Consider the following 252,774-nt stretch of genomic DNA (forward strand, 5'->3'; position numbering starts at 1 on the left):
AATGCAGGCTCGTAGTATGGCAGAAAACCCCAGGGTATTCGTGGATTCTATTCTTACGCCCCATTAAGATGCCCTGGAGGCCTGGGAGTGGGTGAGTTGTTGTGTGTGAGTCCCCGGTCCTCGCCCCGCCCCCCCGCGAGCCCCCCGCGCCCCGCCCCCCTCTACGGACAGGGAGTCAGGGTCCCGGCATTCATTCATTCTTGAATGAAACTTTGAGCCCTGGCTCAGGGCCGGCCTCTGCGCTCTAGAGGCACTGGGCGGGGATACTTACGCTCGCGCCCCCTCCCCCGCCGCCTATCGACCCCGGACCCAGCCTCGCACCCCAAGTTCGCGGCCGCGCCCCCTCCCGCAGCCCCGGCCCCTCCCCGCCCGCGGGCAGGTCCGGGCGCAGGCCCCTCCCTCGGCCCCGCCCCCTCCGTTCCGGCAGCTTCCGCGCACGTGACCGCGCGCGTCGCGCTCGGACGAGCTCACGGAGCCGGCTGCACCGGGCCGCTGTCGCTCCCGCCGCGCCGGTGGCCGCCGCCGCTGCTGTGCGGCGCAGGGTGGGCTCGGGCGCAGGCTGGGCGCGGGCCCCGGGCGCCGCGATGGAACCGTAAGTGCGCACCCGGGAAGCCGGGCGGCGGGGAGCGAAGGGGTACCCGGGCGCCCGGGCCCGGACTTGGGGCTCCGGCGCCCCGTCCCCGGGAACCCTGCCGCGGGGCCCTCCGCTCCCGTGGAGACCCGGGGACCCGGGAGTGGGCGCTGGCGGGCTTCGTGGCGTGGGATGGGGGAATCTTGGAGAAGGGCCCGCCGGCCTGCCCGCCCGCCCGGCGTGGCGGTGGAGACCGAGTACCGGTTCCGGGAGCGGCCTCGGCTAGAGCGCGCCCAGGAGGGCCCTCGAGATGCTCAGCAGAACCGGGTGACCCCGTCCAGCCCCCGGGCAGCCCGTTCCTGGGACCCCTCGGCTGGCCCCATCTCAGCCCGCCCCGCAAAGGCGGCGCCCCCGCCCGGGCCAGTGGCGGTTCATAGCCTCCCTGTCGAAAGCGCCCGCGCCGGGGGAAGCGCCGTGCTTGCCGGCGGCCTCCGGACGGTCGGGAGCCTGCCGCCGCGTCTTCAGGTCTTTGGGAGACCGAGTCTTAGAAGTTCGCAGTTCAGGGCTTGTATAGAGGAAAAACCTGTCCGGGGCCCCAGAGACGCTGTCCCTAAAGCTTGCTTTTGACGCGGCAGTCCCCGGGGTGTCCCCAGGGAGGCAGCCGGAAAAGGGGAAGAATTCAAAAGAAGTCCAGCGGCGAGTCCCGGAGAAGGACCGCGGCGGGGACGGCTTTGCGCGGCGGGCGCCCACCGTGCGGGGCGGCCTGGAGACAGAGCTCCGTGTTGCTCTGTGCGCCCGAGGTGCTGCGCCCCCAGGGCGTGCGGTGACCTCTGCTGATCACTCCGCAAGCACAGGGAAGAGCCAGGCTGTGGCCCAAACGCAAACCCAGGTGGCGGGAGGCAGGCTTTCCCTCTGGCTTCCTCGGAAGCTTCTGAATAGGAGACCAGACTCCACAGGTGCTTCAGGTCTTGGAGTTGAGCCCCAGGTGGCGGCGGGTCCGCACTGCTGCCTGGCACCGGTCCAGGGGGCGCTGTTCCTTTCTGGGCGCCCAGCACCACTTGGGCTGCTGCAGGAAGGTGCCTCCTGCCGCTGTGCCGGGTCGTGACCCTGTAGCGGAGTGGCAGCCAGCTGGTTGGGAGGTTCTGTCACTGGAATCTCCCTGGGTCCACCCCTCAGCTCTTGCCGTTGGGGGTGGTGTTAACACTTTCCAGGACGCAGAGAGGCAGCGGGGTTGAGGAGGTGTGGGTGGCGGCCAGGACCGCAGTCCAGGTCTCCCGCCGGAGTCTGGTGCTGTCGGTTCCGTGACTGAGTGGCCGCCGGTCCCGCTGTGGGGCGGGGGCAGCACGGGTGCTCCTGGAGGCGGTGCTGCAACCAGGCGCTGTGGAGCCGGGGAGGGGCGGGGTGGCGGATGTGGCTGTCTGGAAGTCAGCCAGCCACTGCCCCGGGGTCAGAATGGCACCGACCTGGCCATGGGGAAAGGTCTTGGGCAGCAACTAGAAATGGGAGGAGAAAACCAGTCTGGACATCCAAAGAGTGTGCTGGACCGTGTGCCTGGTGGGGTCAGAGTGCGCTCGTCGTCGTCAGATGTGACTGAGATGTGTCCAGTGCTGAGGATGGCGACAGGTTACAGGAGCAGGAAGAGAAGCAGGAGGAAGAATGGGGAGGGGAGGATGGAGGAGGGCAGGGGTGGGGGTGACAATCAGTGGGGGCCTATGCTATGCAGGTGCCCGGGACCCCCTGCCCCCCTCGGCCCAGCCTACTCTTTTTACAAGGACAGGAGAGAGGGCCTTCCAGGTGCATCGGAATAAAGCGTTTCCAGGGCTGAAACCTTTACCCTCACGTGCCCTGCGGACTCCATTCCTTTTCTGATAATGCCAGGGGAGCGAGAGGCGCCGGGGGTTCAGGGGGAGGGACACAGGGCGGTCTCAACCCTGTGTTTTGGGGACTTCCTGTTGAGCCACCGGGGGGCGGGACAGAGTCGAGGTTTCCCGGGGTCAGTGGCTGCTCTCCGCTGACTGTAGCATCGCTCTGCAAACCTCGTAGGGTTGGCGTTTTGCGTGTGTCTGGCTTGGTCTTTACAACCCACCTTTGAAGAGTGTGTTTCCCGAGTCTCTTTCATCCAGGGGCATCTGAGGGAGGATGTGTGTTAACTGGACTCCCCTCCTGGCGGCACAGGACAATGGCCACCGTGCAGCTGTGCGGTGGCTTCTGTGTCCCAGGCTTGTCCCGGGGCCGGAGGGAACTCCGGGCCTGGGTCAGCGTCCTGGCCCTGCTACCACGGAGTTATTTGGGGTGCGTCCCTTAGGATAGTCTGTTTTTATTTTTATGTTTTCTGAACCAAAATGGTCTCTAGAACTAGTAAGAGATAACAGAGTGTTGACTTTGTACCAGGTGCTGTTGCCAATGCTTCGTATACGTCATTTCATGGGACCCTCCCAGCCCCCCTCCCCTTGAAGACGTGTTTCCTTGTCCCTGTTTGGCAGATGGGAGAAGGAGGCACGGAGCAGTCGAGAGAGTTTCTCAGGTTCACGCCGGCAAGGTGCAGAGCCGAGGCTGAGGCCGGGCAGTCAGCTCCAGAGCCCACGCTGGGCGTGTGCCCTCCTGCCGCTCGGTACCAGTGGCGGGCCCTGAGCAGGGGTGGCGGGGCCTGAGCAGGAGCCTTCATGCAGTAGCTCATGTATTTGTCATGCAGTCCTGGGGCGGGGGTCCCTCAGCTTCGTGAATTTCGCAGTTCGGGAACCTGAGGTCCCAAGCGCGTGTAAGGGCACGCGCCCCCGGTTACACTGCCGGTCAGTCGTGAAGGGGCCTTGCGGCCAGGCCCTCAGCCTCCAGCTCCCGGGCTCCTGACCACTGGGCTGAACTGCCTCGTGGCCCCGCATCGGCCAGTGTGCAGCCCGCTTGCCTGCTCCGTTTGCCCCGGACAGGTCACTGGTCACCTAACCAGCGTGCTCCCGGCAGTGAGTTGCCGGGCTTGCTGCAGCCTCGCAGGGAGACACGGGAATCCGTGGTTTGTTCATTAACGCACATTTGGAGCTTGTGGGGCTCTCGCTGTTTGCCCGATGGCCTTTCTGGATAGCTGCAGATAAATTATCCGTAAAATGTTCAAGTTGGTTGACTGAAATCTCAGAGTTCTTCTTTGGTTCCTCCCCTCCAGAGTTTCTTGTCAAAACCCATTCCTTGGAAGGGTTTAAAGGGAAAGTCTTTGGTGAGGGGGCCACGGAGTGAGCTCGAGGGAGTGGCGGGCCACCTTTCTGCCCCCGTCCTTGTGGGATCAAGCCCCACCTGCACCTCCTGCTGGCTGGGACCGCAGTGGGAGATGCCCGCGCCAGAGCCTCTGTCTTCCTGTATGCAAAATGGGCTGGCAGTGCCTGCTTCCTCGGGAGGTGCCCGGCCTGGTGCCAAGGCTGGGCTTGGGGAATGCCAGCCGCTGCTGCCCTTCCCCCCAGTGGGTTGGGTTCCGAACTACAGGACGGGAGAGGGGGTCTTCAGGGATGTTGGTGGGACGAAAGTAGACTTGTTAAAAGAGACAAAGCAGGGGGAGGGGAAGAGCACAACCACTACTGTTAGAACTGCTGTGCATGAGCTCCGTGCTTACTGTGCAGTTCTGAGCACGTCGTTGTTGCTCCGGTGCCTCCTGGCCGCCCCGGTGTCCTGATTGTCTCTGGCTGACACTCGACGACCACACGGACACCCACACTCACCTGCCTGGAAGTGGGGGGGCCAGGATTTGAGCCCAGGCGGACCGGCCCCCGACTGGCACTTTGGACCATGGGAGAAGGGATTATTTTTATATAGATTACAAGAAAAATGAAATCTTCACTAAAATGAGAGGGAACTGGGAGTGAAGGTCCCTTTCCACTGCCCAATTCTAGTAGTTGATTCTCCAAGCGGGGAGCTCCGGCTGGAGTTGGAACGGGTAGCAGAACTTGTGACGGCGACTGCCTGTCCCAGCTCCCTGCTGGGCCGTGACTTCACGGGGCAGGATGAACGGGCACTGGTGACGCCCTCGGGCCCCCGGGCGCAGCCTCCTCCCGTCCCCTGGGTTCTGGCGGAGGCCTGCAGGGCTGCTGGTGCTGGCTGTCCCTCCCACTTCCCCAGGTCACCGAAGGGCCGCACCTGGAGGACCTTTCTCGCGGTTCCTGCTCACCCAAGTCTCCGTTTGCGGCCGCCCCACTGCAGGCCCGGGAAGAGGCTGACTGAGCGCTCGCCTCCCCACTGTTCTTTCTGGAGCTGTGTTAGTGCCTCTCAGGGGGCCTGCGTGGGGGGAGAAGCGCTTAGTGGGTTGCGAACCAACTGCCAGCCAACTGCTTAGCCAACCAACTGCCAGGTTGGCTCCAGTGGGTCCGGAGCATTGAGCCACCCTGGTGGGCTCACTGGCTCCTCCAGGAGCCGGGAGGAAGGCCCGAGTGCCCGAGGGTGCGTGGCCGGTGGGCCTGCTGTGCTGGTGGGCGGCACCCACCTGGGGCTGCTGTGACCCTTGCTTGGGGTAGAGGGCAAGGGCCAGTGCCAGGAAAACATTAAAAGACATCTTTGGGAGGAGACAGTTAAATTTTGCGAATTGCTGGTGGATGACGTCTCATAGCGGGGAAGATAACAGAACGCGTAGGAAACCAGGGAAAAGACAGACGTCAATGATGACTCGTAGTTTTTGGCCCGAGCACCTAGAAGGCCGGAGTGGCCACTTCCTGAGGTGGGGAGACCACAGGTCAGGGGCACTGGAAGATCGGGAGTCTGGTTCTAGACGCCTCACGCTTGAGATGCCGACCAGGCACGCCCTCCTCATCAGTCTGGGGCGTAGCCGGGCTGAGACGTGAGCGTGGAATCGCTCGCGTGATCCTCATCTCTGAAGCCCGAAACAGGCCTCGGGCCGCGGAGGGGGCCAGGGGCGACGAGAAGAGCGGAGACAGGCAAGCGTCGTGCACACGAGTCCCCGGGAGACAGCGGGGGCCTTTGGCGAGGAGGGCCCTGCAGAACAGTTTTCCTGTGTCTTCTCGCCAGAACCGCGGTCTGCACAGGCCTGCCCTTGTTGGGGAGTGGGCCCCGGGGCTGTGGCTGTGACTGCGCAGGAGGGGCGAGGCGGACAGCGCTGCGGACTGTGGCCACAGTCTCGGGCTTGGCTCCCCAATGGGAGCGTTTTTAGTTTCTCTAGGAAATGTGTCTGGTATTTTAAACCGCTCAGGAAAGTGCAGTTAATTTAGAAGGGACCGAAAGGGTCCAGGCTGGCCCTAAGGGCACAGTCTGTCCGTGGCGAGGGCCAGGGGGTTCTGGCCAGACGGGAACTGTGGGGTGTGAGTGTTGGGTGCCCGCGATGGGGCGTGAGTGTTGGGTGCCCGCAGTGGGGCGTGAGTGTTGGGTGCCCGCAGTGGGGTGTGAGTGTCGGGTGCCCGCGGTGGGGTGTGAGTGTCGGGGGCCCGTGGTGGAAGGGTGCGCAGGCCCCGGGACGCAGACGGACGTTGGGTCTCATTGGGAGGAGAAGCTGAGAGACACGGAGCTCGCAGGGCCTTGCAGGAAGGCTCCCGGGTCTGGTCCTCTGGGGGCAAGATCCGTCAGGTGCTGTACTAGGCCTGGCCAGGTGTGTGCGAGGGGGCCATTTCCCGCCGCCCCGCCCCGGGAAATCTCAGCTCTGACGTGAGGGAGCGACGCGAACACTTGTGAGCTTGTGAGCCAGCTGGCCAGCACTGGATAGACATTTTCTAAATGCCCGTCACGAGGCTGCTGTCCGTGCAGGTGGACTGACACTCCATCTTCATGCACTCAGCTGTGTCGTGCAGACCACGTGTGTCGTAACGGTTTTAACTGGCATGGCTCAGTTTGATGAGCCTCATCCCGCAAAGCAAAAGGTCGCAGGTTCAACTCCCAGTTGGGGCACATGCTGGGTTGCGGGCCAGGTCCCCCATTGGGGTATGAGCAAGAGGCAGCTGGTCAATGTTTCTCTCCCTCTCACCGTCCCTTCCTCTCTGCTAAAAATGAATAAATGAAGCTTTTAAGAAAGACCCCGGGGCCTCCAGGAGAGGTGGAGAAGCGAGGGAAAGCTGAGTGGCAGGTGGGACACACCGGTGAGCCATGGGTGCTGGGCCAGGTGTGGACGGTGTGGGGCGGGGGGCGGAAGAAGCCCCTCCGTCAGGGGTGAGAGTGGGCAGCTCCGGGCCCCGGCTTGGCTGCGCCGGGTGGGGAGCGCGGTGGGGTGTCAGCCTGGGGGCGTGATGCCCGGCCTGCGTGCGCCTCTGCTGCTTCGTGGCTCTGTCGTCTCGCCTTCCCCAGCCTCGCCTTCCCCAGCCTAGGCGCTCTCGCCTGGGGGTGGGGGGTGGGGTGCTAGTGGTGCTGACCTCAGGAGGATGGGCAGCTATTTGGAGGGTCGGGGGTGGTTCCCGGAGGTGGGAGGTTGTTAGAGTGGAAGCGGGTCCGCAGCGTCGGAGCCCGCCCAGCCTGTGTCCTGGATCTGGAGCCGGGATCTGGCGACGCCGAGGAGACCTCCCGGTGGTGGTGGGCTGTGGGCTGTGGGCACGTTCTGCATCGGGTCTTCCCCGGGAGCGGTTCCCAGAGTGCTGCTCTCATCCGTGGGCCTGGCCACGGAGCGCCAAAGCTGTCTGCTTACCGGGACGTGCCGGGCCGCCGGTGGGCTGGGTTAGCTTGCTCGTTGGAAACTCACCGGTGTTTCGGCAGGGAGGGGAACCGGGGTGCAGGCAGGGAGGGGAACCGGGGTGCGGGCGGAGAAACTGCCGGGTGCCTGGTTCGGGGCAGGAAGTGTGTTGGGAGGCAGCCGGGGGCCTGAGACGTGGAGGGGAGTGGGCGGGGACACCCGTCCTGAGTCCTGAGCGGCTCTCACCGTGGCCTTGACTCCTCGCTGCTGCTGCTGCTACTACGGCTGCTCCTCCTGTCCTCCTGTGGCCCTCCCAGAGTTCTTCTGTCACTCTGTACAGCAGTGTCGGCCTGGTACTCCTCTGGAATGGGAGGGTGTCCCTGCGGTGTCAGAGTCTCTCGTGTTTTTGTGAACCCCTTTGAAGCTCTGAGACGAGAAGTCAAGAGCAGAAAGAACGGTGGCCAGGGAGGCGTCGTCACGTGGAGTTGTGCCGCGCGGCTGTCCCCAACTGTGGCACCCGCTGGCGGGAGGGGTCGCTTGTCAGGAAGCTGCAGCTGCCGCAGACGGGAGGCGCGCCCCGTCCCAGCAGCCTGGTCGGTGGGGGTGGCCGGGCCGCTGACGCTTTCTCGAGTAGGGCCTTTTTTTTCTTCTTCTGTGCCTTCCTCTGAGCCCTTTCTCAAGTCTCTTCTCAGCATTGCTTCTCACCTGCCAAGTAACTGTGCTTGTATAGTCAATCATTGACAATGTGTCTTAAAAGTCAGAAATTAAATGGCACTCTCCTGCCCTGGCTGGTGTGAGCGCCGGCCAGGGAACGGAAAGGTCCTGGTTCGATTCCCAGTTAGGGCACGTGCCTGGGTTGTGGGTCAGGTCCCCAGTGGGGGGCGCGTGAGAGGCAACCACACACTGATGTTTCTCTCCCTGTCTTCCTCCCTCCCCCTCTCTCTAAAAATAGGTAAATAAGTAAAATCTAAAAAAAAAAAAATTAAACAGCACTATTCTTCTGTTTTTCTCTGCTCCCAAGTGATCTCTCTGCTCTCACCTCTGCTGGGCGTCCTTAGTCCTTGAAGCCACGGCCTCATGAGGGGCCGGTTTTACCCTGGGAGCCACCGACGGGGCCCCATGCGTGACCTTGTGCAGTTTTTAAGGGACTGTGGGTTCACAGAAGAGTGGCCAGGACAGTGCAGGGCGCGCCCGCCCACCCTCCGCCGCGTGCCTCGTGCCAGCGTCTCCGAGCCGAGCGCGTCCGCCAGACCTCGGGCATCAGCGCGCCGCAGACCACCGACTCCTTGCGTTTCCCTGCCGCTCAGTCTGCTCTGCGTTGTGTGAGGAGGCCCGGTGCCCCGGCGTGGGGACCTTCCCCGCGGCGGTGCTGGGCAGGCATTCAACACGCCGTGGAGGAAGTACCCGCAGCCCGGACACCGGGGGAGGGGGTAGCAGGCAGGTGACAAAGGGGACCTTGTTCTCCACCAGCGCTGCGTTCCACAGGGCTCTCCCAGAAGGGCGATCGTGGGGCCGGGCCCCCTCAGCTCGCTCCTGCTTCCCGGGGCCCCTCCCCCAGGGCGCGGCGGTTCCTGCCCGGGGGGCGGCAGCTGGGACAGCGTGGGCGAGCGTCCTGCGCCTCTACACCAGGTCCCCGTGTGCCAGTGGGAGGGGTCGGGCTTCCCCTGCGCTGGCTGCTGGCTCTGACGTTTGGGGCTGTCGGGCCTCGCCGTCTCGGGGTCTAGAATCTCGCTGGACTCAGGCCACGTCACCCACTAGGCGGCTCGTCGCACACACAGCAGTGTCACACGTGGCCCGGCCTTTGGGCCCGAGTCCCAAAGGAGAGCACCGAGACACTCGTTCCTTTGTTTCCGCACGGTGACCCTGGTCAGCATGGCCACGAGCCCTGGCAGGTCCTGCTGGGGAGAGCGGACCTTGTATCGGCACAGCCACGTCAGAGGGACGAGGGGCAGCGGCTTGCGGGCCCCACCTTTGCCCCGAGACACGGTCCCGGGAGTTCCCTGCTGCAGAAGAACTGGAGTTTCGTCCCCGGCCTGTGCGGGAGAGGGCGTGTGTGTGTGTGCACAGCCGTGCGAGCCTCAGGCCACACAAGCAAACAGCCCGATGCTCCGTGAGTGGTCGGAAGCCTGTCCCTCCCCATCCCGGTGACACCCAGTGGCACTCGGGGTGGAGCAGTTGTTATCTGTGAGGCTGGGGAGACTCCTCCCTACTGTCTCGGCTGCCAAGGCCAGGACGGTTCTAGGGGAGAGGTCAGCCGCCTCTCTGTGGGAGGGCTGAGTTAAAACAGCCACGTACACGGGTTCGTGTCACGTCGGGGGCTGTGTTGAGGACTCGAGGCGGAGACCGCGTGGCCCGCCAGCACTCAAACATGTATCCTCTGGTCCTTAACAGACTTTCCCTTTGTTTCCCTGCCTCTGACGGAGGGAGTTTTGAAAGAAATGGCACCTGCTGCTCCACGGTTTTCTCCTGACCAAGGGACACAGCGGGGAGACCTGGAGGGGACCAGAGAGAGGGTCCTGGGCCCTTGTGAGGACAGGGTTCCGCGTTGGTGTTAAGTCACAGAAAACTGCAGGCAGCTTGCTTGGTGCATCAAAACCAAGCCCCACGGCCCTGGCCAGTGTGGCTCAGTTGCTTGGAGCATTGTCCTGTAGCCCAAAGGTTGCAGGTTCGATTCCCGGTCAGGGCACATGCCCAGGTGGCAGGTTTCATCCCTGGTCTGGGTGCAGACGATCCCCGGCCGGCCGGGGCACAGAGGAGAAGCAGCCAGCCAGTGCCTCCCTCTCGCAGTGATGTTTCTTTCTCTGTGAAAGCAATGAATTTTGGGTGAGGATTAAGAAACCAACACTGAGCCCCCCAGGGACGGTGGGGCTGAAGTACCCCACGATGGGCGGCGCAGGTGAGGGGTCTCCGAGGGTGAGGGGCTCTGGACGGGGAGCAGAACCGCGGGCCGGCGGGAAGACGAGAGGGGGACGCGTGATGCTGGCGGCCCCTGCTGTCCCGGCCGGGGCTCGGTCGTGACGGGCAGTTACAGCTGTGTGTGTGCTCGAGGTGGGGGGGGTGGGATGTGCAGGGAGGGTCGGCCACTGCTGACGGGGCGGGTGGAACTCGCCCCCAGTGGGCGCGGGAGCCACAGCAGCGTGTTCTTCTGCCACGCAGGGTGGGGTGCTACTGGTGCTGCGCGGACCGGGGCGGCACGGCCTCTGCACAGAGCACTGGACCCCCCCGCCGTGGTGGCCATGGGGATCATCCAGACTGTGTCCCGGGTGGGGGTCGCCCGGTTTTAGAGTGGGTCTGACGCTGAGGTGAGGGCTCGAGGGTGGGGAGGGCCACCCTCCCCCCCGGCCTGAGCTGGCCCCCCGCCGCCCCTCACCACTGCCCCTCACCCCCCGGCTTCTGCCCCGCAGGCTGGCCCCCATGCGGCTGTACACGCTCTCCAAGCGCCACTTCGTCCTCGTGTTCGTCGTCTTCTTCGTCTGCTTCGGCCTGACCGTCTTCGTCGGGATCAAAGGTAAGGCGCAGGCCGGGGTGGGGGGAGGGGGGCGTCGCTTTGTCACTCGCAGTCAGCCCGGGGCAGTCAGCCCGGCCCAGCTGCACCCGCCTGCTGTCCCCCACCCAGGGCCCGTCGTGCAGGGTGCAGGGTGCTGGGTGCTGTTTCTCTCTGCACGCGCTAGGTGCAGGGGTGACCCTGGTCCCGCCCGACACAGCAGCCAGGGCCTGAGCTCAGGGCGGCGGCAGCTCTGGGCGGCCTTGACCGAGTGCCTTCTGTTGGACAGTCAGACATTTCTGGAGAGACCGTTGTGTGCCGGGCCCCCGCCGGGCACTGGGGGTCCCAGAGCACGCTGGCTGACGTAGGAGACGGGCACAGAGACAGTCCAGCCCGCGTGTGGTGCGGAGGGCGTGCAATGCCGGGAGCTCGGGGCTGGGGCGGCCTCGGGGCAGGGGGAGGCTGCTCTGCTGGTGCCCAACTTCTTGGCAGGAGGGAGCCCCGTCCTCAGGGCCCCCAGTGCCCTGCGGTCCCCAGGATGCAGTCGGAAGGGAAGGGACCCGGCTTTCTGGGAACCTCGTGAAACCCGAGACTGCCCTGGTCCTCAGTGTCCTGTCTCTGAGAAAGGGGTCGGACGGGACCGTGTCAGAGGCGTGCTCGAAGCTGACACCGTGCGGGGTGCGCCTCCAAAGACTAGGTCCTCAGCCTCCGCTGAGACCTGCGTCACTGGGTGGGCTGCGGAGGCCGAGGACCAGGCGGTCGTCAGGGGGTCATTTGCCTCCTGCTGCTGCTGCTGCAGATGACGAGGGACGGTGGCAGCCATGGTCCCTCTCGTTCCCCTCCTCGTGGAGTCATCGAGGGGTAGTAGTTGCGTGCATCACAGCCCAGGACACATCCGCTAGCTTCCTTGACTTCCACAGTTGCCCCTTCAGACTGGTAGGGGGCATGAATGCTCCCAAGGTCTCCAGTCTCACGGACCTCGGCCGACTCCTGACTCCGTGAGCACTGGCTGCCGCGGACATCCAGGATCACGTCCGACCTCCTCCTCCGCGCCTGCGGACTCGGAGGCGTCGAGGCCGAGAGGAGCAGAACAACGGCAGGGTGTTCTCTCTCCTCCCCTTCTCTCCATGGAGCGCTGGCATCGGTCCGGGGTCTCCGGGGGGACAGGCCGGCGGGGGGAGCCGCACCGGGAGGGGGTGTGCAGGCCGGGTTCTCCGTGCGGCCCTGGCCCGTGGGGACGGCGGGGGCCCTGGGAAGCACACGGTGTGGCTGTGGCCCGAGAAGCAGGGTGGCCGGTGCTCTGCATCCCGGGCTGAGTCCCAGCCCAAAGACCAGAGCAGAGAGAGCAGAGTCTCCCCCGCTCAGCCTCCTTTGTCCTGTTCGGGACTGCAGTTGGTTGGGTGGGGTCCGGCCACACTGTGGAGGGGGGTCTATGTGACTCCTCCACCCCTTCAGTGCTCACCTCACCCCGAAACAGCCCCCCCCCCCACGTAGAGTGACGTGTCACCCCGTGGCTGGGCAGGCCCAGTCACACTGACGCAGAAAATTCCCCGTCGCCGGTCCACCACCGTCTGCCCAGCCTCCACAGCCATCCCCTTAAACCGCGATCGATCCCTGGTACTGAGGATGGTGACAAGGACATCATCACGCAGCTGTCCTGCGCACAGCCCGGACACACGGGCCCTCCCCCAGAGGGGGAGGGGGGGTTCCAGGGTGACGTGTGCTCCCCTTCCCCTCCTGTCGCCCCAGCACTGTGGCGTGGGGTCAGCGGTGCTCACGTGCTGTGTCATCAGGTCGCCAGTGTCAGTGCAGCCGGTGTCCCTCAATAAGGGACCGAGAGAGGGGTGGAAAGAGAGATATTTGCCTAATATATGTACCTGTACGCACACACACGTGTTCAGGACAAAACGAGAAGGAAACGCTCGTGACAGTTACAGTCCTTGTGTCCATCACGAGTTCCGTGGTCCCAGCTGGGACTTGTAACTACCCCCTCCACCGCCCTTTCCGCGTTCCCTTCGCCTCCAGCAGGCGTCTCCAGTGGCCCCGGTGCTTCACCTGGTGGGGTGACCCAGACGTCCGTTCCTGACGGGCCTGGGCCTTTCGTCGCCCCTGGGTTGGGCTGTGGGTTGCCGTTGACCGTAGTCACAGGCAGGGCAGCACTAGGAGACGCCCTGAGCCGTGTCCTGCCTCCCAGGCACACCGCCACTGCTGCGGACCAGCCGTCCAGCCCCCTGGGCAGTCAGCCTCGGCCCCCTCAGGCCCCCTCGGCCCCCGACCGGCTCAGGAACCCCCTTCTCTGCCTGCCGATTGGGAGGTGGGAGGAGCCCACCGTGGCCGGGGCGGTCTTAGCTTCCAGTTCAGTGGCATCATCGTGGTGTCTCCTGGTGGAAGCGAGCCCTCGAGGGGACAAGAAGCAAACATTTTGCTGGGGGCGGGGGGTGTCACCGGGGTCACAGTGGTGCCACGCCCAGTCTCACCAGTTACGCCTTGGTGTAGTGTTTCCCTGGTACACTGGCCACGGCACCCACGGTGCGGGAGGCCTGGCCTGCGGAGAAGGGCTGCCCAGGAGCTGTAGGGTGCCGAGCCCCCTCCCCCGTTCTTGGCAGTGATGGTGAGGGAGCGGCGGCGGGTCTCTGGACGCCCCCAGTGGGTCTGAAAGGGCAGCCCCACCCTAACGGGCCCATCTCCTGGGCCTCGGAATCCCTTCCTCGACATTCAGTCGAGGCAGGTGCGGCTTTTCTAAGCCTCTCACCGGGGACCGCCCTCCGGACCAGGCTTGAGCTGCCCAGCCAGCCACACTGTTAGGGTCCTCGCTCACCTCCGAGCTGCAGCTCTCAGCGGAGAAGCACTGCGCGGTGGGCCCGTGCCCCTTTGTTCGTCCCGGCCCACCTTTACGTCCCTCCCCCTCCCCCTCTCTGATTTCTGTCTGCGTGGATCAGAGAACTCAAGTGGTTGGGGGGTACAGCGCACCCCCTCTCGGGTTGCCCCCTGGACGTCACCTCTAGGGGCCTGCGGGGCGGGAGTCCAGGGAGAGTTCTGGAAGCGAGGGAGGCTGGTCCCCAGGAGTCTCAGCCTCGAGGCCTCTGCCTGGGGAGGCCATCACCATCCCCGTAGGCCGTGGGGGGTTCAGCCGACCTGGTCACCCTTGTAGTCTGACAGACACGTTCTCAAGTGTTGTAACCAGAGCCACTGGGCTCCTTGCTGTCATCAGTGGCGGAGCAGGAGCAGCCGCCAGAGGTTTCCTGCCCGTCTTCCTGGACGGTCTGTGCTCCTGGACGGTCTGTGCCTGCTTCACTACCGGACGCGGGCTCCTTCGCGTCTTTACACCAGAGTCGGGTGGAGAGCCAGTCCCAGACACCCCAGGACCGGGACGGCGGAAACTCGTCCTCACTGCCCTGTTCCCGTGTCCGGGGTCTTCAGAGACTTGGGACCGGCCGGCCGGCGGGCTGGGGACCGTCGCCGGCGCAGCTCCGGAAGCTGGCATCAAGCTGAGCACTTTGTTTCAGGACACATGCAGTTCAAGATTCAACTGGAACCAGATCCATAGAGTGTCCCTCGGTCACTTCTTTTAAGGCCGAAGCTCTGAAAAATCGCAGTGTAAGATTCTGTGGAGCTTCTGTGTCTGTTTTCAGGAAGAGCCTTAGGTAGAATGTTTTTTAGGTACGAAGCCTTAGCAATAATGTTCTTTTAATATTCTCTGCTTGATAAATATTTGTGGAAGACTGGACTCATTGGATGAACGGGTCAATGTGTCTTAGTTTTCAGCAGACGTCTCCATGGTTTGTAAATCACGGAGACGCGCTCGGTGCTGTGGCTGTTTGAGGGCCGCGCATGCGCGCATGTGCACAGCGAGAGCGCCCGCCCGGAGCGGAGGGGCGGCTCCTGCACGGACGGACGGACGGACGGACGGACGCGCGCCGTGCGCGTCGTGTGGCGCTCACGCTGGGCTCACCCGCGTTGGGGGAGTCACGGCGTGCCGCGGAGTGGGCGCTGCGTGCCCGTGTTTGTGTGGTTCGCCGTCTTCCATAGATGGGACACCTCTAGGACAGCCCAGGGAAAGAAGATCACCTCCGTATAATATATGACTTCGTTGGCATTTGAAAAACGCCAGTACATTAATTATCCACATAGACTGTAACCTGCTCTTTTCCCTTCTCTGCCACACTCTAGGGCCCAAAGTGATCCAGACTTCCGAAGCGTACGTGTCGCTAAATAACAGCAAACAGGTAAGACGCGGTCTGGGTGGCAGACGACAGGCCCCGTGCACTTCCAGGTCCCAGGACGTAGGGGGCGCTGCGGTCCGTTTGCCCCACTCCCAGCTGCAGGCCCCCAGGTGCTCGGCTGCTGTAAAAGGGCCAGATTTTCTGCGTGATGAGTGCCTTCGGCCTGAGAAGGGTGGGGGCGGCAGAGCCTGGGGAGCGGCAGGGCCTATGGAGCGGCAGGCAGGTCGTGTCCAAAGGTAGCTCAGCTCGCCCTGGTCCTCGGTTCTGACAGCCGCGCTCGCTCGGTTTCAGCCCCAGACGCGGCCCCCAGGTGCTGTTTCCAGCAGTCAAGTTCTTTTGGGTGATTGGTATTCTCCTCATGAAATCAGCTTAAATGAAATACTCTTTTTTTTTTTCCTTTTTAAATTTCCCTTGATTTTTCACCACCTTTGGAGAAAAACAAAAGTCCTTCCAACTGGAGATTTTTGGTGTTCTTTAATGAAGACTAGGTTACGAGAGCCCGAACAACTAAGCCCGTTTCTTTTTCTGCGTGTCCAACACAGTCTTCATGTGTGAACTGGACGCCCTTGTCCTGCAGCCTCCTGGCACCGTAACGTGCATGGTTTAACGCTGCTTCTCCGACCTCAGAGATCCCCTTGCCTGTCCTCCCAGCTCCCTGCCACATGTCCACCCTTACCGTTTTCAAAAGGGCAAAAGGAGGAAAATGTCCTAAAACTTACCCCTTTTAATTCTCCTTTTCACTCCTGCTGGCTCGAAAGGGCCCCCTGTGCAGGCTCTTTTCTCGGCATGTCCTTACTTTCCTTCGCTCCGAGCCCACGCCTCTGGTCTGGGGAGGCATGGCCATGGTTCTCGGCCGTGGTTGCGTCTGGAAACGCTCTGTGTCTCCGGATGCCCGTCTTTGTAAAGACACGGAATGCAGCAGCCTGCCCACAGGGCTGACATGCTTCCGAAGGGTCCCCCTCCCTTCTGAAGGACGACAGATGATCCCGGGGTGGACTGCCTCGTGCAGGTGGCCGCGGGGCACGCCTGGGCCACAGAGCTTTATAGAGGCCTCCATAAGCGTCACAGCGCAGAAAACACACGTGGCATTCCAAGATGGCGCATGCACACGGTGCTTCTCTTCGGGACCCTGGGTGGGCTGCCCAAGCAATTTCCTCCACAGCCCCCGCCTTCAGACAGCAGCACTGTGTCCCCGCGGACACCGCAGAGGTGTTGCTGGCAGTGCGGTCCCCTCTAGTTTTTTTCCCCGAGGCAGTGAAGATTTTCCAAAGCCAAAAAGAGCCACCACACAGGGACTGGCTGGCATACTGATGCTGAATCAAGATTCTCTTGCGAGCATACTCCTGTGGTGTCCTTGTTACCATGCGTCTCATCACGCGCACTTTCAGTTTTCCTCCGAGACGGCCTTTTTTTGTGTGTTTAGGTAGGGGTGTCGTCCTAGGGCTGCGGGTGGCGGGTGCCGCCTGCGCAGAGGGGGCTCTGTGAGAGGCGGAGGGGGTCGTGGCGGAGAGTCGGTCCTCGCTTGTTCGGAAGGCGGAGTTTCACTTGCCTTGTCAAAAGGAAAACCGTTTCGGCACTAACGCCCAAACCCTTTTGCTAAATGTAGATTTTGGGTGTTAAGATGAGTTACTTGGTGGATGCAATGAAAAGGTCACGTGGGTTACTTAACGTTTTTTTCCTTTTCCTTCAGCTAAAGGCATTCGAAGTGCATTCAAACCCGCTGTCCGCCTACAACCAGCAGCTGTGGCTGACGTGCGTCGTGGAGTTGAATCAGACTCGAGGTACGCAGCCTGACGCCCGGTCTGCGTGGTCTTTGTACAGTGTGCCACCTTTGAAAAGCTGAAAGAGCGTTCAAGTCTTTGAATAGGTGTTCAAAGGTGGATTCCACGGGTGGTCTCTGCTCTTGGCAGTGGCGGCAGGTCGGAAGCCCCTTCCGCGTTCTCCGTTGTCCTCCCGAGCAGGTGACGACGCGGCCCTCAGGGAGAGCCGGTCGGCGCAGCCGCTGCCGCCGCAGCCCCCGCCGCCGCAGCTCCCTTCAGTGGGGTTCTGGAGCAGATTAGGTGCTGACGCCCCGAGGCCATAGACCTGTCCCCCAGGGACAGTTGGCGATGTCTGGAGACGTTGTGACCTTCTGATTGTCACAACTGGGGAGAAGCAGGAGCTGCCGGTGTCTGGTGGGTGCAGGCCAGGGGTGCTGCTGACCATCCTGCAGTGCACCGGACAGACCCCCCAGCCGAGAGCCGCGTGGCCTCGATATACCGGGGGTGCCCAGGCTGCAGAGCCTCCCCGGAGCACCCCTGTGTACCGTGGGCGAGCTCTGTTCGCCGAGAACGGCGCTGGCTGTGCGCCGTCCCCGGAGGGCTGAGAGGGCGGCCAGCGTGGTGTCGTCGGTGTTCCGGGGTCCCGGTGAGGTGCTCTGGTTGAGAAAGAATGTGGAAAGAACCCTTGACCACAGTAAAGGAAGTGAAAAAACATGTATTGGAGAGCAGCCCCTTTTTGGGTAACATTTTACGCAGATAAATAAACTCAGTATCAGCTGTGCGTGCGCAGGTCTAGAAGAGGGTCTGGGAGGCAGGACCATGCACGTTACTACGGTGTCTAGGTGGCGGGGTTACGAGGGTTTCGTGCCGACTTCATAGTCTTTTTCCTCTGTTTTTATGAAACAGTGAGCATGTAATCAGAAAAATAAGGTATATATCAGAAAAAGGGCTATGAATCCATCCTTTAGTATTGGTATGAAGTTAGGTTAGAAATCTGTGCGGGAAGTAACAAATGGCCCATTAGCCATGAAACATTTGTCCTTCTGGGGGGTGACTGGCGGAGCCGAACTGCGGGCTCTGACGGGATCCCTGGGGGCGGGGGGCGGGGGGCGGCGGTGCCCACAGAGCGGCCTCACCTGGCTGGCAGGGCGGGCTTTTCAGAGCCGCTGCGGCCCCGGGTTGTCCCAGAGCCAGGCAGACACCTGGTCAGCGTGACGTGCCCAACGCAGTCCCTGACGTCACCCTCCTTGCTTTTGCAGAAACGTCGGTTCAGATGAACTTCTCCATGACCGTTAAAGTGGACGGGGTGGCCGAAGACGGAACCACCAAGTTCATCCGTAACAAAGCTCACAATCGGACTCGGACCCTCACGTGTGCCGGGGTGAGTGCGTTCTCGCGGCCGCGATCGCTCTCACGCTGCACCGTCACGGACTTGCTGTCTCGGGCAAAACAGTCCGGGCTGATGGTGGGATGGAAAGCTCCTCGGACTTCACGTGCCGATGCCCTCAGAAGTGCTCAGGAACACACGCGTGTGCGTGCACACACAAACACGAGCACATGCGCACAGACACAGCCCACCGAGCATCTGCACACCACACACACCCTGAGTTCGGGTGATGCGTGCTTCTCCTGGTTTGTGTGACTGACTGCCGGGCGTGTCTCTAGGCGGCTGCTGACGCAGGACGGCCCGCCACTGCTGCGTGGTCATTTTGGCGTGGGGTGCGGGGTGGTTCCCAGCCATGTGACGCCCGCCCTGATCGGTCTGGGGGCCCCGAGAGCGCCAGGCCGCTCAGGAGGAGAGACCTGTGGCTGGGCACCCACGTCAGGTGCGGCGTGCGGCGGTGCGGTCGGACGCCCGATGGCCGGACTGTGTCAGCCGCGTGTCTGTCACGGTTGGTTGGCAGGGTCCGACCGGGTGGTCGGTGCTGCGGTGAGGACGTGCCCTCAGGTGGCCGGGAGAGCGTGGGGGGCACCCAAAGGGGCGTGCGTTTGCGTCCAGGGTGGGGACTGTGGACCCCCTGCTGGGCCTCGTGCCAGGTGCTCTGGACGGCGCCTCCTGCGGTCCTCCCAGCAGTCCTTCCAGCGGGCAGGGTCTTCACTAGAGCCCGTTCTGTACACGCAGAGCCCACGGCGCAGAGAGGTCAAGACGCAGGCCCGTGCCCCGGGCTTGGGGATGAAGGGGGGCTTGGTGCTGCTGGGACCAGGGTCCCACACTCACGCGCCCTGAGAGCAGGCAGACGCTGCCCTTGAGGGAAGTCGATCGGGTGGACGAGGAACAGCATTCGGAGGCCGCGTAAACAGCTGCTGACTCGTGTGTCAGCCATGGGAGAGCGGGGCCTGGGGTCACGGGGAGCCCCTGTCCCTGCCCACGCCCGTCACGGTGGGCTCCGGTGCAGGCCTGGCGTCACTGGTCGGCCTGAGGGTTTAGAGAGGGCTGGACACGCGCCTTCACGCCGCCCCCACGGCACGCGCACTGGCCTCTCCTCTGCCGCCCTTCCTGCTCCTTGGGCCGGCACGCACGCCTGTCTTCCTGCCCTGACCTCAGACATTCCTGGCTCGAGGGGCCTTTGACTGATTTCTCAGTGGGGGCGACTGTGCCCCGGTCAGAGCCTCAGTGCCCGCAGGTGCCGCCGGGAAAGCCACGGGACCACCTGTGGGTCCTGGGCGGACAGTGCCCCCTGGCCGGCGCTGGGAAGCTCCAGAGGAGCGTGCCGGCCGGGCAGCCTGGCTGGGCCGAGGTCTGTGGGGAGCAGTCCCTGCCCACCCGGCCACCAGTGCACCTCTGCGCCCCCTCGCCCCCCTGAAAGGAGCCCTGAGGAGGCTCGAGTCTTCCTTCCGAAGGACGGGGGCGGGGCGGGGGGGCTCCTGGCGGGACCTGAGCACACACCTGACGGGAGCCCACTGGCTGTCGTTCGCACAGCCTTGCCGTGGGGGCGTCCGGACCCAGCGGAGACCGCCGGCGGCTCCGTGTCGGGAGCAGCAGGCCGGTGGGGAGAGGGACAAGCGCCCGGTCCGCTCACCGCAGCTGCGGACGTGGCCTGAAGGGGCAGGGGAGCCGAGGGTCTGACCGGTTGTGTCTCAGCTACATCCCCCACGCACAGGCGTGTTTGTGGAGGTGTCGGGTCTGTGTTACCCTGGGAGCCTCCTTAGGCAGCTGCATATTACTTCGAGTTGCCCCGAGTAGAGTCTAAGAACTATAAGCCGTTTTTGTTTATTTCTAAGAATACCCCCCGGGACCTTCCTGTCTAAAAACTCAGGGTGGCTGGCTGGCACCTGCATTTGTGCAGGCTGCTGCTGAGTGCCCTGGAGACGGTCCGTTCGGGTCGCTGGTGTGGACACACGTCACTTCACAGTCACCTGGAGGGAGAGGGGGCCTGGCGCCCTCTAAAGACCCTGTGCTCCCTTGTGCGTTTGCAGAAGTGCGCAGAGATGATCGTGGCTCACCTCGGCTACCTGAATTACACGAAGTACACGGTGATCGTGGGATTTGAGCACCTCAAGGTACCCATCAAGAACGTGAACTTCACGGTAAGCATACAGCTGGCCTCGGGTGTCTCCGCGGCCGTTCTGCTGCTGAGCGGTCGAAATAACGCAGCGTCGAAGTTGTGTTGTTTTGGGTGTAGAAGATGTACAGTTTTAAAGAGTCATAGGAAAATTGTCTCTTTTTCTTTTCAACTACAGTTGATGTATAGTAGTTTATTAGCTTTGGGTGTACAGCCCAGAGATCAGATATTTTTGTACTAAGGGGATTTTCACTAAGGAAGTGAAAACCCCAATGAATCTCGTATATACGTCTGGCACAAGGCGTAGTTATTACAGTGCAGGGTGGGGCAAAAGTAGGTTTGCAGTTGTTCGCATGGGAAAAGAACAACATGGAATAAACTGTGTTTTGTGTGCTCACAGCCGCAAACCCACTGTTGCCCACCGCGTGTTACTCACCGTGTATTTCCTGTGCTGCCCCGTACAGCCCTGCGACTGTTCCGTGACCGCCAGTTCGTGATCCTTAATCCCTTCACCTTGTCCACCCATCCTCCTAACCTCTCCCCCGCTCTGGCGACTGTCAGAATCTTCTCTGTGTCTGTGAGTCTGTCTCTCTGTTGCTTGTTCGTTTATTTTGGTTTTTAGATTCCACAGAGCAGAAGCGAAATCATCTGGCGTTTGTCTTTCTCTGTCTGACTTCCTTCACTCAGCACAGTGCCCTCTAGGCCCACCTGTGTTGGTGCCGACGGCGAGATTTTATTCCTTTTTTTATGGCTGAGTCATATTCCGTTGTGTATATGCACCACTCCTTTATCTGTTCATCTGCTGATGGACACTTAGGCTGCTTCCGTATCTTGGCTCTTGGAAATAATGCTGCAGTGAACACATGGATGTGTATGTTTTTCGGATTTAGTATTTTGAGTTCTTCAGATAAATACCCTAAAGTGGAGTTGCTGGGTCCTTCTTGTCTCTTATTACGGTCTTTGTTTTAAAGTCTGTTTTACCTGGTGTTAGTACTGCTCCCCCCGCTCCCCGCCCCCCAGCCATTTTCGTGAAATATCTTTTTCAGTCCCTTTACTTACAGTGCGTGTACGTCTTTCCATCTGAAGTGAGTCTCCTGTAGACAGCACCTGCAAGGATCTTCTTTCCTTATCCACTCTGCCACTCACTGTGTGTATGTTGATGGAAGCATTTCGTCCATTTACATTTAAAGTGATTGTTGATAGAATAGACACACAGAGGGCCCACAGGCTTACGGAAAGATGCTCAGCATCACTAGGCAGCAGAGAGATGCAAATTAAAACCACAACGAGATATCACCTCACACCTGTCAGAGTGGCCATCATAAACACATCAACAAACAAGTGCTGGCGAGGATGTGGAGAAAAGGGAACCCTCGTGCACTGTTGGTGGGAATGCAGCAAAATTAAAAACGAAACTGTCCTCTGATGCAGTGATTCCATTGCTGGGACCATACACTAAGAATCCTGAAACACCAGTTCAGAAGAACTTTTGCACCCTATATTTATGGCAGTGCTATTTACAAACAGCCAAGTGCAGGAAACATCGTAAGTGCCCATCAGCAAATGAGTGGATCAAAAAACTGTGGTACGTTTACTCAATGGAATACTACGCAGCAGAAAGAAGGAAGTCCTACCTTCTGTTATAGCGTGGATGGAACTGGGGACTATTCTGACAAGTGAAATAAGCCAGGCAGTGAAAGACAAACACCATATGGCCTCACTTACAAGAGGAATCTCATGAACAAAATAAACTACCTCACTTTTCGGACCATAAGACACACCTAGGTTTTAGAGGAGGAAAATAGGAAAAAAAATTTTGAAGCAAAAAATGTAGTAAAATATTTAATAACGTAAATAACATAATATTTCTCCAATGTAAATGCAAACAGAACTCAACAGCAGCCTCAACAACCATTATTCCTCCCAAATTGCGGGGGGGGGGTGCATCTTATAGTCCGAGATCACGGAGAACATCCTTTTAACCAGTGAACACCGTAATTTCTTAAGGGTAAGGGATCAAGAGCAGCCTAAGGAAACACCATGGAACAGGAACCCCTCTGTGGTGTTCCGGGACCTGGACCGGTGGTGAAGAGGTGCCCCGGGGGCCTTCCTCCCCAGCCCTGAGCGCCCCTCTGAGCCCCGGGCGCCGCTCCTGGTGTCGCGCAGTTCCCATCGCTGGACTTTCCTTCCTCGCGTCCCCTGAAACCGGCCCCCTCCTTCCTTGCACTCACCAGGGCGACCAGCCTGCCCAGTGGTGTCCTAAGTCCAGGATGGCCAGACTTGAGACTGGACGGGGAGCTGGGTTCAGATCCGACACCATCCTTTACCGGTTGACACGGTTAGGCCTCCACTTCCTTACCCGTGAGACAGCTGCCCCATCGGCTGCGGCTGTTACGGCGGGGTCCCAGTGGCTTCCCTTTTGAAAACAACGCTTTATTGGAGTATAACTCACACACCATGAAGTGTACGCTCTTAAACTGTATGATGCGGTGGTTTGGGGGTTGTTCAGAGTTGGCGCCCGGCACCGCTGTCTAAGGCGTTTTCATCACCCCAGGGGCCTATTCCTGGGCATTTCCCGTCTCTCCCCGCCCCCCACCTCCAGCCGTCACTGATCTCCTGTCTGGGTCTGCGGGTCCGCTGTTCTGGGCATCGCAGATGAGTGCCGTGACACAGTCTGGGGTCTGCTGTGAGTGACTTTTTTCCCTAAGTGTACCGTTCCCAAGTTCGTCCACGCTGCTGTTGGCGCTGTGCTTCGCTCCCCCGTTTGCCCAGCGGGCCGTCGCCGTGGGTGTGCGCGCTGCGTTCTGTGTGTCTGGCGTCGGTTGATGGGCCTGTGTGTTGTTTCCAGGTTTGGGCTCTTACAGATAATTGTGGTGGATATCTCAATAAACCGTCTAGAAGGATGTCTCTGGGTGGTGGGCTTAATGTTTAATTTTTTTTCTCTTTTTCTTCTATTTTTTTTTATAATGAGCTCCTATGACCATTATAATCAGAGGAGAAATTATTTTATTTAAAGGCTCCTAAGGCCCTGGCTGGGTGACTCCGCTGGTTAAAGCATCATCCCGTACACCAAAAGGTTTCAGGTTCGATTCCCAGTCAGGGCACATAGCTAGGTTGTGGGTTTGGTCCCCGGTCAGGGTGCATATGAAAGGCAACCAACTGATGTTTCTCGTGTTGATGTTTCTCTCTCTCTCTCCCCCTCCTTCCCTCTCTCTCTCCCTCTTTTTCTCCCTTCCTCTCTCTAAACTCAATAAGCATATACTTGGGTAAGGATTTTTTTTTTTTTTTTAAGATTCCTAGGACAACCAAAATTTGAAGGGGAAGTCTAGGATACACTGTAGCCATTCACTCTAAAAAGCTCAATTATCTAAAAGCTACCTCAGAGAATCACAAAGTAGCATTATGTCTGCCTCTTAGGCATTAAAGTGATTTTGTGTCTTTTATGAAATTCTTTTTGAAGACAGTATTAGTTATGTTGTGAACTTTGACCTAACGCTCCAAACAAAGCTCCTTTTGCTCACCAGCTATAAGTCTTTTTATCAGAGAATGAAAGGTGTGTAACTCATCACATTTCTCTTTTGGTGTTGGCTGCGAGACATTTCAGAAATTGGTTTCATGTGAGTTGGAGTAATTACCAGCACCCTGGTATAGGTTTGTGGTATAATTATGTACCCTCTTTCTTTACATTTTTATTCTTCAAAAAACTTTAAAGATTGTTTCTTTTTGAGTCTGGCTTTTTTTTTTTTTATAAGCTGCCTTCATTCCTTCTTGGAAGTAAACAAAGTTTAAGGAATAAAATACACATAGAAGCATGTCAGTGACACTGTTATACACCCACTAGAGTGGCTACAACAAAGACAATGCCGGCGCTGGCCGGGGCGCGGGCACTCGGAACCCGCCTGCCCGGCTGGGGAGGGTGCAAGCTGGCGCGGTGGGCGCAGAGGCACAGGCGGGCCGAAGGATGTGTGGGTGGACACCCCTGCCGCAGCCGCCCGGTTCTCAGCAGCGGCAGGCGGGGGGCTGCTCCGCGGCACAGTGAGCGCACCGGCCGTGGCCCGCTCCTGTGATGGGCTGTCGTACAGCGATGGGGGGGGAGGGGGTGATCCTGGTTACATGCAGCATCACCGACGACTTGCAGGAGCAAAACGTCGAGTGGAGTGAGCCAAGTAAGAAGAGAGCAGCGTGTGTGGCTCCATTCACATACATTCTAGAGGCAGGCCCAACGCGTCTGTGCTGCTACATCAGGATGAGTGTCGCTCTTGGGAGGTGAGTGACTTCAAGGGGCCAGAAAGGGAGGGGCTCCTGGGGGCCTCTCCCTTCGTGCTTCTCGGTCAGAACACGTTTGCACTGGTGAGCTCAGTTTCTGACAGTTTGTTGAGCTGCCCACTTGGGAGGTGTGTGCTGACTTTGGTGGGTGCATCGTCTTTCAGTGAAAACAAAACACGTGTTGCACTTGTCAGCGCCAGCGCTCCGCAGGGCGCCGCCTGGGCAATCACGGGCGCTGCTTTACACGGCTCGTGCTTCTCCGACGGAGCCGGGCTTGTGAGAGTTTCTGTTCCTTTCCTGGGCTCCTCTTCGGAACCCGCGGCGTTTGGAGCTTGGAGTTCTGCGTCCTTGCCGTCTAGGCCGCTGTCGCCGTGTGCGGCGATGCCTCTGGCTCTTCTGTAAGAGCTCCAAGGCCAGACGGGCCCTTCCCCTGTGGGTGTCGCTGTTCGTCCCACCTGCCAGTTCTCCCTTGAGGAAGGTCAAGTTCAGGGTGAAAGTTGCCCCAGCTGCATCTCCAACTTCCCGGGAGGCGAACTGCCACCAGGGCAAGCCCAGAGAGCGCGGGTGCTCTGTCGTCAGCAACGCGTGTCCGCGGGCGGGCGGGTGTCTGGGTGGTGGGCGCCCTGCTTCCGCCTCGGCCTGTGTCCAGGCGTTGTCTGGCCTTCTTGTCGCCACGTCCCCTTAATCTGAGAAGCTTGGCTCCTCTCCTCTTGTCCCCAGTCCGTATCCTGTGATCGTGTGGCTCATTGACTTCTACTGAAACGTCTGTCGTTTTGAAGCATCGCGGCACCGTTCTCTCTGCCGGTTTTACCAGCCCTTACTCTGCGGTGTCCTGCCCACCCCCGTGGCCTCGCGCCAGTCAAGACCACCCTCCGGGTCCTGCAGGCACCTGACGAGATGTTGATTATCTTCTGGGCTTGTTTTTTTTTTTTTAAAGAGTTTGTTCCACTGGCTATGCCCTGCGTGATGCAGTGGGTGTGAACTTTGGACATTGCGCAGGTTGCTTCTGCTCATGTTTCTGTCCTTTTCTCCGGCCTTTTGCAAGCATCTGCTCCGCACACGTCACACCAGTCCCACGCGTCCTCCTCGAGCTAAGCTGGGCTTCTCCGCCTCTGATGGGTCGCTCTCCAGGTGGATTCCTGAGCGACTGACTCCAGCCAGCTGTTCACGTCTCACGTCCTCCGTTTTCTCCCCGAGCCACTGCCTTTCGCTGGGGGATGACACAGAATCAACAGCCCGTGTTCCCGGGTGCTTCATCTTTCTGGGCAGCGGACGCCCCTGCCTCCTTGTGGATGGAGGAGACCGGCAGTGGGCCGTGCTCTGAGGAGCCTCTGAGCCAGAACCAGTTCCGGGGCGTTTCCCGGGGGGCGGGGGGGTGGCGGGGACAGGGCTCTGAGCCACTCTCCTGCCTGTGCCCCCCCCCCTTTCCCGCACTCCTGTGGCTTTCCTGTTCGGGGGACTCTCCGAGGGTCTCTTAACACATTTCATCTCTGCCAAAAAGTTAGCTCCCGGAGGCAGTTTTACTAATTTTTTTAAAATTTAACTGTTGCATGTCTGCACAAGATTTGACATCGTATTTGCTTATACACAGTCAGAGTGGGTGCTCAGCAAACCCCAGATGGAGGGGCTGGACCGAAACCTGTCGATTTTAATGAGGGAGAAGCAACCGGGGTCCTGAAATCAAACCTGGTTCCAGGTGTCAGTGCACGGGTGACAGGGTGAGCCCAGTCTCATCCTGGAAGGACAAAGGCAGCCTTGTGAACGCCAAGGGACCTTGGCACCAAGGCCGAGAAAGGATGGACAGCTCTTAAATGTCAAAGTCAATGTCTGTAGCCTGAGTGTTTGCTGGGATTTTACTGTTTACTTCCTTTTACTTCTTTTTCACTTCAAGTATACATTTTGGTGCTTAAAATAAATGCAAAAACAAAACCCCCCAGTCCCATAGCATTAGGTCCCGACAGCGGCCTCTGTCCTAATAAGGAGCTGGAGCATTTCCCCGCAGCAGACGAGGGAGCGCACCGGCCCAGTGCAGTGCAGCGCTCTGCTGGTGGCGCTGGCTCGTGACCCGGGGCGGGAGGGCCGCCTGCCGCCCGCGTGCGCCGCCCGAGTCCTCGGCTCTGTGCGGGGTGCGCCTGGCGCCGGTGAAACTGCTCCGACGGCAGCAGGACTGACAGCCAGTTCCCCTGCACCTCCTGGTTTCAGACCCCTGTTTCCATGTTTCACCTCATCGCGTGTTAGAACGTCTTGCCGCCTCCCAGAGATATAAACTTTCATCTCTTATGAAAGAGATGTGAACTCTTCTGTTTCTTTTCACGGAAGGCCTGGCATTCTCTGATGCAGAGATGGACGGTGTTGGTTTTCGATACGAGATTTGGAAGCAAATGCCCTTATTATCATTATAGAATAATCTGCCTGCCAGATCCATCATTAGTGTAATGCCACTGAAAACTATTTTCAGCTCTAGGTAATTAATATTTTCAAAGTCTGTTCTTTAATATAAAAATAAAATGTACTAAGTGTTAACACTTTAGACCATGTAAAAAAGTGTTAAGGAAAGAACATTTTAAATGGCCTACATTCTCGTATCTAGAGATAACTATTATGAATAATCTGATGCGCTTCCTTTTTATTTTTTACTTTAATCTTATTTTCCACTTGCGGTTGACAGTCAGTGTTACTGTGTACTGGTTTCCGGTGTACAGCTCAGGGTTAGACAACCAGGCACTTCACACAGCGGTCCCCCGGTGGTTCCCGGCCCCGCCTGGCACCACACACGGCTATGACAGCCTTAGTGACGACTGTCTTCCCTGGGCTGTGGTCCCTTTGAGACACATTTTCTTTTTCCAACTGTGGCCCCACTTCCCATTGCAGTGGAAGACCTACAACCCCGCCTTTTCCCGGTTGGAAATCTGGTTCCGGTTCGTCTTCGTGGTGCTCACCTTCATCGTCACGGTGAGTGCCGCCCACCTGACAGACGGGGCAGGTCCGAACAAGGGCAAGGTCGGGTTGTGGATTGTGACTGCGCAAGTGCAGACCACGCAGGAGAGTTCTCCGAACTCGGAGACGCCCGCCCCGCCCCAGAGCCAACCTGCTCTTACTGAATACCCTGCACATCGCGAGGATGTGAACAGTGATGGGGTCTCTTTGGCAAGGCCTTGTGGCGTGGAGTAGTGGTCACGGCCACTGGTCACAGGCCACTGACTTGTGAACTCTCCTCAGGGCGCAGTGACAAATGCCACCTACCTGTGCGGCGGTGGCCTGCCCTGTCTGGGTGCAGACGCAGCTGGGGCTCGGCATTTGGAAAGTCACGTCACACCTTCAGCCCCCGAGCTTTTCGGGGGTGAGGCCCAGACGGGCAGTTTGGGGCGTGCGGGCTGCCGGGGGGAGGTGCTCAGCCACAGCGCAGGGCGGCCCCAGGGCGGCCCAGGCCGTGACGCGGGGAACCGGTGGCTTGGAGGAGGACGGAGGTGGCTCGTTGCCATCCGAAGGGCGGCCTTCTGCCTGCATCGGCCGCCTGGGCCCCGCTGGCGCGGAGGCCGTGACGTTCAGGAGACGTGTCCAGTCCCCGCAGTGTTGCCCCCCCGTGGAGCGCCCCGTGCCTTGCAGGCTAACCATGTGTAGCAGGACGCAGCTCACGGGGGGCATGGGAAGAGCGGCCGACGGCAGTGGCTGGGACCTGCTCGTGGACAGGGGGTGGGACACGGCCACTGGAGCGCACAGAGAGCCGGGGACTGTGGCGTTGGGCCGCGAGTGCCCAGGGCTCCCCCAGTGAACTGGCTGCAGGACAGCGGGAAACCACCACCCCTGGCTGGTCGGTCAGGAGTGACTCTGGGAGCATCTCTGGGGCTGGGGACGCTGCCGCTCCTGTTCTCACACGGGAGGAAAGGCCTGCGTGGAACAGGGAGCCTGGAGGAGAGGGTCCATCCGCCAGGAAGTCCCGATTGCCCAGGAAATTACTGGCTTGTGGCAGATTATAGAAAAACAAAGCAAAAAAATAACCCCAGGCCCCCGAATCAGAAATCTCATAATGTTTTAGAGCAGTTTACAGAAACTTCTCCCATAGGCCCCCACGCCTCCTCCCAGGACTGGTGACAATGAGCCGGCCCCTGGCCGCGGCCGTGGGCCTGTTCCCGGACTCGTGCTCCAGCGGCCCCGGTGCCGCCGGTCCGGTCGGTGCCGCCTGGGCAGGTCTCCGTGTGGCCCCGTTCATCCCCGGTCCCCGCCCACCCCTGAGAACCGCGTGTGACCGTCTGATCGGGGGGCCCCTCTGCAGTGTACCTTCTTGTCTCGGGTGTCACTGAGGGGGTCCGTGGCCGGGTCAGCGGGGGGTGGCCTCGGGTCCCGCGCAGTGACAGCGGGCCGCCTTGCTCCGCAGTGCCTGTTCGTGCACCTCCTGCGCAAGTTCTCCATGCGGGACTGGGGCATCGAGCACAAGTGGGTGTCCGTGCTGTTGCCGCTGCTGCTGCTCTACAACGGTAGGCGCCCTTTCCGAGGAGCCTCGCCCCTTGAAGTGGGGAGCCGGGAGGTACCCCCAGTCTCCCGGAGCGCCTGGGGCCCCTGGAGGAACCGGAGGCGGCCCCTCGGCACGTGAGGGGTGCCGCACTGGGATTCAGAAGGCGCCCGGAGCTCTCACAGACGAGTGGCTGCCCTGGTGGCCGGGACTCGGAAGGGCTGCAGATGCAGCCTCCTCGGGACTCGCCTGGAGGTGGCGCACGTCTGTTCCCTCCTGCTCGGGAGCACGGCCTCGGGGTGCCCGGCCTGCGGGGCGGGGGGACGGGTGGCAGCAGCAGACGGCACTCGGTCACCGTCGCCAGGGCCACCTGTTCACGGGCTCTTGGGGGTTCGGGAAACGAAGCAGCCCTCAGCCACGCCGCCCCCCAGCAGGCCCCCCGCTGTGTGCGTTCCAGATCCGTTCTTCCCCCTCTCCTTCCTGGTGAACAGCTGGGTCCTGGGCACGCTGGACGACCTCTTCCAGTCCGTGTTCCTGTGCGCCCTGCTGCTCTTCTGGCTGTGCGTGTACCATGGGATTCGGGTCCAGGTGAGCCTGCGTCCGCCCTGCCGGCCTCGGGGGCGTCCTGGGGGCGGGCGCGTCCGGGGGGGCGGTCTTCAGCCTCCAGGCCACGAGGGGAGTGCACGCCACACAGACCTGCTGCAAGGGTCTGTCAGGGTCAGGGGTTTGCCAGGATGACTAACTCGGCTGCTTCCTACTCTTTTTCTCTCTTCAGGGAGAAAGGAAGTGTGTGACTTTCTACTTGCCGAAGTTCTTCATCGTTGGACTGCTGTGGCTGGCTTCTGTCACGCTGGGGATATGGCAGACGTGAGTAATGTTATTACGTGGGGGACCTTTCCTGGAGCGCACTCGGCTCCGTGGACAGACCCGAAGCCCAGCCGTTCGTAGCGAGCTCACCCGGAACGGGGTCCCTCACCCGGAACGGAGTCCCTCACCCGGGGTTTCCAGACTGGACGGTGTGCACTGAAGGTGCACTTTTGCCCCGATGGCACAGAGAGATGTACGCAGTTCTCCTGACCCCGAGACGGAAAAGACCGGGTCACTGTAGAGTCCTCCTTCGGAGAGGCAGAGACGTCACCTGCAGGCGTGACGCTGACTGCGGTCACCCCCGGCTCCCCCACTGGCCACCAGACGAGTCAGCTGCTCCTGTGGCCGTGACCGTGAACTTCCCACCGCACCCCGGTTCCCAGGGCTCTTCCCTTTCAGTTTTCTGTGCTGCTGTGGAATCGTGCCACCACAGAGGCCTCCAGTGGGTTTTCTGCAGAAACGAGTTCCATGCTAGGGCACGATTTCGGCACCTGGCCCCTCAAACTTCAGGGCACAGCAGTGACAGGACTGAGCCCACCCTGCTCCTCTCCCTCCTTTCCCCGGCTGCCAGCCGTCCCCGCCGCCCAGCCTCACCGCACTGCGGTGTCCGGGAAGTTCATGTTCACTTTCATGGCTTCTCTGGTGTGCTCGTCCCCGTCTGTCCATCTGTCCGGGTGCCCGGGCCCGTCACCGAGAGGGGCCTGGAGCACAGCCTTTAAAGCTGCGGGACCCGCAGGCTGGGGGTTCGTGATGAGAAGCACGTCAGCCTCCCAGAGTGATAACCGTGGACACTCTCCATTAACAATATCATACGTGTTGTCAGTATGACATTTAGGAGTCCCCATAAGTTTAGGGTTATTTTTTTTAAGATTTTATTTATTTCTTTTCAGAGAGGGCAGGGAGGGAGAGGGAGAGAGAGAGAGAGAAACATCAATGTGCAGTTGCTGGGGGCCGTGGCCTGCAACCCAGGCATGTACCCTGACTGGGAATCGAACCTGCGACACTTTGGTCCGCAGCCCACGCTCAATCCACTGAGCTACGCCAGCCAGGGCTCTAGGGTTACTTTTTAAAAAATTCTTTACTGTTGGTTAGCAAGTAGCTTAATAATTTTAAAAAAAATCTAAGTGGAAACATAAAATAAGCACGCTAGTTATTAATCAGTGTTTTCTTATAACACATGTTTAGGGTCAATGAACTGCACGACCCGATGTACCAGTATCGAGTCGACACGGGAAATTTTCAGGTGAGGGTCGTTCATGAAGCACCAGGACTTTTTTATGCTGTTTTTAAAAGCGACTGAATTTCATGACTGAAATTGTGCTGCTGGCATGAACCCGCTGGCTGGCCGGCTGGCTGGGGAGGACCGTGGGAAGTTCACGTGGAGAGCGCAGAGGAATGTGTTCGGGCGGTGCGAGAAGCAAACCTTCAAACACCGCGTGGTCCCTCCTGGGCCGCGGTTCCCGGTCGAGGCACCAGGGCCAGACGTGCGTCCGTTTAACTCTCTGAGGAGGCGGGAGGTCTCCGGCAGGCGAGTGGCGGGCTGGGTCTGCAGCCACGGCCGCCCGGCGCTCCAGGGGGTCTGTGCTGTCACCGTCCGGAAATTCGTGTCCCTTTGAACAGCGTGTGCAAGCGTTTTCGTTTCACACCGAGGCCCGCAAATGCCAGCCAGCCCGGAGTGTGGCTCTCCCTGCACTTGCTGCGCGGGGGCGGGGGTGCCCTGAAGCCCAGTCAGCCCTCCTCGGTGCCCACGTTCGCAGAGCCCCCCGTGGAGGGATGAGGCCTGCGGCTCTCTGCGGGGGTGGCCGCGGGGGAAGGGGGCGGGCTGGTGGGCCAGGCGTGTGGAGCAGGTGCTGAGCCTGTGCTGAGACTGTGTGTGTCTCAGGGAACGGTGTAAGCGCCTGACTCCTAACCGAGATCCAGAAGGGGGCGCCCGGGGCCTTTGCAGTCGCTTGTTTATCAGTCCGAGGAGTTCGGGAGGTTGCTGAACATGAGGAACCTCGTGCCCTGACCTTGCCCTCAAAGAACAGGCAGAGACGACAGAGACCAGGATCCCCGAGGGGGTGCACCACCCAGCCCGGGCATCTTAGAGAGAGTGCCCCAAGTGACAAGGGCAGGCGGCACCTTTGTGTTTTGTGCTTTTTCTTTGTCTTTTAATGCACCTTAGAATGCTGGAATGGGGTTTGTGGGGGTAGGGGCTGCACCCCGACCGAGCTGGGGAGGAGGGGGAGAGGCATCCTGGGCCCTGGGAGACAGGAGGGGCTGCTGTGCCACCTGCTCAGGGCAGGTCCCGCAGACCCTGGGGACAGAACCCCCGTGAGGCTGGCGGTTGCGCGTAACCCCCAGATTTAGACAGGACGGCACAGACTCGGGCTCACCTGCTGCTACCGGAGCTCTGGTGTGGCACAGTCCCCTCGTCTTTCCCGTGAGGAAGCCGAGGGGTGGCGAAGGTTCTTGCCCTGGGTCCCACGCTGCGAGCTGCGAGCCAAGCCAGCGCCCAGGCCGCCAGGGCTCCCAGACCGACCCCTGAGGGAGAGGCCGTCCTGGTGCACGGCCCCCCACCGCCCGGCCCTCTCTCTCCGTCTGTGCAATGGGGTGATCTGGAGCACTCCCTGCAGAGCTGCTGTGAGGACTGACTTCCACCAGGAGCATGAGGCGCTTGTGCCTGCACTGGGGACTCAGGAAGGCGCCCGCCCCCACAGTGGCAGCCGCCTGTGTACCCCACCTCAGTCAGGCGGTGGGAAAGCCAGCCACAGGGGGCTCATGAATTGTTGCAGCCCCCGGAAGGAACGGACGGAAGTCACAGGTTCTAGGATGCAGAAGCTGCTGCCGGGCTTCCTGGCCGGCAGCCCTGTGACACGGACGGATGCTGGGAGACAGACAGGTGGGGCGCCACCCACCTGCACAGCCCGGTCCTCCTGCGCCCGCCTTCCCCGCCGCTGCTGCTAACCTCAGAGCAAAGTGCGCTTGTTTTCCCTGCAGCAGAACTGCAGACTGTGGGGAATTAGACTTAATGTCTTCCAGACGACTTCCTTCAGTGTCCCCGTTTTACAGATAGGGAAACCGAGGCCCACAAAGTTGAGACTTGCCAGAGGACTCCTCAGGATCTGGCCTGGAGTCTTCACACGTGCCACTACCTTCCCCTGTAGGCAGGGCAGGGAGCCGGCCTCCCCCGGCGACGGAGTGCCCGGCCTCGTGTGCGCTGGGGGCTCTCCGTGTGCAAGGGAAGGATTTGGTGGGTTCTTCCTCAACCGAGAGCAAGGGCCAGGGGTCCTCGTTGGGGAGGCCACCTGTGCTCACGGAGAGGGCGGCAGGCTGAGCCTGGACACGCAGTCAGAGTTGTGGGAGCACCTTCCTGTTCCGTCTCGCAGAGCGACTTTCGGGCTCTGGGTCCCTTTAAAAACGCTTCTTTTCCCTCCCCGGGGCCTGGTGTTGGAGGGCAGGCCGCACCGCGCCCCCGTCTTCATCCTGCGCCCCTGTCGTCTCCCTCCAGGGGATGAAGGTCTTCTTCGAGGTGGTGGGGTCCGTGTACGTTTTATACCTGTTCTTCCTGGTCGTGCGGGCCTGCTCCGAGCTGCGCCACATGCCTTACGTAGGTAAGCGCCGCTGCCCAGCTGCCCGGCTGCCCGGGGCGGACTGACCCGGGGCGAACTGCCGCGGGGCGGCAGGGTGGACGGAGGCCCCCGGGCAAGCGGCTGACCTGGAGCGGGAGGACCCAGGGACTTGTCCCTTTTGCACAGGCTGGGGGCCCTGCGCCTTGGTCCCCGGGGAGCCACGAGGGGGCTGAGCGGATAACTGTGCACAGAGCCCGGGGCCAGCGGGAGGGCGGCCCGTGGGCTGGAACCGCCGGAGCAGCCTGGAGCCTCCCGGCATCCCACGTGCAGAGGCGCCAGCCGGGGCGGTTTGCTTAGCCCTTGAGTCAGGAAGCCGTCTGGTCTCGTGGGATCCCTTCCCCCAGTCGGTCCCAACAGGTCACAGTGGCCGTGGCCTCGCCGGGGACCCCGCCTTCTGGACCTGGACCCGGGGTGGGGGGGGCGGCATCCCCCCGGGCTGCAGTGCAGACGGGTGCCAGACCCGGAGAGAAGAGGGGGTCTTGTCCGGGGGGGTGTGCTTCATCTCCGTCTGACGTGGGGCGCACTGCCCGGGGGGTGATGGTGCTTCTCTTTTTCAGATCTCAGGTTGAAGTTCTTGACCGCGCTGACTTTCGTAGTGCTCATCATCAGGTAAGAAAAGCTCACTTCTCAAACAAAACTGTGTGTTTGCTCTTCTCACACGCCCTGTCATACATGCGCTGCTCCCGGCCCTCCCGCCCCGCACCCCCGAGCCCCCCCAGTCCACGGCGGGGGCCGCTGGCTCCTCTCCACCATCCGTCTTGGAAGCTGTTGGGCTTTTTGGTTTTTGTCCCGTGCGATTCAAGGGACTTACTCGCGTGTCCCACCCGTGTCCACGGGGTGCCTGCGCTGGTCAACAGGCAGACAGGCTCCTTCCTGTCACGGCCTTGACCTTCCTCCCAAGAGGCAGGAAGAGGGAGAGGAACACGTAAAGGAGCGGCCCGAGGGCCGTGATGAACGCGCGGCAGAGGGGACGGGCAGGAGGGACGGGGCTGCCCTGGATGGCGTGGGTGGGGGACGGTGGGGGCGTCTCTCTGAGGTGGCATCTGGCCCTGCAGATACGAGGCGCTGGCGGCCTGGGCGGCGGGCACGGCAGGGGCGTGGTGAGGGGGAGGACCGGCCGTGTCCTGGAGGGTGAGGACACGAGGGAGGGGCCACTGGAGAGCTCAGGGTGCTCTTCTCGGGGGGTGGGGGGTACCCCCATGGAGGGTCTCAGCCACAGGAGAAGGGGTCTCCTTTACGTGCGTGTTCACGGGCGTCCAGCTGCAGGTGGAGTGGGGGCCTCGGGGGAGGGGACCTGAACGCGGGGGCCCGGGGTGCACAGCCGGGCCTGGCTGTGGAGCCCACCTCATCGTCACCTCCGTCACCGGGTGCCTGCACAGGGGCATGGGAGCCACTGTGCCGAGTGGGGCCCAGCGGCTGTGGAGGAGCAGACTCCTCGGGGGAGCTGGTAACCTAGGAGACGCTCTGGAAGCTTGATCTAAGGGAGCGAGAGGAGGAGGGGCATGTGCCGAGGGCAGGCGTCAAGGCCACGATTCGAGAGACCGTGGCCTGGCTGACGGCAGGGCTGGCTGACCGCGTCCCGTCCGCGGGCCCCTGGGTCCCGGGCCGCGCGCCCAGCAGCAGAGGTGGGTGTGCGCGGGCGCAGGCGCCCTTCCCTGCAGAGCGAGACTGGGACCGCCAGCAGGGCGAGCACAAAAACGTGCCCCACACCAGTGCTGCTGCTGCTGCTGCTGCTTCGTGCGTCTTACACGTTTCCCTCCTTTCTTCCAGCATCGTCATCTTTTATTTAAGGTTCGGAGCTCAAGCACTGCAGGACAATTTTGTAGCTGAGTTGTCAACTCACTACCAGAATTATATCCTTTTCATGGGAGGGCCGCGGGCGTCAGGGATGCCTTCTGGACGGAGTGGGGAGTGTGTCGGGTCTCTTGGCATCTAGAAGAGGCAGGTCCCCCCCTTGTGGCCTGCACCTTGGAGCCCCTGGGGGACCCCCCCCCCCGTCTGCAGAGACACCTGCCCCCTGGGGCCCCCACAGCCTCGGGACCCACTGGTCCTCCGTAGGCAGCAGCTCGGGCTTACAGGGGGAGGCCGGCCCCCGGGGCAGTTACTGGGTGGGGGGTTCACGCCCAGGGACCCAGTGTCTGCGGCCGAGGTTGCACTGTCAGCCCGCGGTGCCCAGCAGCAGTGCCACGGGGTGTGGTGACGAGGGCAGCTGAGGCCTGTCTCCAGGAGGGGCTCTTAATGATAGTAGGGCCTCCATGTGTCCCTGCGTGGGCACCTCGAGCGTGGCCTCCACAGGGGGCTCCGTCGGGTTCCCGAGAGGTCAAGGGGGGGCCTTCCAGTCGCCCTGGCCGTGAGGGCGTTCAGGGGATGCTCGGGGGTTGATCCTTGGCTTGGGTCCTGTCCTCGGGGCCTCTGGCATCCTTAGAACTAGCACATGGTTTTTCTGATTTTTATGGCTGAATTTCACACTGACCTTTTATCGGACTCTCAAAGGGTCTGTGATCCAGAAGAGGTTGAGGACTCGGCTCTTTGTTCTGGGTTCACCCGTGTGCGTGTGGCCCCGCCCTTTGCTGGGTCACGTGGGGTCCTGCCACCTCCAGAGGCTCCCGCGGGTGGCAGAGAGCACGGCTAATCGGTTACCTGCAGGTAACCTTAGAAGTTTATCGTAACCCCTGGCTGTGGGCTTGCCCTCTGGCGCCCGCAGGTCTGGGTCACGGCCCCGAGGTACTCGGGGTCAGTGGTCGAGGGGGGCGACAGGCGGGGGCAGGGCAGGCAGACTGGAAGCTGACGCCGACCGACGCCCGACGCCCGGACTCAGAGCGCTCTGTGCCCGCTTGCTCCCTTGACAGCACCACCAGCTGAGTTCCTGTCTTTCTATGGCCTGCTGAACTTTTACCTCTACACGCTGGCCTTTGTGTACTCGCCGTCCAAGACCGCCCTGTACGGTAAGCCGCCCAGGGCCCGGCGGCTGGGGAGTTCAGGGCGCGCCTCCCGGGGTTCCCGGCGGTGCCGGTGCCCGGCCTGACTCGCGCTGCCTTCCTCCTGTCCGGCAGAGAGGCCCAGGGTTGCCCTAAGGGTGAGCTCTGAGTCGCGGTCACCGCGCAGCCCGGGCTGTGTCACTGCAGCGCGAGAGGGACACACTGGGTAAGCGGGGCCCGGCTCGGGCGTGTCCATCAGCCTCACGGGACACGGCCTGTTGAACACGGGTGCCGTGACCGCGCAGGAGAGTCCGAGCCTGCAGCCCTGCTCCCCAGAAAGCACAACCAAACAGAGCAAAACAGCCCAGTCGCACGGGGCGTGAACAGGACGCGTTCTTTCTGGAACCCTGGCAGGGGTCTCTTGGGTGTCAGGACCACCCCCACGTCCTGTGAGTTCCCAGAGCACCCTCGTGGGAAGTTCCCGACACTCCCGTCCAGGGAGGGAGGAACTGGCAGGCAGTGGCTGGCTGCAGGCAGGAGGAAGGGAGGGGCGGGGCAGGGGGACCCAGGCCCCCTCTGGCCCCCACCCCCCTGGCCGCTGTCCCCCTGCCCGAGTGCACTCAGGGAAAGGACAGGGTATTTCCACTCTGCTCGTGGGCTCCCCAAGTGCCAGGCGTGGCGCTGGCCTGGCGGGCAGGCGAGAGAACACGCTCGGGGCCCGGAATGGTTTGCTCCGGTCACACAGTTGGTGCAGCGTGGATGCTGGGATTTGGGTCCAGCTCTTTCCGACCCCGTCCTTCCAGGACAGCCTTCCCTCCAGTAACACCAGAACCGCTCTTGTTGGCTTCCAGAGTCCCAGCTGAAGGACAACCCCGCCTTCTCCATGCTCAATGACTCCGATGACGACGTCATCTACGGGTAAGTCCCTGTCCTGGGAGGCCGAGCCCTCGGCCCGGCGCTGCGTGCTTGCTGACCAGCAGGCCCCACACTCTGACACGGTGTTCGCGGCATTAGGACGTCTCTTCTGGCCGGCAGTGTCACGGGGGTCTGTGGTTGACTTCCACGACCTTCAGAGGGAATGGTGGGACTGCCTTTTGCTGAACACCCCCAGCGAGTGGTGGCCCCAGGAAGGCCAGCGCTTCCCGGGCGACGGGTGGGGGTGCGGCGTGGGCGCTCCGGGTTGGCGGGCGGCAGGAGCGGAGAGGGGGAAGCTGTGAAGAGCTCTCTGGTCAGAACGGCAGGCCAGCGTGGGCGGGCCCAAGCTGTGGGAAGCAGACCCCTGTCAAGGGTCTCTCTCGCGACAGGAGCGACTACGAAGAGATGCCCCTGCAGAACGGCCAGGCGCTCCGGGCCCAGTACAAGGAGGGGTCCGACAGCGACTGAGCTCCCGGCGGGCCGCGGGCCGTCGGGGAGCCTGCCCTGCAGGGACCGCCTGGCCTTCCGGACCCGCCCGCTTTCACACTTGTCTCTCGAGCAGAGATGCCCTGGTCCTTGCGTGTTTACATGATTTTGAAAGGGAAACCGAAACCGAGGACAGACTCCTGCGCTGGGCCAAATTCACTGTTAGAGCGGCTGCGTTTCTCTGGGAAGAGAGGCGCCGATACACGGCCAAGTTCCTTTTCTAAGGTTTCAGCTGAGAGAGAGCTTGTTTCCAGGGGTAGGGGGGCCGTTGCTCCTGTTTTTAGTCCAGAGAATTACGTGCTTATTAAAAAGTGACTTACCAACCCCCAGCTCATGGCAAGTTCTTCCCAGCAAGGCCCGCAGCCCTGGGGCATCCCTTCCTCCCCCTGCCCCCTGGTTCTGGTTTTGCCCCCCTGAACCCCAGGGAAGCGGGTCTGTGCAGCTCCCTCCCGAGGGCGAGCCCTCCCCACAGGGTGGCCTGCGCCCTGGGCCACCAGGCATCTCCTGCTGACCAGGAATGCAGACAGACCGGCTCGTGAGGGCAGCGGCGGGAGGCAGGTTGCAGCCCTTGCCCACCCGAGCCGAGCGCCTGCTGTGGGGTTCCGAGGAAAGGGTGAGGTCCCAGGCAGGCTGCGGCTCCAGTGGGGAAGGGCTTGCTGCCATAGCTTTCCTGGGGCTGTGTCTGCACGCGTGTGCGTCACACACGTGGGTGTCTGCACGTGTGTGTGTGAGCGTCACGCACGTGGGTACGTGGACGCCCCTATGGCCGGGCGGAGGGAGAGCGCCCCCGCTGCATTCCAGGAAGCGGGCACTTCTGCGGCTCTGCTGCGAGGGACGCCCAGCAGAGCTTTCTTGCTTTTTTAAAATAAAACAAACGACTGATCTATTATAGACCCTTTACTGCCAGAACGTTGTTGTTTCTCACTGGAAAGCATTGGAGATGGTGGATGGGAGCACGCCTTTCGGCAGGGGTGGCTCGTTGGGCCTGTCCCGCTGGTGGTGGCCCCGGCAGGCGGGGCCCCGCCCTGCGGGACGGAGGGGAGGGTCGTGTGGGGCTGCCGAGCCTGCGGCAGCCCGGCAGGCCTCGGGGACTGCCCGCTCCTCTGGCAGAGACGCCGTGTTTGCTTTTGCCGATTGGCTGCTCACGTCTCTCCTGGGCTGTCAGCATGTGACCACGGCAGACGCCCTGCTGGGTGGGTGCCCTCTTGGTCTCAGAGAGGACGGCGTCCCCTGCAGACGCTACCTGCGGTTCCTCCACCGGCACACTCACGGTCCGGCGGCTGCCTCTCACGCTATAGCTCGGCCCCACTCCAGGGGGCGCTGCAGCCTCACAGAGCACTTCCCGGGACCGCTCGACTCCATGCTTTCCTTTCCAAACACGGATGGTAACACGCCTTCAATGTGGATTCCACTGACATGTTTTTAAAGCCCTGTAAATATGAATGTTTGAATTAAAACAACTGCATTATCGCAAGGGTAATTTAAGTTTACATGGTTTTCTACATTCGCAATGGTAATTTTTTTTTGATTCTGTGTACTCAGATATTGAAAAACTTTTTGTTACCCAATTTTACAACTTCTATCATGACCAACTACACAGAAACTTGTACTGATTGATGTATTCTAGTATGTGATATAGTTTACATTTGAATCATTATAAAATAATTGTCCATAATTTGGAATGCTGTTATTTATCAGTAAATGTAAAATACGTGAGGCAGCTAGTCACACGGCTTAGAACTTTTTAGAACTCGACTTTGGCCTGTAGTGTGGTTTTAAACTGACGACTGATCTCTTTGTACACCCGTTCCTCACGGCATCAAGTCATGGAAATGAACAATGTGGGCGTATTTCTTTTTGTAACTAAGTTGGGAAAAAATTACAAAAAAATGCTTAAGGGGAAAATTCTTAAATTATGCATTTTCAGTTTCTCTTCCTGGTGTGTCGTACATATCAGTGTACTGCACAGTCCACGTGGAATCTGACTGAAGTATGTTTAGCATACAACATAAAGTATGAGACTTTACGTGCCCTAGGTGTCCGGTCAAAACACTACAATCTGCCAGCAACTTTGACAGTAGCAAAAAATTTTTTTTTCTTGGACAGCATCACGGTTTTGCAAACAAATTCTCCATTCCAAGGGCTGACTTGAGTTCTTCCACGGCACCAGCTTGACTAGCGTCATCTTCGGGGTGACGTCCTAGAATGGCCCAGTCCAGGGGGGCCTGGGAGAGGGCCACAGGTACTCCGGTTTCCCCAGGGAGGGCTCCATTATCCACGTGGATAATGGTGGTTCTTGATTTATTATTAAATCGTTACAGCAGTGGAGCTGATGCGGTTCTCTCTCCCTGGAGCCCCATCTGAAAGTCTAGAAAAGGGGATGTAAAAATATATTCAAGACTTGTGAGGTTGTTCCTGTACATAGTTACAGATCGCAGTAAGTTTAGACACGTCACGTACACCCAGCTCGCCCCAGGGGTGGACTGGGAGACGTCACCAGCCTCCAGCATTTCACGAACTGAAGGTGCAGCCGCATTAAACTGGTGGTAACGTGGTGACCCCCTGGAGTCCTGCTCCCGGGAAACACCGACGTTCACAGACGTGACGACTGAAGGGGGGCAGCTGGTGAAGGCTGGACCTGAGTTCCAGGAGGGTTGCAGGAGCCAGCTGCCTTAGGGGCAGACTCCGAAAGCCGTCTCCTCCCCGGGCTGAAGAGAAGCTGCTCTGGTCTGTCCCGTCTCGTTACCCTGGTCACCCTGACCTCCTGTGTCTCAGATACACTGGTAACTAGCGTATCGTACTATGAACCACAGGATTTTCTGCTACTGAAAACTGCCTTCTTACAAAAAGACTAAATATTTGTAAAATAAAATGAAGTTTAAGCCCAAAAGGACAGAGCTGTGTGTTAGATCTCAGAGCTGTGCTGGGGAGCACAGCAACCCCAGCCACAGAGTGGGCACTGTAACTCGTTACCAGTGAATAAAGGTTTATTTATGGCAGACTCTGGGAGTGGCTTCATTCCGAGACCACCTTGCTGGTAAATGTTGGTCGACTTTTAATGTGGAACCTTTTTGTGTGTAGCAGTTGCTCTTTGCACGTGGACACGGAAGTGTCTTTGTTCCCATGGTAACGTGGCCCGCAGATGAGCACAAAGGGGAGGTCCCAAGACCCGGATGTGGGGCCCACCCCCCTCACTTCCTTGGGTGTGACTTTAAGTTGATCAGGTGACCTTCGAACGCGTTTCCTGTGAGTGATGGTGTCAACTGCCGCAGGCACGAAAGGGACGACCATGAAGGCACCTGCGCGCACGGCCCTGAGGTGCGGCCGCACTGTGCGCGGGAGGCCTGCGAGAGCCGGGGCACGAGCTGCAGACTGGCCCCAGGGTGCGAGTCACACTGGGGTCGGCTGGCCCGCTTCCCACCCGAGGCTGTGGAAGCGGGAGCCTCAGGATGAAGGGCGTGAGGCCCAAGAGGAGCCGGAACGCGGACCGGGACACAGCGAGGCCGCCGGGTCCTGGTCCCGCGGACGATGCTCGCAAACCCTTGCGCTGCCCAGGACCGGAGCCGAGTCGCAGCTTTTGTTTTCATGTTTTACGGTGTTACAGATGCTCAAGCCACTGACTAAATACGAAGAACTCATCTGTGATGCTAGACTATGAAGAGAAATTCAAACTTCAAATTGGATTAATTTATTCTAGCAAAAGTACAAAGTATGGAAAACTAGTGTGTCTGGATCACTCCCGAGAGCAGAGGAAGCTGCGCGCGAGGGGACTGGAGTTGTAGCACCTGTGGGCAGGGCGGTCCGGGGACCACACGAGGGGCGTCGGCCCCGCCTGCCCGGGGAGAGCGGGCCTCTGGCCGAGGGCGTGCTGATCGTGGACCGGCGCCGTCAGCCGGTCTCTTCTCTACCCTGTGAGTGCGCCACAGAAGACACGGAGAGGACAGGACGGGGGTGTGTGCGCTGGGTTCCCGGCGGCGGGCGGCGAGGACGGACGAGAAACGCCGGGACAGGAGGAGGAGGAGGAGGAGGAGGGGCCGGGCGGACGCGGTCAGATGGACAGCCCGAAGGCGCTGACGATGCAGTACATGGTCTTGTTCTCCCACCGCACGGTGCAGCTCCCTGCGGGCAGAGGGCGCCACCACGGTCAGCGAGATGGCCCGACACCGGTTTCTCCCAGCAGGGCCCGAACACCCCGGGAGGCGCCTCTCTGTGGCCCACAAACAGGGAAGGTCGGCAAGTCTCTTTTCTACAAGACGTTTTAAAAGGCGACTCCGATAAAAAACTGCATGACCACACGCTCCCAGACACGAAACACCAAGCGCACAGCTCATGAAGCCCCGCTCTGGACAAGCTAGGTCTCGGCGGGGCCCCGGAGGCACCGCGACACCCTCGGAGGCCCAGGGCGGGACGTACCGTCGGTCGAGTTGTCCCAGAAGCAAGAGCTTGCCGTGTGCAGTCCCGCTCCGTTCTTCTGCATAATCACACAGGTCACTGCAACGAGAACAACGTGTGTTAGAAAAATCTGCTTGGCAACACGAGTTTCATCTTGCCCGCTTCCGGCGTGTGTCGGTCACACGGCGCACGCTCACGGTGCAGCTGCGAGGGGAGGCCGCCTGGCCCTGCAGACACCGACGGACCCCGCACGTCCCGGCCCTTCCCTGCACGCCCGTTCCGAGCGCGTCTGAGCTGAAACCCCACGACACCCCGTGGTGTGTCCCCCCCCACGGCGGCCCCAGCAGCCCGACCGGCCGGTTTACGGCAGGTGCGCTCTAAGGTAAAACAGTGCACACAACACCAGCGACACTTCTACAGGGAACTTGGAGGCTGGGCGCCACGGCGACACGGTCTCTCTCTCCTGACACCAGACCCGCCTCCGGTCGGTATTTCAAACACCGGCACAAACAGATACGGGAAGCAAAACCTATTACCAATGTACTTGAATGGTTTCCCCAGCTTGGTGAGATGGCTTAAAGTCTGCTCCACCACGTTGGTGGTCCACTGGTTCACTTTGCTGTGCTGATAGGCGTTGCCGCCGATGGCGCTCTCGATAGCCTGCAGGACGAAGGACAGAGCAGTCACTTTTCTCGGCAGGACGTGCCCCGACGCCCTGCGGCCGCTCCTGCGGCCCATCACCCTAAGACCCGCTGAAATACAGTCTGCAGAAACTGTAAGCTTATCTGTCTCCATAGGGACTCCTCCGCAAACACAGCCGTACCTCGCTCGGTACTCAGCTTCAGAACTCATCAAACCCTGCACTTGTTGCATTTTAATGAGGGAAAAAAAAAACATTTTTCGGCACTCGGCACTTCTCAGGGCTCGTCCCACTTGCTAGAACTTGTATAAGTCACAGCGCAGTGCCCTCGAGAGAAGACGTCTCAGCACTGGGTGCTGCTCAGTCTTAGCATTCCTCCTGAGCTCCGGAAGGAATTAACACCTACCCACTAGTACCAAGGTACCGCCGTATACCTTTTCTTTAACAGTGTCATATTTAAATAGTTTTATACTTGTTTTTAAGAATTCATGATTAGGTAGGGTCTGCCAACAATTTGAAACATTTTGACTGAATTTAGTGTTTATTGTTGCTATTGGTAGCTACAGAATAGCAACACTTTTCCTATGACACTGGAAAATATTTTCTGTTGTCTATTCCTTTCTTAAAAGTGTCTTCAAGACAGGGGAATCTGTATCAGTTGTCTGTACAATTAACAACGTACAAACCTCTCCAACATACAAAAAATAATCACGTTTATAAATTCTTCCTCTGTCCAGCATTTTCTGGGAATATGTTACCACGTAAGTGTATTTTTTTCACATAACTAAAGACGGGGCCTATATATTCCAAAATGTAAGTCTCTGATGCATTTGTTCTTCCGTGCAGATTTCCCAGCCTCTCGCAGTGCTGGCCTCTCGCAGTGCTGGCCTCTCGCAGTGCTGGCCTCGGAGGAGGGTTTGTGCTGCGCACACACGTCAAAGGTCACTCAGGGAAACACCCAGCGCCCACTCCTCCTCCTGCTCAAGCTCAGGGTCAGGGCATTCCCATCTGACCATTTTCTGAGCCTTCTGTGCTGATGCCAGCGTGCCTGCTTCTGATAGCTTTCTCCTCTACCCTTGTTCTAACTTCTGGGCTGGAAACCAGAATGCGGGGTTTTTATGACAAGTTATGACCTAAAATAAGCTATCACCAAGCTCTGCCCTGAGGCCTGCAGAGAAAAACAGTGCCAGGACCTGAGTCGTGCCCCTTGGTGACAAGGGCTCCTGCCTGGGGCATAAGCCCAGTGATCTTGCTCTGAGGAACACAAAGCTACCTACTGCCGCACCTGGATTTCTACCTAGGGAAGTTCCCTTTACCCTGGGACTCCACGTAGTCACGTGAACACAGGTCGGCCGGCACCCGGCTCCCTCTCACCCCCACCGCCCACTCGTCAGCTCCTTCGGTTCGCCGCCGGCCCCCCCCCCCCCGCCCTCCCCAGCTCAGAGCATACAGTGGGCGGGGCTGGGGGCACGGGAGCCCCTGGTGAAAGGGGACAGGTTACTACTAGGTCAGGGTGCTGTCCACGGACCGTTCCTCGAGCTAAAGCTCTGACTCTGGGGACCCTCCACACACACTTAGGGATTCGCCGCTGCTTTTCAGGGAAGGAGACAAACCTGCCTGCAACTTTGGACCCACCCAAACTCACCGCCAGCCAACACTTGCACTAGCTCGAGTTCACAGTTAACCTAGGCCCGCGGTCACGGGAAGGTAACGCTGTGACATTAACTGTTGTTTCCAGGGAGACTGGGGCAGTCCCCTTGAGCAGTCCTGCTGCCTGGTGACCAAGTCAAAACCAACACAAAACAAGTGAGGCCAAAGGATACGCCGTAACCAGTGCCACTGCCCACAGGTCTAGTGCAACCCACCCAGTTCCTGCTCCCCCACCCCTTCTGTAAGAAACACTCTGGGGAAAACGGAGGAAGGCAACTAAAGCAGTCATGTCCGATGCTGAAAATCGTATGTGGTGCTTTATCACTCTGGCAGAAGCCAGCACTGGGATCTGCATGAGGATCGATCCCAAAGCAGACCTGTGACCTCAGACGGCACCGTTCGGCTTGGATCATCTGAAGGCCTTGTAGCCAGCTGGCTTCACTGTCTGCTCACCTTACACGGCAAGGGGAAACCCCTTCCAGCCTGCCTCAGGCCACCCGGCACTCAGGCCCCCCCCCCCCCAGTCCCTCAGACACACGGCACACGCTGCCACAGGGCCGCTGCACGGGCTGGCCGCTCCCCAGAAGGCCTGCCCCTCCTGGCTGAGCCCATGCTGTTCCTTTCCACTCCCGGGTCCAGCCCTGACCTCACTGGGCGGGGCACTCACTGGGTGGGGCACCCACAGGCCGTGCCAGTTCGTCTGTTCCAGTGGCGCTACTTGACGCTCGCCTGCCTTCCCGGCCCCACACTAGAGACTCCCGGAGGACCTCCCCTGCACTCCGGCTCAGCCTGTGTTTTTTCCGCAATAAGTGAAGAACAAATATCCCCTTTTTGTCTTGCCTTCCTCACTATCTAAGGGACACCGACCACACCCAGGGTCAGCGATGGGAAAGGGGCAGTTCAGGAGTGCAAGGAAAGAGCCACCAGGTCGCGAGTGAGTTGTGCAACACACTGTCTCTGTACAACACTGGGAACGTTTACCTGTATACCATGGGCCTTTTATCCTAAAAGGTTACAGACTCAAGCCTTGTAACACTCAATAACGCTAGCGTATAAAATGTCCTGTCTGATTTAAAATATATAATTTACATAATATGGGTGTAATTCTTATTTAGATACTCATTGAAAACTGTTATTTGAAATGCCAAAACACAGGCTCAGTTGAAACAATTCCAAGACAGTATTTAAAACACATTATTTTCACTCGTATAAACCATTAATCAAATATTTTAAAAGCAGCCATTTCTCCTCTTACCTCTTTCACAATGTTGCTCACTTCGTCCACAACAAAAGTAGTCTGTAAGGAAGAAAACAAGCGAAGTTTGATGTGAGATTCGTACCCACCGGAGCACTGATTAATGCAAATTTGGGTAATGAACACACTTTGGAAATGAAGACCTTAGAAAGAGTGTAACCAGACCGTTCCTTCGACCGAAGGAAACATCACAAACAGAAACACTGTGTGGCTCTCTGAGGGTCACAGAGCTGGGCGTGGCATCAGGAGGCTGCAATTCTCGTACGTACGATTTAAAGGTGTTTTTGCTGTAATCACGCCGTGATCCAAAAAGCTGACTTTAAACTAGAATTTCATCTCTCCATCCGTTTAAACTGGCCACTAGGATCACTGACAAATACCAAAGTTTCATAAGTTACTTGACTTTTGTATAAATTAACTGACCCTTTCCCTAATGTAAACTTAAGACTGATGTTTGGGTTCTTCTCCTTTCTCCATGCTGTCCTACTGTGGGCCCACACACTCAGCTGCTCGCCCGGCCAGGGGCAGAGGGTCGGATGCGGGAGGTGGGCTGCCGGTGGTAATCTAGTGCCAGGAGCTTATAAATGGTCCGTCCTTTCCTTCCACGTGTGGTGCCTGTGAGTGGGCACCGGTTCCGTCTGAGCCCCGGAACCCAGAACGGTACTCAGTCTGGCCACGCCCCCTGAGAGCGGCCCCAGGCCGGTGGTCGGCGTGCCCTCCTGGGGGAGCGAAGGTGGGAAGCCCTGCTGCTCTCCGGTCCTGAGTTTCCACCCTGTTGGCGGCGCTGAGCACCGCGGCCCTGCCCTCGCAGTGCCCCTTTCTCTCCAGCAGGGTCAGGAGCTGACCGCCTGCAGCCCCCTCAGGTGCTGTACACAGAAGTCAAACTCGGACACAAAGCCAGCTCAGCCAGCTGGTGAAGATTCGCAGTGTCTTAGAGATCAAGTTACGTCTCCAAGTTCGGCAGGTCCTTCCAAGGGACTTCGGTGGCCCTAAACCACCCGGTAAAGTCCCCGTGTAACTTCCCCTGTGGTCAAAGCATGAAAGCGCCTAAGGGCCTTCCAGGGACCGCTCAGGGGAAGGCAGAGCAGGCGTGCAGACCCCGCCGGCACTTTCGGCTTCGGCAGGGAAGGCGAACGCCGTGGACAGGAGTGAGGGAGCCAGAGGCTACGCTCGCAGAAAGGGCGTCCGTGCAGGGACCGGCAGGAGGGCGGCGCGGTCAGTAAAGACCGCACACACCTGCCAGAAAGGACAGAGCCGGCCTCGTCCTTGCGGGGCTGTCTCCCGAGTGACGCACAGGCCACTCTGTTCAGCCCCTCCGTTTCACGGACAGTCAGTCCACTGTGATCCGGAACCGAGGAGCCACAGCCACCGCCGGGGCAGGGCCCCGGGTCGGAGCGCAGAGTGTGCCCTGCCGGTCCCCACAGTGCCGGCCGTGCCCGACACCCCGCCAGTTCACAGGCAAAGGCTGCGCTCTGCCGGCTGCTCCCGCGCCACCTCTCCCAACGACCCCGGCACCGACCACCGGCGGCCACCCTGCTGGCTCAGAAATTAGATCCCAACAGAAGCCCCAGGATCAGCCCTTAAGACTTAACAATCCCCCCCACCACCAAAACATGCCTGCTTAAACTAAATTTCGAAAAAATCAGACCTACCAAATTTACCTACAGTTTGTGTTTCTGACAAGCTGCATCATACATGAGACTCGGTGTATTTGAATTTTAACCAGACTCGTTTAGCCGGAAGAAGACGGGCCACTCCTCTTCCGCAGCAGCAGCCTCCACCAGCTGCACACGGTCCCTGGGAGCGTCTCCGCCCGAAGAAAAGCCCTTTCAGCAGCACACCGTCACCATGGTGTCGTCGGCTTGGCAAATACTTGTACATTTTAGCCCCCCGCCGACCCCCGTCTTCTTTAGGGCAATGAAATGCGCCCCCCAACACACACACACACAAACACGCACACGCACACACACACACAGAGCAGCTCAAACTCAGACTGAAGCAGCCGGCGGTGGCGAGCCCCGCTCCGAAGCACGAGGTGCGGAACGGAAGACAAAGGCAGGTGCTCCGACCGTGCACGTCCACATTTTGCAGGGGGCCCAGCGTCAGATCAGTGGGGGGACTTGAGAGCTGTGACTATACGCGCGTCTCACGCGTGCCTGTCCCTCCGGAGTGGGGTCTGCACCACTAAGAAACGAGTGACTTCACTCTCGGCGCCCCGAAGGTGCGAGCGGGACCCCGGACGGGGGCGGGGCGGCGCGGGGCGGCGCGGGGCGAGGGGTGCGGGGCGCACGGGGCGTGCGCCGCGCCGGGGCCCCCCCCCGTCGCCCCGCCCCCCGGGCAGGTCCACAACACCCCGAGCTGGCCCCGCCGGGTCACCGTGAAGCTCTCGGCCCTCGGCCCGCGCAGTGGACGGCCGTTACTCACGTCCAGACGCGGCCCAGGTGCCCACACACGTCCTTGGGTGCCGCTGCCCACCTGGGCCTGGGCTCCCGGCCGCTACCCTTCCCGTCGCCGACCCGGCGGTTACCTCTTCCGCAGCCTGGAAGTCTTCCATCTTTCCTCCGGCGCCTCGCCTCCGCCTCCCCAAGCGGAGCGCACTGCGCCGGCGCACCAAGGCCCCGCCCTAGGCCCCGCCCTAGACCCCGCCTCCTTTTGGCCCCGCCCACGCCCGCCGCGGGGCCCAGCCCTTCTCCTTGTACTGAAGAGCACGGGAGATAGGAGACTCGGGTTTATCTCCGCTTCTCGTCCTCCCCGGGCGGTGGGCGCGGGAGCTGAGTGGCAGCTGACTGGACCGCAGCAACTGAAACAAAACAAGCCGTGTACATGGCCAGTTCGGGAGGGAAGAGATGTCCTGGCCCCTTCCTCCCGCTTGTACTGGGCTGTGTGTATTCTTTTGAATATTCAGACCGGCTTGAACACCTCCTAACAAATTGTAACGTGACTTCGAACCTTGATGGGCAGCGCGAGATGTTGGTTACAGTCCCTCTGGGGGTCCAAGGTTAAGAAACGTCAGCTCTGCTAGAAAACTTCCTTTGGGGGGGCAAGTTTTCCCTAAAAATCCTTTTTTTTTTTTAGTTTTAAGCACCATTGAAAAAAATATTTTTCGGTGGAAAATTTGTGAAACGCTTCACACTTCCTGGCTGCCTTACCCAGAATGACTTAGACGTACATTTGACTTGTATACAGGGGTCTTTGTGGAAATTAGTCACTGAACCGCACTCCAGCGCGATGTTCTCCAAGAAGGGCTGGTACCTGCCTGCGCCGACTCTGAGGCTAAGATCTGTGACTTTACCGACTGTTTTTTCTCTGGTTTTACCACGCCCTTGAAGTCAAACTGTCACTTCTTACCTCTCCAAAGCACAGTTGCTAAAACCCACCTCCCATCCCCCCAGGAAGAGCTGGCCACAAGACCCTGAGACCTGGTGGAATTAAGCTGCAGAGCCCACATTCAATCCATCAGCAACGCTTTTTGTTTCTGCTCTAAAGAATCTAATTTATTCACTAATTTATTCACTTCAATTGTGCCTGGCCCATAGTAGGTGCCCAGTGAAAATCTGCTGAATGAAAGCACACTTTCCCCACAAGTGTTCAGTTCTGCCTCATACCCAGCTGCAGAGAATGGGGGCCCAGAGGAAGGTAGAGTCGCCTGCCTCCTTGTGGGAAACGGGCGGAGAGAGGAGGGCAGAACCGTGAAGGACACAGGCTGCTGTGCCCTGGACATCTGGCCTGAGTGAGGGACCTGCTGGTGGGGACCAAGTGATCTCCACCATGTGCTTCCTCCTTCTCGGATTCTGAACTTTCTTGACATGTTAAATTTTGTTCTCTTCTTATCATCTGGTTTCAGCTCTCCTGTTCCCACATTTCAGCCTTATGCCTCAGTGTACCCGTGATTCTATTTCTCACGTCTTCGTTTTGTCTTCCTGACACTCCCAGCTTCCCCCGAGATCCATTTGAAGTGGTCTTCTCCGTCACCTGACCCCACCTGCCTGCTCCTGGGGCCCTGGGGGACACCACCCTCCTGAGCCAAGCAGGGACCTTCCCAGTCCCTTCTGATTTTCTCCTCTGCTGCGAACCTGTAGGAGCTGAGTGGCTCAAAATGACGTGCGAAGCAAGAGTGAGCAGGTGAGCATCTGCAACGAGAGACCGTGAGGTTTGGGACGTGTTTTAAAAATTGCTCCACAGCCTTTTGAGAACTCCTGAACCCAAGCGAAGGTCCCGGGTGACTCTGGGATAGGGCGCTGGTAATGCAGAGGCCTGGTGAAAGTGTGACTGAAAGTCACTCGCATGTGCATAAATCAACAGGAAACACGTTAGTGTGAATTTTAAAAGATTTACACGACTTAGTTTATATGCACTGGGTACCACTCCATTTTTAGCTATCAAAGAACATCCGTGAAATGCTTATGGTGTTCGGCATACTGTGTCTGCCCCAGAAGTGGGTAAACTGGTCTCTTTATCTTCTGAACCATTTCTTCACTTTTTTTCCACACACACATACACCGAGCATTCACTTTGTGTCAGCCTCGGCGCTGGGACCGAGGCTACAAAGTTGACTAGGACACGGTCTCTATGGAGGAGAATTTTTTAAACTACTTTTCTGTAAGCAGGAGAGTGAATTCTCTAGGCTCAGTGATGTCAGTGCTTGGGAAGATGCAGCAACAGGGCATCGTGTTCTGCCTGATGAATGTGCATGCTGGGGTGCGGCATTTCAGGTCGCGGGGACCCTGGGTCCACTAGCTGCCATCCCCAGCAGCCCCGATCGCCCAAGCACGGGTGTCCACCAGACTCCTGGCTGCTCATAAATCGCTGGGATTCAGCCGTATTTCAGAATAATGTTTAGTTGCTGTGCAGTAAGTCAGTGGAGTGAATCTTGGGTTTGTTTTTTCAATTTGGGAGTTAGCCGTAGATTGAAAGGTAGAGTGTGGTTTCTCCCTTCGAGTCCAGTCTCCTAACCACGGACTCTTTACAAATAGGGATGTTGGTGTTGACAATGCCTTTATGTAGCAAGTGTGGGCCTGATAATCCTAGCCATGTCATCTCGAGAAATAAATCAACGGCCACCCGGTGGCTGTTGCAGTCTCCTGGTGCAGTCTATGACCTGCAGTCCTTTGCCATCTGGATCCGGCCCTGTGGGCGTTCCAGTTTTCCACCCTTTCCCTGTGCCCGGGAGTGTGTTACCGCAATGCACCATGGAGCCATGCTAAGTCCACAATAATAATAATATTACAATGAAGCTAGTAGTACTAGAACACCCTAGTCTCAGCAATTGAATGCTGTCAGGCCCAGAAAACAAACCTGTGGCTGACACATTTCTAAAGTGAGAATCCTAAGCTGAGAAATCAAACGGTAACAAGATGCTGTCAGCGGGGAAACGCGGGCACAGTGGGACTGCAATGCCTCTGTACCAACGGGAAATGGCTGTTGCTCTGAGCCCCTTGGGTCCCTCTCCTCCCAGGCCTGGCTACCTTGCCCCTTCCCTGGGACCCCCCTCCCCAAGATTAACAACTGAAGATACCTTGAGGCAGAAGCAGGAGCCTTCCGCTGGCATGTCTTCTGACTAGTGGATTTTAATGCTATAGTAGGTATTAAATAGTGTGACAGTGCTGTGGGCATGAACAAATACACACACTGTGTCCGTCAGCACAGGCTCAGCTGCAGAAACAAAAGACCCTAGATGCATGGTCGTTGAGGACAACAAAGATGTGTTGTCCCTCACACTGCATGAGTAGTGTGGAGGGTCTGCTTGGCCCTGCCCCGTGTCTTCTCCATGCCGGGACCAGGCCGATGGAGCAGCGTGACTCCAGGGTCATCCAGAGGGAGAGTGAATGGTGGCTGAGTGTTGGCCAGGAAGGTGCTGCTTCTCAGTGGCAGGTACCACCTCTGCACACGTTTCATTGTCCAGAGCAAGTCTCTCGTCCACTCCTGTCTCTTGTCCACTCCTAAGGGAGAGGAGTGCTGTAACCTGCCGCACACGGCACGCGTGAGGTTCCCCCGGGTGATTTAGCATCTTCCCGCTCTCTCGGCCTGACTCCCGCCCACGCATCCACTCGGCCGCTCCCTGACTTCCGCTGCCGTCTGCTCTAATTCCGGGACCGGCCCCCTGCCAGCTCACTTTACTTTCAGATGTGATCTAATTGAACCCGCCCCACGTCAACACTCAGGCTTATCCCGGCTTTGCCGGCTCTTCCTTGCGCCCGTGTAGCACTAGGTCACTGGATTTTTTTACATCACAGTTTGTTTATTTTTAAGCTATATTTTATTGGTTATGCTATTACAGCTGTTCTGATTTTTCCCCATTTGCACCCCTACACCCAGCACCCCCCACCCCCTCAGGCCATCCCCACACCACTGTTCACGTCCACGGGTCATGCGTATAAGCTCTTTGGCTCCTCAGTTCCCTATGCTGTACTGTACAGCCCCGTGGCTACTCTGTAACTGCTTGTTTGTACTTCTTAATCCCCTCACCTCTTCACCCACTCTGCCCCCCCCCCTCTCCCAGCCGGAAACCATCAAAATGCTCTCTGGATCCGTGATTCTGTCTCTGTTCTCGTCTGCTCAGCGTGTTTTTTAGATTCAGTTGTTGATAGAAATGTGTACTTTTTGCCATTTTATCATTCATAGTTTTGATCTTCTTTTCCTTAAATAAGTTCCTTTAACATTTCGTGTAATAATGGTTTGGTGATGATGAACTCTGGTTTTTTTCTTGTCTGGGAAGCTCTTTATCTGCCCTTTGATTCTAAATGATATATTTGCTGAGTAGAGCAGCCTTGGGTGTAGGTCCCTGCCTTTCATGACTTTGAATATTTCTTGCCAATCCCTTCTAGCCTGCAAAGTTTTCTTTTGAGAAATTTGCTGATAGTTTTATGGGAATTCCTCTGTAAGTAGCCAAGTGCTTTTCTCTTGCTTCTATTAAGATTCTCTCTTTATTTTTAGACCTTTGGCGTTTTAATTATGATGTGTTTTGGAGTGGGCCTCTTTGCATCTGTCATAATTGGGGCTCTCTGTGTTTCCTGGACTTACATGTCTATTTCCTTCACCAAATTAGGGGCCTTTTTTTTTCATTATTTTTTCAAATAGATTTTCAATTTCTTGCTCTTTCTCTTTTCTTTCTGGCACCCCTATGATGCAAATATTGGAGCACTTGAAGTTGTCCCAGAGGCTGCTTACACTGCCCTCATTTGGGGGGAGTTCTTTTTTTTTGTCTTGTTGTTCTGATTGGTTGTTTTCTGCTTCCTTATGTTCCAAATCATTTATTTGATTCTCAGTTTCATCCACTCCACAGTTGTTTCCCTGTAAACTGCTTTTTATTTTAATGAGTGAATCCTTGGTTTCTGCCTCAATCTTTTTTATGCTGCTGACGTCCTCACTAAGTTCCTTGGGCATTCTTATAAGTAGTGTTTTGAACTCTGCATCTGGTAGATTGTTTCTCTCCCTTTTGTTTAGTTCTTTTTCTGCAGTTTTGATGTGTTTTTTTCTTTTTTTTCATTTGGGCCATGTTTCTTTGTCTCCTTGTTGTGGCAGCTTCCCTGTGTTTGTTTCTATGTATTAGGTAGAGCCGCTATGACTCCCTGTCTTGGTAGCATGGCCTATAGGGTCCAGTGGCACAGCCTCCTCTATCACCCAAGCTGGGTACATGAGGTGCACCCTTTGTGTGGGCTGAGTAGACCCTCCTCTTGTAGTTGAGCCTTGGTTGTTGTTGGCAGGTCAATGGGAGGGATTTATCCAGGCCAGTCAGCTGCAAGGACTGGCTGTGATCACTGACCACCACTCTCCGCCCTCCATGGAGGATCAGCTGTGCAGGGGCAGGGTGGTGGTGCTCCGACGTGGTCTGTAGCTGCCCACTGGGTGTGCAGGCTCTGGGGTTTCCCAGGTGGTGCAGGCCAAGGTCAGCCCCCACCCGTGTTTTGCCTAGAGCCACCCTGCCTGGGCTATTCAGCAATCGGAGATGGCTGCTACTTGTGCTGGGCTTGGAGATTCCCAGGTGGAGCCACGCTGTGGATCCAGGCTGGCTGCTGCTAATGCCAGGCCTGGGGCTCCCTGGGGCCAGCTATTGCTTGTTTGATAGGATTTAGGAAGTTGTGAATCCTGACCCAAGATCAGCCATTCATATGGAAAAGCCTCTGTTAACAACTTAGGTGGGACTGTAAATTGGGTGGAATAGACTCTCAGGGGACCTCTAGGGTGAGGCAAACGGTGGCAGCCAGGTTGATAGAGTCTCAGATAAGGACCTGCCAGCTCTGTGGCTCTGTGGGCGGGGAGGGTTCAGAAAAGGGACAATGGCCTCTGCCCACCTTTGTCTGGAGAAAGCTGTCCCTCAGCTCTTGCCTTGACGCCAGACACCTCAGTTCCTCCCTGTATACCCCTGGTGCCTTTCCAGCTGCCACCCCAGTGCTGGGGCCCAGAGGGAGTGAGTCTGAGTAGGTTCATGTGTAGGTTCTTTAAGAGGATCTGCTTGGGACTCAAAGTTTCTTCCTCTGACCTAATCCCTGCTAATTTTTGCAGCCAGTGGTTGTGGGGACTTATCTTCCTGGCACTGGAACCCCGGGCTGGGGAGCGTGGTGTGGGGCTGGGACTCCTTGCTCCCGGAATTTCCCTCCTGATTATTCACCACACGTGGATGTGGGACCAGCCCATCCCGCGTCTCCGCCCCTCCTACCAGTCTGGATGGATGTGGTGTCTTTGATTCCGTCACTGTTAGACTTTCATTCACCTCGATTTCTGATGGTTCTGAGCGGCAGTGGTCCTGTAACTCCGCTGTGGCTTTGACGTGGTTGTGGGAGGAGACGAGCCACGTGTACCGGTGCTGCCGCTGGGCCAGGCGCCCAGGAACAGCTTCTGAGTGTGTAACGCAGAGGCGTGTGTATTTCAACGGCGATGTATTACGCTAGGAACCCATTTCCTAAACAATAAAGCTTAAGTTTTAGTTTAAAAAAAAAAACACCCAGAAGTTCCAAATATTTTTTGGTATATTCTGTTATGATCTGAATTACGGCCCTTCCAAACTTTCAATGTGGACGTTGTAACCACCAGTACCTCAGGATGTGACTGACATTCCGTATTTTGAAACGGGACCTTTGAAGAGGTGTTAAGTTAGCCTCGACTGGTGTGGCTCAGCGGGTTGGGCATCGTCCCACAGATCGAAAGGTGGCTGGTGCGGTTCCCGGCCAGGGCCCATGCCTGGGGTGCAGGCCAGGTCCTCGGTTGGGGGCGTGGGAGAGGCAACCAATCCATATTTCTCCCTTTCTTTCTCCCTCCCTTTCCCGCTCTCTAAAAATAAATAAAGGAAATCTCTGTAAAAAGGTGTTACGTTAAGCCCCGGCTGGTGTGGTTCAGTGGACTGAGTGCTGGCCTGCGAACCGAAGGGTCACTGGCTTGATTCCCAGTCAAGGCACATGCCTGCGTTGCGGGCCAGGTCAGGCCCCCAGTAGGGGGCGCATGAGAGGCAACCACAACCACTGATGTTTCTCTCCTTCCTTCCCCCTCTCTCTAAAAATACATAAAGTATTTTTTTAAAGGTGTTAAATGACTTCCAAACACATGACTTCCAAATGACTGTGTCCTTCTCAGAAAAGGAGATTTGGACGCAGATAAGGGGGAGACATTCTCGGAAGAATCAACCCTGCCAATACCGCGGTCTTTAAGCCTCAGAATTATGAGGAAATGAATTTCTGTTATTTAACTCTCTCCAGTCTGTTGTGTTCATTACAACAGCCTTAGCTAGTCATTATTCCGGTTTACCCTCATTTCTAAAACACTTTTCCCCGAACATTCCTGAATGGATTTATTCAATATCTTATGTTACAAAGTAATAATACTTAGTATTATTTATTAAGGATCCTCTTAGGCCCGGGACCTATGATCACTGGCCATGCCTGACCTAGTCCAGTCGATGCACCTTCAACACTCGTGAGTGAGTTGAGTGAACTCTGAACTGGGAGCGGAGCCCTGGGACCCGCACCAGGAAGCAGGCTCAGAGAGGTGGGTGGTTTGCTCAGGGTCGGTCCGGACGGTCTCAGCCCAGAACTTGCCCCCTTAACTCCGTCCTCCCTTTTGTCATTCTAGCCCTTCCCAGCCCACCACCCCCTCCCGCCCACTCCTGCTTCTCCCCTGACGGAAGTCACCATCTCGAGCTGTGGTCCCCCACACCCCACCGGCCAGGGAAGAGTGAGGTTTCAGACCCCCAGAGCCAAAGGGGTGGTCCCAGGGAGCCGCGCGTACAGAGGAGGAGGCCAGCTTCCAGGAGCGCTCAGGGGGCTTGAGGGACCCCGGGGCCACGCAGCGTCCACCCGCCACCCGAATCACGCCTTCTCCGTTGGAGGCCACACTAGTTCACCCTCAAGAGGGAGTCTGGACCCTCAAAAGAACCCCTGAAGGGAATGAAGAAACCAGTTCACGGAGTGGGAAAAGCATGTCGGCAATATAAACATCTGACACAGCACTCATGTCCCGAGTATCTAAAAACTTCTACAAATCACTATCAGAAAGACAGGTAACCTGGTAGCAGGCAAAGCACTTGAGCAAGCCCAGCATCAAAGCAGATCTCCAAGTGACCAAGAAACCTGTAGAATGAGGCTCAGATTACTCAGCTACACAGATCACCGGGGACATGAAATTAAAGCCGTGATGCCCTACGGAGCCACCGGGGTAGGCGAAGGCAGAAAGGCAGACACTGTGAAGTGTTGGTGAGGGGTGTGAGAACGACCACTCGGGAAAAGTGTGGGCAGCATCTACAGACATCACACATGTGTCTGACCTATGACACGGCCATGCCACTCCCAGGCGCGTCACCGACAGAAACACATGTGGACACTCAACCAAGAGACTACGGGAGAGTGTTTGCAGCTACGCTGTTCATTACAGCCAAAAATGAGGCATCCCACCAATGCCCGTCAATACCACAATAGATGGATTTTTTCTGATGGTCATACAATAAAGCCCAGTCCTCCAGTGAGAACTTCCAGGATGCTGGCAAATGCCACGCCCTCTTCCAACCATGTTTTTTGACAAGATCTGAACATGGAAAGAGGGCATTCAAGGAATCCATCTTCCTGGAAGAGAGCGTGGCATACAAAGGGGGGCGGTGATTTTTCTGGGGATTGCTTTTAATGATTTCCTTGCTAAGACTAATCATGGTCTTACTTTGTACCCTGACTCCCCTAAGAACAGGACATGAGAAGAAAGAGGCTAGAAAAGAGTCAATGATTGATTTTGAGGGAAATTCTGAAGGGACAACTAGTTCTCCCTAGACTATTGAATCATGCCCAGATTGTTTTAAATAAGGTGTTTATAAACCTGAGTAAGAAATTATCCCCGATTATTCCCATAAAAGAATTAATAAATCAGTTACAATAGGTTGAATTATTGGCGGACTTTCCCATGCCTGTTCCTTACCCATAGATACAAAGAGTCTTTCTAGAAAACAAGAAGAAACTATATAGACCCTTACCCACAGCCCAGGGATACCCCTGGGTAGCATATTAGATTATTGGCAAATTATGGTATCCCCCCAAAAAGGAGCTAATGGTCTCCAGAGGGTTCCAGATCTCCCATTGCCTTATACAGGAGCATATAATGAGGGTGACATTAGAATGGTCAGTAAGGATGAAGTTCAAGTGCCTTATAATAGTCTAAATTTCATGGAAAGGCTAGCTCGAAGCAGACCTCCCTGGTGTTTATTAACTAAGAAATAAAAAGAGTTTATTGTAGCTGAATTTCCTGTTTATCTCTCCTTACCTGTTTGTTTTGGAGATTAAAAGGTGGTGGGATTGTTACATATCTGTATCTCCGGTTTATTGATTTGCATAATTCCAATGAAGTTGTATAAAATAATTTCTTGACCAAGGAATAAAATCCCCTCTAATGAAATAGCCCCTGAATGTCTAAAAGTTGTTGGAGTAACAGCCCCGCCTTTACCTTGAATAGGAGTATATATCAAATAGAATTAGACAGGCAAAGAAATAAGAAAAGCTGGTTAACTATTATAAATTAAGCACGTAGAAACAGTTACCAGGGAGTTAGAGTCTATGGTACATAGAGAAATATTTTAGACAGAAAAGGTAAACAGGTAAGTTAGACATCACAAAGGCCTTATAATAAATTTCCTATAACCTCTATTCAATTAGCGTATCCTTTTGCCCCATGACAAATTCTGAGAACTTTAATAAACAATAAGACATTCAAACTCTGTACGTACAGCTATTTCTAATTGTCTGATTTATGGCTCTCCTGGTCAAAATAATCTTTGTTTAATATAACTGAATCTATGGGAATATTTGTATTTTTCCTGGTTACCTTTGTATTAATTTTTTTCTGCTTTACCTAATCGCAAATGTCAATCACTGCTAAAAATGAAAGTATAAAAACCTGCTTGTACTTGCAATGAACGGAACAGAGCATCACCGTCCTCTGAGGCGTGTTGTCGTCCGTCTCCCACCCCCGACGCCTTACCCACCTTTCAGGAACCCCTGGACCCCGCTGCGGCTGGACCTCGGCAGGCAAAGCTCAGTGTCTTGATGGAAGTGTGTTCAGTTTGGGAAACGGTACCAAGCCACGCTTGTGCTTTGTGTCATGTTCCGTGTGTGTGTTGAACTCCGGCGACGTTTAGCCCTGTTCCAAAGCGATTGCTGAGTTGGCGGCTGTCGTTGGAGGTGTGGTCCGCCATTCACACCAGAGGTTTCTGTGACACCCCCGCGAGTGTGGAAACACTGAATATTCAGAGCCTCTGCCATCTGGGGGGGGGGCGCTTCTCAGCGGGGGTGCAACATTTCAGTAGCAACGTCAAGCAGCGGCAGCGTGGCCTTTCCTCTCACGAGCATGTGAGCTGTCGGTGTGTGAGAGCTCCTGCGTGTGGTTTGGGGGGGGCTTTGTTCTCGGGGTCCTTGGTGGTGTGGGGCAGCCGCAGAGGCACCCGGGGCCAGCCTCATGCCCAACAGGAAGGAAAGAGAAACACGTCAGTTGTTCTAACACAGAGAAAAGTCGACTTCCTTCTCTTCAGAACAGACTGTCCTGGCCTCTCCCCCATGAAGCTGATTCCAAGGTAGGCTGAGCACCCAGGTGCGGCCGTCCGGGCAGGTGGTTCTGGGGGTGGCGTGAGTGGGGGCTACATTTATGGTAACTTTTTTTAGACTGGTGACTTTAGAAGATGGGAAACAGAAACAGTGGTAAATGAGACAAAGGGTGACATGCTTTTATTGAATAGCATACATTTAAAATTCAGGGTAATAATGATTTAAGTGAAATGGAGAGGGGTACTTGAGAGTTAGTTAAAAACAAACCAACCAGAACAAAACCAAAAAATGCTATCCAAAAGCTATATGGTGTGAATTTCTTTAAGGAGGTGACACAATGTTTAGTTTCTACTTTGGTTTGTAAGTTTTTGTGTGAATAGTTTATTGTGTCCTGCTCTGGATCTACTGGTTTGGGTCACCCATAATCTTCCATTTGGAGAAGGAACAGAAATGTAATTTTAACATGAAAAATTAAATTAGCTGGCGTTTAATTTAAATTTCTTTCAATTAAGCTTCCTCAACACCCAAATTTCGTGGCAAGAGGAGGGATTATGAGAGGAAAAAGCACATCAGCTATTAAGGGTTTATTAAGTTGGAATTAGTGTAGAAAAAATGATCCAGTCAAGGTAGTGTGAGATTCTAACTTCCTTTTTTTTAAAGATTTTATTTATTTTATTTTTAGAGAGGGAAGGGAGGGAGATAGAGAGAGAGAGAGAGAAACATCAATGTGCAGTTGCTGGGGGTCATGGCCTGCAACCCAGGCATGTACCCTGGCTGGGAATCGAATCTGGGACACTTTGGTTCCCGGCCCGTGCTCAATCCACTGAGCTACGCCAGCCAGGGCTTAGATTCTAACTTCTTAACTTGTCTGCCTAAACAAAGCATAAAGCTTTAGAGTTAAACAGACCCAGATTAGAATGTGACTTCAGGGAAATTACGTGATCTCTCCAAGCCTTTCTGTTCTCATCTGTAAAAGGGGTGTACTCCCTCCACGATGTACGCTGACATGAGGATCGAGGCAATGTACGTAGAGCACCCCCCGCACGGCCTGGCCCAGAGTACGCACTAAATAAACCGTAGCTGCTGGCACTAAAAAGGTGTGACTGTCAGCAGCAGTGCCTACAGCACCATGTGAATTCTCATTTCTTTAGCCTTCCATAAGAAGATGTCAAGTTTAAGCCATGAGCATCGTGCACTTCTCTGACAGTGTTTTATTTCCGTGATAGTGTTTTATTCTAAAAATAGAGTTTTGGGGTGGTTTTTTTTTTTTTGCTTGGTTCGGTTTGGCTGGGTGGCAGGATGGCTGCCTGACGGGGGGAGAGTCCATAGTGATGGAGCCCCCAGTGCACCTGCAGAGCGTTTTCGGGGTGACATGTCTGTCCACGTTCTGCTGTCTCGGGCAGGGTCCCGTTTTCCGGCTCCAACCCACGTCCATGCAACTTCATAGCTCATGGGCAGAGTCTGAGGGCCCCGAAGCCAGTAGAGCTTGTGCAGAATTCTCTCAGAAAACCAGTCCGAGCCAGGTGCCGGCCCTGGGCTGGGGCCTCGCGGGTGCGGGGTGCGGGGTGCGGGGCCGGAGCTCCCGGCTTGCAGAACGCCCTCCTCCCGTGAGGTCACGGGGGAGGAAAGGAACTCACGAGGGCACACCTGCATCTGGGCTCGGACTTCCAGGTGGACGCGAGTGCGTGTCGTCTCACCTGTGCCAAGGTGTATCCGCCGAGCCCGGCAGTTTGAGCCCGGCTGGGCTGTAACTTCAGGTGCAGAGAGCTGGTCTCCACGCACCTCCTGCCTTCAGCGTTTGCAGCAGCGCCTGAGGGCCGCTGCAGCCCCTGGACCGTCCCCCGTGTGCGCGGCTGGGCTCTGAGCGGCAGCTGCTCGAGGAAACCATTGTGGTGAGGCCCATGGCAGCGGGGGCGGCCGCCCCAGGGGACCGGCGCTGGGAGCCGCTGCAGTGCTGTGGCTTCCCAGCTTCGAGGACGGTCTGTAGCTTCCCCTGCAGCCCAGGCTGCGATGATGATGATGGTGATGATGATGATGATGGTGATGATGATGATGGGCCTGTTCACACACAGGCGGCCGCAGCTGCCTGCCCCCTTCCCACCTGTCACAGTGTCACTTCGCTCCATCACGGGAGGAGGGCTCTCTTCCCTCTGATCTCCTTCCTCCGATCAGAGGCGACGGCTCCCTGGGAGAAAGGAAGGGAGACGACAGCCTGCAGGTCTCGAGTTCACTTCCCCTCCCTGCTTCACCCTCCGCCTGCTCTTCTGGCACAGCCCCCCTTGCCGGGTCTGAAAGCCACAGGCGTGCCTCCCTCTCGGGTTGAGGGAGGAAAGCAAGCGGTTTCAGAATGCAGCAGGTGGTGGGCTATTTGTGTCCCCGGGGAAGGTGGTCCCACCCGTTCCTCCCCCGGGGGCGCCCGCCCAGACCCCCGGCCACTTCCGCTGGCTGCTCTGGAGAGAGGGAAGCCTCCCCACCCCCCCAACCCCCCCAACCCCCCCCAGCACCCGCCCTCTCCGGGGAGCGGTGGGGGTTTTCTGCTCTTCCCACCGAGCTGTCTTTTCTTTTCTGGCTGGAACTCGAACTCCCCGAATGCAGAGACTGGGTCTTGTTTTGGGCCCTCAAGGCCCGCCACGGGCTTGGCCCCGGCAGGCCCAGGCAACTGGGGCGGTTGAGCCGATGGACTGAACACCGGAGTCACACGGGGTCTGTGCGGAGGCCCCCGTTCCCCTGGGCCCGGTGTGTCTGCGTGCAGCCCACACGGGAGAGCGTGCAGGGAAGTGCACGCTGGGGTTGGAAGGGCACCCCCCACCCTGCGGGCCGCGACCCTATCAGTCCCAGCACCCGGCCCGGCTTCCTGCCCGGGGTCTTCCTGAAGGGAAGGACCGAGTGACCAGGAGGCCGCAGGGTCCGGCACAAATAACGCCCCTGTTTCATTACCTAGAAGTCCTTCCTTACAAACTCCTAAGCATGTGGTTCTGTGACGTAACACTGTCACACCGAAGCACTCCCTGTGACACGTTAGGTGAGACGTTCACACTGCTGTCCGTCTCGTGGGGGACGTTCACGTCCCCTCCCAGCCACACTCGGCGGCGTCCCCTCTGCTGAATCCAGTGCTTCCAAGTCCTGCTTGCTCCGTTCCAGCCGCTGCTCTCGCTGCCCGAGATGGTTCTGGAACCGGTGTTTGACCCCAGGCCAACGCCCGAGCCACGGAGACACGCGGAGACGGGGCGGTTTGGTGTGGGGTGTGTCTCTAAGTGGCTGAGGGAGGGGGCTTTCCCCTCCGGAGCGGTGCTGAGGTGTAGGTGTCACTTACGCTTTCATCGCTAACTGAACTTGGACGACCGGATGGACTGCCCTAATGCAAAGGGTGCCGCCGTTATGAAATGACAAAAGGGGGGTGGAAAAAGGAGGTGAGGGCTGCCCTTGGCGCCGTGGGGGCGAGGGTGGAGCCTGACCCCAGCGCGTGGGTCACAGCACGGGAGACAGTCACAGAAGAACACATCCAGGAGGCTGTACCACCCGGCTCTGAGGCCGTGGGTTTCTGCGCGAGATCGTGAAAGTGCTTCCGGGCGTGCTTCTGCCATTCGGCAACGCCTGCCTGCCCCCACTTGTCCCGGGCTGTCGGATTCCTGGGGGCAGAAGCTTGGGGCACTCGCTCGCTCACCTGGCAATCCTCACTTCCTCGTCTGCTTGAAGTCTGCTTCCTGCTTTGGCAAGCTCCCCCGGGTGTCACCGTGGTCACCGGGTTTCTCAACCCAAGCCAGACCTTCGGCACCTGCTTGCTGGGGGGTGAGGGATCCCCAAGACCCGAGGTCGCCACGTGAATACAAGAGGGAATGAAGTGCGGGCCACAATAGAGAAACATGCAAAGTAGGAGGAGTTACAGGGAAGGGGCGAGGAATTGTGGTGGGAAATGAAGAGAAAGTTCCCAGAGTAGATCACAATTAATCTGGGCCTTGAAAGATAACACTCACAATGATGATACTATGACTAACAATAATGACCCATTTTACATTTCAACACTTAACGTTCATGGGCTGCTTATTGTTTAATTGAGGTGTAACTGACATGCGACATCATGTGAGTTTCAGGTGTGCAACACAGTGATACAGTACTGTGTGTTGCAAAATGATCACGGCAGTAAGTCTCGTTAATTCTCATCAGAGTTACAGAACTTTCTTCTTGTGGTGAGAACTTTTGAGACCTACTCTCTTTGCAACCTTCAAATACACCACATGGCATTTTTAACCATGGTTGTCAGGCTGTACATTATGTCCCCGTGACTTACTTATAGTATACCTGCAAATTTATATTTTGACCCCCTTCACGAATTTCGCCCCCCGCCCCCCTCTGACAGCCGCCAATCGGTTCTCTGTGTTACCGACAGCTCATTACACGCTCGCCACTCTGACCGAAGTGCTCTGTGTGTGTCCACACAGTTAGCCCTCACAACGGCTCTAAGAAATGGGTGTGCAATCCTCTCTCCTTTATAGAGAAGGGAGTCACTCAAGGGCCGGAGGCCGGGGCCAGCGTCTCCGTCCTCGGCATGGGGCAGAGCGGGACTGCACGCCCGACAGCCGGGCTCTGAGCCTTGTTCCCCAACCGCCCCGCTCTGCGTCCCAGCAAATGGGGTTTCGGGACAGGCAGCAGGGGGGACAGGAGCAGAGGCGAGGAAAAGGAGAAGTACGCGATGTGTTCTCAGGGCGGTCCCGAGTGCGTTCAACACGGGAGCATTGGCTGCTGTGTGGGAGCCGAGGGTGGAGGAGCTGGAAGACACGAGTCAGGGAGGGCGCCGGCGGTGCCACGGTCATGCTTCAGGCTCGTTTCTGGGCTCTGGAGCACCCGGGCCCCCGCACCGGAGGGAGGATGACACAGCCCTGCCTCCGCATTGTTAAGTTTACCGTCCCTCACCCCGGAGACGTCCCGGCCTCCTTCCCGTGCCTCGGACCCAGCCCGCTCCGCCCACGCTGCTCAGCGGGAGTCACCTGTGCCACGAACATTTTCCTGTCCTGTCTGTCCTGAGCCGAGTGTCCCTGGGTCTCCCTGTCCATGGGTCCCGTCACTCCTGCTCCCCCGGTTGCCTGTGGCCATCCGAGTGCCCGCTATTGGGCACAGCCAGCTCCGGACCGGGCCAGCTGACCTGTCACGACTTCGTGAGCACTTCGAATGCCATCTGTGCTCCTCGCTGTCGTCCCGGACAGTGTGACGCGGCACAGCCCGGGGACCGCGCCCGATCACGCAGATCAGGTGCCTGGAATCCCTGCACAGCTGCCGTCTGCAGCTCCCTAACAGCACGGACACTGAAAGCATCCGAGAGAGAAGGGTATTTGTTTTACCCATGTTTTCAAGACTATAAAAACAACTCAGCGTGGTTTCCACTGTCCAGCTAGCACAGGTGACCAGACATGGAGCCTGCAAAGGTCGCCTTACCCTGCGGATGCCCGGAGGTGGACGGAAGCTCTCCCACTGTCCTGGTGTTTACCGCGGGCCTACCTGCTTCCTGACCGACTCCGCCTGCAACCCTAGAGACCCGCATGAACTGAGAAGTTCACTAAACAACAACAACACAACTTCAAAAAATGACACAAAGTGCACGATGGCCATGGATCGCGGGCACCTTGTCGTGGATAAACAGACCGTGTGGGAGGAATGGGTTCAGGGACTCACTTCTGGGCAGTTTGGAAGGCGGATCACAGGGGAGCGTCTCCGCGTCAGCAGTCTGTCCGGATCAGGTGGGGGAGTGGCCCCGCGCTCTGTGTGGCGGGATCGGAAGGTGCAGCTGAACTTACGGACAACATTTCTACTGAAAGAGGAATTCTGAGCCCTTGGTTATCCCCTGGAAACCAGACCAGGGGCTCCGTGAAGGACCACACTCACGGGGCAGCCGAGTGTGCAACACAACCCACAACAGCAGCAGCCAGCCCTCCCTCTGCCCTTGTCATCCCCCCACGAACCGGCAGCCTGTTGAAGAGTGAACAAGGGAGAGGTACAGCTTCATTCGTGCATGACCTCAGGAATGGTCGGATCCTCTAATGCAGCAGTTCATACATTGTGAGACCCAAGGTTCTCTCTCTTTTTTAAAAAAATATTTTATTTTATTTTTTAGAGAGGGAAGGGAGGGAGAAAGAGAGAGAGAGAAACATCAATGTGCGGTTGCTGGGGGTCATGGCCTGCAACCCAGACATGTGCCCTGGCTGGGAATCGAACCTGCGACACTTTGGTTTGCAGCCCGCGCTCAATCCACTGAGCTACGCCAGCCAGGGCTCCAAGGTTCTCTCTTTATAGGAAAAGCTGGTAGGTCGCCTTTCACTGGAAGGACAGGTTAGATACAGGGTATAATATAACCTGTCTGCACTGATGATGATGGCAGTGTCATCGTTGTGAAGGAGTGGGAATAAAAGGAGGGTGCATTACAAGACCGTAACGGGGCTCGTTACGTGACCCGTGTTGGGAGACGGCAAAGCTGCCAGGTGTCTGCACTCAGACAGCTCTGTGTCCTCGGTCTGTGAGCGGTTCTCGCCTCGAGAGCGTTGCTCTTGTTCTCAGTTCGTCGGAGCTGCAGACCACGCTGCGATGTTTCGTTTCGTTGCTTTGCTTTGGTTACTAGGCAGCTCAGCTAACACTCAAGTACAGTGGTTTTTCACTCTGGCCGCTGCTGTTCCTCTGACTTTATTTGAATGTGCCTTCTATGCGCTTTTATTGTAAACTGCCGCGTATTCTTGTCAGAAGGGGTGTTGGGTGTGCGTTCCCAGTCACGGCCCCTAAGCCCCTGAGCAGCGCCTGGCACTCGAAAGGTGCTTAACACTTACTGAATGTATGAACTGCATTTCACTTGTCTGTGGGTGGCAGGGATGGCCACTAAGGGAAGGGCGAGTTGCCACTAGTCCGTGAAAAGGGCGCTCAGGCCCCCAGGCATGGATTTGGCAGAGCTGGGGTCACGTTTTCTGACGGTCATTGAATCCTGAGCTTCAATGACCTGGGTAAGACGCAGCCGTCTGAAGGAGTGAGCACGTGAGCGCTCCGGGGTTCCCCAGGGAGTGCACTCGGTCGTCCCGTCCAGCCCGCTGCGGCGTCAGCCCTGCCCAGCTGAGGCGCGAAGCCCAGAGCCGGCCTGTGCAGCACAGAAGCCGTGTGAACAGAAGCTCGGTGCACAGATCGCCTGTGTCGAGCCCAGTGCAAAAATCTTCGTTTAAAATACATGAGAATCAGCCCTGGCTGGTGTGGCTCAGTGGATTGAGTGCCACACTGGTGAACTCACAAGGTCACCAGTTCGATTCCCAGTCCGGGTTCATGCCTGAGTTGCAGGCCAGGTCCCCAGTAGGGGGCACATGAGAGGCAACCACACATTGATGTTTCTCTTCCTCTCTTTCCCCATCCCTTCCATTCTCTCTAAAAATAAATAAATAGGCCCTGGCTGGCGTAGCTCAGTGGATTGAGCACGGGCTGCAAACCAAAGTGTCGCAGGTTTGATTCCCAGTCAGGGCACATGCCTGGGTTGCAGGCCATGACCCCCAGCAACCGCACATTGATGTTTCTCTCTCTCTCTCTCTCTCCCTTCCCTCTCTAAAAATAAATAAAATCTTTAAAAAATATAAAAATAAATAAATAAAGTCTTTTAAAAAATAAATAATAAAATAAAATACTTGACAATCTGACAAACTGGGTAACAAACCACGTAATTCTTGGTCCGTTAGCATTGTTCCCAGAGTAGAAATGAGAAGAAAACAGGGAGAATCAAGGGCAAGTTTGGAAGAAACAGACTCCACATTGGTGGCGTGACGGCTGATGGGCGCCTTGCCCCTCTGCACCGACTGCATGCCGGTTCACGTCACTTTCCTCGTCCCAGGGACTGGGAAGCTCGGGGAACCAAGATCCGCTAGTGCCATCTGTCCCTCCAGAAACTGGGGGCCGAGGAGGGACGAGGCTCTGCCCCTGGTGGCCCAGTGCGTCGTCACCAGCCGTGCTGACGCAGAGCCAGCACGTCCTCCTCACTTTGTCGTTTCCCCAGCGTCTAGACAGGAAGCCTTTTGAGGGCAGACGCCTGCGAGGGCTTTTGGGAGACCCAAGGCCGAGAGCAGCCGTACTCTGGGCTCAGGGTCTTCCTGCTCCTCAGGCAGCTCTGCCCTGGGGTGAGGGATGGATTTTAACTTTCCCTTACAACTGAGACACCACCGACAACCAGAAGAGTCCTTACCTTAGCCTCTAAGTCCATGAACTTGGACGGAAGAAAAAGAATGACCTCCCTATTGACCTCTGAAATTTAGCATTTCCTTCCATTATGAATGAAAGGCATTGAACCACGGCGAACCAGCGGGACTTGTGATGGTTGCCAATAGGAATCAGATCTTTTCACGCCCCGTGGAATGTCACGGGCATCTCAGAATGCTGTCTGCGATCTTCCCTGCTCTGAGATTGCCGCCGCCGCTGGGAGATGGCTGCTGGCTCTCGTTTCGGGCGTCGACGGACACATACATGACTCTAGTACAATTTTTAAAAATAGTTCAGTATAATGGATTCTCTTTGTAACTCAGTGTGTCTTATTTTATGCATTAAAATGCACAAGGTTATCCGTCTTTTGGCACAAAGATTAGAAAAACGAGGTTAAGAAGCACCGTTTAAAGAGAAGGGTCCATAGCCCTGGCAGATGTAGCTCAGTGGATTGAGCGTGGGTTGTGAACCAAAGTGTCGCAGGTTCGATTCCCAGCCAGGGCACATGCCTGGGTTGCAGGCCATGACCCCCAGCAACCGCACATTGATGTTTCTCTCTCTCTCTCTCTCTCTTTCTCCCTCCCTTCCCTCTCTAAGAATAAATAAATAAAATCTTAAAAAATATTTTTTAAAAATTTTAAAAAAGAGAGAGAAGGGTCCCTTCAGACGTCATGAACCTCTCACTATGGCTGTGGTCCATAAAGCAACGGAGTGTGGGTTTTTCTGAAGCTCAACAAAGGGCGTTGAGCCTCTCAAGCAATGAAAGGAAATCTTGGGACTAAGGGGTTCACGTCAATTGGATAACAAAATGGCATCCTAGACAGTATATTGATTCCATCGGCTACCACCTCTGCATTTCATCATTCCGCATCTGCCCAGGGTTTTATCAACCCACAGCCACCTCCTTGGTTGGGGGAGGGACAGATTGAAGGTGATGGCCGCCCGACGTCACTGATTAGGGAAATAAGTAGGAAAATAAGTGCTTTCAATTAGCACTAAACAGAAAGGGGGCTGCACGCACGGGCAGCCCGACGTCCCTTCACACCTCTCGAAACAGTCAGTTTTGGGGGTTTCCGAGTTAATTGTGAAGATGGCAGCTAGCAGTGGAGGGCTTGTCCTGCTAACGTGTTTTTAGGTACGAGGGTGCACATGAAACCCAGACCTTGGTATGTCCAATCCCTGGAGGCACAGACTCCAGACTAGGAAAATCCAAGTTTGGGAACTGAGGCTTTTAGAAACATGGGAAGACCAATTTAATAAAATGTAAAATCGTATTATGTCACCATGGGAGAAAATGCAAACGTCTGTCCGTGGAGAACATTCTGTCTTTTCTGAAATAACGCTGCAGCCACTCTCGGGCCAGGGAAACAGATGCTGTTTTTATTGTCTTTTCTGCAGGCTTTGAGCCGGCTGGGCTGGGCTGTGCGTGGCCTCCCTGGGGCCCTAAACATGCCCAAAGGGGAAGATTACCTCCTGTGAGTCCCTGGATCTCTCCCCGTCGCTGTTCCCCAGGCCCCTCGGGTTGGAGGCCCCTTCCGCTCCGCAGCAGCGAACCGTCTGGACCCAGGCATCACTCAGAGCGATCTCTGGCACGGCCTCAGAAGAAGACACGCTTTTGTTCCAGACGGATGTCAGAGGCCGGGGCCGGGCCTGGTGACACCGCCTCCCGGGCGGCTTGAGGCTCTCGGAGCCTCCGACAGTGGGACAGCGGCCTTTTGGGGCTCCCTCTGCTGAGCAGTGTGACACAGTGAAAAAAGGGGAGGAAAGAGCCACAGGCCACACGGTGGCCAGGGAGATAGGAGCAGAGTGCTGCTGAGCACGTGCGGTTGCTGCCGGACTCCGCGCTCAAACACGGGGACGCGCGTGCACTCATGGAGTGAAACGTCGCCTGGGGCCTCAGGAACCAGAGGGAAATGGCCCAAGACGCCAGCCTGAGCTCCTTCCAGGAGTCGGAGTGGGAGGTGATCCTCCCGGTCCTGTACCGAGACCGGGCCGTTCAGAACGTCGAGGAGGAGAGGATACGGTATGCTGTCCCTCGGCCGGAGTTGGGGGGTGGGGGACATCCCATGGGCTTCTGGCTTTTCTGCTGGGAGCCCGCTCCCAGGAACTTCAGCTGGCTCTGTGACCCCTCGCTTACTCCCCTCAGCCTCTGCCCTGCTACGTCCCAGTGACGGGCGGTGGGGCGAGAGGACCTTCTTTTTTGTGATGGATTTGCCCACTTTGCATGAGTGACTCTGGGGCCACTGCCAGGCTCCTGCGCAGGCTTCGGGGCAAGCCCTCCAGCTTGGGGTTTCCTAGGTTATCTTTGGTGATGCCGGAAGGCACAAAGAGAAGCAAAAAAGCAGCTTAGAAACAGTTTATCTGCTAGAATCCATTTCTCTCTCTCCCTCCTTTTTTTTTTTTTTTTTTGCTTGCTTGGGCTTCTTTGGCTTCCAGGTTGGCTGCGAGGAAAGGGGAGAGCAAGACAGGAACCTGCCGGGCCTGTTCCTGCTGGTTTGTCAATAGGGAGCGGCTTTGCTCCTCGTCTCCCGGCCGCAGAGCTGTGGGGTGTTCGTTAACATTTGATAAAGCAGGGCTGGGCTGTGCCCAAACGCTGTCCACTGTCCACTGTCGTCCGTCTCGAAACAGACTCAGGAGAGTAAACAGCTGCTGTGGCTTTGTTTGTCCGTGTTCCCGGAGGACTTGAGGCTGTTGACGGGAGAGACCCGGTTCTTCTTGCTGACGCATGTAAAGAATCACATATCAGCAAATCTAGTAGTGTGTAATCAGTTTATTAGTGGCCCGTTTCCATGGAAGAGAACAGGACCGGGTAGAGTGGGGGGTGAAAGGCAAAGTTTCAGGGCAAAGCAGGGTGAGGAAAGCAAGAGAGCCTGGAGACCAGGGTGGCGAGCCCCTGGGCAGCCTGAGGCCGGGTGGCCAGAGGCCCTGTGGCCCAAGAGCCAAGAGCCCCCCAGAGAGAGAGTGAGAAAGTGAGTTCTTTGTTCTCAGGACTTATGTAGCTGGTAGGATTGGAGGGAAAAAAGTCACACATTGATTGACGGGTAAATGTGGCGCCAGCTTTCCTGGGGGAACGTGACTACCCAAACTCAGGGATAAATGGGGTCTGTCTTATCTTGCTCCAGTCTCCATTTGGTCATCCTGTTGTAAAACAAATAGGTGACTGGAGGCAGTTAATTAAATTTGGGGCACTTTCCAGAGTTATTTATGGGCTTTTTCTGCAAGCATCAGGGACTATCTCGTAAAACAGATAGTGACCAAAGGTAGGCAATTCACCAAAGTTGTTTTATGGGCTTTTTCTCTGGGCACCGGGGACCCTCTCCCACATTCAGGCCTTGGGATGAGAGCACAGTTTCAAAGCTTTCTTCCCCAGATAGTGGAAATGTTACATGGAATTTCAAGGACTTCCCTTCCTTCTTGCTAACATGGTGTTTCTTGTGATGTTGGAACTCCTGGTGATATTATCAGACCAGGCTCAGGACAGCTGAGTTAGCGTGTGAGACTTGTCTCCTTCCTCCTCCCTGCCTCGGTTTACTGTTTATTCCACCTAATTGGTAAAAGGCGTTTCCTGGCAACCAGGGTGCTAGATGCTGGCCAGCGACAGTGTTGCAGTCTCAGAGTTCTTCCTGCGCTGCCTCCTGCCTCAAGGCCTGGAAGCAAAGCCGTGGGTCAGGCTTTGGCTGTTGGTTTGTCTTCAAGGGCAGGACTCTTCCAGAGTCTGCCAGGACCAGTGCACCCAGAAAATGAACCTCTGGACGACCAAAGGCTTAAGGAATGGGAACTGTCCCGGTCAGCGGGATCTGTCCTCACCATGTGTCCCCAGACTCTCTGAATGTGCTTACACTCTCTTCCCCAGAGAAAGGGATCGCCCTGACCACGGGGTCGGGGGGGTGGGGTGGCGGTTTCTTGGATGATTAAAGATCTTTCGGTGACTTAGAAACCTCATCTTGGGTGTCAGCAAAGACTGCGTCTTGGAGTTGGCTTCTCTTTTCTAAACGCAGATAGCAGAGATATTTCAGTGTTCTGGTTAACGGGGCATCTTGGGGGCCCCTTTGCACTGGAGCTATTATCTAGGGCAAGGAGGCTGGAGCACCCATAAAAAAATAGCAAAACAAAGCACCAGCGAAATAATTTTATCAGGCAACTAATGGCGGTAGCAGGCATGTCCGCTGTGTGTGTGCACGTCTTTGCACGCCTTGCATGTTAGAATGAGTGTCATTTTCTGCGCTTTGCCTCCCCCCTCTCTTCTTTCGCTGTTCTTGCTCGCCATCAGAGTGCCCTTTGGGCATGAAGGGAAGAACCTAGATCAAGGTAGCAGCTCACTCCTCCGGGCCAAGCCTCTTGTTTATGCTTTGCCTTTCAACCCTCACAGCCACCCGGGAGGCGAGGTGCTCTCCCTTCCACCACTGAGGAAGCCTCTGAGCCTCTTGTTCCACCGCCGTGGTGGGGCCTGGGGCTGGTGGGGGGGCAGGGGGTTGGACGCCAAAGCCCCTTCTCTCTCACCCTTGAGGAACTGGTGGGGCCCTGGCCGTGGAGGAGGGTGTCTGGCGTCTGAGCTTCCACGCAGCCAGCTCTTACTGAACTCTCTGGGCCGCAGGAAACTGAAGACACGCCTGCAGCAGCTGCGGTGGAGAGGCGCGAAGAGAGCGGGCCAGGAGTACGCGGAGAAGTCGTGCGCCCGCTGCCGGCGCGCGCTGGGGCTGCTGCTGAACCGGGGGGCCGTGTGCCAGGGCTGCAGCCACCGCGTGTGCTCCGAGTGCCGCGTGTTCCCGGGCAGGACCCGCGTCTGGAGGTGCACCGTGTGCTACGAGGGCAGGTGAGGACGGCGGGACGCCTCGCAGGTGGGGCGGGACCACCTCCCATCCAGTAGGTACCTGCGTTGTACAGACAGCCTGCCCCGGAGTTACCACCTAGGGAGACGTGGAAGTCCCTGTAATTCAAAAATCAATTTTATTGTATAAAAAAGGTTTTATGTTTTTTTTTTAATTTACCAAAGTTTGTTTGCAAGGGCTAAGCATGGGCTCCCAGGGAGCTAAGATTCATTTGGGCTTTTTTTTTTTAATATTTTATTTATTTATTTTTAGAGAGGGAAGGGGGGGAGAGAGAGAGAGAGAGAGAAACATCAATGTGCGGTTGCTGGGGGCCGTGGCCTGCAACCCAGGCACATGCCCTGACTGGGAATCGAACCTGTGATGCTTTGGTTCACAGTCTGCGCTCAATCCACTGAGCTACATCTGCCAGGGCTTCATTTGGGCTTTTGATTAGTTAGGTGCCTTAGCTTTCTTAGAGCTTCACGTATGTCCTCCGGGAGAAGGGGAGTGCCTGGTGGCAGGGGCATTAGTGTGACCCTGTGCGGCCCTGAGCTCCTTTTGGAAGGAGCTCAGCGAGCCGTTACTGGGCCCGCCAATGAAGACCTGGGTATGCTTCCCGTTAGTGACAGACTGAACCGACATTTACGTTAGTCTTTTGGTGTTGTGAGGTTGTAAAAAATATTCACATGGAATTGTTTCTTTCTAAACATTTTATTTATTTTCAGAGAGAGGGGAAGGGAGGGAGAAAGCGGGAGAGAAAGATTGGTGTGTAGTTGCCTCTTGTGGCGCCCCCTCTTGGGGACCTGGCTGGCAACCCAGGCATGTGCCCTGGTTGGGAATTGAACCTGCGACCCTTTGGTTCACAGGCTGGAGCTCAGTCCACTGAGCCACAGCAGCCAGGGCAGAATTGGTATTTTTGTACTACCCACTTCGAAAATGGAAAACGAACTGCCCACATTGGGCTTGGGCTCCCCCTGTTCAGAGCAAGCACAGGTTGGTCGTCAGTCCTGAACATCCGAGGGAGTGTGTTTCTGGTTGCTGGGGACAGCGTGCCCCAGGTCTTCGTCAGACCCAGGGGACGGGAGCAGGGGTCGCCTGCCGTGCATCTCCAAGTGCAGTCACAGCCTGGGGGTCTGGAAACGCATCTCAGTATCGCCACAGAGGCAGAGCGCCTGGCCGAGGCCGGCAGAGGCGCTCACAGGTGTGCATGGGGCTGGGTTTCCTCTCTCCCCGCACCCCCCCGCCGTGGCGGGGATCATGGTGATTGCACACCCAGACACTAATCTAAAATTTCCAGTCCCTTTGCTCGGCCTGATCACTGCAATCGCTCCCCCGGAGAAACCTGAGGTTGTCCAGCCAGATTTCTTCAGTCCAGAGCCGCACACCTTCCGTTTCTCCAGCGGCCGGAGGAGGTGCACCGGCTCCCATCAGGGCCCCCTCCGTGCATCGCCTCTCCTTTGATCCTTTGGTTTGTGGAAGCCGCTGCCCTCAGGCTCCACCCAGCTCGAGAGGAAAAAGCAAAAACAGTTGCTGAGACGAACCCTGGCCACCCACGTGCTTGTGTAGGTCTGGGCTCTTGAGAGGATAGGTGACCATCCCAAATAATCTCTCCGAAGATCTTAAGATTGCCCTGGCCCGGGTGGCTCGGCTGGTTGAAGCATCGTCTTATAAACTGAAAGGTCGCAGGTTCGATTCCCGGTCAGGGCGCTTACCCGGTTTGCCGGTTCCGTCCCCAGTCGGGGCACGTGCGAGACGCAACTGATTCATGTTCCTCTCCCACTCTGTCTCCTTCCCTTCCTGTCTCTCTAAAAGTCAATAACCACGTCTTCGGGTAAGGGTAAACAAAAACCAGATCTTAAGATCTTCCTCCGGTGTAATCAACCACCTGTATTTGAAGTCTGGTGATCAACATTGCTTGGTAAGATATTAAATTCTTCAGCATGTTTGTCTCCTAATAATTCAACTACCAGCGAAAAAAATCAAAACAGGAGGACAGGGCCCAGCCCGTCCCCAAGGATGCCGGCCGTGTTGAAATCTCTGCCCGAGAGGTGTTGCACCCTGGGTATTGAAACTTTGCCCTCCAGCACACCCAGTGTGGCTCCTCTAACCCCAGCTTCCTCCTTTTGAAATAAGGATGTTTTTCGAAATCCCTAAGACAATTGCCTAACCCTGTGGGCGCCCACACAGAACACAGTATGGGAGGGCTAAATCATTGCTGACAGCCTGCCCCCTCTGCTCCCCTGCCCCCGCCCCGCTCCCTTCTCTTTGCTCCCTCCAGTCGGTCTGCTCAGGGCTGGGTCCTATTTTAGGGTGAACCTTTCGAGCATTTGACATTCGTAGCTGAACTGGGACCTGGAGAAGGGCTTTGAGCCCAGTCCTTTTCCTCCGCCCGATTCTCCCTCAGCCTGAGTCTTGTCCCCCCGGAATGAGTGGATCTGTGTGGGGATGGGGCGAGGGAAACAGTGTCCTAAAGCCAGGAAGGGGGCAGCTCTAGGGCAGCAATGAGAAAAATAAGTGAGAGCCAATCCAGCTGGCAGGTCGCTGCCGACGGTGCAAGGCATGTGCGGGCCCAGGGTCTTGTGTGGCGTCGTGTCAGGGGCCAGCTGAGCGCTCTGTCCTCAGGGCAGGTTTCACGGAACGTCCACCGTTGGGGCGTTCCTGGAAGAGGGTCAGGGTCAGAGGTGGGGTCGAACACTGTCGGGGAGAGGAAGTGACGCGGGAATGCGCGGCGACCACTCACCGCATGCCAGGTGCTGGGCTACGCGTTCTTCATACCGAATGTCTTGTAGAGATCTTCAGGTAGTCTGACGGGGCGGCCACCAGCGTTGTCCTCCTTTTATAGATGGGGCTGTGCAGGCTTGGAGATACCAGACAGTTAGCCCACGGCCGTGAACTCAGCACGCCTGGAACCCGGGTCCCCAGAGCCCCACCCCCTCCTGCCCCGTGCCCTCTCCTGTCTGCTGAGAGACTCCCTCACAAGTGCAGACTCTCCAAAGCCACTCAGAAGGGTCTGGATCTGGGGCCTGTGTGTTTTGCTGGAAGGAAACCACACAGAAGCCGGCTGTTGGGCAGGGCGGACTCAGCAGGGGGGAGATAAGGCGACCCGCCACGTGGACGCCCTTGAACTGAACCCAGGCACGCGGTGATGAGGCTGGTGGCAGTACAGATGACAGGTGTGACACACAGTTCAACACAGGGGCGGTGGAACTTAGTTATGGGGGATGAAAGAGAGGGAACGGTCAAGAACGGTTCTGAGGACTGGTTTTGCATGCTTAACCTGCTCACAGAGCGTCGGAAAAACGGAAAGAAGCAGCGAGAGTCAGGGAGAGGCATCAGAGAGAACAGAAAACCAAGGCAAGGGGGAAGGCGTGGGAAGAAGGACGCTGGTTGGACACGGCTTCCGGCACCGAGGGCCGTGTGGCGTCCTGAGCGGGAGCCGTCGGAAGAGGGTGACCTGGGACAAGAAGGAGAGAAGGGAGACTCAGAAACATCAACTTCTCCTTGCTTCTCGGTTGACTTTCCCCATTAGAATGTATGGATCATTTCTTCAGTGAAATGGCCCAAATTAACAACGATGTTGAAACATCAAGGAGGGCCCAACGCTTCCTATTTGCTTGTTTATTTTAGCTTAATTTACAACAAAGCTTGAACTTGAAGACTTAGGTTTCCATCGATCTTTTCCCTTCAAAGTCATACACTTTGCAGTAACATCAAATTCCATACGGACTGCTGAGGAATTACGGTTGCTTGGGACTTTTTCCTTCAAAAAGTGGCTTTTCTCTTGCTGTGTAATTGGCTTTGACCACGAGAAATCATTTATTCAGCTTCAGATATTCACGGGTATGCTTCCTCTGTTTCATTAGGGACATTTTACTACTTGTAAAATAATCAGAACAGAGGTTTTGCACGTAGAGTCTCAAATGATGGCAGGTGGTGTGGTCGATTTCCGGGGAACCTCTTGGACTGCTCCCACTCTCTCTGCTGTGCTGTGTCTGGTGCCCATGGAGAAGAACTCGAGTTGTCCGCTTCCAAACTGAGGCTGGCCTTGGCGTTCCTGCCACATTCTTAGTTCTCAGGCTGGAATTTGAATGATTGCTGCAGGGCAATACATAATGACTTTTTTAAAAAAAGAAATGAATAAAACTGCTTCTTAGAAGGAAAGCGATAAGTCTGCCTAATTCTGCTATGTACTTTGCTACTCATATAAACAGTACTTTTATTATTTAAGGTAATGAAGTCCACAGATAAGGAGCAGCTGTTCCTATATCCTTTTAAAATTGTAAAAACTCGTGAAGAGTGGAACTGTTATTACCGTTTAATTTAACCTGATGCATGACCAGGCCCTACACGCTAAGGGCGGTAAGTCTGTTACCTCTGTGCTTGGAGGAAGGGCAGGAGATGCACTACACATGACTTTGCGTGGTTGAGGCATCTGAGTTGATACCGAGTTCTATTTAGAAAACGAGTATTTGAATTTTGTAGTAAATGCTGACCAGCCCTACCAGCTAGTGCTTTACAAAAGCTTCCCCCACCTGAAAAAAAACAGCATGAAGACATTGATGTTGGTTCATGCAATGTCATAGCTTTCAAACTGTGCTTTAAACCATGAGCTGAGGTTCCTCACGGCATCATTCACCGCAGCCACAGAGTGTGAGCAGCCCAGCGGCTCTCAGCAGATGAGTGAGCGAACAAAACGTGGGGTATAAACAGTGCAGAACATCGTGCAGCCAGAGAAGAGAATGAAATCCTGACACATGCTAAACCACGGGTGAGCCTTGCGAGCATCCTGCTAAGCGAACTAAGCCACCCACAGAAGGACAAATACTGCATTATTGCATCTACCTGCAGTGCCTAGAGTAGGCAGATTCAGAGACTGAAAGAAAGGTTTTATAAACAATTTTATTGATTCGCCAATCACTTTAAAATATCTATATTCTTTTACATTAGACGATCCTCTCCAGTATTTATTTTTGTCACCTACATTGTTTTATAATTATATTCACCACAATTATTAAACCAACCCTATACTTTAACGGATCCAAGGGCTTATTGCCACCTTTTGAGACAAGGATTTCCCAGTTTTTTGCAGCTTCTTTCGAGGACTTGCCCCCAGAAGAGCATGTGGGTGGCATGTGCTCCAGGCCTGCGTGTCTGCAGAGGCCTTCAGGGGCCTGTCCCCACGAGCAATGATGCCTCCAGTGGGTGGTGAATCTGGAATCCCAAACTCCTCACTTCAAAACTTAGTAATGCACTCTTTTTTTAAAAGATTTTATTTATTTATTTTTTAGAGAGGGAAGGGAGAGAGAAAGAGAGAGAAAGAGAAACATCAATGTGCGTTTGCTGGGGGTCATGGCCTGCAACCCAGGCATGTACCCTGACTGGGAATCGAACCTGCGACCCTAGTAATGCACTCTTGCTGTCTTTTGGAAGTTAATGTAACAGAGACCTCTGAGGCTAGTTTCATTTTTATATTTTTTTCTTTATCATCTGGTTTTTATGTACTAGAAATAGATTGGGTTTTTTTTCCTATATCCTTGTAATTAAAAACTGTTTCTAGTACCTGTTTGGATATGAGTCTCTCCACACTGAGTTTTATGAAATAAAGACAGTTCCTTTGAGCTAACTGTCTCTTGGGTGTGCTTGTTTAATTTTTTTTAAATTGTGGTAAAATATGCATGAGATAAAAATTTACCATCTTAACCATTTTTAAGTGTGCAGTTCAGCGGCATTCAGTACCTTCCCATTATTGCATGGCCACCACTAACGTCTGTCTCCAGAACTTTCTACCTCTCCAGGGGGATGCTCTGTCCCCAGCCAACGCCCCCATCCCTCCCTCCTCCCCAGCCCCTGGCACCCGCCCCTCTCCTTCCTGTCTCTGTGAATCCTCACTCCTCCGGGACCTCATAGAATCCTACAGTATTTGTCTTTTCGTGATGGCTTATTTCACGCATCATACCTGAACCTGAAGGTTCATCCGTGTTGTAGCATGTGTCAGAATTTCCTTCCTTTCTGAGGCTGAGTAACATTCAGTGGTATGTATAGGCTGCGTTTTTTAATCCATTCATCCGTCGATGGGCGCTTGGGTTGTGTCTGCCTTTTGGCTGCTGTGAGTAACGGTGGCACAGAGGTAACGTCAGTCTTCGGTGTGTAGCCCCCGGCGAGGGGGCGCTAGGTCACGGGCCACTTGTGTGTCCGACGCCCGGAGGCACGGCCACACCGTGTGCCACGGCGGCCGCACCGCTGTGTGTAAGACGTTCCCACCAGCACACGAGGGTGCCGGTTTCTCCACAGCCTCGCCCACACTTGCTATTGTCTGTTTTTTGGTTTTGTTTTGTTTTCACGGTCACTAGTGAGTGCGAGGTGGGGGCTGGCTTGTTTCTCCAACGAGGACCGTTTTCTGCAATCAGGTCTGATCGTTCCCATCACTGCTTGTGCCCTGGCTTCCTCGGGCGTAACTTTTCATACCCAGGTCGGCCTCGCTCTGTCCTCTGGGTGCATTATCTCCTCCTCCAGCGTACAGTGTCTCTTCTTTTCCGCCATGTTCCGGGGAGGTGCTTCTGCTCGGTCGGCCCCACTGACCTCGGCTGCGCCCGGCCCGTCGCCCACGCGGCTCACTCTGCTCCGCGCTGTGCGTTCCCCAGATCTCCCCTGTTTCCAGCCTGTGGTTCTGTGCTTCGGCCTGGTTTCTCCCGGTGTCTTCCTGTGACCTTCTCCTAGAGCTGGAGGCGGGTCCTATATGTTTTCGAAGACTAAACACTTTCTGGAGCTTTCCCTGGTGCACCGAGTAAGCGCTGCCTGGGCTTTGGGGCCATTTCTTCCGCCCGTGGCATCGTGTCCGAGGCTTCGGTGGACGCCTCGGACGTCCGGGTTGAGGTGTGGCCAGCAGAGAATAGCTGCTCCTTGTCCTTTGCCCCCCTCGTGACCACTCTGATGGTGGGGGACCCCTTTCCAGGCCTGCGGGGACCCCAGGGGGACACGCAGCCTGTCACCGGATTGTCACCGGCTGTGGAGGCCTCGGCAAGTGCGGCTCCGTCCGGCTGCAGAATTCTTCTCACTCTCACTGACTAGTGACCTGAAAGGACAAACCGAGGGTCGCAAACTCGTGACCTTGTTTCTTCCGCCTGCACGAGGTCTAACAGTTCTCATCTTAGTGCCTTACATGGGGACACAGGTGCTCCGGTTCGCCTCGGTGCCCGCCCCTCCCCATTGTCTCACCCCCAGCCCGCTCCCCGCATTCGCAGGTGCTGCTGGGAGCCCGAGTGTGTGAGCCCGCCCCACCCACTTAGAGGGCGGGATGCATACGTGACCTCAGTGCGCGCTGTCACGGGGCTTCGCCTGGGTTGGGTCCCGCCTCACCCCTTTGATTCTCAGGGTGCTCCCTGCAGACGTGGGGATGTTCATTCCCCTGCCAGCCCACATGTATGTCCTGGCCCTTGCCACGGGCCCCCATTGTGCGTGGGGCTGTGACTGTCACACCGAACACGACACAGGGGAGCCGTCTTCTCTCTGAGGCCAAGGAAAGGAGACTTATCAGCGTTTTGCCCCGCGTGGTGGTAGCAGCGTGATAAAGTCGTTGCTTTATCTTCATCTCGATGTTCTGACTCTTCTCCCGGTTACCGAGGGTTTAATCACAATGATCGGCCTCTTTTCCTGGAAGGTGTTGTAATCAGACAATCAGATCAACTGGGCTGGTGCAAAAAAACCCCAAAAAACAACCCCCCCCAAAAAAAACCGTGCTGTTTTGCTTTGTAAGTAAAAACCATCTAAGATGCAAGATTATTTGAAGTATAACAATCTCCAATGGTAGGCATGCTCAGGACCAATTTTAGCTGGGGACCTCCTAGCAACTGGACAAGTGAACGCAAGGCCGTTAGGCTGGTCTCAGTTTTACAACATGCGGCTTCTTCGTTTACGAGCTGCCGGGCACTCTGGGTGCTTCTCCGCCACCAGGGCCCTGGCTAATCTGCACCCAGCAGCTCCCCACGGGACTGCGCTTCTCCAGCCACTGGAAGAATCCTGACGCACCGACCAGTCTCCCACCTGTCCCCGCTGAGCGGTGCAAGTACACTGAGCAACTCCAGGGACAGCGCGCTGACTTCTCGGAGCACACAGCGTGGATGGTCAGCCGCCTTCCGATGCGAGGAACCCAGACGCAGAGTAAAAACGCATCCGGAGGGACCGTTCAGCTCACCGCTTGCTGAGTGTAATGAGGCCGAACCCTCCAAGGGCTTCCCTTCACTGTACGGTTGAACCTGCGTGTGCTCGGCTTTGCAAAGTGCTTTCCCCATCACCTCTCCTTCGCTCACGTGACGGCAGCAGCAGCCAGCGCTAGGCTACGGAAACGGCAGCTGGCACCGCCGGGTGTGTGCTGAGCGTTTCTGCGCGCCAGAGCCGTGGCCACGATTCCGGGGTCCTCATGCAGCTTGTGGGCGGGTGGGGCCCTGAGGGCCCCCAGTTTTCTCCCGACTCTCTCTCCTCTGCTCGCTCTGCCACCCTGGTGTTCTCTTCTCAAGGTACACTGATGGGTCTGAAAAGCCTTAAGGGAACAAGTCACGCTTCTGTTTGAGAAATGTAAGCGCATGAACCTCTTGCAGACTGAGCTCAGGGAATGCGCCCTGAGGCTCTTGTCGCCAGATTCCGACACTCGTGTGGGAAGAACTAAGGGAGGCTGGCCTCGGCTGCTGAGTCGGCCTCCCCTGCGCCGGCCCAGCCGGGCACAGAGCCGCGGCACGGTGGGCACAGCCGCCTTAGACCGTGGGAGCAGGAAGGGGCCTCCTGGTGAAACTCGGGGCGGGTGTGCATAGGGAGCCCCGCTGAAAGGTATTGAGGGGTCACCGCTCATGAAACGGCTGCTCCTGAGTAAGCAGGTGCTTACGGAGATGCAGCCTCACAGGCAAGGGGCTGGCGGCCACACGGTCCAGGACTGAGGGGCTTTTCCCCGCATTCCTCCATCCCGGGGAGGCCCGGGAGGCCCGCGAGTTTGTGGCCACGAGTCTCCCGGCCAAGGCGTTCCTGCTGGAGCTTGGCAAGTGGTCAGCTGGGGTTCGGTGAGATGGTGAGACGGTTCCATTAGATGGCCAGCCCCAGGTGACTAGTTAGATGGTTGTGTTAGATGGCCAGCCCCAGGTGACTAGTTAGATGGTTGTGTTAGACACTAGCACGAGGTGACTAGTTAGATGGTTGTGTTAGATGACCAGAACTAGGAGACTAGTTAGGTGCATTAGATGACTAGCGCTAAGTGATTAGTTAGACGGTTATGTTAGACACTAGCGCACAGTGATTAGACGGTTCCATTAGATGACTAATGCGTGGTGACTAGTTAGAAGGTTCCGATGGATGACTAGCACAAGGTGACTAGTTAGAAGGTTCCGTTGGATGACTAGCACAAGGTGACTAGTTAGAAGGTTCTGTTGGATGACTAGCACGAGGTGACTAGTTAGAAGGTTCCGTTGGATGACTAGCACGAGGTGCCTACCATTCAGTTTGCCTGCCTCCTGTTCTAGGCTCGGAAGGCAGGGCTAGAGGAATCATTTGCGATGGTGGTTTCCTCAGATGTTCTTGCCTTTCTCTTTGCACACCCTTCCCCATTTTTCATTTTTCATGATTGTGTGTGTGTGTGTGTGTGTGTGTGTATGCTTCTCCACGGCGGCCCGTGACCGGCCAGCCCAGGGACTACAGAGAGGGTCACCCACTGGTTGGTGCTGAATTCTGGTCCCTGGTCCAGGGCGAGGCCTCGCCTGGTCCCCAACCTGTTGCGCGCTGTGATGTTTTTGGTCCCAGGGTGACGAGCTGCAGAGTGTGGGAGTGTGGTTCGCCGAGCCGGGTCGCCACCACGAGGAAGGGGACCCCGGCAGTGAAGTGCGTTTATCAGAAGGGTGTCCTGGTGGCCCCCATCAATTCTGCTGCCCTACCCTCCTCTCCCGATGGTTAGACCTTGTCCTGCTTCTCAGGACAAAGGAGGCCCCCTCAGAAACAGAACAGCCCTGCTCATCTCTCCAAACCTCCCCCGGGTCGGGGCCTTCTGCTTGACCTCGAGGGCCAGAGCGGGGGCGTCTGCTGAGACGCTGAGTTCTCCTCCAGGTGTTCTCTGTTGGCTCAGCAGAGCAGATGTTCACGTTTCTGGGTTTCTGGCTGCCAACTCCCCCTGTCTCTCTGGAGACAGGGTGCAGTGAACTGTTTATGTATTTTAGGCTCTGCGTGGTGGTGACTGATTACCACGGTTTATAAATGCTGCAGTAAGACCTCCCGTTCTGGTCTCTCAGCATGGGAAAGAGTCGTTCACGCACTAGCCAGAGGACGGAATAGCTTCTGACCCGATGAAGGGGAGAAGGCTGGTTCGAGTCCCTGACAACGCCTGGAACTTCGTAGTGGAAGACAGGACTCTTTTAGGTCAAAACATGCGCATTGGCATGTATCTGTGAATTTGCTTGTGGTAACGGAGTTTATTAGCCTTCACTTAAAAGAATCCCCTGGTGTTTGCATATAACTTCAAAGAACCTAAAGGAGAACCACCCTCAGTACATACTTGATAGAGGGGAACCACTGTAAGTGGAAGTTTCCATGTTTCTTAAATAACCAAGGAATTGACAGGTTTTGTGGCCCGTTATCTCGAGGGTGGGAACGACTTCCAACTTCTGTGCATTTACCCTGTTTCCTCCTATCGAAGGTAATAGCTTCCTAAGGCTATTGAAGGTGCAGCTTTTCCAAGGCTCTGGGAGGTCGAGGGTGCTTTCTCCAGAAATCTGGAAAGTGTCCAGAGAAATCTGTAAATCACACTTGGGCTGGAGTGCGGGGCAGGGCACAGACAGAGCGCCCCCTGCTGTCCTCTGTGTGACTAAGACGGAAGGAGGGAGGCATACCCGGGGAGCCATTTCCCATCATCCCTCCTGTGCCCCACCAGGACCCACGTTCCCCCCAAATCTCCACGGAAGCACGTGGGCCCCCCTTTCCAGCCTTCAAGTCCTCCCAGGAACCTTCTCTGGTGCCTCTTGGTAAAGGTTATGGTTCACGCAGGCTCACCCTGGACTCAGCTAAGGACGATCTGAGCAAACAGGCAGCATTGAAAATTTTGTTTTGTAGCTTATCCTTCATGCCACTGCTTCCCACCATAAACACGGTAAATTGTTATTTTTTATTTTATTTTTTAAAAATTAAGTGTTATTCAGTAATAACAGTATATAAATTTCAGGTATAAAACTTTATAATATAGTGTCGCAGGTTCGATTCCCAGTCAGGGTACATGCCTGGGTTGCAGGCCATAACCCCCAGCAACCACACATTGATGTTTCTCTCTCTATACCTCCCTCCCTTCCCTCTCTAAAAATAAATAAATAAAATCTTAAAAAAAACTTTATAATACAACCTCTGTATACTCAATTAAACATGTTATTTTGATGGCAATTTTCATTCTCATATATTTATTCAGAAAACATTAGGCATTACCACGTGTTGGGCACGTGCATAGATTACGGTGTGTACATTACATGGAATTGTAACACATAAGGTAAGAGGTACCCACGCAGGGATTCCCCGTTTTGCTGCCAACTAGTCGAATCCCTTAGCCTCTCCGGGAAACCTGCAAAGCTAGGGGTTGGGCCGGGAATTGGGACTCCGCGGTCCTCTGCCAGACCGGTCTTGGGTGACACTCTCCCTGTCGCTGTGACGGGTCCCGCCCAGCACCACCCACACCCCCAGCTGACGCTTCCTTCTGCTTGCTTTTCAGAAACGTGAGAATCAAAACTGGAGAATGGTTCTTTGAGGAACGAGCCAAGAAATTTCCAGCTGAAGGTAAATGCTCTCAAAATCTTTACTAAATTAAAAGTGATATATTCGTAGTTTTAACATATTTGGCTTAAAGCTTTTGACTATAAACAGCTTTATAGGGCAAGGGAGACAGGTCTCCAGCTCCCGCCCACCTGGCCCACTTGCTGTCAGTTTCCCCTGCGGTTCCCACCTCCGAGGGCAGCATCCCCCACCCACCCCCCTTCCCCCGTTCCCCTGACGCCCTGCTTCTGGGAGTGATGTCTCCCGCCCCTGAGACACCAGCAGTTCCGGTCTGCACGTCCCCCCGAATCGTCGGAAGTGCCATAGATGGTGCCATTACTGCACTTCTTTCTCCTTCTGTCTGCAAGCAGCACCTGTGCTTCAAAGCCCGTCAGCCCCTCCCAGCGCCGAGCACAGCCCCTTGCTCAGAACACCTGACAGAATAATCAGTCGCCTGGGCAACCCAAGGCCACTGCACGTGGATAGTCTTAGAACTGAACAGACGCTCCCGATTATGAACAGACATGTCACGATTATGTGAGTGGAAGGGTGTGTCTGGTCTGGGGCCAGGAATGTCTCATAAAACACCCGCACCGTGGATGTGACGGTGTGACCAGTAGCTGGGACTCGAATCCGTGGAGAGAGCTAACCGTGCTGTGGCCACGGAGGTGCCGTGTCGGAGGTGTGCGCCGTGCAGATAACAGAGTAACCAGTCAGACAAAGGTGCACGCATGTGTCGCGAAAATAAAGTGGGGCCAGTGTGCTCTGTGGACCGCGTCCGTCTGTGGGGGTAACGTGGGCAGGTGCCCCCCCAGTGGTGTGTGCCCGGGGAGACTGCACTTGGGGGAGCCGGCGCCGCGCCAGAGGGAATGGGGCTGCTGGAATCGCTTCCTCCCCCACCCACCAGAAGAAGTGATGGTTCGAGGTGGAGCAGTTTATATCAACCAAAAACGTGTCGTCACGTACAGGCAGCCCTGGCTGGAGTGTGGGCGCCTGCTTGGCTTTTACAAAAGGTGCTGCCAATGGGGGTTTGCATTCAGTTGTCGCAAAATTCTCCCCTGGATTCTGTTCCTGACCCCTCCCACTCGAGACAGAAGGTGTGTCTGCCGGGTCTGCCAGAACTCTGGAGGAAAACACAGCACGCACTCCCGGGGGTGCTCGGGAGAGAGGGTGCGGCGAGTGGGGGACTCCTGCCGGCCGTCCTTCTCAGGCCTGCTCCTGCTCCGGCCCCCTGTCCCGCCCCGGCAGCCTCATCAACACTTCTCTGTTTTTACATACTGCCCGTCCAGGGGGGCCTAACCCTGCAGGTGCACGCATGCCTGCTCGGGAGCGGCGCCCCGGGGAGCGGGCCCCCGACCCTGCAAGGGCTGAGGCTCCTTCCCCCCTGCGAGGGCTCCCCAGCTGTCAGCCTGTCTAGTGCACAGTGGGGGGGCACAGCCCTGGCACCGGGGTCACCTCCCAGATCCAGATCAGGGGCGCTGTCCCGTTTCTTTAAATTGTGTTCGCTGCGGGGCTGGCGTCTTCGGGTGGCAGGTAGACCCTCATTTCTCTCACTAGGGTCTAGGTCACAAGCAATAAGGCCGTAGCGAGTGAAATTTCCGTGATTTCGTTCGGCGTTGTAGAGAAATGCCCGCCAAGTGTAACATTCCCATCACCGAGTAGTGGGTGCACGGTGTTCCTCCGTGGTGCGTGGGACATGCTCAACGCGCGTCCGCCGTTCTCACGGACGACTTCGGTCACCGAGCGTTCTGCCGTTTCTGTGGTTGTCTTTATCGCCTGTTAGTTTTTGTCCTTTTATTTATTTGTTTTTAAACCTTCATTGTCCTTTCTTTCTGTGATTTCTCAATACCAATACTGTGAAGATATCTCCTGGATGTTTTTAAAAATGCATTTTTGGAAGTTTTAGTATCATTATTTCAATTCAGTAAATTACTATGCAGGCAAGAACCTGTGTGTATGTCTGTGTACATATGTGTGCTCCCATGCACTCCATAGTGTGTGTGCTTGTGCTATGTACATGTGTGCTCTGGTGTGCACACATCCGGGTATGTGCTGTGTGTGCAAGTATATATGCTGTTAGTGTGTGCACTCCACTGTGTACGTGACATGTGCTTCTACATGTACCACATGTGTGAGTGTGCATGCATGTGCTGTGTGCACCCTTGGTCACACATGATATGTGTGTTTGTGTGTGGTGTGTGCATGCACACACATGTGCCATGTGCGTACCTGTGTGTGCCCCCCACATGTACTCTGTGCATGAATGTGGGTGTATGTGCACTCCTGTGTCTGGTACCTGTGATCCAATGTGCTGTGTGTGCACGTGTGTGCTGTGCACACTCCTATGTGTGATATGTGCTCCTGTGTGAGGTGTGTGCACACATGTGTGTGTGCTGTGTGCACTCCTGCGTATATGCACTGTGTGTGTGCGTGTGCATGCTCGCAGGCACTGGTCAGCCCTGCCCCTGCTGGCACGCATCCTCTCCTGAGTGGAAGAAGCGGCGGCCTGGGGGGCTGGCCTGAGATAAGTGGGGGGTAGAAGACAGGTGAGACCGACCTCTTCTCTTTCTCGTCCTGTGACATTCCACAAGAATGAACACATCGGTAAGAAGAACGAAATTCGAGCAGTGAAAGTCAGCTCAAACATAAATCGTTCTCTTTGTTTTCACCGTTTCTTCCCAGGGGTAAAACAAACGAACAACAAAGAAATGAACACACCCTTCCTCCTCTGCAATGTTTCTGCAGACGCCGAGGTGTCTCGTGTTCCTGCCTTTGGGTTTTGGTTGCGCTGGGCTCGGAAATAGTGGGAGATGAGGAGAAGCGGGGTCCCGGGCGGCGCTGTGAGCCACACCAGTGGGCGGCGGGGTGGGGCGGTGGGAGAGGCCGTGGGGTTGGGTGATGAAGGCTCCGCTGCACGGGGAGTGGGGCCCCCCCGACTTGCATCTGTGCCCTTCAAAGGAAACCTGGCTCAGTCCCTGGCCTGCTGAACTGAGTTGGTTGGTGGTTTGTATCGGTTGAGGGCCCGTTAGGAAAACAGAAACCGGGCGGTGACTTACACGAAGAATTCCGTTCAGGGATTGGTGAGACAGGTGTCATCAGAGGACTGGAAAGGCAAAGAGGGAGCTCGGGGCTGGTAACGGCAGGGAGCAGGCGGTGCCCGGGGCCACCGCCGGCAGGAGCGGCAGCTCCACCCGTCCTCCGCCTCCCGACTCCTGTCCCCCACCCCTGGGCCCCGAGAGGGAGCCGGCTACCACCTCGGATCTCCGCCGCCTGCTCGAACACCTGCGATCTGCGCACCACCTGGTGTTTCTGTCGGGAAGGTGTGTGTGCGGCTCTGTCCGGCCCTCCCCATCCCAAGCGGAGGCGAAAGGAAGGTAATGTTTAAGCCGCGGGGGCTTCCAGGCAGCCCACATCCGTGCTTCCTTCCTTCCGGGCGGCAGGTCCCCAGAGCCAGATTCCTCCAAATTCAACAGATTCCTCCCACACGGGGTGGCTTCAGTCAACCTTAATCTTTCACAGAGTTGCTGAGTGGCAGTCTTCAACCGACGCTGCCTGGGGTGGCGGGGGCGGCCTGGCCGGGGGCTTGAGGGCATGCCTGGCCAGTTCGTGCCGTGGGGTGGGCGGGAGGCAGGTCCCTCCACACTGGACCGCTCCTCGGAGGGGTTCTGAGCGGCCCCCACGACCCGGGGCTGGCCTCCACCCTGTGACCCTAGAGAGACAGAGACAGAGCCCTGCGGTGCCTTAAAAATTATTTTTATTGTGGTGAAATACACCTAACATTAAATTGACCATTTTAACCGTTTTTAGGTGTGCGATTCAATGGCAGTAACACTGCTGTGCGTCCGTCACCAGAACCTGTCTGTCTTCCCCAGCTGAAACTCTTGCTCCCACTGAGCAATGACCCCTCCCCCCGCCCCTCCTCCCCAAAGTCCCCGGTAACCTCTGTTCTGCCCCGTGTTTTCTGTCTCCATCAGTGTCTGTGGCAGCCTGGCTTCAGGAGTCGCCCCGCCATTGCTGCTCCATCCTGTGGTCACTCAGCAGCGCTCTGCGGGCGGGAGGGGACGGTGCAGGCGCGAATGTCAGGAGGCAAGAACCACTGATTGTATTTGTGATCAGACTATCGGTGTCTGTCTTGCTTTTATTTTTTTGAGGATTTTATTTATTTATTTTTAGAGAAAGGGGAAAGGAGGGAGAAAGAGAGGGAGAGAAACATCAATGTGTGGTTGCCTCTCGAGCGCCCCCTACTGGGGACCTGGCCCCCAACCCAGGCGTGTGCCCTGACTGGGAATCGAACCAGTGACCCTTCGGTTCGCAGGCCGGTGCTCAATCCACTGAGCCACACCAACCAGGGCTCCGGCTTGCTTTTAAAATTCAGTTTAGCATACACATTTGCCTGTGCTGTTTAGACTTCTTCCAACATATGTCGACGACAGCACAGGATACCACAGGGGGTCGTATTCAGGTTTCCACGTCACAGGTAGCTCTGTGGGAAACACCTTGGCACTTCCGTCTCTTTCCTCCGGGCAGCTTCTTAGAAGAAGCAGGTGTGGTCAAAAGTGTGAACACTTGCAAGGCTTTGACATACTTTGCCCGATCCCCTGGGAAGTGTGCCCGTCGGCACTACCCGGCGGGGTGTTGGGGCCGCCCTCTCGCCACACGCTGGCCCCAGGAAGGCCTGTCCCTTCAGACACAACTTCCGGTGACGTCTGTGATTCTGTTCTGAATGTAAAGTAGTACATACGTATTCATTAGAGAAACTGAAACATGAAGAAAAGCATTACAAGTAACGCTAAAAACACAGGGACTTCACCCCGAGGACTACTGTTGATAATTGGGTGTATGTCACTTCTGTTCTTCGGTGAATATTTGTACCTACGTTTGTGGGTGGACGTGTCCATTTTTAGGTAAAAAAATGAAGAAGAGAGGAAACTTTATGTGAGTCAAACTAGTACGTCTGCATAATCGGGATCAAATTCTATACAGAGACTTATATTCTGGTATTTCTTCACATAATAACTTATAAAGAGCATTTTCCCTATCCTTTTTGTAAAATGATATGTCATTGTTTATGCTATTACGGTTGTCCCGATTTTTGCCCCATTGCTCCCCCCGACCCAGCACCGCCCCCCACTCCCTCAGGCAGTCCCCCACCACGGTTCACGTCCACGGGCCGTGTATACGTCTTCTCTGGCTGCTCCGTTCCCTGTGCCGTGCTTCACACCCCCACGGCTGTTCTGGAACCACCTAACCGTATTTCCTAATCCCCTCGGCTCTTCACCCATTCCCCCTCACCACCCTCCTGTCTGGCGACCATCAAGACCCTCTCCGTCCCCAGTGTTTGGAACTCCGCATCTGACAGATAGCTCACCTCCATTTTGTTTGGTTCCGTTTCTGCAGTTTTCATCTGTTCTTTCGTTCGGGCCATGTTTTTTTGTCTCCTCGTTTTGGCAGCCTCCCTGTGTTTGTGCGTGTTAGGTAGGTAGCTGCTTTGACTCTGTGCTTTGGCAACACGGTCCAATGCAGTAGGTGTCCCGTAGGGCCCAGTGGCACAGCCTCCCCTATCACCCAAGCTGGGTGCTCAAGGTGCACCCTTCGTGTGAACTGAGTCCACCCTCCTCTTGTAGTGGAGCCTTGGTTGCTGTTGGCGCATCTAAGGTCAGCCACCGCCTGTGTTCTGTCCAGGGTCACCCAGCATGAGCTGCAAGGTGATCAGCAGGTGGCTGCTGCTTGTGCTGGGTTTGGAGGTGCCCAGGTGTGAACTTGCGAGGCCAGGCCTGGGGAAACCTAGTGAGAGCTAAGGGGCTCGCTAAAGCCAGTTAGTTGCTGCTCGTTTGAGAGAATTTAGGAAAATCTGAAGCATGAGCCAAGACAAGCTGAATTCGCATGACAAAGCCACTGGAAACAGCTTGGGTGGGCCTGAAAGTTGGGTGGGTCAGGGCCTCAGGGAATCACCAGGGTGGGGCAGACGGTGCGAGCTGGGTTGATGAAATCTCAGACATGGTGCCAGCTGCCAGCTCTGTGGCTCCATGTGGGGGAGGGCTCAAAAAAGGAAAAACGGCCTCTGCCAGCCCTTCTGTCCTGGAGAAAGCTGCCCCCCACCGCTTGCCTTGATGCTGGGTAATTCATTCCTCCCCATATGTCTCTGATGCCTTTCAATCTGCTTCCTCTGCACTGGAGCTCAGAGGGAGGGAGGGAGTCAGTCTGTACAAGGGCCCTTTAGAGGAACTGCCTGGGACTCCAGGAGTTTCTGTCTTCCACAGCCTCAATCCCCACTGGATTTTTACAGCCAGAAGTTATGGGTCCCTTTCTCTCTGGCACTGGAACCCTGAGCTGGCGAGTGTGGTGTGGGGCCGGGACCCCTTGCTCCTCAGATCCCCTCCCTGATTTTTATCTGCCACATGTGGCAGCCTGTTCCATGTCCCCACCCCTCCTACCAGTCTTGATGTGGTTTCGTCTTTAATTTCATAGTTGCGGGGCTTCCATTCAGCTTGGTTTCTGAGGGTTCTGGACAGTGGATGTCCAACAGTTTCGTTGTAATTTTGATGTGGTTGTGCGAGGAGGTGAGCTGGGTTGACCTACGCCGCCATCTTGACCGGAAGTCTCAATCTCCCTGTCCTTAAACCTCATCACTATTGCTGGATAGTTAGGGAATTTCCAGTTTTGCTGTTACATTTGTTTGGAGTTTATAATGTTATTAAAATAGTAAATAAAGTGCAGCGAGCCTCCTGTAGTTCAGTCTTTGGCATGTCTCTGGATATTTCTAGAACAGAAGGAAAGAGATGTTAGGATCATTGCCTCCAAAAGGCATATGCCTCCATCACCAGTAGGAACTGCCCTTGAAAACAGCTTTGTCAGTACGGTAAGGCCACAGTGGTAGTCCAGAATGGTTTCTTGTTATTTTAATTTGACTCCATCTGACTACTGGTGTGGTTGAATACTTCTACTACCTTGACCTTCTCTAGATGTTCTTCGAACGTTACAGCTATAAGCCCTTTTCAGTTCTGTAGGTTGTACTGTGTGTCTTTGTGGGGTTGTTTTTTTTTTTTTGACATACAGAGGTTTTTTCTTGTTTGTAGTTAAATCTACCTTCGGTACAACTTTGTTTTGCTTTCATGCTTAGAGACGTCTTCCTCATCCTCTGATAGGTAAGATATCCACATTTATCTCCTAATTTTTATACTCTTATTTATGTTTAAGTCTTTACAATGCATAAGGAGGCCTGATGTAATTTTCCCTCCCAATCATCAGTTTTTCCGGTACCATCTATTACGCAGTGAGTCCCTTTCCCACGGGTTTACAGCCCAGGGCTGTCTGTTTGCACGGCTTTGGACACCTCTCACCCTGCACCTGAGCCCCGAGCTCCAGGGCTCTCCATCACCTGGGCGCCACACCGAGGCTGCCCGGCTCGCCTGCGGCCCTCGGTTGTCTGTCCGGACCAGATGTTCGGCTCCGGAGAGCAGGAGCTCTGGGGCGACGGGAAGCGAGTGGAAAAGTGAGGCCGGGGCGGCTGGGGATGGAGCGGATGTTCTCGGTGGCAGGGTCCACCCCCGTCAGAGCTCAGCCCCGGGAGGCACTGAAAAGGAGGGGTTACAGTTCTTTTCCTTGTTGGCATCACTTAGAAACCTAGAGTGAGCTAAATTTGGAGTTCCAGTAAAGTAATTCCAGGAATCATTGTGCCTTCTGTCATTCGATTTTTAATATGCCCTTACTTATCTCTATTTTAATGATCTTATTGAGTATGTGCCATTTCAAATAAATGCTCCCAAACTGTCCTCGAAAGTGGACCAGGTATAAGTAATAACACAAAGAAGAATACTAACCATTAACTGTGGCAGTTTGTTGTGCTAATTTTCCAGCTGTTAAAGAAGATTTAAAAACAAGAAAAACTGAAATAAAATTCTTTATTTTGCAGAGAGGTGGTATATAAAGTATTTTAAATATTTTACTTTCCTTAAGAAAGTTCTTTTTTCTGATTATAGACTGGCTTTTCTTCCTCTAAGATGTTAAAATTCACTATTTAGTGTTGTCATCTTTCAACAGTTCCTTCTGTGCCGTAGTTGTGGTTTTTCCGTGGTGCACCGGAAGGACCGAAGGTAGCGACCTTTGTGGGGTCTGCAGACGTGTCTTCGGGCGCCCAGTGTTGTCGGGCGCCTCAGGCAGTCCCCACAGGGGCTTCTGGGACCCAGGCCCCAGGGTCAGCTGTGGAGAATCTTAAATTTAAAGTTCCTGACTCAGTGGAACCGGGTGGGACCCAAGAGTGTATATTTAACAAGTTCCCAAGTAATTCTTTTTATGCACTTCAAGTCTGAGAGCCCCTGGTGAGGCAGCAAAGTTAATGCACAGTTGCCGTGGTCATTTTCTCCACCACCGATACCTAGAAAACTGAAAATGCAAACCCATCTTTATTGTCATTCCCTTGGTGTTTGCTAAGCATGTAAAGATAGTGCCCCCTTCTGGCTCCTTGCTGTAAGTGCTCATATTTTACAGTATTTTACAACCGTGACATTTATTGCTCGGTATTTGAGCTTCAAAGCAGAAAGATGACGATATTAATACTTTCAATATGAATACTTTTTCAAGTTAAAGCTGCTTGAATGTAATGTACAAACGCTCTACGGCGGCTTTTACTTTGCCGTGATTGGGGAAATGCAGTAATTTGGGAGGGCTGCCCCCCAGCAGAGCCTCTGATGGTGGATGGTGGCCCATCACCTAACCACCCAGGACGCTACTCTGTCTGATCGTCGGGAAGGACAGTAACCACTATTGCCTCCTCCCGGGAGTGCATGTGATTTAGTCTCTCAAGTGACTTTTCAGAGTTCTATTCGTTTACACGGGCAGCTTGGATACGGTCCGTCTGATCACAGGGCTGTCGGGACAGCAGCCGGCTGGCCGGGTGGCCTTCAGGCACTCAGGGCCATGAATTTCAGAGCAGTAACTGTTAGTGACGCCAGCAGAGGCCCCGCATCTATCACCCGTCCGCTTCCTGCAAGGACTCGGGCGAGACCCCCCAGCCCCTGACCTCGGCAGGTGGCTCTGCAGGGACCATTCGGCAGAGCCTACTGGAGGGGGTCTTCAGCTGTGTTTCCCAGGCATATTATCTCTAGAGGGGAAGGGAAGGCGCCGACACCCTGCACCCGTGTGTGCGTTCTTCTGGAAGATGCAGCATGGGGTGTTCTGACACGCACTGTGCATTACAGCTGGCCCCTAGGGGTGCAGGTAAGCCACCTCGAGGAAGGGGCCCTTTGGCTCCATGCGGGGACCCTGCCTGTGCTTTGCTCTGGGCCACACCTGGGCCTCCAGGGTCTGGTTTCCTACCCAGGATGCGGCTCTGCTCCCTGGGCACCCGGGGGGCAGGGCCATCGGCGCAGCCATGCCTGCTCCGTGGCTGGGTCCGTTAGCGCTGCTGTTGTCGGGGTGTGATTCCCCTTATGACGAGCTGCTTGGGGACCGACAGTAGGAGGGGAAGTTATAGGGGCCGTGTCTGGGAAGAAGACTCACCACCGAGATCCCCCTGGGCAGGACTCGAGGCCCCCCAGTCCCCCGAGAGCGCCAGGGTCGGGCCGGGTGACCGAGGCGCCGTTCCCTCTTCCTTGGGAGCAGCGTCACCCGGAGAGACGTGCCAGGGCAGGGTCGCTCCGTCGTCGGTTTATGCGCCTGTGTGTTTCCTCTTGTTTTATATCACGGAAACTTTTAAACACGAGCGTGAGTAGAATGCAACCCCCCATGCACCGGTCACCCATCCATCACCCCATTTCTCTGCGGTCGCTGTCACCCCCACCCCACCCCCGGGCCTCCTGTGTGCCCGGCTTTTAGGCAAGAGGCGGTGTCATTTGTAAGCTGTGACTTCGGGTCTCTGAGCCTCGGTTTTCACTGGTAACACTGGGGCGACACCTGGTGGCGACCCCGTGCAGTCAGCGGCTCGTGAGTGTCAGCGGGGCCTTCCGGCAAGTGGCCTGGGACCCTGGTTTCCCACCGGGGCCCTGCTGTGCCGCGGTGCCTAGGAGAGCTACCTCCTTAACCCCGCGGCCGGAGCAGCGCTGGGTGGGGGCCTTCTGCCTAGCAGCCCGCCCCCGCCTCCGGGGGACCTGGCGGGACACCCTTCTCTGAGCATTTCCTCCCCGTAGTTACAAGAATTTATTTTAGAAATGTTAACAAAAGTCAATATTCACTGCTGTTAAGGAGGCCTCTGGTCAGAGACCACTGAGGAACAGACGAGAAGGAAAAGGGAAATAAACGGTGAAGCGGGGCAGAGCCGCGTGGGCGGAGCTTCTGGAGACAGGGCGGGAGATTCGGATCCGCAGGGAGGGCTGGCGGGGGCGGGGCCCCACGTCGCTGCCCAGCCCCCCCACCAGTGCTGGGGGAGCCCCCGCCCCACACCCGGAGGTGCAAGGACTGGGGGGCCAACTGAGACCCGCGCAGCCAGACCTGTCCCTCTGCCTGTTTTTGTACATTCTGCGAGCGGAGACTGGGTCTCACATTTTGAAACGTCCAAAAAGTGAAAAGAATATTTGTGACACATAAAAGATATATGAAATGCAAATTTCAGTGTCCCCAAGTTTTGTCAGCACATAGACACACCCTCCCTGTAACATCGTCTGTGACCGGTGTCACAGGGCAGTTACGAACTTGGGACAGTGGTTACTCTTGACCTTCACAAAAAGGGTGCACCCACCCCAGGGGCCCAAGGGTGCAGTGGCCAGCAGGGGGCAGCAGAGAGCTGTTTCCCCCGCCAGTTGGGAGCCAGGTCTCCCTGGACCTCAGGTGGGGTATTCAGAAATGAGGCGGAGGGGGGCTAAGATGAAGTTTAAGGCGGAGATACCGCACAGGTGGAAGCGCGTGGGCAGTTCCCACGAGAGGAAGTGGGGGTGAGTAGCAGTAAGTGAGCAAGGCCCAGGGTGAGTAGGGCAGTAAGAAGCCCTTCTGTTGTTGGAGCAGAAAAGACAAGGCCCGCAGGGGGTGGGAAGCCGGCCGCAGAGGGGAGCCCAGGCGGGGTGTGGGGGCCCAGGATCGCAGGGCTCGGACCCTCGACAAGGCAGTAGGGCTGCTGGAGGGCCTCAGGCAGTAGAGTGATAGCATCGCACCTGGGGGCCGGCTGTACCTCTGGCGGCTGTGCCTCGGGGACGCTGTTGTAGCAAACAGTCCAGGGTCAGGGTGATGATGATGATGATGATGATGATGATGATGATGGTGAGGGCAGAGCAGCCGCAGGGCACCGTGACACAGCCCAGCCGCGGCAGGGCTCAGGGCTGGGACTCACTGTGCCCTGGGTTCTGTGTTGTCGCCCGGGGCCGGCTGGATAAGCAATGTCACTATTTTTTCCCCCTTTCCTGTGCTGTCACCACCACCATGATGCAGCAGCGGTGGCTGGCTGTCTTTGTGCCTCTGGCCTACACCTTCTCTTCCCGGGGGCCCCTGCAGAGGCGCCGTCACCCCCGCGAGCTGGCTTTGCCGGTTTGGCTCTGTCTTGAGGACTGTGTGTCACCGGGGGAGGGCACACGGCCTCCTTTTAGAATCTAAGGGTCACTGCCAGGAACCCCAGAAAAATGTGCCCGGGCAGGTAGGCTCAGAATCTGAGACGGTGGCTGCACCTGGCCCTCCCCGAGCCCCTCCCAGCTGAGGACCATGGGGCTGCACAGGTCAGGGTCAGCTGGTGGGCTGGGGGTCAGCTGCCTCTCAGCTTAGTATCAGATGCTGCCCGCCCCCTCGCAACCTCCTGCTGGTCCTGATTCTGGCCCTGCCCCCCTTCCTGTCTTCTGGAGAGGGCTCTAAGGCACACCTTTCTTTGGAGTGGATTAAAACCTCCAGAACACCCTGGCTGGCGTAGCTCAGTGGATTGAGCACGGGCTGCGAACCAAAACATAGCAGGTTCGATTCCCAGTCAGGGCACATGCCTGGGTTGCAAGCCACGGCCCTCAGCAACCGCACACGAGAGATGTTTCTCTCTCTCTCTCCCCCCCTCCCCCTCCCTCTCTCCCTTCCCTCTCTAAAAATAAATTTAAAAAACTGAAAAAAAGAAAAACAGAACAAGGGAAGCAGGGGCTAGAGGGACATCCTAGGACTGCAGGCCGGGGCGATTCTGGTGTGCGCATCAGCAGCGTGGGCCCTCGGGGGGCGTTGCCCTGAGCAGGGGCTCCGCCTTCTGGCCTCCCCCTCTGCGCTGGGCCAGGAAACGCTGTGGCCACCCAACTCTGAGCACTCGAAGTTTTATTTTGGGGGCCTTAATACGTCATCAATCCCCTCTCCCTGAAACAAAAAGGGCACTATACTGGATGCTGCCTTGTTTGGGAAATGAGCCTCTATGGCTAGGGATAAGTAGATTACATTTTTTAAAAGATTAATTTAATCTCCAGAACAAGGACCATTTAAAGGGATCTAGTCAGTCATTCAGTTATACAATATTTCCAAAGAACAAAGAGAAGCTTGGAAGCCCGAACTACTTTTCAGATTCTCTGGATTTAGAAAATTGACTCCAACACCAGCTTCTAATAAGAGCCGCCATTCCTAGCACGGAGGGCCTTTTCCCGTGTGCATTTGTGTGTGTGTGTGTGTGTGTGTGTGTGTGTGTGTGACAGCGGCTTCAGTGGAGCGTACTTCACGAAGTATCACACTCACTTCTTTAAGTGAATAATGATTTTCAGTAAATTTACAATCACGCAGCCATCACTGCGATCCAACCTCACGGCGTCATTGTCAGCCCAACGTCTTACGTGTTCGTTGTAAGAAGTGAAACTAGAAAAAGAGTCACTGTAATGTATTGCTTCCTGTACTTGCATCCTCTAAGTTATGTTCTTACTAGTCCTGACCTTTCCTGGTATCTCTTGCAGGCAGACAGGAGACCGCGGGAGCAAGGCTCTTGCAATCTTATCAGGAACTGAGGTGAGTTTTGTGGAAAGACAGGCCGTCCTGGGTCCGCAGGCCCTGGGACAGGAAGGCCCCGCTCGAGAAGTGGCCGGTCTCTTGACTTTCAGAGGTCACTGCTCTGGAATGTAATTTTTTTTTAAATGATTAGGTGCCTGGAAAAAATTGAAGCAGATATTTTCAAGTTCTTGTGAAAACTCTTCTAGAAGCTAGCGTAGTCTTTTCTCACTACACACTTTGTTTCTTAAATTCTGCTGAAGTGTCATAAGAAAACAAACTATTATTTCTGATGGCACGGTAAGCGAAATTCTAAACCCAGCCCTTGCATTTATGAATCATTCGTCTCCCCAGCATCTTGCCCAGGCCTGACTCGAGGAGACACTTGTGGGACAAACACTGGTGGACTTGAATCAGGGCCAGAGGGTGTTAGATCTATTACCCAGACTCCCGCACCCCTGGAGCTCTGGACGCAGGCGGTGTACGCACACCTGGTTCCTCCGGATTTACTGAGGGTTACTGGAAGCTCCGCCCTCCCCCAGCAGTTCTTTTTTTTTGGCCACGGTGAGATTTTCCAGTCTCAGGACTTTTTCATTTTTTTTTTACTCCACACTTTTCCCTGACTTCTTTTCGCACAAGCTTCTACTGGATTGGCCAAATAGTCTGTTTAGTTTTTTCCTCAAACTGAAAGACACATTCTTCATTTTCACCAATAACGTGGTTGATTCGGATGTTTTGAGGATGTCAGCTGTCTCCCGCCATTGGCTTCTAGTGGGGAGAGGCCAGGGTGCTGCTGAACATCTTCTGGTTCATGAGACAGCAGGCCCACAGCAGAGAATGATTTGGCCAAAATGTCAACAGTACCAAGAAACTTCGCAAACCACTTTGGACGCAGTTGGTCACTCACAGCGCCTTCTCCATACACGGCACAAATGCACACATCTTTCCTCTACATTTCAACCTTTCTTGAAAAAATAAGGCGTAATATGCTGAAAGTGTTATGTGTTTCCTTTCATTTTCAATATTAAAATGACTGCACAAAAATTCACCAATGTCAATAAGGCTTTTTTTTAAAGATTTTATTTATTTATTTTTGGAGAGGGAAGGGAGGGAGAAAGAGAGAGAGACATCAATGTGTGGTTGCTGGGGGCCGTGGCCTGCAACCCAGGAATGTACCCTGGCTGGGAATCGAACCTGCGACACTTTGGTTTGCAAGCCCGCGCTCAATCCACTGAGCTACGCCAGCCAGGGCTAATAAGTTTTTTTTTTTTTAACACACACTGACATGACAGCTATCACAATACAATCTAACAAAATTGTTTCTAGTGAAGTTAAAGACAACCAAGCGCTACCAGAGCCGTCATAGAGAAAAAAAACAAGCACACTTTCTGGCCAGCCCCAGTAACTCCTCTCGAGGTCGATTTTTACGTCCGCGGAGTTTCTGGCGCTCCCGCCCGTGTGGTTTCCGCTGAGAAGACAAGCGCGTCCATATGGAACACCATGCGCGCGGCGTCTGCATTCCAGAGCAGCCCGGCCGCCCGCCGGCCCCCGAGCCCGCCAGCTGTCGTGGCACGCGCGCGCCCCTGGTCTGCACGCTGTCCGGTTCCACGTTCAGGTCCCGGGTCTTCACGCTCTCCACCCAGCAGCAGGTCCAAGGGGCGTTCTGCTCAAAAATAAGGAAGTAAAACAAAAGACAAAACGCCAAACGTAGAGAACTTGATTTAGAGGATGGGACGGATCCTGTGTGTTTGCGAGGCGCTCTTACCTTGTTTACAGCCCATTTCCCATTCCTGTGCTTTTCCTCAGCAGCAAAATTTCCGTGGTCCCTCCCACCCCGCCTCCACTCAGTGAGAGCTGGTGCAGCAGCAGCCCTGGCAGGGTAAGGTGTCCGCTCTGGGGGTGTCCCTGGGAGGAAAGGGGGGCTGGGAGGTTGGGTGGAGGGCCTCATGGTAGAGGGAGCCACCCATGAGCTGGACCCGTCATGAGCGACGCAGAGAATGAAAGGGCCGATTGGGGTAGGACAGAGCGTGGCTCCGCCCAGTGTCTGTGCTGCTGCTGGGCTTGGGGGACTCCAGGGCCATCTGCACTAACAACAGACTCATCTTCTGCCTGCACCCCACGTCCTCATCTGCACCCCACGTCCTCACCTGCACCCCACGTCCTCACCTGCACTCTGTCCCTATCTCTTCCCTCTGTGGGCCCCGTGCCCTTGAGTGTGGGCTCTGCCGGGGCTCGGGTCCTGCAAAGGGGGGTACGCTGATGCCCTGGTCTCTGAGAGTGGGGCGCCTCTGGAGATACGTGTGTGTCTTCTGATTGTTTGCAGGTGCGGGTGCAGGCCAGGACCGTTTCTGCCCAATATAACTAGTCCCCAGCGTTCCCTGGGTTCCCCCCTCGGAGGTGGGCCTGGTTACACGCACCTGGCCCCCCCTCCGTGACTGGTGTGAGGCGTGAAAGGAACGATGCCCCTGCCGGTGCTTGCAAACTACGCCGCCACGGAGACGTGTGGCCTGGGTTATTTTCGTTACTATTGGCATCCTCGGAATGCGAGGGACGACTGTGTGCAGAAGGACACGTTCCCCTGCTGGCGAGAGAAAATGTGCCTTCAAAACCCTGCTGTACTTGCTCCTTGAGACTTCAAACTCTCCAGAGCAATTCGAGCACCAGTGTGTTCAGGACATATGGATGGATGGACAGATATACGGATGGATGAACAGATGGATGGAAGGATTGGGTGGATGAATGAATGCGTGGGTGGACAAATGGATGGGTGGACATGGATGGATGGATGGATAGATGGACACATGGATGGATAGATGGGTGTTTAGATGGATGGATGGACAGATGGATGGATGTTTAGATTGATGGATGGATAATGAATGGATGGATGGATGGATGGATGGACAGATGGACAGATGGATGAGACTTGCAGAGGAAAGTAATTTTCTCTCTCTCCTTTTCTTTCTTCTTTCCTTTTTTCCTTCTCTCTCCACTTTTGGAGGCAGAACTAGCCCGTGGCTTCAGGCTGGCCACCTCGTGCGGGTACCACTGTCGACCGTGTCACACGCACATTCTGCGTGGCTTTGGGGTGGGGGGGAGAAGCAGGTTGCTCGGGGACACTCTTTAAGACAACCAAACGTCAGTCACTGTTTCTCAGAGCTCAGTATTTCCTTGTGGACAGCCCCTGGATGAAGCCCCTCCCCTTACCACGGTGTCAGAGCTCAGAGGAGGAGAGCGGAGTCGGGGGGACAGCAGCCCCTTGAGAGGACACAGCCCTCCCCACCCCAGACACACACACACACACACCCCCGAGCACCCACACCCAGACGCACCCATGTGCTCACCCCAAGCACCTGCCTCCAGTGCTGGGGGGGCGGCAGCCTGGAGGCCCCTGGGACAGACACGGGGCATCCCACGTAACTCTCCTCCTCTCTCCTCCCATCTCTGTTTTAGCTGCAGGAACTCAGTCAGCCCAGGGGATTCAATAAGTCCGTGGAAAACTTATTCCTGTCCGTCACCACCCACATGAAAAGTAAGTGGACACTCCTCCCTGTGCCCGTCCGCTGTCTCTGCAGCGGCTGGGGGTGGTCGGTGTCGTTCCCAGCCTGGGGCAGCCCGATCGTGCGACTGGAATTACCCCTCGGAGTTTCCCCTGGGCCCTTCGGAGCCGTTTCATGAAGCCAGTCAAAATAAAAGCTGCCTTTCAGAGGAGCAGAGAGGTGACTGTGTCGGGTGGCAGTCTGTCCCCTGCTGCTCAGCACGGGAGCAGCCGAATTTCGTGGCCCGTTGGGTGTAAGAGCTCAGGGGGTGTGAAATCACCCCCATTGCTCGACTGGGCCCTGCGCCGTGGTTTCCAATGGTGACAGCCACTGGCGCTTAGCAGCCAGCTCCTCTCCCCTGACACCAAGGATGGCTTCTCTGCAGCACCACAGCCTCGCCCCACACAGCGCCTCCTCCAGGGGGCGCTCTGAAGACCATAGGACTCTGGGTCTCCGGGGCTGCGCTGTTGGGCGCGGTGGCCCCAACCACGGGAGGCTCGTGAAAATGGCCCGCCCGTAAGGAAAGCAAAACGGACACCAGATGCTGGAAACTTGGTATTCAAAACTTAGTTTAAAATTTCATTAATGACTTTGAGATCAAGTATATATTTTAGCAATATGACCATACATGTCATTCAATGAGATACAATATTAAAATGGTCTTACCTTGTCCCCTTTCCTTCTTTAAATGCTGCCCCTAGAACATTTGAAATGACATGAGCCCCATCATTGTGGGCAGCACGGCTCCAAAGACAGTTCAAGGTCGCCACTCGAGAGCCACGAGGGCCTGGGGCGGGTGGGAAAGGCAGGCAGTGCTGGGTGGGGCGGGACGCGCCTCTGAGGCCGCTCTCTCCCTGCGGGGCATTCATCCGCCTTTACTCAGACCTCCGTTACATGGTGAAACCAACCCAGCTTCAGGGCATCGTCCTAGGTGTCGCTTACTGAAATAGTTACAAGGACACCTCTCTTCGAGAAGTCAAAATAAGTTGTAGTGCATCGTGAAATCTTCGTAAGGACCCCCCAAAACACGGGCTGCTTGCGTGGGCCACCTTCCCTGTGTCTGGACAGTCGTACCTCTGACACGCGGCCCAAGCGCAAGGCGGGCTGGCCCAGAAGGCCCTCCTGTGACGCCCGCCCTGAGGGTGGCCCTCGGCCCACGGAGGCGGTGGTCCCGCAGTTGCCTTTCAGGGACCCAGCTGCTCTGCCCTGTGCACACCATGGTGGCCCCGAGCCCAGCACGCGGCGCCTGGGGACTCCCGGGTTTGTCCACACGCCCCCAGGGCCCGGAGCTCGGTGTCGGGCGCACGCCACCCTCGCCCCTCTGTTCGCTTGCCCTCACGGCCCCACCGTGTGTGGTTGAGGGGCTCCCCAAGGAGGGCACCCCCCCGTGTTGGCACAGCTGTGTGCACCCACCTGTCACCCTTGGCACTTGTCTTCCAGAGCTGTCCAAGTCCCAGAACGACGTGACCTCCGACAAGCAGCTCCTGACCACGAGCCCCGGGCAGGGCGCCGGCCGGCCGGAGAGGAGGAGCCAGTCGGACACGGCCATCAATGTCACCGCCAGGGTATTCCGCAACACTGCTCTCTAGCCTAGTTTCTCTGCAGGCTTATCTTTCCTTTCCTTCTATAACTCAACACCAGCAGTGTGGGAGACCTCCTGGTAGAGCCCTCTCTGTGCGGAGGCCACGTGAAGGTGAGAGTCCAAGGTCGATTCGGAAAACAGTTCAGAACAGGGGAAGACTCCGGCCCAACTCCGAGCCCTGGGGCTCCCTCCTGTGCCCGGAGCTCCCTGCCGGCTCCAGGGCCACCTCCGAGGCGACGGGCCCCCGCGGGGCTGAGACTGCCCGGCCGTGCCAGGGTCTGCGGGTCCCTCCCCGAGAGTCAGAGGAGTCCTCCTTCCTGCTCCCAACACCCTCTGCGTAGACCCGTCCCGGCCTCTGTCAAGGCTGGAACCAGTGCTGGGTGATCGGACTCAACCACAGGGCGACTCTCCCCACAAGTCTCTAACCCACGGGAGAGGTGTCAGCTAGGAAGGACTTTGAGGGAGAGAATCGCTCTGGCTTTCCCCCCAGGGTCCCCACACCGGAAATGCTTTAGATCAGAACCCCTGGGTGCTGCTCCAGTAGAGGTGACCCAGAAGGTGCCACCAGCTGGTTGTCGACAGGGCTGCTGTGACTGTGCTGGTTGGCTGGACCGGCCCCTCTCCTCTGTGACCCGGTCCGAGAGGTCCACAGACAGGCTGTGCTTTAGGCGAAGGGCGGCGGTTGGCCTCACTGTCCCGCGGGGACTGTACAGACACACTCCAGGTTTCGGTCCTGTCCGTCTCCGCTGCCCTCCACTCCGGGCAGGGCCACGAGCCCCCGAGCCCCAGGCCACCCCTGTCCTTCCAGGGTGCAGGCTTCTTGTAAGGACCCCCGAGACAATGTGGAAGCTGGACTGCTGTCTAAGTTATCCACACAGGGGGTCTCAGTTGCCACCGTTTCTCCTTCTGCACCGGACTCTGAGCTAAAAGCCTCACCTGGACGGTCCCATTCCATCCTCACCCGACCCCATGAGGCAGGCACTCGGCTCCATGTTCCCTTCTGTTACATCGAGGGAAACTGAGGCTTGGAGATGTTAGGTCACATGACCCCGGTTATGTGACCACAGAGTGGTGGGCAGCTTTGGTTTGGCAGCCGGACCTCGGGGTGTTCTGAGTCACTGGGGAGCTGGACAGCGACTCCGATTCGGTGGATCCGGGGCGGGCGTGAGGGGCAGAATGTCAGAGACATTTCCAAGGAGCTCGGGCGCTGCTGGCCCTCGGACCGCGCCGCGGGCGCAGGTTCCGGGCTGGGGACACGCATGCGGGAGGCCTTTGCAGCCCCGAGGTGCAGACAAGCGTGCTTCTGTCGGCCTGCCAGGGTGCAGGCCAGCCCCGGCTGGCGGCCGTGCCCGCCTCGGCAGACCGGAGAGGTTACCGTGTGCTCCGGGAGCACCGTGTTTGGGGGGACAGTGATGATCGTTCCGTGCTTGCCACACGTCAGTCTTGCAGGAACCCCGAGAAAGGTAGCACTCCTCCCGTGACGCAGATCGAGGACCTGAGTGTCAGTGAGAGGTGAACCAGGTGAACCAGCTTGTCCAACGTCCCGTAGCTCATAAAGGCGGGGCCGGGGCAGACCCAGGTCTGTGGGATTCCAGGTTCCAGACTCTTCACGTCTGCGTCGTATGCCCTGCGCAAGGAGGGCATGGGAGGTGCTGCTGAAGGGAAGGGTCCAGAAAGGCGGTTCTGGACGCACACATGGTTCTCACCCTCGTCTGGATGGGACAGAGCCTCGGAGGCTAACACGAGGGGTCAAGGGTGTACCAGGCCCCACTCCTCAGGTTTAATACAGCCCTGCGAGGTCTGCGCTACTAGTGGCCCATCAAAGAAGAGGACATGGGGCAGGGAGATGGCCGAGAGTGTACTGTGGTAGGACGGGGCAGGGCCAGGCCCCTAAGACAGGGGCCGCACCTGTAGTGTCTGCCAGGAGAGGCGCCGGCAAAGCTCGGGCACCTGCCTGTTTCCCGGTTCTGACGTCATTGCACGTGATAGGGCGTCCCAAGCATCCCCACGCTTCACTGCTGGCCTGGCGCTCGCTGCACGCCGCCACCTGCTGGCCACGCCTCAAAGGCTGAGCAGCCAGAGAAGGGACGCAGCTGCTTCGGGTTTCAACCGCGAAAGCACTTGGTCCTCAGATCCAAGGAGCGTCGATCGACCTTTCTGATGGCCCCAGGAGAGGGGTGCTACCTTTCAGCCGGGATTTAACTTTGCTCAGAGCGTGTCTTACTGGCCAAGCCCAGCCTGGGTATTTTTCCGATACCCGAGTGAGCGGTCACGTTAAGCCCCGCCCCCAGGATGTAGGTGGTGGGTGTGGACGGGGGTGGTGGGTGCGGATGGGGTGCCGCTCAGCCCGCGTCTGACGGAACTGAGCTGTTGTCCTGCGGAGGGAGGGAGGGCGGGCAAAAACAATGATTCGGGGCAATTCTTTTTTTTTTTTTTCATTTCTTCTCTGAACCTCTCACTTAGTTTTTTATCCCTGAAAATTAAGACTGTGGTGTGATTGTGGTACTTTCAAGTCCTACTTCTAAGCCATCAAAACCAAAAACAGACAAAAGCCTTGATTCAGGAACTTTCTATCTCCAGCTGGAAAGAGTTCTGCCCACCTCGCCCGTGTGGTTATTGTCGGTACCGGCACCGGCAGAACTCCCTGGCCGCGGCCACAGTGGGCTCCCGAGCCCTCAAAACATGCCCAGTACCACCAAGGAGCTGAATTTATTCATTTTACTTGCTGTCAGTTCATTGGAACTGGGATCTCAATGGCCGCAGGTGGCTGGTGGCTGCCCTACTGGAGAGCACAGCTGTGTGCATCCCAGCAGCGCTCACTTCTTGTAAGAAGCATTTTTATAAGACTTAGAGATATACTTTGATTTCCCTCCTGTTTTTCTCTGAGCTAAAACTCCGCCTATTCGGTGAATATGCTATCTCATGGGATTAAATGCCAGGGTCATTATTAGGCCCAAGACCTGGACTTGGATTTCCTAAAGACTTGCACTAACCCATGGGCAGCCCCCGCACTTCTGCCCGTGAACCTCCCGAAGCTTGACCAGGTCCGCCCGCGGCCCCGAGGGCGTGCGCATGCGTGCACTTGCCCGCCGGAAGGGCGCCCCCTGCTCCGCACCCGGGGGTTTGCGTCCGGCAGCAGATGCCCGCCGCAGGCTGTACGTGCTGACGTCACCCCATTGGAACAAGGTCCGACTGGGGTGCGGACTGTGTTATTATTAACTTTGTATTTTCTCTTCCAGAAAGTCAGTGCGCCAGACATCCTCCAGTCTCTCAATCCGGAGAGTCCCAAACGCCCTGCTAACCCTGTTCTGAAGCAAGAGAATCTCTTACCCCACCCAACGCCCGGCCCTTTATTCTCAGGAGGCTCGAGACAGGTGAGCCTCCGTCGGATGCCCTTGACACAGGAGGTGCGGTTGTCGTCACGATGTCGAATGGGACTGGTGGGCAGGGGTCGGCGTGAGTGCTGTCCCGTGTGGGATAAAGTGGAACATGACCAAAGGGCCTGAAAAGATGATTTTACTTGGACTGGGAGCTGGGCAAACCTCGCCGTCCTTGGTGGTGGTTTTTCTTGTTTTTAAACATCTCGGCGTGAACATTTTCACGTACGTACAGAGAGTAATTAATAATAGATAATGGTGTCTTTGGATGAGAAGGTTTTCATTTTGACGAAGTTTAATTGATCAACTTTTTCTTTCGTGGTTATTTCTCTGTCTTGGCTACTCCCTAGTCCTGAAGATATTCTTCTGTGTTCTCTTCTAGAAGCGTCGCAAAAGTCTAGCTTGTATGTGTAGGTCCTGATCCAACTCCTCGTTTTTGTGCATGGTGTAAGGTAGAGGTGGAGGTTCGTTTTCTCCCCTGTGGACTCCCAGGTATTCCAGCACCACTGAAAAAACAAACAAACAAAAACCCCCTCTTATTTCTCCGTGGACTGCGGGGGCTTTGTTGGAAAAAGTGCGGGACTTTCTCCGGGTTCTCTGTCCTGCTCTGCTTCCCCTTGTCTGCCCTGGAACATCAAGGCCACCCTGTCTGGATTACGATGGATTTGCTGGAAGTTTTGAAATCAGGCAGTTTAACCCCACCGTCGGTCTTCTTTCCCCAGGTCGCTTTGCGATGTGTTCAGCGTGGTGTCTGTTTATAGGCAGGCCTTAGACCGATTCGTTTTCTTATTCAAAAGCATGAAACGGGTGCTCATGTCCTGCCTGCAGTTGTGGTGTGGTGGTCTGGCTGACAGACCCTCGGGGGAGGGTCACGTGGCCTCGGCGACAGCCACGGCTCTCTCAGTGATCTTTACCTGGCCACAGAAACTCTCGGACCCTCAGAGTGGTCCTCAAGGACACGAGCACCAGAGCTGCTCCCTCTGTGTCACGGCAGGGCTTTGAGCGTGAAGTGAATGCAGAACACTTGTGGCGTGACACTGAGGCTAGGGACTCAGCGTCTAGAAACCGACTTCTTGGCTTGCTTTTGCGCCCCTTCAGTGGCGAGGAGTGCGGACCCGGAGTAAGACCTTGAACCCCTCTGTGCCTCGGGGGTTGTGTTTCTTATGGGAAATGGTGCTTGTTTCAGACGGGGACGCTTTCTCCCTGTCCACATGAATGTCCAGGGGCACCTCGGACACCCTGGCAGGAGCAGGCCTCCCCATGCAGGGAAGGATAGCCGATGTCCTTGACCGCGTCCACTGCCCGCCAGCAGCTCCTGTCCCTTGCCTTCATCCTGGTGCTGCCCCGTCACGGCTCCGCTGTGACGCCCCCACGGCTCCGAACGTGGGCTCTGCAGCGCCGAGTCACCGGGAGCTCGTCGGAAGCCAGACCCTTCGCCCCACCCTCGCCTACCAGGTCAGGGCCTGCGATGTCACAAGAAAGCAATGACGCCTGAGAAACCCTGGTGGGGCCCCGGCGGCTTCACACCGGGCAGGGCAGTGCGGCCGTCACCAAGGCCGCCCCTTTCACAGCCCCGGGCTGCGCTGTCCAGGCCGGTAGCTGTCAGTCCCGGGGGCTGCGGGGCGCTTGAAATATGGCTGGTCCAAACTGAGATATAAAAGATGTAAAACGTCTCACTAATGTTTATATTGACTTTTGTTGAAACGATAGTATTTTGGCTGTATTTCATGAATACAATGTGGTATTAAAATTATTTTCCTTTTTTAAAAACGTGACCCCTAGAGAATGTCACCTGCACATCAGCTTCCCTTGCACTTCTGTCGGCAGCCTTGGTCTGGGCGCCACGCCCGCGCTGGGGTCGCCCCGGGTTAGGGGCCCCCTTCCCAAAGGGCGCATGCTTCCTGGGAAAGTGTCCTGCACTTTCCACCCCGTCCTGCAACATGGCAGCGCATCCACATTGGTCACGGACCAGGGCTCTCTCAAACGCTGTGCGGTTCACACGCGTCCTCCTGTGGGTCCCTCCCAGCTCCGGCCGAGTGCAGCCGCCTGCCCCGGGACATACAGGGGGCGGGCTGCCGCTGCGGGGCCTGGCGCTCTGCTTCGCGGGCGCCCTGAGGCTGTGGGTCTGGGGTGGCCCTGCTGGGGCAGCTCTCAGGGAGCATGTGCTGGACGGTGGCTTGGTGTGTTGCTTCAGGACGAGGTGCTGTTTATACTTGAGAATAATTCAGAAAGATCAAGGTATTAAGGGCCAGGTGGCAAGGGCCTCTCTAGAACATTCTGTCCTGTGGTTGAAGCCTATGGTGGGTGTGAGTTGGGGAGACCCTAGGGGCCGCCTCGGGGAGGCTCTTGTGAGATCCCGGGTCGTTTGCCTCTGCCCAGGTGACGAAGGACCCCACGGGTCCCAGCCGCTGGAACCTTTACAAGACTGACTGCAGAGGCAAACCCTTCTGTGGGCCCCCAAGGGGCAGCCGTCCCCAAACTGCCCAGGGTCCCACTGGACTGGAGTCTCAGCTCCCCTCGAGTCAGAGTCCTGTGTCTGTGTGCCGGGAAACCAGCACGCAGGCGGAGACCGCCCCACAGAGGGGCCCCGGGGTCACGGGGCCAGCCCCACCCAGCTGTCCCCACTGCCCTCTGTTCACTGCCCTCGCCGGCCCTCGGCCCCATCAGGCACACACCTGCTTGGGGCTGCTTCTGTGGCTCTTCCCTCTCCCTGGCCCCAAGCTCTTTCGCTGCCTTCCTTCGAGTCTTTGCTCCAGGGTCACCTTCTCGGGGTGGCCAGCCCCCTGCTTGCCCATTGTCCTCACCTGCTCTGTGTTTAATCATCTTCTTATCACCTTGGCTATGCAATCGGCTTATCTGGAGTTGACCGCCTATTGTGACTCCCGAGTGCCCAGAGCAGCGCCTGCCCCTTACGAGGGACTCATTAAATATTTGCCGAAAGGCTGGATTCATCCTTGTCACAGCTGTGATTTATTGAAAGTCTGCTGTGTGCCATGGTCATTTCCCGAAGGGAAAACAGGGTTATAGAGGGAGTCAAAGACCAGGCTTTTGGTACAGTCCCCGGGGCTGACTGACTCCTTAAACTGAGTGCTTCTCCTGACCCCACCCCCTGGTCCAGCTTCACTCACCTGGGGCCGGTGGGCACCTAGAAAGCCTTAACAGTCAGGGGGTGGGGGGAGACGGCTGGGGGGTGAGGGGGTGCAGGTATGTGCACCCACCTCAGTGTCTGTCTCTGTGCTCTATCCTCTCTTCCAGTCTTCTCCGAGTGCGCCCCCAGTGTACTCCCCCCGCAGGAGACTGAATCATCAGTGTTTAATCCTAACCAGTTCCCTGCAGACCCAAGCAGTGTTTGTTTGAGGAAACCAAACGCCCACAGAGCAAACAACCCAGGATTGCTTCTGCCCGCAGGCGTGGCCCTACCCCAAGAAACATTTCCCTTCTCTAAGGAACTGGAAATTGGGGGCAAGAAAAGCTTACGGAATCTCACATTAGTACCAACGTAGACACACAAATGGGCAATACATAAGGGGAAAGCTCAACATCCCGCAGAGTTAAATCAGTGTGAAATTAAAGCAAGCACTATTTGGGGAGCATTTCAGCAAAATTTAAAAAGGCCAGCTCAGCTCTGGCCGGGTGGGTCCGTTGGTCGGAGCATCGTGCTGTACACTGAAACGTTGCAGGTTTGATCCCAGCTGGGACACATATAGGAGGAGGCAATGGAACAATGTCTCTCTCTCTCTCTCTTTCCTTTTCTCTCTAAAAGCAATAAAACATATCCTCGTGACATGATTAAGATTTTTTTTTTAAGAATAAGATTGTGTGCCTTGATTGCTGGGCAGAGACCGTGTCTGGGCAAGACAGGACCTTCCGAGGGCTCCCCATCTTGTTAGAACAGAGTGTGTGGCAACTTTTCTGGCAAAGAGCAAGCCAGCACATTATTGACTTAACGTGAGTCAGGATGCACGCTCCGTGTGCATTTTGATTCATCTGATATCTGGAATCAGAACGGCGGAAGGATCGATGAACTGTGAAGTCGTTTATTATATCTGTCCTTTTTATTCCAGGGAAGTTTAATTAGCATTAATAGCGCTTGCACAGAGATCGGCAATTTTGATAATGCTGACGTCACCGGGGAAGTAGAGCTGGCCCTCCGATACTGCTTCAAAACCCGTTCTCTGGAAGTCTGCATCAAGTCCTGTAGGAACCTGGCGTACGGAGAGGAGAGGAAGAAGAAGTGCAATCCGTAAGTTTCTTTTGCTAAGCTTCCACTTAAGATGATAGACATACTGATTCTAAAGTTTACACGGAAAGTCCAAGAGTAACCAAGACAGTTGTAAAAATAAAAAGAGGCATGAAATAAACAGACTTGCATGAAGAATTATTATAAAGGGGCAGTAATTTCAACAGTGTGTTACTGATGCAAAGCTAGACAAGCAGGTTGGTAGAGCAGGATCAAAAGTCCAAATACAGACCTTAGCACCGATGGGAACTTCCATAATCAAGAGGCTATTAGAAATCATTGCAGAAAAGATGAACTTCAGCAAATGGTGCTGGAAAATTTGACTTTCGATATAGGAAAAGTAACATTAAAATCTTGCCTCGCACAATCCATAAACAGATTAGATTTTTTTCCAACTGAGAGATAAGAATGGTATTGCATCATTATTTTAGTGTGCATTTCCTTAATTAGTAACCAAGCTAATCAACGTTTTATCCACGTATCAGCCACTGAGGGTTTCCTTTCTCTGGACTTCCTGCCTCTGAGAGATGGCAGAGTAAGTAGGAGGCATCAGGAATCCCTCTGCCCACAGAGACAATAACTACACAGGCAGAAGCACCTGATGTAAAGATTCTGAGTCTTGTGAAGGCTTGCAGCGTAAGGCTTCCATGGTAAACTGCAGTTAATGTTGGTCAATTTCAGCTCTTGGCACAGTACCAGGTACCGACCCTCCACCCCCAACCCCTTGGAGGCACGTGTCCTGGAGCGGCTTGCACGCAGCTTGCAGGAGTTTGCACAGAGCTTGCGGGAGCTGGGCTGGGCAAAAAGGACCCTGTGCTCCAGCTGGCAGGGCTGTGTTTTCCCATCGCTGATCGCTGCTTCTGCCACAGCGGGCAGGGACAGAGAGGCACACAGCCATTGTTTCATCTCCGCCCACTGTGGCCGTCCGGGCCGTCCTCTGACCCATGCGACTTCCCAGGGTTTCCAAGGGCCAGTGCCCTTGTTTGTCTCCCTTTCTCATTTTTTCTCCTCTTGGAAACCAAACACTACAGTCTAGGGCATTCAAAATTAACTTCATACGAGGTCTGTCCTGAAAAAGTTCAACCATTGTTAATATAACAAGAACGGTTTGCACGACATCAATGTAACCCGGCAGCCAAGGAGAGTGGACTGGAATGCTCATGTGTGAACAATGACGACTTCACTGTACTAGTCAGTGGGGTGGTAGATGCCACTGAGTGAGCATGTGTACTGTGTGGCCGTCACATTCAAAATGACTGAGCGAGTAGAGCAACGAATCTGCATCAAATTGTGTGTTAAGCTTGAATATTCCCCTGCGGAAACTACTCGGATGATTCAGAAGGCCACACCTATGGGCAACTGGTGATTGCCAGCTTCATCACCACAATGCACCTGTTCATGCATCACGTCTTGTGCAGTGTTTTGGCAAAACATCAAATCACCCAGGTGGCTCAGCACACCTACAGTCCAGATTTGGTGCTCAGTGACTTCTGGCTTTTCCCAAAACTAAAATCACCTTTGAAAGGAAAGAGATTTCAGACCTTTGATGAGATTCAGGAAAACACGATGGGACAGCTGATGGTGACTAGGAGAACTGTGTGAGGTCCCAAGGTGCCTCCTTTGAAGGGGACTGAGGCGTCATTGTCCTGTGTACAGTGTTTCTTGTCTCTTGTGTCTTTTTCAATAAAAGTCTTTACTTTTCATATTACATGGCTGGATACCTTCTGGACAGACCTTGTATAAAAGGAAAACTAGAAAATAAATATGCATGCCTAGGAAAAGCTGCAGGCTCAAAAAAAAAAAAAAAACCTGAGAAGACCATTAGTTTGCATCTCAGGCTGATCCTTGGCGAGGGTCAAAAAACAAAACAATAACAAAAATCAGCTAACCTTGGGAAAGGGGGAGACTATGATTTCCAGAGTTAACACATTACTAGATACAGATGTCCAGCGTTCAACCAAAATAACAAGACATACAGAGAAACAGAGAAGTATAGACCATTCCAAGGGAAATAATAAATCAAAAGAGACAATCCCTAAAAAAAGATCTGCTGGCAGGTCTACTGGACAAAGACTTTAAAACACCGTCTTAAAGACGCTCAAGGAACTAAAGGAAGATGTGGAGAACGTCAAGAAAATGATGCACGAGCAAAGCGGAAGTATCAAGAAAGAGACAGAAAACCTAAAAAGAAACCAACAAGAAATGCCAGAGCTGAAAACACAAATAACTGAGTTGGAAAATTCACTGGCGGGGCTGGAGGGCAGGTATGAGCCGACAGGAAGAAAGGACCGGCGAATCCGAGGCAAGGTCAATGGGAGTTGTTGAGTCTTCGGAGCAGACAGAAAAAAGATGGAAGGAAAGCAAATGGAATCTCACGGACCTGAGGGGCTCTGTCGAGTGGACCAGCAGAGGCAAGTGAGGGTCCCAGGAGGAGAAGAGAGAGAGCAAGAGGCAGAACATTTGAAGAAATGGCAGAAAACGTCCCATGTTTTATGAAAGACATGAGCACAAACACCAGAGAAGCCCGCTGAGCTCCAAGTAAGACGAACTCAGAGAGACCCACACCGAGACTTTACCGACAAACTCCCGAAAGGCAGACACAGGGAGAATCCTGCAAGGGCAGGAGAGAAGTGCGTCCTCAGGAAGATCATCCGAGGATTTCTCACCAGAAACTTTACAGGCCAGAAGGTCAGTGTAGTCAACGTGCTGGAAGAAGGAAACCCCACAGCCAGGAACGCTGTATCCAGCCACACTGCTCTTCCAAAGTGACTGGGAATGAAGACATTCTCAGACAGACGAAGGCCGGTGGGCTCTGTCCCTGCTAGACCCGCGAGGGGTGCTGGGGAACCCCACAGGGGAAAATGAAAGGACACTGGTCCGAAATAAAGGTCTCGATAAAGGTACAGACACAGGCAATGGTAAAAGCTGGCGCTACTGTGGCGATAGTACCTGCATGTGATTCCACTTTTTGTTTCTCCCGTGACTCAAGGGACTAATGCAGTAAAGAATTATTAGTCTCTTCTTATTGTAACTTTGCTTTGTAATGTCACGTTTGGTCTTTGGCAGAATTTAAGAGATGAGTGCATGTCAAAGAATTCGTTTGTGATTTTGGTCACGCAGTGTGGAAAGTGTCCTCGTGTGGCATCGACGGTGGGGAGAGGTGTGGATGGGGCTGAAAAGGAGCGGAGTCTGGACGTTATCGAAGCTCAAACGCTGCAAATTCAAATCAGAGTGTCTAACTTTAGGGTAGTAAGTGCAGTCCCCTTGGTAACCACAAAGAAAACCATTCTAGGACATATACAAAAGGAAATAAAACGGAATTTAAGTATGTCACTGTAAAATAGCCGACTAAAGATGCAAGAGTAGCCCTGGCTGGCGTAGCTCAGTGGACTGAGCTCGGGCTGTGAACCAAAACATCGCAGGTTCGATTCCCAGTCAGGGCACATGCCTGGGTTGCAGGCCACAGCCCCCAGCAACCGCACATTGATGTTTCTCTCTCTCTGTCTTTCTCCCTCCCTTCCCTCTCTAAAAATAAATAAATAAATGATCTTTTAAAAAAAAGATGCGAGAGTATCACGCTGCTGGAAACGGGGAACACAAACTCGGGGAGGAACACGGACACGAGTGACAAATGCCGGAAAACAGCCGTGACTGTACCTGTAAATGAACTAGACCCTCCAGTGGAAAGACGGAAATCGGCAGAATGGATAAAACCCATGGGCTCCAACTGCGTGTCGCCGACGAGGGGCTCCCCGCAGACCCAGTGACACAAACAGGAGCCGCTCCGTGGGGACAGCAAGCGAGAGAGGGCAGCGGCGGCTACGCTAGCGTCAGACGAAACCGGATCAGCGAGGTTCCACAGGACGAAGGACGTGATATATTAATGAAAGCTTCAGTACAGCAAGGGGGCATAAAATTACAAATGTGCATATACCAAATAAGGGCCCATCAAGACGCGTGAAGCGAAACACCGACGGAGCCTTAGGGAGGACCGGCCCTGCAGTGACGCTCGGAGACGCCGGCGCTCCGCTCCCACGGACCCGACACCCCGTGGGCAGGGGAGGGAGGAAGCCGGCGTCTCGACACAGGAGACTGGGTGTGTGTTTTCTTTTAATCCTTTCAGCGATGTAGGCATATTTTATGCATCCTGTTTTACACGTGTGAGATCTTACAATGACCAATTAGCGAAGACTAATGAACAGTGAGGAACCCGTGGCAATGAGCCCCGGGGTACTTTCCCGAGAACTTTGATTGACGGGGAGGAAGAGGCCCCAGCCTGGAGCTCCAGGAGGGACCCAGCTCAAGGAAGGGCGGCTGTTCTTTTGCTTTGGGAAAGTTGAGCCTGGTCCTAGCCTGTGGGGCAGGGCCTGGGCGAGCAGGGGCATGGCCACCACTGAAGCCGCTGCAGGGGCCAGGAAGGGCAGGCTCGGACCCAGTGGAGGGATCAACCTAGAACAGGATTTTGGGGGCCGGGCAGAGTGCAGTCGGAGAGACGGCCTCTGTCACGTGGCCCCCCCAGGGTCAGCAGAGGGGGCTCAGGGACAGGGGGCCTCAGCAGTCGGGACAGGCTGGGAGGCCCTCCCCCCAGGGAAGAGCCAAGGGGAAGAACGCTTTCCATTTGCACGTATTTGGGGGGGAGGGGTGGGCTGGCAGTGGAGGAAGGACAAACTGGCACACGGCCTCTCCATCCTGGTGGATCCAAGAACCCGCCACTGCGGAGCCCTGAAAGCCCCTGCTTCCACGGTCACTCCCCAGTGGCAGGTGACGGCCGTGCAGATCCCAGGGGTGGGGCGCTAGGAAAGCAGGCAGCATCACCTCCCCCAGGAACATTCCAGAAGGTGATGGCCAGAGAGAGACAGTGTAAACAAGCTGGGTGCCCAGCATGTCATTGTTCACTGTCCCCGGGGGCCACCAAGCCCTTTCTGTCAACGCCCAAGGCCGCAGCGCGCAGCGTAAACGCAGGGTTCCTCTCCTCCCGCCCACCGCCCCCTGAGCTCCCTCCGCCCTGTCTGCCTTTGGCCCGCCAGGTACGTGAAGACCTATCTGCTGCCTGACAGATCCTCCCAGGGCAAGCGCAAGACCAGCGTCCAGAAGAACACGGTGGACCCGACCTTTCAGGAGACCTTGAAGGTACTTGCGGGACGGACAGTCACGTGCTGTCTTCCCACCCTGGGCCGGGCGCAGGGGGCCAGAGTCCAGCGGTGGCCTCTTCCAGACGCTGCGTGCGTGAGACCTGCGCGCAGGCGCTCGTGCGTTCTGCGGGGCCCTGTCAATCAGTGGCGAGGTGGTAAAAAAATAAATGTCAGCCTTTGTACAGGAAAAGTGCAGAGTCTGCGGGACTTCCAATTAATGATTTCCAAGTCAATGGTAACAACAACAATGAAAAGAACCTGGCGCCTCTCAATGTTTAAAACCAGTTTGTCCTGTCGCGTTTTGATAGCCCTCAGGGAGGCGCTCTCGAGCAGATGCCCTGTGGATTCCAATACAGGTCACCACCGTCTTTGTAAAAGTGCGTCTTGAGTGTAAGACCTGGCAAACTCAGGCTTCTTCTCGGTTTCAGAAAAAAAAAACAAAACCAGTCGTTTTATGAAAAAAAATTTCTGGAGGACTTGTTTGGGTTTTCACCTTCCTCGGCGCTGGCAACTCTGATTTGTGGTTGAGGGCAGAGATGCGGAGAGGCTGCCCCGCCCCGGGTCGGAGGAGGGGCAGTGGGTTCTATGTGTGGGGGTTGCAGGTGAAGCGTGGGAGGCCCCGGCCTGGGGGGACAGTCCAGACGCATTCAATTGGGGTGGAGAAGCCTGGGGACCCCATGTGTCAAGACTAGAAAGGACAGGGCTTGGTTTGATTCCTTTGGGGAGAAGGGACATTTATCTGGGTGGCTGGTACAAGGGTACCGTTTGTTAAACAATACCAGCCATTGTTTTCTCTGCCCCTGTTGTGGCGCAGTGCTTCACATACCCCCTGAGCTCGGGATCAGCACCCTCCTTCACCCTCGGTACTCAGGGGAACTGAGGCTTATCGAACCCACAGCAGACTAGCAGTCCTTCTCAAAGTGTGTGTGTGTGTGTGTGTGTGTGTGTGTGTGTGTGTGTGTGGCAATCCCCTCGGGATTAAAAAAGAGAGTGGACTGTGATTCAGCGGGTGTGGCTGGGGCCTGAGATGCAGCTGGTCTGGGACCCCTCTGGTAGCAAGTGGTTTTGCTCGCAGACCTGCTAAAAGAACGGCTGGTGTGGCTCAGTGGATTGAGTGCCAGCCTGTGAACCAAAGGGTCACTGGTTCAATTCTCATTCAGGGCACATGCCTGGGTTTTTTTGGGGGGGCCAGCTCCCAGTAGGGGGCATGCAAGAGGCAACCACATATTGATGTTTCTCTCCCTTTTTTTCTCTCTCTCTAAAAATAAATAAATAAAATCTTTAAAAAACAACCCCAGAATTTTGAAAACCTCTGTGTCCCCTTCACACATTTTAAGTTGATATCTAAAATCGCCTATAAATTTAATTATGGTATTTTGTGCTAAACAGAGGTAGATATACATTTTACATTTTATGGAAAGATAAAATTGAGGATGAACTACATTTTAGATGAACTACATTTTAGATGAATTTTTAATTATACAATTTGATTTTTAAGGTTTAACTTATCTAAAATGGACGCAGAATCTTGGAGAAATCACCTAAAAATTGTACACATTGCGTTCATCCAGTATGTTGTGAATATTCCGGTTGTCCTGGAAAACGTCCCAGAGACATTTAAAAGAATCAGTGTCCCCAGCCTGTTCTAAATTCAGAACAGCCGGACACACTCTTTACATAAGTGCTTACGAGGCAGAAAACACAGGAGGGCGGAGAAGCTGAGTGATCTTTCGGAGTTTTGCAGAAATCGGTATTTCCAGTCACCACTTGTTTAGCACCCCGGGGCCCGACAGCTGGGGGCAAGGCGAGGAGGGGCAGGGGTGGGGTGGTCCGGACAGCCTGGGGCGGGACGCCAGCGAGACACTCCGGGGGGGAGGGGCCGTCCAATGGCGGATGAGGCTCTAGAACCAGAGTGTCCCGTCTAGTTTTCTGAGCACAGTGCTTGCCCCTCGGGCTGTCTCCGTCCTGGCAGGGGGGCCCGGGAGCTCAGGCTGACGCCCCTGTCCCGCCTCTGCAGTACCAGGTGGAGCCCGCCCAGCTGGCGACCCGGCGCCTGCAGGTGTCCGTGTGGCACTTGGGCACGCTCGCCCGGAGGGTGTTCCTCGGAGAAGTGATCATCCCTCTGGCCTCGTGGGACTTCGAAGACAGCGCCACACAGGCCTTCCGCTGGCACCCGCTGCGGGCCAAGGTGATGTCTGGTTTGCCCCACCCCCACTTTACAGGGGGACCCGTGATGGGAATGCCTGCCTGGGAAACCTGGGACCCGAAATGAAGGTGGCACTTGCCAGGCTCTTAGGCAGGAGCTTTCTAGGGAGGAAAGGCCCACACCGAGCTCTCCAGGTGGGGCTTGGCCTGGCGACTCCAGCCTGCTCGGGCCTGTTCATGTCCTCGCAGCCCTGTCCTCCGTGTCGCCCACGTGGCTCCCGGCTCAGGCCAGGTGTCCAGCGCTCCTGAGATGGCCTTGCTGGTCTGTGCCCTTCCCCCGAATTCAGGGTCACTCAGTGTCAGCTGAGGTGGCCTCGGCCTTCTCATGGCACTGCGGCCAAAGTCCACGACCTGCGGCCCTGGTCAGCCTGCCCCCCGCGCGGGTGGGCCCACAGCTCCTCGTGTGGGCTAGAACGCGTGGTTTCTAAGCTCCCCACCCCAGCCGGGGAGCTGTGGTTCCCGCAGCCGGAACCACAGGCGCGCACGCCTGGACGGGACGCTGTCGGGAGGGCAGAGGCCGCGCTGACCCGGGGGGACTCCCGGCCCTGCGCGGGGTGGGGTCTGGCGGGCTGCGAGGCGCTGGCTCTGCGGGGAGGGAGAGCGGCGCGGGAAGGTGGGGGTCCTCGGGCGGCTGCGCTGCTCATTTCTGTGCCAGGATCCAAGACTGGAGAAGAGAGTCCATCTGAGGGAGTGAAGGGGGAGGTAGGGTGGGCTCCGTTGTCTCCTAGGAAAGGACCGCGGAGGTGCCAGCCCCGCCCTTTCGACCGTCAGTCACCAGGCCTCTGTGCAGGCGCTCAGCTGGGGGCCGTCGTTCCCCCCACCCCCCACTCTTGGCCGGGTGTGGTCTGCGCAGCCCCCGGGGTGGGCGCTTTCTCTTCCCAGAGCCTGGGTCCACACCCACAATAGCCACTGGCGATGCTTTCTCCGGCCCCAGGCCTGCCCAAGACTCTGCTTAAGTCCCACTCTCCATGAAGGCTCCCCGGTGCTCCGTGGACATGGGTCCACAGGGGCCTGTGCTGGGCGCCCTGCCCGACTCCTGCCCCCCAGATCCCGCTCTCCGGACGGAGGGGCTGCCTGGGGACTGGTCCTCTGCTGGCAAGCGGCGAGAAGCAGGAAGTGGGAGGTTCAGGCACCCCTCCTGCTGTGACCCTGGTGCTGGATCTGTGCCCTGGGGGGTCTGCTCACAGGCCCGCCCCCTGCCTGGGTGCTGACAGGAGGGGCAGTGTGATTGTCCTGGGTTTCTAGAAGCGGGGGGGCAGCATTATCACATTGGGCACCAAGGGCCCCCTCCGGCCCCCTCCTGCCCCCTCCTGCCCCTGGGGGGCAGCCAGGAGACCACGGAGAGCTGTGCGGGGTGGGGGGCCGCAGTGGCCTGCACGCTCCAGAGCCCACGCTGGGCGCCTGCTCCCCGCCGCTGGTGGTTCTGAGGGAGGGAGGCCCTTCCCCATGCCCCCTGCCCCGTGGGCGCGAGAGAGTGCCAGTGGAGGGCAGTCTGTGCTCTCCGAGCCCTGCCCGCTCTCCCTTTGGGGCACAATCACTCGTGACGACACAAATGACCGGAGTGGGCAGGGAGGCGTCCTCTTCGGGGAGTTTGGAACAGGGAGGGGCCGAGTCCCCCAGACTGCAGGGCCGCCCCTGTGCCCTGGGCACTGAGCCTGGAGCCCTGTCGGTCTCCAGTGCCCTTGGTAGCCCTGGCACGGGAGGGGAGCTCGAATCCTTACTGACCTGAGTGGAACCTTGGGGGTCTTGGTTTTATTTACTTTTGCAAACTCAGGTTGTGTCTGGGTTTCTCGGTACCTACCATATGGGAACGTGCCAGGGCTTAGAGCCCCTTTGCCTGACGGCCCGTCTGCGTATGGAGGGGTGGGCGGCTGGGTGGCTGGGCTGCCTCTCCCACACTGCGGGTGGCACTGGGGGGAGCGAGGCCCCCACACATGGAAGGACGAGCAGCCTGCCTTGGGCATGTCCACGCCACCCCAGGGCTCTCCAAGGCCTGTGAGAGCTTGCAGGGGCAAGGTGAGTGGGGGAGGGAGCATTTGTGGACAGAGCTGGGGCAGCCAGAGGGTCCCAGGAGGTCCTGGGAGCTGGGCATGGGCTGGGTATGGGCTGGGGATGCCGGCCTCTGAGCTCCGCCTCTCGCCCGCAGGCGGAGAAGCACGAAGACAGCAGTTCTCCGAACCATGGCGAACTCACGGTCCGGGCCAAACTCGTGCTCCCTGCAGGGCCCAGCAAGCTCCAGGAGGCTCAAGAAGGCAGGTGGCCTCCAGCCCCACGAATGCGCATCTGTCCCTGGGTCCCTGTCCCCAAAGCCAGGAGTGCAGGCAGGCTGAGGGGCGGGCCAAGTTCCCTAGCACTTCCTGTTGGCCACCCACTGATCCCGCCAAAGCCTTGGAGCCAGACCTGGGATTGGGCTATCCGGAACCCAGGGCTCGGAAGGGAATCGAGGGACCCTCTCCAAGGCTCCCAGGACCCTGGCCCCATGCTTCCCAGCCCCATGGCTTGGTCACTCTGTGAACACAGCCCCACTGCAGCCCCTCTTGGCTCTTGGGGAGACACGGGGGGCCTCGAGGCTCCATGCAAACAGGCCCAGGCTCCCACTCACATGAGCTGCTGCTGCCCAGCAAGAGAGCGGGCCAGTGACACGTCCTTGTTAACTAACGTCAATGACGTGGGGTGTGCACGAAGGTGAGGTGGGGAGCGAAGACCGGGAGAAAGTGCGATTCCCGTGCTTGAGCGATTTCCCGTTGCACCGGAGGAGCTCGCTGTGTCAGCAGGCCAGCGGCGAGCCCCCTCCCCCCAACCACGGGCTCCCACTAGACCAGAGCTTGGGCAGCCTCCTCTCCGTGGGGTGGTCTCGACCCCTGGCAGCTTGTTGCCCCGGTACGCCATGATTGAGGCTGGGGGTGGTGCGGGGAAGAATGTGGGGGCAGGGCCTGCAGAGCTTCCCGTGGTGGCCCTGCTGCACTTCCCGGCTGCTCTCTTGGGGTGTGAGCTCTCCCATCACACATCTTCTTGCTGAGCTCCCAGCTGGGGGGTGGGGGGTGGGGGGGGTGGGGGGTGGGGGGGTGGGGGGTGGGGGGTGGGGGGGCGGGGCGCCGGCGCAGCGTGCTGGAGGGCGGACTCTAACGCTGGCTCTGCTTCCAGGGACGGGAGAGGAGCCCTCGTGTGACGGTCAGCTCTGTCTGGTGGTGCTGGGAGCCCAGAATCTGCCTGTGCGGTCCGATGGCACCCTAAACTCCTTTGTTAAGGGGTAGGTATCAGATGCAATCAAGTACTATTTACTGGGCAGCTGTGATACGTGCATGCGGCGTGGTCCTCGGGGCTGCAGAAAACGCCAAGAAGTGTAGCCACAAATGTGCTCCTGACGGGAAACTTGCAGCACTGTAGCTTTCCTGCAGAAACCCAACCTGTCACGTTCAGGGCTCTGATCTCCAAGAGTTCGTGGAGGCCAGACTCGGAACATCAATCACCCTTGCACCGGGACCCAGGCCTCACCAGTCCCGCTGTAGCAGCGAGTTAGCACTCACTGACAGCTGGGCCGTGGAAAAAGTCGTGTTTATGGGGGAGGGGGTCCCAAAACCAGAATTTATGAAAACTTGTGTATTTATTCTTATATGTTGAAACATCAGTCACCTTCAAAGTACTCTCCGTTGGGTGCAATACACCTGTCGTGAGGTTTTTTTTCCTGCTGCTCAGAACAGTTTGTGAGCTCATCGACTTTGATGCCTTTTAGTGCTCCTGCTGGTTTTTGTTTCACTCCTTCCACATCAGCAAGAGATTTCCCTTTCAGGGCTTTTTTCATCCAGGGACACAAAGGAGAGTTGCTCAGAGTGAGGTCAGGCGAATGGGGAGGGTGGGGAACAGGGGGTCAGGTCGTTTTGGGTCAAATACTGCCGAGCCCTCAGTGCGGTGTGGGCAGGTGTGCTCGTCAATCACCCACCGTGAAATGGGCAAACGCAATAAAAATCTTTTAAAGAAAAAGTGCTGAGGCCGAATGCAGCCTCTCACAACAACGCCAGCTGGTCCACTGATACCAATGGGGTCCCAGAACCCTCACCTAGCAGGGGGAGCCTGTACTCCAAGGGCCCGCCCTCCACAAGATAAGTTGTTTTTTTTGCCCCCCCCCCAAGTATTTCCCCAGCTTTCCATCTCCCCTAGAGTAACGGCAAGGTGGGTGAGTCTGCGGACTTCATTCTCATTTTTATTCACTACAGGTGTGTTGTTCTCAAAAGTAAAGCGAACACTGCTGTCAGGTGGGATTGCTAAATCCCAGCCGGTGCCACTATGAGAAAATGGCAGCCTGCCCACGGGTCAGGTTACGGCTGAGCTGGTCCTGACCCTGGTGTTTATCTGTATGGGTCCTTGGCCCTTCTGAATTTATTCTCCTGAGGATAAAATGGGGTAGATAACACAGGGGGCAGCGTTCTGGTCCTTGGTGGCAGGTCTAGTATGTGTGCTGCCCCCTGGTGGTAGGCAGCGGAGGAGCGGGGTGCAGGGGAGGACCACCCTGGCACCTGGAGCAGAATTCAGCTGGAAACTGAGAACATGCCAGCTGGAGGTCACTTAGCCAACCCTACAACTCCTGCTCTCTTTCCCTGGGCTGAGTTTGTACTGTGTGGTTGATGCAGCCCCTTTCTCAGCACCAACAGCCTCACGGACGAGCAAGCCCCGAGAGGGCAGGGGGCTGTGGGCAGGCCAGGTACCCAGGGTTGGTTTGCATCTATCTGTTCCCTCCGCAGCTGCCTCACTCTGCCGGACAAGCAGAAGCTGAGGCTGAAGTCCCCCGTCCTGAAGAAGCAGGCGTGTCCGCAGTGGAAGCACTCCTTTGTCTTCAACGGGGTGAGCCCTGCCCAGCTGAGGCAGTCCAGCCTGGAGCTGACCGTCTGGGACCAGGCTGCCTTCGGTGTGAGCGACCGCTTGCTGGGAGAGGCCAGGCTGGGTCCCAGTAAGTCTGCCTGAGATGTCCCCTGGGCCCCGGTGCGTCCTGGGAGCTCAGAGACCGTCTCACACGTGCCTGTGAGAGAGAAGTCACGCTCTCCTGCGGCAGGTGGTGGCTTAACTGGCCTCGAAGCCGCCTCACCTGCCCCAGGTGGGGAACACCGGCCAGTTCTCCCTGTGCCGTGCAGCAGTAATGCAGCCAAGTATTTCAACAATTTAAAGCAGATTTATTTAAGATCTGCTAAAGAAATGAAAATTAAGAGGCCTCAACATGGGCCGGGCACAGTGTGTGTTTTGTCCCTGGCAGGAATCATGAAAGGATTATGTCCCTGAAGGAAAATGTCTTCCTAACGCGTGCAGCTGGCGGTTCAGACAGTGTCTATAGGGAGTGGGGCAGAAGGGCGAAGCTTCCGTGCTGCTCAGCAGGCCTTTTGTGGGGGACCACCCTGTGGGACTGGGGGCCCCAGCCCTCCTGCTGCCTGCCAGCTGTGGCCCCCAAACGCTGTGACGAGCAAAGCACCTGCACTCCCCTCCAAGGCCGACCGAGGACCAGGGGCTCCAGGACTCACTATTAAGTGACCATTTGTCTTAAGAGTGTCCAAAGCAAACCCAAGACCCCTTCTCCTGAGCAACCCTGGCCCCCGTCTGGGACCCCCGCACTTGGTGAAGTGTTAGGAGCCGGCCCACCCCACCTGCCCACTCCTATCAGGGAGGCCAGCAGCTTTAGACTTTCGACGCCCCAAGTCCCTGGGGCGGGGGCCTGAGCTGTCCTGTTCTGGACATGCTTTGTTGGGGGTAGGGGAGGGCTCCTGCTCACCAGTGGCGGGTGATTTAATACGGTCTTAAGGCAAGGGGAAAAACGACTTTATGCAGTTTTTGCTGGTCCTCCTTTTTAACTAGCTGGGGGGGGGGGGGGTGTCCAGGCCCAGTGTCCTAACACCTGTTGTTTCACGCACATCCCAGGGGAAGACCCCGCCGGCGGCACTGGCTCGGGCTCACACTCCAAGCTTCAGTGGCAGAAAGTTCTTTCCAGCCCCAACCTGTGGACGGACATGACACTCGTCCTGCACTGAACCCCAGGTGCCGGTGAGTGGCGGGTCCCGGCGGCGCACGCACGGCTCGGCGGAAGCACGGTGGCTGCGCGGCGGGGAAGGCCCTCTGGAGGGTGACGCGTCTCCACCTGCAGCTCTGTGGTGCAGCTGGAAGGCTCTTCCAGATCCCTCTGTGCCCGTGGAAGTTAGAGCAGTGACCACTGTTACCGGAGGGGTGTGGGAAGTGGCCCGATTTCAAATAAATGTTGGTCACCACCGCTGTCTCCCAGCGCTTACCAATCAGTGAAAACCGAGGCCCCGTGATGTAGTTTCCGAGAAAATAAAAAGGAGCCCCCACGTATCTGAGCCCTCCCATTGTACTGCAGAAGTTTCTGGAGGCAGGGCAGCCAGCCCCATGGAGCCCTGGGCGGGGGGGGGGGGGGTAGACTCCCCTTGTGGGTGGGGCAGTTCTACGGGCCCCCAGAGGGACAGCCAGCCCAAGAGGCATGGAGCTGGCAGGGAGAGTCACACCGCTGCGCCTGGCCGCTCACGTCTGCGGTGGGGGTTCATCCGCACACGGCACCTTCGCCGAAAACGACAGCGCCGAGCAGGCGAGGGAGGGCATAAATGGGCAGAGCGGCAGCAGCGGCAGCCGACAGGCTCAGGGTCCCCCAGGGGCAGAGCGGGTTCCTGTGGGGGCGCCAGCGATCGCCAGGTGAGAGCGCGCCTTCGGGCCTGCGTCGGAACCAGCAGCGCAGGCGCACTTTCCAAACCAGGCGCGCGGACGGAAAACCGAATGGGCAGACCCGTTTCTCCGCACGAGGCGCGCGGAAAGTGTGAAAGGGCCCTTTGCCACGGGTGTGGGCGCAGCCGCCGGCCGGCTTCGCTGCCGCCCTCCCGTCGGATCAGACCGAGTGCCGTGGGGGTTTTTTCACATGTACTTCTTTTATTATTCTGTAAAAGGTAACAAAATATACAGAACAAAACTTTTCCTCTTTGAAACTAATGTTACAAACCCATCTTGTTGCTTATATATAAATACTGTACTCTAAAGCTGATCCTCAATTAGGGAAGTCCAGCAAGGTCGCCTTCTAGCTGTGAGAAAACGGAAACCAGGAAAAGCGGGTGGAAGGGCGGCGCGCCCTCCTGCGGCGCTCGCCCCGGGCGGGGCGACCGCAGGGTTGTGTCGGCGAGGGAGGGGACCGCTGTGCGCACGCGTGTGAGAGCGTTGGCCCCCGCGCGCACCCTCCGGGAACAGACACATGCAGCGCAGCCTCCTTCATAGAATCAAGTACAGATCAATCAGTTTCAGCTAATTTCAAATACAGAAAAAAGTATGGCACAGAATAGAAGCCACGGTGCGGTTTTCTTTAATTATAGGGAATCTCGTGTCGCGCATGCCGGCATGGAATTTTTGTTACTCAGACTTCATAGGCATCTCTCCCTCCTTAATTCAGTCAGCCCTGCTCCAAGCACAAGACCAGAAGTGATTCAGTAATAACAACAACAACAGAAATCAGGCCCGTTTGGCACAGTGATACATATGGGGAAAATAAACCAGGGAAGCTTCCACTGGTCCCAGCCCCAGAATTTTTCCCACGGAAACAGCTACTCTCTCTTTAAAGGAACAGAGCGCGAGGAGGGGGTCTAGATTTGGAGAACTACAAATACAAGTTCCGAGTCTGCGTGACCCTGGGCGGGGCCCAGGCTCGAGGCCCCCCCCGCCCGGTCTCAGCCCGGCCTTCACATGGCCTCGAACTCGTCGATGCGCTGCTTGGTGTTGCCCTGCCGGATCTGCCGCAGCGTCTTGTACTTGTCCCGGCCTTGCCTCATGTTCTCGTTGTGGAGGATGTCGTTGTGGGTCCTCTTGCTGTCGTCTCTGGCCTGGGACAGCTCGCTGGACAGAGTCTGCAACGGCAAGGAGCGTGGGTCAGGCGGGCTGCACAGCCCCCCACCGTGCCCCCCCCGCCCCGGGGAGAAGTGGGTGCCGGTGGGAGTCCCGGGGAACTCAGGCGGGGGTCCCTGCCGCCCCGCCCCTCACCTTCAGCTGCTGCTGCACACGCTCATTCTTCTCGGCCTCGGTGATCCGCTTCTCCTCGTTGCGGTCGTCCAGGATGCCCTCGCTGGACAGCTCGGCGCTGTAGCCGGTGTGCTCCGCGCCCTCCTCCTGCAGGCTCTCCTGGACGTGGTAGCCCGCGGGCTCGTACACCGGGGGCGGCGGCGGCGGGGGCGCCGTCATCACCAGGTGCAGCTCCTCCTTGGTCTTCACCAGGTCGTCCTGGGCTTCCTTGGCCTTCGAAAGCAAGGGACAGACAGAACGTCTCGCACAGAACCTCGCGTTTGTCCCACTTCCTGCGAACCACGTCTCTTGACAAAGGAGCCCATTCTCCTTGCCAGTAAGGACCTGCTGCTCTCTCGCCCCGGCCTCTCCCTTCTGATGGCAGGCCGCAGGCGACACGTGCCAGCGGAGACGGACTGCGGCGGACCGCGAGGCCCCCGGCAGGGTCTGGGGCTCCCGGTCCTCCAGTGAGTGAGTGACCAAGTGTGCCCACGGCACAGACACACTCGTGCCAGGGGCTGACATTTTTCTAAGTGTCATAACTTTTTTTCTATCATCCTAGTAATGCTCTCTGTACATCTTTCTGAAAAAAGAAAATTATTAGAGAAAAAATACTCAGCTGCTGGAAAGTGCCACTGTTGCGTCTTGGTGCGTGGCTTCACCCCTTTCCCTCGTGCGGCCGTTGTCCGTCCAGCTCCTCCCCGCCCGCCAGCACCGTGGGCGGGGAGTTTCTTACCCACCCCCCAGTCCTGCCGGCAGTCTCTCCGGTGCGTGCACTGAGTCACACCCACTGCATGGCTGTCCTGGCCCCACAGATGAGCTTAGTTTGTACCTGTGTTATAACCAACTTGTCTCACGTAATTCTTTACAATAAGCACTTTCTCCAAAAGCCTAAGGACTGAATGAAGTCTGCTGCACAGAATGTGGGGTGGGGGTGGGGTGCAGAGTAGCGAGGGGGAGGGACTGGTGTCCCCAGAAGGGGCTGCCACAGACAAGTGTGGAAAGGGCAGGGGCGGGGCAGGCGAGGAACGCCCCCAGCTGGGCTGAGGCCTGTACTCGGTGCTGCACCCAAAGCCCCAGGGCCTGTGCTGCCCTCGTGGGCGGGAAGCGGCACGGACGGAGAGAGGTTCTCGGACACGGGGTGGGGCACGTTCTCACTACGAAGGCTACAATTCACTAACCCTCTCTGCGGGGTCCTTGGAGCAGCCTTGCCAGTGGGGGGTTGATACCCAGCTCCGACAAGGAAATAAGGTTCAGATCGGTGAGGCTGCTGGCCCCGGCCACACAGCAAATGAGGGGCGGAGCCTAGACCCTCCCCCAAGTCTGGAGACGCCCCAGTTCCGGGTCGTTCCCTGGCGCCAGCGTGCGTGTCCCAGCAGTCGGGAGCATACTGGAGAGGGCTCTCTCAGGCGCTGCGGCTCCTTGCTGGGGGCACCCGCTTAACCCGATTTAAGGCTGGTCCCAGTGGGGGCTGCCCGGTGGGGCTGAGCGGTTCGGGGTGGCCAGAGCACAGTGGGTGGAGGCGAACAGTGGTTCTTTGTTGCCCTAATCCGACAATGCGCTCCCTGGTGCACAGGGGCAAGCCCGTTCCCGTGGGGATTTCTGTCTAAGGACAACCAGTATCGGCAGAGCGTTGCGACACATTCCGAAGGCTTTCGACACACGACCTGCCGGTCTAGTGCAGGCCCGGGTCCTGCCCCCACGGGGCCGGCGTGCCGCACCCAGAAGCTCCGCCCGCACTCGGGCACTCACCCGGTGCTGCCACTCCTCGACCTCGTCCTCCTTGCGCCTGCGCGCCTCCTCCAGGAGGGCGATCTTGGCGGTGTACTCGGCCAGCTCCGCCGCCTGCGAAGGGGCGCAGCTAAAATGATTTCTGGACCGCTTTCAACAGAGGCCATTGGTGAGCGAACGGCCTCCCTCGCAATACAGCTGTGTCCCTGCTCTCCTTGCCGCCCGCCCACCCGGGGGTCAGAGACCACGCCCTCCCTGACCGCTGGGGCCGCCCAGGCCCCGCCACCAGCAGGGCCCCTCCCCGCCAGCGACTCGACACGGGCAGGCAGATCACTTTACAGCCCAGACAGAAATCATGGACGGGCAGGTGTCACTTTTTCAGTCCCCAGGGGCGGCATCTCCATAATTCAGCACCGTGAAACCCAGGGGGACTCCTTACCAGCTGCTCCTGGCTCTTTATCTGATCTGCCGCCTGCCTCTCCAGCTCCTCCTTGGCACGCAGCGCGGCCAGGCGGTCGGACTCCAGGCGCTCAGCCTCCTCCTGGGCGCGCCTCCGCTCCTCCTCCAGCTGCAGGGCCCTCTGAATCTGGTCCTGGAGCTCTGGAGGGGACAGCACCAGAGCTGCTCACACCAGCCACTGACCTACGGTCCAGTCCCGAGGCCAGGTCGTGGGGGTGGGGGTGGGGGATGGCGGGGAGAGGAGGCATCGGGCGGGGGCGGTGGCCTGAGTCTCAGGACGAGGGAACCTCTTGCGCCCCTGCCCTCTGTGTTTACAGGGCGCAGTTCCTGAGATGCCCAGACCTGACCCCCGCCAGGCGCTCACTCACTGCCCTTGTGATCGTAGGGAACCTACCCTACCTGCTGACGCTTAACATCCTCTTAAGGTTTAATGGGACAACTCAGTACTCACCACCCGGTGCTGAGGAACGTTTTAAAAAGATAATGCCCGCAAAGCATTTAGCACAGATGGCAGTAAGTCCGGAACCACCTCCAACCCCAACACCCACTGCGCCCCGTCTCTCTGCGCGTCTCTGCTCCGGCTGCCGCACCGGGTGGACACTCCCCGGCGGTGCGCATGCGCCCCGCCTGTGCGGAGAGGGTCTGCCGCGGGAGAGCGCGGGCCCACCTTTCTCGGCCTTCTTGGTTTTCTGCTCGTAGTCCTGGAGCCTGAGCATCAGCTCCTCCTTCTCCCGCATCATCTGCTCCTTCTCTCTCTCCACGGTCTCTCTCCTCTTCTTCTCGTTCTCCAGCTGCTGCCTGTTCCGGGGAGGGCACGGGGGGCTTAGACCGGGCAGAGTCGTGCGCTGCGGACACGCGGTCATCCCAGCGACATGCCCAGCTGCCACCAGCCTGAAGCCAGCCCGTCTCCACCGCAGCCATCGGAAGGGACAGCTGCTTCTCGGTCACCTGCTGTCCCCTGCTCCCCCCCATGCTCCCACCGGGCTCTGCCACCCCCCAGCCCACAGCGAGGCTCCCCGGATCGGGCTGCCGGACCCCGCAGCCCCCTCACCGCTCCATCTGCTTCTGGTGCTTCTCCTCCCGGGCCTGGGCCTTCATCTGCTGCACCTCGATGGTGTCGGGCTTCCTGCGGCGCATGTACAGCTCGTGGTTGCCCATGCAGAGCTGCAGGATGCGCTTGTTGATGCGCAGGCGGGGCGCGTAGAACACGAAGTCCTGCAGCAGGAAACGGGCGCTGACTCGGGTGCTCCTGCCTCCGCAACCCGGCTGCACGCAGGGCTGGACGCCATTTCCAGAGGGATTTGCGGAGCGCAGGGCAGGGGCGGCAGAGGCTTCTGTGCAGAGCCACCGACCCGACGGACGAGATGCCAGCAGAGGGCGCTCTGGGGGCCACGGGATGAGCGCAGGGAGGTGCGCGTGGGCACATGTGTGTGGGGGTGCGCGGGCACACCCGTGGAAGCAAAGCCCCACAGCGAGGGCTGCTGCGCGGCCCCGGGAAGCCCAGTGTCCCCAGCTCCCGCAGCCACAGCCCTGGCTCCTGCCTGGACTTCCGCCACATTCTCCTACTGAGCTTCCCGTCTCCTCGGCCTCAAGCTGCCACCTCCCACAGCTACTCGCACACCGATCAGGCGACCGCCGGACCTCAATGCCACCCTGTCTGCGTCGGGACCAGGTTCCAACGCCGTGGCCCGGCGCACGCGAAGACCGCCCCTCTGGCCCCAGCCGGAGCCCGGTCACCTACCCCGTGCCCTTCCACACCTGTGAGCATTTCCCCCAATGGTCCCTCCTGGTCGGAATGCCACGTCCACTGCCACGTACCCGAGGACACAGCGCTGTCAGGGGACGACGCTAAGGCACCGCCTCATGTGCTCTCGGGACCTCCCCCCCGCCCCAAGGTAAACCAGCCCTTCTTCCGTGCCCGCCGCCCCTGCCTTCGGTGCCGGCCCCGGCGTTGCTGGCACTCTGTCCCGCTAACTCTTTTGGTCTCTGCCCACCAGGCGGTCACCCCCGAGGGTAGGCTCACGTTCACACATCTGTGTTTCCGACCACACCAGTGCTCGTGACACACACTGGCGGGGGCACAAACGCTCCCTCGGGTGGCTGGTCACCCTACGAATCGGCTACCGGAGAAGCCTCTTTCTTTGAAAAGAGGAAGGCCACTCCAAGAACTGCACGGCTAGTGACCACACAGGTCCAAGGCATGATGACACAGGGGTCCTCGCTACTGCCGTGATCAACAGGTGGCAGAGAGGGGAATATGGTGCAGAAACTCCTGCCGAAAGTTACTTAAAACACCTGCCAGCTCCCTCTTCCTTTCCCCTTTCCCCTCCCAACCTCGGGCCTCCCCGTCGGGGCACTGGCCCCAGGGCCAGGGCGGCGGCGGCCGAGACAAAGGCGCAGAGCAACACAGCCCAGGGCACCCTGGGAAACTACAGGTGCGTGCTGGGCCGGCTCGTCCGCACGCCCGAGAAGGACCTGCTCGGCTCCTGGCCCTTCCCACCCGCTCCAGAAACGCCCGGGAGGGAGGCCGCCAAGCCCGAGAGCCGACTTCCTGGGTGGGGCGCTCCCTGGGGTTTCACACCTTGTTGTTATTAAGTCATCGGTTTCCCAGGGAGGAGTCTGTCCAGCTGGAAGAAGCAGGTGCTTTTATCACCCGCCCAGCTCTCGCCACACAGGAGAAAACACCGCGGCCTCTGCTGCAGAGACACACACACACTACCCGACCGGGTCCTGACCGCGTCCCGACCGCGTCCCGACCGCGTCTCCTGGGCACCGGGGCGAAGCGAGGAGGCTGACGAGCAGCAACTCCTCTGTAGAAAAAAGTCAGTTTAAAAAACAACAATCAAGAGCCGGGAGCCGCAGGTGACACCCCCTGCTGGCGTCCCATCTCCCAGAGACAAGCCCCGAAGACCTTGGGGCGTGCTGGCGAGCCCCCACTCCTCGGGGAGGGAGCCCTCACCCTGCCTCGGGAGGACAGGGTCTGACCCCGAGGTGAAAGCTGCCAGCTGACATTAACGATGACAAGGGTCTAAATCCAAGCGTCCAGCCCATGTCCTCGCGGAAAACCACCGCACCGGCGCGACCCGGGCCTGGCCTTCTGGACGCGGCAGAGAACGCACGTCTTAGGAACGGAAACTCTAGGCGCCAGCGACGTTCAAGGAAATGTGCTTTCATGCGCTGCACGCACTGCCCGAAAGCACGTGACTTGTTCTCCTCGTTCCCATCCTCTTCCTCGAGAGCGGAGCCTGCACGAAGGCGGGAAACCCGCACACGCCCCTCTCCGTGTTCCCCCTTCAGTGACGGCTGCGTACAGGACCCCGTGCAGCCAGAGGCATTATAACCGCCTTTGCCTTGCTAAAGCTAAACTTACCTCAAATAAAAACAACAATTTAATTCTTAGAAAGTGTAGTCTAGAGTTCCTGCTCCTGTCAAATTAAAAATAAAAAGACTCCAAAAAATCATCACCGTATCCCCCTGAGCAGACAGCAGCCCCCAGGGCCCCTGGGGTGCCCTCGCCCTCCAAACCGCCCGACCTCACGCCCGCCGCACGGGCGCGCAGTGACCTCGGCTCGTGGCGCTGCGGGACGCGCCCCTGGGCTGGCATCACAGTGCTCAGGAGTCTGGGTGCGACGCCGCTTTCACCTCAAATGTCGGTGCGGCTGCCTGCAGATTGGGGGCAAAGGTTCGCTAAGAGCTGGGAATGTTTTCACCGAAAAAGAAAAGACTTTCTAAGGAGGGCAACAGAATTTCTCAAGTGGCAATTTTTTTTAAGAACCAGGTTTCTAGTTAGAAAACAAACTCCTCGCCATTCCGCCACACTACAGAGTGAGTGTGTGTGTGTGTGAAACCTGAGCAGAGAAAGACTGAAACTTGAAGTGTCAGGAGAATCAATGATGGAACCACAGTGCATTTCCACAACGCAGCAGCAGCCTCTGCAGCCACGAGCAAACACTGCGGCATCCTTCAGACTCCAGGACAGAAGCCTCGTGTCCAGCTAACGCTCCCAGGGCCGCGGCCCTCCAGTTCCGCCTCTGGGGCCCCGGCGCCCACGGGAAGGGGCCCGTGTGAGGATCACTCGAGGGGCTGCGGGGTCCGAGGAAACCGAGGCTGCGTCCGCACGAGAGAGGCAGCCGAGGGGCAGGGACCGTGGGGGCAGCTGCACTCCGGGGGCGCGGAGTCCGACCCTCCCGGGCACGAGCGTGGGCAGGCTGGCAGGACCGCTCTGAGAGTCACGGCCGGCGGCCATCACCACCTGTGCTCCAGGTGGGTGCCGGAGAGACGCCGTGGGAGCCCCACGCCCCGGCGGCGCAGTCCGGGGGCCGGCTGCTCTCCCGGGAACTTCCACAAGTCAGGAAATGCGCACCACGTGGCAGAGGTCACTGACCCAGAACGGCTCTTTTCTTCCTGACGAATGAAGACCCCTGACAACAGGTGCCAGAGCCGACTAGCTTCTCCCAGACAGCCGGGCCTCTGCCACAGCCGCCCACTGCAGCGGCCAGCCGCGTGTCACGAGAGGTCCTTAACCCTCGCTGGGACCCGCTGGCAATTCCCGATGCACACATGCACACGCACGTGCACACACACACAACTCCGAGCTTCACCGGTCCCTCGCCACCCAGGCCGAGACCCGACGCGCCCTGAGAGACCACCCCCGGCCGCGAGAACCTCTGTGTGGACTTACGGGCGCCTTCTTGTCGATGGGCTTAATGACGAACTTCTTGTCATTGAAGGAGATGTTCCTGATTTCACTCCACGGGAAGCCAATCTTTGGGGTCAACCTGAGGTTCAAAAAGGCAGAGAGAAGGTCAGGTGTGCTTGCTCGGCCACGAGAGGTCTGAAAACCCAGTCTCAGGGTTTTTCTCGTTGCTCCGTTTTGCACAGTGCACAGCTAGCCCAGCGAGCACAGCATGCGTCACACGTCACTACCACGTAGTCCCCACCCGTCCCAGGCAGGTCAGGCGGCCGCTGGCAAGGCTCAGGGCCTAGGACCCTCCACGCACGCCCGTTTCGAGTGCCGCACGGTGTCCAGCACCCCTGGCGTGGAACCTCGAGGCCAGCTCGCTTCCTGGCCACGCACACCCGTGCACACTTGGTCCGAGATGTCTCTTTCTCGGCCGTCTCCGCCGCCCTGCGCCTGCCCCTCGGGTGCAGGCAGCCCAACCGCGTTCCCTGTCCAGGTGACGTTTCCTCCAGTCAGTCCACCTCCAGCTTCAGACGTCCACACCCCCTCCCCCGTTTCCACCAGGTGAAACCCGCAGTCCTCAGCTCAGCATCCACGCGGTGCCCACTCCAGCCCATGTCTGGCTTGACCGCTCGTCCCCCCACCCCCACCACACACGGTCGCCGAGGCGCCCGGAAGGCACTCCCTCCTGCTTCTCCCCACCCGGCGGGACCTGCACCACCCAGCGGGACCTGCTCGCTCTCTCCCCTCCCGGTCCCCCCTCAGCCCGCCACCCCGCAGGCTGCACAACGACTCTCCTGGGATCATTGAAGTCCTCGCACCACTACTCAGCTCTCCCAAAGCCAGGCAGGCATGCTTTCTCGTGGCAAAGGCACGCGCCACCCTGAGAACGGTGGCTGCCCAGTGACGGACTCGGACGAGGGCTCGGTAAGGTTCAAGTCCACTGTTGCCTCGCTGGCATTCCGCCCAAGGGGTCTGTCCATGGCTGAAAGTGGGGTGTCGGAGGCCTCTGCTATTCCCGCACCGTGGGGTGTGTTCTTCCTCCAGATATTGGGGTCTGCTCAGCATACTGGGGTGCTCCGGGGTTGGGCGCGTGCACATTTACGACTGTGCCTTCCCGATGCACTGAGGGCTTGCAGTGGGTTCTGCTCCTCTGCTTCTTCACGATGCGTGTTTTCCTCCCGGGTCACCCCCAAGGCCGGAGACGGCCTAGACTGAGCACACATGCCTCACCAAGGCCCCGGCCGTCCTGCTGGCTCGGGGGCAGCCCGAGACCGGCTTTCTGGTGCGTGTGGAGGGTTTGCCTTTTCCGGGCTCTGAGAGCTCAGTTCACAGCCGTTCGTGCACAAGCTGCACTGCAGGGTCGCAACGCGAGGACTCGACACGGAGCCCCGACTCCCAGCGGAGTCCGAGAACCTCTTTCAGCTCTTGACCACAGTTAGGAAATGAACGTCTACAAGGATTTCTCACTCTCTTAATTAAAGAGAGAGAGAGAGAGAGAGATATCACCCATAGGACCCGAACAGAGAAGGACCCACAGAGAATGTCTCTAAAAGTTTTTTTTAAAGATTTATTTATTTCTAGAGTGGGAGAGGGAGAGAGGCAGAGAAACATCAGTGTGTGGCTGCCTCTCTCATGCCCCCCACAGGGACCAGGGACCCAGCCCACAACCCAGGCATGTGCCCCGACAGGGAATCAAACAGGCGACCCCCTCATTTGCAGACCAGTGCTCCATCCACTGAGCCACACCAGCCAGGGCCATTTCCAAAGGACTTACACTATGAGTCTCTCGTTGCTTAGGCCACACATTAAAAAAAAAAAAAAAAAAAAGTGAACCCTGGTTGGTGTGGCTCAGTGGATTGAGCGCTGGCCCGTGAACCGAAAGGTCGCCGGTTTGAGTCCCAGTCAGGGCACAAGCCTGGGCTGTGGGCCGGGTCCCTGGCTGAGGACGTGGGAGAGGCAATTGATGGACAGACTCGCATTGTTGTTTCTGTCCCTCTCCTTCTCCCTCCCTTCTCTTCTCTCTAAAAGTAAATAAATAAAGTCTTAAAAAAAATAAAAATAAAAAAGTGAGATTCTTGAACCACAGGGACCAGAGCTCTTTTGAGAAACAGATGGTCCCAGGCATGGAGCGGGGAAAAGCATGAGCCGACGCCGGAATATTCTGGAATGGAAAAGGAAACAGGGCTCCAGAAGTAATGGGCCGCACCGAGAGGGTGCGGTAGGTAAGTCACGAGGGCTTGTAAGGGCAAATCTCAAACAACCTGAGCGACAAAGGAAGCGTTAGCTTATAGCGCAGAGAACAAAACAAATACCCATGAGCCCATGTTAACAAAATGACTAAAAGAAATGGGAAGAGAAACAGGCTCCTTGCACTAGAACCCCAGTAACACATGCAAAATGAATGCTTTCTTTTAAACGAACGTTTCTCAAACACCAGAGTAATACAGGCTTCGTGCAAGATGCACCGAGGGTGCTGGCATTAATAGATGAAAATCATCAAGAGCAGGATATTTACACCGTTTCCAAGTGCCTGCCCCGAACGCACTCGTCCGCACAGGAGGGAGGGAGGGAGAGGGACTTTGCGAGGGGAAGCCTGGAAGGCGCCACCCTGGACCGGGGTCAGAGTCGGGCCCACCGGGAACAAGACCTTTGCCGCCACGCACCACTGCACAGGCCCCGGGGTTGGGGGGCCACTCAGGATGGACAGCACGCCCGCGGGGTCCTTGCCCAGAGTGCAAAACGTGAATGTAATCGTGGGAAAAAAGATCTGAGCTGGGGACTTTCTAGGAAATCAATGGTCAGTACTTTTCGGAAGCGACAAGGTCATGACAGACGGACAGACAGACTCAGGAACCGTTCCCGATGGCAGGAGACTGGGAGGCATGCCAAACCAGCATGGGTGCTGAGCCGGGGGGTATCCCGGGGCACGGAAGGAGGAGGCCGGTGGACTACGGGCTACCACGGCGATGCGGGCAGCAGGCTCCCACCAGCGCTGCCTCCTGAGAGGTTCACGTCTCAGACGGGGCCACGTGAGAGGTTCATGTCTGGGGAAGCTGGGCGGAGGGCCCATGGGCTCCTCCGTGTTCGCGATGCCTGAAACCTCCGGGACGTCTGAAACGACTTCAAAATGAACGGTTCCAGGGTTCGAGAGAGGCCCCCGAGGGGGATGGCAATGTCCTCTACACGCGGACAGGGGGCTGGACTTCACAGGCGCTCGTGTTTGCACAAACTCAGTACATGAGCACTCGAGAACCGCACATTTCATTGCATTTAAACGTTACATCGAATGAAAAACGGAACCCACCGCACTCTAGTTAAATACCGTGCATTTCTTGGGCAGCACGCAGATGCCTGCAATTTATTTCACTGGGAACCATGTCTGCGAGAGGGAGGGCGGGCCCCAGGGTGCAGTGATGAGTGGGTGGGGGACAAGGCAGGAGACAGATGCCCACGGATGGCCCCTGGTGGCAGGCATATGGTGTTTGCTGCAAAATCCTTTCCAATTCGCAACTTGCTTGAACATTGTTATTTAAAACATGTAGAGAAGGCCTGGGGTGGTGGGTTAGGGTTACACCCCACTGTGCAGTACACGGGGATGGGGTGGAGGGGTGGGGGAGAGTCAAGCCCTCCTGCCTCCCGGCTGCCGCGGGGCCGGGCTCCCAGGGCTCCCCCCTCGGTGTCTGGCCGCACGCCCACCTCTCCCCTGCTGATCCCCGGCGGACCCTTACACTCCTCACTACAGGTGTCCCACCTGCGGGCGGTCCCTGCCGCCGCACCCACCCGTCAGAGATGCAGTGACTCGGGACACTGACTGTTCCGTGTTCAGGGGAGGGCCCCAAGGACCAGGAGGAGAGGAGGAGCCCGACAGCTGTGACCCCAGCGCGTCCGGGGGGAGAAACCCGCGCCGGTGGCACAGCTGCTCCGTGGCTCCGGCCCGGCGGGCCAGGCCCTGAGGACGGGCACGGACACGCAGCCCGGGCCTCCGCCGACAAAGCCCGAACTGTCCCGTGTGCTGTCTCAGGGGCATCGACTTCAGAAAGTGGAAATAATGATCTCTCTACAACAGGTGCTTCGTTGTAACACGCTTGAAACGCCGTCTCGAAAGTGGGTGAAACGGAAGCGTGGAGCGGAGCGCGGGGTTCCCAGCCCCGAGCCAGGACGGCAGGAGGAAGATACCCACCCACCCAGCTCTGTCTCAGCCCCACCTTGGCCACAGCCCTTCCCTGCCGGCTCCCCCGATGGGGTAACTGGGTCCCCCGGGGGGCCCGAGCCCCCAGGCGCCACAGCAGGGCACCACGGCGCTGTGGGCCCCGCAGCAGGGACAGTGCGCTCCCCCAGGACGGGGAGCCCGGGGGCAGGACCGGGTTCCCCTCGGTCTCTGTCCTCTTCCTGCTGCTCTGTTTTCGGTCTGAGGACTCCAGTTAGAACGACACCGCGGCTGCCCGCCCGAGCCTTCGGTTCCCAGGCTGGTAACGCTGCTCAGGGAGGCGCCCGGGCCCGCCCACCTCCTCCCGCTCCTCCTCACTCCCTCCTAAGCCGAGGTTTCACAGCAAGAGAGAGACAGTACTGTCCATCCTGCTGCTCCCCTTCAATGGTCAGTGGACGGTGAGGAACGGACCCCAAGAGCCGTTTCCCGAGTGCGCTACTCAATGCTAACGGAGATAAGCATCTTAGTAAAACGAAGATGTATCTGTTTCTTTGCAGGGTGCACTAAGTCTCTTGTCACCCAACTTGCATTCTCGACACAGCCAATTTCTTTTGTTTTGGACGGTCTCAGAACTTCCAGCGCTGCCCTCTGACCTCTGCTGAGGGTAGGAAGTCACCACTGAACGGCTAGGAGTTGTCACGGCCCCTGCTTATCCTGGTAACCGAGTCGTCAATATTTGTTTAAAAGGAGACGCTGGGCCCATTGACGCAGTGAATAGCTGCTTGAGTGTTTCTTTCATGATGGACGGGGATGCCTTCCACAGCGGGAGGCGGAGAGGCGGGCGGGTGGGTGGGGGCTGGGCCCACGGGCCCCAGTTTTCTGTGGGGAGAAGACCCCTTTGACGGGACGGCCAGTGTTGCTGCCGCACTGGGGGGCAGGGGTGCAGGAGGAGGGCGGAAGGAGCCGTGCAGACCCAATTTTAATCGGAAAAAACGCACATCTGCGTGGGAGGCTGGGGGCAGCTACGGGCCGACTCGGGCAAGTTCCTGCCTGTGGCTGTTCCCCGCCGCTTGAAGAACCTGTTGGGACAGCTCTCCCTGGTCGTGGCTGGGTTACAAGATCTGGTCGCTGGAGAAAGGAGTTCAAAGAGAAGGCAGTTTCCCACACGGAGCCCCTGCGCTCGGCTCCCAGGCACGGCCCTGCAGCGGCAGACCAGCCACCACCTCGCGCTCCCTGCACCCAGCACACTCGGGGAGGGGCCGGCCACGAGCTCCCGGGGACACACGTCCGGTTCTGGAAGCACTCCCGCGACTCCCGGACAAGCCCGCAGGGCCTGGCTGGGATCCTCCCCGCAGGGCCCAGGCCCCTGCCCAGATGACCGCATCTGCCCTTTGGGTTCTGGCAAGAACACGCGTGGCCAGGCATACAGGTGTTCCTTATGCGGAGTCATCTGTTAAAAGCAGTGCTACCCCCCATGAACGCCAGAGAGGAGCTTTGGTGGGGGCCCGGGGTGCTGGCGGGCAGCCGCAGGTGGGGGGGTGGGGTACAAGTAGGACATGCAGGGGAGCCGAGGGGACCTGGGGCAGCAGTCTCGCCCGGACTCCACACGGGGTGCAGGGGCCTGGGAATGTGCTGGGACCCTGGGCTGCTCTGCCCCGAGTTCACGGCAGCAGGACCCCGGGCCGAGGGGTCTGGCTTGGCTGGCATAAAGGATTCGGGGCAGTCCGGCCCGGCTCCCTCGGCCAGACCCGCCGCCGCCGCCCTCTGCTGGGGCCCTGAACCCGACGACCCCCCCGGGGGTGGGGGGGGGCTTGTCCGGGGAAGCCCTTTACAGGGACCTTCCGGGGACAACCAGGAGCTGCTCCCCTCTCGTCCCAAAAGACAGGGCAGCTCCCGATGGGAAGGACCGGCCTTTGGCTGGGCCTCTGAACTTGCGGAGTCGCCCCAGAGAGCTCGCCCTCACTGAATCAGAAGGATTTTTTCTGTGTGTCCAGCTTCTCGGCAGAAACGAGGCCTGTGTCAGTGTCGGCCACCACAGGGGCGGGCACGGCAAGTCCAGCGGAGGCCCCTGCGGACCGTCCCCTGCTGGCTTTGAACTGGACAGAAGAACCGCCCCAGGGCAGTGGGAGATCCCCCCAGGGTTCTAGAGTATCAGCTCTGCAGTCTGTACACAAAGGCTATTGTCTGCAGCGGGAGGGGTTTCTGACCAAACCAGGAACAGTCTCGGTTGGAGCAGCACAGACCTCCTGCCGCCCAGCACGGCCAGGCTGCCTGTGTGGGGGTGGGGCCGGGGTCACCGACCCTGGCGGTCTCCCCGCCGGGCTCTGGCACGTGCTGCATGCACGAGGGGGAGGCCACGGTGACCGGGGAGAAACAGCGCCCAGCTCTGAGCCCACCTCCAGGGCATCCGCATCAAGGCCGAAAAGCCCCCGGAGGCCCCCACACGGGCCACAGAGCTGCCAGACAAATACTGCGAAAGCGGCCCGCACTCACAGCCGCCGCCGCCGCCTCCCCCACCCGCGAGAGGTAGTTCCAAAGTTCAACTCACTTGTCGTCTTTCTCATAAATATTTAGTCCAAGGGCATCCACTCCAAGCCAAAGGTCTGTCCCTTTCTTATTTTTTATCTCGAAATAGTTGATTCCGTACATCTCCAGGTCTTGGGCAATCTTCAGGTACTCCAGCATGGCGCTGTCTCTAGTTGGGGGAGAAGAAACGTGGGTCACGTCTGTGTGTGTGACGCCCAGAGCAGCCTCCCTGGTGCCGGGGGTGGGGGGGCAGGGAGGGGGCACCGCGTGGGACGGCCGCCAGCCAGCACTCACTTGAGCATCCCGCGGTGCTCCGCGTGCCACACCTGGATGCGGTCCTCCCACTGGTCCCTGGTGAGCTTGTGCTGGTCCATGACGCTGATCGCAAAGCAAGAGGGAGTGGCCCCGTCACCCCGAGGGGCTGTGACAGGTGAGCGGCAGCCACCGCCGCCACCGCCGCCGCCGCCGCCCACCCTCACGCAAAAACCTCAGCTTCTCCTCTGGATAAAACCACCGCCAAGTGCCCCCGTCTCTACCTCCCCACGGGCCGCCGCCTGCAGATGGCAGCCCCGAGCCTGGACGGTTTAGAATCGGGAACAGCGCAGACCCAGTCCCGCTAGAAAAACACTTAGAAGAGCGTTTTCTTTCAAGAGGCCTCTTCTGCCCAAAGGGGCGATTTACAGGACTAATTGTGAACAGAAACAGATTTGACAGGGGGCCAAACTGCTCCACACTGGGAAGACCGACGCCGTGCGGCCAGGAGAAACGGGGCTGCTTTAGAAGATGCTCAGCTAACGCAGCCGCTCTGCAGCTCCCACGAGGCGTGGCCCCTTCCCCGCTGCGGCCCGGACGGGCCCTGACCAGGTGGACGGGCCACTGCTGCCACAGGGGAGTCGCTGTGCGGGGTCAGGGCCTGCGGGTGGCCAGATCACATGACCGCCAACACACAGGCGAGGAAACGGCCAGCGCCCAGCCTCAAGGAGCACCCGCCCGCCCGCGACAAAGCCCTTGTGCGTCCGCTGCCTCTTCCCCACTGCCCCCTCCCCCCCCCCCCCAGGCCGGGCCACCGGCTCACCGCTGCGGGATCAGCCGCTCGGAGCCCAGGTACCCGGACTTGTGTGCGTCTTTGCTGTAGTCCCCGAACTTGGCCTGCACGGCGTAGGAGCCGAGCAGCACCGCCGTCTCGGGCGGGCAGTAGATCTCGTCGCTGAGGATGCCCTCCTTCACTTGGAGGAAGAAGAGCTTCTGGGTGATGTCCTGGATGAGCTCCTCGGACACGTCCTCGGGGAAGAACTTGGCCCTGAACTTGAACTGGAGAGGATTCTCCTTCCTGACCTCCTGGGCCGACACCTGGGCGACAGGAGCCACGCGCTCACTACGGGTTCGGAAGACGAAGACCCGCCTCCCCAAACCCAGGTGTGTCTAACCGTGGACTCAGAAAGGGTCCTTCAGCCTGGTTTTTCGAAAGGTAGTTGTTTACCTTGCAAGTCACCTTTTTAGCATACAAGACAAAAAATGAGCCACTTAAAGAAGTCCTATCACACTCCCACAGTTAGCTGGAAGTCAGCCTAGCAACAGCCAGGTGGGGGGACCCACAGGGCCACCAGCGCAGGCCTGGTCTTGCAGGGTCACCGCGATCGACTCCGGGGAACTCGCAGGTTCGACACACCTGCCCTGCGGGCCCTCGAACGGGGAGTCCGACCCCGTAGCGGGTCTAGCCCTGGACCCTGAAACTTACTGGCAACAATTCTTCACGCCCCTCCCTCTTCCTCGGCTCCAGCTGCCCTCCTGACTGGCTACATAATTTGGGGCAGGGAGCGGGGGTTTGGAAAAGGGACATTTCCCAAATTGTTTGGGGCAAACGAATTTAGGCGATTGCTTCTCTTGACAATCACTCCCGGATTGTCCAGTCGTTGGAGTTGGGAGAGGCCCCGCCACGGGCTCTGACGAAGCAGTGGCAGGCCCTCACGGGACAGTGGGTGACTCATGGTTCACAGGGTTAACGGCCTCACTGGAAACAACACCAAGGTCGCCTAAACGCTGACAGTTAGCCCTCATGTGCCCCGATGACTGAGCAGAGGCCTGGTCCCCAACCCGCAGCCCCGGTGACGGGAGCCCTGCCGCCTCTCCGGCTGCAGGAGCTGCAGAAGCTGCAGAAATGTTCACGCAAACAAAAAGGAGCAAAAACCCAGGACCAGGCGAGGCGCCCCAGATCCCATGTCAGCGCAGGGCGCCGGCACCCAGCCGACAGCCTGCCAAGAGTCAACTTGGATTTACCTTTTTATCGAGTTTCAGCCAGGTGGGGAACCCTTTGTTATCTACGTACTGGAGGCCAAAGTACCACACTTCCCGCAGGCCGATGGTCTTCACCACCTGTGGGGGGGGAGCAGGGCGGGGAGAGAGCACAGATGTGAGACTCTGAACGGTCACGCTGCGCCCGCCTGCCCGGCCCGCACGTCTCCAGCAGCCCGGCACTGACACGCGCTGTTACCCCAAAGCCACGGACGGTTTATTTTTCACAGCGGTTTGAGCGGTCGAGGTTAACCTTCAACCTTACAAAACCTCCAGAGCTCATGGAATCTCACTGCTGCTCCTCCGTGCTCTGCCACGCTCTCCTGAGTGAAGACGACGAGGCCAGTGACGGCGCGCACAGGGAATCATGCGTGACCCAGCGTGTCACAGGTGTGCGTGTCACCTGGCAGGTGTGCATGTCACCTGGCAGGGTGTGTCACGGGGGTGAATGTCACCTGGCAGGTGTGCCCATGTGAGAAAGGGGGTTGAAGTTACCACTGCGAAGCCAGGGAACCCGCGGGCCTCCTCTGGCTCCCCTCCCTGCCTCTCTGGTCCCCCCCCCCCGGCCCCCGCCAAGACAGGGCCCTGGCAGTCCCAGAGGGACGGACACAGGCGGTGGAAGGCCGCCAGGGAGGGGGGCGGGGAGTGCCTGGCTCACCCATGCCCAGGGGGTGACTAGTGTCCGCTCGGCCTCCAGAAACTCCGAATTCTGGTACAGAAAGGCGGAACGCACCCACAGGCCACAGAGAGGATTTCGCGCTGGGAAGTTCTCCACGGGGACAGGAAAAAAGGCTCCCGCGGCCCCACCCCGCTGACTCATGTGTCTTGGAAACAGAACGGCCAACTTGCTGTGGATACTTGTCGAACGCCACCGAAACCGAGTCCGGGAGCCTTGCTGAACAGTCTTAAATCCCACCCCTCAAAAAGTACGGCGTCCATCATATTTAAAGAGGAAAAGGACTGAACACACTAGAAGAAGTGACAACTCAGGAAATCTGGAGCATTTCCTGAAGTAAAATCTGAAATTCAAAATAAACTCCTGCTCTGGGCCTGCTCCCTCACCGACCCCGTTGGTCCGCCGCGGGGTGAGCTCCCCCTGCTCCCCCCACAACGAGGAGGCGGCCCACCAGGCCCCCCTCCTGGGCGGATGTGACTGACGGAAGATCTGACTCTTCCATGGTGATTCACGGCAAGTCTTCCATGAACCCCGATGTCCTGTTGCTGTGGCGGCCGAACGCAGAGAAAGCCGCTCTGAGGACCAGATTTTCTGTGCCCGATTCTGCTGATTTCTTATTCCCGCGAGTCTCCATCTCGGTGTTTCACTACGAGACCCGCCTTGCCTTCCTTCCTGGGTTGTGTCAAAGCCGCACCAGGAGGCCCTGCACACGAAGCAACTGCGGCTTCTCCAACCTGGTGCCCCCACTCCACCCACCACCTGCGGCCTCCGCCCGGCTTCTCACTGGCTTGAACCAATCCCCTGTCCCCTTGATGTCCCTTCCCCCTCCCTGGCGGACCACGGCGGATTCTCAGGACCACGGCCCAGATTCCTGCCGCCCATCTGCTGCGATGTGGCCAGCCAGCCCCCTTCCCGGAGCAGGTCCCACTGGGGAACCACGCTGTGGATGGAGCCCGGGACCCCCACTCTCTTGGGGAAGGTCTGTCCCCCATGCCCCGACCCACCCATCACCTGTCTTCGTGATGCGACTCTTCCCCCGGCCTCCAGGGAAACCGCCCTCATGAGCCTCAGAGCCCCGAGCCCGGCCTGCGGCCTCCCCCAAACGGTGATATAGAATCAAACACCCTTCCCCTCTTCCGTCCCCTCTAGTGACCGACCTCCACGTCCTCCCGACAAGGGAAGCCCCACATGCCTGGAGAAACACCCCCCCCCCTCACCCCGGTGGGTCTCAGATCAACCTGAGCGGACCCTCCCCAGGGAGGCAGGACCTGGACAGGCGAGTGGCGGTGTGTCCAGCGGCGGGCTGGGGGAGGGAAAAGACGGGGCTGCGTCTGCTTCATCCACCTCCAGCAGCAGCTGGAAAACGGCTGTGGGCGGTGGAGATGCTGGGCACACACGGTCACTGCAAAACTCCCTCCTCGCCCCCTGAAGGGAAAGCTCCACTCCTGCCTCCCGCGTGGCTGTCAGCCACTGTGACATGCTCGCTCCGTCAGACCAGAGTCAGAGACACGGCCACTGCGAGGGCCCGGGGCTGCAGGCCGGTTACTGCCGAGGGGACTTCGGTGACAGACGGGCTGCAGGGCGGGGGTAAGACGGACTCTCGACTTAGTCCACTGAGGACCACATTTCGGGGACTGGCGGGCGGGCCACCACCAATGAGCTTCCCAGACCTAGTAGGGGTACGGGGCGGCAACAGAGAAAGGACAGAGTCCCGTGCAGCCCACAGCCCCTAACCGCCACCCCGGAGACTGGGCGCTGCCGGTGGGAGGAGGGCGGGGGTGGGAGGGAGCCCCAGGGGGCCTGCCTGGGTGCCGCAAGGAGACACGTGGAAGGAGGATGAGGAGGCAGGGGAGCCAGGCTGCTCGCCCCAGCGCTGCATGTGCCTGCGGGCAAGTCCCTCTCGGAGCCCCCACCGCGTACAACACGGGGACCCGGCCTCTCCCCAGGCCCACGCCGACCCCAGCGTTCTCGGGGCGTGTGGCACTTCTCCATCAGGAAGACACAGAACGGAGGGAAAACCAAACGTGAACTCCGTCGTGAGAGTCCACCTCTCAGTTCTCACGGGCAGCGGGATCCCACGCCCGTCTCGGGGGCTGGCTGACACGCTGGGGGTGCTGGTGACAGTGAGGCTTGGCCTCGCCCTCTCTTTAGCCTGTGGTTCAGGGGGCTTTGTTGTTGGGGGACAGGGGGGGAGGTCGGGGGGTGCAGTGCCCGGCAGATCCCTGCCTGGCACAGGGGCGCACAGTTAGAAAAGAGCGTGCGGTGCTGAGGCCCGAGAGCAAGGAGCCGGGGTGAGCCCCGCTCCCTTCCACGCCCCCACACCAGGGGCCCCCCCCGGAGCAGAGCAAGCCCCGCAAGCTCTGAGTGGCCTCTTCACGCCATCTCCACCTCCAAAAAGCAGCCCAGGGGAGGGAAGGTGGGAGGCGGAGGCGAGGGGAGCTAAGTGACCGACACACCAGAACTTTCCAACCTTCCCGACACGGAGCTTCCTGCCTCTGCCTCACAAGTCAGTCGCTTGAGGTCGGCCGCCACTCGTTACAGACAAGGGCTCCGTGCAACCCGGGACAGGGGCCTGCAGGCACCGCGGCCACCCACCGCGTCTGTGCCCCAGCCACTGCGCCTCCCAGCAGGGCCGCTGGCGCCGCCGAACTCACCTCAAGGATGCCTTTCGGGAGGAACCTCTATTTATTTATCTATTTATTTAGTGTTTCCATTTTCTAAAATTATCGCTCTACTACAGATGTCCCCGTGCCCTCCACTGCTCTCCCCTGGCCGCCCCTCCCCCACTCCCAGTCAACCCCCACCCGGGTGCCCGTGGCCAGGGGTCATTCCTTGGAGAAACCTTTAGAATTTCACCCTGAGTCCAGCCCCACCCAGAGCAGTAAATACTTTTATCCTCTTTGGGTGAGGCAGCGCCAGGGAGGGACCTGGAATCCTAGCACAGGCACACCCTGTCACCTGTCGCCCCGGGGTGGCTCAGCGAGGGCGGGGCGGGGGGAAAGCGAGGCAGGTCCTGGGCAGCGCAGAGGAGTCGCCCACATGCTCTGCATCTGCTAGAATCCCACCACCTCCCGGGATGCTTTCCCTGCCAGCGCCCACCCGACTTCCAGGCCAGTTCCAGGGTGCAGAACACCGGCCTCCCCCCACCGGGGCCTCAGGGGCGCAGGTGCAGCGCAAGGGACCTGCAAACTCGCCTCCCGTCCTGTCGCTGCCCTGCTGGACCCGCGGCCCCAGAGCCGCCCTGACTCAGCCGAGGCATTTGGTCTCACTCTGAGGACCTGCCCCTCGGAAGGGCCATCACAGCCTGGCCGGTGGCTCGCTGTTCTCTCTACAATGCTCCCCGCCTTCAGGCCGCAAGAAGAAATCCGAGAGAGTATGTCCCACTCAGGGTCGAGGGTCTGAGCCAGCTCAGTGAGGGGGCTGGGCTGGGGAGAGGGCGACCCCAGAACCTGTGCCCTACTGGGGTCCCCTGGGGCCCTCGGGCAGTGAGTGTCTGACCCCCGCTGCACCCAGCCCACAGACCAGAAGACAGCAGGAAACAGGCAGGGTGACCACGAAGACCCCGGGGGGACAGGGTGGCCAGAGCTCTGGGTGCAGCTCTGTGCTGCCGAAGACGTGGGTGTCCCCTGAGCTCCCCACCCTGGGGGGGGGGGGCTGTGACGGAGGGGTGCCCAGGGGGAGCTCCCAGTGTGGGCCCCCAGCAGGGGGAAAAGGGTCTGTTCTACCAAAGAAGCCGGTGGCGAGCCGAGGAACATGCCTAGCAAACAAGTTACGCTGACGTAGAAGTTCACAGGAGCCCACCTGGTCGAAAAGCTGCTTTCCCGTCGTGTTGGGCTGGATGGCGAACTCCAGCTCCGCGTCCATGGTGGTGACTCGGACATTGATCTAGGAGACAGAACAAGACACATCACACTCACACGAGTGTCTCTTCTCTCAGTCACCTCCTGAGCCTTCCCCCTTAAGGCCAAGCTACCCAGCAACATGCACGAGTGTGCTCCTCCCTCACGCTGCTCACCACACGTGTGTGCATGCACACACACAGCTGACAGGAGACAGCCGATCGGGGTCGGCACCTGCACACAGCGGGAATGCACACGCACGCCCTCCACTAGCCAAGCACATCCACGCTTCGGTCTAGGCCATTTTTCTACAAAAATGCTTCGATCATGGTTAGCGTGTTTCCCCACACCACGCACGATGGTGCACACGCATGCACGACGCCTCACGTCAGCTCTGACTTCGGGAACAAATCGGTCTTTACGAATCATGTTTCTTCCTGGCACTCGAGGCTGCAGTCATTGAGGGGGGCCTGGATGCACACCGGTATGTCTGAAAGGGTCTTCGGTGGACATTACTAGCAAAGGGAAACGAGGCACCAATTCCCAGTCTTAACCAAAAGTCTCCCCTCCGATCTCAAGCCCACAAACTAAAGCACTGAGGTTTGCTGCGGTGCAAGATTAGGCACACATTGACTTCTTCAGGTGGGCAGAGCATCGTCCAGAACACCCAAGGGTTGCGGGTTCAATCCCCAGTTGGGGCAACCAATCACTGTTTCTTTCACATTGATATCTGTCTGTCTCTCTCAGATTAATACACACATAGCCCCAGGTATTAAATTAAAAAGTAAAAATAAACCGCAAAACGGCTGCCATGAAGCATAACGTAATATAAGGGAGCATCTTAGAGAAGCAAAACGCAGCCCCACAGTCGAACACTCCAGTAACAAACGCAGCTCCAGGTCACACACTGACAGGTAAGCCCACCGGGAACATCACACTCAAAACTGCAGCGGACACGGGGGTGGGAGGTGGGGGGCTGCCGGCAGACGCGGGGCCTCAGATGCGCCTTCTCTCTCCGCTATTTACCGACGCGGAAACTGAACCAGATGCCCCAGCCGTGGGTAACACAACCATACAAGACCAGAGTTTACGACCAGGAGGTTTCAGACTCTAAGTGCTAAACCTCGATCATTTCTAAGTTTGCCACCAGTGAGAAAATGTCACTTCCCGAAACCAAAGCTAGTAATGAACAGAAAAAAAAAAAAGTGGCCATCACACCAATTTGTAACCGCTTTGCAAAATGATTAAAGGAATTTAGAAAAACCTGTTTTGGAGTTCCGAGTCAGGCTGATCCGTGACTCCAACCTCACACGACTCTCTGGAAGAGCAGATGCCCGGTAAATGGAATCCTTTCCCTGAGGGCAGACGTCGTAAGCCAGTATGAAGGCAGCGGCCTTCCTAGAAATTAAGCGTAGTGAGAGGTCCGCATGACCTGTGCCATCTACGCCTGCCGGCAGGAGGACTCCATCCGACCGCCAGCAGCGCCCACGCAAGCCATTCTGCCAAGGTCAGGCTGCCTGGCCCTTCCAGACTCCTTTCCGTGTGCTCCGGCACCCAAGGGCAGCCACGAGGGCTGGCACAGACCCTCGAAGACGGCACAGCAAGGGGTGGGCCAGGTTCTCCTGACACTGCAGCACCTAGTAACACGGGACGAGCCACGGGAAGCAGACAGGCTCTCCCCACCGCTCGGCCCACCGGCCCTGTCAACAGGGGCAGCGCCCAGCTCTCATTCGGGGCGTCCCAGACACTTATGTTCAGAAACTCCACTAAGATCACACAATCGCGTTGGTTTTCATCAGTATGTGCGAATGTTCACACACAGTGCTTGTTCTACAACCCTCTTTCTGGTATTAACTTATCAAGTATGCAATATGTTACTGTTGGGACTGAATTTTTGACAATCCTATATATATATTTTAAACATCTTACTTTTTAAATTTAAATATATATGTATGTATATGTATCTTCCTACTTTAAGACATTTGGTTTTTTTCCCCCAACTATGTAGGAGGCATTTTCAGAGAAGACCACTCAGCCCTCCCAAAGACAAACCCTCCACTTTGCTTTATGAGGCAGATAGCAACGCTGAACCACGGCCAGGCTGGGAGTTGCGCAAACCTCAATCGGTTTAATGTACATAAAATGTCAAGTCATCTCCTCCCAAGGAAAATAATCTTTGCTTTTACATCTCATTTTCCACGTTTGCTTTGAATGTTCTGTCATTTGTACATGATTGTATTTAATTCTAAACATCTAGGGTTCTTAGCGGTTCTCTAGATCAAGAAGCTCAATGGCATTGCTCTGCTCCACTGTGGCGTATGTGTTTGCTGTGGAAGCTTTGCTTGGTATCAGGCTCGACGGCAGAAAACTCACATTGTTTAACTTTTAAATATCCTGATCTCAGCACCTTTTGTGGCTTTATTTCCAAGCTAATTTCAATCCGTGTGCATGTGTGCCAGCTCTAGTGTGTGCTGCATGATGTCCACACAGGATGACATGGGCGAGCTCCTGAGCTCCAAACAACATGAACAGCGTTCCTGACCAAAGGCCAGGCTGCTCGACCTTCAGGGTCGCTCGATGGTCATCACCCGAGTGGTGTCTCTCCCAGGGTGCGGCTGGTATTCGGGGCGGCCCAAGCCTTCCTTCTGCAAGACCACCCCCAGGACTGCGGGATGTGCGGCACCAAACTCAACACAGGCGTCCCCATCACTGGGCCGTCTAACAGTAACGCCCCGCCCACGCACGCAGGATTCCGAATGCTCTGGGAGACAGGGGAGGCTCCCACCCAGATTCAGGACCCCACACAGCACGGTAGTGCCTCAGTCACGAGCACGCTCAACGGTCCCACGTTTGTAGAGACGGCTGAAGCTGGCTTCCGTTTTTTGGGTCCACTTATCCAGGGGCTTTAAAAGAATTCAGGCTCTGAAAATTAGGGAGGCCTATCTAAACCCCCACTCTGCTTTTCACAGCCCGTGACAAGTGTCCACGGTCAGAGACTACCTCCGTGACCTGGACGTACTTGGGTGAGAGCTGGCCCCACAACAGGCCGGAGGACCACGGGCTTGAACCCACCACCCACACAACGTGCAGAGAGAGTGGGGCAAAGAGCACACGCTTTGCAATTTTTATCGTCTTGTTACGTCCGCCTGGATCTCGAGGAGGCAAACTGCACGCGGGTAGCGCGTGCACTAGTCACCGAGAACCACCCCCTGAAAGGCGGTGATCATTCATCTCAGGCTTGCCAAAATACTGGAGCCCTTTCTTTTAACTTCCACTCCGAAGTTCTGAAAGTGGAACCTTTCCAAAGTTCCATTCTGCTTGGTCTGGAGGGGGCGGTGGTAATTCAAGTCCAAGTTTGCCGGTGTAACCGCCACCCCACATGCGCATGCGCGGAGCCGCGAGGGCGATGGCGCAGACAATGACGTAACAGCGCCCGTCTCCCCGCCAAACGCTACTCCGTCTGCAGCATGGACGCGCCGTCGCAGTGCGCGCTCTGCAGGGTCGGGACGTGGGAGGAACCAGACGTGCCCACACCCCACCATGTACAACGGGAATGCACGCATAAGTTTAGGTGTGGGAGTCAACGCCTGCTGCGGGGAAATAACGGGGCAGGGGAGAGCAACGGGGGAAAACGGGGACAACTGTAACTGGACAATAAAAGAAAAAAAATAATGCGGTGTTTCTACAGCGATGCACTATGTCAGGATTTTAGAATAAAACGACTTCATTTTAGACACACGTCGGGAAAACTTGGTACTGAAGATGCCTGACGCACCTCGAGGGAACGGGGTTCCAGTGAATACGTGTGTGTCATGCAGACTACAGTCAGCAGAAAACTTTTCTTCTTTTGCCCTACACAGTAGGCTAGCTTAGTAGGTGAGCTGTATTTTCACTTCAGTAGAAGTAAATTTCTGATCTGTTACTAAAATATCAGTATATGCAACAGACAAATGCCTAAAACCAGAACTAGGAATTTAGTTTTATTTCTAAAACAAGAGCAAAACAGGCTGGTAAAACTTCTCAAATTTAAGCAAAATGCTGTGCATGTTCCCCTGCCAACCCAAGAATAACGTCTAGAGTTTCACAGGTATTTTGCTCTAGATCACCTGAGTATATAATGCACATATTGTTTAAGATCAGGATTCGACACATAAACATTCCCTTGCCTTAGTTAATGAAGATAATGAAAACCTAATTGTCATAGTCTTCATTATCCTCCCTCTGGTTTAATAATCTACTTTTTAATAAATTTTATTTGAACCCTGGCTGGTGTGGCTCAGTGGATTGAGTGCTGGCCTGAGAACCAAAGGGTCGCCGGTTCGATTCCCAGTCAGGGCACGTGCCTGGGTTGCAGGCCAGGTCCCCAGTGGCAGGTGCACAAGAGGCAACCACAAATGGATGTTTCTCTCCCTCCCTTCTCCTGTCTAAAAAAGTAAATAAAATCTTTTTTTTTTTTTTGAAATTTCGAAGGCCTGTTCTTATGAAGGGCTACTGTCCTGCACACTGCTGGACCATCCCTCACAGCTCCCCTTCCCTGCCGCCCCAGCCCACCCTGGCTCCTAGACACCTGGCGGCCCACGGTTCACGCACTCACAAACACCAGTCAGACGCCCCCTGGGGACACAGAGAGGAGTCAGACAGCCCCAGCCCTTGAGCCACGTACGGCTGAACACGCAGAGATGGACCTTGGGTAGCTGTCCCACACCAGTCGCTTGAGTCCCCACAGCAGCTTTACAAACACTTGAGTTTCTGGGCCTCAGCCCAAGAACCTGTATTTTTAAAGCCACTCAAGTGATTCTGAGGGCTGGCCAAATTCCCTGAATGGCGGCAGGCAGGGAGCATGGCCGCCAGGAGCCCTGGGTTTGAGACTTGGCGCTGGCTGTAACCTCCTGAGGACCTCACACAGGTAACTTCCCTTCCTGGGCCGAGACCCCTTCTCTGCAAAAAGACAGGTTGGGCCCAGATGCCCTGAAGTCCTTCTAGCTCTGGAATGTGAGGTCTGAAGTCCAGAGGCCTGGTGGGAGGATTAGAGCTGAGGATTAGAGCTGCGAGCCCAGGAGGACCTTGAGAAAATAACAGAGGAATCGGCCATCCCGGACAAAAGAAAAGCTCGGCCCCATGCTCACATTTCCCGGAGGGGAGAGAGCTCCCCGCCCCCCAGGGGAGCACAGCAGTGCAGGTCTTACTGCTCCAATGCAGCTGACATCTCCAACAACAACAAAAAAAGAGAATTAGAGGTGTTTACACCCCAAGTTTTTTTTTTTACAAAACCCAGTAACAATACGTCCTGCTGACACAAAATAAAACCATTGCTCTGCTGGCTCCCTCCAGCAGTGGAGGGATGCCAAGACAGGCAGGCCCCCGGGCTGGCCCCAGCAGGGCCCAGTTGGAAGGAGTTCGTAGCTGGAAGGGACTGTATCTGTACTGGACCTTCCAAGGCCAGCATGCTGTAACTCAGAAATCACCGGAGTGCCCTTCAGGGGCTGTGCAGCTCCCTGCATGAGTATCTGCACGTAGAGAGACAGTGACAAAGAGGTGATACACGGGGGAGGGGGCGGCAGCAGAGCAAGGTCACGGAAGTTGAGGTTCTCTGTTTCTTTTCTTTCTTTCACTGAAAGGCTTTTGAGTGCCTCTGCTGTGTTCATGCAAATTGTGAAATCCCAGGACAAGGCCCCAGTCTGAATTTCCCAGCTTGCTCTGCCCCCAGGGGCTGCTTTTCCACGGACTGCCTGAGAGGACCAGTCTTTTCCAGAACACACTCTGAAAAGTACGGTTTCTGAGTCTTCTCAGCGTAACTTTTCCAAAATGGCATATTATTAAAATGCCTTCTAAGAGCTTATTTTTTAAAAAAAAAAAGACATTGAGGTAACAACGAAATATTATGTTTTACCTCTAACCCATGCCGATGGCTGAATTTTTGGCTGTCAGATTATCTCCCTCTATTATTTTCCTCATTTTGGTAAATAAATATTGGGCAGTATTTCCTTCGGGAGGTGTCTGCTTCCTCCCAAAACGCTTTAAACTTGGTTTAAGATTACCTCTCCAACCGTATCTTTTACAGAATAAGTTCAAACTGGGCTCAAGACCCAGCCAAGAGGGAAAACGTTCCAGACCAATCCCACCAGACGCCCGACGGACAAGCGGCCATCCAGCCCCGCTCCCGTCCTCGTGGACACGCCCCGGACGGGGTTGCGGGTGGGCGGTCAGGACACTGCGGGTGTGTGTGGGGGGGCTGCAATGGTTTCTCTGTGTGCTCCCTGAGCAATCGGGGAGACCATTTAAAACAGACAGGAAACGTCCGATGGCAACACGTGAACGTGTGGACTGCAGGCACCGGCTCCCGTGATAACGGACTAATCCCCTGCACTATCATCGCACCTGCATTTACTCAAAAACCAGCCTGCGCAGGGCTCTCCAGGCACCGCCGAGATTACGCCGGGAGCCTGACCTCTCCTAATCGTTTCAAACGTCAGCGCCGTTCCCCGGCGTCCCGGCCCTCCTCCCAAGGTGCCACTTCAGCAACTCCGAGAAGCTCTCAGATATTTGGGTAAGAACTTTCAAACGTACTTGGAGACACACTGACAGGAAGCAGCTCCAGTCTGCTCTCTCCCACGGGGGGGGGGGGGGGAGAGCAGGGGCGTAGGGCACGGCACGGCTCTCGCGGCGGACCAGAAATGAACTGGAAACGCGTCTTCAGATGCCGGTTGGGTTCGCTCAGCTGAACAATTACGGAGACAATACTGCATTCTGACTCTCATGTTGGGCTACTATGTTCTTTTTAAATAACAGCTTTGTTGAAATACTATCTACAGCAGTACAGTGTGCCCATTCAGAATGTGCAGTTCAGTGAGTTGTTTTTTCCCCCGCATTCTCACCGAGTGACACAACCAACAGCACGACCTCGTTTTAGAACATTTCGTCACCCCTGAAGAAACCCCGTGCTCACCAGCAGCCACTCCTGTGACCCCCCCCCCCCGGCCCACCCCGGCCCTGGCTTCCACAAATCCGGGTTCTGTCTCCGCAGATTCCCCCGTTCTGGACATTTCGTACACGCAGAGTGCAGCCCTCGGCCCGAGGTCTCCCAGCCCACCCTGCCGCAGCAGCCAGAGCTCTCGCCCTTTCCGTACTGCCAGGCAACCTTCCGCTGCCTGGTCAGACTGCTTCTGTCGGTGAGCTGTGCACTACTAGATGACCTACGGCCACATTGGTAAGGGAAAAAAAAATTAGGGGGAAAACAATGAAAGAAAATAAATTTTTCAGAAACTAACATTCAACTTCAGCTCACTGTTTTCAACCGGTAGAGGAGAGACAGTCCGTGCCCCCAGGAAGGAGGCCCCGCTGACCAGGGAACCGATGAGAACCCGGTGGGCGCGCCCACTCTCCCGGAGCCGCCCTGCGTCCCAGCCACGTCTGCACCGGAATCGAGGGGCGGCCCCGGAAGCAGAGGTGAGAACCCAGCTCTTGTTCAGGGCCCTCCCAAGCAGATCACGCTCTCTCCTGAAGCTGTAAGCAGGGACTGAATGCATCTCTGGTCGTACGTCTAACTGCAGTGGCGCCGGGCATGCCACAGCTGGTGCTCGATGCGAGTGCCCGAAGCCCCCGCCTGGTTCACCGATCGCCGCCTACCTATTTCAGGCTTTGCTGGGTGACTCCAACCGGCCCGAGCCCCGCTCACTGCTGCACCAGGAAACGTGGCAACCCCAGGCCTGCTCCCCTGTGCAGGGGCTTGGGAGACAGGGCCAGCGCCCCTTGGGTGCCCTTCCCCGGGCCGGCGGTGCGCGGGCCGCCAAGGCAGCGCCTCTCTGACCCGAGTGAGCAGAACCACCGGGAGAGCCTGTTGAAACAGTTTCCCGGGCCCGGGGCCGAGATCCTGACTCAGGAGGCTGGCGCGAGGCCCGTGACTCTGCCACTTGCCCCGGCTCCCAGGCGAGGCCGCACCCAGGCCGCCCTGCCGCTGCGCTCAGGCACCAGGCAGCAAGCACCCTGAACCTGCCAAAGGCCCCGACTCCTTCTGGCTGATCGAAGGTACTTGCTGCTTCTACGTAGGCTCCACTACGGGGAGGAAGGTGGCTCACTCAAGTGTCACTCACACTCGCGGACTACAGACCTGAACCCGCAGAGGAAGGTTTTCCACAGTGGAACTCTGGGTCCCAAAGGATGGGTCCCTCTTTCCGTCCTCTCTCCGGACCCTGCTCCCCTGCCTCGGAGAGAGAAACGCCAGCCCCCGAACAACACTAAGTAAACTCAGTAAACTGCAGCGCGAGCTGAGACTCGGGGCTCGCTTTTCACAAGGGCTGGCCGACACGGAGCTGCCCCCCGGGGAAACGCTGCCACTCGTCAGCCAACTTCTCGGGCCGGTGCAGACGGGCAGCCCCGGCACTTCAGCCAAGGAGGGGGTGACACTGGACAGTCCCAGAGGCAAGCGGGATTTTTTTTTTTTTTAGCTCTTTTCCAACATCACCAACCCTTCCCAGGGTGTTACAGGGATGGCTACTATTTAAAAGATAACTTTGTTTCTACCAATCACTAGAACGATCCTTTGTCTTATAGTTCACAATGCTGCTGTCTGTAACAGTGTGTACGTAAACAAGAGTACATGAAAGTAGTTCCCACTGCAAAGCCAAGGACTGTGCGTCCCACGGTTCCGGTTGCTGGTTAACACACACTTAGAAGCATCTGACTTTCACCCAAGAATGGTGGTCCCCAAAGCGCCCTGTTGTGGGCAACTCTTCTAACAGAGGCGTCCGAGTAAATGCCAGCATGTCACTAAGGCCGGTATTCATCAATATTTCAAAACATCACTATCGTTCAGAGAGAAGTAGAAGAGAAACGTGGTCCCTACAACACGATTTTTCACTGGACAGAGTGAAGTCCCATACACGAGGCTGGGGCACGGGCAGAGACCTGGTCAACACTGCGCCTCAGGCGAGAGGCCCCTTCCTCAAACACGGTCCCACCAATGGCAGTAGCCTCGCGTCACTGTGGTCCAGGGCAGGCCGGTCCCAAAGGCAGAAATTCCACGGATACCTGTTTAAGCTCTAGCTCTTCACACCGGACTCCCTGAGGCTTCTTGACCTTTACAGAAGGTGGACTAGCAGTATAAAAATGCCTCACTAATAAATGAGTCCTGTGGCAGGTCTGTAAACTAATGGAAAATGCCAATAATATTGCTATTCCTTTCATTCAAGCTCCTCTGTATCTTAAGTGTAAATGATGCACAATCGCTTCACTGGAGACTGTCTTCTCTTCCAAGGTTAACCCCTCCCTCGTTTCGCCTGCACTGCGGCCCAGCCAGCGGACAGAGACCGTGCCATGTGCTGATCGGGTTTTCATATAATCATTCAACACCAGGATGACATTCCCATCTTTTATTGCCTGGCAGTGGGAATAGTAAAGCCATCAAATGTCAGAGTGACAAGAGTCCACTTGGGCAACTCCCATATGGTCAAAGTGCTGGCCCATTTTCTCGGTTTTTCCTGTAAGTCCCCTGGGGACTGTGGCCGGGCGGTACGCTGCTTCTGGGAACAGGAGGTCCCGAAAGTCACCGAGGGGGATGGTGTGGTGCCAGGACAGCTGCTCTCTGGCCCCCCGGTGCCCAGCACAGAGCTCCCGGCCAACCCGGCCCTCGGGATGGTGGCTGTGTCCCTGCAAGAAGAACCCAAGCTAGGACACGAGTGGACGGAGGCTGGCAGGGACAGAATGACTCTCCCCACGGGTGGCACCTGTCCAGAAACTACGCTGACCTACCACCACCCAGTGCCTCTGGCTCAGGCCCGTCGTGACCCTTTCTCGCCGTCGTGACCCTTTCTCGTCGTGACCCTTTCTCGCCGGAACACTCCTGGCCGCTCCCCTCCTCCCCCCACCCCGCCCCGCCCTCGATGGAGGTGTAAAAATGTAGCCATGGGTTCGGGTTTGCTCAATGTGCTGATTACTAATGGAAAGCAAGGTCCAAACTACAGAGTTCAACTTCAAGGGAGCCAGCTTCATGCTCATAAAAACCAAGTGACCGTCTAGGGGAGTTTCTCGGTTCGGTTTGAGCATGGCCCTCCTTTATTTCGCTTTAGGAAGTGTGGGCATGAACTTTAACGTGGAGGAATGGGGGGTGGGTGTGCCAGCCCCCCCCCTCAGCCCCATGCCTCTCACCCAGACAGAAAGTCGTGACACTGTGGCGTGGGCACCCACCTCACTTAACGAGTTCCACGTCACCTGAAGAAGCTCTGAGGGTCACTTTGTCAGGGGAAGGAACACCACACACCCTCACCTCCTTTTCTGAGCTGCTGTCCTCCACCACCCTTAGGCTCAGCTCACAACGTAAAAGCTAAATTCTTCGTATGTAGTAGATACCAACAGGGCAGAGTATGAACATGAAAGCTGGGTCTTAGAATTTCCAAATGGCTTTTCTCAGGTAGGTTACGTTACAATTTAAGGATACAGAGGCCAGCCTTGGCTGTGTAGCTCAGCTGGTTGGAGTCATCACAATATGCCAAGGTTGTGGGTTCAATCCCTGGTCAGGGCACATGCAAGAATCAAGCAATGAATGCACACATGAGTGGAACGGCAAATCATGCTTCTTTCTCTCTCCCCCTTCCTCTCTTTAAAATAAAAAATAATAGTAATAATAATAATAGGCCAAAATAAAAATGTAACAGTGTTACATTTTATGACACTTATTTTACAAATACATGTTATGAGCAGCATAATTAAAACGGTGATACGATGTAACTATTCCGTAGGGTAATTTTAAACGGGACTGCTTGGTGAGAAGTGTCAAGTTATCCTAGCCTGACTACCCTCTTTCAAAATCTGGGGAAACTGAGGCCCAGAAAGGTTTACACTACTTTCTCAACTTCTGGTAATCAGCTCCTAAAAATATTTATATTTGTATAGCTCTTAAACATTATTCCTGCCCTGGCTGGTGTGGCTCAGTGGATTGGGCACCAGCCTGCAAGCCGAAAGGTCGCTGGTTCGATGCCCAGTCATGGCATATACCTACCTGGGTTGTGGGTCAAGTCCCCAGTAACAGATCAATGTTTCTCTCTCTCCCACATTGATGTTTCTCTCTCTCTCTTTGCCTCTACAAATAAAAAAATCTTACAAAAAAACCAACATTACTCATATTCCTGAAATTGTATCTTTCAATATAGTCAATGGTTTTAAACTTCTGAAAAGTTTGTATTCCCAAATTCCAGGGTGAAAAATTACATAAAATTATGCATAAGGAAACGCCCACATCAACTAATATTCATCCCATAATTTCAAGAACATGTAATGACATCCCAAACCTTTCTAAGTAGCTCCTTTTGCCTCTGCAAGAAAGCCACTTCCGGCCCACAGACCCACTTCCTGTCAGCCAAGGCCTCTCACCAACACGAAAAGCGGACAAACCAGTCCTGTCTGCACTCACTGTAACCAGAGGAAATCTGGCCCTGAGAGCCGGAGGGGACCGGTCCGGGCAGTCGCATGTAAAAATGGCCAGTCCCCCCCTCACACTATAAAGCGCGCTGGGGACAGTCCGTGCTGATCGCGGGCTCAGGTGCCGCTCCTGGGAGCAGGGAACCGAGGCGGTCCCACACTGCTCTCTGGGGTTCTGACAAACCAAAGGGCTGTGACTGTCACCCCCGTGCCAGGTCCGTGCTGCCCATGCGTGAGACCTTTCTTTGTGAGCGTCTCCAGGTGGAATCGGACCCCACATGGGGCATGTCACACACTGTGTGTACTTTCAACACGGGGACGAAACCAGAACATGTGGACACCACTCTACACAGGAAAGGGCAAAATAATGAAAGAATGTTACGTTCTGCAGAAGCAACCATTACTCTTCAGAAACAAATAATCTACCTGCTCCTTTCCCCACCCCAAGGCAGAGGCAAAAGAAACGACCCTTCAAGATCACTTTCTCTTTATCTCATGAGCTTGACATCTCGATTCTGTAACGAGCGATTTCAGTTTTCCCGGCCGAGTCAGACATACACACTTCAGCACCAGGTCAGCTCGTTGAGGGGAAGTGAATCACACCCACAGACTTAGGGTCCCGTCGAAGACGGACCAAGGGGCTGGGCCGAGATGGCTACCACATGCTACAATGGTTTTTAATTCCAGGCTCATAAAGCATAGGAAATTAAAGCCATAGACTAAACTTCGCTACCCACCTGGAAATCACTATTTTCTTTGTAAATTTAGAAGTCTGCCGAGAGTCTTTCTAATCCAGTGTAGAGGTCGTGGGAGGCTGAGAAAAAGCGAATGCTGAAACAAGGCACTCCCCCTGCTAGCCTGTTGTTTGAGGAAGGACGTGTAAAGTAAACCACACTCAAATCCTGTGCCATTTCCAAAGGGAATCTCCACCCCTAGTTAACACGTGCAGAAACAGGCTGCAGTGCTAAAGAACATTTCCCCTGTGAGCTTAGACAACATGCGTTTGAACTTGACCAAGAAGTCTTTACGTCTGCCATCTATCATAAATGAAGAGTGAGAGACCCAAGCAGGTTTTTAAAAAATTCAAACTGAATCGGTAAGCTTACAGAGCCCATTGAATAAGCAAACTTCAATAAAACTTCTAAATCACTCTGTATTTCTGAAATTCTATTAAGTTGAAAATAAAAAAACTGTTTAGTTGATGCTTTGTCACATCCGGGATGGGACTGTAACTGTGTGCACAGTCCCCCAGTGGGACCAGGAGCCTCTGGCGTGTGCGTCACAGGCCTATCACCCACCCGAGTCCTGCGGCTCCGAGGCGGGGGGGTGTCTCCTCGGGCTCAGGGCCCACCTCCTCCCACCCAGCCCCAGGCCCAGCCCCAGCCCCGCACTACACTGAGCTCTGAGAGTGGCTGCACGGAATTCCACCTAGTGAGGCCCCACATTTATGATGTTCACTTTCAGTTCTCAGCTCTGAGAATGCTGCTATTGAGACAATGACCTGTTTCCAGTTGGGTCACGGCACCCTCCCCTCCCCCACCCCGAGAACCGTGGGAATACGGAGTGAGAGCAGCGCTGGCCGCTGGGAACAAGCCATTCTGTGTGCTCCTAGGCAACTGCGCCTGCAGGTTGCCGTTGAATGACACCGACGGCGTGTGGAGGGAGCGATGGCCCAGGTGGGACTCCGTCAGTCCGCCCCTCACTGCTCAGAACACCCAAGGTCTCCGAGAAACCCCGGCTCTGCCCCAGGGACCCACGGAGGAGGGCGCGCCAGGGCCCACCGCAGGCAGCACGGGCTCCCCAGCCAGTCTCAGCCCTCCTCTCCCAGTCTCTGGCCTCCAGGCCTGGGAAGGGGACTGCCCTTCCCCCGGTGGCCCTCCCTGGACCCCAGCATTTGGTGACTCGGAAATGCGACAGCATCTTTCCCATCCACCGGTACAGTATGCTTAAAAAAAAACCAAAACTTTTCATTTTGGAAAATCTGAAACATTCACGTGAGTGGAGAAAATAGTTTAGTGAGTCCTTGTGTATTTTTCTCCCGGCTCTGACGCCATTAACTTTCTAGCATTCTCGATTCATCTGCTTTCCACCATCATAAAAATTTTTTTTGCTGGCGTATTTGAAGGCCGTCATATACACCATTTGGCTGGTAAAAAGATGAGTATGGACTCCTGCTGCAGCCTCACACACACACTTCTACCATTATTATTTGCAGCACGACTTAAAGCTGTTCCTTAACAGTCCCCATGTAGCCAGCATTCAACCGCCCCCACCCCCCAATTGCATCAAAAGCACTCTTCACAGGGGATCTGGCCAGACCAGGCAATGCGCCGTGCAGCCGGCCACCACACCACATTTCTGCGCGGCCCTGTCCAGCCAGTTCCCTAATAATCAACACCAGGTGTCCCCGCCCGCTCTCCCCATCCAAGTCCCACGTAGGAGTCTCGCCCAGATAGCAACGTGTGATGCAAGCAGATACCGCAACCAGCAGCAGCAACACCCGGTCGTCGCGTAACCGAGGGGACGAAACGCTCACGGTCACCACTCTCACGCACAGCCTTCCACAGAAGCGGCTCTCACCCGACGGTCCCGGCCAGGCTCTCACCGAGGGGTTGGTGGTCCGGTTTCCTCTTTAAGAGCACAAGGAACAAGGCTGGACATCCTCCGGAGGCCTAGTTCACAAGGAGCCTAGAGATGCGTGGCCGGTGATGGTGCAGCAGGCAAAAGAGTACCTGAAAAAGCACAGACCGCCCCCGCCCCCCCCCCACCGCGGAACCCAGGGCCCGAGAAACAACCGGAGGCCCGAAGTGGGGAGCACACGGCGCTGTGCTGGCCGCCCAACCCAGGTGAGGCCGAGCTCCTGGAGAGCCACCACCGTGGCTCCTCGTCCAGTGCCAGAGTGACGGGCTGGGGGGGGGGGGGAGGACAGAAGCTCGCCCCGCTCTGCCCGCTGGTGTCACCTCGTCACCCGGCGAAGACCGAGAACGAACTGCCTGCACCTCTCGGCAGGGCAGCGAGCCATGCCCCCCCCCCCCCCCCCGCACACTGTCTCGCGGCGGGGCCCAAACCGGTGGCAAAAGGACAGAAGTGGGGTCACGTCTGCGGACTGTCGGGCCAAGTCGGGACGCAAGGACGCGGTCCTGAGAAACGCGAGTTCTCATCAGCTTCGGCTTCCGTGATCACAAGTGGGGTTGTCTACAGGGTTTGCTCTGTCCCCTGCGGGGACAGGGGCCAGGCCCAGGGGTGTCCCCGGGGCTGCCCCGCCCCATGCGCCTCTTCAGACCCGCGGGGGAAGGTCCCTGGACCCAGTGTCCCGGTGGAGGAGGCGGGGATGTTCGCCCAAGAGCGCCCCCTTGAGGGGCGGCCATGCTCACCCGATCGCTCCCCCCCCCCCATTCATCTGCCAATGAAGCGAGAATATAAAGTTTGTTCTAGGAGCAGACCACGATGCTTTCTTCCCCAAACCACTGGGCCCCTGCTGCTGCTGCAGCCGTACAAGACGGAAGAAGGCAAAGAAACGAGCATCCGTGACACTGCTGTAGGCAGAAGTGAGTTCCAGGAAAGAAAACAGAGCAGGGGTGCAGGGTGGGCAGCGAGGGGGGCTGGGACAGGGCGGCCTACACTAGGGGCTGACACACGACCACCTGCCGGACCGTCGGAAACTCACACACACGGGACAGTAGGCCACAAGTTAGCTTTTAATTGTCACCGATGGGGAAAAAAAAAAGCAACTTACTTATGTATCCTTCACCTTCCAATTCAAGTATCAGGTACAAACTACTGTTTTGTTTTGTTTTTTTTTTTAGCATATGCCAAAAACCTGTCATCATACAACGGCTTAGAAAGTGTGACACCAGACACTACGACTTTCTCAACGGAAACAAGGGCCACCGACACCAGCCTTGTTGTTTAAAATCTGACCTCGGCACCAACTGTGCCTCCTGCTTCTTGGAGAGCCTTCCCCATGCGTGTCCAGGCTCACAGGCCGGGATTTTTTGTTTTCTTTTTTAAACTGTGAACAGTCGAGTGGTATGCTTCCAAATACTATCAACTGAGTCATAAAATATATATAAAGTATAGCCTTGGCTGGCGTAGCTCAGTGGATTGAGCGTGGGCTGCGAACCAAAGTGTCCCAGGTTCGATTCCCAGTCAGGGCACATGCATGGGTTGCAGGCCACGGCCCCCAGCAACCGCATATTGATGTTTCTCTCTCTCCCCCGCTCTTCTCTCTCTAAAAATATATATAAGGTATAACAAATGCTTGGCAAGAATTATTTTTGCCCTAAAGCAGGAGTTGGCAGATTTTTCTGTAAAGGGCCAGATACACGTTTTGGACTTCGCAGGCCATGATCGGGGTCTGCCATGTGTTACTGTTCCTGCTGTTTTAAACAACTTTCAAAAATGTGAAAGCCGTTCCTAGCTGGGAGCCTGCACGACAGCAGGCCACCACCAGAGTTGGCTTTTGTCCTCCTCATCCTCAAGTAAAAACAACTGTTTGCAATATCTGTTATGACAATTTTTTTTTATATAGACAGTTTTACACTGACCTTCTCTCAGGCAAAAGAAAAAAAAATTAGGATGTGGAGAGTGACTTCAAACTTAATGAAAGATAAGCAAAATCTCACACATTTGGCCCCTGCGGTTTCATCTTTAGGTGGTGTTTGTTCCTCTGTTTTATCAATAAAGTGAGGTTAAGATCAGAACTTCCATCTCGCTTTTAAGGTTTGCTCTCTCCAATATAACAGATTAAAAAGATAATTATGTTCATGTAGTTTTCATTTCCTATGACACAGCATTGCCATTTACCTTTAAGATGTTAAAAAGGCTTAGAGAATGGCATGTGGGTCATCCTCAGAGGAAACCAGAACTGACCGCTGCCACCAGCCTAAGGCCCTTCTGCCCCAGTGCCCAGGTGAGCTGCAGTGCCCAGGTGAGCTGCGAGGCATCCCTCCACACCCACCTGCACCTCCCGGCTCTGCAGGGCAGAACTTCGTCTTCTGTGGCACCCTACCACCTACCTTACCCGGTAATGCCCTCTCTGTTAACTGGCCTGACTCCCCTATTAGACTGAGAATCTGTGAAAGGCAAAACTTATCTTCCTTATTTTTATATGAGAGGAATAAAACAAAAAACCCCAAATTATCTTCTGGAGGGTGGCTCCCTTAAAGTACAGGCTTCCCCGGCTAGTTAAGAGTGTTGTAGGAACCCACCTGTATCAGTGGGCCAGCTGGTGGTGTTGTGAGAGGCTGTGCTCAGCTTCAGTGAATTTTCTTGAAGACTCTTTCAATGACTTTGCCCATTTCAGGATGGGTGATTTAGGAGTGCGCCTGCCCACACCGTACTGAGTGTTCAGCAGTTTCTGAGCAAAAACTACAGGACCCCGTGCCCCACCCTCCCCATTCACCCGACCTACCCCGAGTGACTTTTTGTTTGTTTGTTTGTTTGTTTCCCCCAGGGGAAAAAAGTCCTCAAAGGGAAATGTTTCGCTGATGGGGAAGAGGTGAGACAAAAAACGGCAGAAGCGCTAACATGCATCAAAATCACTGAGTTCAAAAACTGCTTTGAGTAATGAGGGGGAAAGTCTCGAAAAAGCTGTACTGCATCAAATGGAAAGCAGGTTAAAGGTGACTGCAGTTTAAGCATGTAAGAATAAACGCATAATTTCCAATAAATACATTGTTTTTTTGAGGGGTCCCTCCTCATGGCCCCAGCATATAGCATGTAATGGCACACAACAGGGTTTCAATAACGAGGGAGGGACCCATGGGACCCCCAAGGGAGTGGTGACACCTGGAGGACACGGCGGATTACAGCAGACCAGGTCACGGGGCTCCCTTTCACCAAAAGCCCCAACGCCCCCTGCGGCGGCGGTTCTCCCGAAAAGGCCTGCGGGCGGACCACCTGGGTCACAGCAAGCCGGGAACCGGAACCCTCAGTGTTAGCTACAGGCTACACTGCAAAGTCTGTGCAACGAATTTCCAGGGACAAAGGTGCACAAGACATATGTAACACTTACACTGCCTGAAGATAAATCACCACTTGAATTTAACAGATACAAGCTTTGTCTCTGTTTATTTTATGTAACATTCTTTTTATTTAAAAACCTCACCCCCATTTTACAGATGGCAAAATTGATTCACAGAAGCGAAGTGGGTTGCTGAAGTACAGGTAAGTAGTTGATTATGAAACTGCTCTTTATATGGCTATTTACATTTGTATTTGGAAAAATGTGTACATTAACTCTATAGGAAGCATTTCATTTTAATAAAAGTCCCTTAGTCACCTTATAGCACAATGTTGATGTTTTTTCTTTAAAAAAACTATTTACAGAAGTCTAGAGTAAGATCTTTTTTTTCCAAAATCTTTTTTTTTAAATAGTCAGGTATTGCATGTTTTTTTTAAGTATACTTTTTTTTAGGATTTTATTTACTTGTTTTTAGAGAGGGAAGGGAGGGAGAGGGGGGGAGAGAGAGAGAGAGAGAGAGAGAGAGAGAGAGAGAGAAACATCAATGTGCAGTTGCTGGGGGCCGTGGCCTGCAACCCAGGCATGTGCCCTGACTGGGAATCAAACCTGCGATGCTTTGGTTCACAGCCCGCGCTCAATCCACTGAGCTACGCCAGCCAGGGGTTAGAGTAAGATCTTTATTCTTTATGTCCACAGGCATGGATGGTCAAGCATGTCAGAAGGAAAATAATTCCACCTTCTGGTCTGTTCAATAAATATTCTGTATTTAATTAGCGGTGGCAAACACATCTAGTGCTTAAATTAAAAACTAATTAAAGTATTTGGGAAACCCATAAGGGATAATTCAAAACACACTCACTGACTTTGAAAGCAGGCTTTGAAGTTTACTGTTTCAGATTAGAATTAAAATGACTGAACACTAAACAAAGTGGGCGTACTGAATCATCCAAATTGTCAAAGATACACACAAGTTTAAGTAGAAGAAGATGAAGAAAAATTATAATAATTCACTAAAACGAGTGATGCTGTTTTACCTTCCCAAACTACAGGTGTCAATACAACTATTCACATTGTTGTGAGAAGTTGGCATCTCACGATTTAGGACCGGCACTAACAGGAGAGGTCAGTGTGGCCGGACCAAGGCCAAAGACGAGAGGGAAGCAAGCACACTGGGCGCTCTCCTCCCTGCCCTTTGACAGGAAGCCTCGGCCCCTTTTCCCTTTAAAAGCCAAGAGAGCGAACAGTGGGAGCCCCTGGCCACGGCCAGACAAGCCCTGCGCCCGGGCTCCGGGCACAGAGCAGCTCCAATCAGAGAGATGCTATCGTCCGCCTGGGCTGGCCTTGCGTCTCTGGAGCTCGACACCATCCCACTGTCTCCTCTTTCCCAGCCCGGCCAGGCTCCAAGACCAACGATGGCAACCACGGCCTCGAAGGTGGAACTTGAAGAAAGCGACTGCGAGACCACGCCCACTCCCGACTGCGCGACCACGCCCACTCCGGGCACAGCCTGAGCGTGGACGCTCTGGGGCAGCCTGGGCCTCGCTGCTCCGGCAGCACACCACGACTCCGGTCTCTGCTCACACACGGAACCCCCGGACCGGCTCCGTCTGGGGGCTTTGCCGCACGGCTTGGGTCCAAGAGAAACGAATACATCAAACCTGCCTTTTTTCTGGGGAAATCAACAGCCCCCCCAACGCTGGGGCGCCTCACAACCACCTGGGAAGCTTCTTTAAAAGCGCAGGTGCCCCATCCCGCTGGCTGCAGGGGTGGACATTGGGCGGTGCTGGGTGGGACCCAGGAACCTCTGAGTCTCCGCACGGTCACGGCCCCCAAGGTTAAGAACACCGACCGCACTGGCTTAACCCTAACTTTCAACTCTGTGTGTGTGTGTGTGCACGTGTGCGTGCGAGCGCGCGTGTGTGTGTCCATACACTCAGGAGAAACCTCAGAAGCTGCTGGATTACTTTCCGTTTGTGCGGATGAAACTTGCACTGCCGTTTCAGAAGTCTGGTGTTTGTGTACCTTTTGGGAGGCAGGGGTTATAATAATGAAAGAAAGGCAAGGGCTTCTGTCATCGGTGGCAGTTACCAATGCACAAACCAAACCCTCCGCCCTCCCTCCCACGCCTGGGCCTCCTCCAGGTTCCTTATCTCAGCGAATGGCACCACCAGCCGTCCAGTTGTGCAAGCCAGACACGGGGAGTCCGGCTGACACCGCCCGCCTGCCCACCACCGGGCCCGGCACGCTCACCTCCCACACGAGTCCACATCTCTCCACCTGCACCACCGCCACCCAGGGCCACCCCCACGGCCCGCCATCCCCACCCTTGGTGCCCTGCCTCCCGCGGACTCCCGCACGGCGGCTGCGGTGACCTTGCCAGAGGGAGATCCAGTCACGTCTCCTCCTTCCGCTGCCTCCCCTGGAGTTAAGCCCCAGACACGGCCGGCGGACACGGCCCACAAGCAAGGCTCTGCCTGACTGGCTTCCATTGTCCTCTCTCTGCCTGCTGGCCTTCATCGGGAACCCTGGACTCGCCCTACTCCCTCGCCCACGGGCCTCTGCAGAGGCAGCCCCCAGCCTGGTCCTGTCCCTGCCGCCTCCTCCGCCTAGCGAAGACTCCTTCATTCTCGACATTGCTCAGCACAGCCGCCGCCTCCCTGCGGCCTCCCTCACCTCCCCGGCCAGCACTGCCCCCAGCCGTGGCCAGCACACACCATTACAGACTCAGGTCACCAGTGATCACTGGTGGTCGCCCCCACCCCTGCAGAGTGTTAAGTCCACCACGAAAAGGTGGGGGGAGCTATTTCCCTGTCTGCGCATGTCGGGGTCGGCAGGCCCCGAACTGGGGAGGGGAGGCACCACCGGCCTCATGGTGCCTTGCGGTGCGACGAGGACCAGTGACTGACCCCAGCCAGCACCTCGCACCGCCACGTGGGAAAGTCTCGGCCACCCACCTGGCCCTCGGCCCGCGGTGAGGGAGGAGGGCGGGCAGAAGGCAGATGCCGTGGGCTCCCCTCCACGGACGGGCGGGCGGAGACCCGGCCGGCACACTCGGCACACTCCGACCCTGCTACCGTGGCGGTGGAAAGGGCTGTGCACTCCCAGAGAGCCAAGGCGAGCTCGGAAACCACTGGAAAATGTTGGCACGGGGCAGAATTCTGAACACACTCCCCGAGTGTCTCCCTGAAGGGAAAATTGACTTTTCTGTTAGAAACTTCCACACCAGCACTTCAGGAATGACAGGCTGGGGCCCTCCCTGCTGCGGCCGCTTCCAAGGCAGTTCAGCCCGTGGCGCCTCAGAGGAGTTTGCAGAGCCTGGCGCCTGCGCCTGCGGCCTCCCCCTCTCCGTGCCCACGCCGGACCGCAGAGGTTTCCCCTTCTAATGCCCGCGCCGCCTTTCCATCACAATGAAGATGGCAAGTGGGGGGATGGGAGGAGGCGGGCAGGAGCACCACGGGTCACCCTCCGCTGAATGTGGGCACAAAGGCTGCTTCCTGTGAGCCAGGAACCTGCAAACCAACCCCCAGCTGCTCCCCGGGGACAGGCGGCGAGGCAGAGCAGGGGGTGTGGGGGCTGCCGGCCCTCCAGCCGGCCTCCCTGGCGTCCACCAGTCACATGGGAGTCGTGCCTCCAGGCAGCCGGCGGGGGAGGGCAGGGGAGGCAAAACCAGCCTCCAGACCCAGCAGTCCCTTCCCAGGGCCCGAGCAAGACTCGGCTGAAGAGGTACTCTCAACCAGGCCCACCCTTTCCCCCACCAGGTGGGCTTCCTCTCCATCATGCCTCGGCCCGTTTTCCCCTGGAAGGCCTGCAGCGTGAGCCCAGGGCCCGGCGTGCAAACCCCACCCCGCCGGGGCAGACGTGGCTCGCCCACCTGTGCGGGCTCCCGTGCCTTGCTGGGCCAGCGAGCACGCCACCTTTTCAATAAGCGGGGGTTGGAAAAGCAGTGGTGGGAAAAAGCAACAAATACGTATCTGTTATACATTATACTGTTTTATGAGTAAGGCATCACTCAGTTTAGACAATCAATCAAAAACACTTAATCAAACATTCCAGGGCCAGGTGGAGGCCCCAAACCCCACGGACACAGGTGTGCCCGTCTCTGCGGGGAAGGGTGCGCAGCTCGGCCCGGTGTCAGACGCCGGGCCACGGGGAGCCGCCCCCGAAACGCTCAGCTCCGGCTCGAACAGCGAGAACCGGTGACCCCTCTCTGAAGGGCACACCCAAACGTGTACGGGTTCCTAGGCCCTTCTCGGCCACCTGTGGGGTGGCCCTCATTCAGTCCAGGTGAAGAAAGGCGTGTGTGTGTGTGTGTGTGTGTGTGTGTGTGCGTGTGTGAGTGATAAAGCACAATCTCCAAGAAACCACTCTCACACCACCAAAAAGTAGGCAGGTAAGACTTTCCCAAGTGGTTTACCTAAAAGGTGACCTTCCAACACTGCTTTGATTTTAGAGAGACAGAGAAGAGAGAGAGAGGGTGAGAAACATCAATTTGCTATTCTGCTTATTTATACATTCCCTGGCTGGTTCTTGCACGTGCCCTGACCGGGGATCGAACCCACAACCTTAGTGTATTGGGGTGACACTAATCACCTGAGCTCCCCAGCCCGGGCTCCAACACTGTTTTGAAGTTACAGCTGTAGACATTATATAAAATCAGTCTTTCAAAATGGGATTCCGGTTCTCAGGACCCTAACACGTGGGGTGATGGCTACTACCACTCCTTACCAACGACAACCCTCGCTTTGTCAGAAAAACATTTTCTAAGTTTCTGCTCCATCACCAAAGACCTTGAAAGCGAAATGAAGTTAAAAGGGACCCGCCGGGAGAAGGAGCCTTGAAAAGGAAGGACATTCTGACACATGCGACAAGCTGGGCGGACCTTGAGGACAGCACGCTGAGTGAAATGAGCCAGACACGAAAGGGCAAACACTGGGATTCTGCTCCCAGAGGTCCCCGGGGCAGTCACACTCACTGAGACAGGAAGGTGAGGGTGGCGGTTGCCAGGGACCCAGGGGAGAGGGGTTGCCAGGGGCCCAGGGGAGAGGGGAGCGGGGAGGCGGCGTTTAATAGGCACAGAGTTTCCGTTTGGTAAGACGATAGGTACATTTTACTACAATAAAAACAGAAACACGAAATGAAGTCGGGTTCAGCGTGAGAAATGGGAAGAGAAGTAGGATGGGAAACTGGCGGGCTGACTTTCTTCCGAGGGACATTGTAAATGCTGAACCGTGCACCTCGTCTCCTATGGAAATAGGGAGGACCACACTTCCGGTGGGCCGGCTCCGAGTGACTGCACATGCCCGCGCCCTGAGTGAGGGCCTGCATTCCAGTCAGTTTCACCGGAAAGCCTGGATGTCACGTGGCCCTTGCAAGTTTGAAAGGAAGGATTTTGCGTAGGGCCCTGGCTGGTGTGGCTCAGTGGAAGGAGCTATGGCCTGCAAACCCAAAAGGTCACCGGTTCGATTCCCAGCCAGGGCACAGGCCTGGGTTGTGGGCCAGGTCCCCAGTTTGGGAGCATGTGAGAGGCAACAGATGGATGTATCTCTCGCACATTGCTGCTTCTCTCCCTCTTTTTCTCCCTTCCTTCCCCTATCTACAAGTAAATAAATAAAAAAAGAATTTTCCCTGGCTGGTGCGGTTCAGTGGGTTGAGCACAGGCCTGTGAACCAAAGGGTTCCCATTTCCATTCCCAGTCAGGGCACAGGCCTGGGTTGCAGGCCAGGTCCCCAGTTGAGGGCCCACAAGAGGCAACCACACATTGATGTTTCTCTCCCTCTCTTTCTCCTTCCCTTCCCCATCTCTAAAAATAAAAAAAAAATAAAATTTTAAAATAAAATTTTAAAATAAAACAAAGAATTTTGTGTAGGAAAAGAATTTTTTGCACCATGAATGAATCACCTTCATGATGTAACTTAGGCAAAAACTATATTACCTTCTGTTTCTATTGGTATATTAATATAGTAACTTATTTAACCTAACAGTAAAATAAAATTTTGTTAATTAAAAACTCCTTTTAGAAAATCTAACATTTTACAGTAGAAAAAATACACAAGCACTAACTCCATAACTTGTTTGTAAAGCTACAAATAAATTCCGTATCTTTTATTGCAATTTTTAACGAGTCCAGATATTTTCTCCACCGTGATTCAAAACTCAATTAAAACACTGTAAATCCTCCCAATATCTAGCCACCAGTTCCCCTGTGTTAAAGACGCAAAACTTTGTAAGAAACGCCCGGCACAAAGGACCTGCCTTCTTCCCGTAACTCAAAAGAGCCGAAAAAACACCTTTCCGCCTGGCCAGCAACCTCACCGACATGGCGACACACTCAGATTCAGGGACAGGTGCGGCCAGGCAGCACTTTAATTGGCTGATGTTTACGGGATGCAGCAGGCCTGCGCCGCCCGCGAGAGGCCAGGGAGGAGGCACCTTATCGAACTCCAGGGCCGCCCTCCCTCGTCTGCACTGCAGGTCCATTACGAGCCCTCTCGGAGAGATAGGAATCCTGCTGCACTAGCAAATTCCCGGGGTGACCGAGCACCGCCTGCCTCGCGGGCCGGCGGAACGGCGAGTGCCGGCCACGGACACGGCTTCCTCCGCCAGACGCCCTGGGAAGCGCCACAGGCAGATTCCGGGCGCATTTGTCCGGGCCACTTGCAGGGACTGGAGTTTGCGTGCGTCACCGGAAGCCACCTGGCCGTCTCTGCGATTTGGACAACTCTTCTTTTTCAAAAGCCAAGTTGCATTAGAATCCACTTTTTAAACAGACAGAAGCAGTGTAGTAGGGGATTCTAGTTTTTATAAAAGTCCCTAACTACTGGGGGCGGGGGGGGGTCTCGCAAAAGAAAAGCACCCTCATTGTGTTTTCTTAGAGTTCACCAAACAACCAACAAAGAACAAAACGACCTGCTGCCGCCGTCTTGGCAGCTCAAAAAACCCCTGTTTACAAAGAGCTGTCCCAACACCTCCTCCAGGTAACTCCGCTCGGAAATAGAGCCCGAAGGTGCGACCCAGCTCAGCTCGGAGGCTGGGTTACTTACTGGTTTCGGCATTTTCGGTTCCTGGTGGGTTTTCCTCAATTCTCAGGAAACACTAGTCGCCAGCGGCAGCTGAGACGGCTCGGCTCTCGGGACCTGGAGGCAGGCGAACGCGTTAGAGCGCACAGGCGTCCCCTCTCCTCCCGCCCCGCGCGCTGCTGCTTAAGAACCCGCGGGCCGGGCGGCGCGCTGGGATGAGTCACCGCCCAATCTGCCATGACGACGGGCCGGGCGGGCGCGCGCCGAGGGGGTGCCGGGCCGGGACCCAGGCGGCGGGCCTCGGCGGGGACCGCGCGCGCGGGCCGGGCCGCGAGGGTCCGGGACCCGGACCGGGAGGGTCGGAGGCCCGGGTGCCCAGCGCGGGCGGGGCGGCACGGGGACGCAGAGGCGGCCGGACGAGGGTCCACCGCGTACTTTTCGGGGCTTCCAGGAAGCCAGCGGGGAGCCCAGCAGAAACAAGTTTCACTTTGTGAAGCAACCGTTTGCCCCACGGCTGAAACCACAACCGTCAAGCCTTTGAGAAACACTTTTTAAAAATTGTCCCCGCCCGGCTCAGCGAGGCGGAGGGACGCGGGCAGGGGCGCATCCGCGCAGCCCGGGCTCCGCTGGCACTTCGGGAGGGGGACTCGAGGGGGGCAGAGAAAAGAAGAAAGTGGCGCGCGGAGCAGCCGGCGCGACCACACTGGCAGGTTCAGCCTCACCTGCCGTTCATTTGGGCCAAACTAAAGAACAGTGCGCTGGGGACCAGGCGGGGATCCTACGGGCCGCACACCCCAGGACCCCGGGACCCCAAGGCCAGCTTCCCTCGGGGACCACTAGCCCGGGGCTCGAGCGCGGTCCACCCCTCCGTCAGGCCGGCCCAGCCACACCCGTGGTGGAGCCCCGGCCACTGTCCCCTCCGCGGAGCGCGCGTCGCCAATCCCCCGGCCGGGACCGACCCCTCCGCCCGCCAACTACGGCCGCGCGCTCGGCTCACCTACGGAGCGTGCAAAGGTCTGCTGAGCTCCTCCGCTGTCGGTGCGTCGGCGCTGTGTGCCCGCGGCCGGTGCAGCCTAGAGTCCCCGGAGGGGCGGGGTCCTGGGGCCGCGCCCCTAACCGCCCCGCCCGCCCGACCTGCGAGGTGCGCCCGCGCGCAAGATGGCTGCGGCCACTGCCCACGCCCCCGGCGCCCTCCACCTCCCATCCGCCCCTCCTCGCCCCGCCCGGCGCCCCTGAGGCCGCGGAGACCCGGGTGGAGGCGCATTCCTTCTCCCACCCGCCCCGCAGGCTGTCTTCAGCGGAAAGACCTTTCTTTCTTCGCTGCTTGTCCCTTTGCCCTTGGAGAACTTTGCCGAATTTGATTGCAGGTGTAAAGTGTGAGACTGCCTGCCCCACCGCGGACTGAGGGAAATCAAGAAAATGTAAATAAACCTGGAGGACCGGTGGCCACAGTGGAAGTGCTGGGCCGTTCTGGGGTGCGGCTGCCCCTGCGGTCAGGTCATTTTGTCCTTGCGCCCGGGACCGAGGCCGGGTTCTGAGAACCCGGAGCCTGGGGTGGACTTTATCTGGCAGCTGTGTCTCAGCGCACGTGGCCGGCCGGCCTGGGCGGATTCTGCCCAGGAGGACAGGAACAGGAGGACGTTCGATCACTGAACGCGCTCATTTAAGGACACAGGTGGTCTCGTTTGACTCGAGTAGCACAAAGCTGTAACAAAAATCTCCAGAGGGAGAAATGCAAGGACTTACGTTTAGTACCTTTGCATGTAGCTCTCAGGGATTTTAAAAAAACACATGCACTTCGGTGGCCAATAGGGTTTGTTTCACCGAGATTTAAGAGAGCTGGACTGGAGCCCCGCTTCCCACACGGGGTGCCCAGATGAGAAGCGCCACACATCCCCTGGGAATTGCACATTTCCAGGAATTCCCCCAAACCTAGGAATTAGAAACCCTGGAGCTAAGGGGCCCAGCAATCTATGTCTTCAAACCCTCAAGGTGGTCGTGCTGTAGACTAAGGGTTGAGACCATCGCATCTCCAGAACTCCTTTCCTGGGCTCACCACTGACGCCTGCCTGTGGCGTGATTATGGCGCCTATTTCATGGGGTGGCTGTGAGCGTCAAAGGAGGTGATAACATGTAAGATGCCTAGAACGGTGCCTGACACACAGAGGCGCTCGAATCTCTCTCTGTACAGAGTGACCACCACACTCTCCCAGTGTGCAGACTGGAGACACCCACAGCAGCACCCCCCACCCCCTGCGGAGGTTTGTGGGGATTCTGGGGAATCAGGCGGGCGAAGTGCTCAGCACACTGTGGGGCTCCTGGTGATGGCCGACCTGCCGCAGGAGCTGCCTGCCTCCGAGGCCCCCGTTAGTGGGCACCGGTGGCCCTCCCCCACTGCAGGTGCGGGGCATGTCAGCGTCCAGGTGGAGCGGTGGCCTTTCCTGATATCTTGTCTGCTCTGTGCACACAGCTCTGTTCCCTCTGAAAGGCTGACTTCCTTTTTCACTGAAATGAAGATGGAAAGGTAACCGCACTGCGGTGGGAAGGAAACGAGGAACAACACCTAAGTGACCTGTGGGAATAATGGTTCAGATCGGCCAACCCCCTCCAGGAGGCTGCCTTCGCCCCGCCCCCCGCACCGCCTGGAGCCTTGCCGGCCACTTCCGGTCTAACGCTGCTGAGGGTTCTGCCCCCAGTCTTGCGTCTCAGCGTGTTGTCTTCTGAACTAGAGACTTGGAATAGCAGCTGCCCACGGCCTTTATTTCTGAACTTGACCTTTTGGGGAAATGCTGAAAAGTGAGAAGATCACAGGTTTCCGAAGCAGAGAGATGTGTCTGGATTCCAGACCCGGCACTTGCCGCAGCCACTTTGGGCGAGTGAGTCTGCCTGAGCTCCCGCCTCTCCGTCCGTAGCACGGAGGTGACCTTGTCCGCGTGCCGCTGGATCACATCACAGACTGGGAGCGTTTAACTTACCCAGATTCGACTTATAGGTCTGCTTTTCTTGCATAAGGCAAAATAGTATAGAGTCCTATTTGCATATGCATTTCCCATGTATTATACATTAGGAAGTATTACACATTATATTTACTTGTTACTATACAGCCCTCGCCCAAGAAAAAACATTTTTAGTGTATCTTATGAGTAGGTTCAGGTGATTTTCCAGTGGTAATTTGTTGTCACCTAATTATAGAACCTAATACCCCACCACAGCCACCTCTGCCTCCCCCCGCCCCCTTGCAACACACACAGAAGACAACTTCAATGAATCTGTAAGAATTGTTTAGGACAGTGGTATGGAAGCTTTGGTGTGCATAAAAATCACTCATGTCCCAGCCCTGGCTGGCGTAGCTCAGTGGATTGAACGCGGGCTGTGAACCAAAGTGTCGCAGGTTTGATTCCCAGTCAGGGCACATGCCTGGGTTGCAGGCCATGACCCCCAGCAACCCCACATTGATGTTTCTCTCTCTCTCTCTTTCTCCCTCCCTTCTCTCTCTAAAAATAAATAAAATAAAATCTTTTTAAAAAATCACTCATGTCCCACCTTAGGAATTGGGGGGTCAGTAAGTCTCAGGTACCTCTGGCTGGTGTGGTTCAGTGGATTGAGTACCAGCTTGGGAACTGAAAGGTCGCTGGTTCAACTCCCGGTCAGGGCACATGCCTGGGTTGAAGGCCAAGTCCTCAGTTGGGAGCATGCAAGAGGCAACCTTGATGTTTCTCTCTCACATCGATGTTTCTCTCCCTCTCTGTCTCCCTCCCTTCCCCTCTCTCTCAAAATAAATAAATACAATCTTAAAAAAGAATAAAAAGTCTCAGGTAAACCCTGGATCTACATCTTTAACAAGTCTCCATCCACAGTGGAGAACCCCCCCCCCCCCCCGGTTTAGGGCGTGGCAGGGTCCCAACACATTTAGTGATGTGGCCTCTCCGTTCATCCTCCATCGGTGAAGTTATTCCCCTGTCTTTGCAAGTCACAGCTTCGTTCATGTTTGACGGTCGGTGCCAAGGAAGGAAGGAAGTTAGGAAACCCAGAGCCGGGAATCTTGGGCAGCCTTCCCTGCTCTGCTGCAGACGGGTGACCCTGAATGACGGGCTCCTCGCCGCAGGTCTGGGCTTTTCAGCCGGAGGAGGGGGATCACGTGGACACAAGAGGCTGGTGGTGAAGTGCCTGCCGGGAGCTCTTCAGGCCCGTGACACCTCAGTGACGCAGGGCAGCCCTCGGGGCAGCTCTAGTCGCAGCATTAAGGACAGGAACCATCGCCGGAACATCCTCCTCCCCTGCCTGCAGCCTCCGATCCGATCGCGCGGGAGCTGTCTCGGCGCTGGTGCCAGGCTCGTCCCAGAAAGAGAGGAGGCTCACACACAGGGTGGCGGTCTCTAGACGCAGTCACTTCAAGAGGACAGTCAGCAGGCAACAGCAGGCCATATAAAGTGCCCTTTGCCAAACAAGGACCTAGGGTATTCTTCGGGGCTCCGTAACCATGGGTGAAAGTTCGGGACAGTGACCGGATGATGGGGAGGAGGAGGAGGGCAACAGGGAAGCCCCGAGAAGGCCTCTGCTGGGGAGCAGTGGCATTTTATCGAGTGCAGGGGGGTCCGCGGTGCTCCTGCTGGTGCCCGTTGTGCCTTTTGGTGGAACGAACTATCTCACCACAGGTATTTCCCGCGTAACGTCGGGTAAGCGTTTCATGGGCAGAGATCACTGTCGAAGCCGACTGAGCATTTCGTGTGATCTTATAAAAAGCTCCGTGACCTCAGTACGCAAATCCCTGGCACGATTTCACGTTCCTTCCCAACCTCGGAGGGGTGGCGGGGTCCTCGCACGTGGGTGAGAGAGCGCGGGAAGGAGCAAGGATTCACAGGGCCCGGCAGGCGGCCACGCTGCCCGGCGTCCAGAATTAACTCTCAGGGTCTTCACAGGACGACAGGTTAGAAGGAGCCTCTAGGCACTATTTCGATGACATGCTTTCTACAGTTTGGGTCTTCCAGGAAAAATTCTGGCCGCTAGTTGTTCTATTTTAATCGTTTCCTTGGTTTTTCAATAATTTGCGTGCAAAGCCACTAGCAGTTTTTAGGTGAAGGGGCACTGATGGCCGCAAAACCTGTTTGACTAGCGAATTCCCAAATAGCACGGCTTCTTGTATTACGTGTTGTCTTATTCGTGATCATTCCAGGAGTTTTTGTTTCAGCCTGAAAGCATGTGGCGTGGGGACACAGTGGGTGGGACCTTGCACTCCATCCGTGTGAACGCCCTGCTCCGTGTAGAGCGGAAACGGCCCCCTAGGGGTTAGAGGAATCGTCCGGCCTCCCGCACCCAAACCTCTCCCGTCAGGATCCCCGGTGACGTCCGTCCTGCCGCGCCCAGACACCGCACTTCTCTGCCTCGTCTCACAGGCCTCCTGAGCCGCCTGGGCCTCGTGGAACGCTCCCCGGGGAGGTTCTGCTTCTAGGGTTTCTGTGTTCTCCCCCCCCCCTCCCCGGGTCCCTCCCTCGAGGCTGGCTCTCCCATATGGCTCCCACCGCATGGCGCTCACCTGTGTGCTCTCTCCTCCCAGCTCCTCCGATCCGATCCCGCCCCCCCGCCGCTGCGGTGAGATCACGTGCACAGCCCCCACCTCCCTCTCCAGCAACAACCGTGGACGTGGTGTGTCTTCTGTGTTCTTGGTTTTTCTAAAAGCGCTACCCTCCCGGTCTCAGTTAACGAACAGCACTGCATCGGCCCCGTCCCTTGGCCAAGTCCACCTGAATTCTTCTCTTTCCCTCGACCTGGTGCGTCCACTCCAACCACCTCACAACCCGTTTCAGAGTGGATCAGGTTGGACCTCCCCGCCCCCGCCCCCACCGCCGTAGGTTTTAGAGTAAGATTCGAGCCCCTTCCTTGGCCCTGCGGGATCCCGCTCCTGCCTGCGTCCCCAGCCGTCTCCCCTCCTCCTGTCTCCCCCTCTGCCCGCCGCCTCTGCTCCAGCCGCTTGAGTCTTTGTTCTGGGCCTCAGGGGTCTCTGCCTGGAGGGCACTTTCCCATCTCCGCCAGCCTGGCCTTTTCTGCCCTCCCAGGTCTTTGCCTAAATGCCACCTTCTTGGAGAGCACTGCCCACCCCCCCACGGGGAGTGCCACTGCCCTGCCACTCCGCCTGCCCTGCTGCGTGGAGAGTGCTCCGTGGTCTCCACGGTGGTCTTGCCTGTGTGCGTCTTTATTTTCTGCCCCCCCACGCTCCCCCCACAGGCACAGCAGCTCCCGTCTGTCTTGCCCACTGCCATGTCCCCAGCAGCTAAAGGGCCTGGTGTCCAGTAAGCGTCCAGTCAGTAGGCGACGAGCAAAGGAAAGCCTGAGCCGTGCCGTCAGCACCAAGCCGGTTTCCCGGGGTAGCTTTCCCTCGAGCACACGCCGGCTGTCTGCCGGGAGGCCAGGCAGGGAGCCGCGTCCCTCGCCTGCATCCCAGCCGTGCGAATGAATCACCGCCGAAAACCAGAGGCGGTAAACCACGCGTTGAAGAAAAAGGAATGCATCTGTTTAGAGTCTTTCTAGTTTTCTCTTAAAGTTTATCCATCCCGATATCAGGCAGGGTTCCCGCAGGTCCGCTGAGCTCTTTTCCGGCACGGCGGGCTGGGAGGGGGCGGGAGGCACAAGCACACACCCAGGCGGCAGTCTGGTTGACCGCGAGGAGCAGAGCAAAGCCCGAAGCCCAGGTGACCAGGGCCGTAGCCCAGAGAGGCCCGGTCTGCAGGTGACCAGGGACCCATAACCCAAAGAGACCTGGTCTGCAGAGAGGCCCTGTCTACGGTGCCTCCGGAGCGTGGGGCGAAGGGGAGCCCAGGGCAGCGACGCAATCACGTGGTGGTTTTCTCAGGAAACGAGGGAGGTCCGTCCGCTCTGTACTATCCGCAAACATGGTATTGTGTCATTTTATAAAAATGATAAAATGTCTTCAGAAAATAATTCAAATGACAACTACATACCCACTATCCAGAGTTAATAGAGTGTTATGTGGTCATGTTATTTTTAGAAATTTTTTAATAAGAAAAGAAACAAGAACGAAAGAAAGCACCCCAGTCTGCCCCGACCCCGCAAGGTGAGCCCTTCCTTGAAAGGCCTCCAGTCACTGTGTCTTCTCTAAGCAGGGTATAAGTTTCACATGAGAAAAAAAATCCGCTTTTGTGAAACAAACTGTCTCTCAAATACATTAGACTTAGTAATGGGCTGTTTGGCTGTAAAACACAAACAGGAAACATTTGTAAATCCTCATCTTCCTCCTCTTTCTTTGGACTCTGAAAGCTAACTTGATAACGCAGCCAGTGCCCAGCGTGGTGCAGACAAGTTGGCCTCCGTTGGGACTGCCGCCTGTTCAAACCGTGGGCTCCCTGAAGGCAAGGCCGGGGGTCGGCGGTCTGGTGGCTGAGCGCCTGGAGCAGCGCCTTCAAGTGGCGGGAGCTCAGTCCGTCTTCATTGAACGGAGCGACCTCGGAGCCCCGCGTATTTTCTGCAGCGGCAGTATCTTACTAGGTATTTATTCGTCCTCTGGGTCCCAGAGATTTGACATGTGAACTGGAGAATTGGCAACTAAAAAAAAAAAAAAAAATTAAAGGTGTCTGATAATGGTGCAAACGGATTTCTGTAGCTGGTGATAAACGTTATCTGCCCCACGCGGGCCTTACTGAGTGGTGCAAGGAGCCGCTCCAGGATGAAATCGTCTGGGTCGCATCCTAAGCAAAGCTGTCGGCTAGAGCATGGGCCGCATACGTCACTGGACAAATATTTATGGAGCTCCTACCCCTTGTCAGGCACTGAGCTACAGGAGGAGCCGGACAGATGAAACCCCCGAAATGACACTTCATTAAAGGTTGGCCTTTGGCTGTGTGGGGTCTACCGGATTCCCATGAATTTCCATAAAGTCGGACATGTCACTGGGCCAGCCTCCCCAGACGGGGTCCTCCAGTGACCCCGGCAGCCTGACTCAGGGATGCATGGAAGGCCCCATCTGGAGCTGGCCCCAACTCCGCCGCTAACGGGGGATGCGGGCGCGTCGCCCCAGACAAAGCTGCCGGCAGTGGTGGTGGCAGCGGTTGGAGGAAGGACACTGCGACTGGAGGCGGTCGGTCACTGAGGAGCAGGACGCCCGGCCACCCCCAGCCTCTGCTGCCGGCTGTGGCTGCACCGGCATGTGGGCCCTGTCCTACCACACTCTAACTTTCAAGACAAGCTTGAAATCCTGATTTCAACATGAAATCCCCCCATTCTCACATGTTGGCAACCATTTAGAATTTTGTTCGAAACACTCTGCAGGCCACGCACAGCTGGGCGCACTGGCGGCCTCGTGCCCCGTGGACAGACATGCTGGGTCATCTGTCTGACCCTGGAGCTCATCCCAGTGCCACATGACACCTGCTTCGCTGCCAGGCGCAGTCATGGCAGGCAAGCCCTCGCCCTGAAGGTGCCAGTGCCGGCGGGGGCCGCTCTCCGTGTGTCTGCACGTGGCAGAAGATGCCCCGGCTGGCCCAGGCCACAGGCTGCCATTCTGCACACCACGTGAAGTCAGCGCTGGGGGTGGTGCTTTCTATTCTGAGGATTGTCACTCTTGCGCTTAAGGGATGCTCAAGGGAGAGGCCCCCTCGTCCGTGGTGGGCCCTGCATGCTGAACCAGGAAGAGTGGCTTCCAGGCCCCTGCACGACGCCTTGCCAGCACAGTTGCATTGTGCATCTAGGCTAGCAAGGTCCCATGGCCTCGTCACCGGCCTGTGACTGGCGGTCGCCGCCGCCGCAACCCGCTCCCACCCGCTCCGAGAGCCCACGGAGGTGACCGTGAGCACCAGGGAGGTGCTGGACGCAGGGTCACTGTGCTTCTAGGCAGCTTTCCCTTCTGAGGACACCTGGCCGTCTCAGAACATGGGACTCTAGACACGCTTTCCTAAGACTTGCTTTCACTTTGAGATGACTTTTGCAAAAGAAAAGCGAAACTCCCCAACCACCTTCCAAAGCTATTTTAAGTGAAAGAAAAGCGAAACTCCCCAACCACCTTCCAAAGCTATTTTAAGTCTCAGAGAGCGGGTTTTGTCACCCTCTGTCTCCTTGACGTGAGGGTGTGTGCCCGCTGGCCGACGGGGTGAACCAGAGACGCAGAGAAACGGTTTTGTGAATTTCCGGAGGCTCAGAATGCTGGTGTCACCTGTTCTGTCCCCTTGACCCTGACGCCTGGCCCTCACCTTCTAGAAGGCACCGCTGAGAAGATCCCGCTGCTGAGAAAGACCCTGCTTCTGTGTGGACGACTGGCTGTTTCCCGGCCTCGGAGGGTCGAGGGGACACGTCACCCCTCCCTGTCCCCTCAGCGGAGAGGGTCTCGCATGATCTACACGCCGCCAGGGAGCCCGTGTAGGGCAGGTGCCTCCCATGAGATGGCACCTGTGTCCAGCGCTGCAGTTCCGTCACGGGGGGTGGGGGGGGTCTGCGTGTACGCAGGTCCAGGCTGCGTGCTGCTGAGTCTGCAGCGCGGCTCCCAGCGCTGGGGCAGGGAGAGGGACGTGATTTATCAGGCATCTTCCGAGACCACCACAGAGGCCGCTGACCTCTCTCCCGCGCCACTCCAGGCCAGGTGACGAGAACGGCCGTCCCCAGGGTCATCTCAATGCCGTGAACGTCCTGCTCACACTCTCTGCGAGCTGGGACGAAGGAAGACTTCTTTTCACCCGAGGCTCCGAGGCGCTCTCAACCAGCACGGTGTTTGGTCTCTGTGGTTTTGATCCCCGCAGAGTCTGAGCGCCTGCTCTCTGCTCTGCCCCAGCGTGGCCCTCTCCCCCAGGCCCCTGGGAGCGCCGCCAGCCCGCCCGGCCCACCCGGCCTCCCTCACTGTCCCCATTGGGACCCCTGCCGCAGCAGCTGCGCCTCGCCCCTCTTTGCTGCTGCTCCGGAAGCAGCTTCCCTGAATAACGAACTGGGCTCCGTTCTCCCAAGTCCTGCACCAACCGACACTCAACCCTCTATGACTCTACGTACTCGGTCCGGGTGTTTGTGTCTACGATTCGCCGCATCACAGAGGATCTTTCACTGGTGAGAGTGTTTCACTGGGAGGCAGGGCCCTGGGTGGGTCCCTCCTCCCTGGTCTGTCCAGTGTCTGACCCAGGGCAGCTGTCGGTCAGCGCTGTGGTCCCGTCGGCGTGACTGCCGGGACCGGGCACTTTCCCCGCCGCTCCCCACGGCACCAGGGGTCTCAGGAAGCGGGAACGGCCGAGGGGCAGCAACGGGCGGCTCACTGACCCTTCATCCTCAGAGAGCTTTCAGGATGTTCTGCTGCTGAAATGAACCCAGCTCTGCTTTGTAATTACCCCTTCTTCTTTCCACTTTCTGTTTCCTCGGCACCCTGTGTTGAATAGGTATGCCTTTGTTTACATGTTATTTTCTGCAAAATGGGCGTGGCTTTGTTTACAGGCACATCCCATTTCCATGAGTGAGGGGAGGTCATGTACCCCCTTCCGGTTCTCCACCAGCTTGGCAGCTCTGCTTTGTTATCCGCCGTGCTGCTGCGGGGTCGCCTGACATCTGCTCCTTGCACCTGCGGAGTCCCACTTGTCTGCGTCCACCACGCTCCACCTGTCCTCCCTCCTGTGCTGGACACTCAGGTACCTCCACAGGCGCCCCAAGTGTTGCATGTATGTCCCCATGGACCTGAGAATTTCCCTGGGACAAATAACCACGAGGGAACGAGTTGGGTCCTCGGAAGTTTGCCGTATAACGTCATGCAAGCAAGGACAAGTCAGAGAATGGAAGGGGACACTGCCAAGAATGACACCAGGACAAGAGGGATAAACAGTGACTGTCTCAGGCCAACCAAGTGCAGGGTCAGCCTCGTTGAAAGTCTGACTGTGCAGAAATCAACTTGAGATGAGGGGCCCGGGGGTCCCCACCTCCACCGCCCGCCACGCTTCCTCGGCGCCGCGAGACCGCGGCGACAGAATCCCGCATCACTGCCGCCACCTGCTCTCCTCCCGCCGCTCACACGTCTGAGCGTGTCCACGCCGCTTGCCGGCCTCTCAGATTTCCTTATTTGGACATTATTCCTTTACTTCGCCGTGTTTTGTTGGGGTTTTATTGTTGTTTGCAAGAGTTTCTTCTGTTTCCTAGCTATTAATCCTGCCGGTTTTAGACACGGCAAATATGTTCTCCGCCGGCTGAGTGGATTTTGTCCCTGCTGTTGGGTTTGGTCTTTCTACTCAAAGGCCTCCATTTTTTCCCCTGCCTCATCATTCCGTGTTCTGGACATTCCGTTTCAGAAGCACTTTCTTTCCCTGCTTCAGAAACACATTCCCCTTTCTTTTCTTTCCACGGACTGTTAGCTTCCCCTTCCACCCACGGCTCTTCAGCCCCCTGCAGAGGGGTCCCCCCGAACGTGGATCGCAGGAGTGGGGTGGTTCTCTGTCTCTGCACAGACAGGCCGTTTCCAACTCACTCTGTGTCCCGTCCCGTCCCTTCCCACGGACTTGCGGCGTCCCCTTCATCGCGTGTGACGTTCTGTGTGGGTCTGTGTGTGCCGGGCTGGCCTCTGCTGCGACTTCCTGCGTCTCACTGCGCCGTGGCTTTGTCGTGCACGTGTGTCAGTTAACACCCAGGGCTGCCCCGCCCCTCACTGCGCCTGCCCCCCCCCACCCCCCCACCCAAGGATCTTCGGGAAGTCTTGCAGCGAACAAGGACTCCCACGGAGCTCTCTGCTGGGACCCGCCCGGGGCAGGCTGAGCTGCTCCGCGTGGTCTCCTGCCGTCAGGCTCACGGACTGACCATCCCACCTGCAGGGCCCTTCGCAAAGTTAAAATGTCGGCCACAGAACGCAGAGCGGCATTCCGCGTCTACGCAGCTGGAACTGCGGCGAACGTTGTTGGCGTGAACCCGTGAAGCATGACCACAGTGCGCTGTGTCGTCTGAGAAGGGTCCCCTTGCTGCGGAGGGCCCCGGCGCGTGCGCAGCGTGGAGACGACTTGGGCAGCAGCCTCGCCCTCTCCGTACCCGGGCATCCTCGCATCGGCCGAGAATCCTCACTCCCGCACGGAGGTCCCTGCCCTGCAGGCCGCGGGCCAGATCACCCTGAAGGCCCTGGGCGTGCGCTCGAACACAGGCTGGACACACGTCGGCATCACACTCAGCTCCGTTCCCCCTTCCCGCCCACGTCCTCGGGTCTGATTAACCCCCCCGCCGCCACCCCGAGGGTCCATCGCTTCCTTCCCAGCCCGTTTCCAGCCTCCACAGCCCTTCCCGCCCCAGCTGGAGCCACTCCGTCCACCCCAGACGTCTGCCGGCCCCAGGGCCGGTGTGGACGCAACGCCGTGGGATCTGGCGCCGTGACAGGCCGGGCAGCCCGGCCGGCTCCCGGTTTCCACCTCTCGTTTGCATGTTGCACCCCGATCTGGTGGCTGCCGTCACTGTGCTCTTTGTTTTCTCAGCCACCTGCTCCGAGGGAGCGCCAGCCCCACGCAGGGCGCTGCGCCGGCCCGGGCACTGCAGCCCCGCCTGATCCCCTGAGCCTGCGTGGGGCGCCCGGGCCACGCCTTCTTCTTCTGACTCCTCCCCCGAGGAGTGAGAATCTGGGACTGGGGCACTGCCGCCCACTGACCACCCCCTGGGTGCCACTCCCCACAGGCTGAAAGTCACCCGTCCCACGTCCACCCTTCCCTCTGACACCTCCACGCCCTGGCAGAGGACGCCGGCCGCTGGGGCTCGGGGTGCAGGCATCGCCAGGAGCACAAGGCCGGACTGTGGGGCGGGAAAGCCCCCGCTCTCTCCCGCACGCCACAGAGCCCGTGATCCCCAGGCCCCACCTTGCTCCCCTGTCCTGCCGCTGTCCATCTGTGAGACTGGACAAGGCCACGCTGACATGCTCGCGCCTCCGTCCTGGACGGTCACAACAATCTGCACGTTGCCGCCCCTTCGTCTGTTCGTCTGGCCGGCGGACACTCCTTGCACACCCGTTCCTGGCAGACGCAGCTTCTGTGTGATCGATTTTTCAGTTCAGCACGGACGCAGCAGCCGGAGCTACGGCCTGGACCACGTCATGCTCCTGCTGGAGTGGCCGGGCAGACCTGGGACCTGCCACCAGGCCACCCTCAGGGCCAGAGCGGCTGGACCAGCAGGACAGAGGGCACAGCCAGGGGACTGGCGGGCAGCAGGCCTGGCAGGGGGGACCCCAGGGGGCGGGGCGCAGGACCGGGGAAGGTCCAGGCCCAGACCCCAGGTTGGAGGAAGGACGGAGTCCCTGCGAGGGGCCCGGCAGGTCAGTGCAGGCCCTGCCCCGGAAGAGCCCACCCCTGGCCTCAGCAACCCGAGAGAGAGGCTGGGAGCAGGGCTGCGACGGTGCGCGGGACCAGGGTGCAGAGTAGCCTGGTGCTGCGTCCAGCCCAGGAACGCCTGCTTCAGGGAAAGTGGCTCCTGGGCTGAGACACAGCTGACTCTGGCTCCCCCATGGAGGGGGGCTACCCACCCCCGGGGTCACCTGCCGGCCTCTCTCCACTCCCTGTGCCCCTCTCCCAGGCTCCTCCGACCCTCCGGCCCCTGGGCCTGGGCCTGCCCACCACCCAGCTGGGCTCCGGCCCTCGGCCCCCATCCCTGCCTCCTCCCTTCGGCAGCCAACTGGTCCTACAGGACCGCGTGCAAAGGCTGCCAGCCTTCCTTCTTCCTTCCCCAGGTTCCCTGGCCCGTTTCCTGGGACACTGGCTCTGCACCTCTGTTAAAACACTCGTCGTTCTGCCCGGTGCATTAGTTTCCAGGACTACAGTCGCAAAGGGTTGAAAACTTGGTGGCTTAAAACAACAGAAACGATTGAGCACAGGCTGTGAACCAAAGTGTTGCAGGTTCGATTCCCAGTCAGGGCACATGTCTGGGTTGCAGGCCATGACCCACAGCAACCGCACAGTGATGTTTCTCTCTCTCTCTCTTTCTCCCTCCCTTCCCTCTCTAAAAATAAATAAATAAAACCTTAAAAAAAAGAATTGCATCAACAAAGTGATTTAAAAAAACAACAACAACAGAAACGTATTGTCGCGCCGTCCTGGGGGCCAGAGGCGGACACCGAGGGGTCCGCCAGGCCGCGCTTCCTGGGAAACCTGAAGGGAAACTGTGGGGTCGGGTCCCTCCGGGTCTCTTCCCGCCTCTGGCAGCTCCGGGCGCCCCTGGGCTTGCGTCCGCACCTCTTCGTGTGGGCCTTGTCATCACACGGCCGCCTCCTTCTCTGTCTCTTTTCTTCTTCTAAGAATGTCGGCCACGTTGGATTCAGGGTTCACCTTGCTTCCGTCTGACCTCACTGTACCTTAAGGAATCCCCTCTGCAGCAACCTCGTTTGCAAACAAGGCCACAGCCTCAGCCGCTGGGGACTGGAGCTTCACTTTGGGGCGGACACAATTCAACCCCTCACACCTGGCGTGAGGGCTGCGTGGACACGGGTTCCTCGCCCACGGCTGGGTGGCTTTGCAGTGACATGGACCTGGCTTTGTCACTCGCCCTCCGGGATAAACCTGAGCGAGGCCCTCCAGCTACCTACCTGCCTTCCCTCATGGGTAGAATAACACGACACCCAGGCTTACTACGGCATTTATTAGAGTCACTTTGCGCACAGAGTGAGCACCCAGGAAACGGTGATTATGATTATTAACGTTGCGCGTTGAACAGGGCAGCTACTCAATAAACAAAGGTGGTCACCACTTCCTCTAATAAATGTTTACCAATTGGCAGGCCTCGGCACACCTGGACCGATGAGCTTCCCGGAGGCAGGAAGACGTCGCAGCCAACAAGCCCTGGGGAGGCTATCCGTCCCCGGGCGTCGTGGGAACTGCCGGGGTGACGACGTGGCAGCTGCCCAGCCCCGCGCGGGTGGTGGGAGGTCCTGGCTCCCCCCTTCCCCCCTTCTGGCCGGCTCCGTGGGGGTGTGGAGGCGGCACAGACCGGCACTCCACGCCCGCCCTGTCCTCTGTTCCAGGCCCCGTGTGTCTGTGTACACACGCACGGGGAAGGCCTCGGAGACCAGAGCCCAGGGAGGCAGGCAAGCACCTTTGTGATGGAACAGGTTCGGGCTGGAGGGAAGGACAACAACCAGAGTAGGACCTCCAGTTCGGGGACCGTCCCGATTTCCGGGAGGCCCAGGGTCTCCTCCAGAAAGAGGGCGGGGAAGGGGCCCGGCGAAGGAGAAGGAACCAGGGGCCTGAGTCCAGGAGAGGCCTCGGTCTGGGAGGAGCAGGGCTGCCCTTGGTGACCGAAGCTTTCCCCTCCACCAAGAGGAGCTGATAGAGCCTGCCTCATCCACTGAGAAGGTGGTCCACATGCCAGCTGCCGACAGTTACATCCTGCTGTTGCTAGTTCTTGAAGGTGCACCTCCAAAGCACACAAAAACCTGCAGGGCACTCTCTCAGCTGTGCTTTCCTGTGATGTTCCTTGTCACGAGGAGTGAAACATCACTCTTGGGAACCAGAGGAGATGTCTAAGGCCCCGTGTTCGTCTGCCCCAGGATCGAACTTGGCGTCACCATCCTCCCCGCGTTTCACCCACGACCAGACGCATGCACGTGCTTCTGTTTCCTTAAGAACAAACTCTGACTGGCATGTGGCCTCCTTAGACGTCAAAGGGGCCAATACTTCCCCAGGAGAAACTCACCTCGAGCTCCTTGAAGTCGACAGGGCAGTTGTTTCAAAGAGACATGCCAAAGTGCATGCAGACCTTCGGGAAAGAAGACCATGATGGAGTTCCACCCAGGACCCGCACGGTTCAGAGTCAGACACCATTCATTGCATCTGGCGACGCCTGTGGTGATCGACACCGAGGCTGCAGACCGCGAGGGCTCCCAGAGAGCTCTCACGGCTGATGCGTCTCCTCCAGGAGACCCGAGGGGGCGCGGAGAAGGGGCGGGTACACAGCCAGCCCACAGCGCCCGTCCAGCGCCGGTGGTGCACAGCATGATGAGGTCCATCAATAAAGAACTCCCATCCTTTTGGGGCAACAAGAAGAGTGTCTGATGTGCTCTTTCTAATGGACGAGATCGGGGCCAGAGAGAGAGAAAGGAGGAATCTAGGAAGCAGGTGCCTGGGTCGGGAAAGCAAGCCCTAATTCGAACAGCCCGAGCTCTGAACAGGTCTGAGCTCTGTGCCGACAGCCGCCCAGTTTCCACTGCGGCTTGATTACCGCGGCTGCACGCACCCAGGTAGGCGGAACTCTGCAACTCAGGGCGCGCAGTTGCCTTGGCCAGGGTCTCTGCCATCTGCGCAGAATGTTGTAAAAGTGCTAAATTCAAGTTCAGAAGTCACCATGATTGTTAGCAGGAGCTGCCCGATAATTTCACCAATAAACTGTATGGTAAGTGCAGAGACTATTGGAGAGTGTTTGATTTGCAATAAAAAAACCCCGAAGCTCCCTCTGGAGCTGCGTGGCAGCCAGGAAGTGGACAGGAGTGGCGGCAGGTCCCCACAACTGTCGCGTTCATAAAACCCATTACATTCGTGACACTGCAGTGCGACAGTAGGTGAGCACGGCCACCCCTCCTACAACACCATATCGATACCTTTTCAGCCCATCCACACGGCAAGGAGACAGTCGCCTCACTCCCGTTAGGATGGCCTCTGTCGGAACACAGAGCGAACCAAAACCCAGAAAGTCACAAGCGTGGGGAGGGAGTGGAGAAGCAGGAACCCCTGTGCACCGTGGGCGGGGATGTGAGGGGCGCCGCACTATGGAAGGCGCGATGGCGGATCCCCCAAAAGCTAAACCCGTCCTGACTGGCGTAGCTCAGTGAATTGAGCGCGGGCTGCAAACCAAAGCATCGCAGGTTCGATTCCCAGTCAGGGCACACGCCTGGGTTGCAGGCCACGGCCCCCAGCAACCGCACACTGATGTTTCTCTCTCTCTCTCCCTCTCCCTCCCTTCCCTCTCTAAAAAACAAATAAATAAATAAAGTCTTTAAAAAAAAAAAGCTAAACCCGTGCCTTAGCGATCCCACCCCGGGGTGTACACGGACAGAAAGACAGCCAGGGTCTCGAGGAGATACTTGCACACTGACGCAGTGTTATTGACAGCAGAGAGGCGAGGAGAGCGACATGAGTGTCCACCCGTGGATGAGCGGGAGAAGCAACTGGGGCGCGCACACACCGACACTGGAATGCCATTCCGCCTAGAAAAAAGGAAGGAAAGAAAATCCTCTCACATGTGAACGTGGATCGGGGGTGTCCAGCCCACGGCCCGCCGGCCACATGCGGCCCAGCACAAAATCGTAAATTTACTGAAAACTTTTTTTTGTGCTCATCAGTCTTCGTTGGTGTTTGCGTATTTAACATGCGGCCCAAGACCGCTCTTCCTCCTCCAGTGCGGCCAGAGACGCCGAGGGGTTGGACACCCCTGCAGGGAGGGAGTTTGAGGCCATGGAGTGAACCCTAAGGGAGGTACACCGGTCACAAAAAGAAATGCACACAAGTGACGCCTCTTACATGAGGTCCCCAAAGTCGTCACACGCTCAGAAATGGACAGGGGGAGGGTGGCTGCCTGGGGCTGGCGGGAGGGGCGGGCAGGGGCCTGGTGCTCCGGGAGGGCAGGGGGTCAGTTTCTCAGGAGGGAAAGTTCTGGAGATCTGTCCACGGTGATGTGCGTGCAGTTAACACAGCCGTACTGTACTCTTTAACGTGGTGAAGATGGTCATTTTTTACCTTATTTTTAACCGCAATCTTTAAAACCTCAAAAGGTAAAATGGAAATATAATAACAACATATTTCATATACAAAAGTATTCCCTATTATTAATGGTTGAAGTTCTTGGGGACCGTTGTCTAGACCCATAGGCCGCCCCTCCCCCAGCCCAACTGATCACCCTGGTTGCTAGGCACCCTGTTTACCATGGAGACAGAACACTCTGAGGGGTTCTGAGCAGTTACTTGTGCCCACAGGACACTGGCAGCCGGTGGCAGATCTGTGAGCTGGGCCAGGCATGGGGGGCCTGGTGCCGGCCACTGCGACCGCATCCGCCTTCCAGCTGATCCTGGAGCACCTGTGTGCGGTTCTGCTGCTGATCGCTGAGGGCCTGAGACACGACCCAGCTCTCCCTGCACTCCTCTGGCTGATCCTGGTGGGCGCACTGGTGGTGGTGTGTTTGAAGGCCAAGAGACGCCATACTTCCAGAAGTGGGAAGGCGCGGGGCGAAAGATGTCCTGCCCACGAGGAAGTCTCTGCAGGACGGAGTGAGGATGCTGGACCGATGACAGAGGCCGGTGACGCCCCCCAGCCCCCCGGGGTGGAGGCCGGTCCTCTCAGGTTACAGACCTTGTGCTTGAAGGCACTGAACAGACACCTGTGCAGGATGCTGTCGCTTCAGGACCTGGCCAACTCGGTGGGAGCCTCACGCCAGAGCCAGCCTCCTCAACGCTCCCACGTGACCCACGAGACGCCAACCTTCGAAGCCTCGGGAACTGACGGAGAACAACTTCCGAAGAACGTGACAGACGGTTTGAACGAGGACACTCGTTACCCGGAAAGCCCAGAACTGTGCCGAGGTGACATTATGGGACAGGAGCAGGACATCCGAGAGGGGGAGGAGGAGACACAGAGGCTGCAGCCGCCGAAGGCACCCCTGGAGCGGGTCCTGCAAGGCAGAGTCAGCCCGTGCGTGTTCACGGCCGGAAACCCGCTGTGGACCAGCCCCGGGCCCAAGGTCCGTGGGGGTCGCTGGGCTCACGTCACGATGCGGGCCGAACCACAGAGGGAAGCAGGGGACGGGGATCGCTTCGTCCACGGGTCGGAAGATGGTCTGGAGGGTGTCCCTCGTGGTGCTGACCTCAACATGTCCCTTCCACCTCCCGATGAGGACGAGCAGGGAAGAGCCCGAGAACTGTGGGAGCAGGAGCAAGTCAACGGGGCACTCGCGGGAGACCTCGCAAACCTGCGAGCCGAGACAGTGTCCCTGCAGCGCGAGAATTCCAGCCTGGGCGCGGAGGCTGAGCAGCTGAAGCTGAAGCTGCAAGTGGTGCCCGACACCTACGAAGACCGCCTGGCCCAGCTCCAGAAACAGCTGTCTGAGGCCGAAGGGCGCTGCTCGGAAATGGAGAAGAAACTGCTCAGCGACTGGAGACACGTGCACTCCGCCGACCGGATGCTGGACACCTACAGGACGATGGCCCGTGACATGAGCCGGGATCTGCAAAGAAGCGCTTTCTACTACGAGAGGGAGATCCGATACCATCGGGAAAGAGCGGACGCAGCCCAGATGGCGGCCGAGCACATGGAGAGAAAGCTCCAGGAGCTGCACAGAGAAAATGATCGCGACAGGCGGCTGCTGGCCAAGGCCAAGGTCACCTTCCAGCCTTTCCCAGGTGGCCCTTTTGCTCCCACTGCTCCGCCTGCAGCCACCAGAGGCCCAGAAGTGCCAGTCTGTCCCCCAGGGCCCTGGGTCCCCAGGAAGAATCAGGGTCACGGGGGAAGAGCTAAAAAATGCAGGGTCACCTTCCAGGTTTGACTCGGCTGCCACAGCGGCTGGGCCCCGAGTCCCCACACCCAGGACACAACATCTGCCGGTGTTTCTTCTCCAGTAGTTCTGACCGACCTCTCGTTAGTGAGGCCACTCTCACTAAAGCCACGCCACCGTTGTCCTTGACAGCGCACAGCCTTATGACTTCACGCTGATGTTACTTAAATATCGATTCGTTAGCGTAATTCTCCCCTTAGAGTGCAGAATCCCCCACAAGACCCTTTAGAATCTCCCGACGTAAGCACAGTGTTTCTATTTAAATGACGTTTATTACTCGAACCGTCACCTCAGTTTGACGCAGAGATTTCGGCAAAGCCGTGACTGGTATCACACAGCTACAGACGTAAACTTAGTAAGTGCCTGAAAAGTTCGGGGTTGGTTTTAAAAACCTACAAAAAGAAAGAACAGAACTCGGACAGGGCACGACTCCATTTAAACTACATACTGTTTTTATTACTTTAGTCTTGAATTCATAGTTTAGCCCCAAAATTGATAGATTAGAAATCTTTAGATGTCTTTCCTGCTTTAGAGTTTCGCCTTATTCCTTTCTGTTTAAGACACCATTGATCGTTCAGCATTTCCAAATTTTACGCAAAGCACAGAAGGGTTCTCCTCTTGGGGGCAGACACGCGCCCGCCGCTCACTCTGTGTTTCTTTCTCACACACACGCCCACGATGAACACACAGGGTCCTCTTGGCTGTTCTGAACCCGAAGGAAACGTGAAAACATTGTAGCAACCTTAAATAAGTAATGTCAATAAATGAGTTCGTGGAAAGACCCCGTGGCGTGCCTGTCGTCTGTGCACACAGACCGGCCCCAGTCCCTGACTGCCCTGGCGTGGAGCTGCCCAGCGTGTCCACCAGGACCCCACTGCAAACAGCTCCCGAGCTCGGCCAGAGAAGATGGGGGTGGGGGAGGTGAAGACCCTCTCTCAGCGCGACAGGGCTCAAGGCTGGGGGCAGGAGGGCCCGTGGTGTCACTGAGCCCGGTGGGAGCTGTCTCGGGCACAGGGAGCCCCGCCCCCACCCTCTGTCCTCCTGTCCTCCAGGCACTGCTGGGCGACGGGCACCTGCCCCAGGGGCCTGTGGAGCGCAGGCTGGGGCACCCCCGGGCACAGGCCGGGCCTAGGGGGGGCTGAAAGTCCTCAGAGGACCACCACCACACTCAGCTTGCTCCAAGTGCGTGTGGGCTCTGTCGCCTCGCTCAGACCCTCTCTCGCTCCGTAACTGCCCCCAGAGCTTCTGCACGGACCCCGGGGGCTCTGAGGGATCTGGACACGGGGGTGGGAGAGTGCCCAGGGCCCCAGGGGCCCCCAGCTGGCATGTGAGGAGGGGCAAGGCCCGGGAGTGCAGGCAGAGACACAAAAGGGGACGCCACCTGCTCTGCAGACCATTCCAGCAGGGTGATGGGTGATGGGGTGACAGGTGACACCCCAGAGGTGACATTTATGGTGGGATGAGAGGCCCCGTACTCCAGGCAGGGAGGACAGGAAGGGGACAGGCCTGAGCCCTGGCTTCTGGGGCAGGGACACAGGGTGGAGCTGACGGGGCCGGGGAGGGACGGGGGGTGGCTGGGCCCCCTGTGCAGGCGACTCCTCAGTGCAGTGTCCCGACACGGACACCGACACCGGGGCAGCTGTAGACCGGGGGGCAGAGGGTGGCTGGGACGTGGAGGGTGTGTATTCTGCACAGATCCCTGCGGCGGTGGAACGAGCGGAGGGGAGGGCCAGGTGGGGACACGTGGGAGGCAGTGTGGGGGAGTGTGGTCGTCACAGAGACGGAGAAGGACGTTGGAGCTGGGCCTGGGCGGCTGAGGGTCAGGGAAAGGAACGAAGGGCGATCTTAGACCTTTTCAGTGGCCCTGCCTGTTGTCTGGCACCGAGGGACCCTCAACAAGAGCTCCGCGGGGGGCTTTTCGTGCAGGACCCGGCTGGACCACCTGCACTGAGACCCCCCGGGTTTCCTAGGAAGGGGGCGTGGAGTCAGGTGCGTCTGTTAGAACTGCCGCGTCATTGCTCCAGCACCCGGAGGCCCTCTGAGCCGGGTGGTCCCACCTTCCAGGGACCCCCACCACAGGGCCTCCCAGGGCAGGCTCAGGAGGGGCTCACGTGCGGGGCGAGGACTCCCAAGTGTGGGCATTTACCACCCGAGCCAAGCTTAACACGACGCCTCTGGTGGGGATGCCGGCAGGAGCGACGTGTCCACCCCAGCAGAGCGCAGAGCCGGGGGAAGAGCAAGACCAGGGGCACCCACGGATGGGGTGTGCGCCCTCATTGCTGGTGGTGCCTCGCCCGGCTCTCTGGCTGTCCCTGCTGCAGCCTGGGGTGGGGTGCGAGGTCTAGGAGGGCTCCCCAGAAGAGGCGGCCCCTGAGCCGAATACTGAAGGGTGAGTAGAAACTGTCTACATTGCTGTGCACACTGGGAGGGGCATGCGAATCACTTGGAGATTCTGTCACAAAGCATTCCCGATTCGTCAGGTCTTCGGAGAGCCCGAGGCCCTGCACTGCTCCCAAGTGGTGTCCGTGCTGGGCCCAGAAATTTAATAGGCAAGATCATTAGGTGATTACGGGGGAAGGGGTGGGGCAGTTGAAGGGTGGAGAGGTATTTCTGCCGGAAGGCCCGGCACAGGCCAAAGTTCAAGGGCACCGACAGCCTGCTCTGGGCGGGTGTGCAGAATTCCCTTTCCGGAGCCCAGAAACCCAAAGCCGGGAGGGGACGACCGGGAAGCAGAGCAACGTGTGACGCGCGCCCACGACCCGTTCCCACTCACCCTGCTGCATCCTCCGGCCACCAAGGGCGACCCTCGTCCCTAGACAAGCCCGCCTCAGGGGAGCATGGTGACCCTCGGGGCAAGGCCGCACGGGGGAGCCAGTGCTGGGGGGCCATCACCGCTCGGACACGGGGACGCCGTGCAAGGGGCGAGGCTCTGTGGCCTGAAGGCAGCGTCAACGGGGTCAAACCACCTGCACCAGGTCCTGCGTCCCGTGAGGGGGTGTCTGACAGCTCACGTGTCGTCAGCCTCGCGGACACATTGACGCAGACTCAGCAGCCTCTAAGTATTTAAGTGACAAGTATGTATTCTTACTTCCTTTGGGTTTAAAGAATACGTGTTTCACTGTGTCCACCTCAGCCGAGGGTTTAGATACATGCATATATATATTTAACATACGGCTTCTTAGACATTACAAATTCCAACCCACCCAGTTCTCATCCGACCGTCGCCCAGGTGGCCGTTCGGAGGTCAGCTGCTGGCGAGACTGTGTGTCCTTTGTCGAGGGTCATGTGCTGGCCAGACTTTTATTTGTTCGTGCATTCACTCACTGAACAAAAATGACCAGGCCCCAGGCCCCAGGCCCCAGGCAGATTTGGGGATACTGTCACAAACAGTGGAATGGAAGCAGCTAGTACAGCAGCATGCCCGTGAGCCAGATGAGCGCTGGCGCTGAATGGGTTAACGTGTGTAGTTCCTATCCCAGTTTCCGTGCTGCTGAGATGGGTGCGTGATGAGTTTTCCAAACCTAACTGAAAATCTGGACCTGTATCTTAGGATTCTGACTTCCCCATTCGCTCTAAAGTCTTAAATGTCTAAACTGGAAATGAGTTATTTCTGTATTTTCAAGAAAGCTAGAGCCCTGGCTGGCGTAGCTCAGTGGATTGAGCGCGGGCTGCGAACCAAAGTGCCGCAGGTTCGATTCCCAGTCAGGGCACATGCCTGGGTTGCAGGCCACGACCCCCAGCAACCGCACATTGATGTTTCTCTCTCTCTCTCTCTCTCTTTCTCCCTCCCTTCCCTCTCTAAAAGTGAATAAATAAAAAAAAATCTTAAAAAAAAAGAAAGCTAGAAATCAAGGAGGATGCCTGAAAAGCCAGATGATCTAGGGAATGTTAATTTGTTTCCGTTAGGGAGCTCAGCGCCAAAAGACCAACCGTGAAGCGAAGCCATAACGACACTCTGGGGACAGGCGCCGGCCCCAGGGGGGAAGGGGAAGGCACCACAGACGGGACAGGAAGAGAGCGAGGGAGTTCCTCGTGGAAGCGGACAAAATGAGGAAGCATGTGAGCACCCCTTTTCTGAAAGGTCGGGGGGATGACGATCAGATCGTCCGTCTGGCTAGCGGGCATTCCTGGCGGCCTCCGTGTGGGGCTCCCTCCGCAGCCCTGCCCTCCTCCCTGAAATGGGGTGAGGTGGGGTCACCATGTACGTCTCGGGGCTTCTGCGTATGCAGTGTGAGGTCGACAGCATTTTTCACATTCCTCCGGGAGCCCTTATCTTGCTGCCTGATATTTGTTTACATTTCCACGTCCAGTGGGAGGTCTCAGCCCCTCCAGGGCTGGGCTCCCAACGCTCCCTACACCGCACAGGCCGGTGCACGTCCCTTTGGTGGATCCGCTGTGGAGCAGACACAGCTTCGCCCTACCATCTGCACACTCGTTCAGTTAGTTCCAACTACGTCCCGAAGGTCTGGGAAAACCTTCGTTTAGCAATGAAGTCTAGTCACTGGTCCTAGTCAGAAGGTGTCTGATTATTTTTTAAAAAGGGAAGGTTAGACTTACTTAAAAGTTCTCTACAAGTGCACGAGAGCTTACGTAGTGAATAGTCTATTGGGTAAATATTCAGGAAATATGTTCGAAGTGTGAGAGGAAGAAATGAATTTCCACAGGTAAAATGAGTTTCTGAACAATAAACAGCTTTGCAAAGTTTGTCTCTACAATAATCCTCAAATTTGCACTGACTTCGCCCATATTCACTAATACATTCCTATTTTTCAAAACGTAGCTTGCAAACCCTGGCTGGCGTAGCTCAGTGGATTGAGCACGGGCTGCGAACCAAAGTGTCACAGGTTCGATTCCCAGCCAGGGTACATTCCTGGGTTGCAGGCCATGACCCCCAGCAACCGCACATTGATGTTTCTCTCTCTCTCTCTTTCTCCCTCCCTTCCCTCTCTAAAAATAAATAAATAAAATCTTAAAAAAAAACATAGCTTGCCCCCCAAACTGGAAATGCTAACGGTCAGTGCTGACCTGCTTGCTCGTTTAATCCAACCAGGAGTTACTGGGCCTCAACCAAGTGCCCAAGCGCAGAGGACGCCATTGAGAACGGGTACAGACGTGCCTTCGGAGAGCTCAGAATTGTCACACAATGGCCCAAATAAGTGTAAAATTTTGACTCTCAGAAGACAGACGGACATGGTGTTAGGGTCATACGTTCAGGGAGACTGGCCCTAATTTGGGGGTTTGAGGCCAGCTCTCCAGCAGAAATGGTGGTGAATGTGCAAGACCTGAAAGGAGGTGGACTCACCGGGCAGTGCGGAGGGAAGAGAGATTCGGGGAGAAGGCCCAGCAAGCCGGGGTCCTTGTCAGGACAACAGGCGGAGACCATGCCGGGGTGTGCGCCATTCTGGGGAGCTGGGCCTGTCTTCAGAGAAGGGGAGTCACCAGAAAGCGTTGGGACAGACAGGGGTGGGGTGGGTCGAGCGGTGGCACGAGGGGCTTTGCCTTTCTGAAGACTCCGTGGAGGCCCCGAGGGCAGCAGGCAGGAGACGTGAGGGGGGCCTAACCTCCCCCCACCCCCGCCCCTGCCCTGTGCAGAATGTCTCCTTCTTAGTGCAGGTCAGCGTTCTGCCACACGTCCAAGTGAAAGCGGAAAGTGAATTTCCAGAAAAACAAGGAAATGGAACGCTGGCCACACTGCACCCAGATGAGTGTTTAAAGCGATTGTTCCCCCTGAAGCCTAAAAACGTCTCCGGGATGGAAACGAGCCTCGTCCGCCGCTGCGTCTCCAGCGCACCACGGAAACTGGTAAACGCTTGTCCAGTGGCCGCGGGAAGCCTGGTGCGTTCTCTGTCGTGCTGCCGTGGCGAGGAACCGCCATTGGAACTGCCGTCTGTGCCGCCTGAAGGACAGACTTCCATCGTCTCACAGTTCCGGGGGCTGGAAGTCCCAGATCGAGGCACCCGCAGGGTCGGTTCCTTCCAAGGCCGAGACCGAGGGAAAGGTCTGCCCCAGGCTCCCTCTTGGCTGGTGGAGGCGTCTCCATCGGTGTCCTTCGAGCGTCTCCAGGTCCGAGCTTCCCCTTGTGTCAACAGTCATATTGGATTTGAGCCCCTGCTAAGGACCTCGTTTTACCCTTGGTCACCGCTGTGGGGACCTTTTCTCCACGTATGGTCACATTCTGGGTACTGGGGGGTTAGGACTCTCACATGTGGATTTTGGGGGACACCATCCAACCCACAATCCAGGGGGCTGTGTGCGTGGGTTCCATTCAACAAGGCAGCTTCTGCTTGCTCCATAGCAGGCCAGCCCCCCGGGGCCGGGCCAGGCAGCAGGGTCCTGGGCGGGGGGTACAGGGTGGACGGCACTCTCTCTCCTGGCCTCTGCAAAGCCCGCCTCATCTCCCTGAAAACGCCTAACAGAAGCAGACAGCTTTTCCAGACTCTTGTGGTTCGACTGTGTCCTCCCCCCGCCCCCCTCAAATTCATGTGTTGAGTCCTACCCCCAGAATGTGATGATATTTGGAGTCAGGGCCTTTCAAAGGGTAATGAATTAACATTAGGTCGTTATAGTGGCCCTAATTCAACATGCCTGGGGTCCTCATGAGAACACTGTACGTGTGTGTGTATAATTTATGTGCATACATAAAATCTCGAAGGGAGACACTTGGAGGGAAGCCCCCCGCCAAGCCAAGGAAGAGGCAGCCCCCCGAGCCCCCTGCTTTCAGGGGAAAACAGGCTGCTACTCTCTGTAGCGGTGAGAAAACGAATCCGTTGTCTAAGCCCCAGTCCGCGGTATTCGGTCACGGCGTTCTTAGCAAACCGATATGCAAACCGGACTGGCCAACAGCCCTTCTGAAAACCCAGCGCTGTCCGGCACCGCCCCCCCCCCCCCCGACCCCGCCGCGGCTCACTCCTCCTGCGTGGAAGGCCCTGCCTGGCTCCTGAGCGCCCGCCGTGCGCTGGGCCCTGTGCCGAGGGCACCGCCAGCGCTTCCTTATTCCATCGGCGCGACCTGGTCCAGACAGAAAGGCTGCCGCGCTCTCGATTTTTCTGGAAAAGAACCCGAGTGGGAGAGATGGGAAGTGACCTGCCCGAGGTCGCCCTGCAGGACAGGCACAGAGGCAGGGTGTCCCGGCCTGACCCCTGCGCCCTTGAGGCTCTGCGCCGGCCTGGGGACAATTCCGGGAGGCGGAGCTTCAGTGCATCCTGGGGCCCACAGGCACGGCCGACATGTCTGGGGGTTTAGGTGGAGAGATCAACTTGCTCTTGACAACCATTTCCCTGCCATAGTCTGAAAACGAACCACCTGGTTAAAAAGTGAGGCAAACCTTAGGACCAAGCAAGACTGTGAAAAGACGCCCCCACAATGTGCCACCAGGGACAGGCCAGCTGGAACGAACACCTATCAGAGCGCCCGACCTCCAGAACGCGGACAGCACCGGGTGCCGGCGAGGATGCGGGCCGGGAAGTCTCACTCATCGGTGGCGGGAACGGGAAAGGGTGTCGCCACCTTGGCCCACAGTTTGGTGCTTTCTTACGAAACTAAACATCCTCGCCACACGGCCCAGTGACTGTGATCCTTGGCGTGCGCCTAAAGGAGCTGAAAACTTATTTCCACACACAACCCTGCGCGTGGATATTTATAGCAGCTCTATCCACTACTGCCAGGACTGGGCAGCCACCGCGATGTCCTTCAGGGGGTGGGGGGATGAGTGGCAGGCGTCCAGACCAGCGGCTGTCAGCCCTTCCCCCCTCACGGCACACCGAAGCCAACTAGGAGAATTCTGAGGCACACCCCCAAAACACGTTTTTTGCCGATCCGACAGAAAAGTGCGGGTGTGACTTTGATTCATTCACATCGGACAGCTGTGGCTGTGTCGGCTGTTGTGGTTTTTCTCTCGGACAATCTAAGGGAAAAGGGGTCAGTGCCCCAGACTGAACAGTTAGTTAGGTGCTGCGTGTTTTAAAACTCCTCGCAGCACACCGGCTGAAAGTCACTGACCTTGATGACGGAATACCTTCGCTGCTAAGACGGAAATGAGCTACCGAGCCGTGCAGAGACCCAGAGGAAACTGAAATGCGTACTGTGAAGTGAAAGAAACCGGCCTGAAAAGGCTACACGCTACGTGAGACCAACAGTATAACATTATGGGAAAGGCAAACCCGCAGAGACGGGAGAAGGATCCGTGACTTCCAGGGGTTCGGTGGGGCGGAGGGGCGCGCAGGCAGGCAGAGCACAGGGGACGTCCAGGACAGTGAGACCACTCCGTGTGACACTGTACTGATGGACACATGTCACTACAGGCTTGTCCCAAACCCACAGAGTGTACAGCAGCAACAGTGAACCCTGACACAAACTCTGGACTTTGGTGACCTGATGTGTCAGCGTGGGCCCATCAACTGTAACAAGCGTGCCCTGGCGGCAGAGTGGCGGGGGCGGGGGGGGGGACAGGTGTTGGTGCTGAGGGAGGCTGTGCACGTGTGGGGGACAGAGGTCCCTGGGTGCTGTCCCTCCCATTTCTCTGCGAACCTAAAAACGCTCTAATAATAATGTCTTTAAAAAACGACCACTTTCTCTTTACCTTGGGTCAGCTTATGTCTCCAGATTCTTCTTAATGCTTGCAGAAACCATCAGCCCGCCATTAGCAATACCGAAACTATACCCAACTCTCAGAGCCCAAATCAAGTATTTTGCCTTCGCTATGACCACAAGTCACGGGACTCCGGTCGAAACGGATTTTAAGCAGAGAAAAGATGGGGCCTGAATGGTAATGGGGAAAAACACAATGAGGATTAAATAAAAATAAAATCAAAAAGCGAAGATGGGAAGGCGATGACAAATCCTCCTGTCACAAAGCGATGGGGGGAGTGTGCCCTCCATGGATCAGGCAGAAGGCGTCCGTGTGGGGGGGTCCTGCGGCCCCATCATTGAACCTCTACCAGCCTCTGCATGGGTGGGCCACAGCCTGGGCGCACAGAACACTCCCCACTCTCCAGGCCGCCCACCAGCACGAGGGCCCCCAAACCCCGGATCGCGAGAAGAAAAAGACACGTGAAATGCCGGTTTCAACAGGGTAATAAACGAGGTGGAAAGACATATTTAATCTTGTGGAATACCGAACTTTTTCTTGAATCTAAAACTGCCTACATCGCTAGTGCCATGTTATTCATGTTTTTACCTCCACTTGCTGAATTTCGCATTTCCCCGTGATCGGCACCCCCTGTGGGCGGCAGAAACGTGTATGGAGAAACCGGGAGTCCGGCTCTGAGACCAGCCAAGCCGGCGTCCCACTCTCCTCCCTGACCAGCAGGCAGGTGCCCTTGCCACCCCTCGGAAACGTGGGCCACGCCGTGGAGCGAGCAGGCGAGGGGAACCTTTCCGTGCGCAGAAGGGTTAAGCCCTGAGTCACCTGCAGCCAGCGAGCCAGCGGTGCGCCCGGTTTGAGGTCCGCCTGGGCGGGGCGCTTATCTGTGAGTCACGCCGCCGCCGAACACACCGTGTTCCCCGGCGCGTTGGGTAGCAACCCGCTTCCAAACAGCGTGCCCGGCGGCGGCTGCGCACAGCGCCCGAAAGCGAGAGGGGCTGCTCGTTCCGGCGCGACGAAGGCGACACTGAAACAGACCCTGGTTTTCGCCGCGGGTTTGGACTCGAAAAGCAGCGCTGGGCCGCGTGATTCCCTTTTCACCCTGAGTGTGCCGGCCGGAGGGGCGGGGGGGTCTGGCTACGGGGCAAAAGAGCCACAATCCCGAGAAACTTTCAGTGTAGCTAAAAAAAGAGAAAGGAAAAGAAAAAGGAACCGGCCCAGCGGTCCTCTTGTGGCTCTTGTGTTATTACGTTGTGGCTTTTCCCCGGGCTCTGACCGTGTGATCAAATCCTTAGCAGCGGACGGGACTTCAGGGGGACGGGCGTGTTGCACCGGAACCATGAGCGCAGTTATTCCGACCGCAGGTTCTGCTGAAAGAAGCCTGCGTTTCCCCTCGGGAGGCGGGAGCAGGAGGGCGCGGCTGGCTGCGTGGCTCCCAGCCTGGGAGAAAGGTGTGAGGCCTGGCTGTTTTGTTGCTAGGCAACAGGCTGCTTGTGACAACAATCCCTTTTCTCCCAAGGACTAGGGTGCCCTTTTTATTTTTACAAGAGCAGTGCATTTTCTTGGTACAGAAAGTACACACGGAGTTTACACTAATGCGGGATAGAACAGTAAAACCGTGTTTATGGAAGGGAATGCTAGTCCGTTTTTAGATTCTGGAGTTTGCTCCCTGATGCCACCGGAGAGATCACGGGCCGAGGAGACAGGGCTTGTCCCCTCGCTCAGCAGATCACCACCGGCTGGCTTGTGAGTGAGTTTCCCTGAGCCCCTCAGCTCCCCCAGATGAGGACCGAGGTGCCCCCGAACTCCTCAGCAGAGAACAACATGTCTGTGTTCAGAAATGTTACGGGGTTGATTTTACGGTTTCACACTAGTGAGCTGAGCCTGACGCGAGTGTGTCACGATACCTTCTGGACTTGCTTTCCTGTCACTGAGCCTCTCCTAGTGTGCGGCGTGTGCGTGCCGTGTGCTGGCGAGAGACCCCGGGACAGGACCCTGGTGTCCTGCATCCCGACAGCCTCGGCGTCACCTACCGGAGACCCTGGCCGGCAGTAGATGCTGAGTACATGCTTGTGGAGGTGGTGAGGGAAAGCGGGCACGAAGGTGAATGTGGTGTCGCATCTTCCAATGACACGGATTTCAGGTAGATTCAAGTCAGGCTCTGAAAACAGCGAGGCGGTGGTTGGTACCGCGGCCATCGTAAGAAGAGACAGACCTCTAAATGTGCTTAGTTTAGAAAACGGCCCTTCCTGTATAAAATCGTGCTTTACATGGAAATATCAATGGAAAACTCTTGGGTGTAGTTTCAGAACGCTCATATTCATTTCATTCTAAGAAACCACAGAGTTAAGTCTAAAAGTGAGAAGTCCAGAGACTTGAGAGGTAGCTCCTGGGTGTAATGTTCCTGAGCCGAGTTACTCCCCTGAAGCGGAGTGAGGGCTCTGCTACCACACAACACAGTCTGTAGGTCACGTCTGACGACAGGGAGTGACGCACGTGCTGGGCTCTCTCTCCTTTCAGATGCTGCAGCAGAATCTGTGGCCGAACCTTATCTCTTGGGCGTCCGAAGCAAGGTGCTTCCCCACCCCACCCCACCCCACCCTACCATCCCTGCCACCCTTTAGGACACTGATTCTTTTTTTTTTAGAGCAACATTTTTAAAAGATTTTTTATTTATTTAGAGAGGAAAGGGAGGGAGATAGAGAGAGAGAGACACAGAGAAATATCAATGTGAGGTTGCTGGGGGTCATGGCCTGCAACCCAGGCATGTGCCCTGACTGGGAATCGAACCTGCAACACTTTGGTTTGCAGTGCACGCTCAATCCACTGAGCTACGCCAGCCAGGAGGACACTGATTCTTGTTTCCAAAGAACAATGGCCATTACTGAGTGCCTACGACATGCCGGCTACTGCTCTGAACCCTGCACCTGCGCCCCATCCCTTTAACCCTCACCAGGACCCTACGAGGTGGATGTCATTACTGTCTGTGTCGCAGAGGAAGAAACCGAGGCACAGGGAGGTTAGGTAACATGCCTCAGGACTCTGCCTCTCGTCCGTGGCGGAACTGCGCGGGAAACTAGACAGGCTGGCTCCAGACTCCCCTCTCCTAGTCCTTCCACGGCACCACTCGGAGACAGCGCAGGGGAGGGAAGTCCTACCCAGGAGTCATCACCACACCAGGCGCGGACTCTCCACCCAGCAGCCCCCTCCCGTATCTGCCTCTCCCTGGCCTTGTTCTGGGCTGGGCCAGGCCGGACGGCTCACTCGAATCAAAGCTTGAGCACAGCTTGGTCCCAGAGCTCCCCTGTCCTTGAGCTGGGCTTGAGCTGGCGGAGCCCAGCCTCCCTGGACTGGACCCGAGGGTCACCCCTTCTCAGCCCTGCGCCCTGAAAGCCTGGGACTGGCCCTCGCGGGGAGCCAGGCAAGGCACTGCCCGCCAACGGCACTGCCTGGGGGACGTGTGCTCGCCCCCTCAAGAGCAAGCCTGGGGCGGCACCCTAGGAGATGCTGACCCTCCTGACAGAGAGCACTTTCAGCACAGCGGGCCCGCCACGGGCTGCCGGGACAGACCGCCCTGTCCTCCAGGGGTGGGGCGGGGCACACACACACACAACCACGTAACACACGTACACACCACACACACTAGACACATACACCCCCCCCACAAACACCGCACACACACACACACGCACTAGACACATAGCCCACACCACACACGCTCCATGCGCTTTATGTAACAGGCTTGCCTCCCCCCGGCTCTCCCCGGCCGGCAAACACTCCTGAAGGAACAGCCCACACCTGCATTCCAGAGCCACGTGGGCCCCGCCCCTCCCCTCCCTGGAGAGGCCCTGGCTCCCGGAGTGAATCAGACGGCTGAGCGCAGTGGCCCGCGGTGCGCCCCGCCCTGGCTTCTCTGTCCGGGCCGGGGCACGTGTTAGAGACGTGAGGAGAGGGACCGGGCACCGTTGGAGAGCAGCGACAGCCCTGGAGAAGCGCAGTGACTCAGGGAGGTGGCCTACTGTCGTGCAGATGCAGGGCTCGGGAACAGCAGGGCCCAGAGCGGGTGGTGGCCCCTCTCTGACTCCTGCTGCTGCGCTGCCGCCAGGAATACGTGCACCTGGGACACCTGAGAGGTGGGGTCGGAGGGGACAGCCCCGGGGGAGAATGCCAGAGCAGGGCTGGATTCTTTCTGCTTTAAAAAAATCCAGGCGTCACTTCTTTCTGGAACCTCCCAGCGGGGCCCTACACGACCTCCAGGACCCGACTGAAGGCCAAGGGAGCTGGTGCCTTTGAGGCCACTGAGTCCTCGGGCTGCTACTGAGGGTCAGGCTGCCATGCAACAGGGCTTACCGCGTGATCACTCCGGGGCACGGACCCCAAATGATCAGATCTATTCCCAGGAGCACTTCGGACCGTCTCCAGCGATCGAGGCAAACGCACATTTCACTTACAACCTCTCCAGAAAGACAAACAGCCACGTGACAGAAAGCCCTAGAACCGCATGAAGCCGGCTGAGTGATGAAGGGTAGCTTACCCAGCGGCCAGGGGCACTGGAGTCCCCCGGGGTCTCGTGAAAGAGTGGGTGTGGGGCAGGGCCTGAGATTCTGCACTTCTCCCCGTCAGTGCCACGGCTGTGGGTCCGTGGCTCACGCTCTGGGTACCTGGGGGCACCAGAGAGCATGTGGGAGGGGGTGGGTTTCTGTGCCTGCCGTGGTGTCCGGGGCGGAGATGGGTCCTGGCGGCAAGACGGGTGACGGGAGGAGTGAAGACACCCCAGGCCCACCCCGCAAGGCGGTGGGCGACCGGATGGATGTCCGTGGTGATGGCAGCTGCCCCCAACTCGAGGACCAGGATGGGCCGACCAGGCGCCCTCGGGGGAGCGGCAGGGATGGTGAGGTTAGGGACTTGGAAGCTGGGGCCTGCCATTTAGCAGCTGGGACACCAGGCAGGCCTGAGAAATGGGGACAGCAATGCCAGTCCTGTGGGATTGGGGTGAGGATGAAATGAGATGCTACGTCAAGGGCTTAGTGTAGGGCCTGGCATGGCACAGGCAGGCGCTGAATAGAATACCCGTCCATATCATTATCGCCGTGGTTATAAACGGCTGAAGCGAAGGAGGGGTGTGTCTCCAGCTTACTCCTGAGTCCTGTGCCAGCACCTCTCAAAGCAGGTGGCTCCTGGTCGAGGCAGAAGCTCCGTTCTCCCCGTGTGTGGCCCCCGGGGGGTGGACAGGAGAACCGGTGACCTTGACAAGAGGACAGAAGGTCTCATTCCCGGAGCTGACGAGAGAGAGCCTGTCCTTGCTCCTGGGCAGAATTTACTGTCCCTGCTCAGGACGAACTTATGGGTGGAAAAGTCACTCAAACATGTTCTAAACGACCCAGCAAGACCGTGACGTGTCCCCGTATGGCAGACTCTCTCTACTTCAGTCACAGGACACAGGACGTGTCCTAACGCGAGGTGCCACCAGATTCGGCGTGGGATTACTGGTGCCAGGTTTCCCGACCCTGGTTTCTCAGGGAGGCCCGCTGAGCCAGGCGCACCCCGGCCACGTCCACGGCGGCCAGGAGCTGCGCCGAGTACGGTTGCGGAGGCGCCTGCAGCAGAGGGGTGCACCCACGTTCCCCAGACAGCTCCCTTGTGGAGACAAACCCAGAGCTGAACCGCAGGTACCAGGCGCCGCTGAGCTCCGGCGTGGCCAGACCTCCGGAAGGGCGACTCTGAGCGTCGGTGGAACGGGCAGAATCTGAACAGCAGTGATTTGTTTTCCAGAGCTTCTGGCATTCTCAATCCTGTTTTCCTCTCCTCCCCTTCTCGAGGAGGGCAGGGCTCACAGTCCCGAGGCCAGCTGGCCACGCTCTCCGCCCTCCTCACGTGGATGCGGTGTGAAATGCTGACGTTTCCACAGGGCCATTCTCAGTGCATCGTGCCGCTCTTTCAAGGAGGTGGCCGACACGCAAAGATGTGTCATGGTTGTACAGGAGAAGAGATACAAGGCCAGGCATCCTCACTAAGCTGCGTGGTCCCCTCTGCTCCTGGCACACCTGGATGGCCCCACCTTCCTGAGGAGAGGGGCCCCACCCACCCCTCCCCTGCCGGCGCCTGCCTGGGGAGGCTCCCAGCGTGACCTCTGGCCGACCAAAGTGTACCAGCCTGGACTTCCTCATCCCAAATGTCAGTCCAAGGGGACGACGGAGTCCTCGCCCTCTCCTTCACTGCAGGGAGGGGGCCCCGGAGGCCCCACCCTCTCCTCGGGTTACAGATGCATTTTAGCAGCTGGACTCAGAGGATGAGCAGGCAGCAAACAAAACGCCTGTCGATGTTAGTATTAATAACTGAAGTTGAAACAACTGAGGGGCAGCCACAGGGCAGGCACAGCGCACGGGTGCTGGGTCTGCTGCGATGGGCAGGCTGTGGCCCTGCCTCCGGCTGCCTCCAGCTGCCTCCGTGCCCCAGGAGCCCATGAGCCCCGCTGAGTCTGCCTCTGAGAGCTGGGGAAGACCCCCCCCAGAGGAGGGACATCTGGGCTGTGCTACGGTCCGAACGTGTCCCCTCCCCAATTCGTGTTGAAGGAAAGCCCCCAAGATGATGGCCCCTGCCCCCAGCCACCCTGTGAGGGCACAGAGAGAAGGCACCAGCCCTGAGCCCGGAGGCGGCTCTCACCGGGCACGGCCACGCTGGCGCCTTGACCTCGGATTCCGGCCCCCGGAACTGGGAGAGGGGACAGTTGTTGAGAGTCACCCGGTCAGCGGACTTGTTAGCGCTGCCCGAGCGGACTAAGACCAGAGGGAGAAGAGGAGAGAGGACAGTCCGTATCGAGAGAAGGTAGTGAGGGCAGAGAGGTGAGTGTGAAAGGACATGGCCCCCCCGGGGGGAGGGGGGAGGGGGTGGTAGTCTGGCCTGGCTAGAATGCAGGAGGGCCCAGGGCTGGGGGCAGGGAGGGGAGGCAGGCCCCTGTGTGCCACCCCAGGGGCCAGAACCTGGTCCTGTGGGCAGCGAGGAGCTAAGTGGGAAGGGGATCTTCTAAGGACCACGGGGCTCCAAGGACGGAGCCCTGAGTCTTGACAGGAGGTGGTGGGCAGTGGAGGTGCAGGGGGTCCCTGTGGGGGAAGGCCTGGCAGATGTAGTGCAGCAGTACCACTCGCGCCCAGACACTGGGTGGGTTTCTGTGTAGGTGATGCTCCCTGCGTGGTGTGGGTGGGGAAAAGGTCACAGTAAGTGGCTAGTGGGCTTAACACCTTGTGACGTTCTCCAGACTGGCCATGTGAATCACATCAGAAGCCCGCAGTGGTGCTCCGTGGCCTCATTATGGTGTCTGCGTATGAACACGACCCCAGATAAATGGGTTTGCCTGCTTAGCAAGCCACGACAACTCTGGATGTCCACTGAACATGCTGTCCTTTGAGAGTGGGTACTGTCCCTCTGCTGACACCAAGAGGCTGCCTACAGGGGTATCCCAAACAAAGGCTTAGGTTTATCTTGAGACAAATGTCCCAGAAGAATCTTGATTCGCACGGCTTTGGAAGACACCGCCACCCTGGGGGCGACGGGACTTCCGGATGCTCAAGAGCAGGGTGGGCCCGCCCCCGCCCGCCCCACGCGGAGTCAGACGTGGGTCTGCCCACAGGAAACTGGGGCTTCGGTCTCAGGGCCCCTCACTCGCGCGGCCCCCCTCCGAGGTCTTGTCCCAACTTTTAAATTAATAATTTTATATTACTTTTCTTGGGGGCATCACTAAAACCCGGATCTGCCCCTGGGTATACTTGAAAATGATATAACCAGCCCTGGCTGGCGTAGCTCAGTGGGTTGAGCTCGGGCTGCAAACCAAAGCATCGCAGGTTCGATTCCCAGTCAGGGCACATGCCTGGGTTGCAGGCCACAGCCCCCAGCAACCGCACATTGATGTTTCTCTCTTTCTTTCTCCTTCCCTTCCCTCTCTGAAAATAAATAAAATCTTAAAAAGAAAAAAAGAAAATGACAGAACCTTGAGCAGTGAGCGAGGAGGCCTTGGGCAACGGGCGGTTTAGGACTCGTCACGGCTTCTCCCAGGGAAGATGCTTCCGTGGAAAGAAGGAGGGGTTTGCGTTCACCGGGCCACAGATCCTGACTCCAACAGACGCTTGATTTCAAAAGTGAGTTTCTGCTGCCAGGCCGAACGTCCTAGAGCCCGTTTCCCCAGGGGGCCATGCGGGGCTCGGTGGGGGCGCCGGACACGCCGCACCCAGTGGGTGCCTGCTACGTGCGCAGTGAACATTCGCAGCGCTGTGGTAAAAACCTATTAGCCCCAGCATGCTCGAAGTCCTTGGGTATTTGAATTTTAAAAAATAATTTCAAAAACACAAAACGTTGCAAGAATAATCCAAGAATGTTTGAACAATTGGAGAGGAAGTTGCAGGCGTGACTCCCCCTTGCCCCTTTCCCCTTTAGTGCGTATGAATGGACTGCAAGCAGGGACAGTCCCCTATGTAGCTGCAGTCTAACCATCCAGACGGACCGTCCAGATGAGGACGTCCACAACGGCACGTTGCAGCTACCACCAGCCCCACCTGAGGCTCGCAAGTTGTCCAGATAATGTTCTGCGTGGCCAAATGATCCAGTCCAGGATCAGGCACTTTTTTCGCTGTTCAACTTCTTTAATCTTCAATCTTTCCGTGTCTTCCAAAACACTGACATTTTAAAGGTTACAGAGTCAGCTAATTTGTGGAATATTTTCAGCTTGGGTGTGCCTGATGTTTTCTCATCATTAGATTCAGGTTGGGCATTGCTGGTAGGAATGCCATTTTGTTATTGCATCCTATCTATCAGGTGGCACCTGATTTTATTTGCCCCATTATCAATGACATTAATTTTTTTTGGCCACTGCAGGCCTCAGGTTTATATGTACGAATAGCTCAGGGGGACACCAGCCTTGTGCAGACAGCAGCCCAGGGAGACACCAGTCCTCCTGTCCCCACGTGGACACGTGGAGGTCTCTCCACCCCAGGGCTTTTGTGGAGCCAAAGCACCTGCAGGGAACCTGACTAGAAGCAGGCTGGAGCTGGAGCCAGAGCCTGGTTTGAGCCTTGGCCTTTGACCCGCAGAGCCTGAGACCATCGGCTCTGCAGGCACCAGCAAGCCGCCTGAGCTTGGGATGGGCCATGCGGGCCAGTCAGCTAAGCTTGCGGGGGCTGATGCCCTTGGGGATCTTGGGTTTGACCTCCTTGGGCTTTGCCAGAGCCTTGAAAGCCTCGGCATGCACACTCCTGGCCTTGGCATCGTCTGCCCACATCTCCTTTAAGCCCTTCTTGTGCTTCTTGGCAAAGCAGAGGTTCTTCATGAATTTGGGGTCCTTGTCATTAAAAGCTTCCTGTCTTCATCGATTCTTGATCCCGCCATCGGGCCATTTTGGGAAACGGGTGTGCACAACGCAGTTCCTGGACTGGGCCTGTCAGCACTACGGCTCACCGAGGATGTGAACTTGGACACTTGATTCCTGCGTATTTGTCAGGTTTTTCCACCAACAGACTTACTTATTTGCTCTTCATTTTAAATAAGGACTTATCTGAGACTATGCAAACATGCCATTCCTCACCAAACTTTCATTCACTTGGTGTAGCACCCGTGGAAGTTTCTTCCTCAAGTTATTACTCTGATGGCTACCCAAAGGTGATTTTCTAATTCTATCATTCCATCTGCATTTACTGGTTGGCATGCTACTGGAAATTAAGCTGTCTCTTCTATGTGTCTGTCTATTTCAGTGTGGACTCACGGTTTTCTATTTTATTCAGTGGTTTCATAATCTTTTACTATCATTATATACTTTGATGCTTGAATTGTCCCCGATTTGTCAGGTGGGAACCCTTCCAGTTAGCTTCTGAGCCCTTCTGACTGATCTCCGTTGTACTTTGGGAGCTTCCTTACTTTCCAGGCCCACAAGATGTCCATCTTCTATCTCCCTGACTCAGCTCTGGAATCAGGGAGCTGCGGTTGCTTTTAGTAGAGAATGGGCGTTAGAATCCAAGATTTCGGGTGCTAGGTGTGTCCCTTGTTCTGGGGGTATCAGTGTTTTAGTCTCTCTCAATAGTCATAAGTAGAAAATATATGTGTACACACACATGTTATAGCCCATCTGCATATCTTAATAACTCCAATTCCAGTGCAGAACTCCCTGGTCCATGCTAGCCTCTTCCCTTCCCATATCTGTAACTCCTCTTTCAAAAGCTTGACTCCTATCATCCTCAATATATTTGTTTAGTTCTCAATATTTGTCCATTCTCTTTGTATGGAACTCCTCTCCCGACTCTGCCAGGCCACTGCCCCGCTCAGCACACCTTTGTGCGGGCCACCGATCCCGGGGCTTTGGAACTGGATTATTAAGGAAGGCAGGCCTGGCTTTGCTGTGAGAACGGAAACATGGTGGATAGTATATATATCTTCTATTTGTGTGTGGTTCAGCAACATTAGCACCATGGATCAGCTAAAGAAGCTGACTCCAGAAATTCTGACTTACCAGTTTCATTTTTTACTGACATACTTTGTGACAAACTTTATCTACAGGAATAAAGTAGGACTTCCTAAAAATCCCCAAACCCCAATAATTAATATTCCCCAATACAAGGTTATTGAGACTGTCAGGCCTTGCTAGTTTACATATGCATTTAACGATATGTTTGTTATATTTTAACCAGTATTTTTAGGTGTTTTGTAGTGTAAGTGTTTTCAATTTAGATTGTCCACCTTATTACCAGAAACTCCAGTCCTGCACACCTAGTTTAAAATACCTTAGTAGAGTAATTACTCTGAAAAGTACACTATCACCGGCAGGTGAGTTGTTATGTGACCAGCTCTAGGATAAATGTCACTGGCTCCCTCCCGGAAACTTCCAGTCCTTGGAGATGCCTGGGAAACCGCTAGACAAGAGCCAGACACCAGGCCTTTAAGGTCTGCCTGGCTTGACAACCTGTTCCTAGCCGTGTGCACCAGCTCCTTCCTAATAGGCTTTTCATGCTCTTGGGGAAGCTGCCCTATCCATCACGTATGCATGCATGTATGTATACATGCATGCATCTATGATGTGTGGGTCACCGGCCAGCAGTGATCACGGAATGCTATGGATGGCTCGACGAAAACACGCGAGAAAAAACATGCACAGAGACAGACTAGTTTCTGTGGAGAAGTAGGGATGGGATGGCCACCCCCTCTAGTAGGGAGTGCCCCATTTACCGTCCAAACCTGCTTTTATTGGGCTCGTTTTGCATAATAATTCAGGTAAAGTACAATACTCATTAGGGGGAAGTAAGGAACCATAGAAAACAAGGAACTCTGAGGGTCTATTTTGAGTCGGGGTCAAAGAGCTGTAAGACTTTGAGGAACAAACTAACTTCTTCCTAGGACCCTTCTCATTCAACTGAGAGCATTCTAAACAAAGAAGGTTTCACAGTAATTTACATGTTCTTTCTTAGGCCTGAGCCCCCCCCCCAGGGAATCTGCCCTTTTCAGCACAGAGCTGTACCACCCTGTCAGTGTTTCAGGCTTAGGTGGAGCACGGGAACTAAGGCAACCAAGAGATAAGGAGATTTTTTTCCCAGATGATGATAATTCAGGCTACGTCAAAGCCGAGGAGCGAGGGTCCATCAACCCCTTTTGCTGCAGCCCCCAAAGTCCTTCTTTTGGGGGGCCTCCCAAGTGATCGTGCCTGTCTTAGGTCATTCCCCCCTTGGGGAATCTTACCCGTCTTTGGCTAACCGACCAAGCTTTGGGGTTCAGTTATGAATGAAGCAGCAGAAGCGGCGCCCCTGCCAGGGAGATAAGCTTTTGTCTCCTTGCTGGCTTACGGTTCCAAGGGTGTTCCCTTAGCCTTAGCCTGGGGGCGGGGGGGGTTACAGCTTCTGATACCAGGCAGAGCGGTTCCCAACACATCTATCTATCTACCTGCCTATCCCCCTTTAGCCAAGAGTCCCATGACAATCAGCACAACATTTCAGCCACTGGTGTCTGTCATTCGAAGTGAGTTTGGAGAGGGCCCTGGACGAAAAACTATGTGACTGTCACCAATAATTGCTGATTTATCTTGCATTCCTGGCATTTCTAGGATTCCTGCTGTAAATTTCTACTGTCAGGGATCATCTTGTCCAGGTCCACCCAATGTGATATAATTCCTTAGCTTTACTGTGGAGGGAATAATTAAGATTCCACATTGCAAGGAACAGCAGATGGCCAGGAGTATTTCCATATTTCATTCTGAAGGATTTAGAGTTATAGACTTTGGACACAGACATTCTTTTTTTTTATTTCTTTTTTTAAAATTTTAATCATTGTTCAAATACAGTTTTCTCCTTTTTACTCCCAATCCAGTCCCCCCTCCCACCCTCCCCACTTCCCTCCCATTACCACCCTCCCCTTAGTTTATGACCATGTGTCCTTTAAGTTTGTTCCTGTGAACCCTTTCCACTGTCCCCTTAAATTCCCTCTTCTCTCCCCTCTGGTCACTGTCAGCCCGTCCTCTATTTCAGTGTCTCTGGTTATATTTTGCTTGTTTCTTTGTTTTGTTGTTTAGGTTCCTGTTAAAGGTGAGATCATATGGTATTTGTCTTTCACTGACTGGCTTGTTTCACTCAGCATAATGCTTTCCAGCTCCATCCACGCTGTTGCAAAGGGTGGGAGCTCCTTCTTTCTTTCTGCTGCATAGAATTCCATTGTGGACACAGCCATTCTTGTAGAGTCAGTACTCAGCACCATTCCTAGCTCACGTCTACCTCTGAACTGATTGTCAGGTATTCGAGGCACCATGTGCATTTCTTGTGTTCTGCTGATTCTTTGGGCTGCCACACTCGGCCTTCCTCTTCCCAAGAGTATTTATGGTAGAACTTGCCCCTTCGGTGACTATGGCATTCTGGAATGCAAACTCACTTGAATGAGCCATTACAAACTCCCAAGCAGTTGCCAGCAGAGAGCCTCACCATGTATTTCACAGTAAAGTGAGCAATGTCAGTAAGAAACCCTCCAACAAAAGGCCAAGTCTAAATATATTATAATACTGGACTCCCGGACAAGATGGCAGCATAGGCAGACATAGCTCACCTCTTTGCACAACCACATCAAAATTACAACTAAAATATAGGACAACCATCAGAACCATCAGAAGTCAAGTTGAATGAAAGTTTGACAACTATGGAATTAAAGAAACCACACCCATCCAGACAGCTAGGAGGGGTGCAGATGTGGAATAGGCTGGTCCCACACCCACAGGTGGTGGATAAAAATTTGGGAGCAAGGAGTCCCAGTCCCACACCAGACCCCCCAGCACAGGGTCCCAGTGCCAGGAAGACAAGTCTCCACAACTTCTGGCTGCAAAAACCAGCCATGACTGAGTCAGTGGAAGAAACTGCTAGAGCCCCAAGCAGTTCCTCTTAAAGAACCTACGCATGGACTCACCTACTCAGATTCACTCCCTGTGAGCTCTAGCACTGGTGTGGCAGCTTGAAAGGCACCAGTGGTGTACAAGGAGAAAATAAAGTGTCTGTCATCTAGGCAATCAGAGGCCATTGTCCCTTTTCTAAATCCTCTCCCCGCAGAGCCAGCAAGCTGGTGCCATATCTGAGACTCTATCAGCCTGGCTAACACTGTCTGACCTGCCTTGGAGGTCCCCTGAGACTCCGCCCCACCCAATTTATGGGCCTACCCAAGCTGTTTTTCTATATGAATGGCTGGTCTTCACTCATGCTTCACAACTTCCTAAATCCTATCAAACAAGGAACAACTGGCCTCAGTGAGCCCCAGGCCAGGCACTAGCAGCAGCCAGATTAGAGTAATAGTTTGACTTTCCATGGGAATCTCCAAGCTTGGCACAAGTAGCAACCATCTCAGATTGCTTTATAAGCTCAGGCAGGGTGGTCCCAAGCAAAACCCAGGTGGGGGCTGACCTTGGCTTGTACCACCTGGGAAACCCCAAGGCCAGCACACCCAGTGGACAGCTACAGACTATGTTGGAGCACCACCACCCTGCTCCTGCACAGCTGATCCTCCACAAAGGGTGGCAGTTGGTGGTCAGTGGTCACAGCCAGTCCCTATAGCTGACTGGCCTGGGTAAATCCCTCTCATTGATCTGCCAACAGCAACCAAGGTTCCACTACAAGAGGAGGGTGTACTCATACCAAGGGTGCACCTCAAGTACCCAGCTTAGGTGATAGGGGAGGCTGTGCCACTGGACCCTACAGGACACCTAGTACATTAAGCCACAATACCAAGACACAGAGTCAAAGCAGCTCTACCTAACACATAGAAACCAACACAGGGAGGCTGCCAAAATGAGGAGACAAAGAAACATGGCCCAAATAAAGAACAGATCAAAACTCCAGAAAAAGGGCTAAATGAAATGTAGATAAACAATCTATCAGATGCAGTGTTCAAAACACTGGTTATAAGGATGCTCAAGGAACATAGTGAGGACCTCAGTAGCATAAAAAGACCCAGACAGGAACAAAGGATACACTAATTGAAATAAAGATCAATTTACAGAGAAATAACAGTAGAATAGATGAAGCTAAGATCAGATCCATGACTTGAAACATAGGAAAGGAAAAAACAACCACGCAGAGCAATAGGAAGAAAAAAGAATCCAAAACAACAAGGACAGTACAAGCAGCCTCTGGGACAACTTCAAGAGGTCCGACATCACATTCACATCATAGGGGTGCCAGGAGAAGAGAAAGAGCAAGAAATTAGAAATTTATTTGAAAAATTAAGCCCTGGCTGGCGTAGCTCAGTGGATTGAGCATGGGCTGCAAACCAAAGTGTCACAGATTCGATTCCCAGTCAGGGTACATGCCTGGGTTGCAGGCCATTGCCCCCAGCAACCGCACATTGATGTTTCTCTCTCTCTCTTTCTCCCTCCCTGCCCTTTCTAAAAATAAATAAATAAAATCTAAAAAAAAAAGAAAAATTAATGAAAGATAACTGCCCCAATTTGGTGAAGGAAATAGACATGCAAGTCCAGGAGCACAGAGAATCCCAATTGTGACCGATACAAAGAGATCCATTCTAAGACCTATCATAATTGAAATGCCAAAGGTTAAAGATAAAGAGAGGATCTTAATAGAAGCAAGAGAAAAGCAGTTAGTTACCTACAGGGGAGTTCCCATAAGACTGTCAGCTGATTTCTCAAAAGAAACTTTGCAGGCTAGAAGGGATTGTCAAAAAATATTCCAAGTCATGAAAAGCAGGGACCTACAACCAAAATTGCTCTACCCAGCAAAGCTACCATTTGGAATTAAAGGGCAGATAAAGAGCTTCCCAGACAAGAAAAAAACTAAAGGAGTTCATCATCACCAAACCATTATTATATGAAATGTTAAAGGGATCTATTTAAGAAAACAGATCAGAACTATGAACAATAAAATGGCAAAAACACATATCTACCAACAATTGAATATAGAAAACAAACTAAACAAGAAGAACGGAGACAGAACCGTGGATACAGAGAGCATTTTGATGGTTGCCAGATGGAAGGGGGCTGTGGGAGAATGGGTGAAGGGGTGAGGGGATTAACAAGTACAAATTGGTAGGTACAGAATAGCCACCTGGACGTAAAGTGAAGTATAGGAAATGGAATAGCCAAAGAACTTATATGAATGACCCATGGACGTGAACTATGGTGGGGGGAATGCCTGAGAGGGTAAGGGGTGCTGGGCGGAGCGGGGCAAAGAGAGAAAAAAATCAGGGCAGCTGTAATAGCATAATCAATAAAGTATAATTAAAGATAAATATAATACCATAATACAACACATGCTCAATGTGGTAATTATCTTCCAGGTTGCTGGAACTATTTGCTTACTATCAGAGAACAATGACTGCCGATGTTGGGCAAAACAATTTCCCTAAAAACCTACCAATTCACATGGAGTTCTAGTCTGGATAAAGCAGAGACAATAGAATACCTTACCATGCCAAGTGCAGGGGCAACAACACCAGTCAGAAGAACCACACAGCCGATCCGAGCCTTCCACTGTGCTTCCTCTGGCGCAGCATGGAAAGCTGGTGCGCAGACTCCCGCACGCAGCTTTTCTGACACCCTCTAAACTTCTCCTCGGCTCCACCCTACTTGCAGAAAGGTGATCAAACACGTTAGTGTGGCTCCCTCATGCTCCGACTGCCCCCCACCCCAAATCCCAGCACACCCCCTTCTGAGCCCTTGTGCTTGGCGCTGCCTACAATCTCCAGATTTTCTCTGTGCCCTCGCACACCCAGCTAAATCCCTCCGCTGTAGCAATTAGTTCTCCGCTGCATTATTTGCTAATTCTCTAGACTATTCTCACCCTCTAGACTATGAGCTAACCATAGCAGGTTCCATGACCTACTCATATGACTTGTCTGGTTGGGTCACAGAGAGAAATAAAGAATTATTTGTAGAGCGAATGCATGCTTCAAAGGGGCCATTTAAAACATAGGTTCTCTAGCCCTGGCTGGCGTAGCTCAGTGGATTGAGTGCAGGCTGCGAACCGAAGTGTCGCAGGTTCGATTCCCAGTCAGGGTACATGCCTGGGTTGCAGGCCATGCATGACCCCCAGCAACCGCACATTGATGTTTCTCTCTCTCTCTCTCTTTCTCCCTCCCTTCCCTCTCTAAAAATAAAAATACATAAATAAAACATAGGTTCTCATCGGTTCAGGTTCTAGGGTGGAGGCTGCGTTCACTTGCTTACCACTAGTGGAGGCATTCTCACTCCTACTACTGTTCCGTTCCTCAGTTTCCTGGACAGCAGATGTGCTGGGGAAGAGCAGAGAGTTAGTACAGGACGGTTTTCAGAAGCAGCCCTTTACTGGAGGACAAAAAAAAACTGAATCAATCACACCCTCAATCACCGTTACCGGCAGGAAAGGAGTTCAGTTAACCAAATCCATGAAAATGAACCACACGGGCATGCAGCATCTATTACGCTACATGCTCAGTTCATGTCACTCTCTTTGTAGCTGATCACGTATGTTATTGGGAATAACTGAACTTCCATATTATAGGTTATATACAAATTATTCACATCACATTACATATTATATAATTATAGTGTAATTTCCCATCCCTAAGATACAAGCTCTATTAAAGATCGCTAAATCTAAAAGCATAGGTTACCATGGTCTAAAAAAAAGTGGGTTTGTCTAACTTCTCACTATTGGATTGGCTGTTCACTTGACTGACGCAGATAATCCTAACAAGTTTTGAGGCATCCAGTACCTGTTGCCCAAGTCTCACACTTTTGAATTAGGAAGAAATAGCTCCACTTAAATTCAGACTATTTAGTTCAACTTAATGCTCTGCAAGTTTCTGGAAACTCATTTCAGTTAAAATATATTTGGGTGCGTAACAATTTGCCAAGTATTCATTGTAGTAATATTCACTGTTAACACATACAGCACATTCTATAACTTTATGCTGGTAAAGAGGACTTGAAAGTCTCCCTTTGATTGACTAGCAGTGATGAAAACAGTCTGTTAATTGATTATGCAAGATCAGTGAACAAATGGGTGACTTTTAAGGTGAACAACATCCTCTAAATTATATTTTAAAGAAACACATTTAGTTTTTGTTAATGCCTACTTCCATTCTTAGTATTTTGTGTTTGTTTTCCTTTTGTGTGGATGTGTGTGTCTTGACACACTAAATTATTTTCCTTAAGAATTAAAGCCCTGGCTGGAGTGGCTCAGTGGATTGAGTGCTGGCCTTTGAACCAAAGGGACGCAGGTTCAATTCCCCGTCAGGGCACAATGCTGGGTTGCGGGCCAGGTCCCCAGTAGGGGACGTGAGAGAGGCAATCACACATTGATGTTTCTCTCCCTCTCATTCTCTGTCCCTTCCCCTCTCTCTAAAAATAAATAAATAAATAAAATCTTAAAAAAAAAGAATTATGGCCAAAGCTGAGTTTGGGACCCATGAGAAAGAGCAGCTGATTATGACCATAAAAGTACAGTCTGTTTCCCTAATGCCTGTTTGTGAGCCAGACTATTCTGCTGACATGTCTTCAGAAAGCTCTGTGAAAGAATAACCTATGTCTTATACCTAATTGGTTTTCAGTAACTATTTATTAGATGATTGACACACACAACTAACATGGAAGCTGATATTTGAAAATGATGTTGCTGAAGTTTTAGGAAGGACACTGAAAGCCAGGACGAACAGTCTCAACGTAAATTACTGCCTGGCTAAAATTCAGTGCCGTCACGGAGCTCCATGAAAAACAGTAAAGATGGGGTCATCACAGGGACGTGCTTTTTCTTAAACATTCAGGGGAAGGGGCAATAAAAAGAGCTACTATTTTTCGATATGTGTATATACCACAAACTAATCCAGGAACTTCATCTACCTCACTCAATCCTTGTAGCAAAGTCGGTTGCATATGAAGAAAATGAGGTTCAGAAAAGTATGGAAACTCACGCAGCACTGAACACAGGCGGGCTAAGGGTGCACCCAGGCCTGCCTGCCTCAGAGGCAATCCCCACTGCAGTGTCCACTGTACACGCACTTGGAACAATCACCAGATGGTTCTGGTAGCTTGTGGCAGAAAGGGTAGCAAAAAGTTTGAAAGTCATTCTTATGACGAGTTGCTTCCTGGCTCCTAACCAACGTTCTACATGCGGCCACTCTGTAAAGGGTCCAGTCTCCATATCAATGAACACAGCAGAACCAAAAATCCAAAAACTTTGTATCATAGGTGTAATATGGTCTGTTGTCCCAGGGAAAGTGGAGACTGTTAAGACCCCTGGCACCATTACTTTCCCTTAGTAGCAATCTTTTTTTTTTTTTTTTTTTTTTTTAAAGACAGCAGCAGGACAGACATCTTCCTGAGGATTTGTAACACTGATGGACCTCATCCCCTTTTGTGCCAGTCTAAGGCTGAATTGCCAGTTAGGTGAGACAGGACAGGAGAAAAGAAACTATCCAAAGCTTAGCGGTTAAGGGCACCAATGTCAGAGTCAGATAACCTTGGCTTATGAATCCTGGCGCCGCCATCATACATATATAGTCAAGCTATTCCATCTCTCTGGGCCTTAGTGTCCTTTTCTGTAAAATGGGTATAATAATGGTATCCAAGTCATGGAGATTTTGTAAGGATTAAATGAAACACCTCCTAAGCATTCACAAAATGGTTTGGTGCATTGAAAAGACAATTTTTATTTATGTTGTTCATGTTCAGTAGTCACTAAGTTCTGGTTTTTTCCACATCCACCTGCAAATGATCTTCAAGGCTGTGAGCTCGAAGATCTAGCAGGCCTTCATGGGCCTGCTTTGCAACCAGAGGTGATATTTGTGGTTCTAAGGAGGAAACAGAATTCATTAACAGAATCCCTTTCAAGCTTAATGCGCATTCCGTAGGGAGTGATGACTTTGAATAGTCCTTTTTGTTTATCTGTTTAGGTATGATCAGAATTTTACATATTTCGGAATCACCTTTGATATTAATTCAGTCACTTTCACCAAAGAAGCTCAAAACCAGCTCGTCACCAAAAGAAACCGAAGAGCCCTGTGAATCAGAAGTAACGCCACCTGACTGATGGACAGCCAGGATCCAGGGAAAACCAGACCTGGCTCGGATCACCTTATGGGAATGCGGTGGAAATGAGATCCTTCTGCGATGTCTAAAGAGCGTTTTGTGTCTCTGGCTTCCGAGAAGGGTTGGAAGAGAGGGAGGGAGGCCTGGCGACAATCTGGACGAGAAATACGTAGGCCACAGAGGACTCATTTAGCTAAGGGCAAGGTAAGAATGGCAGAAAGACAGGTCTGCAGCGGTAGCTGACAGCACTTGTGGGTAGGAAGTGCCGCTTTGGGCTGGCGTCTGGTCCTGCGAGGCCGTGCGTTTCCGCCCTGTGGCTGGTTAGAAGTGTAACACCATCTAGCAACTCAATCCCAGATTTATGCGTTCGGTTCCTAGCAACGTTTCTCGGTCACACAGGCTCTTTCATTAAAAGCCCAACCGACAGACTGACAAATAGGAATGGAGAACCCCACCGCTGCCCTAACGTCTGCGGGGGCCTCGGGCCAACAGAGCAACGCCTCCTGGGCAGCTGTCATTCAGCCCGAGGCGCCGCCGCCGCCGCCGCGGACGCACTCCTCCCCCGGATGCCGCCCCGCCCCACGGCGCGCGAGCGTTTCGTCACTCGCGGCCGACCAATCGGGGCGCGCGACTAAAATAGCACCATATAAATTCGTGCGGGCCACCCCGGCGGCGGAGCCGCGCGCTGGGGTGGGTTTGCGCGCGCAGGTGAGAGGGGCGGGGCCGGCACCGCCAGCGGGGCGGGGCGGGGCGGGCCCTGCGCACCTGTTTTCGCCTGACCTGGGCGGGGGAGGATGTCCGCGGCTTGTTCAAAACACTCGCGGAAACTGCAGTTTCCGTGTGAATAACACTGACGCGGCTGGGCTCTGGCTCATCCGAAGTCATCGCCCTCCTCCTCGCTGGCTTCCCCCTCGGAAGGAAGCGGCGCCCGCAGCTTGTGGTTTGCCTAATCAAAGGGCACGGTTCAAAGAGCAAGCAAACCGCGTCCCCGGTCCCGGGAGGGCAAATGTTAATGCCGCCGGCCCTAGGCCCTGCAGGAAAGTCTGAGATGAACGGATGGGTCTCTACTCTCTCCCCCCACGCCCCCCCCCCGGCCACAGCCCCGGGTGGGAGACAGAAGGGGCCACGCTCAGCCAAGGCCGTGGTGATGAGATAGACAGACACCCTTCCCAGCAGTCACAATCAGTTCAGGGCGGAAGGCGTTTCTCGGGTCACCCTTCTAGGAGGAGGTGACTTTTGAGCTAGCAGGTGGAACACACGTGGGTGCTGGCCTCTGCTCGGGCCTGCTCCGTGGTGCTGAACACATCGGCAAACTTGGGGTGTCCCCATCTTTAAGATGCGGGTAACAGTACATGCCCAAGAACGAATTTTTGAGCCACCCCCCCCCTCCCCGCTTACCATGATCAGGTTCATTTTTCTTTTATTTGCCTCCCTCCCTCCTTTCCCTTACTTTCTCTCTTCTTCACATTCTCTCCATTTTCTGTTCTCCGTCACTCCTACCTCTTTCTTACTACTTTCTAATTGAGGTGTAACTTAGACATAATTACACTGCACAGATCTTAAGAGGATGGCTGGGTGAACGTTTATGGGTGTACACACAGGTCATCAGCTCCCAGACCAAGAAATAAGACATTCCCATAACCCCAGGCTTCCACCTGCCCCTCCCCAGTCAACGCTTACCACCCCACAGGTAACCACTGCTCCGGCTTCTATTAATAAATACCAGTTTGTCTGTTCGCCATTAGCAGTTGCTTTTCTCTGTGATTGCTTTCACCTGAATAATACCTGTAAGATTCATCCACGGCATTGCATCTATCAGTAGTTTGTTCATTGCCGGGTAGTGTTCTATCGTATGAATATACTACAAGTTAATCTATCCATTCTACCATGAATGGGCATTTTGGTTGTTATTAGTCTTTAGCTGGTGTGAATGAACCTGCTGCAAACATTCATACGGTCTTTTGGTGAATAAATGGACTCAGTTCTGTTGGGTATAGACCTATGAGCAGAATATTTGTGTCAAAGGATAGATGTATGTTTTGTTTTAATAGACACTGTCTAGCAGTTCCCATAAAAGGTTGAATCAATTGGTGAAAGCTAGTTTCTTCCCATCCTTGCCAACAGTTGGCATTAACAGTCTTTAATTCTTGGAAGTATGTAGCAATATGTCCGTGTGTTTTCTGTTTGTGTTTCCCTAATGAATAATGCTGTTGAACCCCTTTAATAACCAATTAGCCATTTGGTTAACTTTTTTGTGAACCAGTTGTTCAAGTCTTCTGGTTTTTATGGGGCTCGTCCATCTTTTCCCTATGATTTCTAGGAATGCTTTATTTTTTTCTGGAAATGAGTCTTTGGTAGGCATCATGAATGTATTCTCCCAGTCTGTGTCTTGCCTATTCTGTTTCTCACAATATCTTTATTTCATTTTGTTTTAAAAATCAACATACACCCTGTCTGGTGTGGCTCAGTGGGTTAGGTGCTGTCCTGCAAAGCAAAAGGTCGTCAGTTTGACGCCGGGTCAGGGCACAAGCCTGGGTTGCCAGCTCGCTCCTGACTGGGCTGGGTGTGAAGGGCAACCAATCTCTGTTTCTCTCTCGCATCAACATTTCTCTCCTTTTCTTCCTCCCTCCCTTCCCCTCTCCCTATAAGTAAGTAAATAAGTAAATAAATAAAATATTTAAAGATAAATGCAAATCAGCATGTATTAACATTGAGGGCATTTACGTTACAGTTCCATGAGATTTGGCACATGGGTAAACAGTGTAACAACCGCCACTGTGATGGGGACCCAGAACCACTCTGTCATTTCCCCAAACCCCCTGTGTGCCCCATTGTAGTCCTGTCCTCCCCCATCTGTAACCTGGGGGAAGTGCTATTTTTTTTTGCTCTAGTGTTGCCTTTTCCAGAATGTCATATACATGGAATCGTGTAGTGGGTAGTCTTTTGAGAGCGGCTTCTCTCCCTCAGTCAGCTTCTTTCCCCATGAGACTCACCCACGCTGCTGCCACGTATCAACCAGGTTCTGATGTTTGCCTTGTCTCTTCGGGCTGTATTTTTTTCTTGCCTGTAAACACGCATTGTGATTTTTTTGTTGCACACCGAGCTTGATGGATCAGGCAGTAGGAACTGGGGTGACTGGGCTTTGAGTGGAAGTTTTATGTAAATCTGACCAGGAGTTGGCCCATGATTATCGTTTGCTGTAGCTAGAGGTTTCTTCTAGTGTCCTTGCTTATTGGTGCGTCCCTGTTGTCTTCAGATTTTCCTAAGAACTCCTCAGACAGAGTCTGTTTTGCAACCAGCTCTCAGTCAGAGTCCCCCGTTGTCCAGTCCTGCAGGCGGCTGAGGTGGCGGTGGGGTGTGGGGACAAGGCCGGTGACCTCTGATTGCACGATCACACTGCACTTTTCCAGCGGGCCTGAGTCCTTGGGCTGTGACCTCTGGAAGCAGTTCTTAGCCTTTTTTTTTTTTTTTTTTTTGATCCCCTTACAAGAGACAAGAAGGCACAAAGGGGGCTGGAATTGGCTAAAGTCCATTCCTCCAAACCAGATAAACCTCAGTAGTTTCCCATACAGGTCAGGCCGTTGTTATGGCAACCTCACTGGGTGCTTTTCAAAACGGTTACTCTTCTCCGTCCCTGCCTGCAACCACGGTGGGTCTCCTGCAGATGGAACCCGTGAAAGCGTGGGGCCCTTCTAAGACGGCCTCCCACCGCCAGGGGAGCTGAAACCAGGAGTTCTGTTCATTTTTAGGTCTGAAGGGTTTCCAGTTATCTTTCTCTTACTGACTTCTGATTTCTATTGTAGTCCTAGAACATATCTGGAATCATTTCAATGTTTTAAAAGTTGACCCAAGTCTGTTTTATGACCCTGGATATGGTCTATTTTGGTGACCGTTCCTCAAGAAGAATGTAGCAGGTGAAATATTCCACGAATACCAATCCGGTTCGTTGGTTGATGGTGTTTTTAAGTTCTGCGTGCTTGCGATTTTCTTTTTGTGCCGTTGATGCCGAGAGAGGAGCGTCAGACTCTCCACCCGTCACTGTGGATGTGTCCATTCCTCCTTCAGGTTCACCACTTTGCTCTGCAGGGACTTGGAAACCACGCTGTCAGGCGCATACACACTGAGAATGTCTGCGTTACCTTGTTGACGACCCGGCCAGGCCAGCGAAAGGTCTGAGGTGCGACCCTACTCGCAAGCCAGCAAGCTGGTCTGTGGCAGTTTCACAGATGCTGGGAGAACACCCTGGCCCCTGCGTCAGCAACACAGGACTGTGTCAGCTCTCATGACAGCCACAGCCGCACTATCACCGGTTCCTGGAGCCCCATTGCCTACCAAATGATGTGACAGGGATCAGACGGCACCTGCACATGAAGGGGGTGGCATCGCAGTAGAGGGTCTGTGAGATGAGGGGGACCCAAATCTTCAATAATGGGCAGCGAGCCTTCCTGACCTTTGCTCCTAAGGGAGATAATAACGATAATAATTATCGTTACACTGCACGTAAAACAAACCAGGCCCTTGCTTGGGTGGGAGGCACTGTTTCTATTTCCAGTACTGTTGACTAATTAGTTTAAGAATAAATGGTATTAGCCCTGGCTGGCATAGCTCAGTGGATTGAGCGTGGGCTGCAAACCAAAGCATCGCAGGTTCAATTCCCAGTCAGGGCACATGCCTGGGTTGCAGGCCACGGCCCCCAGCAACCGCACATTGATGTTTCTTTCTCTCTCTTTCTCCCTCCCTTCCCTCTCTAAAAATAAATAAAAAAACTAAAAAAACCCGTTGAGTCTCTTTAAAAAAAAGAATAAATGGTATAACTGGCATTTAAATTTTTTGCATTTTCAAACTTTTGTTGTCAATCTATGAAAATCTGATTGATTCTTATATATCAACCTTAAAAGGCAGTGACTTTGATGAATGTATTTACTAATTTTAATACTCTTTTATTTTTATGTTTATAATTATGTCATCTACAAATATAGTTTTACTTCTCCCTATGCAATCTGTATGCCTTTTATTTCTTTTTCTCGCCTTATTGCATTGTCCAAGACCTGCAGCGCAGTGCCAAATGGAAGGGGTTATAGTGGACACTGTTTAAGGGATTTGGAAGGATGAGGGAGATTCCTTTCCCCTTTGTTCTTTTTAATTCAGTACTGTGTCTTCTTTGGCGTGGTGTGACATGGGCCCTTGAAGGGACTGAGGGCACCTTGCTTATTTCCAAAAGCATCAGTTTCGTCTCGTGTAGCCTCCAGAGAGGAAAGAGGCAGAGAGATTTCCCTCTCCTATACATGCCCTTGTTCAAATTAGAAACAGACACTTCTTAGGTCAGACCACTAAAAAAAAGTGGTGCTCCTTTCTCTTGCCTGGGACAGACCTGGCTCTGACTCGGGGCTTGGGGAGCGGGGTGTGAGCTAGACCTCGGCATCCCTGTCTTCCTGGGCGGGCCCCTCCACCCGGTGTGGAGAAGTCAGATGGGGGGGGGGGCTGGGGACCACGGCCCCTCCATCCTGAGGAGGCGGGTCCCAGCTCATCACTGTCAGTACTGGGAACAAAGGTCCATTGTTTGATGTCCCCCCCGCAGGGTTTCTGACCCCAGATCACTGATTTAAATCTCTGGTGTGCAACCGATACTACATACCTCACATCGCTTGTGCAGTCGTTTCAAACCCCAGTGTCAGGAGAAAGAAGTGGCGGGCTATCGTCACTCCGGTCTTGTGTTTCTTGGGTGTCCTCTTGCCTCATCACTGTTGTCTCCCACCTGCCCCTTTCTTCGGATTGGATGGCACGCGCATCCGCTTGGCCCGGCAAGAAGAATGCGGACGTGCAGGGTCAGCTGCATTCCCAGAAGGCCGAGGAGGCAGCGAGCTGGGTGTGGGGGTGAAACTGGAGAAGCTCTCCCTCCCCTCTGGAGACCGTCCTCAGCACGTGACATGACGGGGCCCCCTGGGGGGCACGCATTCCTCACTGGTTTGGTTGTTGCTGTTAAGAGTGTGTAAGAACTTTCTGTTATAGAATGTAAATGACCCTAGAAGCAGCATTGTCATACCAGCTCTTGACACCACCCTGTGACTCCGTCACTGTGTTTTCATCACTTACCTTTCCAATGACCCCGCATACTTAAGTTTCGTTAGTGAGAGCAAGTGGTGCAGTGTGAAGAACAAGGAACATTGCCAGGGGCATGTCTTCAGCTACAAAATAAGCTTGTGTACACTAACTTCCCTTTTCCAACCCCAACTTCCAGGACTGTCAGTGCTACCCTGCAGAACAGCTGGGAGGAGGGTAGGTGAGAAGTGAAGTGGACATCTAACCAGACGCGTGACCACCTGGTGCAGTTGGGGTCCACCCCGCCACACCTTGTGCTCAGGAAAGGGGCACAGCTTTGGTGGGGTCTCCGTCTACAGTGCTGTCCTTCCCACAGATTCTGGAGACCCAACGCCCTTTGGGACACGTTGGTTTTTGCATCCAGGTAAAGCCACGACAGAGCAACCCAGTGTCGGGAGGAGACGTTAATGTTGGTGGCAGCATCTGTCATAAACCTCCTCCATGCTCTGCAGTACCCTGAGCCAACGGCCAGTCCTGCATCTCCACGTCATTGCTGTAACTATTGATTCTACCTTCCCTTGCAATGAGCTTCTGGAGCAGACGCTGTCTCTTGGCTGTCTGTTCATCTCTGTCTCCGCACATGGTAAGTGCCTAGCTGACGTTCAGTGAGTGAATGAATGGGAAGGGGACAGGAGAGTGACTCAAACTTGCTCAGGTCTCTAAGTCAGCAATGACTTTGATTCTCTCCCCACTTGAAACTTCACATCCAATTAGGAACTAAAATCCAAAGATTCTTATTTCACAATGTCTGTGTGTGCGGCGGCCTCGCCAAGTCCTCTCTCTCCTGGGGAGTAGCCTACAGTCTATTTCCTAATCAGCAGTTCTCCCTTCCTTACCCTTCTGATGCGAACCTGTCTTTCTAAAGTACGAGCTCACCTTATCACTGGGCTGCTCGGAGCACGCAGCTGATTCATCCTCCCGTACAAGTTAAACCCCAAATTAATTGGCTCGCCCTTCCCTCTTCTACTACCCCATTGATAAATGTGTCTTGAGTGTTATCAAGCCTCTGGAGAGAAGGAGCTCCACCCACACTCTCTGCTCCAGCCTGTCCCAACCACTTGCGTGTTTCCAAGACTTGGTAAGCCCCCACACCCCAAAGCATCCTAGGAGATGCTCCCCTAGCCCCCTCCAATTCACCCTTCAGTGGCACTTAGTCACCAAACCAAGTGTAGAATGGGGCAAAATCAATGTCGACACGATTTTAAATGGTGGCAACAGCACAGGGCCTCCCAAGCGAGAGCAGGGAAGTGGCTGGGGTGGGAAATAGGGCGGGCGAGTGTCTCCCGGGACTGCTCGTGTGGGCTGATGTCAAAGGCGTCCCACAGTCTTCCCAGCCTGTTGTTCAAACACCTGGGCAGCAGGCGCTTCTTTCTGCAGAACTCTGAAGCCAGGCAGCTCCTCCCTGGATTCTGAGCCACCCGAGGGCTCTGAGCTCTCTCGAAGGGCTTTGAAACACAGTGTGAAAGAGTCTGCGGAGCCTTTTTGGGGTCCCTGTTGAAAGGCAGCAGGAGCAGGGCGAGCCGAGGTGACCCACTCCCTGCACAGCGCCAGGCCCGGGCCCCACCCTTGCGTGGGGCTGGAGAGCACCCAGCCCACCGCTCCTGTGTACGCCAGGGCTCTAGTACTTCGTTATCAAGGAAAGAAACTCCCAGCAAAATCGTGTTGCTTGCTCAATCCTGAAGGTGATAAATCCCCCGGGGCGATTGCAGACCAGGGCGGATCGGCCCGAGACCGCCTGAAAGTCACGGGCGGGTGGACGTGCCGTCCAAACTGAACAGCGTCTGATAGGGCTGCTGACACTGCGCCCTTCCTGCTACGGCGTGGAGTGGGAATACCATAAAGCGCAAACAAAACACCTCTTTGTGTGGCAAAAACTAACACACACGTTTGTTGTGAAAAAATCTAGAAGATACAGACAAGCCGGAAATGGAAATCGCCCATGACGCTGTCACACTCCAGCGCACATCTTTCAGGTCTGCCACCCGCCCTCTCCGGCCAGCCCCTCCCTCCCACACTCCCCGCCTTCATCCCTTCCCCCTGGGGGGTCTTGAACCGCTGTCTCTGCTGGGGAAGTCCTTGAACCAGATCTCTCGGTATCCGCGCTCCGCTCCGGCCTCTCACTTCCACCCGGCCCCTGTCCAGGGCACAACCTTCTCCTCCTCGCTGCCTCTTTCACGCCCCAGGATGATTCCCGATGGGGTCGTCCCCACGGGCAGGGGCAGAGACCAAGCCTAGCCTCCTTGTGAAGGCGGGCGTAGCCCGGGGGCCTGAGGAAGTCCCCACTGGACTGTGGTGGCGGGCTGGCTGGCACAGCCCTGGGTGCAGCTGTGGGCGGGGGGGGCGGGGACCAAGCACAGTGGGAGCCCCGTGCTGCCTTCCCACCCCGTCTGCAGACAACCGGCACGCGCCTGCGCCAGTGTGACAGTGGTGGCATTTGGGGGCAGGGAGTGGGACACCGTGGCAGAAAGATTTTACATTTTTTATTGAGGTTTAACATACGCGTCGTGAAATGCACGCAGGGAACCCATCGTAAGCGTGGAACTCAGCCGAGTTTTGGCTGGGTGGGCGCACGTGTGCTCCCCGCTCGCCAGAGAAAACGTCCCAGGCCCCAGGGCTTCCCCACGGTCCCTCCCCGGGCTGCAGCCATGCTCCCGGCATCCCCTTGGGGATCCTGAGGGGACCCTGGAAAGTACCAGAGAGTGTGGCTCTCTCCTTCTGAAGAGGGAGATGTTGAACCCGGTAGACCTGTGAGATGTGTTAACCTCCACGGGAAGCACTGTCAATGAAGAAGCTGCACCGAACCTTCTTTATATTGCATCTGTACAAGTGTGTGTTGCACACGTTCCAGAAGTTATGGGAAATCCGGGAAGTCTGAGATAGCCCGGCATACGATGTCCATTGTCAAAACGGAGGCGCACCCTGAAGGCACTGATGCTGACACTGAGTATCGGATGGCAGTACACGAGGATGACACCCATTCTGCAGAAGACGGGCCCTCGACACCGGGCTTTGGAACACACTGTGCTGGGCGGGGCAGCAGGCTGCTCGCCAGCCAGAGCCACCGAGACGGGTAAACCTGGCTGTCACGGGAGCGAACAACGGGGCTTATAGGAAACCCCAGGTGGCCGCCTGGCCTTCAAGGCTCCCTGGCAAAATCCATTCTTTTGGTTTCTGTGTTCCTTCATCCACTCCAGGGCACTGGAGCTGGACTGCATGCGGGCACTCGGAGTGGGTGATCAGCATGTCCTTGTAGTATGGATGTTTCCCAGGGGGGTTGGAGCCACCAGGCTCGTACGCTCACAGGGGCAACGGAGCTGTTGGGAGATGCGTTTGCACGCTGCATGGGATCACGGGATCGTCACCGGTGGGCCGGCGTCTGTTGGCGTGTAACTGTGTGTTCTCCCACGTTGTCTCACACCAGTACGGCCAGCCACCGTCCCCTGTTCATGCCTTAGGCTCCAGCTGATTATTCACAGGTTAAGGGAGATTTCCCAGGCTCCAGTTCAAGGGATCCTGCTGGTTCTAGTCTGCAGCATGGTGGCGGGTATTCTGGAAGCTTCCTCAGAGGACGGCAGCCCTCGAGCCCCATTGAAAAGGGCCTTACCAAGGACCTGTGACCCCGGAAACTGCTGCAGAACCAAAAGGCACCGGACCTTGGGCGCACACATGTCACATCGAGAAGGCTCACCTCCTACTCGTCGCACCAGCTGGGGACCCGCACATCAGCTCGCCAGGAAGGGAAGCGGCGACGCCCACGGGGACTGTCTCTGCCCAAGACGCTGGGTCAAGACTTCCCTCCCTCAGCTGAACAGGGAACCCTTTCCTCTTTCTTCCCCCAACCCTGGCGTCACTCTGGAAAGGTAGCTCCATCCTCCACACCCCCCGGGCCAGGGCTGAGGGGTGACCTCTGGAATCTAAACATTTCTACTTCAGGTTGGAGAAAACCTAACTGACCTCTGGCGTGAGCGGGCAGGGGTGCCCTGACAGGGACTGTCCCTGTCCGCGGCGGTCACCCTTTGCCTCGGGCTCACGGATGCCTCAGGGCACAGCTGGGCAATGCCTCTTGGAGGATTTGACTGTGCCCCTGGCTGTTCTAGAAAAGACCCACCAGGCTTTCTGTGCCCCAGGCTTCGCCAACCTTGGCAGCGCCAAGGGGGTATTTTCCTGGGTAGGAATAGGTATGAGTGGGAATACGATCAGAAATCCCTCCTTCAGTTTTGGAGACACTTCAGGTTCCATTGCTAAGGCATCAGCTGCCCAGGAAAGATCCTTAGACTCTCTGACCAAAGTGGTTCTCGGTAATGGACTAGGTCTTGATTCTTCAGCTGAGCAAGGAGGGGTCAGCGCTGTGGCCAGACGACCTGCCTGCCGACCGGGGCAAGGCTTCTGGGCAGGCTGAGACTCGGTTACGCGACAGTTCATGAGTAAGACAGCTCCCAAGTAACTGGATGACGACCACAAGGAGGGGCCCTGTGGCCTCCTGCTCAAGTGGGAGATTGTGCCCCAGGGGTCTGGAAAGAGGAAATCACCCTGACATTCCAAAGGTGTGTTATCACAGATGCAAAAACACAACAGACCGGCTCACTTAAGGCAAAGGCTGACCTTTGTCAGGGAAGATGCCGGTCTAGGACATGACTGCTTGTCATGACTCACTTTTAGTGAGGAATTTTTATGTTCGGTCCGTCCTAGGCGGTTAATTTCTGTCTCTGCCTGTGGAGGGCCCACCCTGTAGGCCCCCCAGGAGCTTGTCCGGTTTAGTGCGGGGTGGCCGCTGTCTGTCCACAGGAGGAGGACGCCTTCCTCGGGGTCTTTCTTTGACTGGTTTGGGTCAAGGGGTCCGTGGCTCTGAGGCGCGCTGTGAACGCTGGGCGTGGTGCTGCTCACGGTCAGTCCTCGTGGAAATGTCCCTGGTGCCGTGTTCCACCCACACTGTTTACGTGCCGGTTCCTGGCTGCGAGCTGCCTAGTAAAGCACCTCCCTCCGACTGGAATGTCACAGCGGGAACGGAGAGAATGACTGACTCAAGGGTGATGAACCTGGAACGGTGACCCGTCAATGTGGCAGATGAAGCAAAACTGTCACGTCTCACAAAGGACCAACAGGGCTGCAGAGCAGGTGCTGAGAGGGACGCTGATGCCTTAATTAAAAAATTCTTTAAACAATTTGTTTATCGATTGAAGAGGGAGAGGGAGGGAGGGAGAGAGAGAGAGAACATCAGTTGGTTGCCTCCCTTAAGTGCCCCTCCTGGGGACCAAACCTGCAACCCAGGCACAAGCCCTGGCTGGGAATGGAACCCCCAGCCTTTTGGCGAACAGGATGACCCTACAATCAACTGAGCCACACCGACCAGGGCTAATGCCTTAGTTTTCTTTTTTAATCACATCTCTCAGTTAAACTGAGAATATGATCAAAAGGTAGGACTTATTAAAGAAAAATAACCACAGGCCCAAAACGGCATCACTCAAGCTAAAAGCACGTGGTAACAGACCTAGATTTAATACTTTGGTCGGACTGCAGCTTCAACCTCTCCCAGGACGATAATCAACTGGTCTGGAATTCTCTGGTCCCCTCCCCCTCCCCCTCCCCCAATGGAAACAGGAGGCAAAGGGGCAGGATCAAAGCCCCGCCCCCTCTCTTCCCCCAAAGAGAAGGAGCCCGGGCCCAGAAACAGGCCCGGAAATAATCCCTTCTTTTCTTTTGCTAATAGCCCCCTCGCCCCACCCCCCTTCCTATAAAGTCTCCGGTTTTGTGCAAATGCCCCCACCCCCTACTTGTAGGTGGCTTGCTGCCCGATTCCCAAGTGGCTTAATAAAGCCAATTAGAGCTTCAAATTCACCCAGCTGAATTTTGCTTTTTCACATTCATATGAACTTTCAAATGTACAAAATAATTGCCCAAATGGTGTTTAGAAATATGTACACAGTTAGTAAAAGAAGTCTGTGGGAATGAGGGGAGGGGGGGAGGGGAGGAGGGGAGGCGGTCAGGGGCGGGGCTGCCCCGGGAGCTGGTTCTGGGACGTTTCGGTTCCTAACCCGGGAGGTGGCGGATGAAAGGTGTTGATCAAGTTATTTTTTATTCCTTTGTATATGCTGGAAATATTTCATTAAAATTAAAAAGGAAGAAAGAAAAAAAAAGAAGCCACTCTCAGCCTGTGTGGGGTGGGGTGGTTGGGCTTCGGGGCGGGGGGGGGGGGTCTGGGGGGTGAGGGGGCAGTGGGGGACATTGTTGCTGAGAGCTATCTCTCATCCTAACCTTTACCCCTCGCCCCGGGACCCCCTCCTCTGCGCTTGCCCTCCATCTGGGCAGTTCCCTGATTCTCGTGGAGTTCAGTGACTCATTCAGGCTTTTGTTAGTCCCTTCGCCAGTAAATGCTTGCTACGCACTCCAACCTTGCAAATGAAAAGAAAATTCCCAGTAAACGTTAAGTATAAGTCATCCAGAACTCTGAGTCTCGGACAAGACTGGTTAAAAATAGTTCTGCGTGGAAACTTCATCTTTTCCATCGCCTCTGTTTCTGCCGCTTTGATGTGAATCTCCAGTGTTTAAGCGCAGGAGCTGTCACGGGGTGATTCTTTCCAGCCGCCGCTGACGCCGGTCCTCGCGCGGGGAAGAGAGCTCTGGAGCTGAATGAATCGGCCTCGCTGGGAAGCGGCCCCCGGCTGAGTCCCCTCTGGAAGGGGCGCCTCCCTGCACTGCAAACAGCTTCTCCCCCGAGCGGCGTCAGTTCCCGCCGAACCAGTTCCGCGGCATACCTCTGTGCCTTTCCAGAGGCTGGCCCGGATCGGCTCGCCGGGGCTTTAAAACCCAGTCGATTCTTTCTTTGCTTAAAAGCCTCTTTCTTTTGAGAGCCTGTGGGTGAATCATACAATTAACATCTAAAAAGACTTAGTAGCCATTGAAGCCAGGAATGCTGGGGGAGGTTGACCCCTCCCCGCCACCTCAACTGACCTTCCCGGGAGTACTTGGACTTGGCCATGGGCTCTGCAGGTGGGAGCACAGTGGCTGCTGAGACCCTGGAGGTGCCCGTCCGGGGGCAGGGTGGGCCCGTCCCCTGTCCCAGGCCTCGCGGACCGCGGTTCAGGGGGCAGCCCTCCCTCCTCCTTGGGGTGTGATCCTTCCCCCGGCTCCATTTGAGGGAGACGTCAGCGCATGCTTTAAAAAAGAGTGAGGGGCACCCATCTCCGAGTTCCTTTCCCGTCTCCGGGTTTCTGACTACTTCCGTTAAGTGCACTGTTCTTGAATTTACGTGTTCAATTCTCTTTCACCCTTGTTCTTCTGCATGTTAGACCATCGGCAGTTTCTTTTTAGTGAAAATGTCGGCCTGCGGATTCAAAGTGTGCCCTGGCGGGCTCTGTGGGGCACCTGGGAGCCGGGCACCTGGGAGCGTGGCGGTGAGGCCCTGCCCCCTTCTCTGGGGTCGCCCTGGATCCTTCTTTCCCTCGTGTGTCTCCTCTGTCTGTCCAGCCCTGGGCTTCTTTGAACCAGGGCCGTTAGGCTTGAAGGACAGACAGTCTGTTCTCCAGCCGCTTATCTTCATCGTGACTTCTGGTCATTGAGTTTCTTTGGTCTCTAACCCCTCGGGGCAGCTCCGAGTCTGCCTCTGCCCCCGGTGACTCAGGTAGGTCACGGGGGTCACGGCACCTCAGCGCACCTGAGCGATGATTACGGGGCTGACCACATCGCTCCTGGGGCGTCACCCCCAGCACACAGGGCGGAGGGCAAATGCGTGGTCGGGCAGGTGTCTGCTCTACAGCCCCGGGGGGCTGCTCGAGAGAGTGGGGCAGAGGTGGGATGGGGTGGTCCCGGCCCAGGAAGCTGCTGCACCTGGTGGGCAGGTGACCTTTGGACTGGGCTCCCTGTGGCTGTGACTCTCCGTCTCCACCTGGCCATCCATGCGTCACCTGCCCTTGGGCCTCCGCCTGGCGCTCCACTGAGGCGTCTCCCCTCCACGGGTCCCTGGGGCGGACCGCAGGCCTCTGCAGCCAGGGCTCTCGGCAGCTCTGCTGGTGCGCTGGGCTCACTCCCTTCTTCCGGCTCTGCTCTTTGTCTGGGCTTCCCCTTTGATCTCTTCGGCTTCCAGTTTTTCTGGCTCTTTGTCCTTTTTTCCTGGGTTGGCAGGCCCGGACTCCTGGCCCTGGAGCCACGTGACCTGGGCTCAGGTCCCAGCACTGCATTCACTGCCGTTGGACCTGGGACCGCTCACGGAACTCGCTCACACCGCAGGTCCCTTCCTGTGGAACGGGGCCGCCTGGCCCCGCCTTCACGCGGGAGAAGATGGAATAAGACAGTACTTGTAGGTGCCTCACGCAGCGTCTTCTACAGAGTTTATGAATAAATGCTAGCTAAGGCCCTTGAGGTTTTTCCCTCACTTTATCTGCTCCTCCACCGACAACAATCAATGCCTTAGCCCCTCCTGGGCCCCGAAGGTTGACCCCCAACTCCACCCGTCCTCCTGACTCCCACCCCAGCCTCTACACCGTGCGTGGCCCAGAGCTAGTTTGGGATCATGAGAAAGACCGCACACTGTTCCGTAGAAGGCGCAGCGCTGGTTCTGATCACACCTTCTGCCCCCTGTGCAAAGGGCGCTGGGGTGAGCTTCCTTGCTGGGCACGCATCTGGTGCCCGGGAAAGGGGGCCTTCCCTTGAGATTCACGGGCGTCCGACAGCCTACCCCCTCCTGCCCTCTGGGACAGCGCCGTTCCGGTTACGGGAACGGGATGGACGGTAGGAGGACTGCCAGAAGACTTCAGATTCCACGCACTCGATGTGCTTCTGGAACGCGTGACGTGGCCCGACCTTCAGTTGCGGTGCTGCCATCTAACTCCTGTGCGGACTGCGGCCCCTGGGGGACCACCGCGGTGGGACCTCCCGTCCCGCTGTTGGGATAGATCGCCCACGTCCTGGGTCACTTCTGGTGCCGCCTCGCACCAGCCCCGCTCCTGCTGTCCCTGGGACTGGCCCCGCTGTCTGCTCTGTCCCCGCCTGCTGCTGTCACGGCTCCTGAGCTGCGGGAGCACAGGCGGGTGCTTGGGAGACTTTGCCAGCCAGGGACCAGCCTTCTGTTCTTTCAGAGGGGGGGGGGTCTCTCTGTGCCCACCTCTGGCCAGGCTCCTCTGAGCCGCTCTCTCTGAGGCCCCTCCTTGCGAGGGACCTTACCTCAGCGTAGCAGCCAGCACCCTCCCCACCCTCCGTATCCCGTCACCCCCTATCTGGCCAAATCCCTCCTCCCAGCCCCCAGGGGACTGATAGCTGACCACCTGGACCTGCCTCCAGCAAGGATCCTCTTAGGCCGGTTCAGCCAGAATCCCTCAGACTCCCCATGTTTCCCCGAGTCATTTCCTAGCCGCTGACCCCGCCCAGCTCTACCACGACTTGGCTACAAAGTCCCACTTTTCCCTGTAGTTTCTGGAGGGAACGGGACCCCTCCCCCTGCTGCACACCCCCAGGGCACGGGTCCCCACCTGCTGCAGCAGTCCCAAAGGCAGTCGGCCTCGCCAGTGTCACGAGCACCAGAACAACTGTTTCTTCCCACGCGGGTACACAGGCCTGTCTGCCAAGCGTGGGTGGCACACGTCTGAGGTTGCGGGTGTTCTCCCCGGGCAGGCGTTGCCGTCAGAGCCATTACAAATGGAGGGAAAGTACTGAGGCATTGTTTTCTCTTGTTCTTTGGGGAATCTGAAAGAATGAAAAGGTAATTGTTCCTTTTCTTATTCCCAGAAAGGCAGCCAAGCCTCTCTGCCCTAAAGCCTAGATCAAGGATTGCAAAACCCAGTTCTCACGGCAGGTAATAAATGATGTGGCTTTGAGAGGCGGCCCCAGCCGGGTGACAGGGAGCAGCAGAGACTGTGGCCAAGCGGGCAACACACGTCCCCCTGCGGTCAGCCCCAGCCGTCGGCCTGCGGGACCTGGGGCCTGGTATCGTCAGGGCACCTGCTTTTTATATGGAAGGTAGAAAGTGGGGTTTCTAATGTAAACATTCTAGGCTTTTTAATGTGTTGGCAAGTACTAAAAGCAAACAAACCCAGTGGGGCCCCAAACAACTTTAGAATTGTTACAAACCTGATGGCAGGCATCCGGTTTGTAACATGGGGGCTACAGTCTTGTTACCCTTCCAGCCGGGGACGGTGTTGTGAGGCTGGAACCGCCCCCACACGCCAACCCCCCCTCCCCCACCAGCGGAGGAAGGGGGCTGCTGCGGAGACAGGGACGGGGGAAGCGGACGGCTCGAGTTTCGCACTTTGGCGGAATCTACTGCCACACCTGGGCAGTGGCAGCGGGGCCGGAGCTGTGCCCTGCGTGCCTGCACTGTTCGGACGGGGCACCTGAGCTGCGTGCACTCACCGAGTAGCCAGCCCGGCCCGGACACCTGGGCCCCAGTCTTCGTGCTGAGGCTCAGCCAGGAAGGAGTGTGCACCCCCCTTCCAGAGGGCCCAGTGGGGCGTGGCCCCCAGGCCCTTCCCCGGGTTCTCCTGTTCTCCGTTCTCCTCCGCGTCCCTGCGGGAGCCCAGCGCGCCCAGGCAGGGGCAACCCCTACGCCCGGCTCCGGCCGGGTCTTCCTCTGGGCCAAGGCTTATTCAACGGACTTCAGAAGAAAGAGATGCGACTATGTCCTGGACGTCTGTGTGTCCGTCTGTGTGTGTGTGTCTGTGTGCTTAATCTCTGCTGCTTGGGACCCAGGGTAGAAGCCAGAGGGCTCTGAGAGTCGGGGTGTTAGGAGGCTAAATACTCCCCTCGTGTCCTTAAATTGCCAGTCGTCGTTATCAGTTCTAGGGACCCGAGTTCTGTGTCACTTTCTCCGCTGAAGGCAGCACTGAGGACACGGGGCAGACGCTTCATTGCCCCGAGCAGACTTGACTTACTCTCTCTACCTGGGCCACGACGTTTCACTGCTCTGCCATTTATTGTACTATGTCCCCTCCCTTGCCGGGGCCTCTCCTTACAGGCTTCGGATGTTAACAATGGGACTTAGGGATGTCTTCACACCTCCTCCTTCTGCACTTGGAATTCAGGACTTCGAAAGCGGAGGTTCTTTTGCTCTAAGGTTTTCCACCCGTATTAACCAACTCTGCACACTTGGGACCTTTCAGGGTGCAGGTGGACTTGTTGTAACCTGTGCCGCTAGTGAACGCTAACACACGGTTCTCAAAAAAGGCTGTTTCCGTGGAGAATGAACAGGCCCAGGACACTGCAGTCCCAGACGAGCAGCTTACCTTTCCGGCCAGGAGGCGGAGGTCACGTTTGCAAAGGCCGGGTGAGTGGACGGCTCCTGAGGGGTCCGTCCGGCTGTTTGGATCAGGCCCCGGAGGGTTCACTGGAAGGGCGTTCGGGGCGGTGCCTGCCGGCCTTTGGGTTTCCCTCGGGTGCAGTGGTTGCAGGAGGGCCGGACGCCCCACTCTTCCTGAACGCTGGGTTTCAAAGGCGTCCGTGGGTTGGGCCCCATTCGCACCTGATCAGGCCGGGGTGCAGTGTTGTGTTAAACCCCACCCTCCGCACTGGGTTGCTCCTCCCTTCTGAGTTGCCTTCTTGCAGTCTTTTCGGCTCAACTGGTAACGCGTTTGACATAAAATATCGTCAGCGAGTCTAGTGGAAAATGCTGCTGAAGAGGCGACACCACGCAACATGCACTGTTAGCTCTCCATCGAGGCTGGCACGCGTGCTCCAGCTCCGCTCCTCCGCGGCGGGAGCCCCAGGTGAGCCCCGCGCACCTGCGGAGGCTGCATTTCCGGGCACCCTCACCGCCGTCGGGAGCGGCCTGGCCTCGCCTCCTGGGTCCAGTGTCGTCCAAGCGGGTCCCTTCTTTCTCCTTTGTGTTTATTTTTTACGGGGTGTCACCTCTTGGCAGTCCAAACCTCAGGCCGGCTGCTGGAGACGGAGGTGGCGGACCCATGTCCCAGCTCCCTGGCACAGACCGCAGGGAGGACCCTGGACTCCGGCCTGGGACCTCACCGAGATGCCACCTGGCGCTCCGACCTGGCCGTGTGCGTGGGGACGGGAGGGAGGCGTGACGGGAGGTGGCGGGAGACCGAGAGGACTGCTCCTCACCCCAGAGAAGAGGTGCTGTTTTGAAATTTCTCGTTGGAAGCAGATTCCTTAGGTTGGGCTTTCTCTCTGGCAGTTTTATGTGTGTGTAACATTTTTTTTCTTTAAAAGTGTTACATCCTCGTTGCAAAAAAATTTAAAAATCCATAGAGGTAACAAATCACTAAAGTACTAAGCAAGCGCTAAAATAACAAAGTACTGTACACCTAGAATTCATATTTAGATATTTATGCCTGAGTTCATCTTCCGTTCTAACCTGTGCGCTAACCACCCCTGGTGCTGCGACGGGGAGAGACCAGGAGGAAGCAGAAACAGTTCCGCGAGGACGTGCCTTTTGGAAGGTGTTTCTCGCCGTTTGTTCTGGCGCTACCACCTGAAGGCCCCGCAGCAGGCTCGCCACAGGCCACGGGCTGTCTCGGTCACCTGTGCGTCTCTAGGGCCCAGTGCAGCACCTGGCACCGAGCAGGAAGTCGATCCAAGGTTATCGAGTGAGCGACCGAAGAAATTCACTGGGTGGATGGTGGATGGACGGATGGATGGACGGATGGTATCTGGTGCTATGACAGGAGATGCAGTCGCTCCAGAGGACGGCCCGGCCCGTGGGAAGGCAGGGACAGACTGACTGCCGGAACCGATGGGAAGTCATGGAGAGTGTGGCAGAGGGGCTGAAATGCAGCGTCTCCACGGCAGCACGCAGGCTCTGCCCGGGGCGGGCAGGGCCCCCTCTCCAGTGGTTTCCTCTGCAGTGGCCGCTGTCTGCTTCCTCTGTGCCTCCTTCTTTCAGCTCCCGGGGAACTGGTCCCGCAGGAGATGCGCTCCACAGGGGCAGGAATCTTTGTGTTTGTTAAATAGCTACCGTGTGTGGTTCATCTCAGACGGGAGAGGCTAAAACGAGTGCGGGGCGTATCTCTTCCTATCTTGCCTTTGCCGCCGGGAGCGGAGGGTGCGTGAGCACGGTGCCGCGGGCGAGGATCTGCCCGACGTCTGGGGTCAGGACCAGCGCCAGCACCAGCCTCAGAGCTGTCGGGGTGACTGACTCTTTGATGGCGGTGGACCATGAAACAGCGGCATCACATTACCCACTGGAGTTACGAACTCATCCCGGGCTCGTTGTGTGGGGCCCACTGGCGGCTGCGTGGCAGGCCAATGCGAAGTCAGGCAGTCGATTCGTGATAAGGGTCTCATAAAGCAGGATCTTGCACTTTTTTGAGACAACATCTCTTCTTCTCACCTACACACACATGCGCGCTCGCGCACACACACGCGCACACACACACACACATACACACACACTTTTTCCCCCTCCAGGATATAAAGATGTTCTAGAATAATAAACAGCTCAGCTTCACAGAGGACCAGAGACAGTCACATCTGAGCGTGGGGATCACTAACAAACACGAAGACAGTTCAGCTCTCCCCAGGAGATGTCCCTCTACCCTCAGGGACCCCCCCGCTGCGTGGTCCTGACCTTGCAGAACTGGAGGGTCTGCAGCCATATCACGCCACACTCGACATCGGCCCCAAGTATCGGCAGGTTCCCCGTTCCACGGGCGAGCATCCCCCCCGAACCTTTGAAAAAATGAACGGTCGTTCCCATCTTGACGGACTCATCTAACAGGAAATCAGAGTCTGGGGAAGGACGGGACCGTGAGCCCATGGTGCGTCGCGGAGAGCAGACACACAAACGGACTGTAGCCGGGTGCGGGACCAGCACTCGCCAAGAAAAGAATCACCTGCTGTGCGTGCAGCAGCAGCAGCATGCGTCCCAAAATAATTACACCAAGTAAAAGAAGCCAGACACAAGGAGTACACAGCTGGCTGTCCGTGTCTGTGGCTTTCATATCCATGGGTACAACCAACTGGGGATAGAAAATATGTAGGGAGAGAAAATCCCAGAAAGTTTCAAAAAGCAGAACTTGAACTTGCGGGTGCTCAGCACTGTGCTGAATGCACTCCAACACAGTGATGTGTAGCCGTACCTGGCAGTAGCCTGTAGACAAATGCAGGTTGTATGCACAAATGATGCCATTTTTTAGAAGGGACTCGAGCATCCGCAGGGCATCCTGGAACCAGCACCCTGCAGACACCAAGGGATGGCCGTGCACTCCGTGGCTCACGTTCCGTAGCACGTGAGACAATGCAAACACGTCTGCGGTGGCAGTTGCCTGGGTGTGTGGGTGCACATGGGTTACCCATGGGCATGAGAAAACTTCCGAGGGTGATGGGTGTGTGCGTTCTCTTGACTGAGGTGACGTTTACACCGGCATCGGCGTGCCCCAGACTGGTCAGATGACACACCTTCATCGTGGCCTGTTGTTTTATGTCAATTAGACCTCAATAAAGATACGTGAGCAAAAACATCTGAACGAGGGTAATTTGCAGTGATTTTAATGAGATAGGAAATGGCTATGAAAATCTTTCATACCACAGGAATGCTCCCTAGTTCTTGTAGAAAAGCCTTTAAAAGGTTATTGAACTTGAAGATGAGTTACATCATGTTCTTGTGTAAAAAGACAGTGTTCCAGATTGGCTTATGTTTCCTGCCATTCTGAAGATGCTCTCGTGTTTTGGACACTTCCTCACCCTCCTGGGTGCTACCCTCTGCCCATCAAAAAGAGAATTCTTGGTGGCTTTTCTTGAAAACCACATATATATACATATAGCTTAATATGTATGCACAATCTGATCCTTTACGGTCAAAAGAGATACTTTAACATTGAGTAGGTCAGCAATTGCTTTGTAAAAGAAACTTCAGGTAGAGCATTTTAAAACAGATGTTTGAACTAGTTCTATCATTACGCAATTTGTTACTGAGCATGATGTGTACTGCTTTTTAAAAAATATTGTCCCACTTCAAAAATTGGATACAGAATTTTCTAACCCGCTTCAAATGTTCTAAATTAAAATTTGAGGCCTTGAAACCACTTATTAAAATTATAACAATGGAACACTGATTAGTCTGCAAGAACAACGAACTGGTTGTCAGGGAGGGTTTAAATTTGCTAATTCCCAATGACAAGCTTGGTGTCACTGGTGAGTGAGTGAGATCGATGGATGCTGCTATTTGATAAACACAGGATAATGACCCTTCTTATGTTTGGCTCCTCTCATCTGTCCCAGAGCCACCTTCCATGGCTGACGGCCACCCCGTGACGGAATGACACGGCACCGGCCCTGCAGCTCGCTGCGCCATGAAGTTTTAAACTGATGCAAAAATTATCCATCCAGCAGCAATCACACTGCTCTCTCCGCAACATTAGTATGATACGTAGTATTAATTCTTATTATTACATACAATATTAATACATAGGTATAATATTAATTCTAGTGTATAATTCTGAATGAGGACAGAACATCGCAGGTGCCATTACCAAGTGAAAATGAAACATTATTTTAGGAAGCCCGCCCACAGCGACGCAAGACAAAAAAGTGGTGACGCCAACTTGGGGGACGTTTCCGAAGACGCTGGCATCCCCGGGCACTTCCTCCCGCCCCTCGGTGCCGCCTTCCTCCCACGATCGATCGGGGACTCGGGCCGTGTGACAGCCCGGCCCGGCGTGCTGCTGGAGCGCACTTCTGTCCTAAGACAGTCACGGGCTGTCCGACACACAGACCCGGCACGCCGTCTCGGTTCTGCTGGAGCGGCCCCAGGTCCGAGAATCTGCAGAGCGCTCCGTGATCACACGTCGGTGTTGTAACGGAGCACGTGATCACGGTATAGTTTAACAAACGACCTTGAAAGCCAGCAACTCTCCCGATGACTGTAAATGATTAAACGAGTCAGCGAGGACGGGGAGGCACAGGTTCCAGAAGCCGCTGACCCAGCACGGCTTATCACAGGGACAGCACCCTCGCCGTCCTGGGCCATAAAGAAGCTATCTGAACCTCTGCGTGCGCTGATTCAAGGACTTCCTCGCCCCACGCAAGGACAAGAAGCCTAAAACTGACGAGAGCGAGAAGCCGGAGTGGAAACGCTGTGACACCCTGTAGGCTGCTCCTGGACCCTGGCCTCGCCTTCAGCTTCCCTGGGGAGCTTGTGAAGCGTGCTCTGGGGCGCTGGCCGTGAGAAAACAGTCCCCAGGGCACGCCAGGGTGCGGTCCCGGTTGGGAACCACTGACTGCTCTAGAGCCACCAGCCTCGCCGCATCTGCTTGGCGTTTGCTTCTGGACATTAAATAAAAACTGGCATTAGACTTGTCCTCCTGCTGAAAACAACCAGAAAGGTGGATAGAAGATATATGAGTCCGCTGTTCCGAGGCATGCGCGTGACCGTGGTCTTGAGGTCGGGGAAACACACGACGTGAGATCCGCTCTGACCCTGGCTTTTGGCTGGCCGGCCGCCGCGCAGGGAGGCTGAACTGCAGCGGAGCAGAGGCTGAGCTGGGACAGGAGCGGGGACCAGAGGAGAGGGAGCTGTGCAGGGTCCTGACACAGAAGTTTGCGTGGGGCTTAGCTGTGTGAGTCCTCAACCAGGGACTAGGCCGTGCTCTGTGCTCGTCCACGACGCGGCCCCTGGGCCCAGGAGAGCGAGCCTGCTGCGGAGCTGAGAGAACGGTGGTTGAGCTCTGGCCCGGCCCGCACAGAGACACCTCGCCGAACACGCGGGGTCTCCCGGTGGGACCTAGGCAGGCTGTGCCCGAGGAGTGAGGATGGTGCCACAGAGCAAGGGTCGTACCTCAGGGCTCAGTTCAAAACCAAATAGATCCCTCCCTAACAAAATAGAATACCCGCCTATTCTGATCAAAAGCACACAATAGCAATTTAAAGGCCTGGCAGAACAAAACCCGATATCCTATATAAAGGGAGATGACAGAATTCAAACTCTATGATATATTGTTTTCAATGTCCACCAGACAATGAAAAAAATTGTAGACATGCAAACAAACAGGAAAACATAATCCATGCTTTGAAAAAAGACCAGGGGGTGGAGATGGGAGGGAAGTGGGGAGGGCTGGGGGAGTGGCCTGGGCTGGGGGTAAAGGGCAGAAAACTGTACTTGAACAACAATTAAAAAAAAAAGATCAGTAAAAACAGACCCCAGATTGACAAATGCTGACATTGCATGTGGCCCTCTGACCTTCCGGACAAGGGCGTTGAGCAGGAAACACAAAAACACCCGAAGGCTTGAAGGAAAAGGTGGTCCTAATGAGCAAACATCAAAGGAATCCCGGCAGAGAAATGGGGCTACGAAAAAAGAACCAAGTGGAAATCTTAGAACCAAAAGGTGCAGTATAGAACATAAAAATCTCACTACGTAATAGACACTGCAGAAGAAAGGGTCGGTGAAAATCTGAAAACAGATCAATAAAGATGATCGAACCCGAAGACTGGAGAGACTCCGTGATCTGCTGGCCAGATGCAAGCAGCCTACAATACATGCAATCCGAATACCAAGTGGGAGAAGATACAGAAAATGGCATAAAAATCATTCAAAGAAATAATGGCCCCCATCCTTCAAATGTGATGATAAACATTCATCTAGAGATCCAAGAAGCTCGGGGACACGAGATAAAGAAAAGAGAGAAACACACGTAGGCCTGCCAGACTGCTGAAAACCACAAACAAAAAGAACGGTTTACAGCGGCCGGGGGTAACTGTGTATCACACACGAGGAAATAACAACGCAGTGATGGCCGACTCTCCCTGAGAAACGACAGAGGTCGGAAAATAATGGGCTTACGTGAAAGAAAAAAAAACTGTTAACTCAGAATCCCATATCCAGTAAAAAACACTCTTCGGAAATGAATGTTGGTGGGGGAAAAAAAGGCATTTTGAGATCAAAGGAAGATGAGAGAATTTCTCGCCAGCAGACCTGAACTGTGAGAAATTCTACAGGTGGTTCTTTAGATGAAAGGGAAGGATATCAGATGAAAACTCAGATCTATGGGGGAAAAAAAATAAAAGCTCTGGAAATAGTAACCGTGCAGGTCAATATAAAATAGTATTTATTTATTTATTTATTTATTTATTTATTTATTTCCCTTAATTACGGAGGAGCGCCTGGCTACATCAAGCAGCAGCAGTTAGTGAACTTCTCCTTAAAGGGCAAGATAGTAAATACTTGAAGCTCGCGGGCCGTATGGGCTCTGAAGGACAACTCGCTCCGCGATGGTAGCGACAAAGCGGCCACAGACGACGCACAGACACACGAGCACAGCGGTTCCAGCGGAGCTTGGTCTACACGTCGAGGGCTGGGTTGTGGGCTGGACTTTTGGTTAAAGGCGCAACAGTAACAAGGTACTGTGGGCTGTACATATACAGATGAAAATATTATGACAATAATGGCACAAAAATGGGGAAGGAAATGGAATTTTACTCTTTTTTTTAAAAAAGATTTTATTGATTTAGAGGGGCAGGGAGACAGAGAGGGAAAGAGACATCAACATGTGGCTGCCTCTCTCGAACCCCCCACTGGGGGCCTGGCCTGAACCCCAGGCATGTGCCCTGACTGGGAGCTGAACCCTTGGGTTCGCAGGCTGGCACTCAGTCCACTGAGCCACACCAGCCAGGGTTGGGATTTAAGTCTTATTAGACTCTATGTGAAGGGACTATATTAACTCTACATGGACTGTGATAAGTCAAGGATAATATTCTCATAAGTCAAGGATAATATTTGATGGTTCTCAGAGGAACCATCAGATAAATAAAGAGGTATAGTTCAAAAGACAAATGCAAAATTAAAAAATATTTGATGTATCCCAAAGAAGTTTGGGAAGGAGGAAATGGGTAACCAAAACAAAACAAATACAGCTGGCACAACTAGAAAACAAATAGGAAGGCGGTAGACTTAAATCCAACCACATCAATAATTATATAGACTTATACCCAGCTTTATAATAACCACATTAAATATAAATGGATTAAAAACCAATTAAAGTCTACAGATGGTCAGATTGCAAAAGAGGAAGATTCAACACATACTGTCCTAAGAGACATTCTTTTTTTTTAAGATCTTTAAAATTTATTTATTTTTAGAGAGGGAAGGGAAGGAGAAAGAGAGAGAGAGAGAGAGAAACATCAGTGTGTGGTTGCTGGGGGCCGTGGCCTGCAACCCAGGCATGTGCCCTGACTGGGAATCGAACCTGCGATACTTTGGTTCGCAGCCCGCGCTCAATCCACTGAGCTATGCCAGCCAGGGAGACATTCTTTACATACAAAGTGACGGGCTGGACGTAGAAGGATGGAGAAGGCATACTACATAATCAGTACGCGTAAGAAAGGCGGTATGACTGTGTCAACATCCCCCAAAGCGGACTACAAGACAGGGGGCATTAGTAAAGAAAAACAGATGAAAATTTTACGATAGAGGATCAATGAATTAAAGGGGACCTAAGAATCCTAAGTGTGTATTTGCCTAATGAAAAGTTTCAAAATGCTTAAAGCACAAAGCGACAAAACTAAAGAGAGAAACAGAAAAATCTGCAGTTACGACGGGAGATTTCTAACAGCCTTCTCACAGCGGTTGAGAGAACCAGGGGTGCCCAGCCCTTGGGCGTCTCTGGGCCACACTGGAAGAGGGGTTGTCTTGGACACACAGCAAATACACAAACACTAACAAAAACTAACGGGTGAAGAAAGGTTTTAAGTAAATTCATGAGTTCGTATTGGGCCGCACTCACAGCCGTCCTGGGCCGCGGGTTGGACACCCCATCAGGAGGTTGTAGACATATGACCAACACTCTCAGTCAACGCGACATGACTGACATTGACCGACCGCAACATCCGGCTGCTGCAGAGTCGCAACCGCCAACCTCAGCAGCTTCAGCAGCAAGGAGCGAGAACTCGGCTTTGGTTACATCCAGCTTTTCTGGCAATAACCACCACCAAGGGTGGAGTTGGGGCTCCACCCCAGATCACACACAAAGTTTGTGAAGATCCAGTATGCTGAACTAACACGCTTTGGATGGAATGTTCTAATCCACGCTTCTTATCTAGTAAATACAGCCAGAAATATTAATAGTGTACACTTCCTTTTGTCGAAAGTAGAAAGACGCACGTAGCATTTTGATCACGTGACCAGCCGAACAACCTAACAAGGACAACATCTTTCTGTTGGTCTTTATGTGAACAATAGAAGCCAGACAATCGTCACTAAGAAACAATTCCTATGAAAGCGTACTCAGATTGCGTTAACACACAAACAATGAAAGTAGGAGCAGGAAAGGAGAGTACATTTGATCTAGGTGTGGAGTGCTCTTTCAGCTCTCCAGAGGGGATTCGTGCAGCATTTCTGTTTGAGGAGATAATGGCAGGGGGTGGAGAGATGGTCATTGAATGACTATTAAGCTATTACTACAACCAGCCGTGACATCACCCCCCACGGACCTCTGCGTTCATTGCATGCCATGGTTTTTACTCCTTCGGAGTAACTGCTTATTATTGCTACCGTTTGGGTTTTAAGTATCAGAAAACAACCCTGCAATTTTTTTTTTAATGAAAAGGAAATTTATTGGAAGGAGGCCAGGGTGTTTCAGGGAATTGGAACAATTCTACTTTGTAAAAGGCACTGCCATTACTGTGACTAATACCTTTTTCTGTATCTTCACAATTCCAGCTTTCGCTGAGAGAGAACGTGACTTGTTTATCTTGGGTCACTTGTCTTCTCATGGGCCAGTCAACAAGGGGGTGGGCGTGGGACTACACAGGGGGTTACAGCATGGTCACTGGGTACACACACTTTCTGCTTCCTGCCCGAGCGCCCAGAGCAGCCCATATGGCAGCCACAGGGCCACAATGACAGAAACTCTCAACTTCTACCAGCGCCTCTCGTTCTTATTTTTGGTTCCTTTCATTTTAACTTATTTAAATTAAAATTTTTATTAAAGTGTAATGGACATACAACATATGAGTTTCAGGTGTACAACACAGTTATTCAACATTTATATATCTACAAGGTTGTCATCACAGTAAGTCCAGTAACCATCCATCCCCACACAGAGTTACTACAGTACTATTGGCTAAATTCTCTGTGCTGTACATTATATCCGGTGACGTATTTATTTTATTACTGGAAGTTCGTACCTCTTACTCCCCTTCATTTTTTTCACCCGTACCCTCACCCCCATTGGTTTATTCTCTATGTCTTATGGGTCTGTTTCTGTTTTGTTTATTTCCACGCAAGTTTTCATTCTTCTGTGTATTGACACTTGGTCGGAATTTTGTCCTATGGACAATGCTCTTTATTGAGAAGTTGGGAATGCTGACATTCCACAGAAATGAACTAATATTAGGTCATTCCTTCTCTCAGAATCTTGCCATGACTCTGCATTTCACCCAGAGGGAAGCCAGCCGAGTCCTTCAAATAACCCGCAAGGCCGAACACGACTTGGCCCCGCTACCGCTTCCACCTCTTCGCTTCCTGCCCTCCTCGCCCACTCCGCTGCAGCCACCTGGCCTTGCTGGTCCTCGAGTGCCAGACTCCTTGCTTGACATAGGTCTACTCAGAGCTTTACACTTCTTCTTGGGTTTTGTCGTGCCTTTTAAGGAATTTGTTCATTCCTTGTCATTTGTGAAATCTCTTGACATAAACTCTTCTTAACATTTCTTTCAAATTGTTCACTAATGATCTTTGATTATGCCTTTAGTGAAGTCTCCTCTTTTTTCTGATGTTATATATTCTTTTTTCTTGATCAGTCTAGCTAAAGATCCATCAATTATATTTATTTTTTTCAAAGAACCAACTTTTAGTTTCATTGACTCTTCTCCTTTTTGACTTTTGTTGGTTTTCTGTTTTCCATTCCTGTTGTTCTGTTCTTTATTATTCCTTTTCTTTTATTTTGAGTTTATTTTGCTCCCCTTTTTCTAGTTTCTTAGGATAGAAAAGTAGGTAATTAATTTTAGAACCTTTTTCTATTGTAAGCATTTAAAGCTATAAATGTTCCTAAAAACTTTAGGTAGGGAGTATGACTTTTGATGTTTTTATTTTGGTGCAGTTCAAGATATTTTCTAAGTTCCCTATTCTTTCATCCATGGGTTATTTAAAGTGTTACTTAATTTGCACTGACTCAGTTAGCTTATATACTTTTAAACTTTTGTGCTGAAAAATTTCGAGTCTGCAGGGAAGTTGCAAGAATAACACAGAGAATAACCCTTCGCCTACTTTTGCTCTTAGCATTTTACCATTTCTCTCTCTCCCTCACCATATTATTCCTAGCGTGGCTTTTATTACATCCATATCAGTAAATTTGAGAATACGTTGCTGACATCATCACATTTACCCCCCAATACTTCAGTATACGTCTTCAAATGAAGATATAATTTTATGTAACTACAACATAATTATCAAGTTCAAGAAATTTAACACAATTTAACATCCATTTATGATAAAAGAAAACTCTCAGTGAAGTGGTATAGAGAGCTCACACCTCAACATAAGAAAGGTTTACATGACAAACCCACAACCCACATCGTACTCAACGGGAAAAAGCCGAAATCTTTCCTCCAAGATCAGGAACCTGACCAGGATGCCCACTCTTGCCACTTTTATTCAACATAGTATTAGAGGGGAGGCCTGGCCAGAGCACATTAGGGAAGAAAAAGAAATAAAAGATACCCAAATTGGAAAGGAAGAAGTAAAACTGTCACTATTTGCAAATGACATATATTTTTTAAATTTTATTTAAATTGTTGTTGCAGTACAATTTTCTGTCTTTTACTCCCATCCCAACCCACCCACCCAAACTTCCCCTCCTCCCTCCCATTTTCACCCGCCTCTAGTTTTTATCCATGTGTCCTTTATACTTGTTCCTGTAAACCCTTCCCCTTTTCTCCTGAAATTCCCTCTGCAAATGACATATTATATATAGAAAATACCAAAGACCTCACCAAATAACTGTTAGGATTAATAAATAAATTCAGTAAAGTCTTATGATACAAAGTCAAGATACAGAAATCTATTGCATTTCTATATGCTGATAACAAACTATCATAAAGAGAAGTTAAGAAGACAATCCCATTTACAATTGCATTAAAAAGAATAGAATTCCTAGGAATAAATTTAACTAAGGAAGTGAAAAACATATATTCTGAAAGCTTTAAGACATTGATAAAAGAAAATGAAAAAAACATAAAAAAATTCCATGCTTGTGGATTTGGAAGAATTAGTATTGTTAAAATGTCTATACTATCCAAAACAATCTGTAGATTCAATGCAACTCCTATCAAAATTCTAATGGTTTTTTCACAGAAAGAGAATAAACAATCTCAAAACTTGCATGAAACCACAGAAGACCCCAAACAGCCAAAGCAACCTTGAGAAAGAATAACAAAGTTGGGGCCATCACGCTCCCTGACTTCAAACTACATTACAGAGGTCTAGCAGTGAAAACACTACAGTACTGACAGGAAAACGGGCACAGAGATCAATGGACCAGATGAGAGATCCCAGAAATAGAGCCACACATACATGGTTGATTAATTTACGACGAAGAGTCCAAGAATACACAACGGGGAAAGGACAGTCACCTCACTACACGGTGCTGGGGAAACTGGACAGCCACACGCAGAAGAATAAAAAGAGACCACTATCTGACACCACACACAAGAAACAACTCAAAGTGGATTCAAGACTCGAATGTAAGACCTGAACCCATAAAACTCCCAGAAGAAAGTATGAGTAGTAAGTTCCTTGACGTAGGTCTCGGTGATGATTTTTTTGGATTTGACACCAAAAGCAAAGGCAAAAATAAACCAGTGGGACTCCATCAAACCAAGCGGCGGCTTCTGCACAGCAAAGGAAACCATCCACAAATGAAAAGACACACCGCTGGATAGGAGAAAATGTTTGCACGTCATATATCTGATATGTAATTAATATCCATTTACTATATAAAGAACTCATACAACTCAATAACAGGGCAACAGACAATCCAATTGAATAACGGGGTAGAGGATCTGACCAGTCGTTCTTCCCAAGGAGACACACGGGCGGCCAACAAGAACATGAGGAAATGCTCGACACCATTCACCGCCAAGTCAGTGCAAGTCAAAACCAGACTGAGACGTCACTTCACACCCGTGAGAACGGCTACTATAAAAAGACGAAGCCACAAGCGCCGGCGAGGATGTGCGGAAAGGGAACCTCGTGCCCTGCTGGTGGGAATGCACATCGGTGCAGCCACTGCGGGCACCAGCATGAAGGATCCTTTAAAATTTAAAAACAGAGCTACCCCATGATCCTGCAATTCCACGTCTGGGTATTTACCTAAAGAAAACAAAAAGACCCATGCACCCCATGTCCACTGCAGCATTATTTACAATAGCGAAGATGTGAAAACAACCTAGTTATCCATCAGCAGATGAATGAAGAGAATGCAGCATTATAGATATGGAATATTACTCAGCTAGGAACAGAACAAAATGTTGCCATTTGTTGACAACATCAACGAACCTTAGGGGCGTTACACTAAGTGAAGTAAAGTCAGAGAAAGAAAGACAAACACCACACTTTGTCACTTACGTGGGAAATCTAAAAACAAACCAACAAAACCCTCGTAGACACAGACAGCGGACTGGTGTTGCCAGAGGCAGCCGGGGGGGCAGGCAGGGTGGTCAAACGGGTGAAGGGAGCCAAAAGGTGCAAACTTCCGGTTAATAATACTGTTTTGCATATTTGAAAGTTGCTAAGAGAATAAATCTTAAAAGTTCTTGTAACTAGACCTACTGTAGTAGTCATTTTGTAACCTGTACAAATATTGAATCATTATATTGTACACCTGAAATCAACACAATGTTGTATATCAATTATACATCAATTTTTTAAAAATATTTTTTAAAGATTTTATTTATTTATTTTTAGAGAGGGAAGGGAGGGAGAAAGAGAGAGAGAGAGAAACATCAATGTGCGGTTGCTGGGGGTCATGGCCTGCAACCCAGGCATGTGCCCTGACTGGGAATCGAACCTGCGATGCTTTGGTTTGCAGCCCACGCTCAATCCACTGAGCTACGCCAGCCAGGGCCAACTATACATCAATTTTAAAATTGTAATACTGCTACGATACTTTTATCTAAAATACAATCTATATTCAAATTTCCCAGTTTTCCCATTGATGCCCTTTGCTGCAGTCTTTCGTATTTTCCCTTATCCCAGCTCCATGCGTGGTCACATCTTGCACTGAGTTGTCCTGTCTCTTAGGTTTTATGTGACACATGCCTTCAGTCTTTCTTTGTTTTCACAGCATGGCCAATTGTGATGAGTGCAGGTCCGTTGTTTTACAGAAGTGTTCTCCGTTTGGGTTTGATCGATTGATTACGAGCAAGTCATGCTCATTCATGCCGTGGTTGTTTTCTGAAGGCATGCCAGACATCGTGCACCAAGTCTCTAGCGGTAATCTGAGGCTCTGCACGACATGACCTTTCTCCAGAGGGGAGCGGCCTTTGCTCTTGGCAGAGAGCTGGACCAGGGACGGACCGCTGATTGCTGTCCGAGACTGAGACGGATTTGTAGCGGACCCCGTCTTTTCGAGGTTCACTCTTATTCGAAGGCTTTAGCACGTGAGGGTCCCAGCCAAACACCCAGGCTGTGTACAGGGGCTCCCCCTCCTGCACAGACAGAGAAGTCCAAGCCCCCAGCTCCCGAGGTGCCCCCAACCCTGTGCACTCCTCACCCCGTCCGCCGCTGCTCCTGCTCTCGGAAGTCACCAACGCCGCCGGGGCCAAGGGGCGCCGACGTTGGGCTTAACTTCTTGTGCTTCCCACTGCCTCCATGTCTCTTAGCACTGAGGACAGCACGCCCTCGCGAGATCTCTGACACCTTTACACCCACGTGTGTAACTTTCTGTCCAGGTTTGCTCGTTGTTCTTGGTAGGCATATTGGTTCAAAAAACAACAGTTTTGCCAGAAGTGGAAACTTTACCACCATTTAGAAAAAAAAATTTTTTTAAGATTTTATTTATTTATTTTTGGAGATGGAAGGGAGGGAGAAAAAGAGAGAGAGAGAGAAACATCAATGTGTGGTTGCTGGGGGCCATGGCCTGCAACCCAGGCATGTGCCCTGACTGGGAATCGAACCTGCGACACTTTGGTTTGCAGCCCGCGCTCAATCCACTGAGCTACACCAGCCAGGGCTAGAAAATTTTTTTAATCCTCCCCTGATGATATGTTTACTTTTTTGAAAGAGAGAGAGAGACAGAGACAGAGAGAGAGAGAGAGAGAGAGAGAGAGAGAGAGAGATTAGCATCGACTAGTTGCTTCCTGTGTATGTCCCAACCAGGGATCGAACCAGCAACCTTCTGGTGTGTGGGACAATGCTCCAACCAACTGAACCACCTGCTGACCAGGGCTTTACCACCATTTTTTAATGATTATTGATCTCGCCTAGATTGCTTAGGCAGCATGGAAAATCCACAGTAAGTTCACCAAACATACAGAGCAATCAGAAAAGCAGCAGTGCATACAAAAACAACGACGACGGGTTCAGATGCGTGAAAACTGAGACACTGAGACCTAACACTCCAGTGAAATCTTTTCGGGGGTAGCGAGTGTGTTTTATTTGATCACTACCACCTCGTTGATCAGTGTATATAAATTAGTGGTTTCGGCCCTGGCTGGTGTGGCTCAGTGGACTGAGTGACAGATTGTGAACCAAAAGGTCATCGGTTTGATTCCCAGTCAGGGCACGTGCCTGGGTTGCGGCCTGGTCCCTGGTGGGGGGGCTTGCGACAGCTGATTGGTGTTACTCTCACACATCAGTGTTTCTCTCCCTCTCTTCCTCCCTCCCTTCCTCTGTCTCTAAAAATAAATAAATAAAATCTTTTAAAAAAATGAGTGGTTTTGTCTGCATACTGGAGTTGCATTTCACAATTGTGGACTGTTCTCCTTTTCTCAAAAGCAAAAAACCCACAAAGACTTTGTTGTCAGACGAGAGTATTTTCTTCTATTAGAACTTTAGCAACATTCAATTAATTGTAAGCCGGAGGGGGAAAAAATACTCATAGTTGTGTGTGTTCTTTTTAGAAGTACAATATCTCCAATATAAAATGCACAAAAGTCTGATTGTGTGTACGCAGGAAAGCTGCTGGACTTTCCAGGAAACCCTGGTTGAAAATACTTGGTCACACTGTCTGATCATGCAGCGGAGAACGTAATCTTGGAATGTTCATAATCCTGTTTCAAGCTTTCTGCATCTGTAATAGCTCGCTGCAGTCCATAACGGTTCGCACTGACAACTCAGGACGACAAAATGAGATTTCTAGTAAGCGCGCAGGGTGCTCCAGCACTCTGGCGTCGGTCCCCCAGAATGCACCCTGCCACTGAGACGGGGGAGCGCAGGACGCTGACCGTGTTCAAACCAGAGCGGACTGAAGACCTCATTTCTATGCTTGCAATTCCCTTTTGGGAATTCAGTTACGAATTCTAGACCAACCGCCTTCTGTACCAAAATCCACTGACTGTCTTTATTCAGTACCAGAAACACTAAGAACTCACTTAAAAAAAAAAAAAGGTGCGTGCACAAAGTTGCTATAAAACGAAGCTCTGGATCAGACTTGTCTTGTTGGTAAGTCAACAAACGTGATTCCATTACTTTTACATCTGAAGAGACCCGAGTATTTATCAGAGCGTCATCCCATCCTCTCAGAGTCCTTGGTCCCGGAGACTGAAATGGCGAGGCTGCGGTCCACTGTCGCCTGTGCTCCGTGTCGCGCTGGGGCCCCGCGGACGAGCGCCCTCTGCGCTCCCTGTGGCTTGGCGGGCAATGGCCGGGGGTTCTTGCTCCGTCAGTGAAATGGAGTCCAGCCGAGAACACCGTCTGCAGCGTCCTGCCCGGGCCCTCAGAGGCCCAGCAAAGGGCTTCAGGGTTGAGCAGCTTCCCAGCGTCGGCCGAGCTGCTCTGCCTCCAGGCCCCACGTGGCCCCTCTGGTCTGAAGGGCCCTGTCCCGGGGAGTGGGCGGTGAGACGGAGGCGCCAGCACGTTTCGGCAGGTGGTTTACGTTGTCCCTGGACATCGATTCTCTGCTCGGGGACCCACCACCAAAGAACGCGGGGAACACCATGCCCCCTGATGCGGGGCCCTGGGCAGGGACAGGCTTGTGGGCGACGCGATCGCCACACAGCTGGCATGCTCCCGGACCCCGTGACACGCGCTCCCAGGCCTGCCCGTGTCCCCAACAGCCCCGCGCTGCGGACAACTGGCCCTCCTTCCTGGGGGCGGGCGTCTGTGAGTGCCGGCGTCAGGCACTTACACGGTGCAGTTGGAAGTTTACGGAAAGTCTTCCCATTGTCGGCCCCCAGAGAGACTTGGTGCACGATTACCACCACCTTTCACTCCGTTCACAAGGCTGGACGGCGGCTGAGTCGCCCCCCCCCCCGGAGCCTGCCCCCTTTACGGCGTGTGTGCACACTGTGGATGTGACTTGTTCTGCAGGAAGATGAACTGAAGTTGGAGGCATGACTTTCCGTTCCCATTGCAGGGACCTCCTGGCCTGTCTAGTTCGTCCTTGCATCTCAAAAGCCTAGGAGCTGGATGAATGTTTGCTGAAGGAGTGAATAGGTGGGGAAAAGGAATTTATTAGTGGTTCGGACGAGTTCCAAATGGTTTTTATTAGGACTTACATCCTCCCCCTTTGCTCTGCCAGACAGCAGTGAAAGTGTCCTCAGCCTCCCTTGGCTCGGAAGGACAGGAACCCCGCCTTCAGCAGCGGCACGGCTGTGCTCGGCAGTCGGGGTGTGCGAGCACTCGCAGGGTAGGGTTGAAAGGGCACGAAGGGAGGTTTAAGGGTCAGGGTTGGCCGGACCACGCTATCCGCGCTGTGAGACCTTCCGCCCTGTCGGGTTCATTTCAATTTATGGTGCGTTAGCAACTCTGAAGCTCATAAACGACCTTTCATTAAAATTACATTGTCAACCAAAGCAGGTTATGGGACCTAAAGAGTATTGTAAAAATAATATATGTATATTTATCTCACTAGTAAAAAAGACAGATAAATTAAAACATAACATTTTTTTACCCTGGTCAGGTGGCTCACTTGGTTGGAGCATCATCCCTTACACAGTAGATTGTGGGTTCGATCCCCAGTCAGGGCACATACAAGACTCGACCAATGGATGCAGTAAATAAGTGGAACAACAAATTGATGTTCCTTCCTCTAAAATCAATCAATAAGTAAAAAGAAAGAAAGAAGTGTTTTTTTATTTTTTTTAAAAGATTTTATTTATTTTTAGAGAAGGGAGAGAGAAAGAGAGAGAGAGAGAAACATCAATGTGCGGTTGCTGGGGGCCGTGGCCTGCAACCCAGGCATGTGCCCTGACTGAGAATTGAACCTGCGACACTTTGGTTTGCAGCCCGCGCTCAATCCACTGAGCTACGCCAGCCAGGGCTTAAGAAAGAAGTGTTTTTGAAAAGTTCTTTTAGGGGCATCTCATCACGGTCCCCACGGGGCCAACAGCGTCTGCACACCGAGGGTGGGCAGGGCTCTGTTTCTCCGTTCCCCGGGAGACGCAGGGCAGTAACTTTATCTGTGTGTCCTCCACCGCGTCCGAGTCACCAACGGAGCCTGATGCACAGCAGGCACTAAGTAAATATCTGTTGAGTAAGTCAGTGACAAAAGATAAGGAACAAACTGTTTCCTCCCCAGGCACAGGCGTGCTCTCCAGCTCCCGCCTTCGAACCTGCAGCGGGCCCCTCCCTGACCAGCCCACCAAGAAGCGGCCACAGCCACGTCTGACCGTCTGACCATCTGATGGGAGAGACCATAAGTCTTTCCTTATGGAATACTGTCTTTATAGGTTGGTTTCTCTTTGTTCTGGGAGGAGTAGACAGTGGTTCGTGAGTTTTCTGATTCAAATGAAAAAGGGTGTTAGGAGTGATCTATGCATTGAATCGAGAAGTCAACCGCAAGATAGAAATCGTCACATTTTCGTTCACCCCTTTTTTTCCTCATCCCCCAAATAAACAGGTGATTCAAAATGTTGTGGTCAAAGTCTTCTGCAGGCAAAGGACAGAGAGTGATCTTGGGTCAGGTAGGCCCCCTGTGAAGATACGTATATACAACACACAAAAACTCCACTGACTACGAGGCAGTTA

General features: G+C 55.7%; 4 protein-coding genes across 9 annotated transcripts; 2 read left to right on the forward strand and 2 right to left on the reverse strand.

The window, feature by feature from the left end:
• Window positions 1-435: 435 nt before the first annotated feature.
• Window positions 436-40,635, forward strand: TMEM181 (transmembrane protein 181). Its single transcript, XM_045842690.1, has 17 exons — window positions 436-592; window positions 10,556-10,659; window positions 14,806-14,861; window positions 16,549-16,639; window positions 17,878-17,999; window positions 20,036-20,146; window positions 27,259-27,339; window positions 28,763-28,862; window positions 29,295-29,425; window positions 29,613-29,704; window positions 30,890-30,947; window positions 33,195-33,297; window positions 33,873-33,924; window positions 35,086-35,168; window positions 36,171-36,260; window positions 37,085-37,151; window positions 37,538-40,635. The coding sequence occupies exons 1-17, from the start codon at window positions 585-587 to the stop codon at window positions 37,614-37,616; spliced, it is 1,428 nt and encodes a 475-aa protein (XP_045698646.1). The 5' UTR covers window positions 436-584; the 3' UTR covers window positions 37,617-40,635.
• Window positions 40,636-41,299: 664 nt separating this feature from the next.
• DYNLT1 (dynein light chain Tctex-type 1) lies at window positions 41,300-48,186 on the reverse strand. The gene is made up of 5 exons (XM_045842691.1): window positions 48,099-48,186; window positions 45,572-45,613; window positions 42,563-42,686; window positions 42,048-42,125; window positions 41,300-41,753 (listed from the first exon to the last, which is right to left on the reverse strand). Exons 1-5 carry the CDS (start codon window positions 48,123-48,125, stop codon window positions 41,683-41,685), a joined length of 342 nt encoding a protein of 113 aa, XP_045698647.1. The 5' UTR covers window positions 48,126-48,186; the 3' UTR covers window positions 41,300-41,682.
• A 10,202-nt stretch (window positions 48,187-58,388) lies between these two features.
• Window positions 58,389-135,705, forward strand: SYTL3 (synaptotagmin like 3). 3 transcript variants are annotated; one of them, XM_045844069.1, is made up of 17 exons: window positions 58,389-58,607; window positions 68,185-68,809; window positions 71,381-71,599; window positions 83,317-83,381; window positions 96,182-96,233; window positions 98,019-98,091; window positions 99,663-99,741; window positions 101,189-101,313; window positions 104,570-104,704; window positions 108,772-108,950; window positions 113,975-114,077; window positions 116,097-116,267; window positions 118,431-118,536; window positions 119,429-119,534; window positions 121,024-121,229; window positions 122,186-122,308; window positions 135,253-135,705. In XM_045844069.1, exons 2-16 carry the CDS (start codon window positions 68,700-68,702, stop codon window positions 122,293-122,295), a joined length of 1,839 nt encoding a protein of 612 aa, XP_045700025.1. In that variant the 5' UTR covers window positions 58,389-58,607; window positions 68,185-68,699; the 3' UTR covers window positions 122,296-122,308; window positions 135,253-135,705. The 3 variants fall into 3 exon arrangements, with proteins under 3 accessions (XP_045700025.1, XP_045700024.1, XP_045700026.1); XM_045844068.1 differs by lacking the exon at window positions 135,253-135,705 and having other exon boundaries at window positions 58,390-58,607; window positions 122,186-122,650; XM_045844070.1 differs by lacking the exon at window positions 135,253-135,705 and having other exon boundaries at window positions 58,390-58,607; window positions 98,022-98,091; window positions 122,186-122,650.
• Window positions 123,180-170,509, reverse strand: EZR (ezrin). 4 transcript variants are annotated; one of them, XM_045844073.1, is made up of 14 exons: window positions 170,491-170,509; window positions 169,084-169,176; window positions 144,629-144,712; window positions 140,137-140,232; window positions 138,935-139,209; window positions 138,154-138,237; window positions 137,882-138,028; window positions 131,184-131,280; window positions 127,554-127,717; window positions 127,170-127,300; window positions 126,483-126,643; window positions 126,065-126,157; window positions 124,295-124,546; window positions 123,180-124,161 (listed from the first exon to the last, which is right to left on the reverse strand). In XM_045844073.1, exons 2-14 carry the CDS (start codon window positions 169,093-169,095, stop codon window positions 123,997-123,999), a joined length of 1,761 nt encoding a protein of 586 aa, XP_045700029.1. In that variant the 5' UTR covers window positions 169,096-169,176; window positions 170,491-170,509; the 3' UTR covers window positions 123,180-123,996. The 4 variants fall into 4 exon arrangements, with proteins under 4 accessions (XP_045700029.1, XP_045700027.1, XP_045700028.1 ...); XM_045844071.1 differs by lacking the exon at window positions 170,491-170,509 and adding an exon at window positions 170,057-170,200; XM_045844072.1 differs by lacking the exon at window positions 170,491-170,509 and adding an exon at window positions 169,782-169,800.
• Window positions 170,510-252,774: the final 82,265 nt, after the last annotated feature.

The sequence above is a fragment of the Phyllostomus hastatus genome, unplaced genomic scaffold (genome assembly GCF_019186645.2).
Source record: "Phyllostomus hastatus isolate PE091 unplaced genomic scaffold, TTU_PhHast_1.1 phas_contig_40, whole genome shotgun sequence".
NCBI lineage: Eukaryota > Metazoa > Chordata > Mammalia > Chiroptera > Phyllostomidae > Phyllostomus > Phyllostomus hastatus.

Excerpts from the sequence above, each read along its gene's own strand:
- EZR (XM_045844073.1), bottom strand. Across the intron at positions 138,029-138,153 it reads GAGCACCGCGGGATGCTCAA|AGACAGCGCCATGCTGGAGT; the intron begins GTGAGTGCTGGC and ends TCCCCCAACTAG. Across the intron at positions 126,158-126,482 it reads TAAAGAGCCAGGAGCAGCTG|GCGGCGGAGCTGGCCGAGTA; the intron begins GTAAGGAGTCCC and ends GCCCCTTCGCAG.
- DYNLT1 (XM_045842691.1), bottom strand. The coding sequence starts at position 48,125 with ATGGAAGACTTCCAGGCTGCGGAAGAG. Across the intron at positions 42,687-45,571 it reads TGAGCAACATTGTGAAAGAG|GCTATCGAGAGCGCCATCGG; the intron begins GTAAGAGGAGAA and ends TTCGTCCTGCAG. Across the intron at positions 42,126-42,562 it reads GAAACCATTCAAGTACATTG|TGACCTGTGTGATTATGCAG; the intron begins GTAATAGGTTTT and ends TTCTCGTTGCAG.
- TMEM181 (XM_045842690.1), top strand. Across the intron at positions 29,705-30,889 it reads ACGCTGGGGATATGGCAGAC|GGTCAATGAACTGCACGACC; the intron begins GTGAGTAATGTT and ends ACACATGTTTAG. Across the intron at positions 30,948-33,194 it reads TCGACACGGGAAATTTTCAG|GGGATGAAGGTCTTCTTCGA; the intron begins GTGAGGGTCGTT and ends GTCTCCCTCCAG.
- SYTL3 (XM_045844069.1), top strand. The coding sequence starts at position 68,700 with ATGGCCCAAGACGCCAGCCTGAGCTCCTTCCAGGAGTCGGAGTGGGAG. Across the intron at positions 118,537-119,428 it reads GCTCCAGGAGGCTCAAGAAG|GGACGGGAGAGGAGCCCTCG; the intron begins GCAGGTGGCCTC and ends CTCTGCTTCCAG. Across the intron at positions 121,230-122,185 it reads AGAGGCCAGGCTGGGTCCCA|GGGAAGACCCCGCCGGCGGC; the intron begins GTAAGTCTGCCT and ends CGCACATCCCAG.